Raw genomic sequence first — 285891 nt, forward strand, 5'->3', positions numbered from 1 at the left:
TTTAAAGCCCCCAAAATGCACTCAAAAAGCAACAATTTCATGTTCTGTGGATATGTGGCAATGTACAATTTCAGAATTTGCCTTAAAGTTGAGGCTGGTCATATTCTCTGTGGAAAGGTAGGGGTAAGAGTCAAAAGAGTGGTTACCACTCCCGGTCACGCACCAAAGTAAGTTGGAGAGGACTTCAGCAACACAGGGTCCAGGACCCTGCCCTGGGCCCTCCGGGATGCAGCGAACCAGCCACGTAGTTCACTCAGCACTGTCCAGAAAAAAAAAAATGCGAATGAACAACCAGGTTGAAGAACCTATTCTAGGGTATTCTGATGGATGTGCAAGGGGAGTATACACAGAGGTGGTCAGGGTGTTTTTGGTCTGCTGGGAAGCTTGTCCACATGTTAGAGAGATAAATACAGGTAGGACATTTTGTTTTTGGCCTTCAATCTGCAATCCAGGAGAATTACTCATGCAGGCAATTCTGAGAGTCCCTGCCTTTTTCCCCCTCCCTTTATAGCTCTAGTGCACTTAGTGTAAATTTGATTTTTGATCACCATTTTGTTCTTTGAGATTGTCTGATTGTATTAGTACCAGGAAAAAGAAAAGAGAGAGAGACAGAGAGAGAACGTGCGAGAGAATCCCACTATGGTTTTAAGATGTGATTTGAGTCAGTTTTGTTGAACTGAATAAAGCAGGCAGCAAAGGAACCACACTTACATATTTTGAGTAACAGAAGCCAGAGGTTGGGCTTCCTAGCCACATAGTGTGGGAGGGAGGTTGAAATGACACAGAGAAATGAATTGCTTTTAGACTGATGAAAAAATATTGTTGCAAAATGGCTTGAAATGTTAGGAAGGTATAAGCGTGGATTTAAAAGTAATTTCCACCAACTTAGTGGCAATAATAACAGCAAACAACTATAAGAAAGGAAACATGAGCACCTCTCTGCTTTAGACACGTGACACTTTCTCCAAGGAAGGTTTTGGGGTACAACCGTGGAAAGAAGAGGCGAAGGAGCCTGCAGATACCATGGAGTGGTAAATGGTGATTACCAGTCTTTGAGAAAGAATATTACCAAGGAAACGGTGTCAAAGGGGGAGGAAATTGATCACCAGGCGGGGCAGGTCAGTGTTCCCATGGTTCTGGGCTCTGTTAGGTCTAAAAGACTCCTAGCATCTCCAGCCCAGTTTATGAGCCTCAGCCCTTGGTTCCCCAGGTCCCCAATTCAAGGTGACACTACGAGCTCAGAGGCTGTGGCAGGTCCCCTCCTCACCCTCTCCCACTGGTGTGCCATCTCTCACTCATTCTGTACTTAACAAGCTCACCTGCTCTGCACACCAGCCTGTCTAACAGGTAGACCGTGCCTTCCCACCAGAGGAAGATAGACCTCTTCATTCATGTCTGTGCACGTGTCTCAATGCTTTGGATCTTAGTGCTGCACTTGTTTGATCTCTTTCCACACCAGAATGTGAATCAATGAGGTGCAGGGTCTCAATCTCTTTGATTTTTATACCTGCCACCAAAACTCGATCAACATCAGGCATTCAATATGTGCTTATGGAGTAAAACTCACAGCTTGGTGTTCCAGGTGACATGGGATTTAAGAGTCCAACGTGACAGCCCCTTCTCTCATTTTCTCCTCTTGCTTGCCTCCCTGTAACAATTCCAGGAAACCTGGGCTATTTGTCCTTTAGGGAGGCTGTCGCTCTGGTGTGCTTGGCTCATTAGATATCATGGGCACTGCTCTTACCTAACTGTTGATTTGTGCTGTTTCACTCACATCGTCCGTGTTTTATGAGCTAGCAGGAAAGGGTCAGAGTGACCACGGCCAGATCCAGAAGCTTAGAACATCAGCCTGTGGGCTGAGTCATAAGTTGTCCAGGGTCCTAGTCTTGCAGCTTTTTCACACGTTAGGCAAATCGCTGCCATTTCTTTTGGTTGCTGAATCACAAAATGGCTGTGAGGTCACCTATGCCATAAAGTACTGTAAGGATGCCAAGAAGATGCCCAGCCCGGCCCTGTTACCATTCAGTTGGACACAGGGACTCAGAGTTCTAATTTCAGAAACTTTCTCAAGTTCCCACAGTCAGTCACTGGCACAAGGACCTCAGGGCCCAGCCGTGTGTGATACTGAGTGGCTCCATCCCTGTTGGAAATGCCTTGGTCACACTCTGCAGGGTAGATCCAAGATAGTCAAAGTCCTCACAAACGCTTCAGCAAGGGGTGAACCTGATCTTGCCCTAGATACAGTCCTAGGGGAGTGTAGAATCATAGTGGTGTTATCATTACTATCATTATTACTTTGGGGTGCTCAGCAAGACCGGAAGATGCCTCCAGGAAACAGGAAATGCATGGATGGGATGAGGGAGAGGGCACGTGACTACTGTGTGGACGAGGGGAGGCGCAACTGTGCCCAGTGATCAGGTAGGGAATCAGAATCATCTAGAAGATGACAGAGGCCAGAATACTGGTAGCCATTGAGAAAGAGCACAGTGGCGTCTTCCCCAGGGCAAAACATTTTCTCTGACTGCTAGCTACACAGATTTTTGCCTATGTTTGGAAAGGATCGAACTATAAACTTAAAATTAATACATGTATATTATCCCTCAATTGTTTAAAAAAATCACCAAGGCCTGGCATCGTGGCTTAGCAGCTAAAGTCCTCACCTTGCACATGCCAGGGTCCCATATGGGCACCAGTCCTAATCCCAGTGGACCCGCTTCCCCATCCAGCTCCCTGCTTGTAGCCTGGGAAAGCAGTCAAGGATGGCCCAAAATTTGGGGACCCTGCACCCACATGGGAGATCCAGAAGAGGCTCCAGGCTCCTGGCTCAGCTCCAGCCATTGCAACCACTTGGGGAGTGAATCATCAGATGGAAGATCTTCCTCTCTGTCTGTCCTCCTCTGTCAATATTTTTGTTCACTATCCTTGGGGAGAAGGGAGAAGAGTGTTGACTTGGATCTTCCCTGGCTCTGCCCCTGGCTGAGGCAACCCCAAGGTTTTAGTGTCTTGCATGTAGAAATGTCAGTAACAGGGTGTGTTTCAGGTTTGCTTCTGAGCATAAAATGGTATAATGTGCATACCATATTTAGTGCTGGAACCAGTACATAGAAAGCAAGCAGCATGAATGTATTTCTTAGTCAGATAACAATCTTTTCTGTTAAATTCTTCAACATGTAAAACTGGGATGTGTTGGTTGTTAAAGGTCTAGCGGGTTCGTTTATCAGTGACACGGAGAGGCTACCAGCTGTCCTGGAACTGGCTGGCTGGCATGGGTCAGGGAGCTCAAAAAGTGCTGCCTGGGTTTCCAGTGCATTGCCCCATGATGAACCATGATAGGGGAAGGGGGGACTCAACGCATCCTGGTTAATCCACTGAGGCTCATCCAGACCCTGTGCTAAAGCTCTGGGTCTAGCCTATCCCCATCCTTCCTTAATGGAAATTTAGTGTGACAGAGGGAAACACAGTGCTAGCACTGGAGTAGGAAAAAAAAAAACTGGATACCTGGTGTACTGTCCCATCTCTGCCTCTTAGCAGCTGCACCTTGGGCAAGATCCACTACCCAAGTAGGTCTCAGATTCCCCCACCTGAAGATGGGACAGCTATACATGGAAAACTATGGTTTGATATAAAAGCAGACCGATGGATTTGTACTTCTGAATCAACTACTTAATAAAAATGCTATTCTGGCAAATAGTATCAGCAGCAAAATTCGTATAATACTGTTATGTCTTTCGTCCTGAGCATTCTAGACATACATGATTGATACAAGTACATATACGTGTGCGTGCACACACTCACACACATACACACGCTCAGTCAATTCTCATGACTGTGCCATAGTACTATTTTTATAACTTTTACAGATGAGAAAACTGGCACAGAGAACTTCAGTAATTCCACATAATCCCAAAGCTGGCAATGGAGATTCAAGCATAGGAAGTCTGGCTCTAGAATCCATTTACACCAAGCTGCCTCTCCACACAATGGAAACATTTTATTGCATTGCTGGAGAGATTTGAAAGGCATAAAATGATTTTTACAGATTTCAAACATTAAACCAAAAACATTTGGAAAACTCAGAAACACTGCCCAGATTCTGTGTTTTCTTACGATATTTCATATGTTGTTTTTCCAATGTGACTATTCCATGGAGACCCCATGTTACCTAAGGTTTCATGCAGACATCAGCAATCCCACATAGCACCTGTGCTGTGTGCTGGTCCATGCCCCAGGTGCTGAGTCACCAAGCTGTGCACAGAATACAGGTTGTTTCTGCCCTTATATAACTTACAGTCCAGGGGTGGATGTTTGGCCTGGAACCGAAGACATGGCTTGCAATACTCACATCTTATGTTGGACTGCCTGTGCTTGAGTCCCAGCTCCATTTGCAATTCAGGCTTCCTGCTAATGCACACCTAAGAAGAAGCAAATGATAGTTACACACTTGGGTCCCTGTCACCACGCGGGTGTCATCCTTGCGCAGCGGCCATGCTAATCTTCTCTGTATCGTTCCAATTTTAGTATATGTGCTGCCAAAGCGAGCACCACATGGGTGAACTAGATTGAATTCCAGGATCCTAGGTTCCACTCAGCTCAGCCCTAGTTAGGTGGACATTTGGAGAGTGAACCAGCAAATAAGAGCACTTTCTCTTCTCTCTCTCTCTCTGTCTCTCTCCTTCCCTCCCTCCCTCTGCCTATCAAATACATAAGATTTTTTTTTAAAAAAGAACTTACAGCCCAGCACAACAGACTAAAACAAACATAATCAGAAGCTATGAGAAATGCCAGGGAAGGAAAGAACAGGATTCTTTGGGAAGATCATCTTGGAGGCACCTGATTTAAACAGGCAAGATCAAGAAGGGCTTAAGGAAATGGCAAGCAAGCTTCCACCTCAAAGGAGATACACTATTTTTGTCAGGCTTTGCCATTTGGAAGTAGCATTGGAGGATGCAATCAGAATGTGATTTGTGAACAAAAGGCAAATTCCTTCAATGTCAGGAGTTACGCGGCAGCACCAGATTTTCTGAGTCTCCTTTGCTTCTGTGGAATAAGCCAGGAGGCTGCGTTGCTGGTTGGCATTTACAGAACACTCACAGAGCTCCTGCCTTAGAAGTTTGTCCAAAACCCATTTCTACCTGTCACTTTTTATTAGGATTTGCATATTTTTCTTTAGCAATTTAACAAAGGAAAAGGGGAATTAGTGTTCATGAGAAACATATTTGGCTCTAAAGTAAATGATGTTTAAGAGGAAAAAAATGAACATCCACAAAGATGCCTCATGAATGGGAACCCCACATAGGTGCCTATGCTTTCAAAAAGCATTTGACCAAGGGCAGATACCAAGGCCCCAGTAGGTATCTGCATGTTCTCCAGGGTCCCGAAGCCCCAGGTCACTCGCTCCCTTGGCAGACAGAGTCTGTGGTAGTCACACACTCTGGCAGCAGCTTCATCACTCATAATAGAGCTCTTATTTTTATTTATTTTTCTGTTTATTTGAGCAGCAGGTAGATTCGAAGTTCCCCAAAATAAGAAACCCAGCTTGTTGTCAAGACAGAAGCTCCCAATCACTGTCTCAGAACGCTGAGATTCAGAGGAGGCACCCAGAGATTGAACATGGTTCCATGGCATAACGTCATAGCTATTGCTTCTCCAGTCTCCTGAATCCTAGCTTGGTTACCTTTCCACCACAGCCCCCAGTGGTGTGCTGTGCATATAGGCTTAGCCACTATTAAACCTGAAAGCAGAAGTTAATACCCAGCAGAATGAGACAGAGATAGTACCATCTTGCTCATTCACCCCACATCTCTCAGAAGATCAGCAGGCACTTCCAGCACTACAACAGTATCAGTGCAGAAACTCTTCAACTAAGTGTTGTGTGCGGCAGGTTAAGCCATCACCCATCTGAGCACTGGCTCAAGTCTTAACTGCTCCATTGGGAATTCCAGGCTCCTGGCTTTGGCTTGGTTCAGCCCTGGCTATTGAACCATTTGAACTATTTGTGGAATGAATTTGTGGATGAACAATCTCTGTTTCTCTCTCTCTCTCTCTCTCTCTCTCTCTCTCTCAGAAATGCTTCAGCCAGGTACATTGTAAAACTACACCTGCTGTGTGCTAATGCAGAATCAGCCTTCCTCACCCTAATCACAGCCTCAGTTTCCACATAAAATCAAAATTGAGTCAGAGTCAAAGCCGTACTTTTGGCCTCACCAAGATGCTGGAGCTCACTGAGGTCCCTCCAGAGCACTTCTCCACCTTTCTGTTTGGCGACTGTTTCTCACAGATGCAGACAGATGGAAGAGCATCCACAAGTCCACGATGACTCCAGGTCTCCTTCCCTTCAGAGGAGGGTTTTTTTTTTTATTATTTTCCCAGTGACTTCCTCGTATTGTCTCTGGATTTGCATTCAGTCGTCTCCCAATTTCAGTCTTCCTTTTACAAAAATTTATACATTTATATGAAATAGCATCATACAGCAAGAGATAGGAAGATATTTTATCCATTAGCTCCCTTCCTAAATGGCCACAACACCCAAGGCTGGACAAGGCTGAAACCTGGAACCAGCAATTTTAATCTGGTCTACCACATGTGTGGCAGAGACTCTACCTGAGCCATCCTCTTCTGCTTTCTCAGACACATTAGCAGGAAGCAAGATCAGAAGCAGGCCAGCCGGGTCCCAATACTGGTGCCTGAGATGTGAGCAGGGTTACATATCTACTATGCCACAACACCAGCCCACCTCTCTTAGTTTTCTTGCTTTCATATTTCAGCTCCAGGGTCCTGTCCCTTCAGAAAAGAACCCTGGTCATGCCTGACATCTCAGGGAATTGAGCAACGCCTTTCGTTTTAAAGTTAAACCAGACCCACTGGCAGCAGAAGTTCTAAACTGAGTAGAATTCTAGACTAAGCAATAGACAGCTCTAAAATGGTGTCTCTGAGAGAGCCAACATCATTTATAAATTTCTTTCTTTACTCAACAAATGTTTATTTTTTTTAACATGAGTCACATTGCCCTGGGTGCTAAGGATAGTCAGGAGGGAAAGACGGGCATGGTCCTAACAATAAGAAGCTGACTTCGGATGGGAGGAGCAGATGTTGAACTGATTAACACCAAAACAGCCATCACACTGGCTGCTACCCAATGAGTCACAGAAGATGTTTCTGTCCAGAGGTCAGACACAGACACAGGCTATAATGAAGAAGTGATATTTAAATGCAACTGAAAGAAGAGATATCAACCAAGAGGAAGGGAGGGGAATGTATTGCTGAGAGGGACCAAGCAAAAAGAAACTGGTGAATTGTGCTAACTGAGGAGAAGACCAGGGTAACCACTGGGCAGCGGGTGGTGGGCAGTGAGGAGAGTGATGCAGAAGTGGGGGCATGGGCCAAAGAATGCCAGACCTGGTGTGCTGCCTAAGTGAATTTTGACATTGTTGGAGGAGGTCAGGAAGCCTTTGGAAAATACACTCAAATGGATGAAAGAATCAGATTTACATTTTTAAAAAGATTGCCATGAACAAAGGCAAAAAGCATATTCAGTTAATAGGCAACCAAAGATGACAGATGAGAGATAATTATGACTTGGAGTACTTGCAAACAGTTAGGAGGAGGGAAGGAGAGAGAGAGAGACAGTGTATGGGTTTATGATAACAACTGGGAGCTTGATAGTGTCATTCGACAAAACAGGCAATAGGGACTAGAGAAGAGAAACCAATTTATAGGAGGCAGATGTTCAAAAAGTGAATGCAGGCAGTGGCACTTGGCACAGAACAGGGGTTTAAGTAGAAATTAAAACTATAGGAGAGTAGATTAGATTTCTCTACAGGGGAGAGGTATCACTATCGGATGGCCCTCTGAGTTCAAAAACAAGACTGATCAAGGTGTCCATCAGGGTAGTAGCAACTAAAAGTTCATTAGCATCAGCTTCCTGCAGGTCATTTGCAACTCAGTAAAGGCTTTTGTGACGGGTGTTTTCAATGGCTTGAGGAGTAACAACATGGCCTCTTATCAAGTATGTCCTTTGTGATATGATGTCACGTATGTAAACCTGTGACTTTATCATCCATAGAGAACCTTAGTTATGAAATTGACTGCCCAAAATAGCTCTCCATCAGAACTTTACAAATAGCAAAGGGTTGTCTGCTTTGGTGATTGTAATGTTCTTGTACATTCAAACCTGATTCTCAACCTTACCAAATTATGTCCAACTTAAAAATACCTGCAAATGTTAAACCACAGTTTTCTTAAAATGTTGTTAAGACTTCACGTTGCTTTCTAATCTCCAAGAATTCAAAATGTGTTCTAGTAATATATGTTCTGGTTGGGTCCCGGTTGAATAGCAGAGGAATGGGGCGGGATTAACAAAAGGAGAAAGGCAATAATTTTGTATACTTTAGAGAAAAGTCTTCCCACTACATGACTCTTCTTCAACTTATCGGATCTAGTGCAGTTTAAATGACCTTCTTTTTATTTTAAGTAGTTGAATCATGTTCAGAAATATCCACACACTGAAGATTGGGTATGGAAAAACAAAGCGAAACATGAAGAGTTCTTTATATTGCAGTTGATTGCAAATGATCTCACATGTTTAGTTTATTTGCTGAGAGCTGGTGATGTTTAATGGAAATAGGCTAAGTGGCTATTGGCTATTATCACATGTGTAATGGGAATAGTATTATCTATACTGTGCATTTTGTAGCACTTAGCTTACAAAGTGCTTCTACATACACTGCTTGACTCTCCCAACAGCAGCTTTAGATAGGCAGGGCAGAGATAATCAGATCAGTTTGCAAAACATAGAAATGAGAGTCAGAGACTCTGAAAGACCTAGTGCGTGTCAGAACTCACACTTCCCACCTTCAAGTTCAGTGACTGATTCAACAAAGCAGGACTACTGCTCTGTGATTATTGAATAGTTATAGCTCAATCTTTCAATTTGCTCCAGCCAATCACCATGACTTTACAAGCCCACAGCTCTACCAGATTGTATGATTAGGAAGAGCTTGTTTTCTTTCTTAGAGAGAAAAATCTAAGATTTTTTTAAAAGATTTATTTATTTTTATTACAAAGTCAGATATACAGAGAGAGGAGGAGAGACAGAGAGGTAGATCTTCCATCCGATGATTCACTCCCCAAGTGAGCCACAATGGGCCGATGCGCGCCGATCCGATGCCAGGAACCAGGAACCTCTTCCAGATCTCCCACATGGGTGCAGTGTCCCAATGCATTGGGCCATCCTCGACTGCTTTCCCAGGCCACAAGCAGGCAGGGAGCTGGATGGGAAATGGAGCTGCCGGGATTAGAACCGGCGCCCATATGGGATCCCGGGGCATTCAAGGTGAGGACTTTAGCCACTAGGCCATGCCGCCGGGCCCAAATCTAAGATTTTTAAAAATCTCTCGCTGGTCCCATTTTTAATAACTTGGGGAAAATTTCATGGATATAAAATCCTGAGAAAGGATTATTTCTCATCTTAAACTTCACTTAGCTCTCCATTCTGATGGGCAGAGTGGTTTTGATTAAATGTCTTAGTAAATATTTTCTCCCAGAAGCTCCTAACTTTCTTTCTTGCTTGAATTTCTACCTTCTTCCATTTTAGCTTCCCACACAAGCTTTTCTTTTTTCCAACATATTATCAGTGCTCAAAACAGGTCACAACTCAAACCTCACAGAAAACCAGCTCCACTCAGCCACCATCCATCCCCACTTTCCTCATTCAGAGCTGGAGAACACAGAGGTTCATACCAGACATGGGCTCCCTCTTTAAGCACCATGGATAGCGCCCAAGTTTGTCTCATTCCCACGCCTGCCTTGTTCTGAGGTGAATCATACTCAGTAAGGATTGCCCTTACTTTCTTGGCGTGCCAGGGGCAACTTGAAATCCTTGAACCCTAGCGATGGCTCAGTACTCTATTTCTGACTTTATATGTAACTGACATCTGGGAAGGCCAGAGTATGGTCCCACTTTCACACTATGAACAGCTTATGACCCTTTCACAGGGTCATAGCTACTTCAAGCACTCTGTTCTCAGGCTATCCAGCATCCTGTTGCTCCAATCAGATATCTGAACATGCAAATTTTCAGGGCAATGGACAGCTTAGCTGACATATTCCAAGGCTATATAAAACCCTAAAATCTCAGGGACAATATTCTTTAAGCCTTGACCAGTGTGTCCACATCTCCAAAACCAGCGATATTTGATATCATTCTTCTGTTGCCATGGAGAGCTCAGCACCATCGTCTGTGCTAAAGCAGCCCGTTTGTTTGTTCCATGAGCTGCTGAACCTAATCACACCCCTAGCACCATGCACAGTACAGTTCCATGTATACACAGCTGGGGCTGTGCTACTTCTTCTCAACAAAAACCGATCACATTTAACCCAGTGCCATGCAACAGCCAACTGCATACTTAGTCCTAGAAACACCAATATCACATATGAGCTCATCTACCAGACAGATAAGTCCGTCCAGCAGAACCCAGAACGGCTCCAGGTCATGACCCTGATGCTCTGGTGCCTCTTGTAATTATCTTAGTCGTGTTTGCAGTTCCACCACCTTATTTCAGCAACTCAATCTAGTCCCATCCTCTTCATTCCACAGTACTGATTCACACACTTCCTGAGTTCCTGTGACTAAAACCATTCCCACAACTAGAATAAGGCTCCATAGTACTTAAGAATGTTTTGTCTGATGCTTCTATGACACTGACAAATTCTCTTCTTCCCCTTCCTTTTTAGTTGCTGCATCTTTGTTCTATGCAGTGCCTCTCCACCCCTACAATCCTCTTGTTTCCAGTCCTCATTGTTCTCCAGTCTTGGAGAACTACTTTCACATAAGTCAGAGTGGATTTTTGCAAGCTGCTATTGAAACAAGACATTTCTGTTTCGGGAGCATGAGAAACAGTTGCTACCCACTCGGAACTCTCCACTCCTTATTTTCTCTAACCACAGTCTTGGTATCAGATGAGATCAACTGTACCATAGCTATCTAATGCATGCTTGATCAGATTCATTGATCAATGTGGTCATTTATTGAACAAACATTTGCTGACTATGCACAAAGTGCCAAACACCATGCTCAGTATTGGGAATGCAACAGTTAACAAAACAGGCAAAATACTCATTCTCAAGCAGTAGGAATTCTAGTTGAAGCAGACAACAAACAAATAAAAATGTTAACTATTAGGTAACAAAAACCTAATCTACAGAGAGGTAAAGAGGTAGAGAGTGGCTTGGGTCATCGTTTGACAAAGTTTGATCAGAATGCTCTTCCCTAGCCAGGTTGCATTTGAATGAGCCTTGAGGTAATAAATGGTAAGAGAATATTGGGAAGATGTATAGCAATTCAAAAATGCTGAGGGAAAGAGTGTTCTTGGTGTCTTCAAGAGACAGCATAATCTGGGGGACTGGATTTCTGCGAGCGAAGGGGAATATAATGTATGATAAACTTAGGAAATTTTGGGAACACGTTGCAGGATGTGTTTGTAAAGGATCCCACTGGTTGCTTTGAAAGTCTACACTGTAAGGGATAGAGAAAAACTCTCAGTGAGTCAAGAAAGCATAACAGCAGCCCAGAGAGAAGATGGTGGCAGTTGGGGCATTGGCAGGATCAGGAATGTGGCTTAGACGGGTTTTGAACATGATGGTGGTCATGGCTGTGATGGGAAATAGACACAAATGAGCAACTAAATGTGAAATTTGAGAAAGAGACATACAGGAGCATCACAAAATATCAAGGCTTATATCCTGAACTACTGGGAGGATGAAGTCTCAGTGTGTTAAGATGGAGGGCAGAGGAAGAGCATCTCTGTGTGAAGATGAATCTGTCTGACATGAGCATGGAAGTGATGAGTAGATGGTTGAGTACTCTTGAAATGTAGGTGAAAGGCCCAGGCTGCAGATATAAACTTAGAATCATGTTTCAGATGTAGCACTGACTATTTTGGTTGTCACTGTAACTTGAGCCTTGTGTTCATCTGTGAAATAAGAATCTGGGAAGTGGAATAGATTTGTTGGCTGTGGGCCAGAGCTACAGGTAACTCCTAAAGGTTATGGGCCTATAGCTTTGTCTATTTCTACACCCAGAATCTAAAGCAATACCTGGGACCAGTGAGAAGAGTTGAGGGGGAAAGCGGCATAAGGGAAGACCCCTGTTTTTCCACTTTAGAAAAAGAATTGTGCAGGTTATTGAGATAAGAAGCACTCTGTTTGGGTGGTGGGAAGAGAATAACATCACAGGACACCCTGATTTGAAGTGTCTCTCGATCTTCCTGGTGCTGTGTACAAAGGCACTGGGTTCACAGATCTCAAGCTCAGAAGAAAGCTCTAAATCCAGGGATTGCCCATACGAAGGTGACAATTTCACTATACATTGATTGACAGAGAAACTATCAGAAGCGTAAGAAGTGCCATTGTATAAGGGTTGGAGTTGGCACTTTTACTACTAAGTTTTGGAGAACTAACTCCTCTGTTTTCCCCCACATCATCTCTGTCATACAAAGCCAAATACTATCACCTTAGAAAGAAACACCCTCCACTGAATTCTTGGAGAGTCTCAATAAGCTGTAAAAACAGAATCTGTTCTTTCAGGCTCCCTCAGACCTCCCCAGCTCCAAACACATTCACAGCATTTACTGCCTCTTACAAGTCCCAATATATTCCAATAATGTCCCATCAGTAGGATTCCAGAACTTCTCCAGCAGCCAGACCCATGCCAGGGATGGGAGAACACTTAGTCTGGAAACAAAAGACTCAGAGACAAGCTTGTTTACACCATACATTATCTTCTGAACATATGCCAAGCCAGAGCCTCACTGGTCCTGACACCTAAGAGAACACTTTCTATTTAATAAAAAGATTTGGATTTTTGTGGGGAGTAAAAGGAACAATCAGGCAGAAGTAAACCCACTGCCCATGAGTGAGGCCCTGGCAATGTTGCTTCGATTGGAAATGGGACCATTTTTCTTGGAGTTTGGTCAACTGCATGATCAAGTGGGACTTGATTCAGTACACTGATAGGAGTGAGCAGAGTTTGCAGTCCAGACAGCCAGAGAAACATCTTTATACCTAATACACAGAGGCTAACAGAAATAACTGCTCAGGGGACACACATTCACACCCTTATTCCCTGAAGTCCACTGGACCTTCTGAAGACCAACACCAACCACAGCTGCTCTGGGCTCAGAAATCCACATTAAAGAGCTTCTAGAGTCGAGTCCCAGTGGGTCTTCTTGCAACCCAGATAACTTGCACATAGAGCAGATATCTATAGAACCGTGATCCTCAGGACCAATCTCATGCCATCCTATCCCTTTCCTCTAAGTGTGAGCTTTTTGATGTTTCTGGTCAGCAGGTGCCCTGATTCTACCAACAGAAGGAAGGAAGTCCCTAGGCCTGCTTCCGAGGAACCCCAAGGAGGCAGAATTTGGTAGAACAGTAACACAAGAACACCTGTGCCTTAGTGCCAAGCCCTTTTCTAACACTCCCAAAGCTAGGTTCTGATCTTCCTAAGAGAATTTAAGCGGATAGGTCATCCATGCTCTAGAGCCACGGGAATAAGTCGTGGATCTTGGCTGCACCAGATCCTCTACCCTGACCTGTACTCCATCTTATACCCACAGTCACAGAACTTTCCAGGGTTTCTCAAAGGGCCAGTGGAGTAATGTAGAATCCTGGGCCTCACCTCGGTCTTATTAATGAACATTTGAGTTCAGGAATCTGCCTCTAACCCCACGTAATGGTGATGCAGCCTCCCCAGTACCAGGCTGGGGACTGACATGGTAAGATTACAGTATCAGAGAAGGTGGGACAACTATACTACCCACAGAGCCAGTGGTTGCTGCAGATACCAAAGAGGAAAGGTGCTCTCTGTAGGGCCTTTGTGCAAATTCCCTAGAGGTAGCAGAAAGGAAAACACAGTTAGGTGCTTCTCAGCAGGCTGTGCCGGCAAGACACTCTTTCTTAGGCTCAGGGATGCCAGGCTTCATGAAAGCACACAACCCAAGGAAACCCTCAAGAACCATCTGAGTGCCTGGTAGGGTTTGCTCAGACCAAGGTAGACCAGCTCCAAAGAACAGATGTTAGCAAGGATTTTTTGTGTGTCAAATTAAGGAACTAGTAACACATTGAAGTCAGCACACACTGCTACATCACCGTGGGTTCCCAACAGATGTCAGGTACACTTACATAGAAAGAAACAGCCGAACTGGGCTCACAGGTTAACAACCTGAACAGGTAAAATCTTATTCATGTGATTTTATAAAGATAACATTCGTATTAGCAGAAGAAATAACCAATCAGGACAATTCAATAATTTATTTCATTAAGAACAACAGTAACAACAAAAAACTACAGCTATGCTTCTAGCTGTGGTGTGTTAGTCAAATGCTCACACTCAGATGGGTTAAAGAAACCAGGACACTCAAAGAGCTGGCTCTCTTCTCTGTCTCTCTGCTCTTTGGGAATGTCTGACCCTTCTTTCGTTAACATTTATATTATTTTTAATTGAAAATCCAGATTTACAGAGAGAAGGGGACACAGAAAGATCTTCCATCTGGTGATTCACACTCCAAATGGCCACAGTGGGCAGACCTAAACTGATCTGAAGCTAGGAGCCTCTTCTGGGTCTCTCGCACAGGTGCTGAGTCCCAAGGCTTTGGGCCATGCTCCACTGCTTTCCCAGATTATAAGCAGGGAACTGGATTAGAAGTGGAGCAGCCAGGACTCGAACCAGCATCCACATGGGATGCTGCTGCTTTCACACAGATGATGGGCCAATTGAGCCATTGTGCCAGCCCCTGACTGCCCTTCCCTTAGAGTGTGCCATTACGCTGTAAAAGAGCAATAAACCATACTGTGTCCTTCATACTTCTAGCAAATCCATTTTCATGGAAAGATTCTACCAGCATGGTTTTGCCCACAAAATACTTGTTACAGTGCTCTAAAGTTGTACAAAGTACGTTAGGGAAAATGCAGGGTTAGAAACTCCTCTTTGAGGGATTAGAATACAAACTTCTCTGATGGATGACTTACTGTGAGTGACAGAGGCTGCCTGTAAGGGGAGTTTCTGAAGACCTTGGTTGGCCCTCCGGAGTTGGGGCCAGAGCCAAACCCCAAAGCAGAAAAGAAGGTATTGTCCCTGTAGTCTGTTCTGCCTATCACTAAGATTAGTAATGAGGAAGTTTAATTTTTCCCATATAATCTGGGAGACATAGTATCTTTAAAGGAGAGCCATAGAGAAAGGTCCTTTCCCACCTGTTAGTAAGAAAGCATCAAATAGCCCTATTGAGAGAGCTGAAGAGCCACCAAATGGAGGTTTGCTTAGCAGGAACAGCCTTCAAGCAATATGCCTGCAAAGACTCAGACTGGGTTTGGGCTGAAGGGCATAAATGTTTCTTAGATTAGCTCTTCACCAGTCATCAATCCAAGAAGTGATCATCGACCTAACCTTACATTGGCTTGATACATCCATTCACAAGAGACATTCAAATACGCCCAGAATTAAACATTCCCAATGTGCATTACCCAAAGAGGGAGAATAAAGACACTGATCATATTCAACCAATGAGTAGTGGTTGAGTGACCATTGCATAGATACATCATGTAAATTAGGATGTGGGCATACATCATGAAGAACCTCGGGTAGAAGGAAATAGGGCATGGCTATTAAATCCTAGAATACAGATTCACTTTGAAGAATGTTCTAAGAGTTCCAAGAGACAATCAAGGGAAGCATTAGAGGGAAGGAGTGGTGACAGAGGAGCAAGGGCTTCTCCCAGGACTACAGTCTGGTCTTGTCACAGCAAATAAGGTGTCAAACAGATACTGAGTGTAACACCAATCTCTAAAGCAGGTGACAGCAAGCAAGGTCTCCTTACAGGGGTATTAAATCCAAGTGCTGCCTCTGATACTATCTGCTTTACTTACGGTGTGCTAGCTTTAAAAAGTCACTGGATTTTGTTTATTCTTATGAAGTTTGATATACCCCAGAGACAAATTCAAGTCAGAGACCTGAGAATGTATAAGAGTTAGAGAGGAAGAATTAGAAGTTATATTCACAGAGAAGAGAGTTGAAGACGCAGAGGAGACAAGATGCTTCCAAGAGACTGTTAGACAGACTTGAGTTCAAGTGCCCATTGCAGCACTTACTAGAATGGGATTTTGGAAGGTTTAACTGTGTTGTTCTGGCTTCTCATTTGCATACTGGACATACTACTTCACAAGGGACAAGATAGTTGAGGCTATAGTGCATGCAAATTGCTTCATCCAGAGTCTGAAACATAATGGAATCTCAGTAAATGCCAGCCATGACACGTGCGATAGCTCTTATTGCTTTCATTACTATTGAAAAACAAATGGATCATAGCATACAGCCACATGATTTGCAATCATGTATGTAAAATGAGATTGAGAAGGGGCAAACAGAAAGTCAGGAAACAAAACAAACAAACAAACAAAAAACATAACCCAGGAGAAAGTGCTCAAACACAACCAACAAGATCACCAAGAATTGAGAAGGGTTCCTGAATATAATCACAAGCAGATCACTGGAGTCCAAGCAGGGCCCTATGATAATGAGTTTTGGCAATGAAGCCACACAACAAGGGCTGGAGGCCTCAAATGAAAGAGGAACAAGGGAAGGACTGGATGGGCTATGTGTCCAGATGGCAGGAAGAGCTGGGCGATCAGGGTGAGGAGAAAAAAGAAGTAGCAAGCAAACAATATCCTAAACACAGGGAAAGGATTAGTGCAACCCAGAATGGAGGCTGGCACAGCCCCTACTGGACAGAGGGAAGGTGGAAAGCAGGCTTCAAAGACAGGTGAGTTACAGGTTTGCGAACATGAAACTGAGAGGGTTCTGACTTCCTGCATGAATGGTGAAGCGTGGGCACTGGCTCCCTGCAAGATAAGGCAGGAAATCTTGAAATCTCAGACTAGAAGAAGCTGACAACTTCAGAACCCATGTGACTCTGCAGCCCTGCATCGCCTCGGGGCTCCAAGTACAGAGGAACCTGAACTAGCTTCCCAGGTTGGCTTGGACTTGAGGTGTGTGGTTGGAATGCCGGCAATAATGGAGCCAACCATAGGTCTGATCTGCTTAGAGAGAGAAGTGTTCAGCCAAAGAGGAAGTAACCAGGAGGTCGGAAAGAAGTTCTAAGAGAGGTGGAGACATTGCAAAGGCCAATAAATAAAAGATCATGGTCAGAAAGTAGGGTGAGAAATCTGATAGGATAAATGGCAAGTGGGAGTCTTTCATGAGCTTGGGAAGTGCCTGGAGTGGCTCTGACAAGCAGAAGAGGGGGTCAGTAGGGCAGAATCGAGTTGCAGAGATGACCTACACAGAGCAGTGAAGGTCCCATGGCTTAGGAGTGCAAAGACTCATGCCAGGGCTGCCTGGAATAGGATGGGATGAGCACTGCAGGGGGTGGGATCCTGAGAAGGGTCTGGAGATGATGATCCTCTGTGGAGTGGAAGCCACTCTAGGACTGGGAAGGTGGTAGTTGCAGAGGAAGGAGAGGCTTGGAGGGCAAGCTGTTGCCTCTCTCTGGTTTGTCCACTCTCCTAAGGGTATACATTCCCCCTGGAGAAGAATGAGAAGATGGAATTCCCCTTTGGGTCCCTGGAAACCACCAACTTCCGTCGGTTCACTCCAGCGTCGCTGGCAGAGATTGAGAAGCAAATCAGTGCCAAGAAGGCAGCAAAGAAAATTCGAGACAAGCACAGGAAGCAGAAGGACCAAGAAGAAGAGAAGCTCCGGCCTCAGCTAGACTTGAAGGCCTGTAACCAACTGCCCAAGTTCTATGGCGAGCTCCCCAAAGAGTTGATCGGGGAACCACTGGAGGACCTGGACCCCTTCTACAGCACACACCGGGTAAGAGTGACGAGCAGCAATGGGGGTCCCTGGGCTCTGGGAGGCGTTCCCTTGAGCCCCGGAGGATGTGGCAGCCTGCTAAAGACTCAGTCAGTCACCTTAAAACAGATCTTACCACTCTGAAGCTTTTAGAATCCCAAATGACATTTACAAGACAAGCTAATTAAAACCCAAATTCACAAAAGTAGACAAGTGCTGCAGAATTTTAAGGAAAACTGGCTATCTCCCTGCACGAGCTCTAGCTGGGGGTCTCTGGAGGTGTTAGCTGTTGTGGCAGGTAGCAAACAGAGCGCTGAAGACTCACAGGATGTGGGCAAGAGGGAGCAGAAATAGAAGGCCAGCGGTCCTCAATGAGGAATGACCCAGGAGTTTGCAAAACTTTTAGTGGGTTCATGAGATCAAAATGAGTTCATACTCCCATTCTGAGGCCATCTGTCTTTTTGACTCCATTCTCCTGAGAACACTCAACGATGTACACGGAGGCCACCAATCCGAGGGTAAGTCACTCCTCTAATGGCTGCTACAAGGTGACCTGCACATTCCTGCATACTAAATATCTTCTGTTTTAAATTTTTCATGTCACCCCACACACCAAACCAAAAGGTGCAGACACAAACAAAAGCCCCTGTCAGTGATTGTTGCGAGTAACACTTTTTTAAAAACAAAATCTAAAGTTTGAGACCCACTTGCTTCCGTAAGAGCTGTCCGTGACTGTCGGGCTGCGTGCAGTCAGCCTTCAAAGTCACACACAACCGCCCAGTGGAGAACTCAAATCTGGAAGTTGGGAGGGGCAGCATTGCGACATCATAACTGCGCTTTGTAGACAAAATTAAAAAGACACTGGGATTTTTGTCTCTCTCCTCTTCCTTGCCGAGAGGCTCCACCCTCCTTAGTGCTCAAAGGATGAAAACAGAACAGAATTAGAAGGAAGAAGCACCCCAGGACTGCTCCACTGGGTGGGGCGCATCTTCCCAAGTCTGCTGTTGGCCTCTTGTCCTGCAAGCACTGCCAAGGAACCTGCCCAGTGTACAGTTAGCCAGAAATCTGGATGGTGCTGGGGCAGAGCTGATGCAACACAGAATTCCCTTGCAACACTGTGCACTTCCACGGTTCCCAAAGCCTGGCTGTGTAAGCATTCCTGCTTGGCCCTGGAGGCTCACGTCCTGTCTTTTTTGCTTCATTGTAGACATTTATGGTGCTGAACAAAGGAAGAACCATCTCCCGCTTCAGTGCCACTCGGGCCCTGTGGCTGTTCAGCCCCTTCAACCTGATCAGAAGGATGGCCATCAAACTGTCTGTCCACTCGTATCCTTTGCTCACTTGCTTGTTGCACATGTTGGTGTCAGCCTGGCCCACCGCACCCAGCACTCCCCTCAGAGGTCAGGGACAGAAGCTTCCAGAATACAAAAACTGCCTGTGAGCTCCATGTGTCCAACGTCCCCAGGGCTGTCCCAGACGCAGAGGAAGAGCTGGTGTCTCCCGCGAGAATTTAGGTCCATTTCGGACTCACTTGGACACAGCTATGGACATGGCAAAAAGTCCTCTTTTTAATTTTTTATTTTCTTTTTAATAGTTTACATGATTGAGAAGGGTACACACCCATTAGGGCAGGGAGGGTCAGGTATGGAAGAAAGTAGGTCGAAGATATGTTGCAATGTTTTTCTTTGTCCATGGGGTAGGAGATGGGTGCTATACCTTACTCTCAAACAACATTAGCACCTGGGGGAAGGGGGATAGTCATTTTTTTCTCTCTTTTGCCCATGGGAGGAAGGGAAGGGGACTGCTCCTTTCTGTCGAATTATATTAGCACCCTGAGGATGGGGGACAGTCATTTGATGACACCTAAATGACCCTGATGTAGGGAAGAGTGTTCTGGGGATATTACCTGAGTGGTTTTGATAGCTCTGTTGGTTCCATTGTTGCGGAGCTGAAAAAATCTTTCAAGGGTCTACTGATTGCCGAGGTTCACCTCATTGCATCCACAGATCCAGGAATATGCTGAAAGCTTGGCCAGGAGAATTATCCAACCTATTTGCTCTTCATCCTCTGATGAGGCAGTCAATGTTCCCTGCTGGTCATCATGTCCCATGTATGCATTTGCGCATGTTGTCCACTGTGCAGGAATTAGCAACTGAGGAGGCCCAGTCCCCATAAATCACTCCAAGGTCAGACTACACATTCTGCGATTTTCCCTGTGGCCAGGGTCTGAGTCCAGCAATCCAGCTGGGGAATTCCCTTAAGAAACCTCGTCTGGGGTGACCTCAGACTTGACTCTCATGTGTGTCAGCCCCGTGCAAGATCAGGTGCTGTCTGTTACCTGCACCACCTGATGCATATACCAGTGGATGCAACTGACTGGTTAGTTCTGCTTCAGCCCCATGCCTCAGATGAACTAACAGGTACTGCAACCCAACCCACACCAGCCAGCCCCAGACACAATCTGGAGGGTGTCGGAGGGTGCTGCAGCTTAGTCAGAGCAACCTCAATAACCTCCACCAAGCCCACCTCCAGATGCAATTCCAGCCCCTGCTTTTAGCATGTGCCAGCCTCTGCTGTGGTCTAGCCCAGCCCAGCCCATATCCCATCCGGCTCTTGCACACATCCATGCAATTTAGGTCAGCCCACCCCGTCCCCAGACCCAGCCCTCACTTGTGCCTGGTCTATCTTGGTCCACCCCCCAGCCCTGGTTCTTGTGCTCACCAGCAGAAGACACAGCCTAGCAAGGGAGTGCTCACAGTTCCTCTAATAGGCACATTTCCTGCCACAGGATAAGACAGGCCCAAGTTGAGCTAGAGACGCACTGCTTACTGGGCCAAAGACAGAGGCCTCCACAGAGCAACCAGAACAGACCACAGCAGGCAAGCAGACTGCTCTATTAGGGTCTCATTGGGCTCCAAGCTCTGCCATCATCCCAGCTTACTCCAAACACTGCTAGCGGGTCAGAATGCAAGGAGATCTGGGTTTCTGCTGTAGAGGAAGGTAAATGTCTATGTTGCAGTAATTGTGTGAGGTAGCAACAAACCCTACTGCAGTTGTTTTTTCAAGGCCAGCTGAGGTATTTGGGAAAGAAAAGGACTAGGGCTTAGCTTCTAAGGTTCTTCCCTGGTGAATGACCACACTGGAAGTTCCTAGTGACAAATTCAGCCCTGGCTTCCAGGGGTTGAGGTGCACAAGCAAGGTTGCCCTCTTTGCCAGCCTCTCTTAGAGGCGCTCTCCCCAGCCTGTGCCCTCTGGAGTGGCTTGTTGAGTTCTTAGACAGTTATTACTGGACCAGCCACATTGCTTACTCGGATTGCATTGTGCTTTTTCTGCCTTTATGGCTCACCAGGAGGAGCTACATTTCCTGATTTGATTCCAGACTATATGGGAGGATATTTAGTGACAATACCAGCCTCTCGTTGGTGAAATATTTGCAAAGTGTCAGTGCTGATACAGGGTATACATCCCATTTCACAGATAATGAAACTGACCCTTAGTGGTTCAGTCAACTGTGCAAGATCACAGAGCTGGTTAGGAGGTCCAGGCTATATCCTGTTAAAAGCAATGACTGTGATAAGAAAATTGATAATGAATTAGGGTAATTATTCTCTCAATGTGTCACCTCTTCTGGAACAGCTACTGCTTTCCAAAAAATTGTGTATACCGTTACCCAAGAATTAACAAAAAAGAGAACTGGCAATCCAGTTATCTATGGATCTGGTTGAATTACATCCAGATAAGTAAGAAACAGCTAATTAGGGATAATATCCTTTTAGAAGAACCAAGAGGCCAGTGGCCCAGTGAGGAGTGGTGTCCACCTGTGCTTCTCCCAACCCCGGTGACCCTTCCACTCACCCTCCTTCCGCTTCTGCTAATGCCTCAGCTTGTTCCCTGCTCCTGCCTCCTCATTGGCTCTTCGGGATTCTCCATGCCAACCTGATCCATTGTGGGATTTTCCTCCACAGCCAGCATTGCAGGCACTGCTCTGTGCCTGCCTCCACCAGTCCTAAGGCTCATTCCCTCAGTGTCTTTGACCTCAAGCTATTAAACTAGACATTCCCATGAGCCACTCTTCCATGTGTCTCTAACTACCTAGCTTCTCTTTGTTAGAACAAAGGAGCAGTGTGCCAGCTGAAATGACAACCCACATTGCACAACGCAATGGAGGCATTGGGGCAGAAGGAAATTTTGGAGAAGATATTCTATTTTCTTAGGAATCTGGTGTAAAAGAGATCTGAGTCCTCCTCTCAGCACCAGGCTTAACCAGATGCAAGATCTTGGGAAAATTACTTCAGCCTCAGCAGCCCCATTTCCCAACTCCCCTCTGTAGGGCATCATACCTCAACTAGAAAACAGTTGGTACAAAGTACCCATCCCTGGTGGTGCTCACAGAGTGTTAGTGATTGAGAATATTCTCTCTCTGAGCATCACCTTAATATCTCAGCATCTAGACGATCCTGCCTAAGGCCGGAGAGATCTGGACTTTCAGCTTTTCCTTAACCTGTGCCTCTCAGATGGTTCAGCTTGTTTATCACAGTCACTATTGTGGTCAATTGCGTGTACATGACCCAAAGCGAATCTTCGGACAAAATTGAGTGAGTAGACTTTCTGTCCTTGTGCCTCTTTCTTTGTTTCTGTCCTCTTCCTTCTCCTGCTGGCCTTCTATTTATCCTCCCAGATCTCATCTGCACAATGCTGAATCTTGCTATTTAACTTTGTCATGATGTGCACTTTGGTAACTAAATACACATTGGAGTTTTAGCTTCAGTGGGAGATAGATTAGTACTTCTGAGTGTTTTGCAGCTTTTTCAACAGCACATTGCAATTTCCTGGGGTCATTTTGTTTTTTGGTTTTTTTTTTTTTTTTTTTTAATAGTAGTGTGTGAGTTCAGCCCTGTAAAGTTTGATTTTGTTGGTCTGGGTGGTATAGGCATAGTATTCTCCTCAGTCCCAAAGCACATGCACAAACACACACACACACATACTACACATGAGTGAAGTTTCAGGAAGACCTACTCTGAAAGAGCAACAGAGCGAAATAGAGGCACAGCTAGGAACAGTGGCCCAAACATTACTCACAGTAAAATTAGCCACAAGCAAAGGTACTCATGTTATCACAATTCTCACCTTCAAATCTCCTTAGGTTATTCCGCGTGCCTGGGTTGAAGGACAGACCCTCTCTAACTGCAGAATAGCACAATTTTCCAAAATGCCCAGACAAAACTTCTGGTATGAAAGTGTAAAATTCTGTCTTTTTCCAACTGTATTTTTGACACCTGTAACAGATTACACCTCACAGTAGAAAAAATGTTGTCTTTCTATTAATAAGTTAAAGGGGAAAATCATGTGATTCTCTTAAATCAATGTTGAAAATTATTTGATAAAGTTTAATTTTCACTTTTGATTTCAATATCTTTTAGAAGTTGGGCTAAACATGAAACACGTCAGTCTGACGAACGGTATTCGTCCTTTAAAAAGTAGCAAAAATTATACTGAGCTGTGAGCTTGGAAACTCTTCCCTTTAAGAACAAAAGGGGAAAATGATATCTATTCTCATCAGTTCACTTTTATAATTAAGGCCACAGGGACAAGACAAAAAGGTATAAATATAAGAAAAGGTAAAAAGGTGTTCTAATTTACAACTAGTAATCTTGAGGACATAAAATATCCAACAAACTCTAAAGAAAAGCTTTTAGAATCAAGAAGAGTTTTGGCAAGGTGTTTTGGTGGAGATTAATAGACGTATATCAATTGTATATCTAGCATTACCAAACAGGATTTTTTTTTTCAAAAATGTCACTGCTGCCACTTAAAATATTATGCTAGCACTTAAAGATATCAAATATCTAGCAATGAAATTATCGAAATATAACTAAGATCTCTATAAATATAATTATAGAAGGTATTGAGTAAAATTGTTAGAGTCTGCAATAAATGGGGTGATAATGATATGTTCTTGAAACCAAAGCCTCAATATTATAAAAATTCCTCCAGATGGCTAATAAATTTTATGTAATTTCCAACCCATATCTCAACAGGCTTTCATTGTATTATTTGACAAACTGGTTCCAAAATGTAAATGAGAATGCAAAGAGCAAATTACGCTCAAGACATTTTTAAAAAGAGAAAGAGGTGGAAGAAGTCACTGTTAAAGATGTTGTGATTCGCTCTGAAGTTCCAAGCACTGAAGGAGTGGGCCATTGTTCTAACAGCCCGAAACAGCCTAGGGCAGGTGCAGGCATCTCATCTGTGGTGACAGTGGCCCCAGAGGGAGAGAGAGAGGAGAAACCCACTTCAGCAAGCAGTGCTGAAGAAGTAGGTATACCACTGGGAAAATTGTATCGTATCCAACTTGGACCACGCTCAGGAATCAATTCCAGCAAGACTAACAACTGGCTTTCATTAGAAGGAAAAAGTAAAGCTAAATTTCAGGATAGAAAAGGCTTTCACTACATGTGACACAAGAATCATAGGGGAAAAGACAGGCACATTTTAGGATACTAAATTTGAGGACTTTTGCTCCTCAAAGACGAGCTCAAGAAACTGGAGACACATGTAAGGCATAGCTCTTAAAGGTGGAGAAGAAACAGAGTAATTCACAAAAGTCAAAATCCAAACAGCCAGTAAACACAACTATTTTAATCCAGAAGAAGCAAATTAGGCTCAGACTGGGAAATTTTTCTCCTACTCTCGCTGTTAGAAACAGTGTGGGGTGCACCAGGGCCACGTATCCAGAAACAGCAAGCAAAACTCACGCACCACTAGATGTGTGTAGGAATGCGGAAATGTTTGGAAAGCAATGGACATTATCCAGTAAGAGTGACAGCTCATACACTGTGCTTCTCTAGTTCTGTAGTACTCTTGCACACCTACTCTTGACAGGAATATGTGCGTGTGGCCCCAGACTACACATACAAGGAGGAGCACGATCAATGTGGCTAAGAATCCAATCCTGAAAACAACCCAGATCTTCATAGGTCTGGAGCACGTTGAGCATTCCTGTTCTGTTCTAAAGTGGGATAATGTTCGGCAATGGGAGAAGTCAACTGTAGCTCTGCGCAAGAAAAAGGTCGAATCTTAACAACAACAAAGACCAGACACAAGGGATTGCACAAGGACCATTCCATTCAAAATTTAAAATCGAGTAAAGCTGTAATGTTTCAGGCTTATTACTACGAGAATCTTGGTAATTGATAAAGGAAGAGCATTTGGCTGCTGGTTCTAGAGGCTCAGAAGCCCAGAAGCATGGCACTAGCATCTCCCAGCCTCTGGTGAGGGTCTCGTTGCTGCATCATGACGTGCATGACAGAGCAGTTGTGCTGGCTCAGGTCTCTCGCCTTCTTCTAGTGAAGTCACCAGTGCCATCATGGGCCTCAGCATCATGACCTCATGGAGTCTTAGTCACCTGCCCAAGGCCCCGCCTCCAAACGCATAACACAAATTAGCAGATTAAATCTCCAACGCATGGATTTTTTTAAGAACACATTCAAATCACTCCATGGGTGCACATTAAGAGATAAAAATATATAAAAAGACAAGACAAGTTACAGAAATTAGGAAAAGAGTCAACTCCAAGAAAGAGGAGGTTTTATTAGAAAGGGACTTGTAAGTGCTCATAGCATCCCATTTTGTGACAAGCACAGTTTCACATACACTATTAAATCATGAATTGTGTCTCCAGAAAACACATGTGCTCAGTGTCTAGTTACCTGTAGGATGCTGAAGCAAATGAATGAAGTTGAATGAGGTCATGAGAGCACCAGCATCCCATACCGATGCCAGTTCTTGCCCTTCCCTCCCACCCCAGCTTGCTGCTTATGGACTGGAGGTGCAGTGGAGTGTGGTCCACATGCCTGGCACCCTGCACCATGGTGGGGGACCTGGAGCAGGCTCCTGGCTCCTGGCTTTGGATCAGTTCAGCTCTGGCTATTGTGACCACTTGAGGAGTACCCAGTGGATGGAAGACCTTCTCTCTCTGACTTTATCTCTCCTTCTCTCTGTAATTCCTGCTTTTCAATAAAAATAAATATTTTTCTTAAAAACATAAGATAATAATATATGAAAACTATGAGTAAGCAAATTTCTCATGTCAACAAATAGAAATGGATTTCTTTGAAAAATTTGTATTATATTGCAAAACAATATCCAACAATATGCTGAATAAAAATATACTCCTCAAAATGATACTGAAAGGCTAAAATTAAGGAGTGCAATGATACAAGCAAAGGGAATCAGAAAGAGTTACACTCCTAACCTCAGAAAAGATCAAATTTAGACCAAAAGGTACCCAATAGAACAAAAATCATACTTTGCAAATGCTGAATAATCCATAACAGTAATTGGAATATTTGTAACAAATATTGTGGCAATAGCAGTCATAAATCTTAAATTATGAGTTTTAAGGTAAGTAACCAAAAACATCATAGAGGTCTGAAACTCAAATGTATAAAACAGTATGGAAAGTCATAGATGACCCAAATAATACAATGAATAAGATGAATCTGAGGGTGTGGTAGCTTAGAGGCTAAAAGTCCTCACCTCGCACACGCAGGATCCCATAGGGAAAACCTCAACAAGATTCGAAAAAATGGACTTAATAAGGAAAATTTTCTGTGATCACAGTGCAATACAAACAATTAGAAAACAGTAGGAAAATCAAATAAAAATGACAATAATAAGATTTTCTACTTGGTGATTTTAAAAACCTCTGAAGAATGAGCAGTTTCATCAGAACTGTCAGATGCAGTTAAAAATATATTCCTGGGACAATTCATAGCATTGAAGCAAACAGCATTTATATCAGTTAAAAAATGAAATTAGTTAAGTACTTATGATAAAACTAGAAAGAGAATAATAAATAAAAGGAAAGAAGAAAGTATAAAATAAAATAGAACATAGAAAAACAGTAGAGCTAATTGAAAAGTTATTATAAAAATATGCATGCAAATTTTATACTGACAAAATGACTATTTTAACAGAAATGTTTAAATTGCTAAATAAATGTAAGGACATCTCAAGTAAACGTAATGAAAGACTCACAAATGTTAAAATATCAATACTGTCCCAATAATCAATGAACTCCCTGTAAAATTCCCATAAATAGTTGCTCTGTAGACATTGGCTGAGTAGATTTTACTTGACAGAACAAAGCAAAATTGAGTTGCTATCCACTTGGAAACCATATAGATCCTAATCAGCATAGCCTCTATTTTGTCAGCACAACTAATTATCTGATGGATTCTCTTTCTCTTACATCCATCTATATATATATGCTATGGATTAATAGAGGAATGAAACTCCAGGGGCAGAATTGCCAGACTAAAAGAATGTGTGACTTACATTTTTGCCACATTATACTGAAAAGCCACACTAATTTTAATTTCCATTAACTATTAAATCTATTCCTGAAGAAATATTTGTATTAAATGAATGATTGATAAAATTCCCATATATATACATACATATACACACATCATATATATACATCATATATATACACATCATACATATAATATATATTATATATGTGATATATACATCATATATACCATATATATATGATATATATGTACGTATAATATTGAAATCTTACTATCTGGTCCTGGTCTTGAAGATTTATGCAAGAGGGGCCTGAGAATGCTTTGCCTTGTGGAAACTATTGGCCTAGATTTTATTTTTGAAATGTAAGCTGGCACCAGCCATTAGATGTTTACTGTGTCTCTTGGGCCCAGGGGAAGAAAGTAAACATCCTTGGAAATAAACTGGGGCTCCAAGTATCACTTTGTGTGGAAGATTAAGTTACATCCAGCGAGGACTTCAAAGCCCACCTGTCACCATGGTCTTGATACCAAGTGTCTCCCATTCCTTATCTTTCTTCCTTTACCCCTCTCAGGAAGATTAGCTTTGTGCTGTCTTCTGCGACAGTGGTCGCTCCCTGTTTGCCTGTCTGTCTGCTTGTAGGGAGATCAAGATACATACATCGTTTTTCATCATCTTCTTGCACTCAGAAAGAAAAGAGAGATTCAATGAAGCCCAGACTAGATACTAGAATGAGATGAGAGATGTGGGGGAGGCAGAAGCAGAGTTCCCCAACCTTCCCTATCCTGCGCTCATAGAGAAACACTAAAGGGACTCCTGGGCAGCTCCAGGTCACCCGTATCTAACCATTCTCAGGTTCTGGAAAAAATGGCTAATGGCAGCAGTGTGGTTGCAAGGAAATTCACAGGGGAAAGACAAAGGCTTCCTCATGTGAATGAATCCAATTGGAATGAATGCCTGGCACAGCGAGCATGGGGTAATTTTTATTTTTTTGTCTTCAATTGTACAGAAGTGCTGTGATATGATGTGTGCTTTACCTGATGCTTCGCAGAAATCAGTCCTTCTCGATCAGATACTTTTTTAAAAAAAAAATCAGTTTTCTTTTTGAGATCTGCCTAAGTGAACACATACAGACCTGATGCACTCATTTTCTTTACTTTTATATGGCATTCCCTGAAGCTATGATATACTTTTACCTGAAAGCCATGGTCTTCCTTTGTACATTTAGGTGTTCCATTCTCCAAGAATTTATGTTTTGTGTGTGCATGGCATTAGGTAGTGTTTTCCCTATGTGTTATCCCAATCTCATGTTTTCTTTTTATTAAAAAGAAAATATTTATTTGTGTTGTTGTTTACAGAGAAAGATGGAGAGAGAGAGAGAGATCTTCCATTCGCTAGTGTACTCCCCAAATAGCTGCTGCAGCCAGGGCTGGTCCAGGTTAAATTCAGGAGTCTGAAGCTCCATCTGGGTCTCCCACATGGGTGGCAGGGGCCTAAACATGTGGGCTATCCTCCACTGCTTTCCCCAAGTGCATTAGCAGGAGAAGAAGTGGAACAGCTTGGATCGATGTGGGATGGTGTCAGCTTACCCTGCTGTGTCACAACCCTAATGAGATCAACCTCACATTTATAGGTCACCATCACTGCCACCACCATGCTCTCGATGCCTGCTGAAATCTATTTCTCCCAGTCATGTTTGTCCTCTCGGAGTATACACGCTGTCAAAACCTGGGCATATTGGTTCTTGTTCTCTACCTGTTGGTTTTCTTAAAAAGAGTCTTGGGCTTTCCTGTCTCTACTTTTCCTTAACAATTTGAGGATCATGTTTTTTTTTTAAGCTTTATTTATTTGAGAAGCAGATGAGATGGACAGAGATCTTCCTTTGACTGGCCTACTCTCCAAATGGACACATTGGCCCAGGGGCTAGATCAGGTTGAAGTTGGGAGCCAGGAGCTTCATCCAGATGTCCCACATGGATGCAGGATCCCAAGTAATTAGACCATCTTCGAGTGTTTTCCTAGGCGCATTAGCAAGAAGCAGGATCAGAAGTGGAGCAGCTGAGACTCGAGCCAGCACGTATGAGATGCCAGCGTGCAAACAATTGCTTAATGCACTCTGCCACGGCACTGGCCCAAAAATGTCACATTTTTAAGCCTTTTCTTAAAACACTATTGAAGTTTGTATTGAAAATGCACTTTATTTATTTCCAAGTGAAAAATTGCATATACAGTACTAAATCTCATACATTAGCAGACACATCTTTTAATTCTTAAATCCTTTTATATTCTTTAATAATATTTTATAAGGTCTTATCAATATGTACATTACACTTGAGGTTGACCTGTGAATAATTTCTTTTATTCATAGAGTATATTAATACACTTAATTTCTATATATTGATTTTTTTCCCATCAAGTAACAGTTGAGCTTCTTAGCAAGCTATACTCCTCCAGAGGGTTTCTTGAATTTTCTGTTTAGGCAATTCTATCATCTGAATGACATATGACTTTTATGTCATTCCATCTTTCCTCTCTTATTGAATTGATCAGGATCTTTAGCATTATGCACACTAAAAACGATCATAGTGTCTTTCTGTTTCTCCTGCTTTTTTTTTAAGATTTATTTATTTTCACTGGAAAAGCAGATTTTACAGAGAGGAGAGACAGACAAAAAGATCTTCTGTCCACTGGTTCACTAGCCACAAATGAGCTTAACCAAAGCCAGGAGACAGGAGCTTCTTCCAGGTCTCCCATGTGGGTGCAGGGTCCTAAATCTTTGGGTCATCCTCTACTGCTTTCCCAGGCACATCAGCAGGGAGCTGGATGGGAATCAGAGCAGCTGGGGCATGAACCAGTGCCCATATGGGATTCTGGGCATGCAGGGCGAGGATTTAGCCACTATGGTATCACATCAGACCCTCTCTTGGTTTTAAAACAATGCTTCATTGTCAACATGATGTCTATGGTGTCCTCACAACTGCTCTCTATCAAGTTATGGAAATCTCTGCTGCTATTTTAAGATTTGCGTTATGGATGGATATTGACTTTTTATCAATACTTGTGTATTTATTAAGGTTATCCTATAGTTTTTTCATATATTAATATAATAGGTTACACTGATAGATTTGCTAATCCACTTGCTGAATTCAGTTTTCCTGTAGGTTTTCATTTGATGCAGCTAAATGGCTGCCAACAGCCAGATTCAGGCCAAACTCAGGCTGAGAACCAGGAATATTCTCCTCTCCCACAGACATGGTAGGGGCCCAATATCTTGAGTCATGCTCAACAGTCATGTTCCGCTGTTTTCCAGGCACATTAGCAGGGAACTGCATTAAAAACTGAGCAGCCAGGATTTGAACCAGCACTCCAATATGGGATGCTGATATCCTAATCCATGGTTTAACCCACTCCTTCACACCACAGACCCCAGACTGCTTTTCTGAACTAATGCATTCTATTGTCATCTGCTAGTTGCTTATATTTGCATTTGCCCTGGTTACTTTAGAATTGCATAATACCACAATTCACAAAAAAAATGAATCATCATCTCAAAATTGGTGTGCAAAGGTGTAATAGTAACAAGAAATTACATGTAAATTATACAACATGAAATAAGCTGTTCAATAGAAGTAATGAATGAACTCCATTACAGAGATAAACTGTGAGCCTGTCTGTCCTGAGACGAGTAGACAACAGCTATGAATAACCTGAAAAAGAAGGTAAAAATGTGTACAAGAAAGCAGGCACCAGGGAGTAATGCTCATTGAATTTTGTCACACCAGTGATTCTATTGTCCTGGCATCCAGATTACTATCCATTAACACTTTGGTCAAGACTTCCTCATTGTTTTCCAATAAACCACTCTCACTTTCCAACCTCACTCTTAAACCAATTGACTGTCACCTGCAGAAGCACAAAATAAATCTTCCTAGGACAAAATTGTCAAAATTTGAGGCAAAAAAGGTGAAAAGATATCAAGACGAGAGCTATCACTCATCCTCACTGCAAAGAACAGGCACAATTACACTCTCACTGATGAGATATAAACCCAGCTTCAAAATTAATTGAAAACCTTGTAGTTAGACGAGGAGCAAGAAAAGCAATTGATAGAGTGCCCTTCTCAAAACCATTGCACTGCTCACAATGTGACCAACATTTAAAATTTGTGACAAACTATGAAGGAAAAGTAGTCAACCAATGTGCACCAAAAATATGAGAGAGATTTCTCATGAAGCTCATTTTCAAAGAGACATTTAATCTGATTAAACTACGAAACTTTAAAAGATTACCATAAGGTGGCAATATCCAAGGTGCTCAACAGGTGAATGGATCCAGAAATCGCAGTCAATAGATCAACAGTGGGATACTGCTAAGCTTTAAACACAACTGAGATTCACAATCTGATGAAAGTTGAACAACTTTATACTAAGTGAAACAAGCCAGACCCAAAAGGACCCATCTTGTGTGACTGCATCAGTGTGAAGTATCTGATTCACACGGGCAGAAAGTGGAGCAGAAATGCCCAAGGAGTGAGTGGGGGATGGGAGATATTGGTCATTGCCATTTGAGATGACAAAAAAAAGTTCTGTGAATGTACTCAATGCCAGTTAACTGTAAACTTATTATTAAGGTGTTAAATTTGTCATGCTGATATTTGGTAGCGCAGCATGATAAACTTCTGCTTACAATACCAGCATTCATTGTCACAGTGCCAGTTCAAGTCCCAGCTGCTTCACTTCCAATGCAGCTTCCTGTTAATGTGTCTGGGAAGAAAATGGAAGATGGCCCAAGTGTCTGGGACCCTGCACCCATATAGGAGACCAGAATAGGGCATCTGGCTCCTGACTTCAACCTGGCCCAGCCCTGGCTATTGTGGTCATCTGGGAAGTAACCCAATGCAAAACAGAAAGAGGTATGTGGAACAGATGCTAAACAAGCTCTGGCCACAGGACAGACAAGGAAAGGATCATCATACGAAAGGGAGGCACTGCTTCCTGCAGCAGCACAGACCTCGCTCAGGGAAACCAGCAAGGCCCAGGCCTCCAGACCCTGATCTGTGCCATGGGAGGAGTGGGAACTGAAATGGGTGCTCTGGGTGGCCTGCAAAAAAGGTTTCTGCCTGTTTTCAAAGCAAGGAACAAACACTTTAAAGAACCACCCCTCTGGATACATGCAATGTGCCCCAATGATCTCTTGGGATTTGCAACAGTGTGGTTCTTTCATTTTGGAACCTACAGAACAGCATTTCTTTTTTAAAAAAAAAAATGATTTTTTCATTTTTATTTGAAAGGCAGATTTATAGAGGGAAGCAGAAACAGAGAGGAAAAGACATCTTCCATCTGCTGGTTCACCCCCGCCCAAATGGCCTCAATGGCCAGAGCTGAGCTGATCCAAAGCCAGAAGCATCTTCCAGGTCTCCCATGTGGGAGCAGGTTCTTGGACCATCCAAGCCTTGGACCATCCTCCACTGCTTTCCCAGGTCATAAGTAAGGAACTGGAGAAAGCAGAATAGCTGGGACATGAACTAGTGCCTATGTGAGTTGCCAGCACTAGCAGATGGAATATTAGCTCACGGAGCCACAGAGCAGCATTTCTGATGATTAAACATCAGGATCTATTCAGACTGAAGAGCAGTGTCAGTAGCCCACTCACCTTGGAAAACACATTCCAACACCACCCTTGGACATGAAGAGGTGGCTCCCAGTGCCAGTCAAGGATGTTCAACCACCCAGCTCTCAGCTGTCTTCTAAAAATAGTCTTTAGAAAGAACTCGCTCCATAATTTCTGGGTCTGTGTTGGATATGAAAGGCTGGAAATGTCTGCCCAAAGTCCCCAATAGCTTGTAATTCTGACAGGCCCAATGGGCAGGCAGCCAGGGCCCTCTCCACAACTGACCTCACACCTGAGCTCTCCTCTCGCAGAAGGAAAGCGATCGCTGGAATTAGCTCTGTCATTTGATTTGTACCTTTGTTGAAGATACGCATATTCGTGGCATAAAAGGTCAGACATTCACGAAAGATTCAAAAGCAGCAGTGTTATGTGCCTCACCTGCCTGTCCTAATCCCATCTTTCCAGAGGCCACCTCTTTCACCTTTTTTACATCATCTGTTCATTCTTCCCTGTCTCCAATAACTCTTACTACTGGGTTTTTTTTTTTTTCTCTCCATTTTGGATGGCTCGCTATTGGCTCCCAACGACACACATCAGGAAGAATTGAGTGTATAAATATATACACGTTGCCTCTGACTCTCATTTTCCCACCGTCTTCGGCAAGGTGGTCCAACAGCACGCACTCTGCCTGTCTGTCTGAGGGCTATGCACACCCCGTGCGTTGCACACTAACACTGTCCTCTGGCACCATGTTCTGCTTTCCCTGGAACTGATGACTTGACTTTCTTAGTAACTCCTGTTTCTGTGTATCTGTACCATACCTTCTTCCCAAATGCTTTTCCAGAGGTTTAATTTCTGCTTTAGCTCATCGGAGGATAGGCAGTGGCGTGTCTGTTTGGGAAATCCTTCCTGCCTCACCCTGATCCAGAGAGTCTCTAAGAGCCGAATCTTTACTGAAGTTCTGGAATTCTCATCCTGTTTTGGGATTCCTTTTACCTCTCTCCTGGATTTCATGTCATTCTTTTGATGGGTTATTTCCTTATTTGGGTGCACAAGGGAAAGTGGGAAATAAACTTTCTGAGGTTTTACGGGTCGGTCATTACATATCTTACCCTTGGGGAAGGCAATTGGCAATGGAACATATATATATATTTTGCAGAGTTTGGAAGGCATTCCTCATCTTCTCACCCCCAAGGGTGCTGTTGCTGGTGGTGTTTGTATTCTCAGTCCCTCCTGCCTTACCTGTTCTGTTTGCCCTCTCACAATCAAGTTGAACCCTTCTCTGGGTGCACAATGCTTTGAGATTTTGAGATGCTGCTCCTTGAGGCATGCTCTGATTTCTTTGTTTTCTCAAAAAGCGTATGGCTGTATTTGATTCAATAGTTAAACCTTCAGGTTTTGAGGTGCTTTATGGAACTAATTTTTCATAATTCCCCTCAGTCTATTTCTTCCTCTATGTCTTTCTAGATCTCCTTTTAGGCACATGTCGCATCCACTGGTTTAATTCTCTAATCTCGTACCCATGTCTGCTTTTTGTTCTTTGCAGCCCCTGTTAATGTTTTGCTTCTGTTGTTCTGGTTTTTTGTTTTCAAAATATTTTTATGGCCTGTTCTTTTTGTATATTTGTATTAATTTCTCAGTTCTGAACTCTCAGAAAGTATCAGTAGTATTTTTTTTTTCTAACATTTCTTCTGCTCCCTACCCTGTGTCTTGTTCTGTTTCCTTTTGCGCTTGGTTGGCTGTTTTGGGTTTTAGTAGGAGCTGCACCACTCACATTCCTGGTACCCTTCGGCTGGCTGCTGATTTTGACATCACTGTACCTTTGCGGATGTACTGTCTTCATGAGGAGCAGAATGGACAGTGGGTACCTGCCTTTCTGTATGTCAGCCTCCCCTTTCTTGATATTTAACCAACTATTTTTTATCATTTCTTTATTCTTCTTTATTGCGTGCATGTCTGGAGTGCCTGTAATAACCAGGTCAGGGTAACTGGGAAATCTATCCTCTCAGACACGTCTCTCCTCCCTACCTGAATGGCAGCAGGCCGCTCTATCCCTCTTGGTCGGCACTCAGAAAACCACCATCTGCAGCGGAGAGCCAGTTTCTACTAAACAGCTGGCATCAGCTGGGTGCATGCAAGGCCCAGCTGGATCCTGAATAGACTGCCAACCTGCTGGCACCGAATGCCGCAAGGCTCTCCTCACCACAAGCAGGCCTGGGCTCCGTGATGCCACTTGCCTTATGCTTGGGCGCTGCCCACTTCAAGCTGGTCTTCGACTCCCTCCGTTCCCACTCAGCAGCCTGCACTCCAGTTTCTAAAAGCCATGTCTGTGCTCCATTAGCTCTGCCTCGTTTTTAAAAGAAATCCTGTCCATCATTTCCAAAGTACTTCACACAGGCTGGGGGCAAGTACATGAGCTCCATCTGCCATGCATAGTCAGAGTACATGTTTATAATCTTATTACCAAATTTTTGTAATGTGTTGAAAGTGATCTGTGGTTCATGGATGCACCTGAATTCCTGGGGTTTCCCAGGCCAGCAATATAGCACCTTAGCTGCTAACTCATTAGAAGTACAAATTCTTTTTTTTTTTTTTAAGATTTATTTACTTTTATTACAAAGTCAGATATACAGAGAGGAGGAGAGAGACAGGGGAAGATCTTCCGTCCAATGATTCACTCCCCAAGTGAGCCACAACGGCCAGTGCTGTGCCGATCCGTAGCCAGGAGCCAGGAACTTCCTCCAGTTCTCCCATGCAGGCGCAGGAACCTAAGGCTTTGGGCCGTCCTCAACTGCTTTCCCAGACCACAAGCAGGGAGCTGGATGGGAGGTGGAGCTGCCAGGATTAGAACCGGCACCCATATGGGATCCCAGGGCACGTTCAAGGTGAGGACTTTAGCTGCTAGGCCATGCCGCCGGGCCCAGAAGTACAAATTCTTTTGAAAAATATTTCAGATCTTTTGCCCATTCTTCACTGGAAGCTTTAGAATTAGTGGTGGTTGTTGTTTCAGTTCTTCGATCCTTTGTCAGATAAACAATTTGCAAATATTTTTCTCCCATTCTCTTGGTTATCTCCTTGTTTTGTTAATTATTTCCTTTGTTGTACAAAGCTTCTTTTAGAAAAAGACTTTTGGTGATGCTTGTTATGAAAAAAAAACATTTTTTTAAGTCAGAATTAGAGGTATTTGAAAGGGAAAGATACAATGAGGCCTTGTCAGGCACCTTATCTCCTTGCCAGGCTGGGAGAGGTGCCTCCTACTCCCTTCCAGCTGGGGACCCTCCACCAAGTCCCTGTACCTTGGAGGTTGCCAGGGTCTCAGCCACACACAGCCCTCCCCTCCCCATCTCGTCTTGCACCCCCTTGACCTTCCCTGCCTGCCTGCACCTGTCTCCTTGCCTTGTTGTTTTTCTCTGCCACCTTGAAGATGTTCTTGGCCCCGTTTTCATCAGGAACAAGCCCAGTGACTTCGCTCCCTCCTGAGCGCTGCCCATCACTGACGCTCCTCCTCTGTCTTCCTACCCAGGACTGTCTTTACTGTCATTTACACATTTGAAGCATTGCTCAAGATTGTGGCCAGGGGATTTTGTCTGAATGAGTTCACATACCTGCGAGACCCTTGGAACTGGCTTGACTTTAGTGTCATTACCCTGGCGTGAGTATTCCCTGGTGCTGATGACATGAGTGGGGTAAGGGGGGGGGGGGAAGGGGAGTCACATGATATTTGCAGGTGGTCCAGGCTTGTATGCTGGAGCCATTTCCTCATCTCAGCTGTGCTTTCTTCTGTACTCCCTTAGGGCCAGGGACTTTGTTGCCCCAGAGTGCTACTTTGGGGACCACTTCTCAGGGTCAGCCCTACAGGCCCAGAAAGTTAGATGTCAAATCCAAGCCCTCTGCATGAACCAAACAGGACCTGGAGTTGTACCCACTGGCAAGGCCTTCTTGTGGGCATTCAGCAAGGAGATGGATTGGCCAAGCCTGCATGTATGCAGAACCATCTGTCTACATACCACTCAAGGTCTCCTTAACTATCACATCTTTTCTGGTGGTCCATTGACCAACCCAGAAGTGTCAGTCCAAGAACAGTGGTGTTTCTGGGTTCCCGGCTTTGTCCCTAGACTCATGTGACCCCAGGTTGTCCTCAGATAGATTGTCTGCATTCCCAGGACCCTCTTCTTGCACAGATGTTGACTGCCTTCTGGTTCCACAGATACGTGGCCATAGCCAAGGACCTCCGTGGTATCTCTGGCCTGCGGACATTCAGAGTTCTCAGGGCACTGAAAACAGTTTCTGTGATCCCAGGTGAGCACATGGAATCATAGGGTGTGCGTTGGCTTTCACAAGATCCCTGTGAGGTTCTAGAAGGATTGCTGTCACCATGAAGAGGCCAGGCATTAGCCGGACACCTCACATCCCGATTTACCTAGGCCAGCACTCTGCCCACACTCCATGTGGCCTCACCAGTGAAAAATGAAAAGACCATGTCCTCACCTTATCCTCTCTCTGCGGGGTTTGGTTTTCATCCAAGCGTCACATTTGCATGTGAGGGGGAGCAGAAGAAGAAAGAAGTCTGGGGTTCTGGTATCTCCTCCATTTCTGTATATCTAAGAGCTTGAGCCCCAACCTTGTCTTTGGACCTGCAGATGATAAAAGAATCAGAGAGTTCCTAGTTACAGGGAACTCATACACAAAGGTAATCCCTTAAGATCCATGGTCAGGGCCTCCTTTACCTTCTCTTGTCCACATTGGCTGGGCCACTGCTTCTCACCTCCCACCAGGTAGATGATGGGGATGATGAAACTAGAGAACAGGTGCAGGACGCTGTGCTCCGCTCATGGCCTACTGCAACACCTTCCTTGCCCCATCCGCTGTAAAACAAAAATACTGGTCCTGGAATGCGTGTCTCTTCTGGTCTTCCACATGGACTCTTGCAGGGAGCCATTCAAAAGCCTTTGCCAGACTTCTCTGCACAAACCTGCAAGGAAGGTTACAACTCTCAGCAGGGAAGACCCTGATGCATGGTTGGACTCCCTGGCCTAACCAGATTCTGTCTCTGCAGCTATCCACCTTGCTTCCTGTTCCAGAACCCACCTGTGGCTCCGCAGAAGCTCCAGACCTTCCATACCTGCTCACCTCTCAACTTGAGCCATGCTGCTGCTTGCCAGGGCCTGTCTTCCTCTCATCATCCAACTCACATTCATTCCTCAGGGCTCTCCCACAGACTCGCCTCCCCAAGGAGACTCCTGGATCTTTCCAGACTTCCCCACCCCCACCACATTTTCACACTGAGTGTCAAGTGGGGACTGCTGCTTTGATGGTCCCCTGGGGCTTTTCTCCCAGTGTCAGACACACCCACTGCATGTTGGCACATGTAGCGCCCAGTGAAGTATTTGTCCAGCAACATGACAAGCCCAGGAGAGACCCGAGATGGCTTGCTTGGACAGAGCTCTTCCTGCTGGCTGTGATTATCCCTCCAACCAGGCAGGGTCCCCTTTGTGGCCAGCTGTGCCCAGCTGTAAGGAACTCTTGTTTAGATTCCCTGTGTTCTACCCCAGGAAATTCTCCCAGTATGGCCAGAGAAAAAGAGAGAGAGAAAGAAAGAGAGAGAGAAACAGAAACACACACACACACACACACACACACACACATGAGTGAGGCTCATATGCCCCAAGCCTCAAGTTGCCTCCTAGAACTTCGGTGAGGGCAGGAAAACAGATGCCAAACAACTGAAGTACAATTAGCAGCCTTGCCCCTAACACATGCATGAACATGGTCTGCACTCAACAACATGTGTTTAAGATGAACTGCTAATGTGAGGAACATGTCAGCCTTAATATGATGATAAGTACCCTGTACGATCTTGTCCTACCATAAAGCCTGTAGTCCTGCCTGCTCCTGACTGCCTGCCTGCCTCTCAAGGCAGTTGCAAGGTTCAAGGGGAGATGCTGGACTGGACACTTCCCTGGACTTTGTGTGGGTGGGAGAGTTGAAGCTGCGTATGGCCCTCATACACGTGGGAGTGTCACCAATGTCCGCCCACAGGACTAAAGGTCATCGTGGGAGCCCTGATCCACTCGGTGAGGAAGCTAGCTGATGTGACCATTCTCACCATCTTCTGCCTGAGTGTCTTTGCTCTGGTGGGCCTGCAGCTTTTCAAGGGCAACCTCAAGAACAAATGCATCAAGAATGTCTCTGCCCTCTACGAAGAGGCCAACTACTCACTTGATGCAGCAGGTGAGTCGGGTATCTGCCGCAGGGAACAAGAATGCAGTCAGGACCTAGGGATGCTACCAACCCTGGGACAGGGAAGAGGGGAGTGGAGTTGAGGGTTCTGCACACCTGCACAGGCCAACACAAGTGTTTTGAGTCCTCTTGCCTGCTGATTGGCTTCTTCCAAGTTATGTCTTACGTATGTCCCCCAGTATCCCTACAGCAAGGAAGTAAACTGCGCTGTTCAGGCCTGTTCCATCTGCCTGCTTAGCTCCTCCTCCAAGCTGTGATTGAGTTCACAGACACCAGCCACCCCAATGTCTTCTTGGAGGGTTCCAGGCCATCGGTGGGGGGGCAGGGGGTGGCATTCAGCACTTTCTTTCTTTGGCAGAGAACCAAATCAAGAAGTCAGGCACGAATGAACCTTTACTGTGCGGAAATGGATCTGATGCAGGGTGAGTACTGATGTGACCGCACCCAGACACAGCAGTCATTTTTGCCCAGCGTTGGGATGAGGCGGGGGAGGTAGAGAGCAGAAACTGGCTCTCAAGGCCCCAGGAAAATGTGGCAATGAATAAAGCATGACCCATGTCCTCACACAATACCAGGATTTCGTGACTTCATATGCAGCTCAAGACTTTGCTCCATCCTGGGAAGGAATTGGCTGGGCATGGACTGCTCATCCACATCCAGACAATGGACTGATGAGCTGAGAGCATTGGCTGTCATGGCAAAGGCAGGCTTCCAAGGGGGAAAAATGGAAGTATGCATGAGCTTTTGAGGGGTAGTTTAACACTGGAACAGTGGCATACTTTCTACTTCTGTTGACCAAAGGAAGTCACAGGTAAGTCCAAGAGATGGGAAAGCAGACTTCATTTCACCAAGGAAGGAGTCAGATGGCCAAGAGTCATCCATGTGGGGAGAGGCAGGATTGCAGGCATTTTTGCAAAAGGTCTACTCCAGGGAGAACCTACCATATAGCCATGTCAAAATTTCTACCTTGAATCAGCACAGTCCACTCTATTGTATGAGTTTCATTAGTACTGTATAACGGAGGAAGAAGCGCATGCATCAGGCTGTGCAATTTCAGATTCTTACAGAGGTCAGAGACGTAGCCAATGAGTGGGAGGCCAGATGGGAACCATAGCAACCAAGAGTCCATGCCCCCAATAAAGGGGCAGCCACTGCTCTGCTAGGCTCTGGGTTGCCGTGGAAATGTGGGTCCACTACTTCCAGCTCTCCTGACATTTGAAAGAAAAACAGGAAATCTAAATTTTTATGTGAACTCTCTCAACTATAAATTTCACTGCAAATTTGATGAAGTTGTCTATTTTGGAGGCCAAACAAAATATTTCCATGGCCAAATTCAGCCTATATGTTTCCAGTTTGAGACCTCTCACACACACATTTAAAACGCCATAAAGTGTGGAATAAGCATTGTACTAGAGGTTCGAGGGGCTGGCAAAAAGACATGGTAAATAACAAGATCAGGGAAGACTTTCTGGGGCAGTAGCTAAGGTGAACATTTCAGAACTCCTTAGCTTTGCCTGCTGTGCTGTCCACTGGGAGTGAGACGGACAGAAAGTGTTCAGGCAGCACGCCAGAAACTCCCATCTTTCCCACCCACCTCCAACTGACTTCTCTACGCAAAAGTTTTACAGTTTCTTTGTATGTAAAGGATTGTTGAGACGATTCTATTATATTCTTTGTATAGCACTTAGGTTAAGGAGAGGCACACAGGAACTGCTCAGTGAGTAGGACCTGTCATTCCCCATTGTTAGATATAATGATCAGTGAACGGGGCTAATGTGAGGGCTCCTTTGATAGGCAGCTCTGCAGATAATCCAACAAGCTCAGCATTTTTGCTACCAAGTTGCTCTTTCCTGGTGCAAACTTGTAAAGCACCTGACATGTGATGGGATTATGTTTAAGCCATCTGCTGACCTTCCCCAGCTACTACCTGATTGGCGTCTTCAATTCATGGATGAGAAAGACTGTGTTAGACCACATGTCTTAGGTCATCAGCAAAAAAAGAAAAACTCTGATCACTGACTTCAAATCCTGATGTCAACCTGCAACTCCAGCCTGCCCGGCCCCCACCAAGCAAGCAGCCACACCATCTTGACCTTCTCTGTTCTTGCTGCAGCCACTGCCCTGTTGGTTCTATCTGCCTTAAAACTTCTCAGAACCCAGATTTTGACTACACCAGCTTCGATTCCTTTGCGTGGGCTTTTCTCTCTCTGTTCCGCCTCATGACACAGGACTCCTGGGAACGCCTCTACCAGCAGGTATTGATCTGCATTTCCCGATGTGGGCTTGGTTGGATGATGGGGGGTCAGCTACATGGAAGGTCTCGCGTTAAGCCCAGGGTGCTAAGGTACAGGTCTCTTTTCTTTCCCTTGAATCTGCAGACCCTGAGAGCTTCCGGGAAATTTTATATGATCTTTTTCGTGCTTGTAATCTTCCTGGGCTCTTTCTACCTGGTCAACTTGATCTTGGCTGTGGTCACCATGGCATATGAGGAGCAAAACCAGGCAACCATGGCTGAAATTGAAGCAAAGGAGAAGAAGTTCCAGGAGGCCCTCGAGGTTCTCCGAAAAGAACAGGAGGTTGGTGAAGCGCAGGAGACTGGATTCAATTGTAGGCAGCATTGTTGGACAAAAGTCTGGACCAGCACTTAGATTAAGGTTATTACTCTAGGACACTGTAGGGGAGACTCTAAGATCAGATTTTCTCAAGGAAGAGCCTACATAAAGGTACTTGTACAAGTATCCTTAAGGAGTGCTCTCAAGAGAAGGGACATGAAGGAAGCAGGGGTGGAGGTTTCTCTTGGTTTTTGTTTACCATAACAAGGTACCCAAAACAGGCTACTTATGAAGAAAAGAGGCCTGTTTAAATCACTGTTCTGGGAATCCAAGAGCATGATTTCTGCATTGCTTCAGCTCTGTAGAGGTTTCTTAGCTAACTCACATCATGGTGAAGGGCAGTTGTGGAACCACAAGCATGAGTTAGTAAGCCCATTTTGAAGCAGGTAGTCGGAAGGTTGGATGGAAACTGACTTAGGTTTCTATAGCAATCCTCTCTTTAGAACCACCAAGAGGTCCACAAGAATTATCTTAGTCCCTTTTGAGTACATTCCTCCAGTAATCAAAATAGGCTCCATCATTTAAAGGGTCCATGAAGTCGCTTGTTGCCACACTAGGGAATTGGGGCCCAATACATAAACCCTTAGGGATGAACCACAGCCAAACTATAGCAGGGTGAAACTAAGCACTGTGGTCTCAGCTGGAAGCTAACTTTAGCTTGGCCCCATGGCAAGCTCTGCAGTAGAAAATGCAGGTGACCCTGCCTGCGAGCAAGAAGGATGACCACTGACATGCCCGTACTCACCCTAGTGGCAGGCAGCCTCCTGCAATATGCTGAAAGTTTGAGTCAATCCATTGCTGTCACTGAGGTCTTGTTTGTGAGAAACCATCCACTGATTCTGAGCTCTGGATGAGGAGGCAAGCCAGAGATGGCCATTTTGGCATGTCTTAATCCCGCTACCACCCAGGTTCCTCACCTTTGACCTCCTCTACTTCAGATCCGTCATGTTAGGAGGACACATTTATGCTAGTGCTCATTAAAAACAGACCAGCAGCTGCAGCTGCTGTTTTCTCTCTGCAGGTTCTGACAGCGCTGGGGGTAGACACCGCCTCCCTCCACTCCCACAGTGGGTCACCTTTAGCCTCCAAAAATGCCAATGAGAGAAGGCACAGAACAAAGCCAAGAGTATCAGAGGGCTCCACGGATGACAACAAGGCACCCCAATCTGATCATTACAATCAGCGCAGGATGGTAAGTAGCTCCTGTTTGGCTTGAAAGATTAGCTGCCTCTCTGGATGCCCTGGCCAATGGGAGAAGCTGGAGGCATGAGATTAGGAGGATGTTTTAGAAGTATAGACACCCCCTACCAAAGTATAGACACCCCCTACCAAATGGTGGCATAAACAAAAAAGGAGGGGGAACATGGTGGTTAAAGAAAATGGATAAGTTGCAAGAATTTTCATTGAGGAATGAGGTGAAGAATAAGATTGGGATCTTGGGATGTGGAAAAGGGAGAGAGAGATCCAAGACCACTCCGGAGTTGCAGGGCTGGAAGGGATGCCCTGTCTGTGGTGCTGAAATCATACCCTGGCTGCTTTCTGGCCCCATGCCTCAGGTCCCACAGCTCTAGGTGTCATGTTTTGCTGGCACCTGTCTTTGCGACACACTCCAGCCTGAATATAGCTACAGGACCTCACCTAAGACCCTGTAGCAACTCTCACCCCTTCATAACTTGCTACCTCCCATTCCAATGTTCACATTCAAAATCCTTCTCCAATTTTCTTCCCTCTGCCTGTGTGGCTTAATATACCCTTCTCATGGACCTGAATTATAACCCCCTCTTTGTGGGAGTATATTTTTAACAAATAATACGCAAAAGTGGGGGGTCAATGTGGCTTTTCTGGGTTCTAGTCCTTCTTTCCCACATCCCAGGCTTGGTTGTGGGGGAAGAAGAACCTCACACCTTTAACCCTAAATTTATGTGCACTTCATACAGAGAAATACTCACTTAACTCTGGACTTAATTGCACACCCACACCAAAGCATTGAGCTATACCTGTGCCCTGCTCTCTCTTGCTCTGCCTCTTTTGAGAAACAGCTGACATACACAGCCTGCAACTTATGTGATGTTCTACAGGGTGTTTGACCGGGCCTCCAACAAACATAGACTAGGATGAATTAGTTTCCAGAGCAATGTCAGTGAGACTCTGAACTGGGCTATGATGTCTACCATGGAGTTGACCCCATAGAGATTAACAACTGCAACTATGTGGCCAATGTGCTTATTCATCTAGTGAGGTTTACCTTCCGGAAGAAAAAAAGAGAAGCTGTGTCTCATCTTCACTCAACAATACTAGTGCTTAATACACAGATATGACTAAACGTGGTTTCTTTCCAGAAGCCTGCCACTTGGGTGGAGAAGGCTCTACAAAAGCAGTCGTGTGTCAGATACTGTATTAAAAGTGTATGTGTAGAGTTATGAGGAATACAATGATATTTCAAAAAGTGTGTGGAAGTTAAGCTAAGGCATATTTGTCCCATGGCAAAAAAAAAAAAAAACTTTGAAGGCCACATATAGTTTTTTTCAAATTGTATGTTTCCATCAACTTTTTTGAAGACCCCCCCCATTAGCCACACTCTTATGAGGGTGGGAAAGGAAAAATGGATATGAGTGATAATTGGAGACATAGGAAGAGTTTGAGAGGAGTATTTGAAGGGCAGAAACAAAGGATGTATATATACAAAGACAGACATTTGAGTATTTCTTGCTTATTGGTTTATTTAATAAAAAGAGAGAGGACAAGATCTCCCATCTACTAGGTCACTCCCCGATACCTGCAGCAGCTGGGACTAAGCCAAAGCCAGGAGCCGAGATACACAATCCTGGTCTCTCATGTGACAAGTACCCAGACACTTTAGTCATCACCTCTTGCCTCCCAGGGTGTGAATTAGCAAGCAGCTGGAATCAGGAACAGAGCTGGGATTCAATCACTGGCATTCTGTTATAGGATGCAGTCATCTCACACAGCATTCTGATTGCTGTACCAAATGCCTATCCATGGACATTTCTTTACGGCTAACAGATTTGGGGGAAGGTATCCACTTCCTCCTCTGACTATGCTCCTCTCGTTAAACAGACCTTAGGCAGTTTATATATAAAGCCGTTGCTCTTGGCAATGGCACGGTGTTTGGGTGTAAGACATGGGAGACAAGGTATTTTCAAAAACTCACATGAGACCAGTTGGCCTTCTTGAATAATGCATTTTAGGTTCATCTTAGTTTTTAAGTTCAGAGATGATTGTCTGCCATTTTTCAAAAAGAAATTCTAAAGTAATTAGTGACCAACTATTCATGGGTTGTCCAATACCGGATCCAGTCGTCTTAGTACCTTCATGGGTTTGCTTGGTGTTAAAGTGCAGGTAATTTTATGTTTTGACCTTTTACACGGACTTGCCAATTCTGATCTTTTGCTTCCAAACTAAGAAAACATTAGATTTGTATGAGTGATGTGGTCCTTAGGCATGTATTCTAGGCAAAGAATGCTTTATTCTACAGTGGGTGGGCATGTGGCAGTGTTTACTGAAGAGGACTGGACTCCAAATTGTGCAGCATGGACATTTCAGTCCTATGGAATAAGGGGAGAAACAAGAAAAACCCTAACTGTCATGATATCTTAGCAATTTAGTAAATAAAAGACATTCAGGAAGGAGAGGGAATCAAGTAGTGTAATCAGAATTTAATTGTAAGTCAATGTTTATATTTTATAAATATTAAGTATGTATTGAGGTAAGAATTAGTAGTTTGTTTCGGTCATGCTCCCACCTTGGTCATGGGAACTGGCCGATCCCACATTCTCTCAGGGGACCCTGAGTCTGTGAATTAGCTCTTTTCCTCTGATGGTGGTAAGCCACACAGTTCCCTCAGCGAAAGATTTTGATGGGAATTGCTTATTGATTTGGAGGAATGGCATTATTCTTCCAGGAAACTAGACTACAACTCTTCTTTCAATCTCTCGTTGTTTATGGTTCAAAGCCTGTCTCAAGGGATCCTACAAGTTCATTACACAATAAAACTCTTGTCTCTGGCTTTGCAACACAAATGCTTACATTCATACAGCGTGGATCTAATGAATTGTACAACCTAATTTTCAGAAAATAAAGTGCACTCATTCATATTTCAATACTGTGTGCATATTAGATTCTCCTTGGGTCATAACTTCACCAGAGAAGTTGGTGAAGGGAATGTAACCCTATGGCCAATTGATCCATCCAGTTGATGAGTTGTCCTCTGACATGCCCCTGGCCGTGATAACCTATATGCTGATATTACACACTCTGTCATCTCTTCTCTTTTCTGGCCTTCCCCAAGTATGTTCAGAATATTCTTGTTCCCTGTCCACTGCCTTGTCTACCTAGAGCAAGCTTTGAATTTTGCCTTTATTTAGCAAGGGAAGGTCACAATGAGCCTGAGCATATGTGAGAAGGTGGAGAAAATTATCAGGTAATACATTTGTTGGAGGACTAGCCTCCAGCCTGCTTCTTCTCTACTTCTTTTGGGGGCAATGCCCAGTCTTTCCTAGGCCTCAACTCTGGAATACGTCGGGCTAGCCATGGCAGTGTGTATCACTACCGAGCCCCTGGCCGAGATGCCTCATTCCATGATGGGATCCCAGATGATGGAGTCTTTCACGGAGATCAGGAAAGCCATCGGAGCTCTCTGCTGCTGAGCAGAGATGCTAGCCAGCAAGGCCCCCTCCCTAGGAGCCCACTCACTCAACGCCCCAATCCTGGCACAGGGCATGGAGAAGATGGACATCTCGTGTTGCCCGCTGGTGAACCCATCCCTGGAGCTCCAGAAGTCTCGGTGAGTTTGTGAATGCCTTCCAGATAGAGACCTTGGGCCAAAAAACCCTGAGTACCACTACTGAAAGTATTCTAACTTGTACTATGCCTCCAGTGCCAGTAATGATGCTTTTCATCTTCCCTCTGGCTAACAAAGGAGACAGAGCAAATTTTAGACTTACAAAGAGGTTATTATATGATTACACTTACTTAGACACGTTATTTAAAGATTTATTTGTTTGTTTGGTTGTTTATTTATTTATGTATTTATTTATTTATTTGAAAGTTACAAAGGGACAGAGTGAGATCTTTGAGCTACTGGTACACTCCCCAAATGACTGCAATAGCGACAGCTTAGTCAGTCCGAAGCCAGGAACCAGGACCTTCTTCCAGGTCTTCCATGTGGGTGCAGAGGCTAAAAAACTTGGACCATCTTCCGCCGCTTTCCAAGGCACATTAGCAGGGAGCTGGATTGGAAGTGGAGCAGCCAGGACTAGAACCAGGCACCCAGATGAGATGATAACACTGAGGCGGTAACCTTTACCCATTTCACTACAGCCCTGGCGCATTCAGATAAGTTTTACAGAGTTGCCTCAATTCTAATTGAATGTCACGTGATTCAGGGTTTCAGCCAGAAACAGACTGATTGCTTAATGGGCAAGTAGAGAGAATTTCAATAAAGAATTTACATGTATGTAGGCTGGGCTTGGACAACTAGTGAGGCTCCTAGATGCCGCTGAAGACCTGGTTGGCCACAGTATCCTAATCCTGTCTCTGTCTCTGCAGGTGTTTGATGCAGCCCAAAAGAAGGCTTTCTTGTCAGCGGAATACTTGGATGAGCCCTTCCGAACCCAAAGGGCAATGAGCGTTGTCAGCATCATGACCTCTGTGATCGAGGGTAAGAGCTTCCCATGGGAACATGCATCCACTGGATTGTGGTGAGCACCCCCGTGAGCAGCAGAAGAAAGGCCCCCAACTTGTGTCAGTGGACACTTCTCTGTGTCCAGGGATCCAAAATATCCCAGATATCCCTCCCCTATCTGCTTTTTCATCTGCATCTTTTTTCCCAAATCACAGGAATCCAATGAATGACATGCTCTGGAGCATCTCTTGCTGCACGGCACATCTGCTCTGGAGCAGGTGTTCTCTGTATCGACAGAACTAGGTCTTACAGAGAGAGCTGTCAGGCACCAGAGAAATCCAGGCACCTCGCCAGGAGATTAATAATCAAATCCCCTAACGTGACCAAATTATCCTGCTTTTCATGGCTGTAACTTTCATGACTATAAATTGAATTCTACCACAAACCCCATTAAAAGGTAACTGGAGTAAATTTAACCAGTCATTTCCACTAAATTTTTGTGAATTCTGATTCTGATACTAGAGTGGGAATCCACTCAGTCTCCCCAGGGCTGTGTTGAAGTTCCAGGTGCTCATACCAACCCAAGGATGGCAGAAAAGAGTGGCACAGAGTCCAGACCACGTGCCCACCCAAGTGCCCATGGTGCACAGGTTCACCCCTCACCTGAGTGGGGTTTTTCTGTTGTAGCCTTTATTCTGCCTCAGGCTGTGGATGAGGTGGCCTTGATCACATCCAGTCATAAGCCTCCCCCTGTTCGGAGCTAGAAGAAAGATAAGGGAAGTCTGAATGTTGAGGAAGTTGGGCTCTTTCCTCCAAAACCTGAAATAAACCCTCGCTTAGGTAGAGGGTGTGTCATGCAACAGAAACCCCTAACATGATGGAGGAACTTGAAAGAAGAGCATATGTGGGCCTCTTTGTAGGCCAGTCAAGAAACAGATAACCTTAGAAAGAGACCAAAAAGCCAAGCATGGCACAGGAACCGATCAGTAGTATTCCTGGGTAGAGACAGCCCCACGCAGCCTTTAGAGAGTGCTGCACGATGCAGAATAGGAGGAGAGTTGCTGTGTGATGACTTCCCCATCACCATGAAGGTTCCGGATGAAAGTGAGTGAGAAGTGAAGATGGAAAAAGCCATCCATGACTCTCCCATCAGAGACCACATGGAAACCACAACTCAAGTCAAGTGCACTTGGCAGTGACTAAAGAGCATCTCAAGCCTCCTACAAACATGACTTCCTCAATCTCGGGCACAGCCTTGGAACTAACTGGAATAAAAATATCCAGGGTGGGATTGTAGTGCAGCCAAGAGGAAAAGAAAGATGCTAAGTTGCATTTCTCACCACCTGTACTCCTCCTTTTCTAAAAGTGCATCATCAGAGAAAGGGACAGGTGGACAGAGATATTCTGTAAACTGATTCACTCCATCCAAATACCAGGCAAGACCAAGAATCCTTAACTTCATCCAGATCTCCCACATGGATGGTGAGAACACACATAACTGTACTATCACTGCTGCCTCTCAGAGTGTGCATCAGCAGGAAGTTGGATAGGAAGCAAAGAAACAAATATGGGATGGCGGTGTCCCAGGCAGCGACTTAACTGCTGCACCAAATGCTCTTACCACTCTTAAACAACAATGGGTGTAGACTCATATTATTTTCCTCACTAATAATTATTTAATAGGCACTTTTGATTGTAGTGGTATCTGCAATCCTAACATTTTTATGGCTAGATAGAACTTCACAATGTTGCTATGCCTGTAAGTTTCATTGCCTAAGGTGGGTTGTTTTTTTTTTTTTTTTTTTTTTTTTTTTGCTGTTTTCCCTCAAACCACAAGTAATAAGTCTGCCTTTTCATGTGTTCTCTAGAACTGTCACAGTTCTTTCCTTCTTGTCATTTGTTCACTTAGCTGTAACCGTCATGGTACACTTGCCGTTATGGATCTGGTGTTCTTACGAGCTCCAGGGTTCCTTAATGAACATGATGGAAGTAGCTGTTGGGGAAGCCCACATCCTGAGGTGCAAAGGCACCCAGAGCATAAACACAAGTAGAATTTGAGCAGTGATAAGAACTGGGAGAAGAAAGAAAGCGATGGGCAGGAAGCCAACAGCAGGGAGAAGAAAGGGCAGTTTTAGATGTAATGTGTGAGAGAAAGACCCTTATGGATAAGGAGAGCAAAAATTAAGCTAGACAGTCATGTGAGCGCCTAGGTAAGGTCACTCCATAGACCTGGACAGCAAGCCTGAGACTGCAATGAACCAAATGTGTGCCCAACACTGCAGTAGAAGCAAGAGCAAAGAAGGCCTTCGGGTAGAGGACAGGCAGCAAGAGAAATGGTCAGTAAGAACACACCATGGAGCCTGAACACTGGTGGGCATCCTGGATTTGCCACTGTGTTAACCTGACAGTCTCAGACTTCCAGACTTCTAGGTGCCTCTATTTTCCCACCAGCAAAAGAAAAGGTGAAGATGTCTTTATCTTGCCATGTTTTTTTGAGGATTTGGTGAGAAGTTAAGTCCAAAACAAATCCTTAGAACCAGGACTGGCACATAATAAATATTCACCAGATGTGGCCTGTCTTTGTTCATTGCACTGCAAACTCCACAGCAGCAGACTCTCCCACGTTGCTCATGATTCAGTCCTCCATGTGTGGCACAGAGTGGACCATCTCACCAAATAGTGGTGGAATTCATGGCAAATGAGTGGGTCTCAAAGAAGTGGTATGTGGGAGGAGTGCTGCTAATTTACAATGACCAGAACTAGTTAAACACAGAAGACAATAAGTAATGGTCAGATGCATTGGGATAAGGAAGAGTTATTTCAATGAAGATACTGAGAGGGTAGACAAAGAAATGCAAGAAAATTGGCATTTTAAAGAAAATCTCAATCAGGGAAGTTTTAGATGTGGACCAAGCTTTCTGAGCAAAGTGCATGATTCTCTCCAGTTGCATGTTGAACCCTTTAAACCTACAGGATACACAAAGCATACGTCACACCATCATAGCTGTGATAAGGTATAACAAGTATACAGGAATTTGGCAATTTGCTGAATTCAAGGCCTCCACGCCTGGGACTCCTGCTGAGATCTGACAATTGTCCAAACCAGAGCACCAAGTTTCTATATGAAAAAAAAAGTGAAACAGCAAGAGAAAGGGGGAGGCGTGGATGGAAAGGCTTCACAGGCAAGGCATGAATAAAAGAAAAAGAAAAGCAATGATAAATTGGGCCGCATTTGAGTTTTTTAATGCACAAAAAGGAAAGGAGCTGTTAGTAAAATTCAGGAGTATCCAGTGCTTTTGACACATCCATTTTCTTTGGAAAAAATGCGCATGTTGAAAGAATTCAAGTTTCTCCCACTAAGAACTCTCACTCTCCCCCAGGTTTCCAGCAGCATCCCTTCCCATTTTCCTTGAGTCCTTTAAGCCACATCCTATTCATAAATAAGCACACACATCGCACATAGAGAAAGATTTTTCTGCCTCACCACAAATCAATCAGCCTCATCCTTTTTCATGTCATTTACTCGTGACTTTCCATTGTACGTTGATTGTAAGCAACGGGTGCTGTGTTTGTTTTACTTTTGTGGACTGGTATATACACAGGGTACATGTCTGGCAATGGAACTGGTAGGTAAACCTACAGCTGTGGCATTGCCTTCCACAGAGGTGGCCCTTATTACACATCAAAGCGGAGATTTAATGGAGGCAGCTAGAGACAGAGGAATCCAGTGCTCGAGAAAGATCAGTAATTGGACACATTTCTTCTCAGTCTTTTGGGTAATTTCAGTTGTAGAAATGGCACGTAAGAGGACATTTGAAAGAATTTATGGAAAACAGGTTGAAGAAACCGTTTGTTTCAATGCAAAATAATTGAAATCCATGCATCTGTGGGGTCTGCAAAAAGTTTGTGGGAAATAAACTCATATGATGGAAAAATTATGTACAGGTTTCAAAATGATTTTGCACAAGGACAAACTTATCTTTTAATTCTGTTTTTCCATGAGCTTAAATAGACATGGAGGGAGGAATCAACACAGAAATGGTTTCATACGCTCTGGGGTTCAGTGAGATTCCCTAGAGAGAGGAAAAAAGGGGTTAAGAGAGAACACTTGAGTTCTCCAATGCTTAGAGGTAGGAAAGGGGGTTCAGCATTTGGCATGGTTAAAATTCACCTTGGAATGTTGATATCTAACACTGGAGCACATGAATTAGAGGACTCTGCTTCCAGTTCCAGCTTGCTGAAGTTGCACATCCTGGGAGGCAACAGGTTATGCATCAATGATCATTGACTTAGGTCCCTGCCAACCAAGTAGGAGATTCACTAAGATCCAGGTTCCAGGTTCCTGTCTTTAACATGGCCCATGAACCAGCAATGGATCTCTCTCTCTCTCTCTCTCTCTCTCTCTCTCTCTCTCTCTCTCTCAATTCTATCAGTGAAATGCTGTGAAAGGACGGGTAAGGTGAGGACTCATGATTTCAATTTGGAAGGACAAAACCAGATCCCAGAGAAAAAAGACGAGAGAGGGTCAGGAAGCAGAGGAGTAACCCAAGTATACAAAACTCCTACATGGAGTTTCACCATGAAGGAGAACATGGGGTCTGGGGAAACGTTTCTCAAAATTGAGGTGAAATTCAATCTGTTTCACATGCTGATGGGGGTAGTCCAAACGGAAGAGAAGGAGGCAATATGTGTAAATGGGTGCACCAGGAGGAAGGTGGGGTCACCACTGCATCACAAGGGGCTCAGGGCAGAAAAGAAAAAAGCAAATTCTTTTAGAGGCAATCTCGTGTTCTGAGTGAAACAAGAAGGAGCTCATCAGGAGGGGTGAGGAGTAGAGGGGAAGAGATGGGGTTGGAGGAGAGAGGAGAAGGCGAGAACTAATGGTCTGGGCAAGTAAGGAGCAGACGGCGGAACAGAAACACAACAGGGTTTCTGGAAGCTCCAAGCTAGGATTCCTGAACCACTGTGGGACCAGTGTCGCAAGGCTGTGTGCTTCCTGCCAGCCACGATCAACTCATTGGGTGCAAGTGCAGAGGAGTCTGTGAAATGGATACCTTCAAGTTGGGTTTCCCTATGCAAATGTAATGGAGTGGAAGAGGGCAACAGAACTTAGAGTCTACAAGGGAGAAACTAGAGGGACAGATGTGACAGCTTAGCTGGGTGAGTGAAGGACATGGCATAGGGGATGGGCAGTAAACACGTGTATGTCCAGTGGTTTGAAGGACTGGAAGTACTAAATGAAGCTTTGAGACTAAAGGAGTTGGGAGGGTAGCAAATGACCAGTGGAGAGAAAGAGGGTTGAAGTCAAGATGTTGAAAGTGATCTGGGAGTGGTCACAGGACGGTGGCAGCACCGAATCAACAACTGTCATTTTCTATCCTGCAATGCAGAACTGGAGGAGTCTGGGCAGAGATGTCCACCGTGCTTGATCAACTTGGCGCAGAAGTATCTCATCTGGGAGTGCTGTCCCACGTGGATGACCCTCAAGAGCAGACTCTTTGACCTTGTGACAGACCCCTTTACCGAGCTCACCATCACACTGTGCATCGTGGTGAACACCGTCTTCATGGCCATGGAGCACCATGACATGAGCGACACATTTGAAGCCATGCTGCATTACGGCAACATCGTGAGTAGCTGCAGCAGGTGCTGCCTGCAGGAGCACCCCGGCAAGGGCTCTATGGGAGGCAGGGATGGTGCCTCTGTTCCTCACCGTGCTGATCTCATCAGCTGAGGACAGAGTGGCAAGTGTGGGCGATGTGGGAGTCCAATCTGGAGGACCGAGGTTGAGCTGGTGGAAATTGCTTTGGGATGAACAAGCACAGGCAATTGGATGGAGAGAGCCCTGAGCAGGAGGCAGACTCCCGGAACCCCTTCACAGAGCCTCCAACAGCCACTTGAGTCTCTCTGGCCGCCGGCTGCCTCCATCCTGACGTAAGGATAAACAGCACTTTCCCAGCTCATGGCAATCCAAGGACTTGGAAGGTTCCTTCCAGTTTAATTACTTTCATAGCTACAATTAACAGTGGTTCTGATGTTCAATGCTGCCATTTAAGGACAGACAGGGTGGAGGCGGCGGAGGCTAGAGGCGGAGTGGGGGGTGCGGCGGGCAAGGGGGGCGGAATGTGAAAACAACAGCATCAGGACGTCAGAAATGTCCTTTCACATCTAGTGTAGACATGGTTCTACTTTCGATTTTCCTCCAATATTTTCCAGTATTGTCTGCTTTCAGCATGATAAGAAGAAAAACTCATGCTGAGTAAAGGGTCTGACTCCACAGGAGAGCAGCATCCCAGCCTGCCCCTTGCCGCAGAGTAACTCTTACAGCCAAGGTGACATGAGCACCCACTCCAGGCAGACACGCTCCCCAAGGTTCCTGGGGCATGACCTCATTTTATTTCCACAACAGTCCTCTATGGCAGGCATCGTTATTATCCCCTCTCACAGATGGAAAACTGAAACACAGAAGATTCAATAATGTGTCTTAGGATTTGCACCCAAACGGACTGACTCCAGAGCTCACACTTCTTAACCTTGGGTGTAAACCACCTCGAGGGCCTGCTGCTGTGATGCACATATGTATGTGTGTATGTGAGCATGTATGTATGCCCATGTATACACACACAGGACAACAGGAAGTTGGACCCCCAGGTGCACCAGGGCCATCAGATCTTCCAACTTCCCAGGGACTGCAGGTTCAGAGAGTCCTGGAGGAAACTTCCCTAGAAGCCCCCTCCTCATCTTCCACTTCCTCTAGCGATGAGGAATCCACCACAGCAAACTCCAGAACACTGTAGAATCCGCATGGCTTAGATTCTGGCAGCAGCTGAGCTAAACTGTCACGTTCTACTTAAAGTGGATGCAAATAATTACACTGAAATATTATACTGGACACCATAAATAGACACCATCGAAATTACAAAAAGCAAGTAAATAGAAACATCTTTATTTCAATAAATAATTAGGACTAGGCAGTTGGTTTAGCAGTTAGGATACTGATTGAGATGTGCCCACATCCCAAATTGAAGTAGCTAGGTTTGAATCCCCGAGCTGGCTCCTGGCTCCAGCTTCCTGCTAATGAAGGCTCAGCTTGTTGGGCCTCTCCCACCCACATGGAGATCTGGATTGTGTGATCTGCTCCTGGCTCCAGCATGTTCCAGTCCCATCCATTCTGGGCATTTGAGTATTGAATCAGTGAGTATGATTCATTCTCTCTCTCTCTCTCTCTCTCTCTCTCTCTCTCTCTCTCTCTCTGTGTGTGTGTGTGTGTGTGTGTGTGCGCGTATGTCCAATATAAATAAATAAAGCAGATGTGAAGAGGAAAATGGAAACAGAGGGGAATACTTACTTACGTAAAGTAATAGAAGACCAGACAGTGCCTTATGAAACTGACCTGCAGGGGCCAACACCACAGCACAGTGGGTTAAGATACCACCTTCTTTGCTGGCATCCCTCCTGAGTCCTGGCTTGAGTATCAGCTGTACCACTTCTCATTCAGCTGCTGGCTGATGCACCTAGGAAGTGCTTGGGCCCCACCACCCACATAGGAGACCTAGATGAAGTTCCTGGTTTCTGACTTTAGCATGGCCTAGCCTTGTCTGTTGTGGCAATTTGGAGAATGAACCAGTGAATGGAAGAGTTTCTCTCTCTCTCTCTCTCTCTCTCTCTCTCTCTCTCTCTCTCTCTCTCTTTCTCTCTCTCTCTCTCTTTCTCTCTGCTTTTCAAATAAATAAATAAATAAATATTTTTAAACTAGATAAAAGTACTAAATAGACCTTGGAGCGCCCACACACCCTCATGCTGTGGTTGGAGAAGCTGAAGGATCATAGCAGAGCCAGGCGTGCCTGTGTTGAGTCTGGTGCTTGAGGAATGTTAACTCAACATCAAACTACATAGCCATCACCATCATCACATGACAAGAGCACTGACAGTCAGAAGTCGAGTATTCTGCCCATGGTCACACAGCTGGTGACATGAACCACAGTTGACGTGGGCCTAAGATGCAGGACCTCTATGCCCCCAGTACACACACACCCCAGTAGCCTCCTGCAGAGGCCGTGAAGAAGGTACTCTGAGTCCCACAGGTGCAAGTCTGTGCGACTTGGCAAGCCCCTCGGTTCTGAGCTTGTTGTCACAGGGGTGGATGGTCTGTGATCCCAGGTTGCAAGATGTTTCCATTAGCGTATACAGAGGTGAAGGACAACCCTGACCTTAGCCTTTGCTTTCCTCATCTTTTCCTCCATACTGGTTGTTGCATGCCCTTTCCCACTGTTAGAATTCTCTTTAAGGCAACTGGAGATATTGGAAGCTGAAAGGCATTGTGCTATTGTTTTTGTAAATCACAAATATTTATTCATGACTTGCTATCTGCCAGGTCCTAGGATAAAAGCTGTGCATGAATTAGTTCGTTGTAAACCCCAAAGGCTCAGAAAGGCAGCATTTCCCGTCCAAGCTGACCAAGCTAACTAGCAGCTGAGCTGTGATTCTTGCTGGGTGTGTGTGTTGCAGCCCAGCCTGTGCTGTTTAGGTACTGGAGCAGACTAACTCCTCAGTTGACTCAAGAGCTGCCTACCATTCATTCAGAAAAATGAAAGCATGAGTTCTAATGTAATACCCCGGCATTGGTTTAGAAATTCCTCAATCCTGCCCCATTTACTGATCCCCTTCCCAGTCCTCAGGAGAGAAAATTAAGACGAGTTTGTTCATAGTGGAAACACATCATGTTCACCCTGCCCTGTTTATAATTGTTGCCCTCTCCTACCCCACAAATTCCACCCATGAAGAAAACCTATTTCCATCCACAGGTGTTCACCATCTTTTTTACTGCTGAAATAGTCTTCAAAATCATCGCCTTCGACCCCTACTATTACTTCCAGAAAAGGTGGAACATCTTTGACTGCTTTGTCGTCACTGTAAGCCTGGTGGAGCTGGGCACCCCCACGAAAGGTGGCCTGTCCGTGCTACGCACCTTCCGCTTGGTAATGCTCTCTCTCAGCAACCTCTGGAAGCCCCTTCCTGCCCCCAAATCCAGACAGGCTCACCTCGAGGAGATATACCGTTCTTTGAGCTTTCCACAGGCCAGCTTCCCAAGTTCTTTCTGTCCCTGTAAGAGGGAGACCAGGCACAGGAGAGACCTCTCTGAGCTGGGGTCCTCACCTCTGCCCCAACGCGAGGCTTCTGAATGATACCCTGTTCTCTTCCCAAACAATGAGACCAATGACAGCTATACCAGTAAGCATTTCTTGAGTCTGTGTCATGTGTCAGACACAGTCCTAGAACCCAGATGGAGGCCTCATTCTCGAATTCCCCAGTGCCCCAAATCCCCCACCTGCATGTCCCATGTGCCCCAAAAGCTGCCCATCCTCAAGTGCCAACGCACATCCAAACTCAGTTCCAAGACTCTCCCACAGGTAGTCTCTCCAGACCCCTTGCCATTAGGCCATCACTTTTTCAGAGCCTCAGTTGTCTGCCCATCTGTCAGGTTCCCCAGAGGAGAGTTGGGGTCACAGGTGTTTCCCAAGTCCTCAGGACATTCACAGGAATGTTGTGATCTTACTGATTCCTAAGAGTAGCGAAAATCCCGAAGAGATGGCCTAACCAGTTAACACAGCCCTTGTCTCAATAAAGTCTCAGTTGCCAACCAGAAGCCCAATGTCTAGCACTAGAGAGAAAAAACCCAAGTGTGTGAAAGAGTGACCAGTAATTTCTCCAAGTGCAGCTGTAGGTTCTGCCAAGAGCCAAGCATCCAGGGTCTAAGAGGTTGTATGACTCCAGGATGCCATGAGGCCTACATGAGGGCCTAGGTCTCAGGGTGGGACTAACAAATCAGCACCAAGGCCCTCTACTTGCTTGACCTGGCTTATGGTGGCAACCCAAGTGCCTATAGCTTTGAAATGGAGCTGGTCACAGGCAGTGTGCTAGCTCTGGACATGGACCTCAGAGGAAAAGGCAGAGATGAGTCCTCCCTGCTGTACAGGACCAATGCAAAGCCCCACACCAAACAGAAGTAGTTACAGAGAAACCAGTGTGACTTCTTCCTACAAGGCTTTCCAATCCCCCAACAAAACAGAAACCCAGGCTTTTGGGTAAACAACTTTAATGTTAGCTACTAATTCCATTTGTATATGAAAATAACACAACAGAGTCTCAGTGATGCCTGTCCTGAGATCCAGTGTGTCATGTACCACTGGTTGATCTCATCTGCATAAACAGATCTGTCCTCCCCATCCTAAGGAGAAAGCAGAGGGGACCCGACCCTTGACTCAGAATCTGGAAATGTCATAGCAAAATTAAGTCACATTTCAGAAGAGCATGTTTCTTTAAGTATCAAACCATAAGCCAGCAGTTGGTGTCAGACGTCCAAGTACAGTGAGTGCCCTGATAAAATGTGAACATGTTTGGGGAAACAGAGGCTTGCTGGTTTTGGGTAGATGTGCTGCCCATGAAGTGCAAAGACCCAAACAAAGTTGACTACACAAGCTGGGCCAACAGCATTCTCCATGTACATGGTTCCCTGCCAAACACCTTCTTGAGGCAGGGGGTGTCTATTCATCTCTGAACCTGGCTCAGATTTCATGATCCATCAATATTGTTAACATGCGAAAACAGAAATCTTCCTGCCTTTCCCTTCTGCCCTTGCAGGTGCATGTGTTTGGCAAATCCACACCCTGGGGTCCAAGCCAACCCTTTCACTTTATGACTGCCTCCAAGATGTGGACATTACTGGAGAAAAGCAATACAGCTCAGCGGGCCAAATTCCCAGCTTTAATTTACAGGCGGAGTTGAGAAGATAATGCAGACAGTTCCCCTATAGCATCTACACCTCAAGAAAAAGACACACACACACACAGACACACACACACAGGGTTTCCCCGACCATCAACATTTTGTGTTAAACCAGCACATTCGTTGCATGAAATTCTTCGGTGGCTCCCCACCACCTGAAAAATAAAATCCAGAGTCCAACTGAGAATGCACAGCTCTCTGCCTGATCAGGCTGTGTTGATCTCACCAAACAGTGTCCTCTCGTCCTCTGGCAAGAGGCCCGAGAACTCCTTCTTCCTCACACACGCCAGTGTTTCTCCTGGCCTTGGATCTTGGCACACTGGTTTCTTCTACCTGTGCAGATTTTTCTGTGGTCTTCAGGGAACTCATCTATGCTCCACCTTTGCGCATACAACTGATGTGCTGCCTCCATAGAGAGGACCTGCTCGACTCTCTATGCCAGGAGTCTCTCCCCAGATGTAACTGCTTGGCACAGTGAACACGGATCTTAATATTCTGTGAGACAAGAAGCAGAGTTTTCTTGTTTAGCATCCTATGCCAAGATCCAGCATACAGGAAGGAACTTAGTCAACACTGTTGACAGATGGAAGGAAGGAAACCGAAAAAATGGTGGAGGGGAGGGTAGCGGGGGAATAAGAAGGGAGACATGAAACCTCTGTGACTTCCTTCTCCATTTCCACTTCCGCCCACAAAATAGCATCCTTTCTTTCCCTGTGGTTAAAGGCCTTGCCCCACTAGCCAGTGGGTTGATCCTTGTCCCTATGGACTTCATTAGTGCAACTTTGAAAATGAGCCTGGAAGGCAAATCCGTCACCTCCCTTTCCATCTTCAGAGGTAGTATGGGCCACATGCTTTTCTTATTCATGTTAGAATGAACATGCTAAGTCACACATCAGAGATGTGTCCTTTCCCATTGAGACTACAATAATGTATAGGTCAGTTTGCCAACAAATGTTACCCTTCCATGATACGGTTTTTTGACTTAGTGAGGCAATATGCTCTCCACTGCTTGCTACTTCAATGCAATTTTATAATTTTGCTAGAAAGTTTTGACAATTTTCCCCATAAGGACCTCACCCATGTTTTTACAACTTTTTAATAGACACACAAAATTGTGCATGTTGGTGGGATGCCATGCGATGCATACATTGTGTAATGTTTAGAACAGACCAGGATAAGTATATCTGTCATCTCCAATACTCATAATTTAATTGTGGAAATCCACAAAGCTTTTTCTTCTAGATCTTTTTAAATATATAGTACAGTGTCATTATCTGTAGCCACAATAATGCAGTCAGATACCGGGATTTCTTTTTCCCCAGTAACTTAATACCTGTTATCCAGAATTACCGCACACCACCCCCTCCTTGCCCCCATTTACTGACTCCTCAGTTCTGGTGGTCTGTATTCTACTTGCCACTTTCATCAGATCAACCTTTTTAGATCCACATATGAATAGGAATCTTGGATATCTTTCTAAATGTCTTTTTCTAACCTCTTTTGGCTAACATTTTCATCCTTGGTTTTCACATCCAGAAATGTGTCTTGCTAATTCTGATGAATTGGATAATATAATCTTTTAAATGTTTAACACAATTACATCTTGTACGAATAATGAGTTCTGCTTCTTGTCTAACCCTTCTATTATGTGGTCCTTTTCAACTACTTTATCAAGCGGTTAGGACATCCTGTACACACTGTTTAAAAGGAAACGGCAATAGCTAGCATTCCTGCCATTTTCCTGGTCACAAAGAGAATGATTTCCCTACTTCACCAAGAGTTGAAAAAAATCAAAAATCCTTATTACTTTAGAAAATTATTTTTGTTTTGAATATTTATCATGGGTAGATGTGTAATCTTATCAGACAATTGTCCCATGTATAATCCCTTGAGTCTTGAATCTGTCAAAGTGACTAACTATCTTAATGAATTTTCTAAGGTTAAACCAACCTTGCATTAGAAAATTCAGTTTGCTAATAATTTACTGAAGAGTTTTGCATCCAAACTGGTAAGTAGTTTTTGACATTTAACTTTTCCTATTTACGACATTCTTGCTAAGTTTTAGTGGTAAGGTATCAGGGTTATGGTAATCTCTATTAAAAGTCAAGAATTATCCCTCTTTTTCCATAACTCACTCTTTGAGTAATCAGTGGAATATTTGTTACTTGTAAGTTTGATAGAACTCCCTAGTGAAATCACCTGAGGGTCAAGATTTGTCATTGCTGCTTGAATTTTCTTATTGGTTACACATCTAGTCATGTTTCCTATTTCTCTCATTGGTTTCCTTTCTTATCTAAATGTTCAAGAAGCAGCCAGTCCAGACACTATAGTTTGCATGTTGTCTGTGTGGCTTGCATGTCTGAAGCATGGCCCTCAGAGATGCATGAGAGAGTTAAGAAGTGGGGTCCAGGCAAGGTCATTAGGTCCCTAGGTCACAAGGTCACTAGGTCCCTTCAGAGGTGACTACTGCAGGTCTCATGGGACCCTGGTTGCTGTCTCACTTCATGTTTCACTGTGTAATCTCTCTCTGTGTTGCATGTGTTGCCATGTGTCATGAGGTCTTCCTCCAAACTGAGGGCCAGGGCCATGCCCTTGAGCCAGATCAATGAGTTACAAAGGCCTCCATCCCTTAGAAAGTACCCAGTCTTATGTGTTCTGTTACAGTAACAGTGAACCAATACACTATGTTCTTCTCTTAAAAGTCTATAGTTAGGTCATTGTTTTCTTAATAATGAGTTGTGCTTTCTCTCCTTGTTTTTCACTAGTCTTACCAAAAATCATCAATTTAATTAATTTTTTTTCGAAGAACCAACTTCTGGCTTTTAATCCTGTCTGCGTCACTGTTTTCCTATTTCATATAATCCTGCTTCTTATCTTAATTACATCCTCCATTTACATATTTTGTTCTTTTCTAACTTCTCAAAATGCAATTTTCAGCCTATTTTCTTTTCCAATAGATTCATTTTCCATTTTCTTCTAAGAACTGCTTTAAGTTTTAGAATTTTCTTTATTGCTTGGTTCTACACATTCCCTAATTTCAACTTTGATTAATTCTTTGACTCAAAGGTTAATTACAAATTCTTCATTTTGAAACGTATGTAGTGTTTCTAGCTATCTTTATGCCACTGAGTTCTGGTTTAACTCGATTATAGTCAGAGAACATATGCTGAATGATTCTCATGCTTTTGGTTGTATAATTTCCTTTTTTGGCTCGATATATTGAAAATGTTCCTTTTGTACTTGTAAAGGAATCTATCTTCTGTGATTGTTGGGTGCAATACTCTGCATACATCCTTCAGTAGAAAAAGTTCATTGTGTGGTATAAATGCCCTCTGTCATTGCTGGTTGTCATCTGCTACTTATTCTAGCAATTACTGAGGGCCAATGTGTAAAATATCTCCCATTCCAGCTATAGCCCGTCTGTTTCTCCCATGGTGATGTCTTCAGTCTACGTTTTCAAGCACCCATGTATCTCTAAGTTGCTGTTTCTTCCCAGTAGAATGAAGCTTTTCCCATTAAAACCGACCTTCTACATCTCTAGAATAGTTTTTTGCCATTAAAAAGAAATCTCTTTTCCCTGATATTCATTAAATACCTTTGTTTCCTTTTGGCTTAGAATGTGCGTGGTATATTTTGGTCCCCTCCTGCACTGACAGTCTTCACGGATCCTCAGCATTTACAAGTCTCTTGCAAAGAGCATCCAGTCAGATTTTGGATTCACATTCCTTTGTGACAAGCCAGTCTTTGTCTTCTAGCCAAAATACTTAGTCTACATGTTTTATTGTGATTCCTGATCTCTTGGAATAGGTGTAAATGTGTGTGTGTGTGTGTGTGTGTGTGTGTGTGTGTGTGTGTGTGTGTAGGGCGCCTTGATGTTTAGATTGGTTTTTTTTTTTTTTCCCTTGTTTTGTTTCTCAACTTTGGTTGCTCTGAAAACTGCAAACTCCGATTTTGTTCTTTTAAGTCTTGCCTTGGAAATGACAGAATAAGCAGAACTTAATCAAAAGTTAATAAAATCTTTACTCTCCTCTAGGACACCTTCTCATTCTAGATGTCCCTTCCCATGACTTATTATCATGCTACATATTTTATCTTGCTTTTAACCTTTTTTCCACTAAGTAGGGGTAAATATTTCTCTTACACCAACAATCTCAAAAACTCAGTAGCTTAACCCAATACAGGTTTATTCCGCTGATGGAAGCCAAGCAGCTCTTGGTGGGACACCTTCAAGGAGTGACTTCCCCATACTCAAAGAAAACCTTCAGCTTTCAAAGCTGACACCTTGTTTACAGAAAAGCAGGACTCCAAGGGCTTTTTTTTTCTGTTTAAATAATCAGAGTTTTTTTTTTTTTCAATTGCTGCTCTCAGTTTATTGTTCAGTACAAATCCTTTGGGAACTTCCTTTGGGAATGTAGATGCCACACACTATACATTTAACGTGATTTTTTGGTAGAGTGCTCAGGTCCACTTTATTCTTCTGTTTCCCTATTTCTGTTCCTGCATCTTTCTCTCAGGAAAAATGGTAGCTGTCTCATTAATACATGATCTTTTCGAGGAGTTACTCACCTCATTGGAAAAGCGAGTCATACATCACAGCTTCAATTTATTTTACTGTGATGAGTTGCAGAAAATGAAAACTATCTAGGTGACAGCCTTGGTAATGCGCCACTGGAGTCATTACACAGCAGTTTTTATTGTTGAGAATTGGTGTGGTCTGATGCTTAGCTGTTCATTTCTCGTACGATTTGGCTTGGGTGGGAATAGCTTATAGACACTGCAGGCCATTTCCAGCCTTACAGAAGTAAATACGCAAACTCAGAGAGTGCAAGGTCGCTTGGGTCGGTTTCTTCCCTACCTGAGGTTAGGACTGGAGAAGGGGTGGATGAGATAAACTGAGAAGGAGTGTCAGGAGAAAAATACCGCAGTTCTCCACAGATCTTCCTCTTTCTGTTACATTGGATTACTCATTTCTAAAAGAACTGTGAAGGAAAAATCAGTTGTAACTAACCTTTTCGAATTATCCATTTAATATCATATGTTTTTGTATTACTCAGGTAAAGTTGGAAGTGACAAGAGCATAAACATTTATTTTTTAAAGTGATAAGGTACAAAACAAAAGGTACTTCTGTTCTAATTACCATATATGCACATCAACTTGGCTAATCAGAAATAATATATTTGTTTCTTTGGCAAATTAAATACGGTTGTCCTATTACAAGCCAAGGCATTTTTTGCCAAATGGCTCAAATATACCTCCATTTATATTTTCTATGTTTAAAATGCAGCTTTGAAATAGGAATATGTATTAGAGACACTTTCTTTACATAAAGCTCCAGATATACATATATAACAGGTGTGTGATTAGCATAATTTACAACAGTTTGTCAGTATAACCAATATTGAAAACTCAAGTTATCTTCAGCATATTCACATAAATTCAGGGGAAAAGGTAACCAGTTTCATCATGTAAGTTTATTTTTGTTATTTGCCACATTTGATTTGAAACACTAGAAGAAATTTATAAGTCAAATTTGAATGTCATAGTACATTGTAGGTTAACTATAGCAAACATTTACATTTGTTTTTTTACAGTAAATTTCTTTTAAAGTATACCTTCAATTTTTCTGTACTGACATATGCACTTAATTGATACGTTAAAAGTCTGAGAAAAAAAAAAGGAAGAAAGAAAGAAAAGCTAACCAGTGTTCAACAAGTAGAGGTCTAATCCATTCCTTACTATCTACTATCAGGATGCACGCTACTTCCCCAAATTTTCAAGGTTTCTGTGTTCTAGTTCCTTACATTTCTTACAAAACAGCCAAATCTTTCCTGGAATCATTTCTTTCTTGTAATATTGTGACAAACTCTCAATTGCAACTGACACATAATACTAAGATTTGACAAACCCTTCCATCTGGGCTACTGAATTGAAAGGCTCATGATCTCCCCCCAGAATTTTTGCAAATCAAATGTTTGCCATGAAATTCACAGAGTGACCCATTCCAAGCCTGTCATGTCAGTTTCCTTTTTGTCCAGCACATGTTCACTAGCCAATGCTTTCCAAGGGGCAAAGCCTCTTTTCACTAATTCCCACACCAACCAAGATAAGTGCAACCAACTGCAACAATGCTCCAATCGCCAACCCCCACCTGTGAGTTAAGAATGGCAGAGGTCTCTATCTCCCAGAACATCCAACAGGAAGCTTTCCTGGGAGCGTCTGCTCCGTGTGGTGGCTCATAGATTCAGGATGATCTCATCTTGCGATGACGTGGTCTTCAGTGGATTTCTCTGTAGTGACCACGGAAGAAAAGGAGAAACACCGAGGTTTTCTAACTCCATCTAAAACTAATGTACATAACTTTTGCGCCCATCAGCCAAAAATCCAGTAAGATGTCCCCACTATTTGGGAGCTCTTTCATATTCCCATGGGACATCACTGTTGCGTACGATCGTTGGGATTTGTTCTCATGCTTGCTCTTCATACCTGCTTGTGTGTAGCACCTTCCTTGTGGGCTAATTCGCCATGACCTGAGGTACCTCTTTTAGAGTTTCTTGAAGTAAGTGCAACAAACTCTCTCACTTTCGTTCATCTGGAATCTGTCCTTTTATTTTGTCTTTGAGAGGTATTTATTACGGGTATGGTTTCATCTCCACTGCTGTCCATAAGCCACCAGATTTTTCATTTCACTCTTGTTGACTTTTCTCTGGGTTCTTCCAAAACCTTCTCTTTGTCCCCGGTGTTTTACAATTGCACTTTAACGTGTCTAGGCATGGATTCCTTTCTATTTCTAATGCTTAGAATACAGTGATTTCCTTAATCTATAGATTTATGTTTGTCTTCAGTTCCTGAGAGTTCTCAGGCATTTTCTGAGCAAATACAGCCTCCATTCTTCTCCTTCAGGCTGCTGTCTCACTCACGCCTTCACATCTCTTACACCATTTTGATCTCTACTATTTTACATCTCTCTGGGCTGCATTACACATAATTCCCTTTGATTTATCTTCAGTGCATCGAATTCCTCCTTAACCATGTAAAATGTGGTATGACACTCCTCCAAGGGAGTTCATGAAACCTGTGCACCCTGTGCTTTCCCCAGACCTCTGCTTTCTGCCAATGACCACAGATGCCAGCACCTGATGAGGTCTCTGGTTCCCTGCAGCTGCGGGTCTTCAAGCTGGCCAAGTCCTGGCCAACCCTCAACACACTCATCAAGATCATCGGGAACTCGGTGGGGGCGCTGGGGAACCTCACCGTCATCCTGGTCATCATCGTCTTCATCTTTGCCCTGGTTGGCAAACAGCTCCTGGGAGAAAGCTACATCAAAAACTGGAAGAACATCTCAGACTCTGGTGAGAAGCTGCCTCGCTGGCACATGCATGATTTCTTCCACTCCTTCCTCGTCATCTTTCGGATCCTGTGTGGCGAGTGGATTGAGAACATGTGGAACTGCATGCAGATCGGCCAGGAGTCCGTATGCCTCGTCCTCTTCTTGATGGTGATGGTGCTGGGAAACCTGGTGGTAAGTGGGGGATCTTCTGGGCGGACCCCGCAACCTTTGACCTTGTATATGACTGTGCCCCCGTTACACCCCACTGACTGCAAAACCTTCACACTACTCAAAATACACACACACACACGCACACACCCAGGGTGAGAAGTAGGCTTTGGAAGGCAGTTGGACACAGCTGACAGGGAAAGCCCTAGTGTGAAATCTCCATGGCACTGCTCACAAATGGGATGACCCGGGGCAAGAGGCTTAATCTGTCCAAGCTCTAACCCTTTTTGGGAAAAAAAAAAAAAAGAAAGAAAAGAAGCTCACTCCTAGGCTGACTGAAAGAATTAAATTATAGGAGACAGCTCACAAATTGCCTGATGCAGTGTAGGGGCCATGACAGGGACTTGGAGGAAGCTTTTCTTCCTCACTCTGGGAGACCTGGAGCACCCCGCATTTGGAGGAGTAAGAGCTACCACACTGGTCCCAGGGGGGACAGGAGGCCAGACATGATACTCAGGAAGAAAGCAAGGGACAACATCATAGACAACACCTAGGGGACACTAGTAAGAAAGGTGTTCACTCCCAGGTCTGGGCGCCTCCTCTAGAGACTTTCATGCCAGTCAGTTCCGACACCCATTCTGTGGCCTCATTTACATCCATTTGCTCTAGCTGGGGATGACCTGGCCTACTGCCCAGCTACCTGTGTGAGAGGCCTGGTCTTCTGGGAGCCCTGGTAGTCAATTTTATTTCCTTTAAGAATCTTACAGATAGGAAAATACTAAGCCAAGAGAAGGGATTCAACTATAGATGCAGACCCTTCAAAGTCTTTCCCCTGAAAGGTTGAGCAGAATCCAAGGCATAAGCACGTGGGGGTGACCCCAGAGCCAGCCTGTACAGGCTCCCCTGGGATGTCACCCTTGGCTCCACAGGAAGCACTGCTCTAGAATGGACAGCATGTTCCAAACCTTGTCCACATGCCTTGTGGCATCCCCAAGACTCTCCAAAGAAAGCATCACAAGTAGGCACGGAGAGGCCCGGACTGTGACCATCCTGCTGTTCAGCTGCAGACATAGCTTTGCTGGGGCCCAGCTCGTTAAGGCTCCATGTTCCCTCCCACTCCTTCTGTCCAGGTGCTCAACTTATTCATCGCCCTGCTGCTGAATTCCTTCAGTGCCGACAACCTCACAGCCCCAGAGGAAGATGGTGAGGTGAACAACCTACAGGTGGCCCTGGCCCGCATCCAGGTGTTTGGCCGGCGTGCCAGGCAGTGGTTCCACAGCTTCCTCAGGAGGCATTGCCTGCTCCCCCGACCCAAGGCCCAGCCACAGCTGCCTGTGAAACTGCCGCTGTCCAATTCCAAATCTGGGAACTGCACTGCTGCCAAGTCTGGTCCTGGAGGGTTGTCTGCTCCCAGAGGCCCCAACGATGACTTAGTCAGCGGTTCTCTTGTGTGGGTCTCTGCACCCATCGCAGAGGGTGAATCTGATCTGGATGACCTGGAGGATGACGGTGAACAAGAGTCTCAGAGTGCACCGCAGGATGACATCCCTAGAGGGCAGGTGACAACTGTCCCCAAGGGGCCAGCCAACATGAGAAAGGGGAGGGACCTGAGCTTTGGGACTCTGAGCAGAAGGGAAATGATCATTGTTGCTGAGGCCTTCCCACATCCAGGCTGGTATGGCCAGGCTGCAGAACTCCCAGATCCAATGGGGGGCTTAAACCATGCCATGTTCTCCAGAGCAGGTGGCATTGCCCCAGATGGGCCCCAAGGAAGCAGGGCAGCAAGGGAGCCCCTGGCCACTGTGCTCTATCATTACAGTGCATGGGACCCGTCCTTCCCGCAGCTGTGGTTGCCCCGTTGGCTCTGGCCAGCCCAGACTGTGTGCGTGACAGGCTGATGAGATTCCTCCAAGAACAGGATGTTGCTCCAGAGCAAGGACCTGATTATAACGTGACTCACACAGCTAGCTTTTCCCAACCAGCGATGCCGCGGGGAAACGACACGTGTTCCCCAGAGCTGAAGGCATATGGAAGCCTCTCAGTCAGACACATTTCACAGGACTTTGCACTGCTCTTCATTGCCTTAAGCAATGACAAACCCTCACTACCCCTTTCCTAAGTAACACAGAGCATCCACTTTTGCACACCGCAGGGGGAGCCCCTAGGGACTTACAGGCCTCTGTAAGTGGTTTCAGACAGCTGTCGGTTGAATCTGTGCTCTTCCATAAACCTTCTTCCCCTGCAGCTGTCACTTCTTTTGTGTTCCATCAGCTGCTACTATCAGCCTTGGCATTTCCAAAGCCTTCGTCTGGGTGGCAGCTGAGGGCAGGGCACCACCCTCCCAGAGTAAAAAAAGCGGGAACTCTGGCTCAGTATCAGTAGTCACTTTGGGATTTAGGGGTGCTCCAGGCAACCAAGTTCACTGTCAATCTGACAGCTTGACAAGGGACACTGGGTACGGCTGGCATCAGCTGAGCCAAGCAGCTTGGCAGAGCGTATCATGAGCATTGACGCATGTAGTCATCAGAACAGGGAAGTGAAGCGGAACTTGCCTCTCAATATTGCGGATGAGAGAATGAAGATCAGAGAGGATACATGGTTTGCCTGAGGTCACACAGCTTCCAAGTGGCAGGTTGGACCCAGATTTGTCTGCACACAGGTGTATGTCTGTGTGGCAGTTGCTCACAGTGAGGCCTTGGCTCCAGTAACCTGTGCTGTGTGAGAGCTCTTCCAACTCAGAAGTGATCTGCCAAGGGCGGGCCCAAGCAAACATGTGCAACTGGGAACCCTCTCTCCCCAGCAGGAACAGCTGCAGCACGCTGGGGACCCCGGGGACACCCCTGAACCCAGGAGCCCTGGCTCTGGGATGTCCTCCGCAGACCTGGCCTTGTACCTGGGTGAGAAATGGGACAACGAAGCCACTCTTCAGGCCCCTGCAGAGGTAGGTAGGTGAGCATCCCTGAGAGTGTCTAACAGACCTGCTGGTCCTGCCCCCACACCACAGAGGGTTGGGAGGTACGGGCAACTTGGGGTGGTCTAGACCACACCCAACCACATGCTTCATCTCTCTCAGCCTCTGGAGCAGCAGCGCATGGCCAGCCTTTCCCATACCAGTGTCCCAATTGTGCATAGGCCCAATGTGGGGATGGGAAGCAGCCACTGGGTGGCCTGGACCAGCTCTGGGGCCCCTTTGAACCACAGCCCCTTCATCTGAGAAGCCAAACGACAATGCCTGTTGCATGGAACAGCTTTAAAGCCCAGAGCAGAGGTTTCTTGTCAAGTGTTTGGCTCCCTCCTGCAACAGAGCAGGTGCCTAGAAAATAGCAGCCAGGGAAGAAAAAAACAAGAGAACACATAGGTAAAGTTCACAGTCTCACTAAGCCCCAGTACCAAAGCTGGAGGTGCTGGCAGATGAGGAAGTCTCCCCCGGGGAGACTCTTTGGTCCCTGCCTTGAGACAGGCTGGGGCTAGAGCAGGCAGCCTCCAAGGCACAGAGCAGGAAGATGTCGGGTTGCAGAAGACCTTGCAAGAGGCAGAAACGGACAGTGTCATTTGGCTCATAAACCTTTGAAGACAACAAGCTGTTGGAAACAGGGTTTCACAAAGAGCTAGTGACTGCCATGCCACTGGGTTAAATTCAGGGATCTGGTTTGACATTACACCCACGGAGACCTGAGCCTGAGCCTGCTGAGACAGGCCTGGACTAGCCGAAGGTGAGGAAGCCACCGTCCGCTCAAGCCAGGAACCCCAACTGCAGGCTGTGTGCCCTGGGACAATGCTGATCACAACAGGGAAGGACCTAAGAGTGGGCTGAGAGGGTGGGGGCTGGGAGCTGACCACTGGATCCCCAACGGGTGGGCTTGGTCTGCTCTTCATGTGGGTGCTGCAGGTCCTCCCAGGTGCCCACGCAACAGTTTTGGCTAGCACACCATGCTCCATGCCCTCAGCACACAACTCATGGGCACTGCAGTTGTTTTTGTGTTCTTGTCCCTGACCCTGACCAGGCAGGGAGGGGCCTGGCCATGACAGCTGGGGACCCACCCCACCATTTGGCTCCATTAGTACAGCTATCAGCTTCACTAATATGAGAGCAGCCTCAACTCCTAATTGAATTCGTCAGGAGACATTACAGGGCTAGACTGCCAGGAGGGCAGTAGCACCCCGGCAACCTTGCTCCCTGATTAAATATTCAAGTCCAGCAAGAGCCCAGAGTCGTCGTGGGTGTAATTACGCCGTCTCGGGCCACTGCTGGTGCTCTATCAGGGCCTGGAGATCTCGCTGTGCACAGCTGAGCCCGGTGCTGCAGACAGAGTTAGCATCCTGGAGGGATGTCCAGCAGGTGCAGCAGTGGGAACTGAGCCCTTGTTGCTCTTCCTGCACCTCATGGCTCTCGGACGGTGGAAACTGCAATGATCAGGTAGCATGCAGATTACCCCCAGGGCTATTCGTAGAGCTGAGTTTGCTGCCTTGGGCTTTTGCCCCATAGGGACTGGATGACACCAGCCCCTCAGAGGGCAGCACAGTAGACTGCCCAGACCCAGAAGAAATCCTGCGGAAGATCCCGGAGCTGGCAGATGAGCTGGAGGAGCCAGAGGATTGCTTCCCAGAAGGTAAATAGGGCAGCCACGGTCCCCTCCTAGGGGCAGAATCCAGCTCCACGGTTCCCCACTGGGTTCACAGGAAACAATAAACAGGGCCCCAACTGCCCAACTCCTAATCTTAGAGCAGTAGCATCAGACACAGTTGCCACAAGGCACGGGAGCCTGGTAGTGCTCCCCGCTTCTCACGCCACGTCAGACACAGTACATGGAAGCTAAGCCTTCCATGATGCTCTCAGAAAGCAAACACTGAGTGCTAAACCAGCCCTTGGAACTAGAAAAGGGGAACCACCCTCATAACACCCCCATAGCTCCTGATCTGGACATACGGGACCCACACGAGGACTATAATATATCCCCTACCCACCACCCCCTGTGGAACTCTCCAGAGGCAGAGCCTGTGTCCGATCCATCCTTTTTCTCAACATTTAAAATAGCAATGTACATCTCATTCTCCAGGCATATTGGTGCCATGAATAAATAAATGGTTCACGTTATGAAGGGAATTACAGCCTCCATGGTATATAATGGAAATTGAAAAAAAATTTAGACCACACTGTTGGTCCCACCTAACTCAGGCTGCATCCCAGCCATATGGTGACCCATCAGCCTGGCATAGCCCCTCAGACATCTCTAGCCCGCATTCCCCTAGCTTGTCAGGGATCCTGGGATTTGGGGAGAGAGTGTTAGAACAAAGAGGCTCTTGTCATCCGTGAGGAGGAAATGGCCAGGGAGGACAAGAAAGGGAACACCTCAGGGGAAGGACTACTGGGTTGAAGGACCACTTGAAATCCTCTTCTCCCCTATTCTCAGAAGGAATTTTTCCCAAAAGGCAGTAGTAGGTTGTCCAGTACAGTAGGCTATGGCAGAAATGGTTGTGTTTGTTGAATGAACTGCCAGCCATCGGCAACCTCTCCCTACAGCCTGCCTTCGCCACTGTCCCTGCTGCAAGGTGAACGTCGCCAAGTTTCCCTGGTCCGTGGGTTGGCAGATGCGCAAGACCTGCTACCGCATCGTGGAGCACAGCTGGTTCGAGACCTTCATCATCTTCATGATCCTGCTCAGCAGTGGAGCGCTGGTAAGAGGGGAGGAGGGCCTGCCCCAAAGCCTTCTATGGACAGGGTCTTCACCACCCAGGGACCTAGGCTCTGTGGAGGGAGAGCCACAGCTGAGTATGGGGGATCCAAGTACGGTAGGTGTTCTGGGTGCCCATGCCAGAGTTTGCTAACCCCAGCTCCTAGGCATCTCAAGTGTGTGCTTTCGACTTCCAGGCTGGAGAAACTGAGACCCAACGGCCTCCAGGGGCCTGTCCAAGGGCAGTCAGCGTTTCGGTGTCCAAACCAAACTTTGCCTTCATTTGACTCCAAAGTCCCTGGCTTCCTGCCCTCTGACTCCCCCCAGCCCATCCCAATACACTGATCTTCTCTGAAGTCACAAGACAAAGAAGACCACCCTTCCTTGCCTCATTAAACCGCCTGCAAAGGCTCCCCTTTCTGCTTCACAGCTTGCAGGAAATCAGCATGAAAGTACCTCCCCACGTGTAATCACTCCTTGAGGGTGTGCTGGGGACACAGGCAATTTGGCACAGTTGTTGAAAGACCGCAGTCTAGTTCGAAGTGCCTGAGTTCAAGTCTCAGCTTCACCCCCAATCCTGGCTTCCTGATAATACACAACCTGGAGGGCAAGGGTATCAGATGATGCCACCAAGAGTTGCAGTCCTGCCACCCAGGTGACAGACCCTGATAGAGCTTCAGCCTGGCCTGGCCTCAGGTGTTACAGACACTTGGAAAGTGAATCATCAAATGGTAGTTTCTCTCTCTCTCTCTCTCTCTCTCTCTCTCTCTCTCTCTCTGCTTGGAACATTTCGAAACAGATCCTTACCTCTGGAGGTTATTAAGAGAGAGATTCTGATGAGAAACATCTATGGCAGGACCTGAGAATATGCACCTCCAGCTAGTTCCAGTACAGCTGATGCTGCAAGCTCTGAACCACAGGTGGAGTAACAGGTGTTCAGTGGAGGGAGATGGAGACAGTCTGAAAGCCGGGCTGCTAGGGGCCAGGAAGGAAGAAGCTCCCCTCCGCGGTATAGCTTAGGCTCGCTCCCCGGCCTCAGTACTCATCCCTCCGGGCACTGAACGGGGACTCACTTCACCATCCATATCTATCCCCATGCTGCCTAATACAGTCTCCCAAGTAGCAAATATCTGGGCACCCACTTCAATGCCCCCCATGTCCTCAGTGCGGGAGTGGCCTCAACTCCTTCCACCGAGGAACACAAACTGAGAGGTGGGAAGAAGGATGGGGTAGATAAAGTAAAGCCGGGGAGGGGAATGGTGGGTGCCAAGGTAGCACCGGTCCAGCATCCCAGGGATCACAGGGTCAGGGAGTACCCATTGCTCTGTACAAGGCTCAGACGGCTCACCTGGCCTGCCTTCCCGTTACCTGCGTGACACCTGCCTGACACCTCCTGCCTCTCCTGGAGGGCTAGTCCCATACTGTGGTCCTGAGGGCTTCCTCCCCATCTTACCTGGCTCATGTCTTCCCCGGTCCTTCTCTCTCTTCCATATTCTCTCCTCCACCTGCCCTTGCTCCTCCTCCATCTCCATCCCCACAGCACCACACAGCCATACACCAAATTTTGTCTTTCTTCTGCTTTTGCCTCTAGTGCTTTTAAAAATGACATAAGTCTAGCTTTGACAAAGTACATAGAAAGGGAACTTGGAAATTACAGCAAAGGGCAAGGGAGAAAAAAAAAACTCATCCATTTTCCTGTCACCCAAAAGAGATTTTCACTTTGAAACCTTTAAGTATAACTCTTTCCCATCTTTCTCACTAATTATTAAAAACTAATAAGACCTGAAGCTGACTCTGGCACAACGGGTTAACCCCAACCTGCAGTGCCAGCATCCCATATGGACCCTGGTTCAAGTCCCAGCTGCTCCACTTCCCATCCAGCTCCATTAATGTGCTGGGAAAGTGGTGGAGGATGGCTCAAGCGCTTGAGTTCCTGCACACACGTGGGAGATCCTGACATGGCTTCTGGAGCCTGTCTTCCACCTGCCCAAGTCCCAGCCAGTGCAACAAAACCCTACCCATGTACTTGGTTATTTCTCGGTAAATTACTTTCCCAAGTATGTTCAGACTAGTCCATGGACCGGGTTGCAATCAGTTCCTCTCTAGGAACGTTTCCCAATATGTTCAACCAATCTCTGTGCTTATGTGTCCCTCACCTGGAGCGTCCTTCGTAACAGTGTCCGTAAGTAAGAATGGACTTACGTAATCACCTTGGAGACAAGCACCGATCTCCAGTGCAGACTGGCAGCCAGGTTCCCTGTGGCCCAGCGCAAAGGCAGAAGAGGAGGAACATGCCTGGGAAGCAGCTGAGTGAAGACCAAAGCCAAGGGCAAAGGGATGCCCAACCACCACAGGGCCCTATCTACCATTGTATAATGTCTGGGTGGGTGCTACCCACATGCAGTGTCATCTCAGGCTGGGCAGCCCAGCATCCTGCTCCTGACACTAAAATGACTTCCTTCCCGCCAGTTGTCCACAGTGCAGCACCAGCAGAGCAGGTTCCCAACTCCTTCTTTCCCTTGGCTAATATTTGTTTCCTTGAAAGGCAGAGAGGGAGAGATAGTCCGGAGCCCAGAGCTCCCTCGGTGTCCCCTGTGTGGGTGGCAGGGACCCCAAGCACACGGGCCATCTTCCACTGCTTTTCTCAAGCACATGAGCTGGGAGCGAGATGAGAGGTGCTGCAGCCAGCACAGAAGGGCTGCAGGTGTCGGGGCTCCTCCCCGACTCTTGGTTCTCCTCTCCCAGTCTGACAAAGGGAAAGCAGCATCTTCTTTGAATCTGACAAGAGTTTCCCTGAGTGCAGGTGCAACAAGAACGTTTTTGTTCACGGACTTGGTGGCAGTTCTTGCCCTTGTTCCTGTAAACTACCTGCAAACATCACGTGATGCCTTTATTTTTAGACCACAGCTCTGTGCAGTTCCCTATGGTTCACTCCCAAAACCCAGCCAGAAAGCTTTCCCTTCTCGCCTACACCAATGGGACTGCCATACCCCCAGCTCTGACGCCATCACAGCCCTTGGTCTCTCAGTATTGTGCCTCAGCCACTGTCCCAACTTGACTTCCCACAATGCAGAGAATGGGATGAACCCTCCACATGGGCCATGGGCTCACTCCCAGAGCTGTAGGCATCACTGGTTGTGGCCTTCCCTCCCCGCGGGGGTCTCCAGGGGCAGCCTGCCATCCTACACCCTGCATCCCTTGCAGGCCTTTGAAGACTGTTACCTGGACAAGAAGCCCACGGTGCAGGCCCTGCTGGAGTACACAGACAGGGTGTTCACCTTTGTCTTTGTGCTGGAGATGCTGCTAAAGTGGGTGGCGTATGGCTTCAAGAAGTACTTCACCAACGCCTGGTGCTGGCTGGACTTCCTCATCGTGGCCGTGAGTGGCCCTGGGGGGCTGGGAAGATCGGGGGCGTTACCTCTGACTCTTGGCTATCACTAGTGCAAAGGTGGCTGAGACCCAGCCTGCCAGGGAGAGGCCGTGAGCGCTGAGCAAGGAGTCCGACAAGAATCCTGCACACCTGTGCAAGTGGGGGCCAAACATCTCTGAGCGTCCCCAAGGGAGCCCTCAGTTCTTAGGCCTGCATCCAGAAAGGCCACTAGACTAGCTCATGTTTTCATGTCCTAAACAAGATGACAGGTGAGCCCTTGGGGATCTGTTGATTCGGGGGAGGTCTGAGCTGCAAGCAACTGTGCACCTGCTGACTCTGGCCTTCAGCCCTGGCTGCACCATAGAATCACTTGGAACATCAGCACCCAGAGATTCTGACCCGACTGGTCTTGGAGGCAGGGAGGTTTGTGTACCTAGTCAAAGCTCCAAGACATTTCTGGGATGCAGTGGTGGCCAGGGACCACTGAGTTCATTTCAGGGGCTCCTCCCTCCCCAGAGATGCTGAAAGAGAGAGTGGGTCCCTTCTGGAGGTGATGAGTTCAAGTGGCCACAGGCCCCCTGCACTAGGGAATTCACCATGTGCCTCCCACGTGTGATTCCCTCACCCTCAGCCCCCTTCTCCCCCTGGACCACTGCTCTCTTGAGTCCCTGAGGAGCCTCTTGGTTCTCTGAGGACTTCTGCAGGCATGTTCTGTGTCTGTCTCTGCCACCTCCCACTCCTACAGCCACTAGCAGTGAGGCACGTGCTGTCAGAGGTGTAGGAAATGTGTCTGTGTGTGGCACTCACCTCCAAAGCTGGATAGAGTCCAGGACAGAACATTCTGTCCAGCGGTCTCTGTTGGCGGGGCCTCCGCAGCAGGTCTGTGCCTTTGCAGCTCTGCTGATACCGCTGCTCCAGCCATAGCCAGTCACTGCACTGCAGGGATCGGCTGGGAGGCCTTCAGTCTGAGTCACAGGTGATCACTTTGTGCACAGCAAGTAAGATTTGAGAAGTAAAGACGAGATGCTCTGGCTGCCACCTGCTTGTTTAGGGCAGCCGCCTGTGTCCATGTCAGTCTACTTCCAGTTCTCCCACTTGTCCCATCCATCTTCCTAATGAATCTTCCTCCCAACACCCATCCTTCTCCCACACATCCCTGCTTTCACTTACCCAGCCATTCACCTTCTTCTTCCTTCTTGCCAAGCATCCATCTCTACCTTCTCCGTTTGCCTTCCTCCATGAGTCGCCTCCTTCCATCTGTCTGGTGCTGTTCTTCTTTCCTGCCTCCCTTCTGCCCACACATTTATCCACTGAAACTTGTGTCTTCCTGCCTTTGAATTCATGCTTTTGTCCAACTCTCCCGTCGTCTGCCTGTCTAGTCACCCATTCACGCAACGTCCATCCCAGTATTGTATTCATCCATCTTCCTACCCATTCATTCTTCCGTATTTCCAGCCTTCCTTTAGCCCATCCATCTATCCTTTCTTTCATACTTACGCATTCATTCATCACCCTCACCTTCATTCCTCCATCCATCCATTCATCCATCTTGTCAAGCCTTTCCTGTCGCTCACTAATTTCTTTCACTTGTCTCTTCTCTCCAATTCTCCATTTCCCCCTTCTCACACCTGCCCTGCCCTCCCTCCTTCCCCAGCCATTCATCCTGCTCATCCTGCCACTTTCCCCTGTTTCTATGCTTTATCCTTTCCTTTATTTCTTTCTACCTGTCTTACCCACCCTCTAATTAATCTTCTACCCAGTCAACATTTCCACTTTGCATCAGATGTTCTTGCTTCCTTCAATTCATCACCACATGCTTATATATTTTCTTCTATTTCCCAAAACTATATTAAACTACAGAATAAGAGTGTCTTCTGCATTGCTCTGGGAAAGACAGAAGGAATAGTCCTTCTGTTTAGGAGTTTACACTTCACTCTCCCAGCAGATCAGGTACTTGGGAAGATAAATGTTACAGTAATGGTCACCTCTGGAGACAGTCAGTGTCTTAGGGAGCAGCTTAAGAAGGCTTCACTTAGGAGGTGGTGATAGGTTGTAACACAGAGTTGCAACATGGACAAAGCAAGGCAAGTCCTCCATGGAGGGTGACCCTGAGCAAAGGCATAGATGCAGGTGTAATCATGGAGCTGTGAGTTGGATCAAACATGGGTGAAGAACGAATGAGAAAGTAAATGCCAGCTCTACGATGCAGGCTAAGACGTCTGGAGCTTATCCTGAGGGTGAAGTGCCAGTGCAGGTTGGGAATAAGAATGAACATGACCGTGATCAGATTCACAGTGGAGAATGGTGAGTTGGATGGTAGGCAGAGGTGGCACTGGACGTGGCTGAGTTGGCTTTGTGGAGACGGGCCAGCCCCTGTCTGCCCAACTGCACACAGAGCAAGCTACCCCATGAGACTGAACTAGAAATAGCATGAAACTGGCCCCACACCTCCTTTCCCTTGGCTTTCCAGGCAGCTTGTGTCTGGAGCTGCATGAATGAAGAAAGCTCATTTCCAGATCAGCTTCTCATCCTTTGCACTGTGTGAGGCTCCACACGCCAGGGCACAGCTCTCCCTTCCTGAAGTGCCTGTGAGCATCCCTCCAGCTAGCTGCCAGGATAAGCTATGTCTGAATTCAGCTCATGATTCATGTACAGCCACCCTCAGGCTTAAGACTACATACGTGTTGTTTCCCTGTCACTTGATAAGTCCCAAGCCTAACTGAGAATTGTCTCCTGCCTGTTTGAGCCCTCTGCAGTCCTTGGGCCACCACTGACAGACCATGAGGGCTCAGTCTTGGTATTTCCAGTATCAACCAAACCTGGATCCCATGGACCTGTGCCGGTCCCTCCTACTGAGAAATGCAGACAGAGCTGGAGGCATAGAGTCTGACAACCTGTTTTTACAAAGAGTGAACGTCCATGGACTAGCGGGACACTGTCTAAGCCCACAAAAAGTTAGGGATCAAGGGAACCCTACCCAGGTCAGACCAGGATTCTTTCCATCCCACTTCTTGAACAAATACTACTGAGACCAATTTTATGTCCCTCAAAGTAAACTTCAGTTAGCTTCTCCAAAGGAACCCAGCCTCCCCAAGTCTCTCCAAGTTTCTGAAAGTCACAATCTCAAGGGTGTTAGGGCCTGGTTGGGATCCCTAGAGGGGGAAGAAAAAATATACTTAATACACTGGGAGTTTGGTCCCCAAACTCACCAGGCGATGACAGCATGAATGACTGAGTCTTTCCTGCCCAAGAGTTCAAATAAGTGACCAAAGAGATCATCCCTCAAAGGGTAGGGCCTGGACCCTTTGCTGACCTCTCAGTGGAGTTACAGAGAAGGTGGAAGCCATGATGGCTTGGGCAGAGCAGGGGACAGGGAGACAAGGTGAGACTTCCTGCCTCCTGCCCCCAGGGCCTGGCTTTCTGTGGCTGTGATGACATCTGCTTGTGCTCTCTGCTTACACTCAGATATCACTGACAAGCCTTACAGCAAAGATTCTGGAATATTCTGACATGGCGCCCATCAAGGCCCTCCGGACACTGCGTGCCCTGCGGCCACTCCGGGCCCTGTCTCGGTTTGAAGGCATGCGGGTAAGACCTCTCTCTCAGAACTTTGGCACCTACACTCATTTGTGTGGCTCTGCACACTGCTGACCCCAAGCTCTGGGCCCCACTGGTAAAGGCCACTGGGCCTTGTGGCTTCACTTGCTGCTCCAACACAGGTGTCACTGCACAACCCAACTCCACTGTTGCCTTCCAGGTCTTCCCTTGTCACCCATAAATATTACACCCCCAAGCCTCAGGCCCCATCCCTGCTGACCCCGAGGGAGGTGATCCCCTTATACGCCCTCCAAGCATTCCAGCTCCGCCTCTTGTTCTTACTGTATCTCCAGCCGCTCTGAGGTTCCCTGTGCTGTCATGACCCCTAGATCTTTCCTAGCTTGCTTTGTTTAAGTGTCGTAACTTCATCAGTTCAGTACCACCCATCTGAGAGTCCACTCTCTTACCTGGCCCCGTGGGTTTCTTCCCTTCCCTTACCTCTTTCCTTGACCAGGTTGTCCCTGCCTGCTTCAGGCTGGACCTCCCAGGGCAAAAAGTAAAATTTTGCTTTGCTCCTCCACCTTTGACTCAAGGCAGAGCTGCAGAAACAAAAGGGCTTTTGAAATTGATTGCGCCTTTAAGAACATTTGAAACTAAAGACTGAGGCAGCTTGATTTTTGTATTTTGTATTTTGTTTTGTAGGCAGGTGTTGGCTGCCTTACAAATGAGCAAGCTGATGAATATGGATTTAGAGGCGTACTTGACACGACATTGTGTTTGTTGTATTCAACGGGGATAAAGCAAGGTTCTAGAAGAGTCTGTGTGCAAGCACATGTGCACGCGTGCACACACACACACACACCACAAATGAATAGTACGTGTGTGCTTATGAACTCAGTAGCCTCAGTGCTGAGAAAAATGCTAACACATGCCCTGGAAGATGTTTAGTGGGAGAAGATCTGAACCTGAGCTAGAATCATTACACTAATGGACACATTTCTCTTGCTGATTGCAAAGCCCACCAGCTCAGGAGGCACAGAAATAAGTGAGTCAGCAGGAGGGAGCTGGCTATTTGGGGTACCCTAGGCCCTTTTCTGTTTGTCACCAGGTGGTGGTCGATGCCCTGCTGGGCGCCATCCCGTCCATCATGAACGTCCTCCTGGTCTGCCTCATCTTCTGGCTCATCTTCAGCATCATGGGCGTGAACCTCTTCGCAGGGAGGTTTTGGAAATGCATCGACTCTAGCAATAAAACATTTGCCACGGTGCCTTTGTCCATTGTGGAGAACAAAAGTGAATGTGGGATGCAAAATTCCTCCGGCACGTACTTCTGGGTCAATGTGAAAGTCAACTTCGATAATGTTGCCATGGGCTACCTCGCACTCCTCCAGGTGGTGAGTCAGCTGCTGCGAGGAGAGGGGGTGCCTCCCAGAAAATACACTCACTCTCATTCTCTCTCTCTCTCTCTCTCTCTCTCTCTCTCTCTCTCTCTCTCTCTGTGTGTGTGTGTGTGTGTGTGTGTGTGTGTGTGTCTCAAAGGAGGCTTTGCAGGGCTGGGAGGGAGCTAAGGTCAGTTCCACCGACTACAAAGGGAGGTTAGAGTGTGATCTCACAGTAGGGCATTCAGTCTCCTATGTGGGTAGATGGCAGGAACCCAACCACTTAAATTATCACTGCCATCTCCTCAAGTTACCTCAGCTAGGGGAGGGTCAGGGGAGGCAGATGAACAGTCACTGACGGGGCCCTGCTCCTTGTTCCCAGGCAACCTTTAAAGGATGGATGGACATCATGTACGCAGCTGTCGATTCCCGAAATGTGAGTCCATGCCCGCTGTACCCGTACCTGTTCCTGTGCTGCCCACACCAATCTGCCCCTTGACAAGAGTCAGACCTGGTTGGAGTGCCAGAGCAGGCAATGGCCCAGATGCCTCACGCCATCCCTCTGATTCCATTCCAGGTGCCCAAGCCTGCCTATCCAGCCACTCCCTTCCCATACACACCTCTCTGCTCACCCCAGTGGGAATCAGGCATTGGCCAACATTGAAGGGGCAATGTGTGTGCAGGCATTCCATGGATGATGGCTGCAGAAAGGACAGGGGGCAAAAGTAAAAGGGCATTGGAAAGAAGGCAGAATTTAGGCACTCTTATGAGAGCCAGGTTAGAGGAGACGGTTGGAAAGATTTGAGGTCCTCATGCGCAACACTCATGGACAAGTTAAGGAAACCTATAGGAGATGCCCAGAGCCCTGCCTGTCAGGGGTACAAGGTTGAGCTATGGCCTTCACAACTCCCCACTTCCCCAGCCACCCCATGGCCTTTCTCCGTGCCTGTTGCTTCTCCCCTATTCCCTCAATCCAGGTCCCCACTCCTCCCCACCAGCTCACCTCCCAAGTACATTGCTTGCATTCAGATCCTTGTCTCAGGGTGGCATGTGGTCACCCAGCCCTGGTCGCTTCCTCCTCCTTGTCTGCTCCCAGATTGACTGTCAACCCAAGTGGGAGGAGAATTTGTACATGTACCTGTACTTTGTCGTCTTCATCATTTTCGGTGGCTTCTTCACCCTGAACCTCTTTGTTGGGGTCATCATTGACAACTTCAATCAACAGAAAAAAAAGATGAGTGGAGCGGGACGGTGGGGGGTGGTGACAGGGGATGGTTCTGCCATGGCCGTGAATACACCAACATCACTCATGGCCACTGGCACTTGGCCCAGAACCCTGCTTTGGCCTTTTACAACAATGCCAACCTGCGGGCCTTGGTGAGGCCGTCACCCCTGTCTACTACTGGGGCACTTACCTTCCTGTTCTAGTCACTACACTCCAGGTGCCTATTTTCTCTCCCCCAGTGACCTCAGCGCTCCTACTGAAATAGGTGTGACTCTATACGCAGTACCTGCAAGGGAAGAAAGGTCTCCAGCACCGGTTCGGTTTGAGGTTCTGACTCCCACCACCGTGGCCAACTGTATCTGTCCACATCCTGAGAACTGAAGCTTCTGCTTCAGAACAGGAGATCTCAGTCATGGAACTTTCCAGCACCAGTTTCAGGGCTACCCTCTTCTCCTTCCCACTTTCCCTTTTTCCCAGGAAACCCTTCGTGTGTTAAAATCATCTTAAAATCCCCTCTCCAGCCCCGCAGCACTCAGCACGCATCCTCGGGGTTTGCAGTGAGTCCCATTTCCAAGCCCTCCTTGACTCTCTGTACACAGGAAGTATCTCTGGGTTTCTGAAGAACAGAAACCAGCTTGGTTTCAAGGACTCCCGACAGGGAAGTCCAGTTGGACCCAGTTGCATAACTGTGCCATCGCTTAAGGCACCCAAGCCAGATGCTCCTTGCCCGTGAGCTTGGTTTGTCTTTCCTCTGGGATAGTCCTTCCCCTCCAGTGTGTTCTGAGCCTGGTATGCCTGAGGAGTCTTCTGCTGTGGTAATGACAGCAGAGTGGGCCTCTTCTGCACTTAGGGGGCCAGGACATCTTCATGACGGAGGAGCAGAAGAAGTACTACAACGCCATGAAGAAGCTGGGCTCCAAGAAGCCCCAGAAGCCCATCCCCAGGCCCCTGGTGAGTCCCAGTGCTTCCCTCTAGAGAAGCGTGTGTCTGTGAATCCAATCGGGTCACTGATCCTGGGCCGGGTGGAGCCTGGACAGAGCATTCTGCACAGGAGAGGAAATGGGTAGAGTCTGGAGATTGAGAGTGATGAAGGCTCACAGGCTCCAGGATTGGGAAGTTTGAAGCAAGTAACTCTGGTCATCTAGGGGTATATGTAGCTCAAACAGGTGTGACAAGTAAACTTGAGAAAGGACAGAGTCCCCACAATAAATTGAGGGTTCAGGCACATGCACACAACTCCTCACTTCCGGCGAGGCTCAGGTTCTACATTATACTTCATCCATAGCAGCAGTACAGGATTCCACCACACTAGAAGACTTACTCTGTGATATTCTCTTTTTTTAAGATTTATTTTTATTGCAAAGTCAGATATACAGAGAGGAGGAAAGACAGACAGGAAGATCTTCTGTCCGACGATTTACTCCCCAAGTGGCTGCAATGGCTAGAGATGAGCCAATCCAAAGCCATGAGCCAAGAAGCTCTTCCAGCTCTCCCATGCAGGTGCAGGGTCCCAAGGCTTGGGGCTGTCCTCCACTGCTTTCCCAGTCCACAACCAGGGAGCTGGATGGGAAGCGGGGCAGCCAGTATTAGAACTGGCGGCCATATGGGACTCCAGTGAGTTCAAGGCGAGGACTTTAGCCACTAGGCTACTGTACCAGGCCCTTGTTCTATAGTATTCTGCTGCAGATATCATGCAGAGTAGATTTCACATTCTCTTTAGGACTACAGCAGGCTGCAGAGCATGGCATGTCAGTCACCTGCTCTGTATTCACTAGGGCACCACGGATTATGAAGGCGTGATGCTTGCTTAATGGCTAAGCCAAAAGCTGTCAGCAAGCTGCCCCATCTCCTGAAGCTGGCACCTTCAGATCAAACACCATGCCCAGACTCTTAATTGCGTTGTCACTTTCTCTGTTTCATTGGGCATCATAGGACTACAAATATACCCCTCTTTTTTCACCCTTCTCAGGGTCTAAATTAGAGGAATGAATGGCTCTGCAGTCCCCCCACCCCACCCTAGAAGTGTGAGACAGCAGTTGTGCATGGAGCCACACCCTTCTGGGGTCAGGACTTGCACAGCAGTCAGATGTTAGCTGTGCAGAAGAGAACAGAGGGCCACATTCAAAAGAACCCGATTCCAATGATTCCTTGGTTATCCCGAACAATGTGCCTGCCCTAAGAATGCAGAGAGTCAGGACCTGACCTGGTGGCCCCTGTACTTGCACCTGCTCAGACATCTGTGAGGACACAGGGATAGAGGACACTTGCACAATTATGTTGTATTGCTGCCTGTAACTTTACCATCAGTAAATACACTCAAATCCCTAATTTTGCAAGCAGTTCTTGAACCCTTGTTATATGTAGGACACTGCATGCCCAGTCGAGTAAGGGATGGCCCTTGTCCCCAAAGACTTCACTGTGTAATACAGAATGGAAGCACCTGTGTCATGTCAGAACTCAAGACTTACTATAGAGGCTGCAGCAGCCAAAAGAAGAACCAAAACAGTGTGATGTAGCATGACAGAGGAAGTAGAGCATAAATGACATTGGCTCTCTCAAGACTGCTGGAGTTTAATCACCAGAACTGCAGGTGAAGACCCCAGCCCAGGGCAAAGGATGGGCCAGTGACTTCAAGGGGCTGGGAGAAGTGATAAGGGCTTACACTGGGGGAGGTGATGTGAAATCAACTTGAAGAGATTTTGAAATGAGAAAGGACAAGATGTGGTTTCTGTCTGAAAGGCAGAGTAAACAAGAACAGAGGAGAGATGCAGGGAGCAAGAGAAGGAGAAAGATCTTCCAGCCACTGTGTCACTCCCCAAATGCCCACAACAACCTCGGCCAGGCCATAGGCAGGAACCGAGAATTCTGTCTCTCTCTCACAGGTGGCATGAACCCCAGTGCTTGGGTCACATCTGCTGCCTCCTGGATGAATTCACCGGAAACTGGATCAAAGCGTGGAGTAGCAGGGACTAGATAGGGAACATAGGCATTCCAAATGGTAGCCAGGCTCACTGTAACTAGCCAAGACAGACTTCAGATTCATCTAGCAGAACGCAACCCTTGCAGATGGCTGCTTTAGGTCATCCCAAAGGCTCTGACTCATGCCCTATCCCTTCTTTTCTCAGAACAAGTACCAGAGCTTCGTCTTTGACATCGTAACCAAGCAAGCTTTTGACATCGCCATCATGGTCCTCATTTGTCTCAACATGGTCACCATGATGGTGGAGACTGACAATCAGAGTGAGGAGAAGACCCAGGTCCTCAGCAGAATCAACCAGTTCTTCGTGGCCGTCTTCACAGCTGAGTGCGTCTTGAAGATGTTTGCCCTCAGGCATTACTACTTCACTTTTGGCTGGAATGTGTTTGACTTCATCGTGGTGATCCTGTCCATTGGAAGTAAGTGGGTGGCCAGCAGGTAGGGGTCGGGGGTGGTAGCGGACGGGAATCCGGCCCCTGCCTAGTGTTGGTTGGGCTGTTATGTGAAAACCAAGATGATTTTGTGAGATACAGTATTTGTGACCTTCCAGAAGCAGTAGCTTGAGGATGCCCCTGGGCTGCTCTCTCACTGTTCTTGAGTCTTTGGGAACACCTGCTAGGGACACAGCCCATCTCTGACCACTCCTCCCGAGAACCTCAGACCCAGTCTTCCCTCACCTTAACCACCTTCAAAGTAGGTGGTGAGTGTTGCAATATGTGATAAGTGATGAGTTATCAAACTCTTCCTGTTGGAATAAAGGTGGGCTGCCCACAGAGTAAGAAGTAGGCAAGATGAGCTTGCTCAAAGGTGCCCCGGGGTTAGTTGATCACTCATAGAGGGTGTGTGAGCAGTGGAAAAGTCAGAGCTGAAGACTTGCTAGGTCCTGGCAAGGTGTCATTTTTTGTCATAGCCAGCATTTGGGGCGCACTAGTGCCCTGAGTAACTGTCTGGGGCTAACATAGGGAGCGAGACCGCTAAACCTGAGCACTCTGAGTTCTCAGTCCTTGGCTGGGCTCCAGGAGGCGTTGGCATCCTCCCTGTATGTATTTAAAGTATATCCTCAGACACTAAGAAAGCCATATGGGGCACAGCATTTGGAAGGGGCAGAGCTGGACAGGAACCAGCAGCCTCCTGTGCGTAACCAACAGACAGCTACTCAACTGCTCATGTTTCAGCCAAAGGATAAGAAACTGCATCCCAGCTCACAGGCTTCACCTTGCATTGTAAGCCTGCCCACTTTCCATGGCAGGGTGCAACTGTAGATTTCATCCCCCATCGATTCACTATCAAGAGCTAATCGTGTCTAAATACAACTTGGTGACATCTAATCACATGCACCACTGTGGTGCTGAGACCAAATCTTGGGTCGTATTCAAACGTTAGTATGCTCTACATTTGGGGTTTTTTCTTTCCTTCGTTTTGTTGCTGCTGAGTCTTTCTTTTTTAAGCCATTCTATTGAGACACACTGACATACAAAAATCTGTGTCTATTGAATGTGTATAATTTGTGTTTGGAGATAAGTATATACACCATCAAGCCATCACCACAATCAATGCCACAAATATGTCCATGGCCACAGAAATTCCCTCTTTCTCAATTTACTTTGTGGCTTATATGAAGTTCTCAGAACACTTAAAATCTGGTCTCTGGACCCCCATTCCTGCTAATATGTACCCTGGGAGATGGCAGTGAGAATTTAAGTGGTTGGGTTCCTGCCATCCATCCACATAGGAGACCTGGCTTCAGGCAGACCATTCTCAGCTTTTGCGAACATTTGAACAGTGAACCTACAGCAACTCTCACGCTCGCTCGCGCTCTCACTCTTTCTTTTTCCTTATCTCTGACTTTAAAATTTTTAAATCTGTCTTCCAAATAAATAAATCTTTCTACTTGAAAAAGGGCCCATTGGGCTCTGCGTGATAGCATAGCAATTAAGGTCCTCGCCTTGAATGCGCTGGGATCCCATTTGAGCTCCGGTTCTAATCCTGGCAGCTCCACTTCCCATCCAGCTCCCTGCTTTGGACCTGGGAAAGCAGTCGAGGACAGCCCAAAGTCTTGGGACCCTGCACCGACGTGGGAGACCCAGAAAGAAGCTCCTGGCTCCTGGCTTCGGATTGGCTCAGCTCCAGCCATTGCAGCCACTTGGGTAGTGAATCATTGGACAGAAGATCTTCCTGTCTGTCTTTCCTCCTCTCTGTACATCTGCCTTTCCAATAAAATAAATAGGTCTTTTTTTAAAAAGGCCCATTTCCAGCCCTAACATAGACCTCCAATGCAGTTGGAAATAAAAGAAATAAATGAAAGCCATTATACAGACATCTGGCCATCCAAAACCGTTCTGCTTTGGCTGTCAGCAAGTTGTTGACTCCTCAGACCCGTGTAATTAACACCAGGCTGTGTACAATTATCCAGGGGACCCTATGCCAGGATCTGAGTCAGTCTTCGCAGTAGGAGATAGGGAGATGAGTCAAAGTAGGTGCTGGCCTTCCTTGAGCACCAGACCTGGCTTCAGAAAGTGGCTGTGATGTCTAAGAGCAGTCTGTGTCACGATGCCAGCAGACAGAGGACTGGGGGCATGTGATGGATGATGCAGTCACTTGTACATGATCTGGGCTATAGCAGGTGGACTTGAGAAAATAATATTGTGAGTGGGGGCAGATAAGAACATGGTTGGAAAAGGAAGACTTCCTGGTAGGAAAACAGATCAATGCATTGGCATTTACTGAGCCCACATTGGACAGCCACACTTCCCAGGCTTGGAAGGTCCAAAATCCTTGAGTGTGGGTGTTCGAGTACAGTCCTTGCCAAATAGAGATAAGGGAGCATGACTGCAGCCAACTTTGTCAGGGCCAGTGGTTAGTGGTGGAAAGTGCTCTAAATCGATCCCCTACCCCTTCCTTCTCTTGTAAGGTCAGCTGCTTTCTACAATTCTGCATTCAGTTGAAAGTCAAAGTTTCTTCTCCCCGACATTGCTCCGAGTCATTCGCCTGGCACGCATCGGCCGCATCCTCAGGCTGATCCGTGCAGCCAAGGGCATCCGCACCTTGCTCTTTGCCCTCATGATGTCCCTGCCTGCCCTCTTCAACATCGGGCTGCTGCTCTTCCTGGTCATGTTCATCTACTCCATCTTCGGCATGGCCACATTTCCCCATGTGAGAGAGGAGGCCGGCATCGATGACATGTTCAACTTCAAGACCTTCGCCAACAGCATGCTATGCCTCTTCCAGATCACCACGTCGGCCGGCTGGGATGGCCTCCTCAGCCCCATCCTCAACACGGGACCCCCCTACTGCGACCCCAACCAACCCAACAGCAGTGACTCTGGGGGGGACTGTGGGAACCCGGCTGTAGGCATCATCTTTTTCACCACTTACATCATCATCTCTTTCCTCATCGTGGTCAACATGTACATCGCAGTGATCCTGGAGAACTTCAATGTGGCCACTGAGGAGAGCACGGAGCCCCTGAGCGAGGATGACTTCGACATGTTCTATGAGACCTGGGAGAAGTTCGATCCTCAAGCCACACAGTTCATCGACTACTCGGCCCTCTCAAATTTTGCAGACTGTCTTTCTGGCCCCCTGCGGATCCCAAAACCCAACCAGAATATCTTAATGCAGATGGACTTGCCCTTGGTGCCCGGGGACAAGATCCACTGCTTGGACATTCTTTTTGCCTTCACCAAAAATGTACTGGGAGATTCTGGAGATCTGGATTCTCTGAAAGCAGGTATGGAAGAAAAGTTTATGGCAGCAAATCTTTCCAAAGCTTCCTACGAGCCAATAGCCACCACCCTCAGGTGGAAGCAAGAAGATGTCTCAGCCACTGTCATTCAAAAAGCCTATCGCAGCTACATACGGCACCGTGCCTTGAACCTGTCTAATGTCTCAGGGGTACCCAGGGCTGATGTGGACGCTGGGCCCCTCCCAGGTGAAGGCATTGTTGTATTTGTGACTGATGAAGATGGTGTGCTTCCAGACAAATCCGAGACTGCATCTGCCACATCTTTCCCGCCGTCCTATGATAGTGTCACTAGAGGCCTCAGTGAGACAGTCAACAGGAGCTCCTCCAGCTCATTGCAAAATGAAGATGAAGTCACCAGTCATGACGTGACTGCCCCTGGGCCCTAGCAAGGATGCTCCAGTATGGACACACCCAGTTCTAATAGCGCTTTCTGCTCTGTGATGATTCTTTCCCCCTCTGGAAGACGCCCAGTCACATCCTCACCAATGCATGCCACTAATCACAATGTCAGAACAAGGCAGGGTTGCAGCTGGGAAAGTCTCTGTCTCCAGATAGGTATCTGAAGCCAAGAGGATCTCCATGGTAACTTCCCTTTTGAATTCCAACATCAGTTGATGGATTCTCTTCCTGTCCAGAATATGTCCCTGACCCTTTAATTTCTGCTGGGACCAGAGATCATATTTAACAAGACAAACTTCTCAGATTCAGAACTTCCAAGGATGTTGCCACCTAGAGACTGGCCATGTTATTTAGAATTTTGCATGACTGCATGCTGAGAGCTGCCAGACGACTGGCCTGGCCCAGGGTAACACCTTTGGCCTATATCGTGAAAGGCCTCTACAATTAAAATTAATATTTTTAAAGGTAGTTCAAAGCCATTGTGTTGTATATCAAAGCATAATCTTTTTTTTTCTTAAGTACTATGAGTCATTTATCATACTTTCCAGGGCACCTGATATTCTGCAGTTTGATCAAAAGGCTGAGTGGGGCAGGAGGGATCACTGTCTTGGGAACTGGCTCAGGTCCTAACCCTTCCACTGACTTCTGGCTGATGAGAGCCAAGACCTTTCCCCCTCTGAACCTTAGCTCCTGCATAATGAATGCTTTCCACATCCTTTGCATCTCGTGTGATAGAACTCAATGGTGCCCTGCCCCTACTTAGATGGAAAAACTTTCTATTGAGGTTACAATGGCCAGGCCTTTTCACTGTGCTGTTCAACAGGCTCATGGATGCATTCCAGAAGCTATCTCATAATCAGACTTTAAGGAGGAGAGTTTTCACATGCCCCAGGGTCAGGACTCCACAATTAGTCTAATCAAAAGGGAACATTCTGGAAAGAGGATCTGATAGACCAAAGATGGCCAATAGTTCCTTTCATTCATCTCACGATGTTATTAAGCACCTATTGTATGATGGGCATTGCTGCAAAGAAGAAGAGATAAGTCAAAATCCAAGAGAGAAGTCAAGATCCAAAAGACGAATTAGATTTATACAGCAAATGTGTTAAGGGTTGCTGAAGCAGCAACCAAGCCAAAGGCACATGGCAGGTCTTGCAGGAAAGCATTCGTATTACATCATAGAACAGAAGGGCTCTTAATCACGGCTACCATCATCTGTAAACTCTCAGAACATTCCCAATCACAAAAATCAGGTAGGCTGGTCAGTTGTATGTATAATTGATCATTCAGTAAAATTTTCATTTGTGAAATTAAGAAATCTAAAACCTGACCCACTTGACATGCGTTAGGGATGCAGATTTGGGGACCTTGCCCTCCCTCACTCTTAGCCGCCAGAAGCCAAGAAAGATTTCAAGAGGTTTGTTGTGATTTGCCAGCCCCCACAAGTGCAGATGAATAAGACAATGATTGGATAGCAGAAGACACAGCAAATGCTCTGTTCTCTGGACACCCGGTTGGGCAGTAGATCATGAGTCAAACCTAGTGGCTCTTCCCCTGACCCAAGGAACGTATGTCTCCACTACACAGCTCTCCAACACCTAAATCCACAGACTCAGTGAAGAGGCCACATGAGCATACCAGTTCAGGTATTTATGTAAGACAGCTGTACACATCTGAGGCCTGGCTTGTTTTTCCAATGTTATGTGGAAAACTTAAATGTACCCAATCATACTATCTTAGGAAGCAGGTATTGTTTTCTTTTAAATGATTTATTTTATTTTCATTGCTAAGTCAGATATACAGAGAGGAGAGAGACAGAGAGGAAGATATTCCATCCATTGAGTCACTCCCTAAGCAGCTGCAATGGCCGGAGCTGAACCAATTTGAAGCCAGGAGCCCAGAGCTTCTTGCAGGTCTCCCATGTGGATGCAGGGACCCAAGGCTCTGGGCCATTCTCGACTACTTTCCCAGGCTGCAGGCAGGAAACTGGATGGGAAACTGGGCCGCCAGGATTAGAACCAGTGCCCATATGGGATCCCAGTACATGCAAGGCTAAGACTTTAGCAACTAGGCTACCATGCCAGGCCCAAGATACTGTTTTCAAAGCTATTCTTATTACATATTTTGCCTGATGCTTTCAGTTGAATTGTGTCCTCAAAAAACCCAGTGCATGTGTTATGGCTTTGATAGTTTCTCCCCAAGAAATCAGGTATGGGAGACTAAGTCTGCAGGACAACCATGTAGAGGTGGAGGAACGTTCAGACAGCAGAGGCCAGTAGAGGGTCCAACATAGTTCCCACAGAAGCCCAGCCAGTTCTCAGGGAGCCTGATCCCCTGAATCATTCTGGTTTCTGTCCTGAGGTGTGATTTCCTCCTTCCACGTGGACTCTCTCATGTACTTTGCCCCTCAAGGGCCTTGCCAGAGCTAAGCTGATGAACCCCTGAACTTCCGAAACTGCAGCGTCCACCTACAGACTTACCCAGTCTCAGGTCTTCATATGGTCATCAAAGCAGCCCGACCATCGAACCTTTGAGTGTGACTTTATAACAGATGTAATCAAATTCAGATTAGGTCATGTTGAGTTCATGTGGATCCTAAGCCAATGACTCGCACTGGAGGACTCACCCCCTGGAGATTGGAGAATGAGTTCTGCCCAGCCCAAGGTTTTAGACTTTCAGCCTCCAGAAATATAAGAGAATAAGTTTCTGTTATCATAGACCACCTAGTTTGTGCTAATCTGCCACAGAAGTCCTAGGAAACTGATACATCCTCTGTTTTTCCCCCATACAAAATGTAGCTTCCCAAATTATAACGAGAGCCATTGAGAAAGTGATGTGATGTAGTCGTATACATCTTTCAGGAACATATCTAATGCAAAATACAAGATTGTCTCTCAAACTTTTAAAAGATCCGGTTGCAAAGTTGAAGTAGGAATTGGATCTCTAGGGGGACAAAGCTGCAAAGTGCAAGGCAGATGGAGAGCCAGAACCACCTTCTCAGTCTCCACCACAGGAAATAGCGCTCGCATCTCTCCAGTCAGAAATGTGAAGATCCCTCAAGCTGAAGACAAGCACAAGGTGAAGGATGCACTGATAACTGCAACCTGCAGGTTTAAAAAAAATGCCTCTGGGAATCGGATGCCCTCGGAGGCCGAGTACTCTGAGGTCACCCACCCCCAACCGGAGCTTCCGCACGGGATGGAAGAACTCCAAACACTACCGTGCAGAAACCAACGTCATCAGAAAGAAACCAACGTCATCGGAAAGACAACCAGAAGACCTGAGCGGTCCGCAGAAACGGAAGAACAATAAACGTCCTTCGGGACCAGGGAGGAGAGCTTTCTCTGGTCCGAGCCTGGCTCCACCTCTGGACCCCCACCCTCCCTCGCAATGACCATCGGGATCGCTCCGAAAACCCCTCATAGCAAACAAACAATCATACAAACTAAAAAAAAAAAAAACCTAAAATAAATAGACAAACAACAAAAAGTAGAGCTTTGAATCTGACAGGAAAGAGCTGGCGTGGATTGGCTCAAGCCTCCCTGGGTGGGACACAAAGATTAGTTACTCCTCACCATGGTGTTGAGGATTTTCCTGCACACTCCCCCCCAAAAAAATGTTCTGCACCTTAATTGTCGACAAATGTCTTGTTAGAGTTACAAGCCAGTCTAGATTATCCTAAAATCTGCGAAGATCAGCAAAATTATACTTCATCACAACAAATGGCTAAATACTAAAATGAAATAGACACGAGACAGCTGAATGGTACCTTATAGCCATTTTAAGGTATATAGCAGCCGGTCCTGTATATAAACTAAAAGTGAAATGTCAATGAGCTAATCATAGGTTGTGGTTAACAACTTGCTTTTTTTTTTTTTAACATACTGGTTACTCACAACCATGTCAATTCCATAATGTTGCAAATTGCTCTTGATGTTATATTGGGACTCTTAATTGACTGGGATGATATTCTACCAGCTCTAACTTCGGACCAGAAATGGTCTCCCCAAGAAACTGTTCAACCCATCTGGACAACAAGTAGCTGGACTCTATGCTTGGTATACGTTTGCAAGGAAAGAATCTTGATTGAATTTGAACTGTAATACTGCATCAAGGTGGAGGAACCCACCAGGGGGGAGGGGTGGGGGGATTCCCAGAGCTAATGAAACTGTCACATAATGCAAAATAATTAATAAAAAAATTAATTAGAGCTGGATATTCCTAAAAAAAAAAAAAGCACACAGAGCCAGAGCTCTCAGGGAGAAAGGGCCCTGATCCTGCTGTCTCATTTTCATCTGTTACAGCCTGTGAGCTAGAAGAGGCTTCTACTTTGTTCAAGGTTGAGAAGGAAGACGCAAGAGGAGAAGGAGGCAGGTATCCACAGCCCCCCGTGTAGCCCACCAAACTTGAAATCACTACTCCGCAGCTGATTCTCACAGCTGCAACAGACATGCTTGGCAACAGACAAAATCCTCTCATTGGCCCCTTGACTCATCCTATAAGGGCTGTTATTATTAAGAGGGCCAAGTGAACATCCCTTCAACTTGCTGTTCTTATCAGGAGAGCGAATCAAATCAATCTCACAACCTTGGAAAAATTTCCAAGACTTGTGTCCCCAACCAAGACTTTCGAGGGCCAATGGTAGGAGCTGGTGTTGGGGGTGCAGTGAGTTAAGCCGTTGCCCATGATACCAGCACCCCATGGGAGAGCCAGCTTGAATTCCAGCTGTTTTGCTGTTAACACATCAGAAAAACAGCACAAGATGGCCCAAGTACTTGGGCCCCTGTATCCGTGCAGGAGACCCAAATAACTTTGAAATGTATTTTTTTTCCTTCATATTAGCTTGCACATGTCAAGGGAAGCAGCTGGCTTTTACTTGCAATACCGGCGATACACTTGCTCTGGGGGACTATTTAAATTCACCGGATCTGTGTCATTGCAAATCTGCAACACACCAACATCCCACATGACGGTATACTGAGTCAAGCGTTCATGCTATTACACGGATTAGGCCTGCTAAACAACAAATGGCAAGTGTCTTTAGTTGCTTTATTAAAACAACTAAGAAACAGAAGATGAACCATGAACTGAATGAAAACACCAGGGCATATAATCTCAGGAAAGTTCTCATGAATTAGGTCAAACACACTTTAAAATTTAGGGGGAAAAAAATTACAACAGCCCCCTCCAAAAAAAAAATCAAATAAATCCAACAAAACATATACAAGAGATCTCAATGGACAACTACAAAATACAGTCATTAGAGGTCAGATAAGATCCAGGGAGATGTACCAGGTTGGAGAACTGAAACATGGCTAAGACATGAATTCACAGTGAAATTGATCTCAAAGACTCAAGACAATTTCCTCCCAAACCACAAAATGAATTTTGTAGAAATTGACAAGTTGATTCTAAAATTTTTTTTAAAAGATTTATTTATTTTATTGGAAAGGCAGATGTACAGAGAAGAGGAGAGACAGAGAGGAAGATCTTCCGTCCGATGAGTCACTCCTCAAGTGACCACAACGCCTGGCATTGTGCCAATCCGAAGCCAGGAGTCAGGAACTTCTTTCCTCCAGGTCCCCCACATGGGTGCAGGGTCCCAAGGCGTTGGGCTGTCCTCCACTACTTTCCCAGGCCACAAGCAGGGAGCTGGATGGGAAGTGGAGCTGCCGGGATTAGAACCTGCGCCCATATGGGATCCCGGGGCGTTGAAGGCGAGGACCTTAACCATTACACTATCACACTGGGCCCAACTCTAAAACTTTTACAAGAAAACAAATTACAACAGCCAGAAATATTTTTTTTTTTTCAAGATAAAAGATGAGGCCTTCTCATTATCTGCTTTTTTTTTTTTACTATGAAACCTTAGGAATCAAGAAGCTGGTCATTAATAGAAAGGAGAGGCCTACAGGCTAACCAAACAGGGTCCAGTTCCACCAACAGGCCTACCCATACACTTTCAACCAGTTTTTGGCAAAGGAGATTTCAGTGGAGAACGGATGACCTTTATAGCCAAATGGTGCTGGAACAGCTTTCTATGAGGGGAGGAAACTTCTATCTGAATCATCTACAAAAATCTACTCAAAATGATCATAGATAAAACTCTAAGACTTAGAAGAAAATATTTTTGACCCTAGATGAGGCAAAAATTTCTTAGCTACAACACAAAAAGCAATATCCATTAGAAGAATTGTAAATGAGACTTCATTAAAATTTAAAACTGCTGCAAAAGATATTGTTAAGAAAATAAAAAATTAAAAAAAAAACACAGTCTGGAAGAAAATATTTGGAAAACATAAGTCTTAAAGAGGACTTGGATGGGCCCGGCGCTATAGCATAGTGGTTAAAGTCCTCACCTTGCACGTGCCAGGATCCCATAACGGCGCCGGTTCTAATCCATTCTGCCCCGCTTTCCATCCAGCTCCTTGCTTGTGGCCTGGGAAAGTAGTCGAGGACAGCCCAAAACTTTGGGACCCTGCATCCATGTGGGAGACCCAAAAGAGTTCCTGGCTCCTGGCTTTGGACTGGCTCAGCTCCAGCCGTTGTGGCCGCTTGGGGAGTGAATCTTCGGATGGAAGATCTTCCTCTCCGTCTCTCCTCCTCTCTGAATATCCGCCTTTCCAATAAAAATACATCTTTTAAAAAAAGGACTTGGATGTAGATTACATATACATGCTATATAGATGCATACGTACATTTATATACATATAAAAGTATTCACTTCTTTAAAACTCAGAAATAAACAAAAAGCAACCGAAGCTGAAAAGTGGGCAGAACTTAAACACCGTTGCCATGAAAGGATATAAGGAGAGCTAACGGGCACACAGACACCAGCATCCTTAGGGAGACTCAGGACACAGTGTCATGCCACTGCACACACAGCCCAACCTGCAGGAGACTGAGCCGGCCAAGGCCTGGTAACGGCGTGGGGCGATGGGAGGGCTCTGCTGCTTGGAAAACTCACAGCACAGTAAGGTCCAATCTCTTCACTCCGAGATCTGTGTCCAGGAGACAAGAAAGCACATTTTCACATTCAAGAACTCGTAGCCCAGGGCAGGGGTCTGGTATCGCAGCTAAGTAACCACATGAAGCACCATATTGAAGTGACTGGGTTTGAGGCCCAGCTCCTCCACTTCCAATCCAGCTTCCCTCTCATGCGACTACTCAACTGTCTGGGTCCCTGCCATACGTGGGAGAGATCCAGGGAGAGTGAATTCTGAAGCCTTGCCCAACCCTGGCTATTGTGTGCATTTGAAGAGTGAATCAGCAGGTGGAAGATGTGGGGGGGGGGGGGTGTGTATACATCCCTTTCAAATAAAACTAAATTAAAATGATTTTAACAGGCACACCAATGTTTGTAGCAGCTTTGTAAACCTCCAGAACAAGGCTGAGTGCCTGGTCCACTATGCCCATCAGCACCAGGGTTGGAATGTCCGTGGCATCAACAACTCACCGGTAGGTGATGAACCAGGCATGTGAGCCATTAGGCAGAGAGAGGACCACTCCCTGCTGACCACACCTAGAGGCTTGACCACTGCAGCCAGAGGCGGCAAAGCTGTTGGATGCTTATCTCCTAGAAGGGCATTCCAGCTGGGGTCCTAGATGTGGACCATGGGCCTGATTGACAGCTGTGCAGTAGGGACTTGGGAAGGACAGCAGCCATGCCCAGGGTTCATTCTGGAAAGATCATCCGTGAGAGTGTGACCCTGGCGGTGGTGTAAGGCTGAAGCCAGGCTCCCAGCCAAGCACAGCTGCTCCAGCTTCCAACACACCTTTCCCTGGCGGAGGACACAGGAGTCTGTTATCTGCACCTGCCAGAGCTGCCCCATTCTCCCTCGGCACCACAACCCATCCCCTACCTCCCCCTCCAGGCAGCCAGCCGCAGCGCTCACGCCTTGCCCAGGCCAGTCCCTACCAGTCATCCTGCCCGTCATCCTTAGAGCAGAAGAGGTTGGAGTGGCGGGTGTCTCCGCCCCAGCTGCTCCTTGCCGGTGAGAGTGGGAGGCAGCTCTTCTGTTTGCCTGTCAGCGTTCGCCTGAGAAGCCTGCACTGTCTCAGAAACCGGTATATTAGTGGACAAGGAGCTGCTTTTGTCGGTCCCTGCCAGCTCTGAGAGTGTTCTGGCCCGAAGCGCTGACTTCAAGTGTAGGGGGAAGAAAAACGCAAAATCATCCGGATTCACAGGGTCAAGTCTGGCGCCCCAGCTCGTTCACTTCTCCAGGCAGGGTGCAAGTGGCGTGAGGCAGACAGGGACACTGAGTGCTGAGACACACGAGGGAGGCAGCCCTGGGGCCAGGAAGGGCAGCTGGACAATCCACCCAGGAAGCACTCCCCACTCCCCACTGGGTGCTGCTGCCTCCCATCCAAGCTACGGAAGAGGCTGAGAGCGGGCTTCGGGTGCTGAAGCGGGCATCCCTGTGCGTGGGGCAGGCTGTTGGTTCCTTGCTCGCTCCCTCTTCTCCACCCCAGAGCACTGGGAGAAAACCTTGTTTTTGCAAACTCCCCGACTGCTGCCTCCAGCTCTGGTCAGGTTCACATTCAGAACCGCAGACCGGAAGCCTGAAGCGAGGGACCCTTCTAGGAGAGCAGTGCTGGCCACAGATCACAGCTCCTGCCTCTACCACTCCCCCTGCCATGCACCACACCCCCACCCCCGGCCCCCCATACACACACATACTCATGCACACACACGCATGCGCACGCACACACACGCATGCGCACACATTACATGCATGCATATACCCACACACTCATCACACACACGCACACACAAACACATTCAAGCAGGTAAGCATGCCTTCAGCCTCACTTTGGAAACGTTTTATTTGTATACTGATTTCCATCCATGCTAATTCTCCTCCCTTTGGGTGTGCAGTTGCCTAAGTCACACAGCCAAGGGCAGTGGTCGAGAGAGTCGCCCCATCCCCATCATCTTCAAATGTCCCCTCCCTCATGTGGTCCCTGTGGTCCCTCCCACTACTTCCCCACCCCCACCCCTGGCAATCACTGCCCTCTTTCTTTTTTTTCTCTCTTTTTTAAAGATTTAGTTATTTTTATTGCAAAGTCAGATATACAGAGAGGAGGAGAGACAGAGAGGAAAATCTTCCATCCGATGATTCACTCCCCAAGCGGCCACAACAGCTAGTGCTGTGCCGATCCAAAGCCAGGAGCCAGGAACTTCCTCCAGGTCTCCCACATGGGTGCAGGAACCCATTGCATTGGGCCATCCTCGACTGCTTTCCCAGGCCACAAGCAGGGAGCTGGATGGGAAGTGGAGCTGCCGGGATTAGAACCGGCGCCCATACGGGATCCCAGCACGTTCAAGGCGAGGACCCCGGCCGCCAGGCCACCACGCCAGGCCCCACTACGCTCTTTCCTGCTCCCTTTACTTTGCTGTCTCTAGAGCAGCACGTGAGATTTCACTCTCTCTCTCTTCCCACCCCACACTCCATACACACACACCTGCCACTTGGCATCAAACAGTTAAGATTTATCCATGTACACCAACAACCATGCTTCTCAAAGGCATAAAAATAAAACTGTAGTAGAAAGAAGCTCAGTTCCAACCATGCAACGACCCCAGCTCGCAAGGGCCCCAGCTCCCACGCTGCTTCTTGCCAAGGTCACTCTGCCCGCCACTCTCAGCCCTGTCCTGCTCATCACAACATGTGCCCAGCCCTCAGAGCAGCCCCGGCTCCCCTGCGCCTCCAGCAAGCAGCCACATGGGAGGAGAGGGAGACTCCAAACTCTTGGCAGAGGCCCCCAGAGACCCTAATCCAGGGGAGGAAAACGCCAAGGCTTGCCGAGCCAGGGAGGGACTATTGACAAACTTCTACATCCTGAACACGGCTCATAGGACCAGGGACATCTACACAATTCTACACGATCCCTGAAGGAGTCAGCCAGCAGCGCCTGTATCTCACCCCTCCACGCAACTACAGCCAGTGAGATTTGACAGGATGTGGGCAGAGACGGGAGCACGTCATCTTCGTCAAATTGGCAGGACACAGGGTGACCATGTCTTCCCCAGGTGGAACGCCATGGAGCCCAGGGAAGCGGGCTGTCCTGCATGGACATGGGCCCACTGCTGTGCAACTGCTTTGGACAGACATAGCTCCCAGGAGATCTGGCTGGCTGGAGGGGCAGTTCTCCTTCTCTCCCCTACAAAGTTCAAGCTTGGGACAGGGCTTGCTGCAGGAAACTGGAGGCATCTGTGGCCCTTTTCTTACTTCTCCCGAACAGCGTCCACACCCCAGGCCCAGCACGATAGCATAGCAGTCAAAGTCCTCACCTTGAACGTGCCAGGATCCCACATACACGCCGGTTCAAATCCGGGCAGCCTTACTTCCCATCCAGCTCCCTGCCTGTGGCCTGGGAAAGCAGGACGACCCTGCACCCGCGTGGGAGACCTGAAAGAAACTCCTGGCTCCTGGCTTCGGATTGGCTCAGCTTCAGCCGTTGCAGCTGCTTGGGGAATGAATCACCGCACTGAAGATCTTCCTCTCTGTCTGTCCTCCTCTCTGTATATCTGATTTTCCAGTAAAAACAAATAAATCTTAAACATACACACACACACCCAGGCATTCCCCATGGTGAGTGGCCCACAGGCTCCCTTAGGAGCCAGAGCCTGCTGTTCCTCCTGCTGTCAGGAGGGGGCAGTGCTGACCACTCTCAGCTTTGCCCTTGCACTCCCCCACCGCATCCTTCCCCCATCGCATCATCCCTGCTTTGCCTGGGCTGTGACCCACCTGTTCCCAGCTTCCTCCCCAGGACTGGCTGCAGTAAGGGAGACAATTTTGCTTACTCCCTCCCCTCTGGTCCTAAGTTGGGATAACACAGAGGTGTCACTGGAGGCGGGGCTGAAGCCATCCCTACAGAGGCCCTGGACTTGGAAAGTTCTGGCCACACCTGCTGACCACCTGAGTTTGTGAACAGGACCTCTGCTGGTGTCTGCACGCCCCTCCTGTGTAAGTAAACGCCACAGTCCTTTGCCTACAAAGACCACTTCTCATCCCATATGGGCACCAGTTCAAGTCGCAGCTGCTCCACTTCCCATCTAACTCCCTGCTTATGGTCTGGGCAAGCAGCAGAAGATGAGCCAAGGTCCTAGGACCCTGCACCCATGTGGGTGACTTGAAAGATATTCCTGGTTCCTCGCTTAGTCCTAACCCAGCCTGGCTGTTGCAAGCCACTTGGGGAGTGAACCAGCAGATGGAAGATTTCTCTGACTCTCCTTATCTCTGTAACTCTACTGTTTCAATAAACACAAATGTTTCAGAAAAAAAAAATTCAACTTAAAAATTGATCTGGGTATCTGGCTAATGTGGCCATTTGGGGAGTGAACCAGTGGGTAGAAAAACCTTTCTCTCTCTCTCCTTCTGTCTGTAAAATCTGCCTTTAAGATAAAAAATAAATAAATATCTTTAAAAATTAGCCTGCTGTAGATTTATTAAATTTCAAGTTCCACCTTGATTTGGCAGGAACAGACCAAATGATTTTCTTTTTAAGATTTATTGATTTTGGACCTGGTACAGTGGTTCGATGGCAAAATTCTCACCTTGCAAGCACTGGGGTCCCATACGGGCACCAGTTTGTGTCCCAGCTGCTCCACTTTCCATTTAGCTGTCTGCTTATGGCCTGGGAAAGCAGTGGAGGATGGCCCAAAACCTTGGGACTCTGCACCTGGCTGGGAGACCTGGAAGGAAATCCTGGCTCCTGGTTTCGGATCGGCTCAGCTCCAGCCACTGTAGCCATTTGTACATGGAGGATCTCGCTCTGTGTGTCTCTCCTCTCCATAAATCTGATCTGCCTTTCCAAGACAACTAAATGAATCTTTTTTTTAAAGGGAGTATTTATTTATTTGAAAGGCATAGTTACAAAGAGAGATAGATCTTCCATCCACTAGCTCAGTTCACAGATGGACACAACAACCAGGGGTGTGCTCGGCCAGAGCCAGGAGCCAGGAGCTTCTTTTTTGTCTCCCATGTGGGTTCTTGGGCCATCCTCTGCTGCTTTCTCAGATCATCAGCAAAGAGCTGGGTTGAAAGTGGAGCAGCCGAGATTCGCACCAGTGCCCATATGAGATACCGGCATCGCAGGGGTAGCCTTACCCACTTGGCCACAGCAGCAGTCCCAGATCAAGTGATTCTGAAGGTCTTATCCATCCCACTTGCTGGGCGTCCACTAGTCCTGGTTCATACGCCGTCCAGTAGAAGACAGAGGATGGACAGCTTTAGCCAGAAATGACAGTCAAGTGTTTTTTTTAAAGACTGTTTTATTTTTACTGGAAAGTCATATATACAGAGAGGAAGATCTTCCGTCCCTTGATTCACTCCTTAAGTGGCCGCAACGGCCAGAGCTGCGCCAATCCGAAGCCAGGAGCCAGGAGCCTCTTCTGGGTCCCCCACATGGGTGCAGGGTCCTAAGGCTTTGTGTCGTCCTTGACTGCTTTCCCAGGCCACAAGCAGAGAGCTGGATGGCAAGCAGGCCCACCGGGACAAGAACCGGTGCCCATATGGGATCCCGGCGCATGCAAGGCTAAGACTTTAGCAACTAGGCTACTGCGCCAGGTCCAACAGTCAAGTTTAAACTGCAAAGCCTCCTGTGCGCTTGTAAAATGCTTGCCTCCACTGCACGTCACCTGCTGTCTCCACAATTCCAACGCTGGGCAGACAACCCCCGCACTGGGTTGCAATGCGTCTAGCCAAGCTTCCATCCTCCCAGCCCCGCCATGGCCGACAGGAGAAGGGCAGTACCTCAAGAGGAGATGGTGTGGGCGGACACGAGGGCAGGCCGCCCCGCCTGGCTGTGCGCATCCCCAGCCATGGCAGCTCGGGCTCTTCTCTCCTCTGCCCAGCAGATGGCAGTCGAGGGTCTCGCGGCAGGCCAGCGCCCCTGGGACAGGTTTGGCCTGAGGCCCCCCGCCAAGGGCTGAGGTGGCAGCAGCTCACTGCCTGGCACGGGCCCCTGTCACAGCATGAACCTGTTCCTCACCAAGGGGAAAGGCAAGGGGAAAGGCAGGATCAGCTCACCAGCCAGCTCTGGCAGCAGGTCCTGTTCTTGCCCTTGACCATGAATATCTTCTCTTTGTCCCTCCTAAGAGACTCTTGGCAGCTCTGCCACTCACATACAGCAGGAATGTTGACAACTGTGAAAGCTTATGAGATTGCTACTTAGCTGGGGTAGGAGATGAGCATTGAGCGTAGCCTGCAGCCCACTTCACACACACACACACACACACACACACACGGCCTGGGTTGGATGCCCAGCCCCAACTGCGGGGTTCCCACTGCCGAGGACTCCCGGAGTCAGTGGCCACTGTCAGCCGCACGGGAGCTGTGGCTTGTGTTCGCAGCTCCTGGCTCCAGTACCAACGAGCCAGCAGATGGGAGCTGCTTCTCTCGCTCGAGTCAATTTAATTTTTCAATGTACCGGAGCAAAAACCGAAATGAAGGATTTTCTTCAGCGTGGACTAGAAGACAGCTCCTGAGGCATCACTAAAACGACAGGGAAATGATTTCTGAGAGCATCAACTCCAGCAGGAAGCAAAGCACCTGGGGCGAGAGGCCGAGGGCAGAGGAGGTGTGAACTGGAGGTGTGAGCCAAGGCTGCTTTAGCAGTGCAGTGCGGGGAAGGCAGGAGGCAATGGCTCAGTTGGCTAATCCTCACCTTGCGAGGGCTGACCTCCTGGAACACAGATCCCCCACACCAATCTGCCAACAGAATCTGCCTTCAAACAGCAGAAACCAAGAGTGAGAGGAAGCTGGCACGGTGGTGCAGCAAGCCAGTCCTCCACCTGCAGTGCTATCCATGGCTGCCAGTTTGAGCACCAGCTGCTCTACTTCCAATCCAGCTCTCTGCTTATGGCCTGGGAAAGCAGCAGAAGACGACACAAAGCCTTGGACCCTGCACCCACATGGGCAACCCAGAGGATGCTCCTGTTCCTGGCTTCAGATCAGCCCAGCTCCAGCCATTGCAGCCATTTGGGGAGTGAACCAGCAGATGGAAGATCTTTCTTTCCCTGCCCTTCTTTTCTCTCTGTAACTCTGCCTTTCAAATTAAAAATAAAGCTTAAACAATTACAGAGAGAGGAGAAGGCTGAAGGTGTTCTGTGTTCCACCAGCCTCACCTTCATGGCCAGCTTCCCAGATCAAGTCTGTGTTCCCAACAGGCAGACAAGGAGGATGGCCGGGAGGAGCCCGGCTGCCCCAGGCTCTCCCATCAGGAAGACCGGAGCTTCTGCAGCCATTCTCAGCCAATGCCAGGATACACAGCCAGCACTAGGACAGACAGAGCTGGAAAGGCAAATGAACAACTTCTGTGCCTTTGCAGAAGGTGCGGGCACGAGCAGAGACAAGATGAGGCTTCCTGACAGGTAGGCGGCTACGTGATCCTCAACCTCCTACCCAGTGGGTCTGTGCACCCAAGAACCAGCACTCAGGCAGAGGTAGCGACCCCCCTATGGTCTCGCCATGGACCCCTCACCATGACACGATGCAATAGCTTAGTTAGCTAATCCTCACCTTGCAAGCACCAGGATCCCATACGGGCACCAGTTTGTGTCCCACACGCTCCACTTCCCATCCAGCTCCCTGCTTGTGGCCTGGGAAAGCAGCAGAGGATGGACCAAAGCCTTGGGACCCTGCACCTGCATGGAAGACACTGAACAGGCTCCAGGTTCCTGGTTACGGATCAGCTGTGGCCATTTGAGGAATGGACCAGTGGATGGAAGATCTTTCTCTCTGTAAATCTGATTGACCTTTCCAATAAAGATAAATAATCTTTTTAAAAAGAAGAGACGGAGAAGCAGCAGCCTAGCACGAAGCATGGCAGCTACCAGAAGCCAACAACCAGCTGCCCGCCTACAGCCCACGGGGCGGAGCTCGCAAGGCCAGTGCGGGGGGTGGGGGGGGAGCAGCATTAGCAAAAGAGTGAAATCCGGAACAATGCCCACTTATAGAAATGAAAAGCACGTACAAATGGCCAATAAGCCGTGAAAAGCGCTCGATTTCATTAGTCATCAGGGAAATGCCAATTAAAACCACAATGAGGAGCCTCTGCGCACCCACTCGAGAGACTACGATGAAAATCGCAAACCCTTCAGGTGCTGGACAATGCAAATGAGCTGGAGTTCTAGAAGGCGCACGGCACACCTTGGTCGAATCACCTGTGGAAGGCTGCCAGGCAGCGTCAACTCAATGCCAAGCGTTGTATTGTGTGGCCCATAGATGCAGCAGCAGGAGAGGAGAATTCCACAGCAGGACAGTCCCAGGATGGGTCTCTATCCGGCAGCGAGAACAAACACGCTGCACCTGACATCAGGAACACAGCTGCATCCCATGAACGAAGCACCTGAAGCTCACATACTGTGCAACGGTTTTCCCAAGTGGTTCGACCAGTGCACGCCCACCTGCAGTGAGCTGGCGCTCTACATCCTAGCTTCAGTGAAAAGCAAGCCAGTGTGGGGGACAGGGTAGCCACAGTGAATGTCTGGCGGGCCGGTCGGGATGCAGACAAGACGGGCTTTCTGTGTGCTGGTTGCACAGACTTGTAGCCAGCCTGAAAAAGCCCCCAGGATCGAACACTGAGGGCGAGGCGTTTGTCCATGGGTAGGGTTTAGAAATGAAAGCAGAGACACAAGGAACAGAGTGGGGCTCGGACTCCTGGCTCCAACATCTCTGCTCTGACCCTGCCTCCTGGTTGGTCCCAAACCTGTATGCAAATCTGAATCTTTGCTTAAGGGAAAGAATCCAAGTGGTGGAAAGGTCCCAGGGAGGGTAGGATCTCCCTGCTACCCCGCACCTTCTGGTCTCCCCCAACCGCAGATCCCGGCTGCGCTTCTCACTATGGCCACCAGTGGGAGCTGCTGGCCAACCTGAGGCCCGTTGCGGGCGAGCCGTGGAAGCAGGTCTGTAGTCCAGCAGTCGGTCGGCTGTCCCTCCCGTCGCGCGTGGCACTCCGATGCCCCTGAATTTTCCCGATCCTCCTTTGCAATCCCGCCGATGCTTACTGGGAGCTTCCAATGCCTCTCTCCCACCCCTGGGAGCGCCACGTCCAGGTTCCCCAGGAGCGGAGTCACTCCCGACCCCTCCCCTAGATGCCAACCGTGAAGGGGCAAGGTGTCAGCCTTGGGGCATCTCGGCGCCCCGTGAAACTCCAGCACCCGCACTGCCCTCCAAGAGCAGCCGGTGCTTCCAGGAGCCTTGAAGACGCATTGGGAGAAAAGTTCAATGCGGGCAAATGAGAGCCGTGTGTGCACACGTGTGCACCCAGGGTGTCCGGGGCGCACAGGCAGAAGCATGTTAGCCCTTCCAATGGCCAGGTTGGCAGGTGCCTTGCTGCCGCAAGGGGTTGGGGGTGTCCCGTGGCTCTGGGTGTGACGTGCCATCCGTGGATGAGTCTCCGTGCCATGCCCGTCTCTGTGCGTGAGAAACGATGTATCTATCTGTCCCTGTGCGACCTCCACCTACCTCCCTGCCAGGGTGTAGCTGCATCCGGTTCGTGCCGCAGGGGGGCATGTGAGGGTCTCCGGCTGGCTGCTGGCTGCTGGTCCACACATGTGTTTCTGCCAGCACGGGCGTGTCGTATGAACCCATGGATGTGTGTTTCCACTCCAGGGCAGGAGCCTGTGCCATCCGTGGCCCTGTCCTGGGCAGTGTGATTCTAGGTGTGTGTATGTCAGTGTGTGCCCATCTGTGCACACGTGTCAGTGTGCACATGCGTGTCGGGGCAGGTGTGAGACATGTTTATGCATGTTCGCGTGTTTCGATGTGCATGTATGTTCTGATGCATCTCCCCCTTGCACACGTAAGCGAATGTCAATGCTAGTATGGGGGGTCAGGGGTGCCGAGCCCCTAGTCGCTGCCGACGAGTGTGCCCTCCGGCGCGTGCCAGTGCGCGTTCAGACAACGGTCGGTGTGCCTGTCTGTGCCCGAGTGGGCGGCTGTCTGCGGCGAGGCGCCCCAGGCCAGGGTGTGCGGCCGCGTCCATTCGTCCGTCCGTCTGTCCGCCAGCGTCCGAGTGGGCGGCTGTCTTGGCAGGGCGTCCCCGGGTCAGCGCGGGGGCGTGCGCGCCGGCGAGGGCCGGTCCATTCTCCCTGCGAGCGGGCGGAGCGCCACGTGCGGAGCCCCGGGCGGGCGCGTCGCTCTGGGGCGGAGCCAGCCCGGGGCCCCAAGCCCCAGGCCGAGCCCAGGCGGGGCCCGCCCCCGACCCCGCCCCCAGCCCGAACCCGCGCCGCCCGCCGAGCCCAGGAGCCCGAGCCGCGCGGCGGAGCCCGAGACGGCGGCGGCGCCCGTAGGATGCGGGGATCGCGCCCCCGGGGCCGCTGAACCTGTGCCGGGCGCCCGAAGCCGCGCGCACGAGCCGAGTCCGCGCCTGAGCCACAGCCGCCCACCCCGGGGCCGGGCCGGGGGCCAGCAGGTGAGCGAGCGCCTTTGCGCCCCGGCAGTCCCGGTCCCGCCGGGGTCCCCTCCGCCCGCTGCCTCCCAACTTTCCAACCCGAGGGTCGGAGCCTCTTGCTCCAGCGCTCGTCTGCCCTGCCCGGGTGCTCCTGGCCGCTCCCTCCCGCGCTGGCTTCCCCACCAAGGCAGCGAGGGGGAGGAAGGAGGGGTGCGGAGAGGCCTGGCCCAAGGGGATTCCCAACCCTCCAGGGGGGTGCGTAGCTCTTGGCTGCGCACCCCCTGCCCTGCCCTTCCGGGTTTCCCTGCGCGCTGTCGAGGGCCGGGGGAGGGGAGCCGCCGCGGCCCCCGGCTGCCTGGCCATCCCTGGCGCAGGCTCTGGGAGGGTTGGGGACTAGGGCCCGGATTGCCGAAGCCGGAGACCCCAAGGTCAGAGCGGCGACTGGGAGTCACGGGAACGCGGTTCCGGAGAGCGGGGGTCTGAGAACGGGGCTGGGCGCGGGGGAGGACTTGAGCACCCTCTTTCGCCCTCCTCTTGGTGGGTCGGAATGTTGATGCCGCTCGGCCCGAGCCCGAGCTCCCTGCGTGGCTGCTGGGGACCCTGCTTGTGGTCTTGCACCACGAGGAGGTGTCGGTGCCCCGGGGCGCGTCAGCACACCTCGAAGATGGGGTGAGCTCTGTGCTCTTCTAGCTGGGAGGGTTCTCTGCCCTCCTCGCGCGGACCCGGACGGAGGACAGGAGACGCAGACCTCGTGTTGCCTGGTTGTCTTTGGAGGCACCCCGGAAGGAAACGGGGGTCCCTTGCCTTGTCTGGGTGCTGAGGCAAGGGGATCCATAACTCTGGGGGTTCGGCCCTGGTTGTAGGCCCACCTTGCCAACACCTGTTGGAAGGCCATGCACTGGGCAGTTTGGAAAGTCAGGGTTAAGGATGTGGCATCACTTTCTGCCGTGACAGCCTTTTGGTGGGCGCTGGCCACAGACCAGGGTACTGAGACCCCAACACCTCTCCCGGACAGGCACTCCAGCCAGCCAGAGGGCCTCAGCACTGTCCCGCATCCCACAACCTTTTAGGGACCAAAGGGTGGCCCAGGAGCAGAAGCCCAGGGCACTGGTAGCCCAGGCCCTTGGTGCCACTCTGGCCTCCCAGCTTGCCCCACTGCAGTGGGCAGGTATGCAGGAGTGACCCACAGCAGGTGGAGTGTCAGGGACCTGGGAGAGGGTCAGGTTGGGGTCAGCGTGTGACACAGGGATTCTGTGCAAGAATGCACACCCCAGAGCTGAAAGGCAGGGTGGAAAGCCACATCACCGCCTTGTGTCGTTGGAGGACCTAGGCCCAAGAGAAGGTCAAGGACACATCCAAGGTCACCAGAGAATTGGCGGACAGGGCCACTTGTCAGGGTAAAGATTGCTCCCCAGGTGCTTCCTGAGGCCAAAATCAGCGGGAAAGACCCTGGGAGGACCTGAGCAGAAGGGTGCCTGGCCCTGGGAGGGTCAAGGAGCAGTACGCTGGGGCGTCCTGGCCACAGCTGTGCTTAGAACAGGTTCAAGCTCCCCTGCATGGTGTGGCCTCCCTCAGCGTAAAGTCAGAGCCTGGGGGAGTCGGTAGGAGGATGCGTGACACATAGAGGGGCTGGGGCCAGGCCACCCAAAATGAGAGGACAGGCTGGACGAGTATGCGGCCAAGAGCCTCTCTCCCACAGCCCATTCAAAGGAGGAGGGGTTACTTCTGACCAGTTTTGCCCAAGAGTGTTTTTTGAAAGGAGGAGGAAAATCCCTCTTCGCCTGGGTTTTGAAGGGTGCGTAGGAGTTTTCCAGGCGAGGCCAATGCGGCACTCGATCAGTGTGCACAAATGTTCGGAGCAGTGAAGTGGTACCACTGTTCTCCAGGTGGTCTGCTGCACTTGTGGCGGGTGGCATTAGGACCGAGGTCATGGTCACAGGGGCCCTTAGGAACTGCACTCAGGAATTGGGAATCTATCCTCAGTAATGGTACTAAAAATAGCTGGCATTCACAGAGTGCTTTCTCTGGCTCGTCTGATGGAAGCAGTGCGTTGGGCCTGGCCAATATGGTCATGGCCGCTCCGAAGGCGGCGAGCCTGCCGGGCACTACCCTGCTACAAGGCGGTAGAAGGCGTGCTTGAGCCCCTGTGGTTGGTCCCACTTGCTCTGTGCACACTGGCTCCCTGCTGGGGACCCCTGGTGACAGGTGACAGTGGAGGTGGGATGCCCATAGGAGGGCAGTGGCAGGTGAGGCGAGAGCTGGCCAGAGCAGGGACATGAGTGCCCGTGGGTTTTCAACTTTGGCGAGTGATGCCTTATCCAGCAGGTGGCTACAGGGAGGGAGGCACAGGCAGGCAGCAGCCACAGGGAGCCCTGAAATGAGGCGTGGTCCTGTATTAGGTGGTCCCCAGCCAGAGTGCAGGCCGGATGGTCGTGACCTGGGTGACATTTGCATCCCCCTTGGGAAGCTTGGGCCCTACCCACAGCCAGGCTGACTATGGGATCTTGGGTGGATGTGGAGGCAGGGCCCAGGGAGCGGCTCCACAAACATGGCTGAGGAAGGAGTCACCAAGACGGCCCAGCCAGAGGGGCAGGCACCCGGAGTTGAGCGACAGGGAAGCTCACGGGCAGAGAAGAAAGGGGTGAACCATTCAGACAGAAGCATCCATTCGGAGGGTGCCCTGCATGCATGGAGAGCCAATGCATGATTCGAGGGAAGGGTGACGAGGGGCACAGATGCCAGCCTGGACCCGGGTTGCAGACTGGGCAGGAGGTGAGGATGTGTAGACAGCTCTTTCAAAGAGCTTGATGGTTCAAGAGGGGGAGAGAGAGATAGAGGGGGGATGTGAGGAGGGAAGGCCTGGGGCAGGCGGAGCCTTTGGTGCACAGGCACTTAAGGGAATTGCCTGTCCCTGGAGTGAGGGGTCGGAGGCTGTGGGTTAGAGCTGTGCCCATCGCCCTGGTCAGGGAGGCCTGGGATAAGGGTGATGCTGGCATCACCTGTAATTCTGGCTGGCATGGGAAGGGGAGGGGAATCCTTGCTCTGAGAAGGGTCCAGAAGAGTGGAATGGGACCTGTGGGGGATGTGGCATGGAGGGGCTAAGGGGTGAGGACTTGGCCAAGCCACGAAAAGTGTGAGAGAAGGTGGAGGTGCTGTGGACTAGGTCCAGGAGCTGAGCCCCGCTGCCACAGGAAGGAAGGTCAGACCAGGAGCAAGCTTGGACCTGGGGCGCCCACTGCTCCCTTCTGCCAGACCCCACAGGGGTCTGAGGCCTAGGTCAGCCTGAGTCGGAGCTCCAGCATTGAGTTTATGTCATGGAAGTTTCTAGAAGGTGTCCAAGACAGCCTCCATAGCTGCTCTCAGGAGGTTTGCTGGGGCACGGGACGAGCTGGATACCACTAAACAGATCGAGAAGATGACTTTAGCCAGCGGGCAGTGCTGTGACATAGGACGAGGCGATGGAGGCATGAGAGGGCCTCCCGACTGGTGGTGGGGAGCGCCTGCTGAAGAAGCAGGCTTGCCCGAGACCTGAATCGCAGAATGGCACAGGGACACAGAACCAAGTCTGAAGTGTCAGAAAGGACGCTGACACTGTGCCCGCACATGCAAAGGCCCTGGGGCAGGGGCAGGCAGGGAGCTGCAGCTCTGTGGCTCCTGGTCCCTGTGCCTGACCCTCCCTGTCAGATGCCTGACCCTCGGTTTTGCGCGGCTCACACCGCCCACCTCAGCTGGCAGCCATTCCTGGGCATGAGGCTATTTTTAGCTGCAACTCTTTTCTCCGTAGGCCTAGAACATACTGTGTCTTTTAGAGATGATCAATATGGAATGGCACTATTTATAGAGACCCCACGGCAGGGCCGGGGACCCCCAAAAAGGTGAGGAAGTTTAGGGACCAGGCTTGGTGGGGATAGACAACGGCGCCTCGGCCCGAAGGCCGCCTGGCACACAGGTTCCTTGAAACTCGGTTTTCATCCCTGCAACTCAGGTCATGGGTTGGGGAGCCAGGGACCCAGAGCCGCTCAACTATTTCACTTTCCCAGGTGGACGTAGGGTGCTCGGAGCCCCGCCGCCGGTCCGGGAACTCTAGCCAGGTATTCACCTGGGGGGAGGCAGGGGCCCAAGGCCTCACATCATCTGCTGCTGCTTTCCCAGGCACATTTACAGGGACCTAGAACAGAGAAGCAAAGCGGTTGGTACCTGAACTGATGCTCCAAGGGGGATGCCAGTTTTACTTGCAGCTTATCCGTTGGCACCCACAGTGCCAGCCCCTGCTGTCTGATTGAAGCCGCCTGCTGATGAGACTCTGTTCAACCTCTCTGGTCCATTCGTTGTTCTGTTACTCTGGGGGTGGGAGGTGGGGACAGAAATGAACACTGAGGACCACCTGGGACCCCCAGTTCACCTTGTGGGTCAGGGAGGGATCTGCCCCAGGACAGGGAGAATAAAGGTAAGGCTAGAGACTAGAGTGAGTTAGGGGCCCAGGGTGGCCCAGAGCAGTCACGGGAGGCTTCTTGGAGGAGGTGGTGTTGGAGCCCAGCTCAGAAAGGTGAAAGGGTTTTTGTCTCTGGGTCTGCGCTTGGGTGAGAATGTTGTGCTTTGAGGTTTGAGTTGTCTCTCTTTCATCTGCAGCTTCATATTATGAAGTCTCCCCGGGGCTGGGGGTGAGGGCAGTGGAACACCAGGCTCCCTCAAGGGAGGGCTGAAGGGGCTCTCAGCTCTCAGCGTGTGGACCTGGAGCAATTTCTCACCCACCAGGAGATCCCTCTGTTACACTGAGGGTCCTCACAGCCCATGCTCAAGGTCACACAGGGGTGCAGTGGGAGCAAGCCGAGGCCCTTGTGTTCCCCCCTTTGGAAGCCTTCTAGGAGTGGATCTGGAGCGACAAGCTCCTGCTGGCATCCAGGGGGCAGTGATGGCTTCTCTGGTAGCTATTGATTCCTCGAAGGCCCGTGTGGAGAGAGGACCTGGCTCAAGATGTTGTTTTACAAGAGATGGCTCGACAGGGAACAGTGACAGCGGTCTGGCTTTGGGCACCGAAGTCAGCCCTCAGGCAGCACAGCCCTGATGTTCTCACTTGGAGGGAACCAGGCCGGCCCAATACAATCGATGCTCCCTGCTTGGCCATCTCAGCCCCAGCCTTATTGATCAGCCAGAGGAGTGAGGGAGAGTGGTCCAGACAGGCCCCTCCAGCTGCACAGCCTGCCCTCGCAATCCACTCCCACCCAGGGAGCACCTGCTGCTGTAGGGATGCGGGGAGGAGCCTGATGCGAGCGGAAGCAGGACCCAGAGCTGAGCCAGCCCTTTGCAGAGCCAACCCTGCCCTCCGCGCTGGGTCAGATGCAGCACAGACTGGCAGTTAAAGAAGGCAGGAGGCCCCGGGCAGAGCTCTCTAGCAGAGCGGGGGTGCCTGCCTGGGAAATGGTTGCTGAACTTGCATCACAAGGCAAGGGAGCCGCTGTGCCCAGAGACAGCTGGGCTCTGGATCCCTGCCAGTTCCCGCCAGCAATGAGTGCATCAAGGCCTAGTCCCCAGATGGGTCACTTGTGGCCACAGTGTGTTGTGCAGATGGCCTGGGTGGCATTCACCAGTCAGCAGAGTGATTGAACCTCAAGGCCAGTGTGTGGACACCAGAAACGTCACCTCGGCGATGTCCCAGACAGGGAGATTGCCGCGAGGAGCTGGAAACCCCGGCAGGTAGCCGAGGACTGGGGGGGGGGGCTTCCTGCTGTGGAGAGGCTGTGTTTCTGGGATGGCGGTCACATAGGTGCACACAGCAGTCAGAACTTACCCATAATGGGCACCTGAAATCTGTGTTTTTGAGATTTTAGTTATAGTTAAGAGTGACACGTTTGTTTACTGTGCTGGTGGTCATTTTTGCTGTCTAGAGTTAGTATCTTGATGGATTTGCTTGCCTCGCTCCAGGCAAGAAGAGACTCCAGAGGGTAGGCCTGTCAGTCTTTCCACGGGCATTACTGGCCCCTGGGTGCACACAGTAGGTCCCCAAGGATGCCATGGTTGCCATGGCTTCAGCTTCTCCAGGGCACACAGTAGGTACCCATGGATGCCTCGGTTGCCATGGCTTCAGGGCGCCATTCCCAACCCTGTGAAGCCTTTTTTTTTTTTTATCAGCTCAGGTATTAAGAAAAATGAAGTGGAAGAAGGATCAGCCGAGGATGCTGATTGCCGCCTTCTGGGTGCTTCCTGGATGGCAGGTGGACACTGTCCTGCCAGGTCTAGGGTGGCAGTGTCCTGGGGCCTCTCTGCTCTCCACAGCGCATGCAAGCCCCTCTACCATCCCGGGCCCCTCCACAGTCCCAGACCCTGGAGGGGAACACACAGATCCCCTTGGCATGGGAGAGGGTGCCCTGCTTACCCATGAAGCCCGCCATTCCCTTGCTTGGCCCCCAGACGTTGCTCCGGAGTGCATGGGTCCCATGAGCTGTTACCAAACCCCTGACCCCTTGAAGGAAAAGAGCAGGCCTGGGATGGCCACGCCCCCGGCCAGTTAGCCCTTGACAGGTGGGCGAATTGCAGGTCTCAGGCCAGCAGTGCCAGGTCTCCCCCCATTCCCGCTTGGGCAGTGTGGAAGAGCTGAAGCAAGGCGGGATTTCCTGTCAGCTCAATCAGCCAGGGCTTCAGCCTGCATGTTGGAAGAAATGAGATGCAAATGAATGTAAATGAGGGCATCCCCAGCTTCTCTGGTAGGAGTGTTTGCCTGCAGGAGATGGGGTGGGGGGGAGAGCGCAGGGAGATCCCTGGAGGGGGACGGCAGGTGGAAAGCCACTGGGACTCCCCTAACGCCCTGAGGTTCCAGGCTCCGGGAAGGTCAGGGTTAATGCCGGTGCAACCCTCAGGGAACCAGTTAGCTGAGGCCCGGAGCAAGGACGTGCCAAACCGCCTTTGATCCTGGAGCCAGGGCATGAATACGCGGACAACAGGCACCAGCTGGCTCCCCCAAGGAGCCTTTGTCCCCACCCTGATCCCTGAGAGCCTGGACTGTGTATGATAATTGCCGGGGCTCAGGAAGGAGAGTCAGAAACAAACTGTTCACCCTCCCCCTTTCACACTCCACCAACACAGCCCGGGATTTAAGGCTCCACAGTCACCCAGAGCCACTGCTAGGAGCCAGGGTGGCCGCTTGCTGCTCCCACAGGGACCGGTCTCCTTCAACCCCCACCCCACCCCTCCCACAGCCCCAGCCCAGCCTGAGGCAAGGCCCAAGGCCAGGAGCCTTTGGTGCCTAGAACTCTGGCCATGCCACCCAGTTAGCAACTGTGAACTGCGAGTGGTCCCGTATGAAACTGTAGACTTTCTTTAAAAAAAAAAAATTATTTTTGTTTGAAAGGCAGATTTAAAGAGAAAGAGAGGAGAGACAGAGATCTTCCATCTGCTGGTTCACTCCCCAAATGGCCACAATGACCGGAGCTGAACCACCCTGAAGCCAGGAGCCAGAAACTTCACCTGGGTCTCCCGCATGGGGGCAGGGTCCTAAGGGCTTGAGCTGTGTTGTGCTATTTTCCCAGGCCACAAGCAAGGAGCTGGATGGCAAGTGGAGCCACTGGGACATGAACCAGCACCCATAGGGGACGCTGGCTGAGCCCCCTACCAGCCCCTAGGTTATGTGTTTTCTTTTTTTTTTTTTAAGCCTGACATAGGTATTTGAAAGTCAGAGGGAGAGGGAGAGATACAGAAAGAGGGATCTCCTATCTGCTGATTTACTCCCTAGATGGCTGCACTGGACCAGGCCAAAGCTAGCCTCCAAACTGTAACCTTTCTAGCATCTCCATTTGAAAACATAAAACAGGGGTCAGCATTGTGGCAAAGCAAGTTCAGCCAGTGCTTGCAACGCTAGCATCCCGTATGGGTGCCAGTTTGTGTCCTACCTGCTCCATTTCCCATCCAGCATCTGACTTAGGAAAAGCAGCAGAGGAAGGGCCAGATCCTGGGGCCTCTGCGCCCATGTGGGAGACCCAGGTGAAGTTCCTCCACCCTGGCTATTGCAGCCATTTGAGGGCGTGAGCCAGTAGTGGAAGATCTCTCTCTCTCTCTCTCTCTCTTTCTTTCTTTCTGTAACTCAGTGTTTTGGGTACATTGGTCAATCTTTAATTACTTATTTTTTTAAAAGATTTATTTTATTTTTATTACAAAGTCAGATATACTGAGAGGAGGAGAGACAGAGGAAGTGGAGCTGCCAGGATTAGAACCAGCGGCCATGTGGGATCAAGGCAAGGACCTTAGCCACTAGGCCACGCCGCCAAGCCCCAATTACTTATTTTTTTTTTTAAAGAAACTGGTAAATAGGAATGCACTGATGTCAACACATTTGCTATGTGCTGTGCGATCAAGTTGAGTATTATCTATCCAGCTTATAGTCAGTTTAGCCACACAGCATTCTGGAAGGGTTGGCACTTTGTTACTAAGTCTTCAAAATGAGCCCTCTCAGCCCTGCTAACCGCCTTCCAAGAAGCCACAGGGGAAATGACTGCCCTGCAGATGGTTTCTGAGCTGGAGGGAACCTGCTGACCCTGGGCGTACGGGCAGGAAGCAGCCAGACATGGATACTGGCAGAGACTGGCTCGGTCCAGGTGGATGGGCCACAGGCAAGGCCCCTTCCTCCCAGCTGTCTGTGCCCTTGGAGGGAGCTGTGGGTAGGCTCATAGGTCTGGCCTCCCAGGGGCTGGGACTTACATAGCCTCTCAGCTCACCTGTTTCCCACCTTTGCAGCCAGGGTATTTGCCCTGTGCTCCGTCAGGATGGTGCAACTCAGGTTAATCCCCAGCAGTGTTTAGTACATGTGCCAACGGGTATGAGCTGTGATGTGCCACCGGCATGACGCTTGGTCCAGCTCAGTAGCAGGGAACTTGAGGCCCATAGGAAGGAACTGGGCCACCTTGTGAGTTTGTGGCTTGGCCCTATTCGGGGTAGGGCATGGGGGGGCAGGATGAAAACCCATGTGCATATGGAAGAAGAGTTTTGTACCTGTGATGAGGCAAGCGGTACCAGGGTCACTGAGCAGGGCACAGACCACTGTGCATAACACGTGCTGTGTGCTAGATGGACAGGCCCCTACGGAGTCCTCTTAGGAGACCAACAAGGAAGGTATGAGAACCCCAGAGTTAGCAGGGGCTGAGCCTGAGAGCCCCGGTCTGTGTGCCCAGCGTATAGAGCTACCCACACACATATGTTCCCGTGGCACAAGGATGGTTATCAGTGTAATTGAGCAGAAAACTTCAATTCATTGGCCCACTGGTACGTGGCTGGGGCCCAGGACCACACAAGTGAGCTGGATCCCAGTGCATAGGCTAGCTCCCTCCCTAGCCCACAGACACAGGTGTGGAGGGGGAGGTCGTCCCAAGGGGAGTGAAGGCCGGGGTGGGTGTGGGTGCAGGTTCTCTGGCCCATTGTATTGGCTGAGTGCCAATCTTAGCGATTCTGAGCAGGAATGTTCCATGCTGGCCACCACCGTGGTTAGAATCTCTGTGGTATGCGTCTGTCATCACCTGCCAACTTGGAACCCCCTCGTGTGGGAGGAAGGGTCTTCTATGGAGTCACTTGTAGGACTGTGTTCCCAGTGGGTGCTAATGAAATGCTGACTGAGTCATTTCCCAGCTACAGGGGTCCGTCAGTTATCGTGTCCCCCTCAAGGAAGAAGTGTGTTCTGCCTTCAAAAATGAGCTTCGGGTCCTCATGAGGGCATCACAGGCCATGGGGCCCTGAGTGAGGGGGGTCCCGGTCTCGCTTCACTCAGGTCCACAGTGAGTTTGGGTGCCTGTGGATGGTGGAGCGATGTCTGGCCGCTGCTGCTTTTGCTCTGCTGTACCAGGAGTGTCTGCGCAGAGGCACCGTCTTCCCTACAGGTGCACCTGGAAGCCGCCTTGAGTCTGAGCAGAGGACGGGGCCCTGTGCATGTGTGTGGCTGTGCCCAGGGAGCCCTGGGGGAGCAAGGACCCTCACACCCTCCCCATCAGCCTCTTCATTAGGAGGGGGAGGCAGGCAGAAGAGGAGTGTCCCCCAGAGCCAGGCACAGGCGCACACTCCCATATGAGGCTGCTGGACATGGAGAAGCGTGCGAAGCAGAGGAAGCTGCCAGAGACTTCCTCCGGAAGCCTGGGAGCCACTTCCACCAGTGCTTTGCATAAATTTACATGGCAGAGGATACTCTTTGCCTATTGTGCACCAGAGGCTGCGATGCCAAGGCGACCAGAATGCCAGACAGACGTGACTCAGGACGCTGAGCTGCTGGCCGGCATGAGCCTGCCTTTGCGATCCCGACTGGGAGGGGCAGGAGCTGCCAGGAAGAGCTGGGAAACCTGAGTACTGGCTTGCTGGGGCTGGAGCAGTAGCGTAGATGCAGGGTTGTAGTGCTACCATTTGCCTCTGTATCATCGTGGGCCAGCACCCTGGGCTACCAGATGTGGTCTCCCAGGTCCTCGCACCCTGCCCAGGAAGGATTGGGAGTACCTCTCATCGTGTGGATACCCAGAAGAGGGGCACCCACACATCCCCGTGTCAAGATAAGGTGACCAGTCTGTCTGAGAAGACCAGACATCTCTAGGGACCATGGGTGACCAGCTGAGACCAGGAGCAAGCAAAAGCTGGGTGTGGCTACCCAGAGGTCAGCGTGGAGGGAATAGGCAGGCAGGAAGGGTGTCCTGGAGAAGGCAAGGTGGGGCAAGATCTGCCGACCCACAGATCTCAGTGATGGGGAAGGTCCCATTTGCCGCGGAGCTCAGGTGTGGCATGGGGGAGGGGAGCTGATCAGAAGGATGACATAAGAACCTGGTTGGAAAGGAGGAGGCGTGATTTGTTACTACCATGGGACTTGGGGAGGAAGGGCAGTAAGTCTAGTGTCCTGGGACAGAGTGCAGTGAGGGATCCCTAGAGTGTAACTACGGGCACAGGGGAGAATGGCCCAGAGAGCATGGTCAGCTAGGAGAAGCTGGTGTTCATGGAAAAGCCGACCAGACAGCTGGCCTGGGTCAGTGGTCAGTGGTCATTGGTTAGGTGCTGAAGATCTCAGACTCCAACCCTCCTTGGGGTCGCTCCCTCCTCACCTGGAGCACCGCGGGGTGGAGGGCAGAGCCGGAGGGCCAGGCTGAAGCCAGGTGCAAGCAGTACAAACAAGGGAGAAAACAGATCCTGCCCAACCCTGGGCCCAGAGACAAAGGAGGTTTGCTTTGGAATCTGAGGCTGCCTGGAGCCTCATCTGGAGTCTGGTTTCAGAAGCTCCTGGGGAGGGGGGTGTCCCTCTGCCTGGGTGTGGATGTATAAAGTCTGCCCGGGCCCCCACCCAGGTCCCCGGGCCTGGCCTCTCCCACCTGGGCCACAGCAGGATCAGAATAGAAGGTGTCAGGCCCACGGCTGGAGGAACAGCCAGGACCTCCCAGGAAAGCCTGTGGAACCCACAGTGTGGGGGACCCTGGAGACAGCACCAGAGGACCCCAGAGCTCCCTGAGAGCCATCCTCATGGAACAGGTGCAAAGGAGGATCCCCCCCAGATCAGGCTGAATCTGACCTCAGAATCACGTTAAGAAGGCCATCCCTGGAGATCCAGCTGTGGAAACCCTCAAAAGGATTTTGCAGAGTGATGTGCGTGCTGCCTTTAATCCCTCTGAATTAAACCTCAAAGCAGCGGTGAGCCTCACCCTATGGGATGTGTTATGGGAGCGGGAGGTAGGGTCTCACTGCTTGCTGCGCGTGCAGCGACACACATGCTTCCGTGTTGCCACCTGCCTCCATGGTGGCAGGACGTGCTGGGTTGGCATCAGAGTCTCGTGTCCTGCTTGCAGCCTCTGCACCACAGTCAGTAGTCAGGTAGTTGTGGCCCTTAGCTGAGGAGCAGGCCCCAAACTGGGGAGGCTGCAAGCAACCAGGGTCTTGGGGGTGCTGGTTCCCAGGTGTGTTCGGTCTGGGGCTATGATGCTTCTGTGTGCGTCTACCTGCAAGCATTGTTTATTTCAATAGAAACTGCGAACACACCTTCATCGGCCCGTGCAGGTGAAGTTCCTGCTGACAGGGGCCTCGGCAGCTCCTCTGGCAGCCACACATCTCCTGGCATGCACACTGACACAGATGGGCACAGCAAGATAAGAAAAAAAAATCAGACTTAGCAGGAAATAGCGCCAAGCCCAAAGCCTGGTTTCCTGGTGATTGCCCATGGGGAGAGAGGACCACTGTGCCGGGGGCTACTGTCACCCAAGCCACCTTCCTTCTTGTTAGCATCAAAGAAATGTACTGTTTCTGTCAAAATACGGCACACTCGTTGCCGTAAAGGATTCCGTCAATGGAAGAAAGTACAAAAAGTTTAAAATTACCCGAATTTCCAGCAGCTAAGTGGAAGAAAAAAAAAAAAGATGCCACTCACAGGTGAGGATGAGTTGTGCAGGCAGAGATGGAAGGCAGACAAGGAAACCCTTCGACAAGAAGGGAACCTACTCACCTGCTATTTTTAACAACGATGTGCCTTTAATTCAACTTGAATGCAGCAGGGAAAAGGCTCAGAGTACAGGCTAGCCGCTCCAGCCGGGCCCTGGACCACTCTCTTCCCGTCTCCTCCCCCACCTCCTCCCTGGGGGCCACAGGTGCCCTTATGAGGCCTGCCTGTGTGTTGTGCTCACTGTTTACCTGCCGCTTGGCCAGGTGCCTGCGTCACAGCCACCCACGGGGCCCCGGCGTTGTGGCCCTCAAGTCCAGGCTTTGGATGCGCCGTGGGCAGGGGTGTGTGCGGTCACCCGGTGGCCTGCTTTTGCAGGAGTGAACTCAGGACAAGGCTGCCCCTTGGTGGAACGGGGCGGGGGAGGGGAACCTCAGGCTGGTGTCCTTCCTGCCCTCCTAAGCTGGTACCGCTGCCCCGGGTTTTGCTCTGGCCATTAGTGGCATAGCTACCCCCCCTTCCCCGGCCCACCCCCGGGCTTGGTGCCACAGTCAGGAGCCGGGCTGACCGCATCCTGTTTGGGGACAGTCAGGAGTACATTCTTCCGCCTGAGTGTCATGGGTAGCATGTTTGCACCAGGTTCTGAATCATGTGAGGCCAGCAGGGGTCACATTCTCCCACTTTGGCATCACCCGCCAGTGACGGCTGAATGTCCTCACTGAGTGGCCGCAGTGCCCAGCTCGGCTGTCGCTTAGGACCACATTCCTCTGCTCACATCAGGGAGGGGGTGAAAGGTGGTACCAGCCTTGCCTTGGCCGGTGCCTCATCTGACTTGGAGTATGCAGGGGGGCACGTGTGCTCCCCAGGGGGCAGTCCCACAGGTGTCACCCGGCCATCTTCGAGAGCCCACAGGACCAACTGAGTCTCCTATGGCAAATGCAAGTGCCATGTCCACAGAGGCCCCCTAAGTCACCCTGGGGGGGTGGGGTCTGGGCACTTTGCCAGGCAGGCACGGGGGCAGCTTCCCACCCTGCCCAGGGCGGGCCCCGAGGGAGGGCAGCTCAGTGACCACAGATGCACTTGCTGTCTTTGTGTGAAATAGGTCGGAACCCTGGATGACTTGGTGCTTTCCTTCTGCTTCCAAACAGAAGGGAAGGAGCCTGTCCGCCTATGCCACTGCCAGGGAGACCACGCTGGCAGCCTGGGCCCTGAGCACCTGTGCCCACTCCAGTGCCACCGCCACCACTGCCCCTTACCGCAGGCCCTTATCTGTGTGTTGCAGCATCAACCCCTCCACCCCCATCCCACGGGCAGCGTGAGGACAGCCCAGGCCCCAGAGGCAGGATGAGAAGATGGCAAACTTGCTGTTACCTCGGGGCCCCAGCAGCTTCCGCAGGTTCACCCGGGAGTCCCTGGCGGCCATCGAGAAGCGCATGGCGGAGAAGCAGGCCCGAGGCTCGGCCACCCTGCAGGAGAGCCGTGAGGGGCTGCCCCAAGAGGAGGCCGTGCCCCGGCCCCAGCTGGACCTGCAGGCCTCCAAGAAGCTGCCTGACCTGTATGGCAACCCACCCCGAGAGCTCATCGGGGAGCCCCTGGAGGACCTGGACCCATTCTACAGCACCCAGAAGGTGACAGCTGCCTCCCTGTGCTGGGGGCTGGGAAAGTGGGGGAGATGGGCTCGGTCCCTGGGCTCTGGGGAAGGAATGAGTGGAGACCTCATGTTTGTGGGGTTCAGTGTCAGGGAAGTCGGCTTGACCTCAGGGAGGAGCAGATGTGGCTGATTGTCCATCCCACACCTGTGTGTAATAGACAGACCAGTCCCCTCTTAGCTGGGAAAGTGTGAGGCTCCACAACTCAGCCCCCGAGGAGCACAGAGAATGCACCAGGTATTGGCCGCTGGCCCTGGCAGCAGCCCCCTGGGCCCTGTGGATCAGCAGTGAGACACTGCTGGCTGGCGGGTCATCTGAAAGCAGTAGGACCATCCCACCCAGGAAGGAAACTGCCCCCTCTGGGTCCCCTGCTCTGGCCTCCTCGATCTTGGGCCCCTGCCCCAAGGTTGCTGTGTCCAGTCGACTGCCCACATTGGAGGACTCACTGTTGGATGAAGCAAGGCTTGAATGGCAGGGGTGGAGGGTCCCAAGAGGCTAGGGACCGGAAAGATGGTGGCTGCCAGGTGTTAGGAGCAGGCAGGGGAGAGTGACCTCCATGAGAGTGAACTCCAGGTAGCTGATGGACGTTTCTGTCTATTGGGCTGGGGGGAAACCCAAAGGAGACCCAGAGCCTGAAGGTGAGCACGGGTTTCTCCTCCAGGTGTGCGTGCCTTGGTAACAAGGGCAAGACACTTGTGCAGATAAAGGCAGGGACCTGGGATCTGATCCTGCCCCCAAACTGCTGACTGGACACCCTCTTGGTTCAAGTCCAATAGCTGGATCCATGGTGGTGTCTGAGCTGGGCTGGCAGGAGTGCAGGAAGGGGTGGAGGAGGTAGACCCAGGTCACCGGTGACCTGAGCCAGAAGTGAGAATTAGTACCAACACGAGGCCTGGGTGGGGGTGACGTAGTTGGCTGGAAGATGGACTGGGTTAGGTGATGGTTGCTGAGAGAGGCCTCATGGCTGGAGTCAGCTAGGACAAGCCAGGGGCTGAGGTCAGAACGGGCATGGGCTTCTGGGGGACTTGTAGCAGTGGAGCCTTGGAAGAGCATAGGAGCCATTTCCCCGTCCCTGTGTTGACTGCGTGCCAACTCTGCCCTTGCCAACCCATGATGCCTGCAATCTTGTTCATGCCCCTGGAGGTCGTAGATTCAGCACGGTGATTTCTGGTCTTGGAATATCTGGCCAAATCATCCCCACAGCCTCTGTTCTCCTCTCCTCCTCCTCACCCAGGAGCCCAGTTATGTGATCTGCACACACTATCCCCTCCCCCCAAAGCCTCTGCCCAGAGGGGCCCGGGGGACTTGCCGCAGTCCCCTCTGACTCCCATGGGCTTCTACCCACAGACCTTCATCGTGCTCAACAAAGGCAAGACCATCTTCCGCTTTAGCGCCACCAATGCCCTGTACATCCTAAGTCCCTTCCACCCCATCCGCCGAGCAGCCGTGAAGGTCCTGGTTCATTCATATCCTTTGCAGTGGGTCCTCTGCTCGCTGTAGCAGACAGCATCCAGGACCTGGGATGCCCTGGACGCTCAGGAATTGGGAGGAGGGAGGCAGCGGGGACATTAAGGCAGGTGGCAGGGGCAGAGCCGAGGAAAACTGGTCGGCCCATGCGTGGGTAGGCATTGCTTGCTCACCGACGAGGAATTGACAGAATGTTTGCCATCTGACAGCATCTCAGAGGACTCTGGTTAGGAGAGTGATGTTAACCTTAGGCTAAGAAAGCTTGGTCCACACAGAGGAGCTGCGGGAATGGTACACAGTGCCGCAGAGGCCTGGCTGGTGGCGCTGGGCCTGGGAGGAACCTCCCCCAGGTAGGGGCTGGGGCAGCGGTGTTTCACCTGTGCCCAACACCTGCTTGCTGATGGATGTGGGGCTACAGAGTCAGGTATAGCCATATGCCTGCCCCCTCCTCTCCTCCAGCTCACTCCAGCTTTTTCATCAGGTTCCTGAGACATGCTTGTGTCCGGGGAGAGCCTTCAGGGCAGGCGGTGGCTGTAGCATCAGCAGGCTGTGGTCAGGAGACAGCCCCTCCCCCACCCCAGCAGAAGTGGGTGCAGGTATCCTCGGTGTTGTCTGAGCTCTCTGTGGGTGTCAGGCGCCAGGCTGGGCACCTGGGAGTATCCGGTTGAGCAGGACCCAGTCCTGACCCCTTGGGGATTGTGCAGTCCCCCTGCCTTGCAGGAGGAGCTGGGTGGTGGGAGGAGAGACAAGCATGTTCAGCCACACTCTGTGGGTGTGGCCTCCCTGCCAGCCTCCCGATGCTCTCACCTGGGGCCTCTCTGCCAGGTATCTAACCAACCTAGCCCTGTTTGGCAGCTGCAGAGGGCCCCAGGGAGGCAGCAGCAGCAGCCGCCCCAGAGCTCCTGCCAGGTGCTGGGCTGTGCAATGTGAGCAGATGAGAGATGGAGTGGGGAGGGGAAGATGGGTCAAGGGGGCAGAGGGGGCCCACGGGGGTACCCGGCCTGGCAGGAGGTCCATTGGGCAGTGTCACTCAGGTTGGTGAGGGGCTGGTGCCACGTGGCAGGACCGGCTTAGAGCTGGCCTGTGTGCACCCCGCCCCCATTCCCAGGGCTGTTGCTCAGCGTCCCTGAGGCCCTCACTCCTCCCGACTGCTGCCTGGACACCTGGGACCGAGCACGGTGCTGGCCCTTGGCAGCGCCACCTGGTGGGCTGAGTGGGCACTGAAGGGAACAGGAGCCTTAGTTGATGGGGTTTGGGGAGCTAGAGATTTGCATTGGGAATGCGGCTTGAGGACCAGTAGTATCAGCAACACCAGGACCTGTGGCATTCACCGAATCTAGGGCCACAGCTCCCCAAAAAGCATGTGTACACCAAGTCCTCCACCCGCCCCCCATGCACATGACCCTGGGACAGTTGTTTCAAATACGAGTGTGTGAGGGTCCCTCGGGTCTTATCCAGGAGGTCTGTGACTTTTAAGATTGATTGATCTGCAAAGCACCTTCACACATATACACACCACACACACACAGAGTGAGAGAGAAAGAGAGCATGCATTCACTCTGCAAATGGCTACAATAGCCAGGGCTTGGCCAGATCGAGGCCAGGAGCCCACAATTCCATCCTGGTCTTCCACGTGGGTGTCCGGGACCCAAGCACTTGGACCATCTTACACTGCACTTGCATTAGCAGGGAGCTGGGTGGGAAGTGGAGCAGCCAATCTCCAAACCCATGCTGTGATACGAGGTGGAGGCATTGCAGCCTTGGGGGGGGCGGGGTCTGTTTCTAGCACACTGTCCTGCTGGACAAGCCAAAACCAGCAGCAAACAGCCCGGGAATCTCCAGGCTCCACACGCATTTCTGTTCAACTGAGCCGTACTTTACCTGCCACAGAGCTGATTGTTCCAAAGCACACAATCAGATGGCTTTTAGTGTACTTGTGGGTTCTGCAGCCATCACTGCCATCCACTTCCAGAACCTGCTCATTACCCCCAAAACAATCCCTGTACCCATTAGCAATCATGTGCACTCCCCGTGAAAGATCAGATGTCCTGCCTCTGTTTCAGCTGGTCGCCGCATACCTTCCCTTGTGGAGTTCTGTGCCGGCTCACTGGGGGGGAAGGCCACAGGACAGAGAGACACTTCAGAAGGGACAGTGTGGCCCAGTGAGGAAGCTTAGCCACCTGGAGCCAGTCCAAGTGACACAGTAGTTAAGATATGATCGCAGCTGCTCTCCAGGCCCCCGCAACCCTGCAGTACACGCCTTCAAGAAGTTGCTGAATACGGTCACGTGGGATTGTTATCTTCCTGTGTGTTCTGGTGGGAGGCCTGCAGAAGGTCTTCCCAGCAGCACTCGGGGAAAGCAAGCAACTAAACTCCCAAATCCAGTGCAGACACATTCACAAAAGCCTTATGCTCACACCAAGGAGCACTTGGCCCACCTTGGGTGTGCAGGGTCTATTCGTAAAAATCCTCCCCTGTCTCCACCAGGGATGCATGCATGAGCCTCAGCATGTTCACTTTTATTTTTAATTTTTAGATTTATTGGAAAGGCAGATCAGATTTTATGGAGAAAAGAAGAGAGAGAAAAATATCTTCCATCCTCTGGTTCACTCCCCGAGTGACCACAGTGGCTGGGGCTGAACTGATCCAAACCCAGGAGCCAGAAGCTTCTTCTGGATCTCCCACGCATGTGCAGGGTCCCAAGGCCTTGTGCTATCCTCTGCTGCTTTCCCAGGCCACAAGCAGGGAACTGGATGGAAAGTGGAACAGCAAAGATACAAACTAGTGCCCACGTGGCATCCCAGTGCTTGCAAGGAGAGGATTAGCCGACTGAGCCATTACGCTGGGCCCAACATGTCCATTTTTAACAGCAGGCACACACATATACATGAAAATATGCCCCTTGATAACTGCCTCCTCTTGGAGAGTTTTTGGATTTTCTGTGATCTGCTTGAGCAGCCCGAGCTGGTAACATTGCCCGTGGCCCCTGTGGGTGGCACTGGGAGTGGGTGCTCAGGACCAGACGGGAGGTGCACAGTGAAGCTCTGGCTTCTCCCTACCCACTCAGAGGCCCAGCTCAGTCATCCACCTGTAAGCATCAGGCCCATGAACCCTGATTAGGGAGGTCAGCTGACTCAACTACCTGGGTTCAGTGGGGGTGCTCGGGATACTTGGGACAGAGACACTTGCTCTGGGTGGGAGGAGGCATCTTGCATACATGTCCATGTGCGCACATGTGCACACAGGAGCACAGGAACCAAGCAAGGATTTTGAGCAGGCAAGTGACAGAGAAGAGCGTGCAGCATCTTGCCCTAAGCCATTGCTAGGTCCGGAAAAGACAAAGCCCAGGCAGACCGCACCTGCTGTGGGACAGAGGGAAGCCATCCACCCAGGGCTGCCCAGACAGGGGTCTATGAGTCTTCAGCCCTGCCCCAACTGGGTTGCATGGCTGTGGGCGGTGTCCCTGGCAGTCTTGGGGACCTGTGTAAATACCTCCTCCAGGAAGCCCTCCTGCCATCCTCCTCCCCATATTCCCGCGAAGTGGCTCCCACGTAAGCTCACTTGAGGCCTGCTGTAAAACATGCCAGTCTCATCCCTCCTGCCACTTGGCATTCTCCTCACTTCGTGGGGCCTTGGCCACACTCTGTCTTTGTTCTGACTCGTGCCAGGCAGGTGTGAGCACAGAGCCATATGACAGACTCAGAGCCCTTCAGTAAATTGCATGCATTATCATTTCACGGCTCTGGAGGCCACAGGTCCAGAATGGTTCTCTCAGCAAGCATGTCTTTCCACTTTCTGAGGGTTTGCATGTGGCCTAAGGGGAGCCTTGTTCTGGCCATATAGTAGCCTTCTGCTGGGCCTCAGTCGTCTCTATGCAGTGAATCTGAATTGGGGCACAGACACCAAGCAGAACCTGGTGGGCAGCTGGACTCAGCCCAGTGCCCTGCTGTGTCTGGTCTTAGCAGGCAGCCCCGGGAGAGGATCTAGCAATGGATCTGAGTGGCCCGTGAACTTCCACCCTGTCAGGAATGCCTGGGCAGAAGTTCTGGGTGGGTGGGTGGGTGTGGGAGGGAGATGCCCTGGGGAGACAGGAGGCCTGCTGGTGTACTGGTGGCTGAGCTGAGGTGGGCAGTCCAGTGGGCCCCCTCAAGTTACTAGGTACCCTAAGAGGAGGAAGAGTAGCATTGAGGGGGTCTCCACATGGGCCGCTGGGACAGCCTGGCACCCCTCTCAGCTAGGAGGGGGGGTCGGAACTCCTGGGGCCGAGTTATTGCAACTGTTGGGGCCGAGGAGGGGCCTGGCCAAAGTGAGAGAGGGGGGCAGAGGTGCTTGGTGAGAATCTTGTCTGGCAGGAAAAGGTAGCAGTTAGCACCTGTTGGACCCAGGTAGGGTAAAACAGGGCTCACAAATATGATCCCAGCATTTAAGGTGCTCCCTTCAGACAGGGTGACAGCGAGATGTCACCCGACCCCGACCCCGGCAGCCCTGCCGGCGGGCGGGGGGGGGATCACCCAATGCCCTGGGGGTACAAAGGAGTCCTGATAAGTGGGCAGGGTGGGCGCCTCCCTTGTGGTTATTACTTGGTGACACTGGGGTCAAAGCAAAAGAGGTGGTGAGCAGCGGAGAAGTAGCCCTCTGCCTTGCCCCTGCACACACTGCTGAGACAGGACAGGCAAAACGTCCCCAAGCACCAATTGAATCTCCATCTCCCTCCCATGTGACCCTGGGAGCCCGAGTCCTCTTCTCTGGGAAGTGGGGCCACCCCTGACCTGCTCAGCGCAACAGCAGATCCCATAGGGCATCCTGCCAGAGGAGTGTTTTGGTGCCTGCTGGCCACCCTGGACTTTTCTTTGACGGACACACCCTCTTCAGCCTGCTCATCATGTGTACCATCCTGACCAACTGCGTGTTCATGGCCCAGCACGACCCCCCGCCCTGGACCAAGTATGTCGAGTAAGTGTCTGCGCGCATCCCAGATGGGGTTTCCTGTTTGACCCCGGGAGAGGATGGTGATGTCGAAGCAGGTGCTGAGGCAGGAGGAGGAGTAAGTGCTAGAGCCCTTGCTGCACGCCAGGCCCTAACCTGAGAGCCATGGCTGCAACTCCTGTGCCCCTCATGGCAACCTGGTAGGGTGCTAAATAGCCTACCAGCCCACTGGACAGAAGGGAAGTGGCCTGCGGTGTTACAGCCAGTGGCTGTCCCCAGGCCACCAGCACACATTGCTGTCTGTTTATCACGTCCCACATTCTAGAGACATTGTGTCCTTTTAGAGAATTGTCCCCTTGCCCACAGGTCCTAGGTGTAGCTGGCAGCAGATGGCAGAATTGTGAGCACAGCCATGGGTGGGTTCCCATGCTTGCCTGGGTCAGCCTGGTGAAGCCCCCCCTCCCAGCCGTGTGGGCTGCAGTGCCAGCATCCAGCTGCCCACCCCATCCTCTCAAGCCCCCGGTGCATATACAGCTGTGCCTTACCACCTTCTTACCTTACGATAGATTGAGGCTGTAACATGTGTCTACTGCTAGCCTCTGAGGAACCCCGCCCCCTGCCCCCCCACACACACACACCCAGATGGGACAGTGAGGCTACCTGTCCATTTTCTTTCATGGAAAGCCCAGCGGCTGGCCACCAAGGTCTGCACACACAGGCAGCCCCTGGGGAGAGGTGGGCAGCTAGGGAGAGATACTGAACACTGGGTGGGCTCCCGGTAATGCCAGGACAGCAACCAGGAAGGCACACCGGGTGCCAGCACAGAACTCCAGCCCTCAGCCTGGCCGAGCACGGGCTGCAGCCTGCCAGCTCCCTGAGGGACTGTGCCGGCCTCACCCATTCAGGTACACCTTCACAGCCATTTACACCTTTGAGTCCCTGGTCAAGATCCTGGCCCGAGGCTTCTGCCTGCACGCGTTCACCTTCCTACGAGACCCATGGAACTGGCTGGACTTCAGCGTCATTGTCATGGCGTAAGTACCTAGCGTGCTGCCCCAGCCTTCCTGGCACCTCTTTTTCAGGCGGGAGGAAGACTGGGTGGGGAGCCATGGGCGCAGCGGCTGGATCCCCTGGCTCTCTCAGGGTTCCATGGCAGCCACCGTGCTCTGGGGATGTGGCTCAGGTTCTGACCTGGCATCCTCTGCCCTTGCCACCAAGAAAAGCTGGCACTGCAGCCCCAGTCCCTGGCACAGTGGGGAGGATGTTGCAGTGATGAGCATCCCTGGGGAGAACTGCCTCACCCCCAGGCACTCGGGCCAGGCACCGTCTGCATCTGTGCTTGCGGACTCCGCATTGGGCCCGTTTTAAAGCACTTGGCGTAATGTAGTGATGCTAGCTCGATGGAGGGACTCAGCCTCAATGCACAGGTGAGGGGGAGTGATGCTTGGCTTGCTTCAGCCTGGACTGTGTGACCCCAGGGACAGCTGCTTGCCCGGGAGCCACCTACTCCCTGGATGTCCCAGGAAGCACACATAGACCCAGCAGCTTGCCTGCCTGCACAGGGCCCCAGGGAACCTCGTCAGGAAGCAGAGAGGACAAGGCCAGGACTCCTTGCCTCTGCAAACCCTCAGCATTCCCCCACTGGGCAGGGACACCGGTGGGCTCAAGAGCATCAGAAGCTCACTCTGGCCCCACACTCTGGGCTTCCTGGGCTCCCCAAATCCCCCTGTTTTAAACTCCAGACAAGTGCAGTGCTGAGCTCAGCCAGGCTTGAGAGACAGGCTGCTGGGGGAGTGGGAGGGAGCGATCCTGTCCCTCCTCCCCATCCTTCAGTGTGACAGCTGGCCTCTCTCCTGGCCTCTCTCCGTCTCTAGGTGTGCTAGCAGTGGGCTCCGTTTTATAGGTGGGAACCCCGAGGCTCAGTGAGACCAGGCCTCTGTCTCCCATCTGGAGCAACAGTGGTCGAGGAGAGGACGTAACCACTTGGGGGAGAAACACTGAGGCGGGGGGAGGGGAGAGCCAGGGGTGGAGAGGGCCAGGCAGGCCGGGCAGCAAGGAGGCACCTCTGATAGCCCAGAGAAGGTGCCAGCGCAAAAGGGAAGAGGGGGGCGCTGGAGAGCTGGGCAGATCCCAACTGAGAAACTTTATTTAGCAGGTAGGGCTCCCAGGAGACCCCATTGGGGGATGGGGTTGGGGGCCTGGTGTTGCCAGCTGTGAATATGGAGAGCCAGAGGGAGGAAGGGAGCGAAAGGCCTGCTCTGGAGTGGGCTTGAGATGCAAACATCAGCCTGGGACCCTCCAGCAAGCAGGTGGCAGTGCAGCCTGGTGTGTGGGAGACAAGTCCAGGTGGACATGGGGACGCAGGGGACAGCAGCGATGCAGCCTAGCACGCTGGTGTCAGTCAGCCCCTCCTCCATCCTGAGGTCAGGAAGGCACAGGGTGGGAAGCAGGGGAGTGGGGAGGAATCCCAGAGGGAGCTACCCAAGAAATAGCTTCCCCCCAAATCTAAGGAGGAATGCAATTGAACTTGAACCCAAGGGCAGTGGCGATCACAAAGGTCACAGGCATCCTTGGATAGAGAGGTGCCAGCAAGCCAGAGGGTTCGAGAAAGAGCGGGGGGCGGGGGGGAGGACAGGTCTGGCGGGTAGAGGTGTGTGTGCAGACCAGGATGCTGATGAGGTGGGCGGGGTGCGGCGGCAGTGACCTTCAGAGCAGGAAGGCACTCTCTGGTGGATTGGGAGAGCTGATGAGAGGAGGAGGCTTTTTCTCTTCTGATTGCGTCTATTTTCTCTGTGAAGTAAGAAGCAGGATCATCAGCCGAGAGTGCACAGGGTGGAGGGGCACGTGTGTGGCCTGGGAGACAGGGAGACTTGGCAGTGGGATGGCATCTCCCTGCCCGTGGGGGAGGGGCCGCAATCCCTGCCCTCCCTCCCCATCCTGCAGTATGAGTGACAACTGTCATTGCAGACACTCCCAGCCCGTGCTCAGCTGGCCTCAGGCCTGTTGTCCTGTCTCTCAGACTGGGAGAACCCCAGTGTAGTTCCCACCCCTACCCCAGAGCTGCTTGGAAATAGCTCCTTCCGCTGAATCACACAGCAGGTGTAGTGTGCACGCCTCTGTGCCGGGCACTGAGAGCCAGGGATCACAAATGGCTGTGCCTTGGGAAAGCCAGGCCCCCATGCAGGCCTCCCCTTCAGTGGAAGTCCCTGTTACACAGACAGGAACCTGAAGTTAATGGGGAGCCTACCCCTTGCCCCAGTTGTGGAAGGCATGGGCAGTGGTGCTGGGACCACAGGTGCCCCACGCTTGGCATTATGTGCTTGGGATTCTACCTGCCACACCATCCCTCCTACCCAGTGCAGAGGCTCAAAGGCTAAGGGAGAGCGGGGGTGGACAGGGGAGTGTCACCAGGCCTGCCCATCTCAACCTGCGCAACTCTCTTCCCAGCTGGGCATTACCTGCCAGTCAGTACAGCCTCCCACCTCTGGGGTTGTTATGGAAACCAAACCTGGCAGGAAGGGAGGGCGGGCCAAGAGGAGGGGCAGCCGTCGCCATCTGAAGACAGGGCTGGGGCAGCCAAGAGACGAGCTTGGCCCCTACACCCAGGACACCTCCTTGTACTGGAGTGGGATTCCTGCCCCCCACCCTCTGCTCGTTCTGGACTGGGCCTAGGCATTCACCCCGGCTCTCTGCCATAGCCAGAGGAGCCTGGCTTGCAAGAGGCCTCTGCCAGCCTAGAGGAACAACACCCTACAAGCTCCATGGCACCCAAGGCTGGCCCTGCACCTTGCCTGGGGTCTCATACTCAGGGGTCCCTGCAGATGCTCTAGGTGGGGGTCCTGATTACACCATGCCTTACCTGGCTCCTCCCTCCCTCGAGTCCTCCTCCAGCTCACACACACTCACACCAGCCCCCACTCTGTTCCCAGCTGCTCCTCCCTATTCTGTTACCATCCTGTCTGTCACCATGCAATCCTGGCTTCCCTGTGCTTGGCTCCAGTGGCCAAGGAGGCAGAATAGCTGGGAACCGGGATCGTATGAACTCCCAGTGGGTGATATTGGTGTGTGCGTGTGTAAGAGAGAGAATGATTTGGGGGCTACCATGAGCACAGAGGAGGAAGCTCTTAGAATGTAGCACCAACTTCCCACCTCTGCAGGGATGTGGGAGGGAAGGGACAAGCAGTTGCAGCCTCAGCACTTCGTGAAGCCGGAAGCATCCCTTGAGTGGACCTGGCCAGAGCTGGATCAGACTGACCTGCTAACCCCAGGACATTGGATCCCTTGGGCCAGCCTTCCCAGGGCTTTGCAGAGGCTCTGAGCAGTGGGTGCCAGGATGCCTGGCTATGGTGCCAGCCCAGCCTCCAGCCCCCAGCTGCTATGGACCTCACTTAGAGCACTTATCCAGTGCCATGAAACACTCAGAGTATTGAGTCTGCTGTCCTTTTTGGAGCATGGAACACCCTTGGCAAAACATCAGACAAATCCTTAGTTAAATATCCCAAGTTACTTGCTCTGACCCCGGGGACCTCTAGCGCATCCTTATGGTCCTATGGCCCGGCCACCATGTGTTCTTACAGCTGGCTTATTCAGGTCCCTGCCCCTACCCCCCAGGGAGCAGGGACCCAAGTCCCTCCTTCTGTGCCCATAGAGGGCACTCAGCCCTGGGCAGGACACAGCTGCCCACCCCCAAACTCATCCCTGGAATATGCCATGGGTGAGGGCACCCCAAGCCCCCCACTCCCACCGTCCTTCTCGTCTCCTCCCTTCTTGGGCCAGCCAACGCCTAGAGAAATTGGCAGACATAAGGGGGCACCCTTGGGAGGCCAGGAGAGGAGCAGCCAGGTCCATGCGGCTCACAGACCATAAAACTGGCCCTGGAATCCCCCCTGTTCCCGTGCCAGCTGGCCTGAGACTCCTACTTGGCACTGATGGGTCCTTGACCTCAGCCACGGCTGTGCAGAGCGTGGCCGGGTTGGGACTGTGGGCCGTTGAGCAGGTCATATAGACAACCTACATGCTGATACCTCCCCAGGGCCACCCACAGGCCTGCTGCAGGAAGGGTGGGGCCTGCTGCGGGTGGGACGGGGCTGGCAGGCTGAGGTTCCGCTTGGTAATTCCCCATAACTGTGGTTTGATTCTGCAGGTATGTATCAGAAAATATAAAGCTAGGCAATTTGTCGGCTCTTCGAACTTTCAGAGTCCTGAGGGCTCTAAAAACTATTTCAGTTATTCCAGGTAAGAAGCGCAGTCCGCCTCTACAGATCTCAGCTCCAAGTGACTCTCTCTCTCCTACCCGTCCTCCTCTGCCCGTGTGTCTCCTCCTGGCGTGTCGTCACTGTCTCGTGTGTGACTCTCCCTTGTTTCAGATACACAACTGAATTTGTGGACTTGGGCAATGTCTCGGCCCTGCGCACCTTCCGAGTCCTGCGGGCCCTGAAAACAATATCAGTCATTTCAGGTGAAGATCAGGCCAAACGCCAAGGCTGGTGGTGCACACGCACGCCGGGGCCTTCCTTGCTCTGGCCATCAGAGGCCCCATGGCCAGCCGGGGAAGGCCCCTGCGCCCTTGCCTGTCACCAGAGCTGCTGACAGTGGGCGTCCCGGGGCTTGACAATGGGCTTTAGGCTGCCCACTCCAGCAGCAACCCCTCTCAGCGACTTCCTTCCGTTTTCAGGGAGGAGCAGGGTGGCACTAAGTGCCCCACAGCTGGGCCTGTGTTGGACCTGAATTCTTCCCATGATACAGGAAATTTTCTTTCCGAACAGAATCCGGCAATTTCAATTGCTAAAAGCCGGCAACGCCTTTAGTAAGGCTCCAAATGAAAAGCATACCAGTCTGGCACCCCAGCATCATCCCCTGGGACCAAGCGCTCCTCTTTCCTGAGTCGTGCCCCTTTGGTGACACGGAGTGGAATCTGGGGACAGGCCTCGCCCAGCCTTGGCGTTGAACAGCCCTTGCTGCATGGTGCAAAGGTAGAAGTTAGCAAATGGTGCATGGCCGCCTGCGGCACAGGTTCTCCTGACAGATGTTGGCAATTGTCCCCGGGGGGACCTGCTGCTCCCAGACTGCCCTCCCCAACTCATTACAACTCCCAGCCAGAACAGTACCCAGAAAAGACTCGCACCACCCTCAGAGGGCTACCCAAGTCTCCTGCCACCCAACTCCCCATGTTTAAGGTCAGAGGTCCCCCTGGCCCCTTCTTCTGGTGCCTGTACTGAAGGTGGCCATGGTCACAAACTGAAGAGAGTGCTTCTCCTTCGGGAAGGTGTCGCGGGCAGGCTGCCCTAGGGAGGACCCAGAGGTTACCAGTCGGCTGCCATTTCACCGTAACTGTGGCCAGGCAGTTGGGAGCTCCCACTCTGAGCTCAGCCGAGAGCATCCGACCCCACCCCCCGGGCAGACTCATCACCTTGTGAGGGGCCTCCCCATTAACACTGTTCAGGCTAAGCCTCGGAATGTCTCTCCTGGCCTCAGATCTCCCATGCTGTGTACATGGGCATAGCGTCTTGCCAATGCCTGCCACAGGTGGCCCAGAACTCAAGCCAGAGGGGCCCTCTGCCTGCAGCCACCCCGTTGATCTAGTCTGGGGTCAGCTTCATGGATACACATCCCACCAGAGTGGGAGAGCACTGATATGGCCATGAAGCAAAAGTCTGTTGCAGCCTATTTGTCCTGGGGGACCACCTTGACACAGCCTCACTGGCAGCCCCCCAAAAGTGGTCACAGCCAGTATCACAAAGGGCTCCTTGGAGGAAGTAGACACCTCCCCCTCAGCCGCTGCTGCCCCCAACTGAGTCCCCTGTAGCCTTAGCCCTCTCTGGACCTCTGTCTGCTTCTCTATGAAATGGGGGTGACTCAGATTGGCTAGTTTCAAACCCCACTCCCACTGTTGCAGAGTCTCCGTGCAGGAGGGGGTACTCCCTGCTGGTCCTCCAGGACCTGTCTCTTCCTAGCATCCTTCCGGAAAGTCTGCTGTGACCCTGTGGGAGCTGTGCTTGCCAGAAGGGAAGTCTGTTGTGAGAAGTATTAACCTGTTGTGGGGGGACCAGGGTAGGAATGGTTGTTGGGCTTTAAATGGATTCATTAGAGCATAAAACTATGTCCACACCCCATCACGCTGTTTCCAGACTCATGTGCCCACCCTGGAGCTCCTAGAAGCTCCACCACAGACCAGCTACACATCCTACTGCTGCCTGTACCACCACCCAGGCCAGACCCACCCTGCCAGGTCTACCCTCTGCCCAGGTGGTTGCCAACATCCATTAGGACAATCGCCACAGAGAGAGCTGAGGGCCTGAGCCCTGGGTTGGCAGAGGTACAAGTGGCACACAGTAGGGAGGCCGTCCTCTCCGACCACCGTGTCCACCCACTGCTGCCTCCAGGTCCCAGGCACCGCAGCCGCGGCCGCTCCTAACACATTAACCGCTGGACGGTGGACGGGTGCAGCTAATCTGAGATGTGGCCGCTGCGGTGGGGTGCGTGGGGAGGGCAGGGCCCTGCTGCTGGTAGAGGAGCTCCCTAGCTCTTCGGCCCTCGGGGCAGAGAGCGGAGGTTGGACCAAAACACGTCTTCACGTGCTTTGTCTTTGCTGTGTGGTGCTGGCTTCTGCAGGGGGTGGGGGTGTGTGGCAGCTAACCTATCACAGTCCCTCTACTTCCGGGAATGGTGTGGATGGGGGTGGGGTCCCAGAGGGTCGAGGCAAGTGAAGGGGCAACCAAGTGGCCATACAGAGCCGCTCTCCTGAGCCCCTGCACTCCCCCCAAAGGTGAATCTGAGCTAAAGCTGAACCCTGAGGTCAGCAGCCACCAGGGCATGGCCAAGCCTCGCCCTGCCAGCCCCAGACCCCCAGCTCTCCCAGCTCCCCCATACCATTTCCTCCCACTGATCCAGCCCACTTTGTGCACCGGGGAAGGTCTGTGCCATGGAGCAAGGGGATATCATTCTGCTAGTGGCTTAGTCCCTCTCTGCCTCAGTCAGTGTCAAGGCCAAACCCCATTCCACGCCCCTGTTGTCTAGGAGTGCCCCCCTCCATCTCCTCTTTCATGAACTACATCCACAGGGCCAGGCCTGCCACAGCTCAGGACTAGCCAGAGCGTGCCCCACCTCCCCGCAACCATTCTGTCTCCTGGGCTTGACCTTGGTGAAGAAAGAGATCCCAAGTGCAGCAGCAGCCAAGACAGGGAGGCTGTAGGAAGCTCCCCTCACTACCCACCCACAGATCAACCCAGGACCTCCAGGACAGTCCAGTGCCCTGCCTCAGGCGCTGTGGGACATGGTACGGTGGGGGACCCCGTGCTGGCTGTCGCCATCCGCAGGTCTGAAGACCATCGTGGGGGCGCTGATCCAGTCAGTGAAGAAACTGGCCGACGTGATGGTCCTGACTGTCTTCTGCCTCAGCGTCTTCGCGCTCATTGGCCTGCAGCTGTTCATGGGCAACCTGAGGCACAAGTGCGTGCGCAACTTCACCGAGCTCAACGGCACCAACGGCTCCATACAGGCCAATGACGCCGATGGCCTGGTCTGGGACTCACTGGACCTCTACCTCAATGACCCAGGTGGGGACGCAAGGATGACTTGCTGAGGCAACAACACCCAGCTGTGTGCTTGGAGACACTGGACGGCAGGGGGACAGAGTGGACTTTGGCCTCTGGGACCCAGGGCAAGGTTTGGAGGTGACACCTAGGGAACAGGAAGGAGAGATGTAGAATGGCAAATGCAGATGACAGTAGTGGCAGAGATGGTGAGGAGTCTGGCCTTCTTTAGCCGGGTCACAGCTTAGAAGGAGGGTCCCGGAGCTGCAGGGGAGTAGAGCCATGGTCGGCTAGCATGGGGCTCAGCCCCGTGGTGCATACCTCTGGTCTACACCTTTCAGGCTGAGCCTCTCTGGGCCAGGTCAGAGGCAGACCTGGATGCAGGACCTGGTTCTAGGCCTCAGGATGCCTGAGGGCCGTTCCCAGACACCCTGCACTTAGGAAAGCAAAAAATAAAATTAAAAAGTGGGCCCCGAGTGAGCAAGCTGCTGTGGTTCTATCACAGTCAAAAAGCAAGGGCAATCGGAGTGACCTGTGAGGCTCCAGGAGCCACAGGCTCCCAAGGCCTCACCCCACCCAGTTATTGAGTCAGCAGGTGTGGGAGACGTGCAGGAAGCTTCTGATGCAGGCTCAGGACCCACGAGGGCAACAAGACTGAAGTCCAGGGGTGCACCTGGCCCGGACCCATCTGAACAGGCCCCGGTGTTGCCATGGTGACTAGCACACATTCCCTCCTACCATTCACTGCAGCCTAAGCGGGTCTAGAGCTAGGAGGCGTGGGCTGGCTACTGCCCAGACCCTCAGGACCTCTTGATCCCAGTGAGCACCCACCGTTGATTGGAACAGGGTAGAGAGGTATCCTGTAGAGTCAGCCTACAGCCAGCCTGCCCAGGGCTTCTTCCTGTGTCTCCTGAGCATTCGAGGGACAGTGACTGGGGCAAGTGTCCAAAGGAGCAGGGGGATAGCAGGGGAGCAGTGTCAATAGCCTTTGCCTGACCAGATGGAGGAGAGCGGGCAGGAGGAGTGGAGACTCCCAGTGATGTCTCTAAAGCCCCGGAGGTGAGGCAGGAACCCCAGGAGATGGCCAGGTGTATCCCTCACCCTGGATGTCTCCTTTACAGATAACTACCTGCTGAAGAATGGCACCTCCGATGTACTGCTATGTGGGAATAGCTCCGACGCTGGGTAGGTGGCCCCACCACCCAGTGTACCTTGCCCGGCCGGGTGCGCTTCCTCACTGTGCTAACCCCATCCACCCCTGGACCCAGAGACCACTAGGCCTTCCCTGATGTCCCTACCCTCCAGGGCACTGGTCATGACAGGGCAGGTGTGCCAGGGAGGCCCACCCAGCCTTGGCACCATCCCAACCCCCAGAATCTTCCTGTGGCTGCTCCATCCCATCCTTCGTCCTCGCTTTCTCCTGGATGGCTGAGGCCTGGCCCAGCAGTAGGGACTCCTTAAAGGCAGGTGGGCTACTCAGTGTGATACCAAGGCATGTCCAACAGCCATGTGGGTTTCCAGAATTCTGTGGCCACCAGGGTGCTTATGCCATGGGTTCTTAGGTTCTTTTCGTGTGTGTGTGTGTGTGTGTGTGAGAGAGAGAGAGAGAGAGAGAGAGAGAAACAGGGAAAAAAAAAGCCTGTTACCTCCAGTCCCCATCTTCCCCCTTCCCCGTCCCCCAAGATCACTGCTGCACTCCATGGCCCTGCTGTTGCTCAGCTTAGCCAAGCCCCACTGCCACCCCCCAGGTGCCCACTCTCTGTGCAGCTCCCCACGGGCGGACAGGCAGAGGTGGAGGCACAAGCTTGGACCTTGTACTTCCTGTCTGTGGAGAGCCACAGGAGTCAAACAGCTGCCTGGGAGGAGGGTAGAGGGGATGATACAAGGCTGGGGGTGTGCCTGGCAGAGAGAAGGACAAGAGGTACACATATCCTGGATGGAAGGCACAGCCCAAGCCAAGCCATAGGGTCCCAGAGTCCCAGAGAAGGGGATGTGTTCTAGGCTGGGCCTATCTAATCGCAGGACGTGCCCCGAGGGCTACCGGTGCCTCAAGGCAGGCGAGAACCCTGATCACGGATACACTAGCTTCGATTCCTTCGCCTGGGCCTTCCTTGCCCTGTTCCGCCTGATGACGCAGGACTGCTGGGAGCGTCTCTACCAACAGGTGCGTGAGTGCCCGAGCAGGAGCCAGAGCTTGGGGTTCCACAGCTTCCACCCACGAGAGTGGAGGGGCCCACAGGGAGCAAGGTGCCCTGCATCTCAGGGAGAGGGCTCCAGCAAGCAAAGAATCCTGGCAGTGACCAAGTTGTCCCAAGGTACGGGATACCATGTGAGGGCAGCGGTTCTCCTGCCCACTGGATGGATTCCACTCCCATTGTAAGTGCAGCTCCTGGGGGGAGTGGAGTATTTCCCCATGGGTGGCTCCACCGTTCTGTTTGGAGGTCCTTCTCCTGTGGCTGGATATGTGATCCCAGGTTGCTGGCATTTGAATACCCAGATGGCCATAGAGGGTGACTTGGAGATGCCAACAGTCCAAGGATCGCAGTGAGGGTGACCCCATCTCTCACTCCCACACCCTGAGGTCTCAGTGAGGGTGACCCCCATCTCTCTGACACCCTGAGAGTCTCAGTGAGATGACCCCACCCCTCACTCCCCACACCCTGAGGGTCTCAGTGAGGGTGACCCCATCTCTCACTCCCACACCCTGAGGGTCTCAGTGTAGGTGGTATCTGCTCTCCTCACTCCCCAGACCCTGAGGTCTGCTGGGAAGATCTACATGATCTTCTTCATGCTTGTCATCTTCCTGGGCTCCTTCTACCTGGTGAACCTGATCCTTGCTGTGGTCGCCATGGCTTATGAGGAGCAAAACCAAGCCACCATCGCCGAGACTGAGGAGAAGGAAAAGCGCTTCCAAGAGGCCATGGAGATGTTGAAGAAAGAGCATGAGGTGGGTGAGCAGTACAGCCGGCCATCCCCCAACTGGGCTGCCGCTGTGAGCCCGATGCATGCTGGGTAAATGTGGAGTCTTCGGGGTGAAGTAGTGGATCTTGGGAGTGCAGGGCATGCTGGCTTAAAGTGCTGGGTCCTGGAAAATCATGGTCCCTGGGGGACTTAAGGTACGCTGCCTAGAAAAGATTCGAGTATCCAAGTTATCCCAGCTTGAGCCAGCTTAGTCCTGGTGCTCCTACCTTGACCACTCAGTGCCCCACAGGGTGGACACTAGAGGCTAGGGACAGAGCCACCATTTGAGGCCAGCCTTGGGGATCAATTTAGTTTTCTTGTTTCCCATGCCACTGCTTCCAGGACCCCTTTAGCCAGCTGAGCCTCCACTCCCCACCTGCATTTGAGCTTTGTGAAAACCCCTTGGGTCTACAGGTGCTTTTCTCCTAGAAGCCCTCAGCCTGCGTAAATGCAGGTGTCCTTACTGGTGGGACCAGCCGCATCTCTGGAGAGCTGCTTGGTGCCTGAGCCTGAGCCCACATGGAGTCCCCGTGACTATGCCTTCTTCCTCACCTTTTTCCAGGCCCTCACCATCCGGGGTGTGGATACTGTGTCCCGTAGCTCCCTGGAGATGTCCCCATTGGCCCCGGTGACCAACCACGAGAAAAGAAGCAAGAGAAAAAAGCGGCTGTCCTCGGGGACAGAGGAGTGTCCCAAATCGGACTCAGATGATGGCCCCCTAGCCCTGGTAATCCCTGGCCGTGACTCGGACCTTTGAGGGTGGGTCTGGCAGGGGACGCTCATTGCAGTGTCAACATCACCCCAATGGAGAGTGTCCTTGCGTGCTCGCCCACAACTGTTTTCCATCACTGTTCTTGGAGCAGAGGACCTCTGTACAGAGGGCTGTGACAGCCCCAGCCAGCACCAGCCTACCAGTGCTGGGGCTGGGGGATGCACCATAGAATAGGCTGGTTGGGCCCCAGTAAGGGAGGGTCCTACTCAGGCCAGACCTAGCAGCAAACTAGGCCTACTTCCCCTGTCCAAACTCAGCCCCACCTTCAGGCTCAAAGCCCCAGAGAGAGAAACTCCCAGAAGGGGTGGAATTCCTTCTAGCCCCATACCACCTGCCCTCTGGCTCTGCCTACCTGGCTCCTAGGAGGCTGGCAGAGAAGTGGGGCAGGGCCCATCACCACCAGGGGTGTGTTGTGATCTGTTTTCTTGGTCATTCCCCACTCCTCCTGCCCCTCAGAATCATCTTGGCCTCACCCGCGGCCCCAGCAGGATGTCCGTGCGGCCACGCTCCAGCCGCGGGAGCATTTTCACCTTTCGCCGGCGAGACCTGGGCTCCGAGACCGATTTTGCAGATGATGAAAACAGCACAGCCGGGGACAGCGAGAGCCACCGCACATCCTTGCTGGTGCCCTGGCCCCTGCGCCGGCCCAGCACCCAGGGACAGCCCAGTGCTGGCCACGCCCTCAATGGCAAAAGGAACAGCACTGTGGACTGCAATGGGGTGGTCTCCTTGCTGGGAGCAGGAGACCCTGAGGCCACATCCCCAGGGAGCCGCCTCCTCCGCCTTGGGGTGCTGGAGCGCCCCCCGGACACGGTGAGCCAACCCCTGGTTGCAGGTACCTGAACATACATCTGGTTCTTCCAAATGGGTCACCAGTACCAGGACCCTAGATCGTCATTGGGAGCCCATTGCAGGCTGGGTCCTGGGGCAGATAAACCTGCCAGAGCATGTCTGCCCTCAGAGATAGGCGAAAGTCACAGGAAGAAGTCCACGTGTCCAAGAGTGGCGTGGGACAGTGAGCCACAAGTCATCAATATCTCACAGCTGGTGGAACACAGGCAGAGATACACGGGAGAACAGGGCCAGTGGTGGCCCTTGGAGTTGGTCCTGGGCACGCAGCCCAGGGGACCCTGGGAAAAGGGCCATGCTGAGGACTTCTGGTGACATTAGTCCCCCAAGTATGTGACACCCCAGTGCTTAGCAGTTGGTGGCTCAAAACTGCCTGGATCACATGGCTGATGCGTGTTAAGTAATAAGGACACTATTGATGATACCACACCCGCATCTCGGGAGGCACAGTCCCGGCATGAAAAAACCCTGTCCCACGCTACACTGGCCACGCCCTGGGCTCAGTGTGGTAGAGCAGAGGAAGAGGAGGGACCAGGAGCTGGAATCTTGGTCAGAAAGGGCCTGGCCCCATGGTGGGAAACCAGTCATTCCATTAGCAGGTGCAGCAACAGCCTTGTGTCCGCCCAGTCAGCCTGAGCATCCTCCCTGACCCCTAAACTCTAAAGCAGCTTCCAGAGCCACCTGGCCAGGAAAAAGCTGAGTGTGTGGCTCCGAGCCCACGGCGGGGGAGGAAGCTGGAGGAAGACTGCCAGGCAGATGCACAGGGTGGTGAGGAGGGCTGCAAGGGAGGGCATGCAGCCAGATGGCCCCACCCACTGCGGCTCCAAAGCTTGCTCTAGCTAGGGGACTCTGCAGGTTAATTATTCTCTCTGTACCTCCTCATGTGTAAAGTGGAAGCAGAATGCAAGCAGCAGTGAAAACCAAACCTCCCCCCCCCCACAAAAAAAAAAAACATTCAAGAAGCTCCCGTGCATAGCCCAGTGCTTTCCCCATATCCGAGTAGTCAGTATTATCCGTTTCTGGGTTGCATGACAGAGTGCCTTGGGGAGTAGGATGTAAGGGGACCCAACTGACACTGTGGAGGCCCCTGACTTCACCTGGAGGGTGGAGTGTCTGGAGTCCAGGAGCGCCAGACCAGGCAGGTGCAGCCCAGAGCCTCTGCCTGATAGAATCAGGTCAGCAGGCGGGAGAGCTAATGGAATTTCCTAATCTCGTTAGTGAGAACATCATCTCATTGTGCTGCACATGTCGGGAGGAATCCGAGTTCAAACACTTCATTACTGGGAACTCTGACTTCACCCATTCTCACTTCTGGAGGGGCCATCTGTAACCTTAAAGGGATTAGCAGGCCAAGATGGGGGTCATTTGCAAAGCTAAAGGAATTAGTGAGCCACTGAGATGGAGACGCTTGGAAAGTCAGAAAGCTGAGCAGGCAGGCCTCCAGAATGCCTACTCTTACTAGTGAATGCCTTCTCTACTTGCCTTGGGGCCTGAAAGCAAAGCAGAGCCTCAGGCACCTGCACGCCTGTAAGGCTTGGAGGGTTTGAATGGATAGCCGTGGGCTGAGAGCTGATAGGCTGCTCCCTGCCACTTACAGCACACGCAGAAGAGGAGAGTTGCCCGGCCAATAAGCTTTTGTTCCCACGCCCACCCCGCCCCCTGCTGCGCCTTGGCGGGCTGGATGCCACCCTGGTGGTCTCAGGAAGGCTCTGCTTATCCTTGGCCAGTGGCCCAGGCTGAAAGGGGGTGGTTGCTGTGCAGGAGGATTTCTCACTCTAGGGGAACAAGGAAAATGTGCCCATGTGGCTCATCCCGCTGTCCAAAACCAGGCCACCATCCCTGGACAAGGACACCGACTTTGGCCCCCGCAGCAGTTCAGGGAGAGGGAGATTAAGTGATCCAGGTATCACAGGTGCCAGAGAGGGAGAGCAGCTAGAAGCTGGAACATGCTGTGCCCTCAGTGGTGAGGCCTGTGGTTGCTTTGGGACCGTGGCACCACCCACCCCACACTGGTTGCCACACAGGCTAGCCCAGGCCCCTTGCGCCTAGTTCCCTGTGCAGATGTGAGGCCTCACTGATTCCCGGCTCATCCTTTGGCTTTTGAGAGCAGTGCATGCATGCTGCAGATAAACCCCAGAGTGCGGAAGCACATCAAGTATAAAGCCAATGGCCTGTCTCTCCCTTGGCCCGGTGAGCCCATTCCCTAGACACTTTAACATCCCAGTGTTCATCTTCCAGATTTTTTTTTTTCATCCAACTGTTTGTCTTGGAGATGTTCCCATGAAAGCATCCACAGACCTGCCTCGTTCCCACCAGCGTATCAGGGTCCAGAGTCAGATCATATCCATAATTGATTTTAATATTCTGCCTATTGATTGCTTGTCTTGTTTTTATGGTACTAGAAGCAGTACTGCGAGCCACATCAGTTATGTATATTTTGGGTGCATGTCTCCTATTATTTATGAAGTCAGATCACTAGATGAGGAATTGTGGGGCCAGTTAAGAACCTTCTGGGCACAAGCAAATACGCCGCCTCCTCCAGAAGCACACGGCCTGCCCCACAGCCAGCTCTAAGCCTTGTGCTTCTTCCAGTGGCATCTGAGCACACACTGGGTTTTTGTTTCAGCATCTCGATGCTCTTAACTCTAGGGAGCGTGTGGTCGGCACCAACCCCCAGATCACGCCTGCCGGTACTATGCACACAACAGGATCTAGAAGGACGTGTGGCATAGACTGTTCCCTGACCCACTGGGATCAGCTCCAGTGAGAGGCTGGAGAGGGAATAGCAGCAAGGTGGAGTCTGTCCGGTGTCTGTCCCCCTGTGACCTCCGCAGCATCAGTGCAGGCCAGCCGCCTCAAGGAGCAACAACCGTAGTAGACCCAGCAGGACTGGGGAGGTCGGGGACAAGATGCCCACCCAGAGACTGACACATGTGTCCTGGTTGCCCCCAGACTACACCTTCGGAGGAGCCAGCTGGGCCTCAAATAGTGACTCCCCAGGCTCCAGGTGTAGATGGCTTTGAAGAGCCAAGGACACGACAGCGAGCTCTCAGCGCCGTCAGTATTCTCACCAGCGCACTGGAAGGTCAGCACCCCAGGGTCGTCCTCACCCTCTCCACCTACACTCTGGGTGTCTCACCTTGACCTAGCCCGCCTCGGGTCTCGGCTGCACTGGCCTGACTTGGACATTCTGGTTTACCTTGTTCTTTCCTGGGCCACCAGTGTGGCTATGTTTCTTCCAAAGGGCCACGGTGTCCAAGCCTGTCCCCCGTGTCTCCACACTGGCCCCGAGCTGTCTCAGGCTTAGAGTGGCCCCAGCCCATCTTCCTATTTCTCCTACATTTGTGTTGGGCCTGTCCCAGCTCATCCAGGCCCGCTCTGGCCTCTTGGCAGCCTGTGTCATCTCTGCCTCACCCTCCCAGGCATCACACAGCTGTCCTGCTGTTTCCACACGAAGAATCCCCACAACTGTCCTAGGCCACCCCTAGGCTCACCTCCCTAGGCTCCCACCCCTGTCCTAGGCCACCCCTAGGCTCACCTCCCTAGGTTCCTACCCCTAGGCTCACCTCCCTCCTTGTTCTTTCTCTCCCAGATGTTTCTCATCTCGCTCCTGCCCCACAAGTCCCCATCTGCCTCCACCTGCTCTGTTCTGGGTGTGCTTGTCCACATGGGGCTGTTGTCCCCAGGGGGCATACCTTTGCCCTCATTGGTCCTATCTCAGTCTTGGTTTCTTGTCCCTGGGGCCCTCTTTTCCCAGGCCATGTCCTTAGTCTATCCTGCCCCTATTCACTGTCCCACTGGCGTCAGAGCGACCCTGTCAACATGTCAGGACCCCAGGCGATAGTAGCTATCTCTTAGGGTGTCACCAAGATGCACAGGACTCCATCAACCAAACTAACACTGGCTGCTCCCCCAGAGTTGGAAGAGTCTCACCGCAAGTGCCCCCCATGCTGGAACCACTTCGCCCAGCGCTACCTGATCTGGGAGTGCTGTCCCCTGTGGATGTCCATCAAGCAGAAGGTGAAGTTCGTGGTCATGGACCCCTTTGCTGACCTCACCATCACCATGTGCATCGTGCTCAATACGCTGTTCATGGCACTGGAGCACTACAACATGACTGCTGAATTTGAGGAGATGCTTCAGGTCGGAAATCTGGTAAGGCCCACCTGCAGCCTGCTCTGGAACAGGCATCCTGTGTGAGGGCTTGTATAGATGAGTGCCAGTGTTTTATAATGGGCAAAAGGATGGATAGATGGTGAGATGAAGGGAAGCATGGATGAATAGATGGGCGGACAGGCAGATGGATGGGTGAGTAGGTGGGTGGATGGATGGATAGATACAGGGATGAACAGGTAAGTGGAAAGATGGGTGGATGGATGAATAGTAGACGGATGGGTATACGCATGAATGGATGGATGAAGACAGTGAATTAATCAGAGCCAGATTTGACTTCTGACTCAGCTCTTATTAACTCTTCGTCTCAGTAATTGGCAGAATAAGTATTTGTTGAATTTAATAATTGCAAAATGAGTGTGACAATATTAACCTCATAGGGAGCTAATGAGGATTGAATAAGATCATGCATCTGATGTGCTTGACTCAGAGTTTGATAAACATTAACCACTCAAAGTAAACGATAGCTGTGATGATGATGATTTTTGTCATGAAAGAGACTTGCCCAAGCAGTCAGGTGGTCTGGGTTCTACTCCTGGTTTTTCTTCTTGAGGGGAAAATCAGCTCCTGCCTCCTCATCATACAGTTGGGGAGACTGAAGCCCAGAGAAAGGGAAAATGACGTGGAGGGCACAGAAGACGTGTAGCCAGTGGCTTCCTGTGGACAGGGTCACTGTGGCTCTGTGCAGGCCCAGCAGGGAGCACATGGGGTCTTCACAGAGGTTGGGTGAGGGAGGGGCCCCTAGCCCTTTTTTAAGTTCTCTCTTGCAGTAGACTTTGTCCTGCCTCACGCCCAGCTGCTCAGGTGCCCCCTGGGCACTAGGACTTCCAAGCTGGGGATGGTGAGGGCTCTCTTATGAAGTACTTTGCAAACCCAGGCCTTGAAGTAGCTTTCTGCAGGAGACAGATGTTCTCATTAACTGTGCTGTAATCCCCTTTCCCTGTCTGCAAAGAGAAGTGAAAACCCTGTCTGGGTCTGCAGACATCTCCAGAAGCTGTTGGGTGTGTTGAGGGGTCTTAGATGGTGGTTATGTGGGGTTTCCAGCAGCCAGGCAGTGTAGACACCCCTCCCCCAAGTCGTTGTGTTGTTTCCAAATTGCTGTTGTGGTCCAGCTGTTGCTGGTAATAGACAGTGGAGCTGGATTACAGCTACATTTTATTATATCTCACGTTGCTAGTACATTAGGTTTTTCGTTTCTTGCATGGAATATATTATAGATGATTTAAATGTTAGATGTGAAAAAAAAACCCACAAAAACAAACATGCACACATAATCTTAGTATGGGAAAAAGCCTTTCTGAGCTTGTCCCCAAAGACAAACCATAAAGATTGGAAGATAGGGATCTGAGTCATTTTTCAGCCTAGCAAAGGTCCAAAACAGGTGAAATGTCCACCCCCAGAAGGATTATGGACAAGAAAGCCAGAAAAGTTTCCTGTAGTGAAGCCATTAAAAATGTAATAACAAAATTTAGCAAGCAGTTTTTGGAAATGCAGCTTTCAGGGCGTGCCAGAAACGAAAATGTGTGGAATAGCTCTGTGACTGCATGGGCGGGAGTGCTGACTTGGGTGACCCCAAGGCAAGGCTTTCAGTGAGACGCATACAGCAAAGAACCGCAACCTAGGAACGCTGGTAATCAGAGTTGGAGCTGAGTAGCTCAAAAGAATATGGCTGTGTTAGTCCATTCTCTGGTCAGAGAGTACCGCAGACTTTGTAAGTGACAAACAAGTTATGTCTGTTGGATTCGTGGTTCTGGTGACGAAGAAGTTCAAGATCAGGGGCCGCATCTGGTGGGGGCCTTCTTACTTGGCGTGAGAGGGTAGGTGACATCACGTTGCCAGAGAGCAAGCCGGAGGCAGAGAGGGAAGGGGCCAGGTGCCTTCCTTTTAGATCTCACCCACCCCCCGCAGTAAGTCACCCACTCCCTCAGGGACAGCCCTCACCCCAGTCACCTCTCACAGGCAAAATGTCATCCATGGAAATTCAGTGTCCACAGGAGTTTTGGAGAAAACAGGCCACAGCAACAGCTTATACTTTCAGTGAAACAGAAATACCTGCTTGGTCACGAGGGAATTGAGTTAAATAAAGAAGTAAAAGCTGTCTCAGCTGGGCTGAAAGGAAGGAAGCTTCTGGCTGTTGCTGTGGTCATACACACAGATTGGGGGCCCCAGTTAGAGCTGGGTTGTGTCGAAGTCTGTGATTAACACATGAGCATATTCAGTGATCCTGGCAGGATGCCGCAGGTGCCTGGAAGAGGCTACCACCGAAGCACACCTTTCACCCCAGCCATGCTAAATGCCACCAAAGTACAAAACACACACAGCAATAGCTCACCATGAGCAAGAATTAGCACACACTCACTCACTCAGACTTACCTCCTCACAAAGTCACGTAGTAGAAATGCTGCCCGGAAGGTGATAAAGCAATAATGTTTAAACTAGCCAAAAACATTAAAAGGGAATTCAAAACGTAAGAAGAAAAAGAGCCAAATGAAATAGTAGGTATTAAAAATGTCACTACTGAGATCAAAAGCCCAATTTATAAACCAAATAGTACATGAATACAGTATGGGAAGATAGACATAGGTCTAAGGACGTTTTCGACCATATAGTGCAGACAGATGAAGAAAGAAGGAAGGTAAATGGATCTGACACCATTTACCAGATTATGTTGTTGAATATGTAAGTAATCCACGAAAATCCCCTGGAGGCTATTAGAACTAATGAGAGTTCCACCATATTCATGAATATAGACTCAAAATAGTAAATTATGTTCATAGTCATAACCAAAATCTTCTCTGATGGTCCTCACAAGCTGTGTAAGAAAAAAGAATTATTTTAAAGTTAGCACAACCATAATAGAAACTATGGAAAAAATGCAAGAACAAATATACCAGAGGTATATGAATTCTACGTGGAAACAGTTGTGAAACTATTAGGAAACACAAAAGAAACCTTAAGTAAGTGGAACAATGTGCTGTTTTCATGAGTAAAAGCCTAAGTGTTACAGAGGCATTGGTTTTTCTCAGATAAACCTATAAAGTCAGTGCGATTCAAAATCTCAGTACTTTTTTTGTGGAATTTGACAAGGTAATCCTCAAATTTGTATGAAGAGTGGAATCTATAAAAATAAATTAATCAGTGGGATAGGGAATTTGCTATCCTCTATTAAGACACATTTTGAAACTAAACAGGTAGGAAATAAGGCAAGGGTGCAGAACTGAGACCTTAAAATTACCATATGTATTTAGGGACCTGGTAAGTGACAACTGGGGAAAAATGGTATCTATAAGGAAGAAGATAGATTTAGATCCCTACCTCACACCATACGCATAGCCAAGGTGCATATTCATACATGTGAAAAAGAAAACAATTTTAAACTTTCAGTTGGAGGAAAAGTTTGAAGAGCTTGGAATCGGAATGGTTTTGCATTGTGAATGAAAAATAAATTTACATTAAAACGTATAGCATCTGCACACAAAAAAGGATACTGTGAGCTAAGTGAAATCACCGCCACAAACAGGAAGTTGACATTGTGAAAAGCATTTCATTACAGAGATGCACCAGTCAGGTGATCTGGAGCACTGACATGCTCTAAGGGAGACAGGGATGCTGCAAAGGCAGAAAAGAAGATGGTGGTAGCCTAATGAGGAGGACTTGAGGGAGTGAAAATTAGCATCACCTTGAAACACTATTTCTCATTCTTCAGAGCATCAAAAATAGGCTTCCATGTGTTGGCCGGGATGCAGAATGGTCAATGTGAAAGAGGGTGGACCTGGTGTGACATCCTGGATGGCAGTTGCCACATATCTGGCACGACACAGAGGGGCAGCCCCTACAACCCAGCGGTGTGGGTGCATGCATTCTTTAAAAAAAATTTATTTCTTTTTATTGCAAAGTCAGATATACAGAGGAGGAGAGACAGAGAGGATCTTCTGTCCAATGATTTGCTCCCCGAGTGGCCGCAACGGCTGGAGCTGCACTGATCTGAAGCCAGGAGCCTGGAACCTCTTCCAGGTCTCCCATATGGCTGCAGGGTCCCAAAGCTTTGGGCCGTCCTCGGTTGCTTTCCCAGGCCGGGATTAGAGCCAGTGCCCATATGAGATCCCAGAGCATGCAAGGCAAGGAGTTTAGCTGCTAGGCTACCACGCTGGGCCCATTGCATACCTTCTCAAGAAACGCACATGTCTGCACAGGGAAATACCTACAGGGGAGGTCTTTATAACACTGTGAGTCAGAGAAAAACTGGAGCCAAGTGTCAGCGTCCATCCGTAAAACCAGTGCATGATGAGAATGAACATGCCTCCGGTAGGGATATGGCTCAGGAAGGTGAGAACAAGAGGGCACCTGCAGCTAAAAGGAATGCAGAACTGCTATGCTTGAAACCTACAGAAACATGTACAGCAGCGGGACACCTCCGATGCGACACGGTGAATGCCTTGGAGTGGCCAGTCCCTCAGGTGGCTGAGCGGTACCTGTGAGAGCACCTGCTGGGAACATCTTTGGCTCAATGACTTCTTTATTTCTCAGTTGCCACCCTGGGGAATGGTGACACATCACATAGGGTTATGGTGGGGATGAAATGATTTGCACCAGCACCTGGCATGTGGCAAATGCTATCTAATTCTTGGCTATTATTATTTTGTAGTGGAAAATGAAACAAGATCTGAAACATAGGGGGAACATGTTTTTGGAGGGGGGCAGAATTTGGTACAAAGATGCTCGTAAGAGTCTGTCTTTAAAGTGTATATGGTAAACACCCTTAGAGTATTTTGTAATTTTAAAAAAGAGAGTAAATCACAAACTAGGAAAATTGTGCCAAGCATATAGCAGACCACGTGGTAACATCCTTAATAAAGTGTGTCTGCAAACAGTGCAGAAAAAAAATAAACATCTTAATAAAACAATAAGCCAAAGTGAAGGAAGTGTCTACAAAGTTCCTATTGAGTGAGGAAAGGTTGCAGAAATACCAGACCCAGCACTGGCTTGGTTGAAGGGAATCACCCACAGGATAGGTCAGACTCTGTCCCCAGGGATGTCCCCTGCAGCGTGGGTCAGAGACTCAAAAGGTTCTGTCTTGTAGAAATTTCCATTTCTAGGACTGTGCTGTTAGAACATGATCTAAGAGGTTGCTTTCAGATCCTTAGGGAAGGGACATTTGTTGTGGCTGTACCACTGTTTACTAGGAACAAAGAATGTATGACACCAGGGATGGGCAGGATTGGTCCACGATGGCACAGCCACGCAGTGGTACAGGCACTGTTATTCAAATCTCCACCTGCTGGGAATTGTGGTTGGTAGGCGTGGAAGGCCGTTCACCAGGTACCGAATGCAGGTTTACAGTGGGTGAAGGATTATTCCGCTAAAGATGGTTAGACCTCCTATGGGAAATCAGGGCAAGGGGTCCCCACACTCAGAGCCTCAGGCCAGGCCCCCGCGAGCATATAAAACAAGCAGTGTTGTTGACATCTGCCTGGGTCTGGTGCTTCAGGCCCCCCTTGGCAGGCAGACTTGATAAATGCTGCTGGTGCCAGCAGTCATCATCCTTTTCAGCCATGAACTCCAGTCTCCTGGGGAGTTGGTGTTATCCCCATTTTACATCTGGGTACACTGGACACTCAGATGAGAGGCTGGCCCAGGATCACACAGTGGCAGGTGCCCATCTCAGCTTGTCTCGTATCCCCAGACTATGGCGCTCACAGCCTTGGGAAACCAGGGTTGATCCCATGGCGGGAGGTCTGACTCCTCATGAGAGCTGGAGTCTAGACACAGTGAGGTGTGGACCCTTCCTTGACTGCACTACCCAAATGTGAGTGCGAGCCATGGTGAGCCAGTCAGAGAGGAGGGTACCGGCAGGGGCCGTAAGTGGGGAATAGGTGTCTCTGTGCCAAGGCCCAGCCACTCATGCGTTTAGTGAGCATGTGTTGTGGGGTCATGGAAGATAGCTCTGCTTGGGACACAGCGAGGCAGTGAGCCCTCCTGTCACAGAGTCCATGCAGTCCTCTCAGGAGAGAGCAGGTGTATGCGCAGGGTGCCCATCTCCTCTCATAGAGTACAGAGGTGGCCCAGCCCATGGTAACTTGCCTTCTGATTGCCAACCCAGTGACACCATCATCTTGTGCCCCTATATCCAGCCCCTCTCCCACCTCCTCACAGCTACTGCATGCCCCACACTGTTCCCAGAGGGACCCTGGCCCTGCCCTGCAGAAGGCCCTGGGTGCCCCAGACTGCTCCACAGCATGACCCAGAAGGCCCTTGGTTTCCCCAGCAGCCAGACTCTCACAGAACATTCTCCCTCCTGGAGCCAAGCTGCTGTTGGTGCCCTTGACACAGCTCGGGGCAGTTAGCCACAGCCACAGTTGCCTGGCCCCACTACACATCAGACTCCTTGACTGCTCATGGCTGTACAGCTCAGGAGTCCTGAGTGAACGCGTCAGGCAGAGCCCAGCAGCTGCTCACTCAGGAATGTTCCAGGACCGGGAGGGGCACTCAGACTCCAAGGACGACACTGTTTCCTCAAACTCAAAACCTCAACTCTCTAACCTGTAAAATGGCCACCACGAAGTTCTCAGCTGGGTCGGTAAAAAGAGAGAATACAGTCAGTGCTCGGACGCTATTGAGAAATGGTGGCTGGTGGCGAGCCTGGGGAGAGACCCTCCAGGGGGACAAGGACAGACGCCATCAGCCTTGCTCAGGATGTGTGGAGCAAAACCACTTCCTGTGGAGACCAAAGCTGAGGGCTGTGGGACTGTGGAGCCACACCCAGGAAAGAGTCTAAAGGCAGGGTGCCCCGGAGTTGGCTAGAGGCTCGTTCAGCGTGAAGACCTCTGCCTTCTGCTTGTTCCTCAGGTCTTCACCGGCATCTTCACGGCGGAAATGACCTTCAAGATCATTGCCCTCGACCCCTACTACTACTTCCAGCAGGGCTGGAACATCTTTGACAGCATCATCGTCATCCTGAGCCTCATGGAGTTGGGCCTGTCCCGCATGGGCAACCTGTCGGTGTTGCGTTCCTTCCGCCTGGTACCTGCCTGCAGCTGCTGCTGAGGGGGACAGGGGTGGGCACACCCGTGAGGTGTCTGGGTATTCACAGATCAGATCATAAGGAGGAGGCTAAAACACATATCCCAAAACCTCCAGCCATGCAATAGGTAAGGCTGGGGCTGCGGGCCACTTAGCCATGGGCTCTGGCTGTTGATTTCTGAATCAGAAAACTAATGCATGCAAGGCTACCTGGGAACCTCGGTTAAATTCAGATTCTGATTCAGGGGGTCTCAGGTGGCTCCCCACGGCCGCCATGTGGGGCTGGAGGTGTGGTTAGGGAAAGTTTTCCACAGGCAGTTCCAAGCACCGTGAGGGGTTTCATTTTGAGAAGTAGCAAGGCAGGATGGTGAAGCCATGGGGAAAGGTAAGGCCGTGAGCTCTGAGCCGAGGAACTTAGACAAGCTGCTTTGCTGGTCAGATGTGGTGACCACATAGCAATGCTGACCTCACATGCGATCACGAGCTCTGGAGGAGTTAATCCATCCTGTGCGTAAGGCCTGACACTTAGGTGTTCAGCACATGTTAAGTATCTGCCACCTTCTTTGTGATTACTGGCAGGAAAGATGGAGGTGACTGGACGGTCAGAGAGGATTTGAACTGGCCCCAAGGTTACCCGATGAGGACAGGTCTGGAAGAGGAAGGGCACTGCATGCTGGGAGAATCTAGCGGGCAGCTCCTGGCAGGGAGACCCAAGCCAGCAGGGAGCTTGAGGAGACAGGCCTGGAGCTGCTGCCCTGATACCCAGAGCACAGTGTGGCCAAGGCTGTGGAGAGGAACGGAAACGTGTATTGTCACAGCAGCAGCACAGAGCTCCGTGGGTTCTGCAGGCTGAGGCAGAGCTGGGGCGTCACAGGCAATGACGCCCTCACAGGGACCCCCTCCCCTCCTCCTCCCCAGCTACGGGTCTTCAAGCTGGCCAAATCGTGGCCCACCTTGAACACGCTCATCAAGATCATTGGGAACTCGGTGGGAGCACTGGGGAACTTGACGCTGGTGCTGGCCATCATCGTGTTCATCTTTGCCGTGGTGGGCATGCAGCTCTTTGGGAAGAACTACTCGGAGCTGAGGCATCGCATCAGTGACTCAGGCTTGCTGCCTCGCTGGCACATGATGGATTTCTTCCATGCCTTCCTCATCATCTTCCGCATCCTCTGTGGCGAGTGGATTGAGACCATGTGGGACTGCATGGAAGTGTCTGGGCAGTCTCTGTGCCTGCTGGTCTTCCTGCTTGTTATGGTCATTGGCAACCTTGTGGTAAGTCAGCCAGACACACACACACACACACACACACACACACACTCATCCAACTCTGCATTCACTTACCCTTCATCCCTCCCACTCGCTCTCCTATCCATCAAGCCATCCACTGAGCCCATCTACCCATCTAGTCATGTACCAATGTACTCATTACTCATTCTGTCATCTGTCTATTCACCCAATCATTCGTCTCCCTGGACAACCACTTAGCATATTTGCACTTAGCATCAATCTATCTATTCACTTCCCCATTCATTCTTTGATCTGTCTACTCTTCCAGCCATACCTACGTTCATCAGTCACCCAGCCATTCATCAGCCCACCTCTCTGTCCTTCAATCTATCCGCTTACCAGTCCTACCATTGTCCATTCATTCCCCCAGACGTCCATCTTACAGCTCTGGTTGACTCATCCAGCCAGCCATTCATTTGGCACCCATCTATGCATCTGTCCATAAACCCATTCATTCTCTCACACACAAATCCATTTACCTACCCATCCAACCATTCATCTATTCTTCCTTCATTTACCTAACCACTTACTCATCTGTTCCCCGTCCATCAACCCTCCCACTCATTCATTCATTCATTCATTCACTCACTCACTCATTCACCAATCCCATCTGTCCGTTGAGCTGTCTGCCCACTTTCTCACCGACTCATTGACTCTTCTGTTCCTCAATTTTTCATTGCATCTTGCTCATTTAATCTATTGGCTTATTACTTATTCTAATTTATTCATTTCTTAATCTGTCCATTATTTTATTAGCCTTCACACAGATTAACTTTCTTTTAAATCGTTCATTTGAGAAGTTTTTTTTTTTTTAATTTTAAAAATTTATTTATATGAGAGAAAAAGAATGTTTCCGTCCATTGGCTTACTCTCCAAATGCCCTCAGTAGCTGCTGAGGTTAAAGCCGGGAACCAGGGACTCAATCCAGGACTTGCATGTGAATGTCAAGTGCAAAGCACTTGAGCTCTGCCTCCCAAGGTGTTCAGTAGCAGTCGAGCCAGAACCCTCTAATAGATATATGGTTAGACCATAAGCCCCCTGATATCAGACATAGCCATCTTACTCATAAGGTCAAACACCCAACTCCCAGTTTTTTCATTCCAGCTCAACAAACATCTTAGGAACTCCTTGGCATGCACTCAGAAGTGAATGTGTCCAGCCCTCACCTTGACACCGCTCCCTTGAGAGATTTGGGGGATGAAGGGGTTAGGGTCACGCAGCTCTTGAGTTAACCCAGGCTGGTCTTGGTGACCAGAGCCACAGAGGAAGAGCCTTCCCAGAGGAGGAGTCTTTGGAGCCGACCCAATACACGGCTCTTACTGAAGAGGGAAAAGACAGGGTAGGCAGGGTGCAAGCATGGCCAGGTGGCCCGTGGGCAACTGTGGAAAGAGTTCCCTGTTTTCCCAGCACAAAGGGGCCACCTATCCACCCTAGGCCAAGTTCATTTTCACATCTTTTTACAATGTGGATAACTAGAGTTGAGACAGATGATAAATGTCAGAGAAGGTGGCTTTGAAGGACACAAGGTTGAGGAAAATCAGTAGTTAAGGTGGAAGACACAGAGCCCTCTTCCTGGGTGCTCACACCTGCTCCTGGTGCAGCATTTTTATCTGTGGGCTGCGTAGAGTCACATCAGCTCAAGGCTATGGGGCAAGTCTGAGAAGTTATGGATTGCAGAGCCCTTCCCTGCACCTACCGGCTTTAAACCAGGCCAAATGTAGTCCCAAACACTGAGCTCAGAGCCCCAAGAAGAGCCAGGGCATCTATGCCCAGGGCCCATGGAAGCCAGGTCTCATTCTGTCCTCCTCGGGGTCAGCTTTGCTCTAAGGAGCCAGGCTGAACAGCCCCTCCCAGAGCCCTGTGAGTGCCCACGGACCTATCTGGGGACAGAAGGATTCGAAGCTGCTAGAGAAGGGAAACTGACTCCAGCCCACGCAGCCCCCTCCCTGCAGCAGCCTCAGGAATTGGGCCGTTGCCGGCAGAAGCGTGGGAGGAAGCAAGCTTGCCATTGCAATAGGAAGTGATGAGCCGCAGGGCTGGGGAGCAGCAGCAGCAGCGTTGATTGACTAGGGAAGCACTGTACACAGGCTGCCGAGCTTCTGGAGCCGGAGGCGGGGAGGTCCTAGAGTCCTGTGTGGGTGGATGGGGCTGCCCCCAGCCCGGTCCCAAGATCCGTGGAGGTCAGGAGGTGCAAGCCAGGCATGGGACAGGGCTGTCAAGAGGGTCCAGAGTAGGCAGCCAGGATCCAGGACAGCCCAGGCTGGGCTGTGGGGACACAGGGGGGGTGCTGCCGGGGCCAGCGTGGAGGTCAGTACAGATAGATGGCAGGTCTGGAAGGCTTCACATGGCGTGGACCCAGAGATGACACAGAGAAGGGCTGCCAAGTGTCAAAAGTGATCATCTGCCTGCAGACATAGCAGGGAGGCTCTGCCACCTCCTCCCTCCGTGCTGTCCACATGAATGTGTGTTATGTTTCAAACCCAAGGCATGTTGCTGAGCTCTGGCTCACTCATCAGAATCTGTAGCCCCAGGTTTCTGGCCACTGTGGGGGCCCCGGCGAGAAGCTTGTCTTAGGGGCCTAAGAGCAGTGGACCCTCCCTGTGGGCCATCCGTCGCCAGGGCCCCATGCACTTGCCCGTTTCTCTTTCTTGGGGAAGTCAGGGGGGAGGGGAAGACCAAGATATCCATGGGGAGGCTTTGGCTCTGGCATGTTTCATTCAGGGTCAAGGGGGTGGGCAGTGACAACCAAAGCCCAGTCACTGTCACAAGCAAAGTCCTTTTTCTCCACAGAGGCCAGAGTTGCTCGCTTCTAGCAGCCAACAGCTATGCAGAACAGCCCAGAGGTCTCTGAGCCAAGTGTGCTGCCCATGGGCTCCCTAGTCCCTGCACCCAAGAACCCTGCTGTGCCAAGGCCTTGCAGCACACACTGTGCATACAGCGCCTCTCCCCAGTCAATCCAGAGCTGTCCTCTGTCCAGCCCCTTGTCCAGCCCAGTGACCCATGCCCTCACCTAGCACACCCATGCCCCTGGCCCTCCTTCCCAGAAAAGCCCCCAGAGCTGTGGTGGTTTTGGGGGTGGGGGAATACTGGGTTTCCACTGCCCAGAAAAGAGTTGTGCCCTTCCCGACCTCCATGCCTCCCATTACCCTCAAAGCAGTCGAGACAGGAAGACCCAACAGGTACCAGGTTGGTTCCAGGCCGGACACCTCATGTGACCTTGGACAAGTGCTTTGTGGGTCCTTGTCCGCAGCTGAAGGCAGTGACACTACCCCTGGCCAGACTGTAAAGAACCTGGTTTGGATACCCTCAATTCCAACTGCTCCTGGAAACACTGCAAAGCTGAAACTCCCAGAGTCGAGAGCACACCTCAGCCCTGGGTTCGAACCCCAGGGCCTCGGTTTTCCCATCTTGAGTAGAGGCCACTCGCCCCCCATGGCCGGGCACTGTACTGTGGCGAGTGGCCTGCCCCATTCCCTCTGCAGGTCCTGAACCTCTTCCTGGCCTTGCTGCTCAGTTCCTTCAGTGCAGACAACCTCACGGCCCCAGATGAGGACGGCGAGATGAACAACCTGCAGTTGGCCCTGGCCCGCATCCAGCGGGGCCTGCGCTTCCTCAAACGGACCACCCGGGACTGCTGCTGCAGGCTCCTGCGGCGGCCACCCAAGCCCACAGCCCCTGCCATCCGTGGTCCAATGCCCAGCTGCGTGGCCTCCTCTGGCTCCCCACCACCCCCAGAGGCAGAGAAGCCACTCCCAGCCCGCAAGGAGACACGGTTCGAGGAAGGCAGGCAGCCGGGTGAGGGTGTCCCCGGGGACCTGGAGCCTGTGTGTGTCCCCATCGCTGTGGCTGAGTCAGACACAGATGACCCAGAGGAAGATGAGGAGAATAGCCTGAGCGCTGAGGAGGAGACCAGCAGGCAGGTGAGCCCCAGCGTGTGTCCAGAGCACCTGCAGGCACAGGGACCCTCCCAGCCAGCATGGGAGGGCTGCAGAGTGACTGTTTGTATTTCATGGGCCCAACTAATTGTACAGACAGGGAGATACAGCCACAGGGCAGCAGACTTGCTCACGGTCCTCCTAAGCCTGAAAAGAGCCTGGCGCTCCCTCCGCCCTCACTTCCAGGCCCCTCCAGGGTGGGATGTCTGGGTGAGAGTGCAGGTTCCTCACCTCCCATCTGGCCCTTCTCTTCCTCCCACTCTGGGGCGACTTCAGAGAATTAAAAATAAGCATCCCCAAGACGGAGGTGTCGGAGACGGCCGCTATCTTATCTTCCAACCCGTTATTTTTAACACTTGGGACCAGGCAGACCATGCCACCCCCACTCAGCTTCCCAGTGGTCTGAGCCAGGCTGTAGTGGCTCCCCCCCACCCCCCGGGATGTCAGTCAAGCAGGGATCTGGCCTGGACTCCCAGCTGTTGTCCCGCCCACTTTGTAGATCCTGATCGTATCAAAGACTGTGGACCTCGTCCTGGCTCCTCCCACCTCTCTGTGCTCCCAAGCTCGACCCTTTTAGGCAGGATGGTGGGGCAGTGGCTATGGCAGCTTGGGGATGGGGAGTAGAGTCCTTGAAAGGCCACAGCCTATAATTCTCTTCCATATGAGAGTGGGATCCAGCTACTTCACCCTTCTTCACTCTCTCCCTCTTTCCCTTCCTTCCTTCCTTTCTCTGAAGCCAGTTGACTCTGGCTCCTTGGGAATGTGTGTGAGTGTGTGTGTGTGTGTGTGTGTGTGTGTTTGTGCACACGCATGGGGTGGGACCAAGCTGAGGGTGCTGCAGGAGTCAGCCCTGTGCCTCCTGGCTGGCTGAGCTGGGCACCATGGCCCAGATGCTCCATTGACTGGGATCAGGGGAGGGGAGATGTAGACTGTGCTGGCCAGGGGTCCTTTGGCCTGGACCCATGAGGCACCTCTGCCAACTGGCCCAGGGGACCCCTCCGGGAGAGGGCCTGAGTGAGATAGAAATCAAGTAACAAAAGGATGTGTCAGGGGCAGGATGGGGGCCCTGGAAGCAATTGGGATGGCTGTGTGGGTGCCACTTATGGGCTGGGGTTTCTTCAGCAGGAATCCCAGCCCGTGTCTGGTGACCCAGAGGGCGCCCCGGAGCCCCGGGCCTGGAGCCAGGTGTCCGAGATGGCCTCCTCCGAGGCCGAGGTCAGTGCATCTCAGGCCGGCTGGCTGCAGCAGCGGCAAGCAGAGCCCCAGGCCCCGGGGCACCATGAGGTAACGCTGCCACCTCTGTCCCTGAGGCTGTAGGGGACAGAGCTCCTGTCGGGGGCCAGGGTGCATGGTCCTGGGCCCCTGCCTGCACTGGCTGTCACAGAGGGAGGGTGGCCTCCCACCCCAGGTCCTGACATGGGCCTAGCAGCTAGCCCAGCTCCTCCCCATCCCCACTCTGGCCTTGTGTGTCAGTCCTGTTTGCCCTGTGAGGCTTGTGAACATGCTGAGAACAAGTTTCTGGCCCAGAGCCCACCTGCTCCGCAGCTGCCCCACAGTCAAACCTGCAGAGCCCACGGCAGGAAGCTGACCAGCCACCACTAGGGTTTTCCTAACCGTGAGGGGGCTTTGTGAGTAATCCACCACTGTTTGGACGTTGAGAGCGCTGATGTAAAAAAAAAAAAATGTGCATTTCTGCCTTCTCCTGAGCAAATAGAAGAGGAGCCACCGTGGCCAGGACAGCAGCAGCACCCTGCTCTCTGGGCAGCTGCTGGGCAGGGACCTAACTGTGCCCAGGACCAGCATTGGCCCGTGCACCCCAGGAGTTCAGGGTGATGAGGCTGAGCTGCCAGTGCTTGGCAACTTGGCCCTCTGGGAAGACGGGCCACTTGGGGAGCATGATGGCCTGGGGGAGCTGCTATTGCCCCGATCGTGCATGCCAACCAGGGGCCTCCTCCCTGGATGGGCTGACACCTGCAGAAAAAGGCAGGGGCTCTCTCCCTTAGGATATTGACAACACAAGCAGCTGGGATTTTCCCTGGAGAAGGACTCCCTCATCCCACCTGCTGGGGCTCTGAGAACTTGTCCTCCTGCTTTAGTCAGCTCCAGTGCCCAGTCCACTGCAGACACCCCAGCTCACTGCGGGGAAATGGGAGAGCATCCTGAAAGCCACGGATCTACCCCGCACCCTGCCACAAGCTCTGCTTCCCCAGTTTCCAGCCTTTCCCCGCTGCAGACTTCAGAAGCAGGCAATGCATGCTTAGACCTGGGCACAGCCACTGGCACAAAGAAAAAAGGTGGCAGCTGGAGGGCACACCCCTGGCGTGTCCAGCGCCTGTCTGCACACAGCCTGAGCTGATGGGAAGGATTCACCATGTTCCACAGTGGGTTTCAGATGGGATTGCTAGCAGCAGAGCTTCAAGTGGCACCTTCCGTGCAGGAGGCTCGTTGGAGCAGAACCCCCAGGGAGAACCACTGGAAGGCAGGAGGCCACGAAGAGGCTACAGTGAGGCTTGTGGGGTTGGCCTGATCCCTTCCAAGAGCATGACGCCACCATGTTCCCAACACGGGCAAGGGGCTGGCCTGCCAGAGGAGAACACTTCAGAAAATTGATCAATAAGCTTACATCAGTGCAAAAGACTTGCGAATGCATGTGTGGTTTCTTCATGATCTGTATCTCCCAGAGATGAGCTTCCTCGAATTCCTTTATCTATCAATCACTGGATGGGGGCTGTCTTGAGTTGGGTCACAACCACGGGGACTTTTGCAGGGACAGCGTAACCCTTGGCAAAAGAATCTTTGGGAAGAGAGGTAGGCAAAGCAGCCAGTGCAGACAGCCCCTGGGCATGGGCAGGCCAGCTGAAGATAGCAGGGTGCTAGCCAAGGCCACAGCCACACTTGCACTCCCATGCGACATGCATAGGGGCCCACTGTGAGCGGACACCTCTCTGATGGCTCCACCAGTCAATGTGGAGGGCAGGGCAGCAGAGAGACCAAGTTCCTAGCACCTTCTATGCACGTCACACTGGCATGGGCCCATAGAAAGCATGAGCTGGGCTTGTTCTCTGCGTGTCTGCCCTTGCTATTGTGTGTGGCCACCCCCTGGCTCTGACTCTGTTCTGTGTCCTCTGTGTGTGCCCAGCTACCACTGTGTGTCCAGGGTCCAGTGTGTGTCCACATTGCTGCCTCATGTTTGTTTTGTTCCTACAGATGCACATGCCCAATTTCCCCAGAGCTCCTTCAACCCCCTTATACACCCCCTACCACACACACACACATATAAGCCCTGGACTCCACAGAGCCAGGAGCCTGGAGGTCTAGCCTTGGTTGTAGCCTTGCTGGCTCTGTGGCAGGATCCTGCCCCTCTGCCCTCAACCTCAAAATCCTGCAATGTGCAGTGGAGGCTGGAGGCTACAACCCCAACTTACGCCCTCATCCTTGTCGCTGTGCCACTGCCCACAGGTCCATGAGGACAGCTACTCAGAGGGCAGCACGGCTGATATGACCAACACCGCTGATCTGATAGAACAAATCCCTGACCTTGGCAATGACGTGCAAGACCCGGAGGATTGCTTCACCGAAGGTACTGTACGCCCAGGACCCAGACTCAGCCCCACCCATGGAAGGGCCAGGAACATTGGCCAGACCCAGACGCCTGCCCTCCCCGTCCCCATCCCTCTGTGACTCTGCTTGCTCCTTCACCTGCCTGTGACACACAGGAGTCACAGGAAGTCACCTTTCTGTGTTGGTTGGCTGCACCCCGGGCAGGACACACTGCCTGCTTGGTGTGGCAGCACCATGGCATGACCCACCACAGCAGGCACTAGGCTAGCTTCTGCCATGCCCCCGGGCTGCAGCACTGTGCCCAGCCCACAGTGGACCCTGCTGATGACTGGCTATGTTTCATGAATGGTGGTGTATTTAGAGGTCAGCATCTTGCATGTGACAGGCTCAGCAGTGGGGACTATACCCTTCCCCAGGCTCAGAAGACTAAGGGACAGGGTGCCTAGGAGCTCCCAAACATTGCTCCAGGGGAAGGCTCCCCAGGTGAGCAGACTGCCCAGATGAGGCCATCTACCCAATCCCTGGCCCTCAGACCACCTGCCACTGAGCGTATGCCTTCCCCCTGCCTGGGCAACATCCGCAGCCCATCCTCGATGGGACCCTACTACTTCCCTCACCATCCAACCTTCAGGCCAGCACATGGAGGGAATCACAGGCCTTGGGCTGGGTCTGACCTCCCCCCTCTCCCACAGGCTGTGTCCGGCGCTGTCCCTGCTGTGCGGTAGACATCACACAGGGCCCAGGAAAGGTCTGGTGGCGGCTGCGCAAGACCTGCTACCGCATCGTGGAGCACAGCTGGTTTGAGACCTTCATCATCTTCATGATCCTGCTCAGCAGTGGAGCACTGGTACCCTTCCCAGGGGATGGGGTGCGGAGATGACAAGCAGGGGAAACAGAGCTCTTTCTCAGGTTGAGTCCCCACCACAGCCCTCTGTGCAGACATGGAGTGACTTGCCCAAGCTCCCGCCTCTCAGAAGCAGCAGGTCTGGCATTCGAGCGTTGGCAGTCAGATCCCAGGACCCCTTTTCCCCACCTTCCATTGGCTCCGGGAATATTTATACACTGCCTTGTGAGCTGTGGGAGAGCACAGGAAGAATCAACCCTAGTACTGACCAATTGGAGAAACCAGGTGAGGTTGGTTTGCAGTAGTCAAAAGATGAGCACAAGAGAGAATTAAGCACAAATGAGATACAGAACGGCGGGTAATAGAAGGTCAGGGGACACTGGACTAGCTGTGGGAGATAGGGAGGTTTATAGATTCCAGGAAGAGTAGCCCCCAGAGATAGTCCATCTGGCTTCCAGGGGGAGATAGGACAGCCCTAGAGAGGGTTCTAGAAAGTTCTGGTGAGCAGGGATGAAGGATGGAGAACCACAAAGAATGGAAGCATTGAGTAGCACCTGGAACTGGCAATTGCAACTGTTGGCTATTGTTCTAGGTGCAATGAGCACAATTTAACAATATGTTAGTATGCTTTGTTTTGAAACAGTCACCTACAAGGGCGGTCAAGCCATGTGGTCAAGGCTGAGGGGGAGATTTCAGCCTGGCATACATGAGCAGACTGGCACTTCTCAGGGTAGACTGCCAAGCACTGCTGTTGAAACCACCGTGTGTCAAGTGATGGAGGAAAAGAAGTCCGAGTGTTATTTAAACTTGTTTAACAGAAAGCAAAGCAGATCCCTTTCAAATTGCTGAGGGGAAAAGAAATTTTAAAGAAAATAGAGATTCTACTGCCAAAGATAAAAAAAGAGAGAAAAGAAGAAGAAGAAGCAAGGAATCATAAAATTGGAAATCAGAAAGTAATGTAGAAGAGACAAGGCCAAACATGCTTTAAAAATAAATGTAGCCGGATTAAATTCACCCTTTAAAAGAAAAGGACTCCGAATGGATTTTATTTTTTAAAAGTCACTTTAGCTCTGTTGTATTACCAAATGACAGACATTCCCAATGAAGCAAAACGACTCAGGATTATCAAGAGCCATATCAGGCAAACACAAACAAATGATCTCAGAAAGGGAGTGGTTTTTGTTAGCATTTAAGAAGGTCAAACTCAAGGTAAAAAGATTTAGGTAAGACAAAGATCCAACCCACAGCAAGAATATAGTTGCAGTGCATACTTTGTGGGCTTACCCAGCCCTGAAATATGCAAGCAAAGCCAGCGTAAGTGGGAACATGGGGAGAGTGACTGGAGTCCATGAGAGACACTTCATACCACTGACTGTTCCTGACAAATCAAGGAGACCAACAGGACAATGAGAGAGGCTTACTAAACCTAATCTAGAACAGCAAACACAAGGGCTCACTGTTAGATAGCACTATGTGCCAGACACTGTTCTTTTTTTTTTTTTTTAATTAATTAATTTATTTTTATTGGAAAGTCAGAGAGAAGGAGAAACAGGAAGATCTTCCATCCACTGATTCACTCTTCAAGTGGCCACAATGGCCAGAGCTGAGCTTATCTGAAGCTAGGAGCCAGGAGCTTCCTCCAGGTCTCCCACATGGGAGCAGGGTCCTAAGGCTTTGGGCCATGCTCGACTGCTTTCCCAGGCCACAAGCAGGGAGCTGGATGGGAAACGAGGCTGCCTGGCATCCTGGAGCATGCAAGGCAAGGACATTAGCCACTGGGCTATCATTCTGGGCCCTGCCAGACACTGTTCTAAGCACTTTACAAGACTTCATTGGCTTAATTATCACAGTCATTGTTATGAAAAGTAACCAATCTTACAGATAAGGCAACCTTACAGATGAGGAGACTGCTAGGAATGCCTAAGATAGACTAAAACTAAAAATTTTAAGTGTAAAATTCATGAATCAAACAAGATAGTTTTGGAGTAGGTTTCTGAACATTCAGTGACTAAGGGGAACCATTTGTGGGTAAACGATAACAGTGTACTACAAATCAGAAATTATTATTCAACTGATTATTTCCACCCTTTATCTAGAAAAATAAGAACAATAGAAGTAGAGGGAAAAAATTGACTGGGTTGGAAGGAAACTGAAATGTAGCAGTACTAGGAGTACTGCATGTATGATGAAGCCAAAGATATAATCAAGGGAAAATTAATAGACTTATTAAATAGAACGTAAATAGATTTTTAACCAAAGACATTATGAAATGACAAAATGATCTTAAGGAAAATAAAGTGATTTGTAAAATGCACAAATTAATGAATTAGAGAAAATAGAAAACTTACAGAACTTATAAAAGTGACATAAAATTCCAGAACTGAATTCTTGACATTTTAAAGCAAGAAACAGATCAACTACTAGTTAATCTAATCTCACATCTCTAAGGATTGATTCTTTTCCATTCCCAAAAAGAAAGTATTTCTCTGAGCTGGCACTCTGGCGTACTGGGTAAAGCTAATACTTGAGAGCTGGCTTCCCAAGTGGACAGCGGTTCGAGTCCTGGCTGCTCCACTTCTGATTCAGTAACTTACTAATGCATCTGAGAAAACAGGGAAGGATGGGGCAGCTAGGCCCTAGCTGAGGCCTGGCCCGCTCCTGCCCCTGCTGCCACTTGCAGAGTGAACAAGCAAACATATACAAATTTTATTATTGCTATTATAGATGATGTTTACATAATTGAAGTACAGCTTTTTAATGTTTTCAGAGTAGCTGTCTATCTGTCCCACTAAATTAAGAATCCATTTTCTGGGTGGCATGGTGGCTTAGCAAGCAAGCCCTTTGCCTGCAGCACTGGCATCATACATGGGCACTGCTTTGAGAACTGGCTGCTCCACTTCTGATCCAGCTCCCTGCTACAGATTGGGAAATGGGTGGAAAGATGGCTCAAGTGCTTAGGACCCTCAGCCATGTGGGAGGCTCGGAAGAAACTCCTAGCTTCTGGTTTCTGATCAGCTCAACTTGGGTCATTGTGGCCATATGGTGAGTGAGCCAGCAGCTGAAAGATGTTTTTCTCTCTTTCTCTCTTTGTAAAATCTGCCTCTTAAATAAAAATAAATATTAAAGAATAGACTTCACTGCCAAAAAGTCAACTTCATCATACACTGCAATTCTGTTTGCTTTCACTCTATTTAGATCTCTCCGTGGTGGTGATTCTAATCATTGCTGTCCCACCTGAATTTGTGTCACGTGGCTTTCTCTTGAACACTAACTTTGAAAATAAGCTGTACTTCAACTATGTAAACATCATCTATAATAGTAATAATAAAATTTGTATATATATTTTTTAAAAGCTACACTTCACTCCTTATCAAAATGTATTAGATGTTTGTTTGCTTATTGTGCTACATGAAGTAACCATTTAGCCTGGCAGTTCATTGCAACACCCATAGTCTGCTGTCTTGGAGCACTGGGTTCCATTCCTGGCTTGAGCTCCTGACTCCAGCTTCTTTCTAACAAGACCCTGGGAGGCAGTCAGAATGACTCAAGGACTTGGCTTCTCCCTCGTGGGAGATCTGGATTGAGTTTCAGCTCTTTCCCATTCCTGTCTTTGGCTCTGGTCCAGGCTGAGCCAGTGTAGCTATTTAGGGAATGAACCAGTGAATAGGAGTCGCTACCTCCTTTTTTTCTGTGCTTGAACCTATATAAATAAAGCTTAAAAATAAAATCATGTGCCAACCAACGACATGATACAGTTTAGGGGGAAAAAAAGCTGGATCTTTTTTTGCTAGTCTGTCGTAACATGATACCAAAGAGATTACTGATAGGTAATATTATGAAGTGACAATAATAAATGAAAAGAAAGTGTCAAGTTTCCATTCTGTTCAAAAAGATTTAAAGGTACCCAACAAACTTAGAGCTGAAGTTCCCCAATGGACCAGCTGCTCAAGAAGAAAAACAAGCAATGGTTATGAACAAGTCATTTGCCAAAGAAATGCTGCACACATTTCAGGGAAAGATGCCAGCACCACTAGTAAAAAAAAAAAAAAAAAAAAAAAAAAAGTTAAAATGTAGGGAATCCCAATTTTTGCTCATTTGGAAGAGTGGGAAGGAGAGACAGCTTGTGTTGGCGGAGCCATAGGGCTGGAGTATAAGCCAGTGTTCTCCTCCTGGGATCCATTCCCAGCCCCTCCCAAAAACATGCCTTTGCTCGAGTGCCAGAAATGCATGCAGCTTGTATGCAGCCTGGAAAACCTAGATAAGACTGTATATATCCACACTGTTCAGTGGGAAAGTATTTCAAAGCAAAGTAGGCTGCATCTTGTAAAGTCATGAAGAGCGGGTGTGCACACGGCAGATGTAGTGATCACCCGCTGGTGAGCGGTGGTTAGTTTAGTGTCATGAACCTGGGGTGCCTTGGGCTTTCTTCACTATAATTTCCATCATTTCATTTTTTTTTTATAGGAGGCATCTATTGTTACAATCAGAGAAGATATGCACCTGCTTATTATCTTGAACAAACTTCCACATTGGGTCCCTTTGCCCACGCTGACCCAGCAGGCCATGCACAAGGCCACGTGTGTCCCTCAAGCAGGGCATCCCTGGGTAGTGAAGTTCCTAGAGGCTCTCAAATCAGGCAGGGAGATGCAGAGGGCTCAGAGTGTGAGGTGATGCCTGGCTGAGGAGCTGCCGTACACGCTGTGGATGGAGAGAGCGCTGGGAGGAGGGACAGGACAGAGACAGGGAGAGGGCAGCTGGCCACGGTGCAGTCTCGCTCTTGCTCAGAGACAAGCAGACTGGCAGAGGCAACTTCCAGTGTTTCAGAACCCCTGGTTGCTAGACGCTGAGAATGGCAAGAGATCTCACCTTATCTAACCCTGTGCTTTCTGGACCTCATATTTGCAAGCTACTCTCACCCTCATTTCTTTAAAATTCTGCCATAGATCAACTCTCACTGTTTTCTGCTCAGATAAATGTGTCATAAGGAAAACTCAATTGCTAATTGCTACTGATTATTACAGAGTTAAGATATAAAATTAGTGGTTAGAAACCAATGTGATTTGCTATGAAAAGTAGATAGTTCTAAGAAGGAAAAGGATTAAAAGCAAGCAAGGTGTGGTTTCCAACAGAGCTGGGGAAGTAGCCTACATGCCCCCTCTCCTTGTTAAGATGGGGGATTAGCAGCTTGTAGGAAGGTCTCAGAGGTGCACTAGCCCAGAGTTGGGTCTGTTGGATTGCGGCAAGAAGAGGCGTCCTCACAGTGCCACCTGCCATATCGCCCATGACCACTGTAGAGCCCAGCAGTGGCAGGTGCACTGATCTCAGCTAGCATTGACCTCGGTAGATTTCTCACCTCTGTTTCCTGCCCTCCTGGGGCAGCAGGGATAGGCTGGAGGACAGGCAGACACAGGCTGTAGTGGGCAGCAGGCAGGATGCAGTATGCCTTGTCCCATCTTGCCCACAGGCCTTCGAGGACATCTACCTGGATGAGCGCAAGACCATCAAGGCCTTGCTGGAGTATGCCGACAAAATGTTCACCTATGTCTTCGTGCTGGAGATGCTGCTCAAGTGGGTGGCGTACGGCTTTAAGAAGTACTTCACCAACGCCTGGTGCTGGCTGGACTTCCTCATTGTGGATGTGAGTGCAACCATGGCAGGGAGCAGGCCAGGGGGGCGCACAGCAGAGGCAGGAGACCGCACAGAGCAGATGTTCGGCTGTGTTACAGAACAGATGCTGGGGAAGGTTTTGGGAGGGAATGACAAGGAGACCAGGTCTTACCATCATAATCCTCAATTTGCAGGTGGAACAGGAGACCCAAACCCTCACGCATTTTTGTGGGGAGACAAACCAAGCACAGGAAGAGGGAAAGAAGTGTGTGACATGCCTGCCAGGCCCACCAGCACCTTCCATGCCCACTCAGGGGGAATGGATGGAGAGGAGGTTGGTGTAGGGATGCTGGCAGGCTTAAGAAGAGGTGCCCTTCAGGAGGAGATTGGGGTGGGGACAGTCATGAGAAGGAGGGGAGCTGTGGAAATTGGCACAACTGCCGTGGGCTGTGAGTACTGCTTGCTCAGGCTGTGTGTCTTCAGTTGGCAGAGGATGTTGGAAACCCAAGCCTCTGGGACACTGCTGGGTGCCAACGAAGGTGAATACGGGGTCTAAGCAGGGGTAGGGAACCTAGGCTCACTGGGGCAAGGCAGAGTTACAGCGGAAGGTTCTGGGGTGGGAAGGGTTTGCCAGTGCTAGGGTTGGTCAGCGCCTCTGAGCTTGGCACCCGGCTCTGTGTCCCTGCAAGGTCTGTAGTTCCTGTAGTGACACTCAGAGGCCCATGGCTAGGCCTTCAAGCTGCAAAGGATATATGGAGACACATAGACCCAGGTCCTTGAACCGCCAGTCCAGGGCCTCTATCACCCCAAGTGGCCAGGAGGGTGCCGGTGCAGGGGGGAGAGGTGACAAGGTGGTGGGCGTAGGACCCTCGAGGCCCTTGGTAGCCCAGCCCTCATTGAGAGCAGTCTCCCTGGCTCGCAGAGGAGACCCCACCTCCAAACCCCTATCACCTGCCAGTGGGGAACCCTGGGGTGTGGCAGCCAGGGAGAGGGACCCATGGGTGCTGCATTGCTGGGGCCTGAGGCCGCAGCAGAGATGACTGGCCCCAGGCAGCCAGCACTGGTGGGGTACAGCCTTTCCACCCCAGGCACACTTCCTTGTCCCCTCCCAGCCCCATAATCCTCAGAAAGGTACTTTTGGGCTTCAGAGTTGGGGAAGCTAAGTAAATATACCTGAGTATCCACTATATGCAGACACTACTTTGAGGGCAAAAGAGACAAAGCTCGTGCCCACAGGAAGGAAGGCACTGCAGAGAGTAAACTTCTTGAGGGTTTACATCCCACAAGCAGGGGTCACAAGCCATGGAACAAAGGGGATGAGGAGGGAAGGAATGGGAGAGACAGTGACTTACTGAGATGAACTCTGCATGGGGGGCTCAGCCGGGCAAGCATCCAGCAAGGTGTTTTGCCAAGGCCCTGTGCTGAAAGTACACCTGGCTCACTGGAGGGACTCCAAGGAATGAGATAGGAGACTTGTGCCAGGTAAGGCTGGCAACGTCTTTGCAAGCACACGGGCTCTGCCTCGGAACACGATGGGCAGGCACTGGAAGACTTTGGGCACCAGAGCATCAAGAGCTGACTCAGGTTCTAAAGGCGCTGCCCAGCCGGGAAGGCCAAACCAGGGCAGTACAGGTGCCAGCAGGAAGAAGACATAGAAGCCCTGGCAGTTACCCTAAGGGAGAGCTGACCACAGCCCGGCCAGGATGGCGGCAGACGGTGTGGTGAGAAATGCCTGGGCTTCTGATGGGTTTTGATGGCAGGTCCAACAGGAAATCCTGATGAGTTAGACATGGGGTATGAGAGACACAGTAGTCAGGGCAGCTGGCTGGGAGGGTGGGAGGGAGACCAGCTGAGCATCTGGACCAGGCTTTGGAAAAGGACAGGAATGTGACGTACCCCCTCTCCAGGAGTGGGGACCCCAACTCGGTCCCCTTAGGGGTGAGTGTGCTTCATACAGCAGTAAGCCCAAAGTCTTCCTGCTGCCAGTGTTTTGCTGGCTACTTCTGCTGTGCTTCCAATGCCATGGTGATGACCGTGCAGAGAGGGTCAGGCTGCCTGCCTGTGATCCTGGGCCAGAGACAGGCAGCAGTGGAAGAGGGTAGATGCCCATGGAGCTTTAGGATAAAATCTCACAGGGCGATGCCCTGGCAGGGAGGGAGGAAAGTCTCCCCCACATTCCTCTTCTAAAGATAGAGGTTTGCAACAGGTCTGGCTCTGGGGGTGGGGTCTCCCCAGTGTTCTCTACTGCTCCTCTGGGGAGTGTCGAGCAAGCCCCAGGATGTAACTTGAAGGACAGCTAATAGGGACCAAGAGCCCCGGCATCTGTGTCCCTCTCTGCTCCTCCACGACTGCAGGGTAGCAGGGAAACTTGGTGTCCTCACCGTGGTGGGTGGTGAGGCTAGTACAGTAGGCTGCCAGGAAAGGAGCCTGGCCCCCTGCACTCCGGAAGGCTATTGGCCGCCGTCTCTACTCTGCCTCTCCATCCATTGTCCCCACCTCTGCTCTGCCCCCCACCCACCCATGCAGGTCTCGCTCATCAGCCTGGTGGCCAACACTCTGGGCTTTGCTGAGATGGGTCCCATCAAGTCACTGAGGACTCTGCGTGCACTACGGCCCCTGAGGGCCTTGTCCCGATTTGAGGGCATGAGGGTAAGTGGGGCTGTCACCTCCCAACGAGGCAGTGGGAGGTGGACATGGCAAGGGACCCCAACCCCTCCTGCCCAAGACTCATTCTGCTGACCTGGAGACTGGGGTCTCCACTGAGTGTGGTCTCAAGTCCCCCAGGGGAGGGCCCCAGAGGTGGAGAGTTGCAAGAGCCCCCTCTTTGAGACATCAGCCACCCCAAACCCCACAGCCCCAGGAACTCCTGCTTCTGCTGCATTCCTGCTGCCACTGGTCAACTGCATCCTCTGCCTTCCAGACTGCTTCCCCCTATGTGTTGGAGCAAGGGCTAGGGTAGATGGCGGGATGGGAGCAAGCAGTGCCCCCACACCATCAACACCGGCAGCACAATGCCAACCGTGTGATGTTCCTAGTATGGAGCTGTGCATGCTCGAAGTCATCAATTTTTCTCCGAAGAATGCAAGCACTGGATGCCAAGGGAGAAGGCTGCAGAGGAAAACCTTAGCCATGGCAAACACACCCCAAAAACAAATGTGTGTGTATGTGTGTTGTGGCTGTTGTGCAAAAGGCATGCAGCTCTGTTCAGCCTCAAAAGGCACTCCTGTGTGTCCTGATGACCCAGCTCCCCATCCAACAGGCTTTGAGCTTCACCCACACCCCAGTGTCACCTTGAAGCAAAGCACCCACAAGTGAATAACACTGACTGAGTTAAAAGCCTCCTTGGGAGCAGAGAGACACTCCCCTCCTCCTGCTACCCAGTGTCAGGAAGGCCTGGGCTTTGGCCACCAGCCACAGAACCAGCCTGTGGCAAGTTCTTGGGGTGTAGCCTTACCCTGCAGGGGAACCCTGAGAACCGTATTTCCCATGCTGCTCCGTGGCTCTCTGTGCCTCATGGGACACCTGAAAGCTACACAGCCCACACCACGCTGGATTCCCCCCAAGGCCCCGTGGTAAATATATACCTGGCTCAAGGACAGTCAGGGTCGTGGTCCCTGAGTGCTCTGGTGAGGGAAGCACCTCCTGGGTGCTGGGGACTTAGAGGAAGTATTGTGGGGTCCAAAGCCCCTCACTGAGAAGCAGCCGGCACAGGAGCACCCTTACCCATGTCTGGCTCTGGTACACTGAAGAGCCATCATCGCGCACTCAAGGCACCCTGCTGTGAGATTTCCTGGTACATCTGAACAGGGAACAGTCACCCATCCTGAGGGTAGCAATCCCAAAATCAAGGAGAAATCACGAAGAGAAGGGGAGAGCTAGCAGAATAGCCAGGAGACCAAAAGTCTTGGAGATGTATTTTTTGGCAGATCCTGTCCCATTGGGTAGCTGGTGTGGTCAACCGGCAGTGTTGAAATTCAGACCTTGAAGGTGTTAGTTCCAGGGCAAGGCCATGAAGGGGAAGCTGTATGTCCTGGTATGTTATGGAATTATTGAGACTTTCAGGATGAAAAACAGCATTGTGTGTTCTCCCTGCCCACTGTGCCCAGAGCCTCTAGCCATGAACGTGGCTTCTCCTATGACCATGGGACTCCCCAACCCTCAACCAACTTCAGCCAGGGGAATTCCAGCAGTGAAGGGGTCCCAGAAGGGGCCTGTGCTCTTGGCACCTGCAGGAGCTGAGCCCCCTCTCTGTCCACTTGAGGTGGTGGTCAATGCCCTGGTGGGAGCCATCCCATCCATCATGAACGTCCTGCTCGTCTGCCTCATCTTCTGGCTCATCTTCAGCATCATGGGCGTGAACCTCTTCGCGGGGAAATTTGGGAGATGCATCAACCAGACAGAAGGAGACCTGCCGCTCAACCATACAGTCGTGAACAACAAGAGCGAGTGTGAGTCCTTCAACGTGACCGGCGAGTTGTACTGGACCAAGGTGAAAGTCAATTTTGACAACGTGGGAGCCGGGTACCTGGCCCTCCTGCAGGTGGTAAGTCCCAGAGAGAAGGGACTTTCTCCCCACTGGCTCTCAGCTGTATGTGCCTCCTGAGGGGCTGTGTGGGGGAGGGAGGCAAGACGAAGCACACTACCTCTTCCCAGAAGGGGCGTGGCTTCCAAGGAGAGGCAAAAGGGTGCTACTGGGGGCCAGACTCCTTGATAAGTGCCCAGATGTTCAGTTCTATAGTAGATGCTCCATAGCCCACAATCGGGTAGGATTTTGCCAAGAACACAAGGGACACTGCACTGGGTAGCTAGTTTCTCCACTGAACTCATTCATCTCTCAAACTTTTTTCTGCCTCTTCCAGCAGCCCAGGCAGGCAGGCAGTGAGGTCCACACCAGTGCCCTGTCTTCGGCAACCTCCCCTTTTTACTCCTTGGGAGTGGTGTGCTAGAGCCAGTTGGTGAGCTGATTGTTAGCATTTCCAGAAATTTTGCACAACTATAAAATATCAAAGTCCCTGAACTTAGAATTAACTGGCTGGTGTTAACACAGAGGTAGGTGAGGCATACCCCAAAGCTCACTGTGCCCTTTTATGACCTCTCTACTTTTGAAGTCATTCATGTCAGTTGAATCTGCAAGGTGGAATTGTATCCGCCGTGGTCCTAGGCATCTCTCCCCAACAGTGTGCAAGGAAGTAATGCATGGGAAGTCAGCCCTGTGGGAATATTTACACCAGAGAAATTGGCAGATAGGGAACAAGGGATTTGTGGTCCCTCTGGAAAGCCAGTTGTTGACTGGTTAGCAACACACCATTGGCAAAAGGTGCTTAAAATTAAGCATGGGGAAGATTGGAATTCTTTCACCAGGCCCTGGGGCAAAAGTCACCTGCTCTCCCAGGTGCATGGGCTGGGGGTAGGCAGATGGGCTCAGGGCTCCCTCTTAAACGGGAGCAGAGCATCCAAGTGCCACTGTCTATCCATGACACCCATCACCGGAACCCTGAGGTGTTGTAGATTGGACTATCCATCTGAAGGGCAGCTGCCTTTCTTAGGCCACATCAGAATCTCATCCTCACGGCTACCTTGTAGAGCTGCCCAGCTGCTTCCCCACTCCCCAGGTTTGGTTCCTTGACTGCCCACCATTTGGACCCTACTGAGGAGTTGGAGTGGGACCCTTTCCCAGCCTCTCTGTCCATCCAGCAGCCCTTAGCAGCTTAAGCAAGAAGGTAGAGGCCAACGGTTCTCTCCATGCTGTCCTCTTTCCCCAGGCAACGTTCAAGGGCTGGATGGACATCATGTATGCAGCTGTAGACTCCAGGGGGGTAAGTGCCATGCGGGCCTCTTCCCCTGTCCCCCCCAAACAGCCACCTGGAAGCCAGACCAACAGGTGCAGGCTTGCCTGTGTTATTTTGGGGCTGTGCCTCCTTGAAGTACTCTAGGGGCAAGGCCTGCACAGTCAACCAGCATGTTCAGAATTGCCAACTAAACTCACCAGAGCTTACTCAGATCTTAACCCAGGAGGGTGAGTGAAAGCAAGAGAAATGTTGATTAAGTTTTCTCTTTGTCCTCATCACCCTGACGGACTGAGATGGGGCCCAGTTGGGCAGAGACTGAAGCCAGATACACACCCCATGTCCTCCTCTGCCACCTTCGACCTGTCCCTCTCTCTCCTGGCCCAGCTATGCACATGTGGGCATGCGTGTGTATCTACACACACAAAAACACACACACACTAGATAGGCTCCACTGAATGAGTGGACACTCCCTAGCCAGCTCTGCCCTTTCCGCAACCCATACCCATCAGCTCCCAAGCACACAGACCATATGACCTGTCTGTCCGTTGGCTCTGTCCCCACCAGTATGAAGAGCAGCCCCAGTGGGAGTACAACCTGTACATGTACATCTACTTCGTGGTCTTCATCATCTTCGGGTCTTTCTTCACCTTGAACCTTTTCATCGGTGTCATCATTGACAACTTCAACCAGCAGAAGAAGAAGATACGTAGAGGGCAGGCTTCCGCCTGGGTGGGACAGGGCAGGCTGGGGCCTCTTCTGCTTCCACTGGAACTGAGTAGGGAGAGAGCTTCAGCCCTTAAGAGGAAGGAAGGGGATTGGGCCCTGCTGCCCTGAGCAAGGTCGGAGTGAGGGTATAGACTACCCATTTATGTGTGATCGGGGTTGTGGGTGGAGCCTGTGTAAATGCCCAGCGTCCCACCTGCTCCATCCGAGGGGCCCTGCCTGGGATGCAAGACAACCTAGTGAGTGAGCGGAATGATAGCAAGATCACACAGCCAGGGAGAACTCAGGGTAGATGGGCCCAGCGACTCTGGAAAGACGGGTGTGAGAGGAGTCTCCGGCAAGGAGAGGGACCCTCCTTCTGCACCCAGAGAGGAAGTGAGGCAGCGCTCGACCCAAGGCACTGTTCGTTCTGGGGCCTTTGGGCCCCCCAGGATGAGTCTGTGTCTGTCTCTGCACTTAGGGGGCCAGGACATCTTCATGACGGAGGAGCAGAAGAAGTACTACAACGCCATGAAGAAGCTGGGCTCCAAGAAGCCCCAGAAGCCCATCCCCCGGCCCCTGGTGAGGAAGGGCCCTAGAGGGGATAGCAGGGGTATAGCCTGCGGGTCCTGGGAAGCCCATGACACCAAACAGCAGCCTTCAGAACTTCTCACAGTGTCTCAGTCCAGCCAAGTGGTACTCTTGGGTATGTGACATGCAGGCGTGTGTGGGACCCTGCACACCCCTAGGAACGTGGATACCATGAGCGTGTCCATTCCTATCCTTCCTGGGTGCAGGTGGGGCAGCCTTCACAGCATTGTGCTATGTGACCACCTGTGCTGTCTAGTCACCTATGGGTGGGGCCTGGAGGAGCTGTTGGGCCCCTACTAGGCTGGTTGACTCTTGGCCCAGTTGGCCCACCCTCCAAAAATAGATGTGTGTGTGTGTGTGTGTGTGTGTGTGTGTGTTTATAATCTCCTCTGTTCCCACAATGAGCTGGGCTGATTTACAACTGAAGACACAAGCGAATGTAGTTAGGAGGTTGAAGTCAGCTCCATAGAGTACAGAGGAATTACGTCACTTTGAGGGCCCACACAGGTGTGAGGATTGATGTTGACTTGACCTTCAGCCCGCAGCAGCAGCAGCAGTGTGCCAAGAACATACATACAGGGTGGGGGGAGGCATCTCTCTGGAGACAAAGCCTGAAGGTGATGACTTCAGAGTGGCCCGTCCCGTGTGCCCTCCTGCAGAACAAGTACCAGGGCTTCATTTTCGACATCGTGACCAAGCAGGCCTTCGACGTCACCATCATGTTTCTCATCTGCCTGAACATGGTCACTATGATGGTGGAGACAGACGACCAGAGCCCCGAAAAGGTCAACATCTTAGCCAAGATCAACCTGCTCTTCGTAGCCATTTTCACAGGCGAGTGCATCATCAAGATGGCTGCCCTGCGCCACTACTACTTCACCAACAGCTGGAACATCTTCGACTTCGTGGTGGTCATCCTCTCCATCGTGGGTGGGTACGCAGGCTCTCTGCACAGGGAGCTCCCCAGGCCTGGCCTCTCCTCTAGCTCTGGGTGACTACCTGGGGCCAAGTGCAACACTCACCCATCACTCATTCTTGTCTGTCTCTCTCTCTCTCTCTCTCTCTCACCTCCATTCCTGGCTCCTGCCTTCAGGGTCCCTGAAACCCAGCCCTCTCTGGCTGCTTGGGGAGCTTTAAGGACAAGTCTTGGGAGGAGAAAGGCCCAAGTGCCATGGCAGCTTCCTGCCCTTCTGCAGGAAAGCCTGAGCTGCAGGCTAACAGAGGGAGAGGCTGAGGCACATCCCCTGGAATGGGTGATACAGGAAGCCCCCCTGGGATTGAAATCATGGCTGCATGTGGAACATTCTAGAACCTGACCCCCAAGGTGTGTGCCAGACATTTTTGGACGTCATTTGCCCTTGTGCAGATCACCTACTAAGATTATAAGATTAACAGTGACAAAGGAGTAGCAGGAACAGGATCGTTACCCACATCTCTCAACTGCAGAGCCTCCTTTATAAACCAGTTCAACTGATACAAAATCCTGTAACATCCACAAGTTCACCTGAGATTCACTTCAAAGTCTTAGGTCAGTGGTCTTTAATGTATCCGTGGCGCTGTCACTGCTGTCATCTTTGCCTCCCAATCCCAAACACACTCCAACTCCAGCTTTCCCCTCTTAGCCCCTGGCAACCACACACCCAGAAAGGTGAGTCCGGCATGGCTACACCATTTTACATTCCTGCAGTCAGCATTAGCAGTGGGGTAGGAGGATGCCAGTCCACATTACCAACAATGGCTCTTGTCTGTGAACTCCCCAGGGAGTGTGATGTGACCTGCCCACTGAGAGTGGAGCATGCCGGTCAAGGTACAGCTCTCTTGGAAGAGTCTCTATTCATATCTTTTACTCGTTTAAAAATCAGGTCATTTCTCTTTCTGCTGTACAGGTTCTCTGTATATGCTGGATGCTAGTCCCTTACCAATATGACTTGGAGATGTTTCCTCCTAGTCTTGGGTTTGGTTGGGTTGAGTTGTACCTTCTTTGAAGCACAAAAGTCTTGAATTTGGGAGCAGTCCAGTTTGGTACCATGTGCCCAGAGCCACACTCTTGCCATCAGTCCCATGAGGCTCTGCTGTGGGACTGACCCTGATTCTGAACTTTTCTGTCTTCTGGGAATTGAGCCACTGGGGGCTGAGGTAGGTGCTGCTGTGGCAGCTGAGGTGACAGGCACATGGGGAGGGGCACTGGAGAGAAACTTGAGACAGTGGTACCAGTGAGGGGCCAGGTGTGGGCACTTTATAGACTGCAGCAGAAACTTCAGAGAGGCTGACCAGGAGCCTGGGTGTCTGAGTCAGACCCCAGCTGCTCTCTTGCTGGGTGAGAACCAGGTTAGGGTCTGGCCGTCTTGATGTTCTATGTGAGCAAACAAGGATAGCAGCATTAGCTCACACTGAAGGTGGTGACAAGGACTCGCTGAAATGACAGTTAACACTGGACACGTGTCAGCCCTGACCTGGTTGTTCCGTGAGGACACTGCAGAGGTCAGGGAGCCCGTGAGCAGCAGGTCTATGTCACTCTTTGTCCTGTAAGTTCAATAGTTTCTAGAGTAAGCAAGGAAGAGGGATAGATGGGGTGGGGTGCCCCATCTGCTGGTTTGCTCCCCAGATGCACACCCAGCCGCTGGGTGCCAGAAATGGCAAGGACACAGTGACGAGCTGTCACAGTTACCTCCCAGGGTGTGCACTAACAGAAGTCAAGAACAGAGCCAGGTGCTTGCACCTAGGCACCTGGGCCAAATGGCTGTCTCCTAATTTTGCATCCATGCCTCATGAAGCTCCCAGCCTGGAAGCAGAACAGGTACATTGTCCTCCTGGGGCCAGATTTTCTTATTCTTGCTGGACGTACTGAGTAGTTGAGCTCAGGAGGACACAATGGACAGAGGTCCCCCCCGCCCCGCCCGCTGCTAAGGCTGACTGGTCTCTGGCACGCTGACTGAGCCTGGCTTGTCACAGGCACAAGTTCTGGTCTCAGCTGGGTTGCCGGGATGCTAAGTTAGCATCTTACACCTCACCGTGGCCTTTGAGTCTGCCGTGTGAACAGTGGTCAGGGTGCTGGGCCTGGATCCCTGCTGATAAAGGAGTGAGGGGCGGCATGCCAAAACAAGGAGGACAGATGGGAAGATGGAGGTGGGTACCAGAATGGCCAGGCAGCCCCTGGGTAAGGGCTTCCTGTCCCTGGCTGCTGGTAGGCAGGGGGCCCTTCCCCCAAGTGTGGCCTGGCCGGCGGCCATGGTCTCTGTTATTCCCTGCAGGCACCGTGCTCTCGGACATCATCCAAAAGTACTTCTTCTCCCCAACACTCTTCCGGGTTATCCGCCTGGCACGCATCGGCCGCATCCTCAGGCTGATCCGCGGGGCCAAGGGCATCCGCACCCTGCTGTTTGCCCTCATGATGTCCCTGCCTGCCCTCTTCAACATCGGGCTGCTGCTCTTCCTGGTCATGTTCATCTACTCCATCTTCGGCATGGCCAACTTCGCCTATGTCAAGTGGGAGGCCGGCATCGACGACATGTTCAACTTCCAGACCTTCGCCAACAGCATGCTATGCCTCTTCCAGATCACCACGTCGGCCGGCTGGGATGGCCTCCTCAGCCCCATCCTCAACACGGGACCCCCTTACTGCGACCCCAACCTGCCCAACAGTAGCGGCTCCCGGGGCAACTGCGGGAGCCCGGCTGTGGGCATCCTCTTTTTCACCACTTACATCATCATCTCTTTCCTCATCGTGGTCAACATGTACATCGCCATCATCCTGGAGAACTTCAGCGTGGCCACTGAGGAGAGCACGGAGCCCCTGAGCGAGGACGACTTCGACATGTTCTATGAGATCTGGGAGAAGTTCGACCCTGAGGCCACACAGTTCATCGAGTACTCGGCCCTGTCTGACTTCGCGGATGCCCTGTCAGAGCCACTGCGCATTGCCAAGCCCAACCAGATCAGCCTCATCAACATGGACCTGCCCATGGTGAGCGGTGACCGTATCCACTGCATGGACATCCTCTTCGCCTTCACCAAGAGGGTCCTGGGTGAGTCCGGGGAGATGGACGCCCTGAAGATTCAGATGGAGGAGAAGTTCATGGCGGCCAACCCGTCCAAGATCTCCTACGAGCCCATCACCACCACACTGCGGCGCAAGCATGAAGAGGTGTCTGCCACTGTCATCCAGCGGGCCTTCCGCAGGCACCTGCTACAGCGCTCCGTGAGGCATGCCTCCTTCCTCTTCCGGCAGCGGGCCAGCAGCGGGGGCCCCTCTGATGAAGATGCCCCAGAACGCGAGGGCCTCATCGCCTATGTGCTGAACAGCAACTTCTCCCACCACCTTGGCCCACCCTCCGGAGACTCCTCCGTCTCCTCCACGTCCTCGCCACCTTCCTACGACAGCGTCACGAGGGCCACCAGTGACAACCTCCAGGTGCGGGCGTCAGACTACAGCCGCAGTGAAGATCTCACTGACTTCCCCCCATCCCCAGACAGAGACCGCGAGTCTGTCGTGTGAGCCTGGCCACCCCCATCACCCCACACGCTGCAGCCTCCAAAGCTTTGGTTCCGGGGCTGAGGGGGAGCGTCCCGCGGGCCTGGTGGCTCCCTAGGAGCAGAGGCCAGTGGTGTGGGCAGCTGGACCTATAGCTGGGGGGGTGCCCGCCGGTGCCAGTGGCCTGACCTGGTTTGGGGGGCTCTGAGAGGCACACTTCCTGCCAGCTGTTGAAGTGAGACAGAAAACTAAGACTGTACATGTTGTGAATGGGCTTTCATAAATTTATTATATTTGATATTTTTTTACTGGAGCAGAGAACTAACAGTTTTTGTGTCCCCTCCCCCATGGTGGGCACCAATGCCTCCTGCTGCCTCCTTGCCCACCGAGCAGACGCACTCTGTGTGCAGAGCAGATGTGGGGTCTCGTGGGGCTGCCCAGGGATGGCCCAGGGTTCACCTGCCAGGAGGGCTGAGCCCCCTCACTCACTCACTCACGTATGCACATACTCCTCCCCCACAGGAAGGCCAGACACAGGCTGGCAGCCAGCGGCCACCTGCACTCCCCACCACCCCCGGCCATGGGGCCTGCCCTGGCCTGCACTCTTCCCATGGTCCTACTCTCTGTGAGATTTTTGAGCAGCCGTGTTGGGTCAGTTGGGACCCTGGGCCTCACCCCTTTACCAGAGTATTAATGGGCACGAGACAGCCCCCCTACTCACAGCCAGACACATGCTGGTCCTTGTCCCTGGACCTGGCAGACTCATACAGCAGGCCAAGGGAAGCAACAGCTGAGCCACGTGGGCTCATCTATCCTGGGAAGAAAGAAGTGCCACCCGCCTTGCCTTTCTGCTTGGCCGAGTGGACTCAGGGAGCCCTGGGAGGCCTGGGTGCCTCCCAACACACTGGCATTGGCAAGGGGTCAGGAGCTGGTCCTGTGCTGGGTCAGGGCCAGAGGAGGGGACGAAGCAGGAGCCTCGTAGGGATGGGAGCCTGCAGCCCTTCTTAGGCCAGGTCCCAGGCTCCCCGAACAGGCCTGGGAGAAGGCATCTTCAGGGAAAATCCAGTTTACCAGTCCGGTTAACCCTTTGGCTGCTGACAATCTTGTGAGCATATGCAAATCCCTTAGTGAGGAGAACGGGACCTGTCCAAGGGCCACAGGGGCAGGTGGCAGCCAGGTTCCCCTCCACCTGCTCTTCCCCTGTGTCCACCTCGTGGCAACCGCCTCGGTCTCACTGCCTGACCTACCTCGCCAAGCTGCCCGAGGGCTGGACGTTTGCAAGGTTTGTGGCAGTGCCAGGGGGTGGGGGCGTAGCTAGTGAGTCAAGTATTATGTCCTTCTTGTCACTCCGTCTCCCATCGCCCCCTTCCAGTGCACTCTGGTGGACCTGGCTTTGACCGTCTGGGGACATTTCTTGCTGTGGCAGACCTCCTCGCTCCCTTTGCTGGCTGGGGTCAGGGAGGCGCGCCCTTCCCTGGCACATGTAGGCAGGGCCAGAAGGTGACTGTGGTTTTGTGCAAGTGGACAGCCTGGAGCCTTCAGACAGGTGCCCAGAGCTGGCTGCCAGCGCTGTGGCCCAGGGCAGGGAGAAGTTGCACCCAGCTGCTTGGCTTATAGATTGGTTCTCATGTTTCTTTCCCGCCCTCGCACCCCCCACCCAGAGCTGCAGTGACCAGCAGGAGTGGGAAGAAGGGGAGGGGAGTAAGCCGTGCAAGCCATTGTCTGCACGAATCGAACACTTCTCACCTGACTCCGTGTACCGTGAAATACATTATTTTTCAAACAAACCAATAAATGGCTGCCGTGGCCTGGCCTGGGCTCTGTTCTTGGACTGAGGGTTGACGAGGTTGGGGGCAGGGCAAGTTGAGAGGAGGACAGTGTTGGGGTTGGGGAGGCACTGTGAACAGGAAGGAGAAAGGGGGAGCCTGGGGCTGGTCCAGGCAGTACGGCATGGGCAGAGCCACCAGCCCCCTATGTGGGTCACTGAGTGGGGCTGGTCACATACTTGGGTCAGTCTGGGGTGGTGGCAGTGGCCACCTTGGCTGCAGGACTACTCATGGCTGGACACTAGCTCTGTCCCAGTCTCGTATATCCAGGGACCAGCAGCCCTGCTAATGGCCTCTCTAGACGGGCCCTTATTTCCTCCTGCTTTGCTGAGCCCCCCATCCACTGGTTCACTCCCTAGTCATCTACAATGGCCACATCTCCCATGTGGGTGGCGGGGACGCAGCTACTTTAGCCACTGCCAGCTGCCTCCCAGGGTGTGTATGAGCAGCGAGGTGGGATCAGAAGGAGAGCCAGGACTTGAACCCAAGCATTCTGATTAAAAAAAAAAAATCTGGATGCCCTGGGGGACATCTTTTTTTTTTTTAAAAGATTTATTTATTACAAAGTCAGATGTACACAGAGGAGGAGAGACAGAGAGGAAGATCCTCCGTCCGATGATTCACTCCCCAAGTGAGCCGCAACGGCCGGTGTGCACCGATCCGAAGCCGGGAACCTGGAACCTCTTCCGGGTCTCCCACACGGGTGCAGTGTCCCAATGCACTGGGCCGTCCTCGACTGCTTTCCCAGGCCACAAGCAGGGAGCTGGATGGGAAGTGGAGCCGCCGGGACCAGAACCGGCGCCCATATGGGACCCCGGGGCGTTCAAGGCGAGGACTTTAGCCGCCGGGCCCTGGGGGACATCTTAGTTGTCGTGCCAAAGGTCTACCCTATAACTACTTATAAATACACAGTTTGGGGGCTATAGAATTCCTTTATGCTGTGCAACTACTGTCACCATCCATCCCCAGAATCCTCTCCATCCTGTGAGACCAAGCTCCAATTCCCCGTAGCTCCCCATTTTGCTGTGCCTCTCCTCACCCCACTGGAGCCACCATTCTACTTCCTGGAAGCAACATGCTCAGTAGGATCATCGGGTATCTGGCTTTCTGCGACTGGCTCATTTCACTTAGCGTAACGTGCTCACAGTTCACCAACGTGGGAGCAGGGGCCAGGAGGTGACGGAGCATGTAAAACCAACACCTGTGACAGCAGCATCCTGTATCAGGTCCTGACTGCTCCACTTCCCACTGCCCTGCTAGTGGGCCTGGGGAGGCCCGTGTGTTTGGGCTCTTGCCACTTACACGGGAAGACCCGCATGAAGCTTCTGGCTCTGGCCTGGTCTAGACCTGGTTGTTGTGGCCATCTTCAAGGTGGGGGAGGAGGTAAGCCAGTGATGTATATGTATCTATTATATAAATATATAATATATATTAAACATATATATGATGCTTAATGGCATTGAGCTTCTTCACACGCTGCATGTTGAGTTCTCCGCGGTGTCCTCCAAGGGCACTTGCTGCAGCGCCTCAGACTTCCAGGTCTTTGGCCCTGGGACCATAGTCAAGCCCTCATTTCAACTTTTAATCAGGTTTTGATTTTGTTGTTGAATTTCGGGAGCCCTCTATGCATTCTGGTTCGTCCTTTGTCAGACGCATGACTTGCAAATATATTCTCCCATCCTGTGGGCTTCTTATGCTGTGGCATTATGAAGTGCCATTGATCCAGTCTTCATGCATTACCTGCACCTCCACCTGACCCCTTTTTAAGACTTACTTATTGGAAAGGCAGAGCAAGCTAGAGGAGAGAGAGCAGGCTCATGGGCAGCAATGGCCGGAGCTGAGCCAGTCCAAAGCCAAGAACCAGGAGCTTCTTCCTGGTCTCCCAGGTACATGCAGGGGGCGAAGCACTTGAGCCATGCTATGTTGCTCTTCCCAGGCAGTTATTAGGGAGCTAGACCTGAAGTGGAGCAACCAGGATTTGAACTGGTGCCCACATGGGATGCTGACATTATAGGCGGCAGCTTTACCCACTTGGCCACAGAGACAGCCCCCAGACCAAGTGGTTTTACAGGCCTTATCTGGTTCATATGGGATGCAGGTCCTGCAGGCAGAATCTTCACCTGATTCACCACAGCACAGGCCCCTAGACTGCTACGTCAACTCAACATTATCGCTCCTGGATCCTGCTACCTCAGGATCCAGGCTCAGTATGCCAGGCTCTGTAACGTCATCTTGCCAATCCTCAGGGATCCAGGTTCAGTACGCCAGGCTCTGTAATGTCATCTTGCCAATCCTCAGGGATCCAGGTTCAGTATGCCAGGCTCTGTAACGTCATCTTGCCAATCCTCAGGGACCACCAGCTCCGCTGTGTTCTCAGCCCAGCCCACGGCACTGCACCTGCTAAACACCTGTGCAGCCAGCACAGCTGGCAGGATCTGGCTTGTGTGGGCCACCTGCTGGTCCCGTTCAGCTTTTCAGGGTTGGGATCATCCTCCCTGGTACCAAATAAAACCAGGCAGACCCTGGTAGACCCAGTCTGGACGGGCTGTGGAAGCCTCTGGCCACGGACGAGGAAGTTGAGGGTGGGTTGTGGGGGAGTGCTCCCCATCACTGCTGTGGGCTTCCCAAAGACCTGTCTTCCCAGTTCTCTGCAGCCCAGGCATATACTCCCTTCCAACGTCCCCTCACCCTCTCTCACTTCGCCAACGAGCACCCATGGGCCTACTTCAACTTCTCCCTACCCTGCAGATAGATCTACCCACACCTGGCCCATGAGAAATGTCCAGAACATTCATCCCTCTCACTGCAGCATGGGAAGCCAGCCCTGGCCATGGCCCTACCCCTGCATCCAGCCATGCCCTGAGCTGTCTCCAGTCTGGCAAGGCCCAGTTCTCAGGACTCTCGGAGAAGCACTGGGATCTCCCTTACAGGCCCAGGTTTAGAGCAGGGTACACCCACCCCTTCAGGGTGCTAGAAACAAAACGGAGACAGCTGTCGCCTAGGAAATCAGGCCACTACCTTCTCGGGCCTGCACCGCTAGAGTCCTCATTATATTCCTGATGTGTTGGGCACCCTTTTGCATGTATGAGAAAACAGCACGTGTGCTCACACGTATGTATAAGTTAAAGACATCGATCTCACAGGACAGTGCATGGTGGCCCCTAAAGGCTGGGGAGGCAGCAGGGTGTGGCAAGGCTCAGGAGGGGCCACAAAATACAAGGAGCTGACCGCACAGGAGGTGACCACAGCCCACAGCTATCTGTATGGCAAGGCCAAGCACTGTGGCACAGTGTATCAGGCTACCATCTGTGCCATATGGGTACCAATTTCTGGTCTGGCGCTTCCACTTCCAATTCAGGTCCCTGCTGATGCACCAGGGAAAGCAGCAGAGAATGGCTCAAATGCTTGGGCCCTTACACTCATGTGGGATACCCAGAAGAAGCTTCTGCTTCCTGGCTCTGATCTGGCCCAATCCTGGCCATTGTGGCCAACTGGGGAGTGAACCAATGGGTAGAAGATCTCTCTCTGTGTAACTCTGCCTTTCAAATCAATGAAATCTTTCTATTTAGAGATTTACAGAGAGAAGGAGGGACAGAGAGAAAGATCTTCCCTCCACTGGTTCACTCCCCAAATGGCCACAACAACCAGAGCTCAGTCAGTCTGAAGCCAGGAGCCAGGAACTTCCTTCAGATCTCCTGTGTGAGTGCAGGGGCCCAAGACTTGGGTCATCTTCTGCTGCCTTCCCAGGCACATCATCAGGGAGTTGGATAGGAAGTGGAGCAGCTAGGACTTGAACAAGGGCCCATGTGGGATGCCAGCAACATCTGCAGAGGTTTAACTTACCACACCATGGTGTCAGCCATGGGGGATGGATGTCAAGATTTCAAGCTGCAGGGCACAGCATGGTAGCCTAGCGGCCAAAGTCCTGACCTTGTACACACCAGGATCCCATGTGGGCACCGGTTCTAATCCCAGCAGCCGCACTTTCCATCCAGTTCTCTGCTTGTAGCCTGGGAAAGCAGTTGAAGATGACCCAAAGCCTTAGGACCCTGTGCCCGCATGGAAGATCCGGAAGAGGCTCCAGGTTCCTGGCTTCAGATCAGCTCAGCTCCTACAGCCACATTGTGGCCACTTGGGGAGTGAATCATCAGATGGAAGATCTTCCTCTCTGTCTCTCCTCCTCTCTGTATAGCTGACTTTCCAATAAAAAACAAAATACATCATTTAAAAAAATTTCAAGTTGGGGTGCTGCTCTGTAAAACCTCACCCTGCACCTGCATGTGCCTTGGAGGGCGAGGTAAGTGTACTTGTCAGTGTTGAGCCTGGTGGACAGAATGGGGAAGCAGTACATGGCGGGGCAAGCCACCTGGTGTTGTGGGCTAAGGAGTTGATTAGTGCTCAATGGGATGGGAGGAACAGGAACTGGGCTTGTAGCTAAAAACACCTAGGCAATTGGACTCATCTGTACCCAATTTCCTAAATTAGGAAATTAGCTAAATTAGGACTGGAGGGGGGGGGAATATATAAGGAGAGGGGAAGGAGCAATGAAGGGAGACTTCACAGAGACTTCCACTGTCACTGGTCTCCTGTTGGTGCTTCATCCTCAGACCCTCTCCCTGTCCATGTTACTGGCTCTGCTGGTCTGAGCGACCTGTATCCTGGCTGCCATAGGTCAACAATGGGGATAGCACAGCATGCATGAGCAGAGGAGGGGTTTCCAGGCTGTGCCCACCCCACTGCCCATGAAGGAGGAAAGTCAGGCATCCTCAATCACCTGCTCCAGTGACAATAGCCACTGCCTCGATTTGGGATCTGGGTTTCTAAGCCCAGGTGGGGCCTGTAGTTCTCAGGCCCTTGTGTGGAGTCTTCCCTGAAGGGCTGGGGTACGGGTAGGCTCATGTGGAGGCAGGTGTGGGGGAGGGGGAGGCTGACAGCAAGGCCTTAGGGCTTGGTGCAATACTGCAGCTGTCCCAGGGTCATGCCAGGGGTAGGCTGGGGTCCCGCAGCCCATGACTGTGAGTGACAGATGCCAGCTCCTGTGTCACAGAGAAGGCATGCTGCCCAGAGGTCTCGGCCCTTGGCAGAGAGACAGAAACACTGCTGGGCAAACGTCAGCTCTCACCCTGGGACCGTGGCAGTGTTGGCAGCTCTGCCTCCTCCACCAGCCTCCATGCCCAGGTCAGGGGAGAGAGAGCACAGAGGCAACCATGGTGAGGTAAAAGGGGCTTGCTAACCCAGAGCAGGGCAAGGTGTGTCCACAGAGATGCAGAAAGAGCCACATGGCCCCTTCCCCGTCTGGCTGAATCTCAGGCTGCCCTGCCCTGGGTCCCAGCACTTTGAGCATACCTTGCAGGAACAGGTGTTGGGGGTATCACAGGACTCTGCCCTGCACTGATGCCTCTCCTGACCTCCCAGCTCATCCATGTTCAGACTTGGGTCATTGGACAGCCTGTCTACACGTGCGCAGAGTAGGCTGTCAGCAATGGTGTCAGAGACGACAATGGGGCCACTCCTGGCCCACGGTCCAGGAGAGAACTCCAGGATTCCTGCCTCGGGGTCAGAGGCAGGCAGACAAGCCAGAGGGCAATCCAGCAGGGAGTGTCCAATGGTTCAGAAATGACTCAGACTGGCAGCTGCTGGGCTCTTCCTGGGGGGCTCCCTCCCAGAGGGACTCTGGGGGCCCAGACGGTGGGGTCAGAGCCAGGCCAGCCTGAGCCCAGCACGTGGAATGAGCACCCTGTGAAGCACTTCCTCCTGTGCCAGCTCACGGGGCTGGCATCCCTGGCAGCTGCCAGGCACCTGCTGCCAGCGAGAAGGGTCCTGTCATCCCGGCCTCTGCAGACAGCCAGGCCAGCTCAGATTCCAGACAGGCGTGTGTGGTGACGGCAGAGCCCCCTGCCCAGGATGTGGGCTGTCCCGTTGGCAGTACGTCCTGTCCTGCTGTCTGGCTCTGTGCTGGCCTCGGTGGTGCTGACCAGTGGGGAGTGTGTGTGGCTTCTCCGAGCTGAGCCTGTCCTCATAGCTCCCCTTGAAGTCATCTCTTCTTGGACATTTCCCCTTCCTAGGGGCACCCCCTTCTCCAGCAGGCCAAAGCTGGGGACCTGAGTAGCAGAAGGCAAGGAGGGCGTGCCCAAGAGGAGAGGCCGGTTCTACAGAGGTAGTTGGCCTCCTGTATCCTGCATGTCATAGTCTTTGCCCTAGACAGGAAGCGACAAAAGCCAATCAGGTCAATAAATCGTGGAACAATAGAATACCCAGTGTGCACACAGCCCACTCCCAGAGCCCACAGGGCCAGGCCTCTCCTCTATCTCTGCCCTGACTTGGCCCACGGGCCCCCCCTGCACCCCTACATCCAAACAGGTAGACAAGCTGAGCCACCACTGACTTCAACCCAACAGTACCCTTAGCAGTGCCCTCTGCTCTCATAGGTCAAGCTCGCAAGACTCGGGCACAGCATGGATCAGCACCTGTTCCTTTGCTCCCCAGGGGCCACTTCCCCCACTCCCCTCCCTCTTCCAAGTCTACGGGTGAGGCTGAGCGCAATCCCCTTTCTTCTGCCCCTCCCAGCCTGCTGCTTTCATGACTGTTTTACAGGATTTGGGTTTTTTTTTTGTTTGTTTTGAGATTTATTTATTGGTAAAGCATAATTAGAATAGAGATGGAGAGAGATGCTCCATTCACTCCCCAGGTAACTACAACAGCCAGGGCTGGACCAAGCTGAGGCCAGGATCCAGGAGCTGCTGGGTCTCTTGCCCTGGTGCAGGGGCCCAGACACTTGGGCCACCTGCTGCTGCTTTTCCAGGTGCACAAGCAAGGATTGAATCAGAAGGGGAACAGCCCAGTTTCGAACCAGTAACCATATGGCATATTGGTGCTATGGCAGCAGCTTAACTAACTTAGCCACACTCTGGCCCCCTGATTTTTTGTTTGTATGTTTGTTTGTTTTGTTTTTTTAAGATTTATTTGAAAGGCAGAGTTATAGAGAGAGGAGGAGAGAGACACAGATCTTCCATCAGGCGGAAGATGTGGGCTATGGTTGTCTTAAATGCTAAGATAATTGCCCACCCGTTTTTATTTTTAAATCACGTTTTGCAAGGTGTAATTTATACACAGGAAGATGTACCCTTCCCAAGCGCACAGTTGGATGCGTTTTGACAACTGTATAAGCAGCATGGCTGCCACCGTAATCACAAAACCAAGCGTTCTCTCACACCACAAAGCTCCCAGCCACAGCTCGGCTTCTGCTCCCACAGACCTGCCTGCTTGGGGAGTCCCACATGAGGCAGCAACATCGCCCTCAGGTCTCCCAAGCCTGGCTGCTGCCCTGGGCACGTGAGGCCTGTCGGTGCCCTGTCCCAGCTGGCTTCCCGTTCGGGAGCTGCTGGACCTGTGGGTCTTGACCCCTCTCCCTGTAAGGAGGAAGACTGTGCGTTCATGCTTTTATCTCCTGGGTATCTGGGAACTGAATTTCAGGGTCTTGCAGTGGTGCAGGTATAACTTGGAAGAAACTGTCAAGATCGGTTTGGGAGCTGGTGCAGTAGTATAACAGGCTAAACTCCAGCATCCCATTTGAGTGCTGGTGTTAGTCCTGGCTGCTCTACTTTCAATCCAGTTCCCCACTGACATGCCTGGGAAAGGCAGCAGAGATGGCCCAAGTCTTAGAATCCAGCAGCTATGTAGGAGACCCAGCAGAAGTTCCAGGCTCCTGGCTTCAGTTCAGCCTAGACCAGTCATTGTGGCCACTGCGGGGGGTGGGAGGGGTAGACCAGCAGATGGAAGACTGCCTCTCTCTCTGCCTCTCTCCAACTTTCCCATTCTTTCTTTGTAACTTTTTTTAAAGATTTATTTATTTTTATTACAAAGTCAGATATCCAGAGAGGAGAGACAGAGAGGAAGATCTTCCGTCCGATGATTCACTCCCCAAGTGACCGCAGCGGCCAGTGCGCACCAATCCGAAGCCGGGAACCAGCAACCTCTTCCAGGTCTCCCACGTGGGTGCAGGGTCCCAATGCATTGGGCCTTCCTCGACTGCTTTCCCAGGCCACAAGCAAGGAGCTGGATAGGAAGTGGAACTGCCAGGATTAGAACCGGCGCCCATATGGGATCCCGGTGCGTTCAAGGCGAGGACTTTAGCCACTAGGCTATGGCGCCGGGTCCTCTTTGTAACTTTGTAAAAATAAAATAAATAAATCTTAAAAAGAAAAAGAAGATAATATTTTTGGAGCACTTGTCAGCTTGTTGCTTCACAATGAGAACTCCCACTGCCTTGGGTGTGTAGGTCACAATCTCATCTGCATCCCATGGTGACCAGGGATGCTGAGCCTCCTTTCATGTGCCTGCTGGCGACTTTCTACCTTCCTGGAACTGCCTGCCACTGCCTGAAACCCTTTCACATACACATCATCCCCTTGAAATTGCGTGGCTCCGGGCAAGTGCGGCCAGCATTCTTGCACGCCACTGCCCCACCCTGCCTGCGAAGTCGATCACACAGTGTGAGGACTGTACATGAAGCTGTGCAGGTTTTTACAATAATCTCTAACAGGTAAGTACTCAGCACATGTCCAGTATGGGAAGGGTGCTGACAACGAAGCCCCGTGGGACTTGTCTCTCCTCCCTCCCACCTTAGAGTCCTGAGCTTCAGTTGCATACAGCTGCATACAGCTGCATACAGCTGCATACGAGCAGGGCTGGCCGACTTCCATCCCCCATCCCCCTTAGCATCTTCCTCCTGCCAACTGCCTGCAGGACACCAGACGTACAACACGCAAGGCAACAGGGAGCTCGCCTCCCTCTTCTTACCCAAAGAATGGCTGAGGGGTCCACCAAATGACAGTGAGAACCTGGAAAGACAGAGGGGAGGGTGGTAACAGCAGGCCAGACCGAGAGAACAGCGTGGCCTCACAGTGCCAGCCTTCCTGCCCCCACAGACCTCTGAGTTTTTGCAAGGGGGTCGGGGGAGCTGGACCACGCTCCTGGGGGAAGCATCTCCAGTTCCTGTGCCCTGACTCCGGGAACAGTGAGGTAGGGAGGGGGTAAGAGTGCTACGAAATCAGTGCCTGATGCTCTGGGGCTGGTGCCAGGGTGCCATGGGCAGCCTGGAGGAGGTGATGAGAGAAGGTACATCAGCTCAGCGGGGGCCCACCCAGGCCACTGGGAGGGCAGGAGGGGGTGGGGTGCCCCTGGGGGGAACTTGAGAAGTCAAGGGGGCTGGAGACCAGGAGGCCCTGAACAACACATCAGGACTGGAGTGCTGGGAAGAGGCAGATGGGGGAGGGGCTCTGGCCTCCCAGGCCCTCTACTTCCGGGCCCTCCACTTCCGCTAAGCATACTCTTCACACCCATTGTCACCTCCCGATGATGGGCAGCCCTGCCCAGTCACCCCACCTGCTCTCTCTTAGCACCCTGCCTACCCTATCACCTCAGTGCTACCCTCCCTCTCTACCTGCCACCAGGCCACAGTCGCAAAGCTTCCAGCACCCAAGCCCCATGCTCCTGGCTGAAAAGACCAGCCAGCCATGATGGCAGACTGCCACAAAGCCACCCATCTGCCCTTGGGCCAGCCCTGCCCCTTGACCAAGCACCCTCTCCCTCCTGTGGATGAAGGATGTGTAAAGAACAAATGAGCTTAGGGATCCTGAAGCAAGGGACCCAGGACCACCTGAGGGATGGATGGGTGACAGGAAACCTTAGAGCCTTGGGGTCTCCCATCTTCACTGCCTCCGCCAAGCGTGATCAGTATCCACACGGGCACGGCTGGGAGAGAGTGGCATCGGGTCCTCCTTCATTTAACAAACACGCACCAAGCATCATGGAGATTCTGGGTTTGTGACAAGGGGAGAGAGCCAGGCAAAGCCCCTGTCCTCATGCAGCCCCGTCATGTTACAGAGGACTCTAAAACTCACCCAGATGGGGGCTCTTCAGAGCGACCAAGCTGCTGGGGGTGGGGCGCAAGAGGGCGATGAGCAAGGATTTCCAGGCAGAAGGGGTCGGGGAGACGTCGGTGGAAGAGGTGACATTGGAGTTGACCTGAGGTGACCATTCCCAAGCCAGAGGGGACGGGAAGTGTGAAGATTCTAATGTGCTAAGGACAGGGCCCACTCTGCATGGTCGGACCTGGAGAATGACAAGCACGCTGGCCCAGTGTGGCTGGGTGGCTGCTAAGACGGGGCGGCACTGGACAAAGACCCCCAAAGATTCATGAGAGTTAAGAATGAATGTGAGGGAGCGAATCAGGGGAAGGCAGTGGTGTGTGTGTGCGGGGGCCCAAGGTGAGGACAACAGAGAGCGAGGGGTGTCAGAACTGTGCCCGATGCAGATGGCTGCTCTGGCCTCCGGCTGGAGAGTGGGAAGGAGCCATTCATTGGCAGTTCAGGTCACCTGGAGGGCCAGCCCTGTGGCCTCCAACAAGGTGCAACCAAGCACCTGGCCAGCAAACCCGTGACCCATGGGAGGGGGAACCACCTGAAGTTCTATTCAGGATCCACCCAGCCTGAACCCAGAAGGCCTGGACTCCCAGGTGTATCTGCTCGGGGCAGCACAAGCCTTGTCCTAATGGAGGAGCTCAGGTCATTTCTAACTTCCTCTGTTGACCATGGATGTACGCTGACAGGTACAGTCCCTCCAGTGGGACTCCCTTCAAGGATTTCCTCCTGCTTGGATTATTCAGAAAAGAAGGGCTTGGGGGGGAGGAGGGACAGTGCAGAGGGCTCAAGCATCCTGGCTAGAAGGCAAGCACCTCTGGCTTCAAAGAATTCAGGTAATGGGACTTAGACGCTGTATCCTAACCAGCTACTCCCTGTAGCACAGACATCCCACATCAGTACCAGTCTATGTCCTGGCAGCCGCGCTTCCCATCCAGCTTCCTGCTTGTGGTCTGAGGAAGCAGTGGAAGATGGCTCAAGTCCTGGGATCCTGCAGCCACATAGGAGACCCGGAAGAAGCTGCTGATTCCTGGCTTCAAACTAGAATAGCTCTGACCATTATAGACACATGGGGAGCGAGCCAGCGGACAGAAGCTCTCTCTCTGTAACTCCGACTTTCAAGGAAATAAATCAATCTTTCATCTAAAGTTTAAAAAGAATTTCAATGAAGCTCTGTGGACTGGGCAGCCGCACAGGACTTGGGAGGGCTAGGCTAGGAACACAAAGTCAAAGTCCCAGCCCCCTTCACATGTAACATTACCTGCCTACTTATTCACCAGAGCTGTCCCCTGCCCCAGTGTGTCTCCTTACCTGGAACCTGTGAGGGGAAGAGTCATGTCACAGCCGCACCTAGGCTCACCTTTTAAACCAACTTTCCCACTTTGGGCACCATTTCACCAACTTCACAGGTTGTAAGGATGAGGGAGGGAAGAGCTGACATCACAATGCGACATGTGTTCATCCACTGTGTGGGTGGAGACAAGGTTACAGGACCAGGCAGCGACCTCAGTAAACATCGGGGGTGACTGCAGTGCCTGAGACACTTAACAGGACCCCTCTCGACAGTGGCAGGATCTGAACATCTCCAGCCAACCCCGCCGAGATGCAGCTCTCGCCAGATGAATATTTGATGAAGGCAAATGTGTGCTGATTACTCTGGCATAAAACTGCATGCTTGCTCTGAGCTCATGGTAGCAATAAATCGATGATGTTAAACTTCAATACAAAAATGAGGGGTTGGGGTCTGAGTAGCACTGCTGTATTGCTGCTCCACTCGCAGGGTCCTGCCTGGGCTACCACGACAGTCTCGTTCATCCAGGAAAGTCCAACAGAACCCAGCGCCTGTCCTTGCATTCCTGGAGCAACCCTGGTCTCCAGCTGAGAGTGCAGCACCCCCTCAGCCTGGCTGTGAGCCAGCCTCACCTCTGCCCAGGGTACACAGGTCTGCTACCGCCCTAGGCTCTCACTGTTCCCCGATGCTCCCTGGCACGAGACCTTGGCTATGGCCGTCCTGCACCCTCCCAACAGTTCTTTCAGCCAGACCTTGCAAGCAGCAGTTGGGTTCCGAACTCTTGAGGGTTAAAGGTTACACTTCCTCCAGTCCCGCACTTTGCATTCCAGGAAGCTGAGTTACCAACCCACCAAGATGAGGACCAAGGCTGCCTGCCAGCCGGACATCAGCACAGCAGAGAAAGCCCATGGAGAGGGAGAGGGGGCTCCTCCTGCCAGTCCTGGTGGGGTAGGGGCAAGGCCCTGGCGAGGCTCATGGGAAGGCAGCCACCACCCCGGTTTTGGCCCGAGTGTTTTCCATAGGCAGGGAGGGAGCCCGGCCAGGTGGATGTCTTCCAAATGTGTCTTCCCCAATCACCCTGTCGCCAGTCTTTCTCGTAACTTATCTCTACCCCTGGCTGCTCACACACGAAGGTCACATAGCTGTCTGCCTCTGATAGCGCTCACGGAGCGGGGAAGATGGCTACAGAGGACCCCACAGCTGGGAATTCCATCCAGGAGAGGGAAGCAAGGTCATGAGGAAGACAGGAAGGAAGGGAGGGAGGGAGGGAGAGAGGGAGGGAGAGAACAGGAAGGGAGGAGGCAGAGAACCCGAGGGCTGCAGGAGAGGAGGTCAGCACCCACATCATCTCACAGCGCCCCCTAGCTCCCCATGTTTGCATCTGGGTCACCTGTGCACCTCTCCCTCATCCAAGGGACCAGAAGCCACCTGCCTGATCTCCATCCAAAGGAACTGGGGAGCTCCCTGGGGAAATGTTCAGGGCTGGGGCACCGGACAAGCCCATGCACCTGCAACAGCCTGTTGTGTCAGGAAAGGACATGTTCAAAGACTGCTGGAGGCCAGTCCCAGGACACAGGAGCTAACCGGGAAGGTGCGAGGGACCCACAGGGCAGAATCCAGCAACTCAGAGCCTGGCGATGAACCCCCAAAATTACTTATCACCAGTGACAAAGGGAGAGTGGTGCCTGTGCAGAACGGGGTCCCGGCAAGCACCAGGCACACCAAGCGCTCAGAGGCAGCATGCAAATGGCGACAGTGTGGGCCTCCCAAGAGTACTGCTGAGAACGTGAGGCTAGACACTACAGGAAGGAAGCATCTCTCCACAGAGCAACGAGCCTGTCCACTGCCGAGACACATGCAGCAGGAGGCTGAAAGGACTGGCCATCCACATATGCGATGACCCCAGAACAGAAGAGACATGACACGCAGCAGATGTGGCTGGCACAACCAGTACGGAGCATGCAGCCAGTATGGAGGGTGCAACCAGTACGGGGATGCCATCTGCACTGCAGCTCTGACATGGCCCACTGCACTGTGGTTAAGGTCTTGCTTGAAACCATTACACACTCAGGTAGTTAGAGGGAGAAGGCATGAAGACCAACTCACTCAGATGGGTGAGAAAAAAGGTATGTGATGGGTATGCATGAATGTAGAGTGTACACCTGCACATCTTACAAATGCAGAACAAGCATACACAGATAAGTACTCCTTACACCCAGTGCGCAGCACTGCTTACACACAGAGAGCACACAGCACAGCACTCCTTACACACACACAGTGAGGCTATCCTATGCACAATTCTCACTTTCTGCACCAAAATCGTGTTCAGACATGCACACAGAGTGGAGTTTTTCATACATGAAGTGTGGCTTTAGTTCAGGTTTAGGCTTCAGGATTTGACAAAGACCCTCCACTATCTGTTACTGCCTTCCTCTGTTTCAAGCAGTGTCTGCTACACACATTTCTGCCTGCCCCCAAGCCTTGTAATAAGGGGCTTATGGCCCTGAGCCTCTGGTGATCCATGGTAGGCATCAGAAGAGAATATACGGCCCAAGCTAGAGCTGAGCAGGCCAGCTAGAAGCTAGCTGGTGCCCCGGAGACAGGAGGAGAGGGGCGGCCGGTCCCTGACTGTACTTAGTGGTAAGGGGCAGGCCCTGGGGAGGCACTGTGCCGGGACGGAATGAGTCTCAGTGATGCCCAGTAGGTCGGGCCTGTTGATTCTAGCTAGGAAATGAGGGCGGGGGGGGGGAGGGGCGAGGGGGAGACGCTGACGTCAGAATCCAGGACGGAGCGGGCCCTGCCATTCCAGTGACTGTCAAAGGCTCTGTCACAAGGCAGCTGTGGCTCACACCTGCTTATCAGCTGTGGGGTGTGGAGAGGGTGTCTCAGATGGGAGATAGGGCCGAGACAGGCCTGTCGGCAAGGGGCCCCGCTCCGCCTCCCTCATTCACACCTCCTCAGAGGCCATCAGCCACCCTGCCCCTGTAGCCTCCGTCCCCACGCCCCACTGCACCTCTCTCCAGGGAACTTTCATGGACAGCTGTCAAGATGTCAAGACGCTAACTAGGGACCACCTGGGGGTTAGGAGATGCTGCTTAGCCAAAGTTGAATCCTATGGACACAGGAGAGCCAGACCCAGGGACAGACTGACCTAGGTCTGGGACATGTGGGGTCTGACCGCAGTCGGGGCACAGGAGTAAGGGTCCCCAAGGCCATAGCAAAGGGCGACAGAGGAATGATGGTCCCTCCAAGTTGAAGGCTCCTGTAGGCACAGTCATTGCCCTGTGCTGGGCTCTACCAGTCTGGCTAGACACCCCCCCCAAACGAAGGGGCTCCATTTCCACCTCCACATGGGGTGTTCTCCATCCGGCAAGGGGTCAGAGGCTCTCTCTGCAGTGCCAAGTGTGGTGGTGACTAAGAGGCATGGCAATGGGAGGCTGGAGGCCTCCAGTGTGGCCTGGTGGCCTGTGAAAGAGACAGGCAGGTCCCCACTGTGCCCCAAAGGTGCTGGGGAGAAGCAGCATCATCAATCACTGATGGATGCCCCCACCCACAGCAGACACGTGGGCAGAGAGCACCCCTGGCGTCGACTTGGCAGGACACTTCATCTGGTGTCTATAGTAACCTGGGATGGAGAGACGGCATCCCTGTATCCCGGCTGGGGAAGCGGGAGGCCCTAACCCAGGTTGTGCTTCCCCAGGACCAAACACATGGGAGCCCCTGCTCCACACGGACAACCATCTCCTGACCCTCACCTTCCCACCAGTGCCCAGCACGTGGTGGCATCTTGGACTCAGGCCACCCACGTGGCAATCCAACTCAGTTGGCTGACCCAAGCAGCCTGTGAGGCTCTCCCCCATAGGACTTATGGCTGCAGTCTGGGTGTCTTTGCTGGTTACAGCCAGTGCATACTTAGCGCCTGCTCACACAGTGGGCTCCGGAAGCCTGGAAATCAGAAAGTGCTGCTGAGATCCAGGGGCTGGTAGCCACACACTTCAAACATCTGAGGGGTCAGGAAGAGGCGGACAGTGAACTGCTTCCTGGCTGACCCACAGCTCCGCACCACTCCACCTCCCACCCTGCACCTGTTAACAACACCCATTCCCCAGAACCGGCCGCCATTTCTCAGGAGCACGTTTGTCCATCGGCCCTCAGCCAGTCCTTCCAATCCTTCTCAACCTGGTCTAGAGGAAGAAACTAATTCAGAAGGCTGGAGTCAGTGGGCCAAGGCTGCCCTGCTGGCGGGCAGGATCCACACATGCCACCCAGCCTCTGTGAACAGAGCGACTCGCGGGCACTGTGATGGAGGCCTGCGTCTGCACCGCGTAGCCAACTAAGTGTTGGCTCTTCAAGTAAACAAATGCACCGATCAGAAGACAGTCAGAACACGGTGTTTATAGGTTAAGAGGGCAAAACAGGGCTCGGCAGCGTGGCCTAGTGGCTAAGGTCCTCGCCTTGATCCCATATGGCCACTGGTTCTAATCCCGGCAGCTCCACTTCCTCTCTATCTCTCCTCCTCTCAGTATATCTGACTTTGTAATAAAAATAAAATAAATCTTTAAAAAAAAAAAGAGGGCAAAACAGGCTGCCACATGACTTATGTTCTTTTTTCTATTTCTTAAAGATTTATTTTTTTATTGGAAAGTCAGATACACAGAGAGAAGAAATCACAGAAAAGAAGATCCTCCATCCATTGATTCACTTCCCAAGCAGCCGCAACGGCTGGAGCTGCGCCCAGACCGAAGCCAGGAGCCAGGAGCCCCCTCTGGGTCATCCATGCAGGTACAGGGTCCCATGGCCCTGGGCTGCCCTCCACTGCTTTCCCAGGCCATAAGCAGGGAGGTGAATGGGAAGGGGGCCACCAGGATTGCAGCTGGCATCCATATGGGATCCCGGGCGCGTGCAAGCCACTAGGCTACCACGTCAGGCCCAAGTTATATTATTACCAAAGGGAATCTCCACTAGCTTTGCCTTAATACACGAAAAACTTGTTCATCCAATCTGATCTCAAAGCTGGGAGGAATGGCGACCATGTCAGCTGCTCAGCTCAGGACTCCAATGAAGATTGGTGGGAACGACATTAAGATGGCTGGGCATACATAAAAGCCCAAACTCGTGTTCCCAAAACTGTGTAAGTGCATGCTGGGGAAATTCGTCTGATGGCGTGTCACCGTAAGACCTGGAACAGTCAGCCGGCGTGAGTTCCACACAACTCGATGGTATGGTGACAAGAGTGAGGATCTTAAGAAGTGTGGTCTGCCCCCCAACTGCACTCAGCATTGCTACAGACAGGAATGCTGTGGTACGCAGGCAAAGGGAATCCGGAGGCGAAGGGCCCTACAGGAGGGCATCAGGGTTGCGACTGCACAGCCTGTCGTGGCCACGAGTGATGGAGAAGCTTCCGCTTAGGTTTGCTAGGTGCTGTTGTCAGGGAAACGGGTGCCACCATCCCAAGAGAGACGCAGAAAGTCCTTCAAAGACACTCGGAAGCTCAGGCCACCCACCTGACTCTTGATCAAGGGAATGCTCAGCTGGGAGAAGGCAGAGGCAGGGTAAGGAACTGGGCAGTTCCCAATTAGTCAGAACTATCAGTGTTGCTTGCTTAAAACACTTTCAGGCCAGGCAAGGTAGCCCAGCAGTTAAAATCCTTGCCTTGCACAGACCCAGGATCCCATATGGACACCAGTTTGTATCCCGGCGGCCCCAGGTTCCCATCCAGCTCCCTGCTTGTGGCCTGGGAAAGCAGTCAAGAACGGCCCAAAGCCTTGGGACCCTGCACCTGTGTGGGAGACCAGGAAGAAGGTCCTGGCTCCTGGCTTCGGATCGGCTCAGTTCCAGCCACATTGTGACCACTTGGGGAGTGAGTCAGCAGATGGAAGATCTTTCTCTCTGTCTCTCCTCCTCTCTGTATATCTGACTTTCCAATAAAAATAAAAAACAGATTCTCCAAGCCTGCGATTAGGGAGTTCATATTTTCTTGTTCACCTAGCCAACTGCTCTATTGAGACTAGAAGAACAGATGATCTTGATGGAAAGCTAGATGAAGAGATTTGGGCACACTGTGCAAAGTTGAACAGGAACTGTGTAGCAGATGACAGCAAGGGCTTGATGTTACTCCTTAGAAATCAGATTGTAGAAACCCAGTGCAATGTGCTCATTTTGTGGGCTGGAAATTTGCCACAGTAAATCTGGGGGGGACGGGGAGGGGAATTAAGCCCGGCACGAGGCTTGCTGGAAGAGACGAGGTCGGCTCCCCCATCCAGCCTGGGCCAGAGCGGCTGGCTGCATTTCTGTGTTTACAGAAGCTCAAGTCCCACGCTGGGCGCAGTCACAGCCCAAGACCTGCTGTGATGTTGGGCCATGGCGACCCCTAGAGGTGCTATGTGCACTCACACCTTGGCATGTTGAACCGGAAGGAGACCAGTCAGCCAGCGCAACCCAGCTGCCCCAAGTGACCTGTGGGCCCCCCATCAGATGTTGCCAGGTTCTCTGAGGCCTTGAGGATTGGTCCCTGAGGTAGGGTTGGACTAACGCTGGATTTCTCATGGCCAGTCTGCACAAGTGATGCCGACCAGTAAAGTGGACATGGCACAGCCACACGTGAGCTGAGTCCCATGCCCAAGGAGAGGTAGCCCTCATGAACTCCCCCAGAGCCAACTAGAGGGTCCAGGAGAAACATGGAAATGAGGCAGGAATCCCCCTCCCCCCATCAGGGAACAGCACCCAGAGGGGAGGTGTGAGGGGTGTGCAGGGGTGCATAGGGGTGTGCAGGATATGAGGGGTGTGTAGGGGTGTGAGGTGTGTGCAGGGGTGTGTGTAAGGCTGTGCAGGGTATGAGGGGTGTGTAAGGCTGTGCAGGGGTGTGTAGGGGTGGACTGACCAGCTTGTGATCCGTGACGTCATTAGCAGTGACCCTTATGTACTCATAGGCGGTGAGTACGAGCAAGGCCACATGACAGTCCTCGGGGCCACTCCAAAGTCCTGAGGAGGGACACGGGCTTTCAGATCTCTGAAAGTCAAGATGGGAAGCCACCCATCCGAGAGGTGTGTGTGGGATCTTTCGTCGCTGCAGACTACCCCGGGTAGCCATCCCCTTGGCAGTGCCTGAAGAGTTAGAGTCTCACCACAAAGCCCTGCCCGGGGGCAGAGGATGCCTCCTGAGTGGATCAGGACCTGCTGGAGTATGACTCACCCACCTGGGAAGCTCCCCCATAGCCACCTCTGCCTGACAGAGATCCAGGCTGGCATGAAGGTGTGTCTGGGCCTGGGGTGTCCGATGGAAGATGTCCTGGTCAGCCACCCACGACTACTGCCAGTGCCACTTGGGTTCTACTCCCAGCAACAGCCTCTGGGGGAAGGTGTCCTCACCCCAGTGTTCCCCCCAAAACCAAACAGGTACACAGGTGGGTGAGCTCCTCAACAAGCCCACCATCCCATCCCCAGGGCACTCAAGGTGCCACCCCCAGCCCCAGTGCAACATGATCACCCATGGCCCACTCCAGAAAGCACAGTGGGTGCTGGGTCCCTATCCTGACCCGAGCACAGGTCGCCAGCCAGGCTCCTGGAGGCACCAGACCAGCAGAATCCTGCCCTCCTGCAAGGTCAAGAAAGCCCAGCTCGTGACTGTCCAAGGGGGCCGTTCCGTGGCCTTGCTCGTGACTGTCCACGGAGGCCCGCCAGGTGGAGCTGCCGCTTATGATGATACTGGCATCTATGAGTGCAAGTTCCAGCCCCAGCTGCTCTGCTCCCACTGCAGCTCCTGGGAAGGCAGCAGGGAATGGCCCGAGTGCCTGGGTCATTCTAGCCACTTGGGCAACCCGGATGGAACCCTGGGTCCTGGCTTTGGTCTGGCTCAACCTCAGCTGTTGTGGTCTGTTGCTCTTTCAACTGGAGAAATCCTGTCCAGGCCACATGCATGCCCTCCAAAAGCCCTGTAATGGTTTGCTTTGTAGCATGCAGAAGCTAAAACTCCCAGTGGCAGGTAAAATAATAATAATAATAAAACAATAATGGCCCTTCTTCCGCCTTTGAATAAAAAAGGCAGCTTGGATGTGTTTGGAATAACCAGCAGCCACACGCTGAGGACTTAAGTGCTCTAATCCAGAGGAAAATCCTAAACTCTACCCAGTCTTTGCACTGTGTTGGTCTGGGGGACCCCTAAAGGGCTGAGCCAACAACAGGCCCATCACTGCTGAACATACCCAGTGGCACCACGCTGTGTGACCAGTTCTTCTCTGTAGGTCTCCCAATGACCAAGTGGCAACTTTCATTGGAAACAAAAACCTAAGGCATTTCGCTGACTGTGAAGCCAGACTGCCCACTGTGAGGGTAGACAGGCCTGAGTGAGCAAAGCCTGGGAGCCTCCCCAGGGTGCCATGGACCGGGCAGGCAGTGGGGGACCCACCTCCCAGGGCGGTTGGTGCCCAGGACTTAACCACAACTCTCTGAGCTCCTTAATAACGCAAGCAGGCCCTGCTTCTTGTCACCTTTTCTTTGTTTTTTTTTTTTTTTTTTGGTCACAGTGACATTTTGGCTCCACATCCTGGGAAGAAAGGCACCAGCGGGAGCAAACAGGGAACAGTGTGATTCAACGGGCGCTGGCGTGCTGACCACACCCCCCGCTGTTCTGCACCCAAGAACAAGAGAACACAGGCTGTCATTAGCATCCTTTTTGGACCGTAAAGGTGCGGGCTCTTCTGTTGGAAATGGTCACGCAAACATCGCACACACCGCTCTGGGGCCATCTGTGACTGCCATCACCTGGTGTGACAATCAGACAAGCTCTTATGCCCCAAGAGACAAATCCAGAGGTGGGTTCAGGGAAACCACCATCCTTCCCCACAGGCATGCCAACTGTCCTGAGCCCTTTGGGACAAAGCCCACCAGTCCTACACTACCCCCGGGGTGGGGGACAGCAGGCCCACCAGGAAGCAAGTCACAAGCTGGCGATCCTGTGGGCACGGACTCTTCCGGTAGAGTCCTCAATTTGGACCATAGACCTAGCACCAGGTGGTGACCCCAGGAACCTGCTCTGCTTCCAAAGAACTACAGGGCCTTCAAGGCAGAGGCCACCATGCTGACAGGGACACAGACCTGTCTCTGCGTGCTGCTGAGTCACCCTGCAAGGTGAGATCTGAACCCACCCCAGCTGGCCTCCTCCTAGCCCTGTGCGCTTCTCACACTGCCTGGTGACTTCGGCAGAATGGTAAACCTCGGGGGAGACACAAAACTCTCTATGCCCCCCTTTTGCTCAGACAGCGGTATCTGAGTGTCACTGTGGGATGGCACACCTAGAAAGCACTGGGCCAGGGGCACAGAAATGCACTAAGCAGGTACTGAGCTGCCGAGTGCTTCTATGCAGGCTCGCGCGAGGGGGACAAGAAGAGACACAGCACATGTGTGGGCAGGATAACACACGGAGGACTTGTACGAGGCATCTCCAAGGCTGTCGACGCAGCTCTCGGGGCAGCAAAGGATCCGCAGACTGCCTTCCAATTTGGCTGAGCAGACAAACCAGAGACAACGTCTGATGTGGAGGCAGGAACCCTGTAAACAGTGCCTTCACATCTGAGACGCCCAGAGGGACACAGACGCAGCCATCTGTGGACACAGCTCTCCTGTTACCGCGACATAAAATCAGCCTTCATCCTGTAGCCGGGACGGCCGGCTTGATAATCACCTCCCAAGTTAGATGAAACACTGATCAAAAAAAAAAAAAAAAAAAAAAAGAGCTATAGCCCTTTCATTTTGGGGTTGGGGGAGAGTGTTTAAGTCTTGGATTCGGCAGCCCATCATTTCTTTACATCGAAGCCATCAAGGCGCATCAGCCGCCCACAGCGTGCCTGCTCCCCGTCCGAGGTTCTGAGATTGGAACTAGGAAGGCGTTCTGGCCTGTTCCTGCGCCGTGAGCTCCTCCAGCTTCTTCTTATAGCGGCTCAGGAAGTATTCATCAGGCTCAACCCCGGCGTTCTTCAGGTGTTCCAGAATCTTCTCCAGCCGGGGCACCGATCGGGCACCCTCAATCCTCCTTGTGTTCAGGTACAGGGTGAACTCCCGGAAATCCAGCAGCTTACACGTGTCCACGGAGCAGATGTTCCTAATGTCACCAGCCCTATCCAGATGTGGGAAAAACACCAATCCCGACAACCTCTCCAGCTCCTGCAGGCTCACCTGGAACTCCGCCAGCTGGGGCTGAAAGCCAATGGCCTCGTTGGGAATCACGAAGGCCCCCAGGGCTAGGGGCTCAGCAGACCCTGGGTTTCTGCGAGCCAGGATCACCTTATACAGGTGTGAAGGGACTGCCACGTTGTCCTGACCGATCACCTAAAAACAAAACAGCCGTATCAGGCACGATAACTTTCGTAGTAGTTTCTAAACTTTTCCTGTGAAGAGTTATAGGTACATTTCTTCTCTTTTTTTTAAAGATGTTAATTATTTTAATTGGAAAGTCAGATATACAGAGAGCAGGAGAGACAGAGAGGAAGATCTTTCACCCACTGATTCACTACCCAGGTGGCTGCAATAGCCGGAGCTGAGCTGATCAGAAGCCAGGAGCCCAGATCCTCCTCCATGTCTCCCATGCAGGTGCAGGGTCCCAAGGCTTTGGGCTGTCCTCGACTGTTTTCCCAGGCCACAAGCAGGGAGCTGGGTGGGAACCGGAGCTGCTGGGATTAGAATTAGTGCCCATATGGGATCCGGCCTGTGCAAGAGAGGACTTTAGCCACTAGGCTACAAAGCTGGGCCCCGTAGACTTAGAGCGATTCCACCTGTCCGAGAGAGCTTAGATTCAACTCCAAAGACAATCAATTGAAATGGAGCTCCATATTAGGAGGGTAAGTGTCTAACGGCTCGGGTCACACCCTCTAGGACAATGCTCTCCTCGGACAGGTGTCCGACGCAGCAGGTGAGCTGCACGCTGGATCAGGGTGCCTGGGCTCCATGCTTAGCTCCTCTGCTTCTGATCTGGTTTCCTGCTAACAGATGCCCTGGAGGGCACACAGCTCAAGAGCTCAACTCCCTGCCAGCCACGTGGACAATCTGCACTGAGTTCCTGGCTCCCGACTGTAGCCGGACCAGCCCCAGCTGCTGTGGGCATTGGGGAGTGAACTGGGAGGGAGGGGGTCACTTTATATGTGTCTGTTTCTCTCTGCTTTTTCAAAGAAAGAAAAACTTCCAAAAAAAAATACTAATCCCACCCAAACAGGAATGTCACCATGTCTGTTCTGTTGTGAGACAAACGCACACCATGAGTGAGCCCTGTCTTACATTTGCTTCCAGTTGGTGTGCAAGACTTACCTGCTTAAAACACACACACACACACACACACACACACACACAACCACTAAACATGCATGTGCTTAATGCTTTCAACCAAAAAGACATAAATGGACTAAAACTGTCCTCATGGTATTATTGCCACTTCCAGGTCCTCCCCTGCTAAACGAGTAGGTTTTTCTCCCCGGATGACACAGCTTTGGCTACTGCAGAATTTCTTCCTGGGAGACAGAGATGAAAACTACAAAGAAAGATGATCTGACCCCAGCGACAGGGTCACTTTCCTTGAAGGTAAGCGAGGGGACTGAGACCTGATGGGTTGGAGGGGAGAGGCCGGACGATCTGTATCTGTCAGATTGACACACCAGCCTACACATAAGTCCTGTGCACGACTTGCTACCACTGACCCATGCTGATCACCACACAACAGTCCATGCGAAAGCTAAGGCTGGAGGCCCTAGCAGGGCTAGACCCCAGTACCTGACAGAATGCTGGTAGAGGAGATGGGTCACATTAGGCAGGACCATGACATGAGAGAACTGGGTCTGGGGGCAGATTCTGTCAGGGGATGTGTGGGCCCAGCCCTGTGGTAACACAAGTCCTGCTGGTTAGCTCAAGAGTCGGGGTGGTGATGGGCTGAGCTAGGTGTGACCATGGAACCTGCCACCACTCACAGGTAAAGGAACCGACAATGGTCTGGGCTCATGAAGGCAGCAGTACCCGAATGTGCATCCTAAAAGAGGGTGTGGGGCGGGCCAGGCCACAACGTTCCCCAGCTCATACAAGGCCAAGACAGAAGGGCAAACTATGCTGGGCACTGGCCTAACACCTGCTGGCATGTATGAGATCTGGGTCTGGGGGTGGGTCAGGTGGGGGAACTTGGGTCATAATTCTCACTGATGATCACATGGTCCAGCCCTGAGGGTTGGAAAGGCTGGGCAAAGTAGCTCCAACTATTGGTTAATGTGTGGGTTAGTTATGAAGGGGGCGGACCGGGCAGGGCCGAGCAAATGTTAGCTCACCAACAAGAACAGAAATCAGGCTAGTGCCTGGCGCTGTGGCCTAGTGGCTAAACTCCTCGCCTTGAACATGCCAGGATCCCATATGGGCGCCAGTTCATGTCCCGGCAGCCCTGCTTCCCATCCAGCTCCCTGCTTGTGGCCTGGGAAAACAGTCAAGGATGGCCCAAGGCCTTGGGACCCTGCACCCGCGTGGGAGACCTGGAGGAGGATCTGGGCTCCTGTCTTCGGCCTGGACTGCAGGCATTTGGAGAGTGAACCAACAGATTGCGGATCTTTCTATTCTGCTTCTCCCTCTCTTGGCCACTCTTTCAAATAAATAACAGAGATGAAAGTGACTGGTCGGGTGCATTGTACAGCCAAGTCTATGCAATACACAGCCTGCAGATGCTGCTCCCGGAAGTCATTTATGCAGCTAGGAAAATGAGCATGCTCCTTAAAGCAAAACACACAGAGCACGTGAACCTATGGAAGCCCATTCACCCACGTAACTCATGTTTTGTGCCTCCTGCTGCCACAAATACAGAGCAGAAAAGCTACAAAGTAAACCCAACAGGTGCCTCTGCTGAGGAAGCTAAGCTCACCGCAGGAGGGGAGCCAGTGGCAGCTGCAGGCACATGTCGTGAGATGCACACAGGGCACCAACAACAGCCCCAAGCAGGCAGAAGCTGAACCAGGCACCAGGACGAGGGAGTCAGCAGGAACATTCTTGGCGCCACCTGGTGGATTGGTCCCATCATTGCAGCACAGTTCCCAGCCTTGGAAACAAGTACACGCTGCTATTTCTCCCTCTTCACTGACTCGGTGCCTACAAAGAGTGATTTTTTTTTTTTTTAAAAATGATTTATACATTTTTATTGGGAAGGCAGATTTACAGAGGGAGAAAAGGATACAGAGAGAAAGATCTTCCATCTGCTGGTTCGCTGCCCAGGTGGCTGCAATGGCCGGAGCTGAGTCAATCCAAAACCAGGAGCCAGGAGCTTCCTCCAGGTCTCCCATGCAGGTACCGGGTCCCAAGGATTTAGATCATCTTTTACTGCTTTCCCAGGCCACAAACATGGAGTTGGAAGGGAAGTGGAGCGGTTGGAATACGAACCAGCACCCACCTGGGGTCCCAGTGCACACAAGGCAAGGATTTAGTCACTAGGCTACTGTGCTGGGCCCACAAAGGATGATTTAAAAAAAAGAAAAAAAGTAACTGGGGCCTGACAGATGGCTCAGTTCTCTAATCTTCCCCTTGCAGGCGCCAGGATCCCTTATGGAGGACAGCCCAAAGCCTTGGAATCCTGCATCCATGTGGGAGGCCAAGAAGAAGCTCCTGGCTTCTGGCTTCGAATTGGCTCATCTCCAGCTATTGCAACCATTTGAGGAGTGAACCAGTGGATGGAAGAGCTTTCTTCTTGTCTCTTCCCCTCTCTGCAAATCTGCCTTTTCAATAAAAACAAATAAATCTCAAGAAAAAAATGCAATCCTGGGGTTAGCCACAGTGGCACAGAAGGTTAATCCTCCAATGTGTGCCCTTGGCATCACATATGGGCACCGTTTCATCTCCCAACCACTCCACTTCCCATCCAGTTCCCTGCCGATAGCCTGGGAAAGTAGCGGAGGATGGCTCCATTCCTTGGGTCGCTGCACACATGTGGGAGACCTAGAGGAGGCTCCTGGCTCCTGGTTTTGGATCAGCTCAGCTGTGGCCGCTGCGGCCAATTCAAGGATGAACCAGCAGATGGAAGATCTTCCTGTCTCCCCTCTCTGTTAATATCTGCATTTCACATACAAATAAATAAAATCTTACGCAAACCAATCCTACCGTCTTTTAGGGCTGACTTCTCTGTGACTCAATCTACACAATAAATTCCTTCCACTTTAGGGGAAGTGGGAGGACTTCCAGAAAATGTCCCTAGCAGCTGCTCCTGGACCGAAGCAGAAGGGCGGTTCAGCAATGCACGCCCGGAGTTTGCAACAAAGTTGCGGTTTCACCCACCTGCTGCTAGTTCCTCCCTGACAGAACAGGAAGAAACAATTATACTGCGCACCCTCTGAGGTGCCATCAAGATACAGCGATGTGTCAGTTAAAGGAAATGGAGAGGACCCACAGAGTAGCAGGTGTTACTCAGACAGGCTGCACCTGGCGTAGGGAACCAGAAACACGGAATCGGCAAGACTGGGTCAGCCACAGGTCAGCAACAAGGTTGCCAGAAAAGGCAAGTTGGGTGCCAATGATACCCCGAACCAAGGCTCAAGGGTTTCATGTGAACTGAGTCTCGCAGAAGTGACTAGAACCACGCCACAGTGACGAGCCAGCGCTCAGCTGGGACGCCAAGGCGGTCCTTTCACAGGACAGGTGCCCTCCACCCAGGACATCAGCACTCGCCACCATGCCAGTGCCCACAGCCACCCGCGTCAGGGCCCAGAAACAATGCCCACGCATGCCCACACAAAGCGCCCTCTGAAGCGCCGCACGGTCACGGCGCCGCTAATGGCCACTGCGCAGCATGACGCATGCGAACCTTCCGGAATCAAGACGGGCAGATTTGGTTACATTCCCTTGGTCAGACACCTTATCAGCCAAACCAATCAGGCGAAAGAATAGAAACTGCAGCCAAGAGAGGAGGACCAGGGGACACGGTGGCCCCTGCGAAGCCGCGGCAGCCCAGTTGGTGCGGCAGGTGCTCGTCCGCTGGGGGCAGCTCTGGTCACAAAGGGCCCTGCGCTGCAGGACGGAGCTCAGTGGCCCGAGCGCCATCCACCAGACCTGAAGTTCTCAGGGGGCAGTAAGTAGATAAACGGTAAATTATTTTTCATGTAAAGCAAATAACGAAACGAACAAAAGCTTTCTCCTAATAGGAAACAAGATACTTTTGATGAAAAAAAAAAAAATCCTCTAGAGGCCGGTTATTCCAGCTGCTCCATTTCCACCCTGCTACCTGCTAATGCAACAAGGAAAAGTAACAGAAGATGGCCCAAGTCTTTGGACCCTTGCCACTTATCGGGGAGATGAAGGTCCAGGCCCCTGGCTTTAGCTGGCCCAGCCCCAACCATTATGGCCATTAAATCGGTGGATGGAAGATCTCCCTGTGTCTCCTTCCTGTAACTCTGCCTTTCTGTCTCTTCACTGCAGACGTCCGAGGGCCTCAAAGCACCAGCCAGAAAGGAGTGGGAATTGTCACAAAAGCTAGGCGAACCCGTCTGGACCTGCTCTTTGAGCCTTACTAGTTATTGCAGCTTGGACCTGCCGTCTCTAAGTCTCCATTTCCTTATCGGTAAGGGCGGACAGCACTTAGGTGCCGTAGTGCCTAAAGTTCGCTAAGTGGCTCAGTGAGGCCCGAGAGAGCATCTCATTATTTAAATTCTGCCTCCTGGACACAGCCGTCAGAAAACGCCAGTTCATTTGCTCACTGTCTCCACACACAAAAGTGGGATCAGAAGGTGAGTTTGGTGCCATAAAATGCTGGGGAAGGCTACTACCCCGGTTCTGTAGGCACCTTCAAGTGCCAGGATCCCACGTGGGCGCTGATTTCTATCCTGAAGGCTCCCTTTCTGATCCAGCTTCCTGTTCGTGGTCCATGAAGGCAGCGGAGGATGGCCCAAGTCCTCAGGATGCCGCACTCGTGTGGGAGACCTGGAAGAAGCTCCTGGCTCCTGGCTTCGGATCACCTCAGCTCCAGCCACTGTGGCCATTTGGAGAGTGAACCAGCGGTTGGAAGATCTGTCCCCCTCTTTGTAAAAATCTGCCTTTCCAATAAAAATGAATCAATCTATTAAAAAAAAAGGTTTTTTTTTTTTTTGAAATCCATATATCCAAAGGGTCTTTTAAAACAATCATGGAGATTGTGATGAAAAAAATTGCACATGAATTTCAAAAAATGGTTTTAGCCAAAATAAACCTAACTTCTAACTGTTTCTCCAGGAACTTTTGAAGCACTCTTATTTTTTTTTTTTTAAGATTTATTCATTTTTATTGGAAAGCCGGATATACAGAGAGGAGGAGAGACAGAGAGGAAGATCTTCCGTCCGATGATTCACTCCCCAAGTGAGCCGCAACGGTAGGTGCTGTGCCGATCCGAAGCCGGGAACCAGGAACCTCTTCCGGGTCTCCCAAGCGGGTGCAGTGTCCCAATGCATTGGGCCATCCTCGACTGCTTTCCCAGGCCACAAGCAGGGAGCTGGATGGGAAGTGGAGCTGCCGGGATTAGAACTGGCGCCCATATGGGATCCCAGCACGTTCAAGGCAAGGACTTTAGCCACTAGGCCACGCTGCGGAGCCCGAAGCACTCTTACTGATGCTTCACTGCCCAGAAAAAAAACCAAATCTATATTCCATTTTCTTTGGGTACATTCTCCTGAAATAAGGCTCAGCGTTTGGCTGTGAACAAGCAGCAGACTGTACGTGGCAGGATCTAGGAAACCAGGCCCTCTCCGAGCATTCTGGCCTGCCCCTCCTAATTGCAAGACTTCCCCTTGGGGAACAGGAATGCACAATTCAAACAGTTTGTTCCCTAAGAAGAACAGCCTGATCGGCACCACTGGGCAACACCGCGCCCTTCTCGCAGCCTCCCTGCAGGGCATCCCTCAGCCACACTGGTCTCATTAAAACTGCCTGCTTCTGCAAGGATCCCCACGCTGCGGAACAGCAGGCTTTGCAGTTGCCATGCAAGGTCTTTACCGCCGGAGTCCAACCCTGGACGAACACTGTAGCTTACTGCTCCTCAGCACCCGCCCACCTCAAACTTTTCTCATCCACCTGCCAAGCCATGCCTCTCGTGTCTGTCTTCCTTGCCCAAATTCATGCAGGTGTGTAATCACGTACGTGTGTGCATACAAAGAAAACTGGGTGGCAGGAATTTCGATTTTTCCATTTCGGAGACTAACAATGACGTACGTGGGAAAGCAGCGCGAGAGGACCCGAGTGCTCGGAGCCCCGCCACCCACGTGGGAGACCTGCGTGGAGTTCAGACTTCTGCTCACAGCAAGGCCCAGCTTAGACTGCTGCTGATCTTTCTGGAGTTCATCACACAGTTCATACCTCTCTCAAAGGTGCCTCCCAAATAAATAAGCCTTTAAAAATAAATAAGTAGGGCCTGGCACGATAGCCTAGTGGCTAAGCCCTCACCTTGTATCTGTTGGGATCCCATGTGGGTGCTGGTTCATATCCCAGCTGCTCCACTTCCCATCCAGCTCCCTGCTCGTGGCCTGGGAAAGCAGTCAAGGATGGCCCAAAGTTCTGGGCCCCTGCACCCACATGGGAGACCCAGAAGAGGCTCCTGGCTCCAGATCAGCTCAGCTTGGGCCATTGTGACCGCCTGGGAAATGAACCAGTGGATGGAAGATCCTCTTTGTATTTCCTTCTCCCTATATATCTGCCTTTCCAATAAAAATATAAATGTATAAAAATATAGATAAGCGGACCCAGTGGCGTGGCCTAGTGGCTAAAGTCCTCGCCTTGAACATGCTGGGATCCCATACGGGCACCGGTTCTAATCCCGGCAGCTCCACTTCCCATCCAGCTCCCTGCTTGTGGCCTGGGAAAGCAGTCGAGGACGGCCCAATGCATTGGGACCCTGCACCCGCACAGGAGACCCGGAAGAGGTTCCTGGTTCCCGGCTTCGGATCGGCACAGCACCTACCGTTGCGGCTCACTTGGGGAGTGAAACATCGGACGGAAGATCTTCCTCTCTGTCTCTAATCCTCTCTGTATATCTGACTTTGTAATAAAAATAAAATAAATCATTTTTAAAAAGTAACATAATCTGAAATTTTAAAACAGATATAGAGAGAAGGAAATAAGCATAAAATATGCCATTTTGATATGCTTCCGAGAAAGTTGGCCTCTCCAGGAACACGGACTCCACTTCCAACCCCGAGTCTAATGGTCTGCTTCCCTGCCCACCCCAGCCTACACAGCCCCTTCTCAAAACACAGGAATACTGACGCTCCTGACAGCGAGCCGCTGAAGACAACACAATCTCTCCACCCACTATGACAGGCTAAAAATAAACGTGGTGAACACGCCTGACAAGCTAAAGAACGGAACAGGCACTCCAGGATCAACTCGTCACCCCGATCTTGGTTCCGAAATATCAAGCCCCACTAAAAGGAAACGGGGTGGCCCCTTGGAGAAACGGGTAGTACCAGTGTCTGGGCAAGACGAGCCAGGAATACACTGTGACAGAGAAAGCTGTAAATGCTTTTAGAAGACAGCTATATGAGTCCAAAGGCCGCGGGAGACAAATGGGAAGAGATTGCCACTGGTCCAGTCTGAGGCAATTCGAGCCGTAAAACGAACCATCTCAGTAAAGTGATTACAACTCACTGAAACAAATTAAGAACCCATTGAATTTACACCAGGAAACAAGCTAGAAGGAAAAGCTCCCACAGTGGAATCTCCACAAATATATTCAGGATTGAGAATTAGGAACTTGGGGCTGGCTCCGTGGTGCAGAGGGTTAAGCTGCGACTTACGGTGCCCCAGCTGCTCTGCTTCCAATCGAGACCAACGTGTGCCTCCTGCAACGATGCACTGAAAGCACAAGAACCCTTCCGTGGGATTCTGCCCAACTGACCCTGGGGAACAAGACGACCCCGGTGAGGGGCTGCGCTCTTCCAAAACCTCGAGGGTGCGAGCCAGGACTGTGGCCGCTCGTGACGCCAGAGCCCCAGTTCGCTTCTGATCCAACTCCCTGCTAATATGCCCGGAGACACAGCAGATGGCAGTCCAAGAGCTCGGGTCCCGCCTTCACATAGCAGACCGAGAGGAAGTTCCAGGTTCCTAGTCCACCCAGCCCAGCCTTGGCAAATGGAATCATTTGGGGAGTGAGCCAGCCGACGGTAAATCGATCCTTCTCTCTCTTTAACTCTGCTTTTAAATTTAAAAACAACAACAACTTTTTAAAGAAAATAATACCACTAGAGACAAAACAACTGAGGGCTTACTTCAAAATAAAACAGATGGCTCCTGAACACCACGCATTAGTCGGGGAAAGGCCTGTACCAAGGACATTATTGGGGCATATGGTAAAATCGGAACGTGGATTGTATGGGAGACAGTATCCTCATATTTTGAATTTCACAATTGTCGTTTAATAATGTGAGTGTGAAATAATTAGGAAAAACCTTTGCAACTAACTCTCAACTGGCTCTTTGTTTGCCGTGTTCAAACACAGCAAAGCAGTCAACTAACGAATAGAAAATAAAGGGAAGTCCTTGGTATTGTTCTTAAAACATTTTTATGCAGTTTTATAAAATAATTTCCATGTGACACATTAAAAAATACTCTCCTTTTTAATGATTTATTTATTTTTATTGGAAAGTCAGATATACAGAGAGGAGGAGAGACAGAGAGGAAGATCTTCCGTCCGATGATTCACTCCCCAAGTGAGCCGCAACGGCTGGTGCTGTGCTGATCCGAAAGCCAGGAGCCAGGAACCTCTTCCAGGTCTCCCGTGCGGGTGCAGGGTCCCAAGGCTTTGGGCCGTCCTCGACTGCTTTCCCAGGCCACAAGCAGGGTGCTGGATGGGAAGTGGAGCTGCCGGGATTAGAACCGGTGCCCATATGGGATCCTGGTGCGTTCAGGGAGAGGACTTTAGGCGCTAGGCCACGCCGCCGGGCCCCACAATACCCTCCTTTTACAAAAATAAAAAAGGCACCACAACTGAATGATTGAAAAGGGAAGTGAACTTCCAAAGGCAAGTACCAGATTTCACTTCTCTGCTCCAATTTACCAAATGTGCATGTATACACCCCCCCACACACAACAAATGTGCATGTATACACGCACACACACAACAAATATGCATGTATACAAACACACACACACAAGAAAGTGTATGTTGCATATGTCTCTGCAGAAACACACACAACAGCAGGACTGAAACAGCAGCCCCGTGGAAGTTCTACAGCTGCCAGAGTCACACATCAGCATACTATGGGCCGTCAGGAGCTTCCAGAAGACTGCTGGCTAAACAAGAGGAGGGGGGCGCCTTGTGACGCACAGGGCACAGGCGTAAGCTGACACCCGAGATGCCAGACCCCCACGTGGGCACTGCTTCGTGCTCCAGCTCCCTGCTAATGTACCTGGGACAGCAGCAGAGGGTGGGACCGCCGCCACCCACGTGGGAGACCCAGGAGTGTCAGGCTTCTGCTTGGCCCAAGCCCCGCTGTGGCTGAAGGCTTCTCTCTGTGTCTCTCCCTCTCCACATACTGCTCTGCCTTCCAAGTAAATAGATAGAATCTTTTTAAAAAATTAAAAACAACACAAACCCAATTTCCTTCCTGGCTTCCCTGATTGGTCAGCTGCTTCTCCTCCGTGCTCACCCTGCTCCAGTCACAGCGAGAGGAGCACTGTGCCCTGGAAGTGCCAAAGCTCGGGCTCCCCTTCCTTCTGCCCACCACCCCTTCCAATGGGGAACCCCTCCACGTGGCTTGCCTCTTCACTTCCCCTTGGCTTCTGCTCCTGGCTCTTCCGCATTCCCTCTACAACCCTCTGCCACACTTTCATCTTTCCGCGTGGCGTGTTTCTGCGCTCTCGGTACGTTCCAGGCAGGTAAGGTACACTCCGCCTGCCTTGGGAACTGCTGGCTCTGTATCACCCAGCACCGTACCAGGTACTCAACGGAAGCATCCTAACAGTTGGTTGGACCAAAGTGAGGGAAGCAAGAGGGGGGAAGGAGCAATCCAACTTGGAACAGAAAGTCGCACAGCTGCAGGAATGTTTTCAAGAAACAAAAGCGTACCCTCAATGTCACCTGACGTAGCTGCAGGAGTGGGCATGTCGCTCCCTGTGTGGGCACCACCATCTTCAGCTGCACGCCTCAGGCCGTCTGTGTTGGGACGTCTCAAGCCGCACAGACTTACTGATACAGAATTGAATCTACTTCCTTCTGAGTCCAGACAGGCTCTTCATGCAGTCACAGCACTGTACACGCTGGTTTCATGTTTAATAGGTCCCACGTCATAAGCTCGGGGCCCCAACAAGGGCTAGAGAGAAAATGAAGCCGGGAACGGGCGGTGGGGCCTGCAGTAAGTTGAAGAACTCGTGCCCAAGCCAAGGAGAGGGCTGATGCCCTTGTCGAGTGGATTGCTACCTGCAGGAACGTGAGGATGCTTCCAACCATGGCAGGAAAGTGAAATTGAAGGTCAACTCTGGTTTGGTGCAAAAAGTTCTGAAATTCATACAGTTTTCCCGTAACACATTTTCCATGAATTTTCTGTCGCTTTCCCATATGTGTGGTTTTCCAAAATCTTTAACACCAAAACAAGTTTCTTTCTTAATTCCATTTCACTTTCCGTTTGTAACATATATTATAATATGCCAAGAGTGAGTAATACATGAGAATTTTTAGAGATGCTATAATCTCTATGTATAATGTCCCAATTATTAAGCATTACCAACTAATTCAAACCAGTACTCTGTGTAAGGCAAAGAAAACAGCTTTATGGGCTGAACACGCCAATGTCATGAGACCTCTACCATTAAAAAAACTAACTAAAAAAAAAAAACCCTATACTAAATTACAGTAAGTGACCATGAATGTCAATGCTTTAAGTTTTACAGTATGGGCCCGGAGAAGTAGCCTAGTGGCTAAAGTCCTCGCTTTGCATAAGTTGGGATCCCATATGGGCACTGGTTCGTGTCCCAGCAACCCCTCTTCTCATCCAGCTCCCTGCTTGTACCTGAGGAAAGCATTAGAGGATGTCCCAAAGCCTTGGTACCCTGCACCCGCGTGGGAGACCTGGAGAAGGATCCTGGATCCTGGCTTTGGATCAGTTCAGCTCAGACTGCTGGGGGAGTGAACCAATAGACAGAAGATCTTTCTCTCTGTCTCTCCTCCTCTCTGTTTATCTGTCTTTCCAATAAAAATAAATACAACCTTCAAAAAAAAGTTTTGCAAATACGTAAGTGATGGATCACAAAGGTTTGGGAATACAGCATAAAGTTTTTCAACAGACATGAATACAGTAAAGTGACTAAGTGATTTCTATATATTTCAAAGGAGATAAGTCAAAATGTGAATGTATAGTTTACACTGACCATTCTGAGAAACAGCAAGAACCATCAGAGGGCCTGGAAAGTGAGACAGTGGGACTGTGACGCTAGCAGGCTGCACCTGTTCATCTGGTATCCTCTCATACTGTCCAATGTCATGATGCTCCCAGATCCTTTCACAGTCACATCTTGAAATGTAACATTTGGACCCAGTGCAGTAGCCCAAATGTTAAATTAGTAGAGGACGGCCCAAAGCCTTAGGACCCTGAACCTGCATGGGAGACCCCGAGGAGGCTCCTGACTCCTGGCTTCAGATCAGCTCAGCTCTGGCCATGGCAGCCACTTAGGGAGTGAACCAGCGGATGGAAGAGCTTTCTCTCTGTCGCTCCTTCTCTCTGTATATCTGCTTTTCCAATAAAAATAAATACATCTTGAATATAAATAAATAAAAATAAAATGTTCAAGTTTAAATTTGAGGTTTATACTTTGGCGTCCCATACAGCTTCAACATCACAACGGAAGGAAAACATTCCCATTAAACTATGTTTAATGTAAGTATCTAGTCTGCACAAATTCTACACAATGGCAGCTTCTAAAAGCTCAATGAAAACAGAATTAAAACATCAGTCTACTTTGGTGCAAATCTTGAAATCCATATACATAAGCTATCTTAAAAAGTTTAGGGAAAATGAGTAATATGAATTATGCATAAATTTCAAATTTTTCCATAAACCGAAGTAAACTTGTATAATTCATGAAGAATGGTTTGAAAAGCATTTTCTCTCTCTAGAATACTATAAAAATAGTACGTTAAAGAAAGGTATTTAAGCTCTGAAGTCATACAGACAAGAAGGATAAAAGAACCCAGAGACTTAGAAATGATAGGCTTACGAGTATGCGCACCAGAGGACCCACAAAACACCATGACTTTCAATTTTTAAAAATATTTATCTATGTTTGTATTTATTTTGAAAAAGAGGCATACAGGAAAGAAATACTAACTTTCTACTCAGGGCCTGGCACGGTAGCCTAGTGGCTGAAGTCCTCACCTTGCATCCCCCAGCATCCCATATAGGCATGAGTTCATGTCCTGGCTGCTCCACTTCCCACCCAGCTCCCTGCTTGTGGCCTGGGAAAGCAGCAGAGGATGGCCCAGGGCCTTGGGACCCTGTACCATGTTAGGAGACCCAGAAGAAGCTCCTGGCTCCTGGCTTTGGATTGACTCAGCTCCAGTCATTGCAACCACTTGGTGAGTAAAGCAGCAGACAGAAGATCTTCCTCTCTGTCTCTTCTCCTCTCTGACTTTCCAATAAAAATTAATAAATCTTTAAATAAGACCTTTCCACTCATCAGTTTACTCTCCAAATGCTCCATCAGTCAGGGCTGGGCTAGGTCAGCCAGGAAGCCCAGATTCCATTCAGATTTCCCACACAGCTGGTAGAGCCCCAACTGCCAGGGCCCCAGGAAGTGCCTCAGTAGGGAGCTGCAGTGGAGGCTGGAGTTGAGACTCGAACCCAGGCTTTAAACTATGGGATGCAAGTATCCCCAATTGTGGCTTTACAGCTGGGCCGAAACACTTGGCTCCCCGTCCTTCAATTCACAATGGAACAATACTAGCTAAGACGGCTAACTATCAGTCAGCATGTCAACAATGATTCTAACAACCCAATGAGTTACATACCCAAATTTTACAGATAAAGATTAAATTTTAAAGAAGATAAGCCATTACCCTAGGGCCACATACATCCAAATCTCAAAGCAAAGAACCAAGGCCAGATCTAACATAAAACAGATGCTTTCAAGTACATAACCACCTGCCATTCCTACTCAAAAGCAAAGGTATACGGGCCAGAACAATGGCTCAATTGGCTAATCCTCCACCTCCAAGGCCAGCATCCCATATGGGCACTGGTTTGTGTCCCAGCTACTCCGCTTCATATCCAGCTCCCTCTTTATGGCCTGAGAAAGCAGAAAATGCTCGAAGGCCTTGGGACCCTGCACCAACATGGGAGACCTGAAGAAGCTCATTGCTCCCGGCTTCAGATTAGCTCAACTCCAGCCTTTGCAGCCCATTCGGGGAGTGAACCAGAGGATAAAGATCTTTGTCTATTCTCTCTGTCCATCTGCCTTTCCAATAAAAATAAAATGAATCTTTGGGGGAAAAAATTAAAGTAGAGGGGTCAGCACGGTGGCTTAGCAGGTTAAGCCGTAACCTGCAACACCCAGCATCCCACTGAGTGCCAGTTTGAGTCCCAGCTGTTCTTCCCATCTAGCTCCCTGCTGCAGCCTGGGAAAGCAGCAGATGGCTCAGGCCCCTGGGCCTCTGCACCCATGTGGGAGATCCAGAAGAAGCTCTTGGCTCCAAGCTTCTTATGGGCTCAGCTCTGGCCATTATGGCCATTTGGGGAGTGAAACAGCAGATGGAAGACCACTGTCTGTCTCTCCTTCTATCTGTAAATCTGTCTCTCAAATAAAAAGTGAATAAATCTTAAAAAAAAAAAAAAAAGGAATGGTAATACATTCCCAGTAAGGCACCAGGATTTCTGCAGTGGCTGGTTAATTGTGAGATAAGATCCCTACTAACATCAGCACCTACCCTATGCTTTCCTAAGCAGAAACATGTCAGGGAGGTTATCTGGTACCCCAGTAAGAAACTCTCTGTTTCTCAAATAACATCAAAATTTTAGGTAGAAGATACATCTTCTATGAAAGGACAGAAGATGAAGATATATCTTCCAAGAAAGGATACATAATATCCTTTCATGATTCAACCAGACTGCACTTAATTTTTTTAAAAAAAGATTTTGTAAAATTTGTATTTGAAAGGCGGAGTTAGAGGAAGAGAAAGAGAGAGAGAAGGTCTTCCATCTGCTGGCTCACTCTCCAAATGGCTGCAATAGCAGAGCTAGGCCAGTCCAAAGGCAGGAGCCAGGAGCTTCTTCAGGCTTCTCACGTGGGTGCAGGAGCCCAGGGACCTAAGCCAGCCTCCTCTGCGTTCCCAGGCCATTAGCAGGAAGCTGGATTGGAAACAGATCCACCGAGACTTGAACTGGAGACGCTGGTGCCACAAGCAAAGGCTTCACCTGCCCCATAGTGCCAGGACCCAAGTTTCCAGATTTGTTCCCTGAGAGCAGAGACAAGCCTTGACATCACCACGGAACAACGTTCAAAATCAGGGAATGACACACTCACAAATCCCCACACGCACCGGCTCCCCCACAGGACATGGTCATCAGCAATTCTGTTCTTCTGACCTAGGATTCCAATGTCAAGATCACACTGTGCTTTTTGCTTCATGATTTGTTCATCTCCATGAACCCCAGACAGTCCTCAGCTCTTTCAGGGCATGAACGTTCGTGTAAGGCACCAAACAAGCTGTCTTCTTGGAATGTTCCTCAGGTACAGTCTGCCTGGTATTTCTGCATGATGAGATTCGATCTTACACTCTTTAGGTAGAAATACCAGAGACGTGATGTTTGATACCTCTCAGGGCATCTCACCAAAAGTGTAGAATGCAGTGAGTCTCTCTCCTTACTGGCAAGGTGAACTTGGAGAGTGTGGTTAAGGGAGTGTTTTCAATTAAAGTGATCATTTCTCACCATGTGATGAATACATCGCAAGGATATACCTTGAAGTTATATGAATGATCTGTTTCTTGCAATGCTGCCGTTTGTAATTTCCGGCACCCTCTGATAGACTCTTGCCTGAACCACTTATGACTGTCATAGCTGCAAAACCAGTTTGAGCTTTCATTCTCGCAAATGTGTTCGTTGACATTCTGTGGTAAGCACCATGTCCGTACACCATATGTATTTACTTGTTAAGATCACGGATTCTCACCCCATCGGTTTATAATCCGTCCCATTCCAATGCTTGCACAGCCGCTGGTGACTGGGAGCTCCCTTCAGCCGACTGCCATGTCTGCTTTAATGTCATCACGTGGTAGGCACTTCCCTGTTTTCTGGCACAATCTGTTCCCTTTCGTGCTTTCCCAGTACCAGCATGGGAATCAGCCAGTTCGAGGGCTGCCGATGGTAGGATGGAAATGTTGGTTAAATGGGAAAGATGCTGCTTGGAACGCCTGCATCCCACAGTGGAGGGTCTGGACAGAGTCCCAGCCCCTCCATTCTCCAACCCAGCTCTCTGCTGATCTGCACCATGGGAGGCAGCAAGCAATGGCAGCCAAAGCACTTGTCCTCCTCTGCCAGTATGGCGAGTCTGAGAATTCCCAGCACATGAGACGTTGGGAACTCTCACACCACTAATTGCACCTTTGCCTCTCTTTCGTCGCTTTACCTTCAGTCTACAGAGGCGCTGAAGTATACAAAAAGAAAAAAAAAAAACCTTGAGGCTGGTGTTGTGGTGGATCAGGGTCGGCATCCCTTAGGGGCACCGGTTTGAGTCCTGGCTGCTCCCTGCTGTTACTCCTGGGAAAGCAGTGGAGGACAGCTCAGATGTTGGGGCCCCAGCACCCAGCTGGGAGACCCAGCTGGAGTTTCAAGCTCCTAGCTTCCTGTAGCCCAGACCCCAGCCAGTGAGGCCATTAGGGCAGTGAGCCAATGGATGGAAGATTTCTCTCTCTTCCCCCTCTGTAATGCTAATGTCCAAATAAATACATACTTTTTCAAATGCATAAATCTTCAAAAAATCTTCTGTATCTTTAAAAAAAATCTAAGATCCCGATCACGTGTTCAGCCTAGGAGTTAGGATGCCTGTGTGCCAAGATGCTACGGTGCACCTGGGCTCAGCATTCATTTCCATCTCCCGACTCCAGCTCCCCGCTAACGCACAGCCCGGCAACCAGCAGAGACGGCTCCAGTCCTTGGGTCCCTGCCACCCCTGGGGGAGGCCTGGACTGCATCCTCCCCCTCTCCCACCAGCTTCCGCCCGGTGCCACTCCTGGCTGTCAAGGCTCTCTGAAGAATGAACCAATGGGTGGGAGTTCAATCCCCAACAATTATTTTTTTAATCTTTTTAAATTTTTGGTAAATGCAAGCTTCCAGAAGAAAGACTCACTCCAATCTGGTTGTCATGCTGGACTTCTTCCTCATCAAAACAAGTTACTGATTTCGTTTTCCAATCTTCCTACTTCAAACACTCCAGCTCAGCCCCTTCTCTGTTCTCAGGGAACTCCTTGCCTCTATGCTCGCCTTCAGACAAAGCCCTTTTCTACTTCTCTATACCCTGCCGTAAACTACTCTTTATCAAACTCAGAGGGGTCCAGCATGGTAGCCTAGTGGCTAAAGTCCTCGCCTTGCTTGTGCCAGGATCCCGTATGGGTGCCAATTCATTTCCAGGATGCTCCACTTCCCATCCAGCTCCCTGCTTGTGGCCTGGAAAAGCATTAGAGGACAGCCCAGAGCCTTAGGATCCTGCACCCACATGGGAGACCTGGAAGAAGCTCCTGGCTTCTGGCTTTGGATTGGGTCAGCTCCAGCTGTTGAAGCGACTTGGGGAGTGAACCAGTGGACACAAGATCTTCTTCTCTGTCTCTCCTCCTCTCTGTATATCTGACTTTCCAATAAAAATAAATAAACCTTTTTTTAAAGTTTTTTTTTTTTTAAGTCAGAACAAATCACACTTTGCCCATGCTTATGTCTGTGAGGGTTAAGTCACTGCCTGGAATGCCTATATCCCAGAGTGGAGTGTTAGCTACAATTCCAGCTACACTGAATTCAACTCAGCACTTGGCAGTCAGCAGATTACGGCTTAACTACAATGGCCCGTGTCAGCCAGGCTCTAATGGGATGCCCCACTGTAGTGCCTGGCTCTTGGCTTTCTGTCAGCCCCAGCTGTTGCTGTGCACATCTGGAAGTAAACCAGCAGATGGGATACATCTTTCTTCCTCTCCCCTTTCTCTGCATCACCCTGCCTGTTAATAACTAAATAAATCTATATTACTGCTTCCACTGCAGCCACCAGCTTGCTACAGTGGGCTCCAGGGCCCGGGATCTTATGCCAGGAGCTGGTGGAGCGAGCCTGAGGAATCACACAGGTGCCTGTGTCCTTGCATGGATGGACAGGCAGGGTGCGGGGCAAGCAAGGTCTCAGGCTGGCATGCTGGTGTGGTGTGCTGATAGATCAGGCTTGGAGACTCATGCATGTGCTTGGATCCCAGGTCAGCACCCGCACCAGAGGACTAGGCCTGGGGACCCATACATGCATGCACTTGGGTCCCAAGTGGGCAGGCTGGGCTCCAGGCCAACGTGCCTCCCTGCTGGAAGAAGATCAAGCTGGGGTGCCCATGTGTTCCAGGCACAAGGGCTGTGGATTGCTCAGGGAAGTGGGTATGGGATGTGTGGAAGGCGGGACCACAGCAGGAGTACATTGCAGGTAAGTAATGATTTCTAGGGCACTTCCACCAACAAGGCCACTGCACCTGCAGGTAAGCAAGGGGGCTGAGGCTGAGCAGTTTTGAGGGGGCAGAATGGAGGACCTTTCTGCGTCAGACCAATGCACATGCTCACGTGGGAGACCCGAGCTGGGCTGGTTAGCACTGCCCACTGCCTACTGGCGCATGCTACAGCTAGGGCTGGAGAGCCTAACAGGCAGAGCTAGACCACAGTACCAGCCAGTGAGCATCAGAACAGGGGATGGGCCGTGTTAGGCTGGGAGGACTAACATGAGAGGACTGGGTCTGGGGGCAGGGGCGGATTCTGTGGGGGGTATGTGGGCTCACCCCCTGTAGGACTGCAATACCAGCTGGTTTGCCTCTAACTTCGGACCAGAAATGGTCTCCCCAAAAAACTGTTCAACCCATCTGGACAATAAGTAGCTGGACTCTATGCTTGGTATACGTTTGCAAGGAAAGAATCTTGACTGAATTTGAACTGTAATACTGACTGCATCAAGGTGGAGGAATCCACCAGGGGGAAGGGGCGCGGGGAGGGGTGGGGGGATTCCCAGAGCCTATGAAACTGTCACATAATGCAAAATAATTAATAAAAAAAAATACCTGCTGGTTTGCTCAAGAGCTGGAAGTGGTTATGGGCCAAACTAGATATAACCATGGAATTGACCAACACTCATGGGGACCAGGGTTGGGAACAGGCCAGGCTGGTTCAGGCTACAGTATCCATAGGCACACTCAAGAATTGGGTGTGGGGTGGGGCTGGGCCACAACATCCACCAGCACACACAAAGTCCAAGAGTGGAGTGGGTCTGTTTGGGCAACTGGGAGAATCCCTCTGGTGGGCTATAGTTCCTGCTGGTGAGCACATGAATCAGGGCTGAGTGTTGGTCAGGCCAGGCACAGCTGTTCCACTTATCGGAAGGTGTTTATGCCGAGCAGGGTCAGAACAACCATGAACATGCCTAAGATCTGTGGCTAGGAGCAGGCCTGGTTGGGGAGCTAAGAGGACACCCTGGTTAGGCTGCAGTTCCCACTGGTGCGCATGAGAGATGTAGTGATCTGAGCCGGGCATGATTGCAGTGTTCCTCGGCATGGGTGTGGACTGGGTCTGGGGTGTGTCAGACTGGGCTGGGCTCCAGCACCTGCTGAACCACATAATAGCTGGGTCTGGGGGTAGCCAGGTAGGGTTGGGTTGTAGCACCCAAGAGTAAGAGCCGGAATGGGTGTGCGCTCATCAGAACAGGTGGCTGAGCCAAGAACTCACCTGTGTGCTTGAGAGCTGTGACTGGGAGGTGACCTAACAGAGGAGCTTGGAAAACTCCTCTGTCACGATGCAGGCCCTACTGCTAAGTGCAAGCACCAAGGCTGGGAGCAACCCAGACTAGGCCAGATTATAATACCTGCTGGCGTACATGTGGGTCAGGTCTGGGGGCAGGCCAGGCTGGACCAGTTTAGAGCATCCACTTAACAGATGCGAGAACCAGAACAGGATGCAGGATAGAACTGGCCACAACAACAGCCAGTTCACATTAGGGCCAAGACTGGGGACTGGCTGGTCCAGGCTGGGCTGCAGCACCCACCAGCATGAACTGGAAATGAGGTGGGGAGGGCAGCTCGGGCCTGGCCAGGCTACAATACCTGCCGGCAAATGCCAAGGTGAGGTGGGCCATACCAGACCGGGCCGTTGCATCCAGCAGCACATGCAAGACCCTGAGCAGGTACCCTGACTGAGCCTGGGAGAGGGGATTGTGGAGGCTCTCTTGCTGCGGCACTGCTCCCACTGGTGAACATGGCAGCTGGGATTTGGGGCTGAACAAGGATACAAAACCCATTGGCCTGCATGTGAGCTGGGTCAGGGAAAAAGCAAGACTGGGTTATGTGACCATGTCCACTGGTGCCTGCTAGTGGGTGCATGCTAGGTACAGGTTAGTGGAGCTCTGCCGCAGCATCAGGTGGCAAGTTCCAGAACCAGGGCAGGTCCTGTCAAACTGGACCATAGTACCACCTGGAAAGTGCAAGATCCAGGACAGGGAGGTGGGCCTAGTAGGGAAACTGTGGGCCGCCCTTTGATGGGCTGCAGCTCCCACTAGTAAGCATGAGAACCAGGGTTGGGGGAGGGCCTGGCTGAACAGGCAGTAGCATAAATGTGGCCTGCATAGTGGGGTCTGTTGGGCTGAGCTAGGCTCCAACATCCACTGATGTGGACGATGGTCAAGTAGGATGTGGGACGGATCAGAGCAGTCTGCTGCACATACCAAAACGCAAAGGAACCAGAGCTGGGGGCAGGCCTGGTGGGGGTCACTCCTACTAGTATACAGTTCCCGTTGGTATGTGTGAGGGTCGAATGTGTGGTGGTCAGGATTGCCTGGGCTACAGCGTGCATTGGTTTGCATACACAGTGGGACTGGGGACCAGAATTCATCAGGCGACCACAACCACCGGTATGTGGCAGGCTGATGTGGGTGATGAGCTGGAATCCACACTGGCTGGCACACACTGGAATTAGGTCTGGGGTTACCTCTGGCAAGGTTTCTCTGGGGACCCTTCAACCGGATCGCTGAACTCAAAATTCCATTTATGTGGAAAATCATCGGATCTGTGATCTGATCATGGTGTGCCTGTTTCAGAACTGGGCCTCCCCAGTTGCTGAAGCCTGAGCAGGGTACAGCATGCCCAGAGGCACATGGGAGCAGGAAGGAGCACTGAGGCCCACAGTGACGGGACAACTCCCCCCGCCAAGCTTTGATGGCAGCTATCTGGGAGAATGGAGATTCTAAGCTGGACTGTGTCAGCCAAAGGACCTTGCAAGGATTTCCTCAACCTTGGAGCAATGAAATCAACAGCCTCTCAGAGCTAACAAAACCACTTAAGCAGAACCCTTGGAACATGCCATTGCAGAGACCCTGGGAGGATGAGTGGCGATCCCCCATCACTGGGTACTGATGCAGCTGGGCTGCTGTGAGCGGCCCTCGCCCCTTCTCTCCCCACTTCCTCCAGATACTGGAAGAAAAAAAAATAGGAAGCAATGATCTCATCTACTTCCCCCATTCCTCTAACCCTCCCACTCTAACCTGTGGTTCACATGGGCATATATCCTCCTCAACTACGTAAACATAATCAAAGATAAAATCAATTTATTTTTGAAAATAAATAAGTCTATAAAAGCGACAAGTCATGCTGTGGTTTGTTGTGGTAGTGCAGTGGGTTAAGCTGATGCCTGTGACGCTAGAGTTACTATGAACTCCAGTTCAAGTCCTGGCTGCTTTACAACAGATCCAGTTCCCTGTTTGCTGTTGTTATTTTTTTTAAAGATTTATTTCTTTATTTGAATTGAAAAGTCAGACATACAAAGAAAAGGAGAGACAGAGAGAAGGATCTTATGTTTAAGGTTCACTCCCCAAGTGGCTGCAATACCTGGAGCTGAGCCGATCCGAAGTCAGGAGCCCAGAACCTCTTCCGGAGTCTCCCACGGAGGTGCAGGGTCCCAAGGCCTTGGGCCATCCTCCACTTCTCTCCCAGGCCACAAGCAGGGAGCTGGATGGGAAGCGGAGCAGCTGGGACACAAAGCAGAGCCCATGTGGGATCCTGGCGTGTGCAAGGTGAGGACTTCAACGACTAGGCTATCACGCCGGGCCCCCAGCGCCCTGTTAATGCACCTCTTGGGGGAGTGAACCAGTAGATGGAAGATCTCACTCTCTCCCTTTCTCGCCTTTACAAAAAATATTTCAAAGACAGAGAGACAGACAGGAGTCTATGACTTCTCAATGCCTAAAAACGAAAATCTAAGCAGTCACCACAGAAAAACCCCATGCTCTGGCTCCTCCTGCTGGCTGTTGCAAAACACATTGGTCACACGGGCTGGTACTGAGGCAGACTGCAGAACGCTGGTTCTAGTCCTGGCTGCACCGCTTCCCATCCAGCTCCCTGACACTGCTCCCCTAACTCTTAGGCCCTAACTCTTAGGCCTGCAGATCTAACTCACTTCTCCAGCTCTGTTAAGCATTCTCGACCTACACCAGTAGAGGGCGCCAGACCTTTGGGGATGCCACACTATGTGCTTCGATTACATGTGACACCAATGCGACTGTGACCATGTCTGTCGCCCTCTCTAATGCATGAGCTCCTTGAAGTCAATGGCAGGTTTTTATTGATTCCTACATCTGCTCTGCCTAACATCCCAAGAGGTGTTCAATACATTTCATTGGCAGAAGGAATTAGAAAGGATGAGAGCCCAGCGCCATGTGGCCTAGCGGGTAAAGTCCTCGCCTTGAATGCACCAGGATCCCATATGGGTGCCAGCTCTAATCCCGGCAGCTCCACTTCCCATCCAGCTCCCTGCTTGTGACCTGGGAAAGCAGTCGAGGAAGGCCCAAAGCTTTGGGACCCTGCATCCGTGTGGGAGACCCGGAAGAGGTTCCTGGTCCCAGCATCGGATCGGCACAGCTCCTACCACTGCGGCTCAGATATACAGAGAGAAGGAGAGACAGAGAAGATCTTCCATCCGATGATTCACTCCCCAAGTGAGCCGCAGTGGTAGGAGCTGTGCCGATCCGATGCCGGGAACCAGGAACCTCTTCCGGGTCTCCCACAAGGATGCAGGGTCCCAAAGCTTTGGGCCGTCCTCGACTGCTTTCCCAGGTCACAAGCAGGGAGCTGGAAGGGAAGTGGGGCTGCCGGGATTAGAACCGGTGCCCATATGGGATCCCAGGGCGTTCAAGGCGAGGACTTTACCCGCTAGGCCACGCCGCCGGGCCCATAAAATAAATCTTAATAAATAAATGAATAAAAACTAAATCTTAAAAAAAAAGGACAGAATGAGATTATAAGCCCATATAAATAAAACAATGCTAACGTAAACAGCCATACCTGGTAGTTGACAGTTTTCTTGCCATCATTTCCGGTCTGAGGCAAGGTCAGAGGCCCAGACACTATCCAAACATCTTCAAACCTCTCTGTCAGTTCCCGACAGTACATTTCCACTCTGAAAAGCAGAACCAAAAAGGGCATTTGCTAACATACACATGTAGAAGAGAAAGTCACGGACCCCCAAGAATGCTACAGCTAAGAAAGTCAAAATAAACTTCAACGTATATTCATGAGCACAAATACCCCCATTTTTCTCTAGTTACCTTTAGCATCCATGTCAGACGTGCAATTGTGTTAAATATTGTTACGCAGTAGTTCTCTGACAAATATTTTTCTTTTCTAAGATTTTTTTATTTTTACTGGAAAGGCAGATTTGCAGAGAGAAGCAGAGACAGAGAGAAAGATCCTCCATCCACTGGTCCACTTCCCAAGTGGCTGCAACAGCTGGAGCTGAGCCGAGCTGAAGCCAGCAGCCAAGGTCTCCCACGTGGGTGCGGGGTCCCAAGGCTTAGGGCCATCCTTAACTGCCTTTCCAGGCTACCAGCAGGAAGCCGGAAGGAAAATGGAGCAGCCAGTGCCCATATGGAATCCCAACTCACGCAGGGCAAGGATTTAGCCACTGAGATAGCGCACTGAGCTCTCTAATAAATGTTTTTCAACAATTGTGTATCATGGGCCCAGCACAGTGGCCTAGCAGCTAAAGTACTCTCGTGCACAAGCCGGGATCCCATATGGGCGCCAGTTCTAATCCCAGCAGCTCCACTTCCCATCCAGCGCCCTGCTCGTGGCCTGGGAAAGCAGTCGAGCACAGCCCAAAGCCTTGGGACCCTGCAATCACGTAGGAGACCTGGAAGAAGCTCCTGGCTCCTGGCTTCGGATCGGCACAGCACCAGCCGTTGCGGTCACTTGGGGAGTGAATCATCGGATGGAAGATCTTGCTCTCTGTCCTCGTCTCTGTATATCTAACTTTGTAAAGAAAGTAAAAATAAATCTTAAAAAAAAAAAAATTATGTATCATCCCAACAAATGGATCTATCTTATTGGATTTCTCACAACACTTGTTATCTGATGCAACACCGCGTTTATTCTTTAGGATGAACCCCAAGAGCCACAATTACTGAGTAACTATATTAATGATTCCTGACTATATGCAAAGCTAGCATTCTTGTTAGAGTTGTACTCATTTACTGTGAGTTCCAGAATACGACATAGCATTTTCGCAAGCTTCAGAGCACTGGAAATGGTTGTTGGAAATAGTTGCTGCAAATTTGGTAAATAAACACGGAGAATAGTTTAAACCCGCACTTGCTCATGCTAAAGTTGGAAGGCATGTCACTATTCCCGTTTCTCATCTACAATGTAATAATAGTAATTTAGCAGATATGCCCAGTTACAAGGTAGATGGTTCTTCCTAATCTATCCCTTGGGGGAAAAATGCTAAATGCTCTCACAGGCATGCAACCAGCAAGTCCAGTAAGTGGAAAGGAAACCTTATGGGACAGGCATCCAGTTCTTCAACAAATAAATACTCCACAAAGACACAGAGAAACCTAGGGGCAACGCAAGTGAAGCCTTACTGAGTGCCTAGGACTCAATCTGGACTCCACCTCCAGTTCCTGATGCTCCTTAGGAAACCCAGTGGCGGTGCTGGCTCCTAACATGAGCCTGGCCCCAGCCCCAGATCTTGTGGTATTTGGGGAGTGAACCAGCAGATGGAAGATCTATTTCTCTCTTTCAATTCTCTGCCTTTAAAGTAAATCAATCTTTAAAAAGCAAAGAGAGGAAGACATGGAAGTGAGAGGACCCGAAGGAGTGGGCGTTTGGCACAGCAGATAAGACACTGTTTGGGGCACACCTGCTGGAACGCCTGGCTTCAAAGTTTCACTTCCAAGTCCGTTCCAACGGCGTCCTGCTGTGTGCCCTACATGTAAACCAATCTACGGACTTTTCTCTCCAGGTCTTTCTTTGTCTCTCTGCCTTCAAATAAAAATGAAAGTTTTACCAATATTTTTAAAGAGGAACTGAAGAGCTGTATCAACCCAATCTATACTTGGATCTGGCTTGAACTATGATTGAATTGAAACCAAGCGCAACAAAAGAGTTAAGGTGGGTAAATTTGAATACCATAAAACTGGTAATAAGAAATTAGCTTACATCTTTTGGACGCAATTAATGGTGCTGCGCTTCTGCTATAGAATTGTTATTTTCTAAAAGTATTTGTGGATAAGTGTCTGTGACCTACTTAATATGGGGGGAGGGGGGAATGAAGGCACGTAGTCCAAACCAATATGTTCATGAGTGACATCAGCTGAAGCCTTCTTTTAGCGTGGGATTTTGTTTAATTATTTTATCTCTTTAAAAGTCTTTTTATTTGAAAGGCCGATTTACAGAGAGAGAGAAAGATCTTCTACCTGCTGGTTGACAACCCCCACTCCCGGATGGACCACAATGACCAGAGCTGAGCTGGTCCAAGACAGAGTCAGGGGCTTCATCCGGGTCTCCCACATGGGTGCAGGGGCCCAGGCATTGGTTTCCCAGGCATATTGGAAGAGAACGGGAACCAGTACCCGTATGGGATGCCAGCATACCATGTGCAAGCCTCAGTCACTATGTCCTGGCACTTTGCACCCTCATACAACAGACCAGTACCAGCTCCGTCAGACCCGAGTTCGAGGCCTAAGGACTGCATACTTGTCCCAACATAATGGTGTCAGAAAACACAGAAGGGCCAAATGACAGTTTCTAGCAAACATTGGGTCACAGTCAGGTTAAACTACACCAATACTTTTATTTTTTAAAGAGTAGAAACTCTTAAAATTTAACCTTTTTTTTTTTTTAAGTTTCAGGATCATTGGAATATAGGGAAAAACAGTTTCCTCTGGACACACTCAGTTATTAAGAGAAATATTTATTTATTTATTTATTTTTAAAGATTTATTATTATTGGAAAGCTGGATATACAGAGAGGAGGAGAGACAGAGAGGAAGATCTTCCATCTGATAATTCAGTCCCCAAGCGGCTGCAATGGCCGGTGCGCACTGATCCGATGCTGGGAACCAGGAACCTCTTCCAGGTCTCCCATGCGGGTGCAGGGTCCCAATGAATTGGGCCGTCCTCGACTGCTTTCCCAGGCCACGAGCAGGGAGCTGGATGGGAAGTGGAGCTGCCGGGATTAGAATTGGTGCCCATATGGGATTGCGGCGCGTTGAAGGTGAGGACTGTTGCAGCTAGGCCACGCTGCCGGGCCCTATTAAGGGAAATATTTAGTAGTTTCTCTCAAGACGTGGTGCTACACAGCAGTAAGTGAGATTAAAAAAAAAGGGGGGGCTTTTTGATCTCTGAAGTTTATTTTCCCATTATTAAAACAATGCTCCAGGTGCCCGGCACCGTGGCCTAGCAGCTAAAGTCCTCACCTTCAATGTGCCGGCACGACATATGGGCACCAGTTCTAATCCTGGCAGCCCCGCTTCCCATCCAGCTCCCTGCTTATGGCCTGGAAAAGCCGTCGAAGACGGCCCAAAGCCGTGGGACCCTGCACCCGTGTGGGAGACCTGGAAAAGGCTCCAGGCTCCTGGCTTTGGATTGGCGTAGCTCCTGCTGTTGTGGCCGCTGGGGGAGTGAATCATCGGACGGAAGATCTTCCTTTCTGTCTCCCCTCCTCTCTGTATACCTGACTTTCCAATAAAAAAAAGAATAAAATAAATCTTTTCAAAAATAAAAATTTTAAAAAGACAACACTCCAAACACAGTGAAGAGAATGACCCAGAGAACTTACCTTCCATGGGGCAGACCCAGGACATAGACCCACCGACAGTCACCCTCCACAGAGCCCCACCTGTTGACGCAGACACCCACCTGTTCCAAAATCCAGAATTGTTATCAAAATCCTGAGGTACAATATTGGAGAGGTAAAAGGTTTCTGCCATGGCTTTCTGTCAAAAGAAATAAAAAAAAATGTGACATACATGCCTTCCCACGGACCAGCCATTGCACAAAGCAAACACAGAAAAGCCTGGCGCTCGCTCACATCAGCTCCGGGCAGCCACTCAGGTCAATGATAGACCAGACAAAAACAGAGAAAGACCAGCTACTGCAGACACAGAGCTCCATGGCTACGCGAAGTCAGAGCCAGGAAGAGAGAGCAGCCAGGTGCCTCCGGCTTCACCACTTACAGAATTCCACCCCCTCACATCAACTCCGAGCACCGCTTCCAAGTCTGGTTGCAAGTCTTTGATAACAGTTTCTAAACAGAGGTCAGCTCTCAAGAGCTGTACCGACGTGGTACACCACCCACGCTAGTGTCTCTCGGTCTTGAATACACAGTGAATCACCTGGACAGCTTTAGAGGCAAGGTTCCAGGGAGCTTCTGATTGACAAGAGGCACAGATCCCGGACCTCAAGATCTCTGGAAACTTCCCCAAGCGATGATCATGATTGACCAAGCCTTAGAACACCATCTTAATGACAACAATCACCACCGGCTCACAGGCTGTCAACGTGGTAAAATGTTTTCTGGTGGGAAAATCATCCTAGAGTCAAGGAAGCTCAAGAGACACGACAATCATCTATGGCTCATGATTGAACACTGACTCCTAACAAAGTAGTCAGTCAGGCACATAACTGGGATGATTTGGGAAATCCATTAATTACATGTTAGGTATACCCCAAATATATAACAATACATTTGTACATACTTCTTTGTATATGATATCCTCAGCGTACATATAAATACCCTCCTTCATGCTTCTGAGCATTCCACATAGGGATCAAGTACTAGCATATTTGCAACATTCCATTGATGGTTCAAAACCTACTGAGGGCCCGGCAGCGTGGACTAGCAGCTAAAGTCCTCACCTTGAACACACCACGATCCCATATGGGCGCCGGTTCTAATCCCGGCAGCTCTACTTCCCATCCAGCTCCCTGCTTGTGGCCTGGGAAAGCAGTCGAGGACGGCCCAATGCATTGGGACCTTGCACCCGCGTGGGAGACCCGGAGGAGGTTCCAGGTTCCCGGATTCGGATTGGCGCAGCACTGGCCGTTGCATTCACTTGGGGAGTGAATCATCGGACGGAAGATCTTCCTCTCTGTCTCTCCTCCTCTCTGTATATCTGGCTGTAATAAAATGAATAAATCTTATAAAAAAAAAAAAACCTACTGAGGGCCCGACGGCGTGGCCTAGCAGCTAAAGTCCTCACCTTGAACACACCAGGATCCCAAATGGGCACCAGTTCTAATCCCGGCAGCCCCACTTCCCATCCAGCTCCCTGCTTGTGGCCTGGGATAGCAGTCAAGGACGGCCCAAAACCTTGGGACCCTGCACCTGCAATGGGAAACCCGGAAGAAGTTCCTGGCTCCTGGCTTCCGATCGGCTCAGCTCTGGCCGTTGTGGTCGCTTGGGGAGTGAATCACTGGACGGAAGATCTTCCTCTCTGTCTCTCCTCCTCTCTGTACATCTGCCTTTCCAATAAAAGTAAATAAATCTTTCTTTAAAAAAAGAAAGAGTGAGCAGCTCAGCTTTGGGTTCCAGCGGCTTTACACTCCAAGTCCCTTTTGCTTGGCCCTTGGTCTTCCTCATTGGCCTATTTAAAACTGTCTCAACCTCTAGTTACAGAACTAAGCAATGGAACACGGGAATTCTCAGGCTGTAAAGTCCGCCTGCCGGCTCTCCGATTCTCGTGGGACAAAACATAAGCCCCGTCTGCCCCACCCCTCCCCAGAAGATCCCTACACTGGAAAACTTGTTGTTTCCTGCTGGCGCCATGTGTCCTCGGGACCACCCACTTCCGATGTAGTCCTCGTTGGAGGCCCCGAAGGCTGGAGGGATGCTGGGGTCAGGCCTGAATTTACAGTGCTTTCTGTCCGCATCACCTGGGGGAAAATACACAAAGCAGTAAGCTGTAGGTGGACCCTTGGGGCAGCTGTGCTGGCCACACAAATCGCACAGTTCCTGGGGCAGTTCAAACACTGCGTCTGAAATGACATGTCTCACACAGTGAAGCTATCGCGTGTAAGTTGGGTTCTTGGTCCTCCCAGGCCCAGCCTGAATACTCAATACACCCTAAATGTCAAACAAACAGCAAACAAAAACCCCAGGATATTTGCATACACGTGGGCGAGAAGAAATCTTCATTAGTACTTCTTTTCTGATACTTCCACAATGGCCTGCCAGAGAGAAACATCCGCAAATTCTAACGCTGCGTGTTGTACTGTCCATAATAGGTCAAATCTCACTAAGCGCCAAAAATTATCAGGCTAGGACTGCTGCTAACAAAAAAAAAAAAAGTAGAACCTGGCAACTGGCAAAATGTTGGCTCCCAAGCTCATTTTGCTCAGATAAAAAAAAATGACGTCATCTGTTGCCAGGGTGCAAGGATCTGGCTTCCTAAAGCACCTGAACTCAGAATCTTCAGCAAACTTGGCAGTGCCCACACCATCAGAGCCACTCCCCTGTGTGCCTGGTGCTGACTGCCGGGCAAAACCAATGATGGAGATTTTCCAAGGCCTGAGAAGACACCCCGCAGGGGAGGGCCACTTGCAAACACCCCAAGAACCAAGGTCCCCTGAATGATCCCATCCATACTTGTCTACCTGCATGACAGCGAGAGAGAGGCTTCTCTCATCTTCCCTTCTGACCTCCTCTGCTCAGAAACAAAACAAGCTTCCAGGCAGCCCCTACCGGTTAATCCTGTTCACTCTAAGGATGCAGAAACCCATTGGGGTTCCCAGTTAATGCAGGGAGGGTGTCTCCTGCAGGGAGAGCCTGGGTCTTTCGTTCAACCCTCCTTACACTGCAAGGCTAAGGAATCCAGAACAAACGAGCCAGTTTGCAAGGACCAGCCCTACCTCTCCGGATTCTGTCTTCCCCAAAGAACTGGCCTGGCAACTCTCCACTATCCTGTCAGCGCTCCATTTTTTTTTCTCAAGTGACTTTTAAAAATATACTTTTTATCAACTGCTAGTAACAGCCCTTGTTGCCTCCAGCAGGAGAGCTAGTTTGTTATGACAAAAAAACGGAAACTCCTTACACCAAAACCAAGTAAAACACACACCCTGTTTCCGATTCTCAAGGAGTACTGATTGGCTCTGTTTTATGACCACAAAATTACAGAGTTCACAGGATCTAGAATGTGAAGTGTGCTGTTGCTCTTACAGGCTTCTGAAAATGATGCATTAAAAGCAGGATGAAGGCAGTAAAGTTGAAATCCACTGTACCTTAAGACCATTTTTGTGTTTAAAACTGTATAAGGCTTAAGACAAAACCAGATTATTTCTCTTGACATATTTCTTTAACTGCTACAATCGAATCATCACCTCCATCAGTTCCATCTCCCCCCTCTTTTAAAGATTTATTTATTTTTATTGGAAAGGCAGATTTACAGAGAGGGGACAGAAACATCTTCCATCTGCTTCACTCCCCAAGTGGTCACACCACAACGGCCAGAGTTAAGCCAATCCAAAGCCAGGAGCCAGGAGCCTCTTTTGTGTCTCCCATGTGGGTACAAGGTCTCAAGGTCCTGGGCCATCCTCGACTGCTTTCCCAGCCCACAAGCAGGGAGCTGGATGGGAAGTGGAGCAGAGCTGGGACTCAAGCAAGCACCTGGCTTAACTGGAACCAGCAGCTGCTTGAATCACCGCAGGCTTAACACAGTGTACCACACAGCCAGCACCAATCAGTTTCCCTTTAACAGCCAATACATACTGAGCCTCTCACTACTCTGCTGGTCTCGCACAGTCGGGAAAGGCACACACTGATTTCAACATCAGCAGTTTAACATTCACAGATGGAACACACAGTTTCAAAAGCGAACAGACATGTGGACTATACATCAAACTGCAGACAAGTAACAGAGGTCCCTGGCATCGCCTATGGGTGTCGGCTCGTGTCTCAGCTATTCCTGCTCCCATCCAGCTCCCTGCTTCTGGCCTGGGAAAGCAGCAGAGGATGACCCAAAGCTTTAAGAACCTATACCCACACGCAAGACCCAGAAGAACCTCCGGTTCTTACTTCCGATCAGCCCAGCTCTGGTTGGTTATTGTGGCTATTTGGGTAGTGAACCAGGTGATGAAGATCTCTGTCTCTCCTTCTTTCAATAACTCTTTCAGATAAAAAAATGAATAGATCTTTAAAAAAAAAAAAAAAAGCAAAACCGCAGTAAAATAACCATAGCAACATCTGAGACTCATGCTATACATAAGAGCAGAAAGGATATCTCCCACTGAAAACGGTAAAGAGGGCCCAGTGTAATGGCTCAACGCCTAAACCATCCCCTTGTATACACCTGGGTCCTCTATGGGCACTGGTTCGTGTCCCGGCTGCTCCACTTCTGTCCAGCTCCCTGCTTGTGGCCTGGGAAAGCAGCAGAGGACGGCCCAAAAGCCTTGGGACCCTGCACCTGTGTGGGAGGCCTGGAAAAAGCTCCTGGCTTTGGATTGGCTCAGCTCCAGCTGCTGAGGCCATGTGGGGGGGGGTAAACCAGTGGACGGAAGATCTTTCTGTCTTTCTCTCTGTAAATCTGATTTGCCCTTCCAATCAAAATAAGAATGTTTCAAATCTTTAAAAAAGAAAATGAGTAAAGAATGAACTGCAAAGAATAAGTCACAAAATGCAACCTTCACTGATAACTAATAAATAGAAATAACATCAGTTTTTAACTGGAAACTTGGGCCCCTGAACCCTTGTAGGACCCAGACAAAGCTCCTGGCTTTGGCCTGACTCAGCTTGGGGCTTTAGGAACCAGTGGACCAAATATCTCTTTTTCTCTCTGTCTCCCTCTTGGAACACAGACTTTCAAATAAACAAATCTTACAAAAAATAAAAAACAAAGTAAGCCACACCAATATTTCCCACATGCACTGTGCTATATAAAACACGTTGAAAAATATGATCAGTGGATCTAATCTCCTTGTTCTAAACTTGGAAATGTGTTTCGTCAATGCCTTGAGATCATCCTGCCAATCACCTACCTATTATCTTGTTTCTGGATATATGTTCGAGAACCCATCTAGGCACTCTCTTCGCTTGATCGTAGGACAAGGCGTGATTAGTGTAACACCTGGTCTCCGTCCCAGCGTCTGGGAATCCAAACTGGCCCAAGACAGCCTTTTCTGGAGATCCTAAAAATGAAAAGGAGAGTGAAGGAAAAAAAGAGCAACAGTGAACGACTCTTCCTGAGGCGATCATGAAAGGCGGAAGCAGGTGTGGTTCATCGGGACTAGCTCCAAAGTCTAATAGAAGATCTCACTTCTGCAACTACTTACCACAAAATAAAAAACAAAAAACACAAAACAACAACAACAAAAACAACAAAACACCCTGTTTCTGCCCAAGACCAGTTGTGTCATTAGAACAAGATGAGCTACAGTTGCCACATTCAATTTTTTTTAAGATTCATTTATTTTTATTGGAAAGCCGAATTTGCAGAGAGAAGGACAGACAGAAAGATCTTCCACCCGCTGGTTCACTCCCCTAATAGCCGCAATGGCCAGAGCTGAGCTCAGGAGCCAGGAGCTTCCTCTCCCACGTGGGTACAGGAACACATGAACTTCGACTTTTCAAAAAGCCATCACTGGGGCCAGTGCTGCATCCCATACGGACACTGATTCAAGTCCCAGTGGCTCCATTTCCCATCCAGCTCCCTGCTAACGTGCATTGGGAACGCAGCGGAGGGTGGCCCCTGCACCCACTCGGGGGAGACACGGAAGAAGCTTCTGGCTTTGGAGCAGCTCAGCTGCAGCCGCTGCTGGGAGCTAAGCAATGGATGGAAGCTCTTTCTGTCTCTCCCTCTCTCGCTGTAACTGTGCCTTTCCAAAAGAAAGGGGTCTAAATCGATTTTACAAATGAAAGCCATCATCACCAACACTCTGGGAGCGCAGTCCCAGGGATGCGAGCCGCAACAGGCCCTGGGAGCTGGGCAGGGGCGCGGCTGCTGGAAGCTGATGCCTGGTTGGCGACCATGCCAGCTGGATGCCCACCGGGAGGCGCAGGACCAGGATGCCCACACTCACCGTCTGGCTCCCTCCCCGCCAAGGCGGCTTCGGCGTCCTGACTCCGGAACAGCTGCAGGGCCGTGAGCCCCCCGCCCGCGGCGCCCACGGCAGCCCCCACCACGAAGCCCCTCAGGAAGACCCGGGAACCTCTGAGGCGGGAAGCAAAAGCCTTGGCAGCCATCTTGCCCGAGCGCCTGCCCTTTCCCACCGCGCGTGCGCACGGCAGACCCGAAGCCTGAGCGCCCATCGCTGTGGCGGGAACCGAATGCGCATGCGCCCCGGCCGCTGTCCCCTTGGGAGAAGCGAGGCGCCCCAGCAGCAGACCCCGCGCGCCCTCTGCTGGCGTCCCTTCTCCATCCCTGGTCGCGCGGGTTGGGTGATGGATGGTGGGGCAAAGCAGGGCACCTCGTTGTGCCTACACAGCCCTGAGAAGAAAGATGCCTGGTAGTCCTAGACCGAGGCTTCAGTTCAGGCCTGATTCCAAAACCTGCGTCACACCTGGCGGCGGGGTCACGTGGGCACAAACCTTAACTTCAGAAGATGGCACTGTGGTTCCTATGAGGTCTCTCGGCGCAGCAGCAACCCACCACGGCTAGGACCTCGCACTGAGACGACAGGGACAGGGACCTGCAGCCACCTGGTTCCGGCTTGCTGAGCTACTGCACCTCACTGAGCTCTGGGTCCTGTCTGCTCAATGGGAATGGTCACCCTTGCGGGGGGGGGGGGTTCTCGTGAGAATAAGAAACGACATGGACTCAACACCCCCAGGTAACTTGCCAAGCTTTCCATGCAAACTGCTTTGGAGAACCTCCTAGACTCCCCTTTGCTTGGACAGCAGGTAGGAATCCCTTTCATCCGACCTCAACGACAGTGCACTCAGCGGGAGGCGATTTGTAACAACTCAGTGAAGCAAGGATTCCAGGTCTTGCTTAGACCGCTTTGGTGTCTAAAACTTGGTGCTTCAGCCCTGGGAAATCCTGTCGTACAGTCCCCTGGGTCTTGGATCCTGACTGGGCAGGCCAGGTCAATCCAAGTCCCTTCTCTGTCTCCAGGCTCTAGCGCTGTCTGCAGCCTTGTCTTGGCAGTAGGGGAGGAGCAGGTGTTTCTGTAGCAGTGGAGGAAAGGCTGACAGACAGGTGGCAGAGCCAGACTCCCACACTCCCCAAGTCCATCTGCCTGTCCTTCCCGGATCCTCCCAGGGAAGCCCCCATTTCCCAGATGGCCTCTCTCCCTTGTGTTGGGAAGGACAACTAGACTCCACTCTTTATAGGACTTCAGGCCAACAGTGGGATTTAATAAACACCCAATTACCAAAGTATTTCTCAGTGCCTAATGGCTAAATCCTCATCGTCTGTGGTTCATGTCCTGGCTACTCCACTTCCCATCCAACTCCCTGCTTGTGGCCTGGGATAGCAGTGGAGGACAGCCCAAAGCCTTGGGACCCTGCACCTGTGTGGGAGACCTGGAGGGAGTTCCTGGCTCCTGGCTTCGGATCGGCACATCACCAGCCGTTGCAGTCACTTGGGGAGTGAATCAGCAGATGGAGGATCTTTCTGTCTCTCCTTCTCTAAGTATTTCTCAGGGGCCAATGAAGTGGCATATCAGGCTAATCCTCCAACTCTGGGGTTACCATCCTGTATGGGCAAAAGTTCAATTCCTGGCAGTTCTACTCTGATTCAGCTCCCTTCTCATGGACTGGGAAACCTGTTAGCCTGGAGGGCCCGGGGGCAGGTGGAAAGCCCCTAGGTGTCACCAAAAGTTACCACCGAGAATAGACATCCTAGATTATTTTAAGTGGAGCTGACCAATCAGAAGACAACACATACCTTTACCTCGAGCCCCGTCATCACCACTACTTAAGGAATGCGCAGCTCAGTGCAGGCATAACTTCTTTGACCCGCTTACCTTGCAGACCGATGAACCTCGCCAGCGAGCAGATTTCAATAAACTCTGGTTTTACCATCATTCTGCTCTCGGTAGTTATGTTGTTTCAGTGTTTGTTTGTTTTGTTTTGTTTTGTTTGTTTTTTCAGTGTGGTTTTTTAATCTAACAAAACCAACTGAGGATGGCCCAAGGGCCAGAGAAAGCTACTGGCTCCCAGTTTCACACTGGCCCACCTCCAGCCTCTGAAAATCTTTCAAATAAAATAAAATAAATATAATTGTTAAAAAAAAAAAAAGGAGAAGCGGGGGAGGGAGAAAGAAGATGAAAAAGAAGAGGTGGAGGGGGCCTGGCACAGTAGCCTAGCGGCTAAAGTCCTCTCCTTGCACGTGCTGGGATCCTATGTGAGCGCTGGTTCTAATCCCCGCGACCCCACTTCCCACCCAGCTCCCTGCTTGTGACCTGGGAAAGCAGTTGAGGAAGCACAAAGCCTTGGGACCCTGCACCTGCCTGGGAGACCCAGAAGAAGCTCTGGGCTCCTGGCTTCGGATTGGCTCAGCTCTGGCCATTGTGGCCACTCAGGGAGTGAATCAACGGATGGAAGATCTTCCTTTCTGTCTCTCTTTCTCTCTGTATATCTGACTTTCCAGTAAAACTTAAAAATAAATCTTAAAAAAAAAAAAAAAAAACAGGAGGGGGGAGGAGGTAGCATAGCGCACTAAGCCTCCGTCTGCATCCCTGACATGCCTTAACTGGTTACCTCTGATCCAGCTCCCTGATGTCACTGCACAGCAGTCGAGGATGGCACAAGTGTTGAGTCCCATGTTGGTTCTCAAAACCCTACGAGACAGAAATGGCAGGTGGCTTTTCCCCATTCAGATCCAAACCAGTCAATCCCATCTTCACCTCAAGGCTGCCCAGAATCAGAAGGGCTGCCTGACGGGGTAAGGAGACTCCCTCTGGGCCTGTCTGCTGACCTGTCAAATGGTAGCATGGGACCAGCAGTTTGGAAACTGTGGTCAGAAAAGCCTCCTGTTCCACAAGGGTGGCTTAAGACTTCAGAGATGCAAGACCAGTGTGGTGGCCTAGCAGCTGTAGTCCTCTCCTTGAATGTGCTGGGATCCCATATGGGCGCCGGTTCTAATCCCGGCAGCCACGCTTCCCATCCAGCTCCCTGCTTGTGGCCTGGGAAAGCAGTCGAGGACGGCCCAAAGCCTTGGGACCCTGCACCTGTGTGGGAGATGTGGAGGAAGTTCCTGGCTCCTGGCTTCGGATTGGTCCAGCAACGGCCATTGTGCTCACTTGGGGGAGTGAATCACTGGACGGAAGATCTTCCTCTCTCTCTTCCTCTATGTATATCTGACTTTCCAATAAAAATAAGTAAATCTTAATAATAAAAAAAGACTTCAGAGATGCGACAAGCCGAACAACCCCTCACCCTCTTCCTCTTGTCCTTGATTTTAAAGATCTGTAGTTTATTTGAAGATTTGTTTATTTTTATTGGAAAGGCAGATTTGCAAAGAGAAGACGACAAGATCTTCCATCTGCTTGTTCACTCCCCAAATGGTCACAAGGACTTATCTGAAGCCTGGAGCCCCCTCCACGTCTCCCATGTGGATAAGGAAGGGTCCATGGACTTGGGCCAGCCTCTGCTGCTTTCCCAGGCCACTAGCAGAGCTGGACTGGGACATGAACTGGCCTCAGTATGGGATGCTGGCTTCATACTGTATCTTCAAAGCTACTTTTATAAACCACATGTCGCACAATCCAAACAATTCATTTCTTGTGTTCAACAGAGGCACTTGCCTGTCCCAGGGCAGCATGGGTTCACGATTGGACTAGCGGATCCAAAATAAAGAACCCTTTCATCAAAACCTTTCTCCGCGGGGCCAGTGGCAAGGTGTAGTGGGTTAAGCTTCACCCTGTGGTGCCCACATCCTATGTGAGCCCCAGTTCTAGTCCTGGCTGTTTCAGTCTAGCTCTCGGCTACTGAGATGGGAAATCAGCAGAGGATGGTACAAGTCCTTGGGCCCCTGCACCCAAGAGGGAGAGCCGAAGAAGCTCCCGGCTTTCGGTCAGCTCAGCTCCAGCCATTACAGTGTTGGCCAACGGTATTTATGAGCCGCAGTAAGTGATTCCAGAGGCTTCCCTGTGTTCTCAGCTGCAGGAGCCCGTCACTGTGCCAGTACCCAGGAGCAGCAAACTGGGCATTCCAAAGAGGGAGACCTGATTTGCCAACTCGGATCTGGTGGGGGTGGAGGGTTTCCTCATATTTTTCAGATCAACCAGGGAGCCCAGGACTCACGCCACACCTGTGAAATCCCATTTTGCATACGGTGCTAAACACTGCTTGGTCTCACAGCCTCTCTGCTCGTTAGGAAACTACTGTACAGGGCTGACTGCCCAGCCTGGTAGTGTACATGGGCAGGGGAGCCTACAGGGCTGGCAAATGCAGCCCAGGCCCACAGGAACCTCCTGCGACCCGCAAGAATCCACAGCCCTTGCAGGTTCTAATCCCAGCAGCTCCACTTTCCATCCAGCTCCCTGCCTGTGGCCTGGGAAAGCAGTCGAGGATGGCCCAAGGCTTTGGGATAAAATAGACTTTGTAATAAAATAAATAAATCTTTTTTTTTTAAAAGATTTATTCATTTTATTACAGCCAGATATACACAGAGGAGGAGAGACAGAAATGAAGATCTTCCGTCCGATGATTCACTCCCCAAGTGAGCCGCAATGGGCCGATGCGCGCCGATCCAAAGCCGGGAACCTGGAACCTCTTTCGGGTCTCCCACGCAGGTGCAGTGTCCCAATGCATTGGGCCGTCCTCAACTGCTTTCCCAGGCCACAAGCAGGGAGCTGGATGGGAAGTGGAGCTGCCAGGATTAGAACCAGCGCCCATATGGGATCCCGGGGCTTTCAAGGCGAGGACTTTAGCCGCTAGGCCACGCCACCGGGCCCAATAAATAAACCTTAAAAAAAAAAATCCCCATCCCTGGCCTTCAACTTCTGAACTGTAAGGAGTGAGGTGCTTAGCTCCGGCCCCAGCTTCTCCAGGAAGCCCGGACACCAGGCGCCTTGGCCACTTGCAACTGCCCATGTTGTGGAAAGGAGCCCTCCTGGGGGACAATGCTACTTCACTGCTCACCCCGTTAACAGAAACCTCAGTTCCCCTCCCCGACCCTACAACCTCCTGCCTTGAGACAAAGGAGACAGCGGGTCGTTTTATTAAGATCATCATTTTATTTTCATATACAAAAAAGATAAAACTTGAAAACAAGTCTAGAATTTTCTTCCTATTCCATTGGGGTGTGGCTGCTTCTTCACACAGGGGGTGGAGAAAAAAAAAAAAACTACATTCACATCGGTTTATTTGAGGACCCAGTGCAGAGTGCAGGCAGCAAAACCCCAACTTAGCCGACCTAACTTCAAACGTGACACTCAGCTCTAAAATTACCACAGTAAAAAGGAACAAAGATCCACTGCAAATGAACTATGATACAACGCTCCTTCCAGAAGGTTTGCATTTTACAGCTGTAATTACAGATGTCTGCTTTAGGCCATTTGGATGTGTGTATCTGTATTTTACATATATGTGTGTGCACACCTATGTGCACACACATGCCTATATATGTATATACACATATACATATATGAATCATCACTTTTCAAATCCAGACAGGGTAACAGCAACAATGTGTATATATATGTAAGTCTTTTTTAAGAAAAAAAATTATACTTTAGTAGAACTTCTGTTAATTCAGTAGTACAAGCTATTTTCTGTTCTACAAAATTTTTATTTGATACTACAAGGGCGAAACATGACCCACTACATTAACAGTTCACATGTCCTGGTAGACTCAGAGTATTTATCTCAAGTTGAGCCCAAAACTGCCAACTTTTCAGTTTTAGCACTAAAAGGAGCTTCCTCCCATCCATACACTAGTCACATTTCCAGAACTGTTTTTTGAACACAGATGCAACCAAACTTGCCATGTCAATTTTCATAGACCAATTAGACAACACAGCCCAAAGAGACTTAGCTACCCAGCACACACACACATATTTGCCACAAAGTTAGACAAGTCTTAAGGCTTTTCTTCTCATCTTCTCTATAAATAATGTACCAATTTAGAAGTAGTTGGTAAAACTGACACAGAAAGGTGACGCTGCCGGCTCCCCCCAAATGCCCCCACACACTCTGGACTCTGCTGTGTTTTCTAACTGCAGGTGTGTGACAGACGGAAAAAGCTCTCAAGAGTCGATGTCAAACTCTATGAAGTACTCACAGGACTGTGTAGTGGTGTTTCGATTCCAGGACAGGTGTAGAACAGATAACAGGTGAAAAAAAGTTGGCCTTGGACACGGCCATTGTTAACGTGTCCAATTCATAAGCAGATTCTTCCATACAGTTGAAAAACAGCATTGTGTGGATTTGTGGTGTGGAACTGGGACCTACAAATGTGTTTCTACTCTGTGGTAACGCTCTTCTCCCTCAAGCCTCAAGGACCACTCGGTTTTCTTCACGCTTGTACAGAATCATTAGAGAAGCCAGGAAGAACGGGGGGGGGGGGGGAGGCAGGTGTGACAAGGACCCCACCCCTCACTGGCAACCTTCACACTTGCAAGGGGAGGTCCCTTGCCCAGGACACAGTTGCCGCCCCATCTGTCTACTGTCCATTCTCATCTTGTCGCTGTTGGAAAAATCCGGATGACTGTCTTTCCCTTATGGGGAAATTATTTAGCTGAACAGACACATCACTCGTGGCTGGCAAGTGCCCGCAGTTGGACCAGGGCACTGGCAGGGATGGCTACCACGTATAGACTGGTCTGCCACCTCTGCCCCACAAGACAGAAAATTCAGATGTGACGACTGCTGGTTAATGAAGCTTTTTGAACTGCTTTAAAAAAAAAAGGCTCTTTAAAAATATATATTTATTTATTTAAAATACATCAAAGTGACACATAGCTGTTTCCCGCGAGGCCTAATTTCACAGCAACGTCTGCTACAGAATTCTCTTCCCAGTGCACCGTGGTGCGGTTCACGTCCTGCCATGTTAAAGGAATGTTCTACAGCTGAGCTGCGGCGCCCGGACTTGTATAAGGAGAGGCTCATCTCTGGAACTCATCTGTATACAAGACCAGTCCGTGAACCACTTTGCCTGTGCTGCCACAGAATCCTGAAGATGGCACAGCCCAAGAGGAGCCTGGGAAGCACCGATCGGATGACACGCCAGCACCCCCAACTCATCCCCCCCGCCCCACAGGGCCGCGGGCCTGCCTGGAGCCCCACCGCTCAGCCATCCACGGTCTGCAGGACCCGGATGGTCACACTGTCCGAGGTGAGGTCTGAGGTAACTGGTTCTTAAAACACCCGGATCACACAAGTGCATCCAGAAACGAGAGCTGGGCAAAGGGAGAAGAAGGTGGGAGTCGGGGGGGGCGGGGGTGCCAAACAGACATGGAGGAAAATGCTTACAGCAGTTGCTTTCGGGGGGGAGAAGGGTGATACCAAAAAAGGCACAACACAAGTCCATTCGAGACTGCAGGGGTGGTGGCTGCACGGCCAGGGGAGCCGTGCCAACTCCCGCAAGTCACCTGGGGACCAAAAGGGGCAAAGGTGTAAACACGGGTGTCCCATGACACCACTGGCGGGCCGCCACCCTCTGGGAGCAGGTGTCTAGGGGACAGGCGTCCTGCTGGACTTCAGAACCGGCCACCACTTAGCTCCATTTCTTTCTCTCCACGGAGTCCGTTCAGAGTCGCACCCAATTAGCCACCCATCCAACTCAAAAACAGAAAGGCTCAATGAAGCCCCGGAGGTGGGGGAAGGGCAGTGGGAAGTCCCAGGAGGCATAGGAATGGGTCCTGGCCAGGAACCAACACAGGCCCCGGCAGTTCTCCCTTCCCTGGGGGTCACCAAGCCCACACACTTTCACAATGCTGCATTACCCTGGTCCTGGGTCGCTCCATCTGGCAGACCACTCAAGCCGAAGCTGCCCATCCCCTTATCTCGTAGTTCCTGCAGCCTGATCCAGTCCCACCCCTGCTCTCGCCAGCACCTGCTGCCCAGACCCCTTTCCACAGCCGAGGGCCATGTCAACAGCAGAGGGTACCTAGGTATATCTCAGGAGGCAGCGTGAAGGGAGGCTCCTGTAGCTTCCAGGCTCAGTCTGCGAGGACATGGCACCATCCTGCCCCAGCACCGATGTGGCCAGGACAGCAGCTCTGGCCCCACACAAGGACCCAGGCTCACACCACTCCTGTTTCAGTGTTCACTGAACTCCAGCGGTAAAGCTCATGAGCTCTAGTTACAAAGTCATTCCTCGTCACACTTGCTAGACTTTATAAAAATAATCTGTGGTATAAAACAATCTTCGCACTATGTAGAAGAAATCTGGCAGGTGATATAACTAAATATATATGTAGAGCTATAGATTCTCTTAAAGTTTCAAGTGTCATCTCTATTAGATCACCTATTTTATTTACAATGCTACTTAGCAACATTCCAACGCAACGTGATTAGAGGAGGCAGGGGGACTGGCCTGTCCCCCACCAGCACAAGTTCCTGGGACCCGAGACAGAATTCACCCACTGGCAACAAACACTCCCCCCTCCCCCTACCACCTGCTCCAAAAGTTCTAACGAATGGGTCACTTTCCCCGCGACCTTTAAAACCTTACACTTGTGCAGGATCCGCATAATACTCTCAGCTTGACCTGCACCACACACACACACACACACACACACACACACACACACACACACGGCCCTGGGGAGGTCCTGGTTCTCAGTACTGCCGGGTGGGGTGGGGTGGGATGGGGTGGGGTGGGCAGACAATCCCAGGACACGGCGCTGGAGGGGACAAGAGCAACATGCTTATGACCCGGCTTGTGTCACCTCTGCGCACTGCTGGGGGGCAGATAAAGCACACAGTTTGGCACAACAGGGAAACACACACACACACACACACACAGGGACGCACAAACAAAAGGTCTCACGTCACACCTGGAAGATAGTCGCGACAGTATAAAAAATTTGGTAAACTTACAACGGTAAACTCTTTTTTTTTTTTTTTTTAAATTCAAATTCTTGTCTACACCAACGTTTACAGCGAGCGGGCCCCGGATGGGTCCAAAACATTCAAAATATTCCACCAGAAGATTTGAACTTCTATTTGTCGACAGTCTGTGGGCCTCTGGGACCCACTACCTATTTAAAAAAAAATTATAGTTGAGTCAACTGAATTAACTGCCAAAGAGGTGGGGAGGGTTATTGGGAAGATCAATTTAAAATTTTTTTTTTCCTACAAAACTAAATCATTAGCTCAAAAACCATTTCCCAGCCTCTCAAGGTTTGGGATACATTCATAAGGGCAGATTGCTAGTAGCAACCAACCACCGGAACTATGGAGAATTACGCAACTGAACCCTGAATTCACACACTACGGACAAGTCCAGACTGAGAAACACGGGTCAGCCACTAAATTACTGGGCCTGTTCACCTACAGCAGGACTACTGAGTGAGACTTCAGGCTGCACATGGCCAGGTTGTACACGTGAGCTGCTGAGAGTTTGGTGGGCTCAGCTTTCGTTAGCATTCCCCCGGTCCCAGGAGAAACTGGGATACGGGGCCAGGGGCCAGGCCAGCGTCGAGCAGACGCCTGGCTGCGTCACTGGAGTCACTGGCAGAAACCTAGCAGGCTACAAGGAACGGATCCCCCAGAGCAAACTCCTTTTCTACCGAGTCAAAAGCCTGAAAATGATGACGGACTCTTCCACTTCCGATATCAACCACCACCGCCACACTTGTGCTGTGGAAAACCGAACCAAACACTAACAGCAAATCCTTGTGCTACCTGGAGGTGCTGGGAACTTCAGCTTGCACATCAAAGGCTAAATTCCGCTCCCCAGAGGGCATCTGGGCCAGTCTCCCTGCCCACAAGGCTTGGGCCACACAACAGCACACATTCAATACCAAACTGGGCTCATCCCAAGGAAACACGGTCACCCAGCCCAGCACCCAGAAGACAGAAGGACAGAGCTGTGGGGTCACGGGCTTTGCTTCCTACCGCATCCAGCAGAGAACGGGAGAGAAGCAACCTTCCTCTTTGGCTGACAACACGTGAGGAGGAGGAGGCTGGCGCTTCTCCGAGATGTCGCCACCCCACACAAGTGCCCCGAGCTTACACAAGGACTTGCAGTACGTGCAGCAGGCAATCAGGGCCATGACCTCTCCTGGCACAGTTGGCAGGATAAGGCGGCCACGCCGGACACAAGGAGTGGTGATGTTCACAGCCATCTGCCCTCTCTCCCAGCAGCCACCTCCCGAGGCCCTGGCCCTGGCCCTGGCCTGCCCCGGGAGGAAACCAACTCCTGCTGGCCCAGGGTGCTGGGAAGACCGCGTGGGCCCCACGGTCACTGGCACCTCTCTGTGGTCCTCACTGGCTTCCCTCTCCTGCCAATTCCGCCGGGGATGGCTTCCCAGTTACCAAGGCTTTTTTGCAAACAAAATCGCTGCCCTTCCCTACCCCGGGCACCCACCTGCAAGCCAGCAGCGTACCCAGAGATCTCAGCTCACTTAAAAGGAAGAACCAGGGACCCTGGCTGCCTGTCTCCTGTGACCTGCCTTCCACAGAGCTGGAGGCCAAGTACACCAAACGAAGGCAGCATCTCTCCAGGCTACCAGAAGTGCGTGTGGCAGGAAATCCAGGAGGAGCAGATAGAGGCCCCATGACCCCAAGGATGCCGACCCACGGCCTAGCCGGCTCCCTCTGCAAAGGACACAAGCCAGAAAAGAGACAGACCCCGTACCTGGGGGAGCTGCCAGGGCCACACCGGCAGGTGGTGCCCCCTTCTGGCTACACGGACTCCCAAGTGCACCCCGGAGGGCATCACTGTGGCTAGGCAGTCAACCACCTGCCTGAGAAAGGGCCACGGCTCCCAGAACCCTCCTCCCCCCCTCCCCGGCAGCCCAAGGGACACCAGGGTGACAAGGTGCATGGCCCCGCAGAGCCAGGCTCAGGCTCACAAGGCCCGATGGGAACCCACACGGGCAGGAGGCGTCAGGTCACTGGCTGGTGGTTCTCTGGCTGCTTGGGGGGGTGGGGGTGCGGGCGTGGTGGGCAGAGGAGCCAGGAACGCCCCCACACTGCCTGAGGAGAAAAGCTAAAGAAATCAGATATGGCACTTTTCAATAAATATCTTAAAGCTTTGTAAAGAAATAGGCGGAGAAGAAAAAGCAACTGCTGTAAGGCCCGTTTTGCCATGAAAAATATTCTCAAAGCCAGGGAGAAAAAAACTCCACAGCACGAAACCAAAGAGTTGACAAAAGAAGAGAGAGAGAGAGAGAGAGAGAGAGAATCGTTTGCCGAGACCAGAACAGGCCACCTGTCGCCATAACCACGTGGCCAGCCCACACCTTGACACATGAAGACAGAACCAGCCCGCAGAGGAAGGCCCCGTGGCCTCTCCCCAGCACCCATGCCCAAGCCCCCAACCCATCCCCAGGGAAAAGAACAACCCCGGCCCCAGATCCAGCCCCCAGAGCCCTGAGCGGGCAGCAGGTGCCAAGTGGCAAAAGGTGCCTCCCACGCCACCCCTCGGTGTCACTGCCCACCAGCGGTAAAACACCTGCCAGCAAGCCCCGAGAGCCCTCCCCGTGGGGTCGTACCAAGTCAGAGTGTTGACAAAAGGTTTTTCTGCATGGGGGGTCACGGAGGGGTGGGTGTGAGCAGCCATGACCCGAGCCAACCCGTCCTCACCGCCCAAGGCGCCCCACCTGCCTGCCCACCTGCCTGCCCCCCGCGCTATTTACACAGGGCGCCGGAAACAGAATGGCCACCGCACTCCCCAGAAGACACCAGCCGGGTGGGATTGCCTTTTTTTTTTTTTAACCTTTTTTTTTTCTTTTTCTCTATTTCTTTTAAAGTTCCTATTGTAAAACCTAACTTACATGAAAATATACTCACTACAGGACAACGCAACTAACAAAATAGATAATAAAACTTACACAAGTAGAAAAATCTGAGGTATTTCTGGTTTGAGGTGGTCTGTGGTCGTGAAGTTTTCATTCTTTTTTACTTTTTCAAAATTGAAACCTCGGAAGCCACACAGCCAAAGCGTTGTGTGTGTGTACGTGTGGATGCAAGTGTTGTTGCTTGGAGAAAAAAAAAAAAAATTTCGCATATTTCATAAATTAACAAATAAAATCAGATCTTGAAACAGCAGCATTAAGAACATTCACTAAGAGCAAGGTCATGGCGGAATAGAAAAAACGGTTTTTTCAGTAATATGCACCACTTGGAGGGGTCTAGAGAAAGCGGAGTCCAGGAGCCACAGAAAGGGGGCAGTCCCCGTCACCACACTGGCCACAGCAGACCTGCGGGGGGCGCGTCCCTCAACTGCTCCAGGAGGAAAGGGGGGCCCCCAGCGCTCCCCCAACCATCGTGTCTCACGAAGAACGCATCGCCCCGCTCCGATCACGCCCACCCTCCCACAGCCGCGGGCTCGGGCGGCCACCTCCGAGGCGGGCCCGGTGCTCCGGCTCTCTCCAGACCCCTGCCCGCAGCGCTCTCGCCCCGGCCCCTTGCCCGAGGCCTGGTTACCTGAGAAGTAGCCTCCACAGCAGGGCACGCACGCGGCTCCACGCGTGCCCGAGTCCAGTGTCGCTCTCTGCCAGAGCCCGCCCCGTCCACGCGCGTGGTCCTCCCGCCAGCCCCGCTCACGCCCTGCTCCCCCTGAGCACCGCCCCAGGGAGATCCAGGGCCGTTCGGGGCCCGGGGCGGCTGTGGTTTCTGAAATTCGTCCAGGGGAGACCACCCAGCCACCCACCCACCCGGGCAGGGTGGGGCGGGGCGGGCAGGAAGGGGTGCTCTGATGTAACAGTCTTCAAGGGTCCTCTAGGTAGAGTGCAGCATTAAGTTTCCTAAGACCGGAGATGGGTGGGTGGGGTGTCACAGATTCCGGGGGCACAGAGGGAGGCAGGACAGGCGCCCCGGGGGACAGGAGGCGGCACAGGCTCTGCAGCAGGGCGCTGGTTGGGCATTCACAGCTCAGCACCCCAACACCTGCTGGCGTGTCCGCTGTTTGCGATACAGTAGAGCGAGATGCTGGTAAAAACTGATCCAATCTCCCCAAAAAAAAATAACATTAAGAATAATTATTATAATAATTATAATAATAATAAAAAGTCAAGGTAAAATAGCAGCTGCATTGTATGTGTCTGTCGGTGTTTGTGGGATTTCCAAAACAAAACACAACTTTTCTTTTTCCTTTCTTCTTCTTCTTCAGATCCGCCCAGTCTGGACGGACGCGCGTGGCCCGGGGTTAGATGCTCGACTCCTTAGGGGGCAGGTCCACGTTCGTGACGGAGGTCACCAGGGAGACGAGGCAGTCCGAGGCGGTGCCGTTGACGGACCTCCGGATCAGGGACACCCGCTCCTCCACGCAGCCGGCCGACAGACGAGCCTCGGCGTCGTGGTCCCAGCACTCCTCGATGGTCACGCAGAGCTGGGCCAGGCCCTGCACACAGTGTGGGGAGAGGGCGTGGCCCTCGTTAGGACCATCCAGCCGCCCCACAGCTGCAGGCCATCAACCAGGGGCTGCAGCACCCCCAGGAACTGGCAAGCCTGCTGTATGGGGTGGACCCAGCCTGAGTCCACTGGCCTCCATGCACTGCTCAAGGCCAGACTGAACCCCAACACAGGAAGACAGAGAAGCCAGGCCCCGCCTGGGGGTGGACGCAGCTGTGCACCCGACACAGTGACATTCGGCCCAAGCCCTTCATAAAGCCACAATCCTGCAGCACCAGAGGGTAAAACTGAGCCAGAAAATTCTAGAAAATTGTAGAAAATTCTAGAAAATTCTCCACACCTCCCGGAGCCCAGGGGACGCAGCTGCCTCGCCCTCTCCCTACACCCCTGCAGAGCCGCTTCCCGCCCCTCACCGGGTGCTTGAGCCAGTGGTCCTTGATGGTGGGCCTCTTCTTGTTATGCACCACGACCTCCTGCAGCTCCTCCAGGGAGGGGTGCTGGCCGATCTCCTCCTCGAAGGGCAGCATGTACTCATCTACGGGTCCTGGGGGGGGGACAGCGCTAGGGGGGGTCAGCCCGAGGTCCTGTGGCTCCGGGACCCCTGTCCCTAAGGGCTCGGCTCACTCACCATCGGCGGCCTTGCAGCGTGACACCAGCTCCCACAGCACCAGCCCCATGGCGTACATGTCAATGCGCAGGAAGGCGTCCCTCTGGAAGTTGATGGCTCCTTCCAGCACCTCGGGGGCCATGTACCGTCTTGTGCCCACCTGGACAAGGGACAGACGGCAGGGTCTTCAGTCACTGACCCTGCACGGATTCGCACAGCACGAGGGCACCGGAGCCTCAGCCTGTGTGTTCCAGAGGGGGCGGGCAAGACCTTGCAATTCACAGCAGGGAATCAAAGATGCCTTGCTGTCACCACACGGCTGTCACGGCTCAACTGCCACAGGCCCAGTGGAATCATACTACCAGGGCAACTCAAAAATATCTCAAGACTAATAATATAATATAATATAAAATATATAATATAATATAATATAATATAATATATGATATGATATAGCAGGGCCCAGTGCGGTAGCCTAGCAGCTAAAGTTCTCTCCTTGCACGCACCGGGATCCCATATGGATGCAGGTTGTGTCCTGGCGGCCCCGCTTCCTATCCAGCTCCCTGCCTGTGCCCTAGGAAAGCAGTCGTGGACGGCCCAAAGACTTGGGCTCCTGCGCCCATATGGGAGACCTGGAGGAAGTTCCTGGTTCCTGGCTTCAGACTGGCTCAGTTCTAGCCATTGCAGCCGCTTGGGGAGTGAGTAAACGGATGGAAGATCTTGCTCTCTGTCTCTCTTCCTCTCTGAATATCTGACCTTCCAATAAAAATAAATAAATCTTTAAAGAATATACTGTACTGAAACATCCAACAGTAAGAACTGGAATGGGTTGAAGGCCAGTCAGGAAAGGCCACTGTTCCTGCCAGGACAGGAAGTGGATTAAGTAGGGCTGGCCCATGGACCCACTGGTATGCGTGAGGTCTGGCAATGGGAGAGGTTCTGATGGAGGAGCCAGGGAAACTGCTCTGGCAGGACACAGACCCTGCAGGTGAGCACACGAACCACGATAGGGAGCAGTCCAGAATAGGCCAGGGAACCGTACCCACTGGCAAACATTTGGCATAGGTCGGGGGCAGACCAAGCTGAACCGGTTCACACCACCTGCTGGCAAATCCGAGCACCAGAACAGAGTGGGTTGGGCCAGGTTTGGTTGTAACACATACCAGTACACATTACAGCTGGGATTGGGTGCATGCTGGGCTGGGCTAGACTATAACCCTCATCAGCGTCAGCTGGAACTGGGAGTGGCCCAGGCCGGGCCAGGCTACAGCACCCACTGGCAAATGCTGAGGTGAAGGAGACCATGCCAGACTGGGCCGCAGCACCCAACCAGCACATGCAAGAAACAGGGAGGGAATGGGTAAAGCTGGAAGGGGGAATGTGGAGGGCTCCCCCTGCTGGACAGCCACTCCCACTAGAGAGCATGGGTTGGGATGGGGGCAGACAGATGAGGCAGGGCTACAACACCTATGGGCCTCATAGGAGCTAGATCAAGGAAAAGCCAGGCTGGGCTGACTGTCCCTACTGGTGCAAACATAAATCAGAATGGGTGAGGGTTGGTTGGGCTTTGCTGCAGCATCCGATAGCAGATGCTGGCACCGGGGGCCTAGTTCTATCAAGCTAAACTGCAGAACCACCTGGGAAATGCTTGATCCAGCAGTGGGAGTAGCCCAGTAGGGAAACAGTGGGCACCTCCCTCTTGGGTTACCAGTACCACTGGAGAGCATGAAAATCAGGACAGGGACGGGGGTGGCTAGACAGAAAGGCATCCGCCAGCATGTGTGTGAGCTGGATAGTAGGGCTGGTTGGGTTAAAACAGACTTTAGTGCCCATTGACATGTACAAGAGCTGAATGGGAATTAGGACAGACTGGAACAGTCCGTTGTACCTACTGGCAAGCATGGGAACCAGAGCAGGGGGCCGGCCTAGTGGGGGTTATTGTGGGCTGCTCCGACCAGGCGGCAGCTCCCACTGGTTTTTGGGAGGGCCGAGTGTGTACTGGACAGAATCAGGCTGGACTGCAAGACCCATTGGTTCATGTGGAAGACAGGGCTGGAAACAGAACCGACCCAGCAATGGCAACCAACAGCTGACTGGGGCACAGTGGACTGTACCGGACTCTGTACTGGCAAGCACACATAAGAGTCCAGCCTGGGATGACCTCAGATGAAGTTTCTTTGGGGATCCCTCCAATTGAACTGCTGATCTCAGAACCCCAACCATGAAGGTTCCACGGTCTGACTGTGGAGTGCATGTGTCAGAGCTGAGCCTCCTCACAGGCTCAGACGGAGCAGTGGACAGCATGTCCAGGTGCACATGGAGGATATGGCAGTACATTGGAGCCTGCAGAGGGCACCTGGGACCACAACAGAGGACGGAGGACAGAACAAATCAATCAACTACCCCAGTCATGTGTTGGCAGTGACAATCTGGGCAAATGGAGACTCTAAGGTGGACTATGTCACCCAGTGGCTTCTGGAGAGATTTCATTGTGCTTGGAACGGCAAGATTAGCAGCAATTCAGAACTGCTGAACTCTCAAAACCACTTGAGCAGGACCCTCAGAGCGTGCCCCACATCAGAGACCTGGGATGGGTGGGAAGCTGGATGGGGCTTCTCCCTTTATCTCCCCCTTTACCCCAGAGACAGAACAAAAGAAAAAAAGAGAGAGAGAATGTGGAAACAATGGTCTTACCCACTTTCCTGTAGCCCTTGACCCTCTGTGCCCTAATCAACTATGTAAAGGTTGTCAAAAAAAGTAATTTCAAAAAATATATATATATACTATACTATAATACGGTGGCACAGACGCTGCTCGGCATGCCAACAACCCATTTCGGAGTGCCTGGCTACAGGGTGCAGCTCTGCCCACCACTACAGCTTCCTGCTCACGTACACGCTGGAAAACAGCAGACAACGGTTCTTGTCAATCATGTGGGAGACCTAGACTGACCCAGCTCCTGCCAATTTTCTCCGTGTGCGGGAGCCACACCAGCACGCAGGCCTGCGTCGCCCACGGAGGGAGAAAGACACCTGTTTCACACGGTGACCCTCACACCTCATCCGGTCCAGATTCCCTCCTGTTTCCCCCCACACCCCCCGGCTTGTTACCTGCCCATGGGTGTCGCCTGGAGGCTTCCCCGGCTCAAACCTGACGGCCAGGCCAAAGTCAGCCAGCACAGCGGTGAGGTCACTCTTCAGCAGGACGTTCTTGCTCTTGAAGTCCCTGTGGAGACAGTGGGCCAGGATGGCCATCGACAACCTGCTCTGGCCTTGGCCTGTGCCTGACCTCTTGGCTCCCACCTCACGTGCCCCAGGAGTGCCTCAGTGCAGACGCCAAACCAGGAGAGCAGCTCCCGGAGCGCATGGCGGATGCAGGCAGACCCGACATGACTGCAGACAGAGGCTGCTGCCAGGGCGGCCAACGTTAACACCCACCCCGGGGGGCTGGCCAGAGCCTGTCCTGGTCCCCGCCCCCTCAGGCACGATGGCCCAGGATGCGTGATCTCCAATACCAACAGGAATTTGAAATTGGCTGGCTGCGGATCCTGCAGAGGCCCGAGGTGGCGCTCTGCACTCCAGCACCACACACACGGCTCCAGCTCCTCCTTTGCGGGGCTGACACAGCCTGTACCAGCCTGGCTGTGAGAACCGGAGTAAAAGACAGCCAGAAAGCTTAGGGCCACCCCTGACACCCGGACAGGGCACTGCTGTTAAGGTGACCATGGAGGGGTTGACACTCAAGCGTGGTTCCATCCTGGCTTAGGACTTGTGTTGCCGGGTCGAGTCCCAGACACTCGGGTTCTGATGCAGTTCCCTGCCAAGGCTCCTAAGAAGGCAGCAAAGGATGCCCGAACTGTGGGAGACCAGGACGGCTTGCTGCCTTTGGCTTTGGCCTAGACCAGCCCTGGTGGATGTGGCCATTTGGGGCATGAACCAGCAGGTGGAGACCAATCTCTTTGTCTCTGGCACTCTGCCTTTCAAATAAATAAATAAGCCTTTAAGAACGTTTCAAAATGTACCTCAAGGACTCTGAAAGTCTCTGAGGCTCTCTGAGAAAATCTGCAAGCTCAAAATAATTTTCCCCAATAATCCCTTATTTGCCTTGTCTAAGCTCATTCTCTAGAGGACGAGGGATGCCGTTACTGTCACAGCCAGTGGAAGGTGTGTGCCTTAGCCAGGGAAGCACCCACAGAGAGGAGCCACATTCACAGGATTCCTTTGTGAGTATACAACAAGATTTGAGAGCGGCGGAGCTAACCATCAGATCCAAGCTGCAGAGTCAGCACTTTCTTGTGTGGCCACCAGAGGGCACCAGAAAACCAGCGTGGGCGACCCCAGGACCTGCTCACGGAAGGCCAGGTCATGTGTCCACTTGCCTCCGCCACAACACCAGCGGATCAAGCAGCTGTCCTCCCACCCCCCTGCTCCCACCCACCCCCGCTGCAGGGAAGGCACCTGCTATATACCCAGGTACCTGTGGGCAATGGACGGCTTGTGGCCCTCGCCGCGGCACCAGGGCACATCCTCGTGCAGGTAGGAAAGGCCTCGGGACATAGTCTCCGCCACGTGACACAGCTCGTTCCAGGTGATGATGTTCCCCTTGAGGTAATCCGTGAGGGAGCCCTAAGGGAAGGCAGCACAGATCTTGGGCAAGGCCCCGGCACCCAGTTCTGGGAAGGACGGCCAGCAGGACAGAGGCCTGTGCTAAGCCTGGTGTCCACGCAGATCCGAGGATGCTGTGTAGAGGGTCGGCCCTCTGTGGACACGGGCGCAGGCAGGGTCCACCTGATGGGGGGGTGGCTCACCTTGTCGTGGAAAGCCGTGATGAGCCACAGCTCCACTTCCAGGTTGGAGCCTCGCTTCTCGGCAGCAATGAACTGCAGCAGGTTCTCATGCTTCATGCCGGGCGTGCTGAAGATCTCCCACTCACTCTGCCATGACTGCTTGTCCTGCGGCGGAGGACACTGCTCAGCTCCTGTTGCCCAAGCCCTGGCCTCCCCGGCCCCAGCACCCACAGGGCCCAGAAGCCTGAGCCGGGGCTGAGCCCTGGGCCACCAGACCAGTGCCGGAGAAGCACCTGGAGACCCAGCATGTGACAAGCAGAGCTAGGCCTGGCTCCCCTTCGGAGAGGCCAGAGGCCCTGGAGCCGATCCGAAGCCACATTCAGATATCAAAAATCAAAGCGTGCGGGCCCGGCGGCGTGGCCTAGCGGCTAAAGTCCTTGCCTTGAACGCGCCGGGATCCCACATGGGCGCCGGTTCTAATCCCGGCAGCTCCACTTCCCATCCAGCTCCCTGCTTGTGGCCTGGGAAAGCAGTCGAGGATGGCCCAACACCTTGGGACACTGCACCCGCGTGGGAGACCCGGAAGAGGTTCCTGGTTCCCGGCTTCGGATTGGCGCGCACCGGCCTGTTGCGGCTCACTTGGGGAGTGAATCATCGGACGGAGGATCTTCCTCTCTGTCTCTCCTCCTCTCTGTATATCTGACTTTGTAATGAAATAAATAAGTCTTTATAAAAAAAAAAATCGAAGCGTGGGGCGGGACGGGGGAACCCTCCCTGGTATGGTGACATAGCGTGCTAATCCTCCACCTACAGTGCCAGCTTATGATCGGCATGCCAGTTCATGTCCTGGTTGCTCAACCTTTTTTTAAAAAAAGATTTTACATTTATATATATATGTGTATATATATATATATATATATATATATATATATATATATAGTATTTATTTTATTTTTATTTGCCAAGTCAGATATACAGAGAGGAAGAGAGACAGAGAGAAAGATCTTCCATCTGATGATTCACTCCCCAAGTGACCGCAACAGCCAGTGCTGCACCGATCTGAAGCAAGGAGCCAGGAACTTCCTCCAGGTCTCCCACGTGGGTGCAGAGTCTCAAGGCTTTGGGCTGTCCTCAACTGCTTTCCCAGGCCACAAGCAGGGAGCTGGATGGGAAGTGAGGCTGCCAGGATTAGAACCAGCGCCCATATGGGATGCCGGCGTATTCCAGGCGAGGACTTTAGCTGCTAGGTCACTGCGCTGGGCCCAGATTTTATAATTTTTGTTGGAAAGTCACATATTCAGAGAGGAATATCTTCCATTCACTGATTCATTCCACAAGCGGCCAGCCAGAGCAGATCCAAAGCCAGGGTCCCAAAGCCCATAAGCAGGAAACTGAAAAGAAAGTGGAGCTGACGGGATTAGAACTTGCACCCATATGGAATCTCGACGCTTTGAAGGCGAGGACCTTGGCCACTAGGCTAACACACTGGGCCCTGCTCAACTTCTAATACAGCTTCCTGCTTATGGTCTGGGCCACATTGAGAAATACCGGGAAAGTGGGCCTGTGAACCCACATGGGAGACCAGGAAGAAGCTCGAGGTTCCAGGCTCCAGACTGGCTCAGCTCCAGCCAGTGCAGCTGCTTAGGGAGTGCACCAGTGAATGCAAGATCTCTTTGCACACCTCTCTGTAAATCTGCCTTCCCAATAAAAATAAACAGATCTTTTAAAAAAAAAAAAAAAAGGAAGCAGGGAGGGAGGAAGGAGGCCCGGAAGGCCAAGTGTTTCACAGTTTGCAAAGCCCTGGTCCCATCATAAAACGTCATTGCTAAGCCCTGGTCCCATCATAAAACCTCATTGCAGCGTGGGACCCGGGCACCAGTCACTGCAGGCTGGCTCAGCAGCGCCCCCCTCAGGAGGCTCACTTCTCTCTCACCTCCCTCCTCCGCCCCCTTCCCCAAGGCCGGGGGGGGCTCCAGCTGAAGCCACAGTGGCCATGGACACTCTGGAGCCCCTGGAACGCTCACCTGCAGCGGGAAGATCTTGACAGCCACAAAGTCGTTCATGAGCTGGGCCTTCCAGACGCAGCCAAAGCGGCCCCGGGCCTTGATCTCCAGTAGCTGAAGCGGCTTCAGGCCCACCAGAGGGGACGGTGGTGGAGGCCCCGGGTCCTGCGGACGAGCACAGGGCTGGGTAGACCTGGTTCAGCCTGCACACCTCTCCCCTGCCCCGGCACAGCCACACAGTCTCACCTCATGAATGTCTACATGGCCGTAGGGAGGCTTGCGATGCCGGTATATCCAGAAAGCCAGCAGGACGATGAGGGAGAGGCCCCCGATGGGCAGCAGCAAATAGGCCAGCACCGTGAGTAGGGTGGGAGCTGTCGGGGGTGGCTCGTAGGTGACTGGGGGACACACGGGGAGCCCTGTGTCACACAGCCCGCCCGCTCATACACCCAGGCAGCCCTCTGGCCACGACCACCCCACGCACCAGCCAGGCTCTCTCTAGTTCCAGGAGAGCCCAGGACTCAGGCCCCTCACCTTCTGGGCCGCCGGCCTCTGGCAGGTGGGTGAACCGCTCATTGCAAAAGTTGCCTTCGCAACAGCAGAAATATACCTGGGGATTCTCCTCTGTGGCCACGCACTCCTGCCTAGGGGCAAAGATTTCCAAACAGCCCCTCAGCCTGCAGGCAGGTGGGACTCCCAGCCCCACCCAGCCCCACCCAGCCCCGCCCTGCCCCGCCCAGCCCAGCAGGGCTTCACAGTGCCTCCTGAGACAGCGAGGCAGGACAGGAGCAGCCAGGACTTGCTCCCTGACACCCCTGCTCAGGGCTGGGGCCTGGCAAGTGCGATGGCCGGAGGGCTCCAGACCTTGGGCACCTGCTGGGATGCCCTGAGACCCCTGGGGCCAGCGGGGCCACAGCACACCTGTCGTAGCAGTTGAAGTCATCCAGCCAGCAACCCTTCTTGACGAGCTCAATGGTGCCGGAGCTGTTGCGCCAGGAGGCATAGCAGTGCAGCCGCTTGTCCTGCTCGCCCTCGCAGCGCTCCAGGCCACTCTGGTTGGTACGCTCCAGCTCCCAGTTGGCATTGTAGTAGATGCACTCGCGTGTCTTGGCTTCCCCGCGCCCGGAGCCTGCACCCCAGAGAGGAGGCAGCTGAGTGGAGCCTGCACCCCAGGGGGGAGGCGTCAGGCTGGACTCCACCCCACGTGCAGGCTCAGCAGCACCAGCCGGACCCTCCTGGCCTCTGTCCCACTGCAGGGACCGCAGGCCTAGGCAAGGGGGAGGCAGGAGAGCTGGTACCACTGAGGGGCTCGCATGAGCAGCTGGCTGAACTGGCGGACTGCGTACCCGAGGCCACAGAAATGAACAAAGGGCCCTCACGGTGGTGTTTATAAAAATGCCTAATTCCAGGCCAGCTCTATTCCCCCAAGGATGGGGGCAGAATGAGCATGTTAGCCGTTCCTCTCGGCCTCAGGTGGTGCAGGTGCACACCCAGGGACCATCTCAGGATACTCTCCTGGTGCTCCCATCCTCCATCCTGCTCCCCAAGGCCCTTCTACGCACAGCAGTCACACCTGGGCTACGGGATGTCACAGAGGATCAAGTCACTGGGGCTGGAGAGGCAGCTGGCGGCTGAGGTGGCCACAGACACAGGCTGTCCTCCCAGCCAGGCTGGACCTGCAGCAACCTCCAGGCACGGGACCAGACTGTCACCTGCCTAGGCAAGTGCCTTCCTCCAGATGTGGCTTCGCTCACCAGACCTGCCTCCTTACCAACCCCTACAGCACAACCCTAGGCCCTCAGGAGCCCATCCATCAGCTGTGATGGGAGAGCTCGGCCCCTCGTGTTCCCCTGGTGGCTCCTGTAATGGAGGCAGCCGGGCGCATGCTCGGCCTCTCCACCAGAACCCCTCGTGGACACAGGGCAGGAGTCAGCACCACCCACCCACCTACCCTTCTCTCCTTGACTTCCTGGGCCTGCTCCCCAGGCCACTGCCATGGACAGGACCCGTGGGGAAAGGATTTGGAGCGCCAAATGTCAAGGCTGCAGGGAGCACCGAGGGTTCCAGGATCTCAGCCTAGCCCAAGGCAGCCTTGAGCAGCCCACACAGCCAGGCTGTGTGACCCTGTGCACCACCTAGCCACTTACAGCTGTGCCACTCTCTGCTGCCTGCGGTGGTCACTCACAGCGCATGCCCCGCCAGAGCAGTGGACTCCAAGCTCCACGTGGTACCCAGTGCCCCTGCCATACCACAGCCCACCTCTGCTGCCAGCTGGAGACCCCAGGGCCCCCCCCAACTCTGCTTCTTCACATACATGGCTATTTATAGTCTCTGGCACAACTCCAACAGCAAGGCCACCTCGGCCTTTTAATAGGCAAGGGCTCCCGCCTACGCCCATGGAGCCAGGCACCTACGCATGGGAGGCTTCCCTTTGGCCCCCAACCCACCCAGCCAGCCAGCCAGCCAGTCCCGCCAGAGGAAGCTGTGCTCCCAGCACTGAAGGTCCCCCCAACTCCAGGGCTGGAGGCCTGCTGCACCCCAAGTCATAGTCAACACAGCCATCAGCCTCCAATGGCACGTCTCCGGGGATACAAGTGAGGACGCCCAGGACGCATGGCAAGTAGCCTCCAGCCTGGTGGAAAGCGGCCCTTCTGTGTGCTCCACACCTTATGACCAAGAAGGGCAAACACAACTCACAGACACACTTCATACCGCAACGCATGTACACACACAAAGAGAGAGAGATCCTACTCCCAGTCAAAATTGCAGGGAGCAAGACCTAAAGGAACCGGCCTGCAGAGGAAGGTCCCATCGCAAGCAGCTCATGCAGTGGACAAATCCTGGCCTCCTGGGAGGGGCTCAGCATGCAGTGGGGGGAAGAAGCATGGTGGCAGGAGATGGGGGTTTGGAGCCAAAGAGCTCCAGGTTTGGGGTGTCCCACAGGAACCTCCACAGGCAGCAGGCGCCCATCCCTACCCAGGTGTGCACTGGGCGTCTAACAGGAAACAGCTCGTCCAGTCCTCATGCTACATAACTCAGAGGTTAAGTAATTCACTCAAGTTATCAGAGTTAAAACAAGGTTTCACACGCTCCCCACGCTGTGGCTCTGAAATGCATCCATGCCCAGCGCTGTGTAACAGTCTGGCACATGACCTTGCCACGTCTCGGGTTTCCACGCTCTTTTGCTGGACTTGGGCTGCTTGTGTTGGTCTATCTGAGCAAAGCCTCTTGGACCCCCCCTCCCCTCGCTCTTCTTCCTACGCTTACACCTGTGGGCGCCCACCCGAGGCAGCAAACACAAGAGTCAGAGGTCTGAGGAGCCTGTGGGCCTGGTCCCACTTATATTCCCACGTGGCACAGTTCTGAGCCGTGCCCCGAGTGCTCCCTCCCGCTGCTCCACGGGGCTGCTCTTCCAAGAGCTGCAGGAATTCTCCGCGTGTTCCTCGTGGGCAAGTGTTGCCTGCTTGCCTTTGCGCCTGTGACCCCCATCAGCCACTCCACGCTCGGATGCTATCACAGCCCTGATGGTTCTGTGGGATCTCCCGCGTTTATTTGAAATCTTTCTGGCTCTCGGTGCCAGCACGATGGCTCAACTGACTGAACCTCTGCCTGCATGCGCCTGCATCCCACGCGGGAGCTGGTTCGTGTCCCAGCCACTCCACTTCCATCCAGTTCCCTGATAATACATTCTAAGAAGGCAGTGGGAAACGGCCCCGTGAGGAAGACCAGGAGAGGGTTCCAAGCTCCTGGCTCTGACATGGTCCACCACTGGCCATGGTGGCCATCTGAGGAGTGAACCCAGCAAATCCAGGATTTTTCTCTGTAACTCTGCTTTCCAAATCAATCAATCTTTAGTGAAAACAAAGAGTATAAAAGCCTCAAGTGAATAGCTGTCATCTTTTCCAAATTACATATAATGTGTTACTTGTATGGATGTCCATTACTGAGTAAGTTTTTGGTTTGTTTTTTTCTGTGGGTTTTTTGTGTTGGTGTTTGGCTTTTGTTTTGCTGTGTTTGATTTTGCTATTTTCCTACCTACCTCCAAACCAAGATGTGATTTACACACTACCATTTGTTTTTACTGCCATTTTTAGATTTATTTATTTTTTATTGGGAAGGCAGATTTACAGAGATGGAAAAACAGAAAGATCTTCATCCGCTGTTTCACTCCCCAAGTGGCTGCAATAGCCGGAGCTGAGCCAACCTGAAGCCAGGAGCCAGGAGCCTCTTCCCGGGTCTCCCACATGGGTACAGGGTCCCAAGGCTTTGGGACGTTCTCAACTGCTTTCCCAGGCCACAAGCAGGGAGCTGGATGGGAAATAGGGCAGCCAGGATGCGAAACAACCAAGGCCCACATGAGATCCTGGTGCAAGCAAGGCAAGGATTTAACCACTGAGCTATCACAGTGCTCGCTCTCGCGCTCTCTCTCTCTCTCTCTCTCTCTCTCTCTCTCTCTATATATATATATATATATATACACACATATATATGATTTATTTATTTTTATTGCAAAGTCCAGATACAGAAAGGAGAAACAGAGAAGATCCTCCATCCATTGATTCACTCCCCAGGCAGCAGCAATGGCCAGAGCTGTGCCAATCTGAAGCCAGGAGCCTGGAGCCTCTTCCGGGTCTCCCACATGGGTGCAGGGTCCCGGTCCCAAGGCTTTGGGCCATCCTCGACTGCAAGCAGGGAGCTGGATGGGAAGCGGGGCTGCTGAGATTAGAACCGGCGCCCACATGGGATCCCAGCACATGCAAGGTGAAGATTTTAGCCATTAGGCTACCATGCCTGGTCCCTTATATATTTTAAGATTTATCTATTTATATTGGAAAGGCAGAGCTACAGATGGAAAAGAGACACAAAGAGAGATCTCCCTTTCAGTAGTTCACTCCTCAACTGGCCACAATGGCTGAAGCTGAACCAAACCAAAGCCAGGAGTCAGGAGCTTCTTCCGGGTCTCCCAGATGACTGCAGGAGCCCAAGGCCTTGGGCCGTCCTCATGCCCCTGCTGTTTTCCCAAGCACACTGGCAGGCAGCTGGATCACAAGTGCAGTAGCCGGGATTCAAACTGGCACCACTGGCCCAGGAGGGGGCTTAGCGTGCTAAGCCCATGTCGGCTCCACAGCTGATCTGGTCTGTCCATGCACCCACCAGCTTGTCTGCCCCTCTCCCCTCTGGGACGTGGTCCTTCCAGAGACGGTCAGTACGGAAGCCTTCCTGGTTTTCCCACCGAGTCCCTTTGCTTTTTTTTTTTCCCCCCTGAATCATAGCTTGCATGAACACAAGACTAGAGACAAGGTCATCTTCTCTCTGCACCCTGGGAATGAAGGAGACTCTGCCCTGGCTGACTTCTTAAATCTTCCTTGCAGTTCCACATGGAATGTGGCTGAGCAGGTGTATAAGCTGAGGCACCTGCTTGGCTCCCTGGCCATGTCGTCTCTGCCCTGAGGGAAGTGGCCTGGATGTAGACACTGCCTCGGGAGGCAGTGAACTGGTTATAAAGGGAAAAGTCTGGGGCCCAGCACAATGGCTCAACTGACTAATCCTCCACCTTCAAGTGCCAACATCCCATACGGGCACCGGTTTGTATCCCAGCTGCTCTATTTCCCATTCAGCACCTTGTTTGTGCCCTGGAAAGGCAGTGGAGGACGGCTCAAAGCCTTGGGACCCTGCACCCACGTGGGAGACCCAGAGGAAGCTCCTGGCTTCGGATCAGCTTCAGTTCTGGCCACTGCGGCCACTTGGGGAGTGAACCAGAAGGTGGAAGATCTTACCGTATCTCATTCTCTCTGCAGCTCTACCTTTCTGAGAAAACAATGGATGAATCTTTCTTAAATAAATACATGAATCAAAGGACAAGCCTGGCTCCTCCTGTTCTGCTTCCTTATGATGAGGCACAGCAGCCCTCACCCACGGTGGGTGCTGTCCACCGGAGCTTCCCAGCCCCCAGACCCACGAGCCACACACATACTGTTTACAAATTACCCAGCCCGCACCACTCCCTTACATCATAAAAAGATACAAATGCATCTTCCTTTTATGTTTTCAAGCCTGGATCCTTGCATATGGGATGGGAAGATGCTGAAGCCACGTCAGAGGTGTACATACAAACAGGAAAACCCATTCTAATAGTGAATACATCAACTGGTCATGTCCGGAGAGAAGCAGCATCTATGAGAACTGTTCTCCTAAAACTGAGACGCCCATCTGAAGTGAAACATTCAAAACTAGGCTGAAGGGAAACGGAAGGATATACTTGTGCCGTGCCAATTCAAGGTGGCGTGGCTGTGAGTCAAACCCCACCGCACTGAGACGTCGAACTGGTTAAACCATGCCTGAGGAAGACCCCGTCAGCTCAAAACTTTCCAAGACCACTACACTCCAAAGACAGCTGGAACGTTTCTACTTTAACGCGAAACAGTATGTTCCAACTTTTGAGTTGTTTGTCCTAAATTAAGAACCTGTGGTGCTGCATTGGCGCACGATGCTGGGGAAGGCCACCCCAGGCAGGGGTGCCAAGCCCTGCTGCTGTGACTATGGCAGGCGACAGAAGGGGACAGACCAGAGTTGGGGGGCTTATCTGAGATATACAGATGATTGTTAAGGGCTTTCATAGACCAAGCCACTGCACCTGCAGGCAAGCGAGAGAGCTGGGACAGCGTTCATGGAGAGACCCACTGGGTCTCCCAAGACCAGGCTGCTGCACCTACCAACCTACGCAAGAGCCAGATTTGGCAGACGGTCTGGTAAGGGTTCTGGAGACTTCTCCCAGCCAGGCCATTGCATCTACTGAATGCAAGTAACGACACGCTTGCCTTCCACCCCCTCACCCCCCGCTCTAGACCCAGGAGGAAAGACATTTCTCTCACCCACCATCTCCCCTCCACCTCTCTCCATCCCAGTCAGTGGCCCACGTGGGTCTGCCATTTCCCCGAACTTTGTAATAGACAAAAACAAAAACCAAAAGAACCTGTATGGCCCCAGGGTGTCTTTTTGGACGGCTGGGGTACGCTCCCAGAATGCATCACTGAAATAGTTACAGCTTTCAAGCGAGTCCTGAAATCCAGGAGGAAGAATTCTCTGGAAGAACATCTCCGCTCTTCTTGGTCATCTGTATTCCTAAATTATTTTCCTCTGAGGATTAACTAGCTTTTCCTGCATTTACCAAGATACCACTCGTCTCTACTCCTTCACAAAGTGAACAGGCTATCTTAGAGTGATTTTTAAATTGTCCTCTCAGGGCTGGCATTGTGGCACAGCAGGTGATCACACAGCACGAGCATCTTACATGCGTGCCTGTTCGAGTCCTGACTTCCGATCAGCTCCCTGTTAATGAACCTAGGAAAGCAGTATGAGGGTGGCCCAAGTGTCTGCACCCATGTGGGAGACCTGAAAAATCCCCTGGTTTTCTGGTCTTCGCTTGACTCAGCGTTGGTTGTTACAACCATTTGGGGGAGTAGACCAGTGGATAGAAGAATTCTCTGTAACTCTGCCTTTCAAAAAATAAAATAGATCTTTAAATACTTTAATATAGTCATTCTATAGTTAGGATATAGTATTTTACAATCCGCTGGACAGACAGGGACAGAAAGAGAGAGACTTTCCATCTTCTGGTCCACTTTCCAGATGTCTGAAGCAGCTGGGCATTTGGCCAGGGCAGTCAGGAGCTTAGAACTCAATCCAGGTTTCCCATGTGGGGTAACAGGAACCCAACTACTTCAGCCATCACACAGGCAGGAAGCTAGAATCAGAAGCAAAGCCCAAACTCAAATTCAACTTAGGCAGTATCTTCGGTACCAGACCAAATGCCCACCCCACGGGTTCTATTTGCGAAATTTTACTAAGGATTTGTACATATATGTTCACCCGAGATATTAGTTCTCTGTATCTGAACTGTTCTATGTTGCCCTCTTTTTCACTTTTTTTCTTAAAGATTTTTCTTATTTTTATTGGAAAGACAGCTTTTTTACAGAGGAGAAACAGAAAGATCTTCCGTCCACTGGTTCACTCACAGTTGGAGCTGAGCTGATCCAAAGCCAGGAGCCAGGAGCTTCTTCTGGGTTTCCCACGCAGGTCCCAAGGCTTTGGGCCATCCTCTGATGCTTTCTCAGGCCACAATGAGGGAACTCATGGGAAGTGGAACAGATGGGATACGAACCAGCGCTCGTAGGGGATGCTGGCACTTACAGGTAGGAGACAAGCCAACTGAGCCATCACACGGAGCCCTTTCGTTGACTTTTCTTTCTTTCTTTCTTATTTGAAAGGCAGAGTGGGACATTCCGTCCACCAGTTCACTCTCCTCGATGCCCATTAACAGCTGGGACTGGAACATGATCTGACAGCTTTACTATATTCTTGCACAATGTTCAAGCCTTTGGGAGGGAGGGCATTGTGGTGGCAGCAGAGAGAACTGCCACTTGGGATGCCAACATCCCCCAGCAGAGTGCCTGGATCCCATCCTGGCTCTGCCTGCATTCAGCTCTCTGCTGGCACACCCGAGAGGCGGCAGATGGTGGCAGAGGTGCCTGGGCTGCTGTGGCCCAGACAGGAGTTCTGAAGGCAGTTTGGGTGCCTAGCTCAGTGTGGCCCAACCCCAGCTGTGTCAAGCATTTAGCAAGCGAAGCAGTGGGTAGATGTCTTCGTATTTTATGCATTTCAAGTTCAAAAACACACTATCTGTCCCACAAAATCCATGAGAATTTACATTTCATTGTTCATTCCTCTCTGTATCTCGGCTCTTCCATCTGAAGCATTGTCTTTTTTTAAAGATTTACTTATTTTTTATTACAAAGTCAGATATACAGAGAGGAGGAGAGACAGAGAGGAAGATCTTCCATCCGATGATTCACTCCCCAGGTGACTGCAAAGGCCAGTGCTGCGCCAATCTGAAGCCAGGAACCTGGAACTTCCTCCAGGTCTCCCACACGGGTGCAGGGTCCCAAAGCATTGGGCCGTCCTCTCCTGCTTTCCCAGGCCACAAGCAGGGAGCTGGATGGGAAGTGGAGCTGCCGGGATTAGAACCAGCGTCCATATGGGATCCCGTGGCGCGATCAAGGCGAGGACTTAAGCCATTAGGCCACGCCACCGGGCCCGAAGCATTGTCTTTCTACCCAAAGAACACCCTTTGTTCTTTTTTAAGGTTTTTTTACTTTGACGGTTTAAATCTCTAGTGCCCTGCCAGCCATGTGGGAGACCCGGCAGAAGCTCGGCTTTGGCCTGGCCCAGCTCCGGCGATTGTGACTGTTTGGGGAGTGAACCAGCAGATGGCGCTCCTACCTGCTCTCTATAACACTTTCAAATAAACAAATCTATCTTTTTTTTTTTTTTTAAGATTTATTTATTTTATTGGAAAGGCAGATGTACAGAGAGGAGGAGAGACAGAGAGGAAGATCTTCCGTCCGATGATTCACTCCCCAAGCAACCGCAATGGCTGGAGCTGAGACAATCTGAAGGCAGGAGCCTCTTCCAGGTCTTCCACGCGGGTGCAGGGTCCTAACACTTTGGGCCGTCCTCGACCGTTTTCCCAGGCCACAAGCAGGGAGCTGGAGGGGAAGTGGAGCAGCTGGGACATGAACCAGTGCCCATATGGGATCCTGGCACATGCAAGGTGAGGACTTTAGCCACTAGGCTACTGCGCCAGGCCCTAACTGCATTTTTCCATGATCTTTCTGAAGTATCCTGGTAAGACGTATGCCTACACAGTTGGGTTCATTCCTGCCACTGTCTGGGATACCTGGATTGAATTCTGGGATCCCAGGCTCAGCCCACCCAGCACAGCCATCAAAGGGCAGTAAGTAAAAACTCAGTCTTACTCTCCATCCAGCTTCTCTCTCACTCTGGCTCATGACTTGTTTTCAGGAAGGGGCAATGTTGTGCCAAAGCAGGTTAAACCGCCACTTTTTTTTTTTAAGATTTATTTATTTTTACTGGAAAGTCATATTTTCAGAGAGGAGATACAGAGAGAACAGAGAGGAAGATGTTCCACTCACTCATTCTCTTCTCAAGTGACCGCAACAGCCTGAGCCGAGTCAACCTGAAGCCAGCAGCTTCTTCCGGGTCTCCCACACAGGTGCAGGGTCCCAAGGCCTTGGGCTGTCCTCGACTGCTCTCCCAGGCTACAAACAGGGAGCTGGATGGGAAACGGGGCTGCCAGGATACCAACTGGCACCCATATGGGATCCTGGCACATGCAAGGTGAGGACTTTAGCCACTAGGCTACTGTGCCAGGCCCCATGTGCTACCATTTCGAATCCAACTCCCTGCTAATGTCCCTGGGAGGCAGAACATGATGACTCAAGCGTTTAAGTTCCTGCTACCCACATGACAGAGACCCAGAAGGAATTCCTGCTCCTGGCTTCAACCTGGCCGAGTCCCAGCTGCTGAAACCACTGAGGAAATGAACCAGTGGATGGAAGATCCATATGTGTGTGTGTGTGTGTGTCTCATTCTGCTGTTCAAATAAACAAAACTTTAGAAAGTCTTTAGAGAATGAAAGAGCTCTCTATCTCCCTCTCTGTGTAATTCTGACTTTCAAACAGAAAATAAATCTTACAAAAAAAAAAAAAATGTTACCAATACACAAACTTGAGGGGCTTATGTTGTGGCACAGCCGCTCAAGCCACCGCCTGCGATGCTGGTGACCATTTCAAGTCCTGGCTGCTTCGCTTCTGATCCAGCTCCCTGTGAACGCATCTGGGAAAGCTGTGGAAGATGGCCCACATGCTTGGGAATCCTAGATGGAACTCCAGGCTCCTGGATTCAAGCTGGCCCAGCCTTGTCTGCTGTGGCCATTTGAGGAATGAATTACTGGATGGAATATTCTGTTTCTCTCTCTCTGCTATTCTGTTTTCCAAATAAATAAATTTCTATACACGTACACACAACAACTTCAAAGGGTTACCTCTTCGAGGTAAAGGAGGCCCTGGTCTTATCTGGTATCTAAATGTTTCCAATGAATCTGCGTACTTCTACGCATTTTAAATGGGAAGAGAAGTTAGAGCCAAAGTGACTTCTAGTCCCCCAGCTCCAGCCCAGGTGGGGTCCCAGGAAGCCCTGGATGAGAGGAGCTCTGGGTGAATTTCGGGCTCTGCTTTAGCACCCCTGCAGGCTGCAGGTGTACAGAAGGGACAGGAAACCAGAACTCAGCGCCCCGAGTTCTCCGCAGCTCCAGCACCCCCGCCTTGGCTGCACAAGCCTTGATCTGCAAATGGCCTCCATGCTTGGAGAAGCTGGACGCCTTATAGGGGACTCGGGCCGCTAAAACAAGTGTCAGGATTGAGCTGAGAAGGAAATGCCCTTCCAGGCACATGAAGATTGGCTTTCTTAGTAGCCGGCTGCCGTGTTGGGGCTGAATCCACAGACCTGTACGAGTCGCAGCGGAGGAGGACAGGGGTCAGCGACACTGGCCATGACAAGCATCGCCTTCGTACCTGAACACAACGCGTACCACTGCAGAAGCCTGGCACTGACACTCGATAGAACCCACTTCCAAGTCGGCCTCTGCCTTCCACTGGCTCGAGTCTGGGAGGCTGACAGGGCCCCCGCCCTGTCCTTAGACGGACAGACAACAGCTGGGCTGGTCACATCTCCCGAAAGCTCAGCGGCAAACCTGGGAGAGCGGGCTCCACCATCCTGCAGCCAACGGCTTGGGTTTCCAGCCTCCCTCCGCCTTCCCCAGGACTAATTTTAGCTGCGGCGCTTGTCAGAGTGCAACTGAAATAGTCCACAGAGGAACATGTGCAAATAGGACATGAGCCTGCCTCACAGAACAGCCCAGCCCCGGCCCAGAACCTGGCCAGGGAGAAGGAAACCCCGCAGCCCAGCAGGCCAGGACTCTAACAGAGAACACATTCCTGGGAACAGGGCAGCTCAGGTGCCCGGCACAACGGGTTTCTTTTCTGATACCCACTTCAGCAGTCACGCGCCTGTGAATGAAAACATGCCAGGCTCTAGAAGCTCAGGAAATGGCACCTGTGTGCACGCAGCATGATGGGAACAGGAAGGGCAAGGCACGGAGCCAATGTCAGTCGGACCCTCCTGGGCAGAGCCTTATAGGGCCCGCCACCATCCTGGATGCACCTGACAGCAGATGCCAGCATCTCTTCCACCCAGCACCTTGTGCAACCCTGAGCCTGAGCACCAGCAACGCCAGGGCTTGGACCACAAGGCCAAGGAGGAGGCCCAAAAGAGGACGGTGAGACCCAGGTACAGAGCAGAGGGGGAAGGAAGGAGAGGAGGAAGGAGGAAGGAGGGGAGTTGAGAGAGGGAAGTGTACACATAGGACAAGCAGGTGTGTGTTGGGGGGGGGTCTCCACCCCTGCCAGCCCAGCTCCCAACAGTGACCTGAGAATTCTCAGCACAGCAGAGAGGCAGAGGCCCCAGAAAGCATCTCTCCCCAGGATGGCTTCAATTAGGACAGGGTCCTCTCTGTCCCACTACCAGAACTCCCACCCCATGTCCAGGAGTGGCGGCCTGGACCTCCCAGGACTGCCCTTGAACAGCTGGCACAACCTCCAGGAGAGGGAAGGGGGAAGACCTGTGCACATACCTGTAGTAGATGGCTGTCCCCCTGCCCCTGCGTCCCCGGCCTGGGCGTTCCAGTTCCACAGTCGCCGGGGCTGGCGGGAGAGCTGCAGGGCGGGCTGGCTCCAGTTCCGGGGCCGGGGCCAGGGCATGCTTGGTCCCACCGCAGCCCCTGCACGCCTCACGCAGCTCGCGCGCCTTCCAGGTAAGTAGAAAGGGGGCAGGGGGCAAGGCAGAGCGGCCCCAGCAACAGGCACTTCCTGACATTCTGGGCGTGCAGGAGAGAGAGGCCCGGGTGCCAGGCTCAAGGCGACGGACACGGGGGGTGGGCGGGTGCGGACGGGCAGGCTGCCCGGCCACCCACAACTGCCGCCTCCCTGAAACCCGAACCCACTTCTGGGAAAACTCAAGGACGCCAGGATTCTCCTGGGCACAGGGAGCAGCACGGAGAGCCACGCGTTCTGAACCAACCTCTCACACTCCGAGCAGCAGCCGCAGGGCTGGTGAGGGCCCGCCCTGAGGATGTGTCTCATTCAAACCCAGGAACATTCTAGACCAGTGCTTCTCAAGGGAAAGGTTTCACCTCCGCCTCCGCCAGGGACCTGACTGCTCCAGGTAGAGAGGTCACATGGTAGTGAGGGGGCGGGGGCCAGGGACACTGGCAGAATGTCGCACAGTGCCCAGGCCAGCTCCCCGCGCCCACTCCTCATAGCCCAGAGTCATCAGGTTCCATGAGTCAAGACCAGGGAACCCCTGCTCTAACATGAAGCTCACGACTATCCAGCTCACCGCAAAGCCACTGAGCTGTTCCCAGCCCCGAGCTGTCCTCCAAGGCCCAGGTTGTGGTGGCACATCAGGATCTGCTCGTGGAACTAAGTCCTAGCCTTTGGTTCCCGGCACTCGGGGCAAACTGCCTGGAGCGAAGCAAGAGTCAGTGCTGCGAGCTGAACCTCGCGCAGGAGCACACAGGGCACAGGGAGAAGAAGCCAGCCGCGACGGCAGGACAGGGTGACAAGCAGAGGCAGGAAGGCACTCCCTCGGGTGACGAGCTGCCCCCTCGGAAGGACAGCCAGGACTTGAAGAAGTCCAATGGAAGCAAGCAAGCAGTGTGTAAACACAGGACGCGCACAGCGCACATGCAAACTGCACCCACGGTACACAGGTGTATGCACACGGCACATACACGGTACATGCAGACACACAGCACATGCACACAGTACACACACGCATAGTACACACAGCACATAGAATACACGCACAAACAGGACACACAGTACATGCGCACACACAGTGCCCTGTACACACATGCACAGGTACAGTACATGCTCATGGTACATCCTCACAACGCATACACACACACACACACACACACACACACAGAGTGAACACACAGCACCGCACACCAGGTATCGTTGCTTCCGTGAGGTGGGATCTAAGGAAGGTCTGGGTGTAGGGGCCAGGGTGTAGAATGGGGGCACTTCCTAGACTCCTGCAAAGCGAGTGCCTAAAGTGAAGCTCCAGGGGCCTGGGGGTGAGCCTCCTGGTCCAGAAAGATCAGTAAAGAAGTACAAGCTGGCAGGTTGACCCTAGCTGAACTGCCTAGGTTGCCTTGTACCTAGGAGAGTATATATTGCTGGGAAAAAAAGAAGGCAGTAGCCAGCAGGTATTTCTGGGCCTGGTTGATGCCAATTTCTGTGTGCCAGCATAATTACCTATTCTTTATGTTTTTTTACAAAAAGGTAAATGGGGAAAGTAGGGACATTCCAGCCTGAACATGCCACCCCAGCTCCTAGGTAGAGGGACTACAGACTGCCTGGTGAAGGGGTTCTGGGCATGTATCGGAGTGGCAGCAGCTGATGGCATGTTTAACAGGGAAGGAGTGACTTCTGGCATATACCACAGACTGGGCCACTGCACTTCTTGGGTAGGAGAGGAAACTGAAATGGAGTGGTTTAGAGGAGGGGAAACTGGCTAAGGTATCCGTCCATGTGGAGACCTGGACTGGGCTAAATGACACTGCCTGCCTACCACTGGTGCTCACAAAAGCTGGGGCTGGGGGCATGCGTGCGTCAGAGCAGAGAGTGAGTCACATCAGCCACAGAACATAAGAGAACCAGCTCTGAGGCGATTTTGCAGGGAACTTGTAGGCTCACCTCCGTGGGACTTTAGCACCCACAAGTTGACATGGAAAGCTGGGGTGTAATGGACTGAGCTCAACTGGACCAAAGGACTCACCTGACAGGAACCTACCTTGACACTCATGGGACCTGAAGCTGGGAGAAAGCCACGTGGGGCTTGGCTCCAGCACCCACCAGCACAGGCAAGGGTCAGGACTGAGGGTAGACTGCAAAGCAGGGCCAGTGCCCCAACTAGCATGTGTGAGAGCTGGGACTAGGAGCATGCCTGGTAGGAGAACTTGGGGAACTCTTCGATGAGGTCACAGTTCCTACTGAGGAGCAAAAGAGATGGGGCTGTGGCCAGGCCAGACCAGGTAAGCCTGCAGCTAGGTCTAGGGACAGGCCCGCTGGGCCAGGCTAGTATCTGCTGGCACACACAAGAGTCAAGACAGGGTGTAGGCTACATCCAGCTGGGCTAGGTTGCAACACCCACCAGCAAGAGCTAAGATTGTGGGCCAGGCTAGGTCAGAGCATCCACCAGCACGTGTAAGATCCAGGGCTGAGAGTTGGCCTGGTAGGGAGCTCTGGGGACTTCCCTGCTGCGCTGCAGCTCCCACTGGTGGATGCAAGAGCTGGGGCCATGGGTGAACCAGGCTAGGAAAGGCTGCAACACCCATCAACATGCATGTGGGCTGGGTCTGGTGTGGGCCAGACTGGGCTAGGCTCCAGCAACTGCTAGGGCCTGATAAGGGAACTTAGGGAACTCCCCTACTAGGCATAGCTCCTGTTGGTGAGTGCAAGAGCCAGGGCTGGAAGCAGCTAGACAAGGTTAGGCTAGTCCACAGCACACACCGAGAGCCAGGACTGGGTACAGGCCAGGCTGGGTTGTACCACAACACCCGCCAGTTCACATGAGGGCTAGGGATGGGCTAAGCTGAGTTAAGATACTGCGCCAGCCAGAGAGAGCTGGAACTGGGGGGCAGGACGGGCTGAGCCAGGTTGCAGCACCTGGTGGCCAATGTCAAGACTGGGGCTTGGCCATCTCAGACTGGGTTGTAGCACCTGCTGGCACACACAAGACCTAGGGCAGGGAGTGGGCCTGTTAGGGGAACTTAAAAGGACTCCCACTGGTGAGAGTGACAGTTGGGATTGGGGGCAGGCTACGTTGGGCAAGGCTGCTGCACCCGCTGGCATACACAAGAACCAGATAGGCATGGACCAGTTCAGCTGGGCCACAGTACCCCTCAGCAAGTACAAGATCCAGGGCTGGGAACATGACTGGCAGGGGAACTGTAGGCATTCCTCTGCTAGGCTGTAACTATCACTGGTGAGTATAAGAACTAGGCCTGGGGGTAAGACAGACTGGATAAGGTGGTGGCACCCACGTATACCTGAGGGTCAGGTCTGAGGGGAAGGAGGGAGCTGAGCTAAGCTGCAGCACCCATGGGTGTGCATGAGAGCCGATGGGTTACAGGCCAGGCTGGGCTAGACAACAACAGAGGCTGGGGATGGAGCTGGAAGAGGTTTTTGGGGGTCACTCCGATGAAGCCACAGCACTTGCTTGAGGACAGGGTCTGCAGAGAGCTGGCTGGGATGGGCCACAGTACCTGTTGGTTCACTGAAGCATGGTGCTGAGATGAAACTGACCAGGCAGCTGCAGTACGTGCATTGGCTGGTGCAGGTGACAGACCGTACCTGGCTTGTACTAGCTAGTGAACACAAGAGTCAAATCTGAGGACACCCCAGGCAAGGTTTCTTGGGGGAATTTCCCAGCTCCACTGTTGGACTCAGACCCTGGCCATCCTGGAAAATCAGAGGCTGTGTGGCCCATCCTTGAAGTGCATGTATCAGGACTAGGCCTCTAATGCCTGCGTTAGAGGACAGGATGTGCAAATACATACAGGGGACAAGACAGTCAGCCAGCTCATCTAGCCCAGCAAAGGACATCAACTACGTCAGAGGATGGACAACAGAACAGGTTAGACAACTCTCCTGGCCACGCTTTGTAGCCTGTTCCTGGGTCTGTGGATGCACTAAGGTAGACTTGGTCAGACTCTTAAATCTGGAGCAATAAAATCAACAAGGTCTCAGGAGGATCAAAACCACTCAAATCGCAACCTTGGAACACTCTTCCCCACCCCGGTCTTCAAGGCGTTACCAAATGACTGTCCCCCATCCCAGGTGCTGATGCAATCTGTCAACAAGGAGCAACCCCTCTCCCTCCTCGCCTGTGGACACAGGAGAAAAATACATAGATAGATAGATAAACATACATATATCCACCCACCCTTCTCAGTACTTGAACCTCCCCTTCCTAACCAGAGGACCACATGGGTCTGCATCTCTCTCAACTATGCAAACAATATTAAAAACTAATACAATTTTTAAAAATAGAAGTATAGGGCCCGGCGGCGTGGCCTAGCGGCTAAAGTCCTCGCCTTGAACGCCCCAGGATCTCATATGGGCGCCGGTTCTAATCCCAGCAGCTCCACTTCCCATCCAGATCCCTGTTTGTGGCCTGGGAAAGTAGTTGAGGACGGCCCAATGCATTGGGACCCTGCACCCGCGTGGGAGACCCGGAAGAGGTTCTAAGTTCCCGGCTTCGGATCGGCGTGCACCAGCCCGTTGCGGCTCACTTGGGGAGTGAATCATCGGACGGAAGATCTTCCTCTCTGTCTCTCCTCCTCTCTGTATATCTGACTGTAATAAAAATGAATAAATCTTTAAAAAAAAAATAGAAGTATAAGCCGCTTAAGTGTTCCCCAGGTTTAGAGCCAGGAAGAATGCGCAAGTTTTCTGTTTTCGGCTGTGTTCAGGGTTCACACTCCTGTCAAAGGGCAACTCTGCCAGCCTGCAAGGTCACTCACTCACTCCTCCACACCTGGACACGAAGAATCTTTGGATCTCAGAGCAGCCAGCCTACCTGAGCAGCCTGAGACCTGGACTCCCATACTCCTGGACCAGACAAACAGGAGACACAGCCCCCGCCCCAGTCCAGTCCATCCACAGGCCTGCTGACGGGAACCACACACGTATACAAAGCCAAGAACTCCCACAAGACATGGAGTACCTGGGGTGTCCACTGCAATGCCTGTGGCCTGAGGACTCTGGCCCAGGGCGAGCTGATCGCTGACCCTCCGACAGGTGCCATGCATTGTCACCACAGCAACGGTTCTGCCCTCTCTGCCCAACACGGTCATCACCAGCCCACCAGGTGACAGAGAACTAGAAGTGCTACCAGAATTGAGGTGCTCAGTTTGTGTGGGGCTCACACGGGACAGGAAGAACCACACAAACCTGTGTTAACACTGTCAGAACGAGTACTTCGTATGCGTTAGCGGAAATGAAGCTAATTTCACTTCATTATGGAATGTCCTCCCTCCCCCTACCTACCCCCGATTTATTGCTGCAGCCCTAACCTCTAATATGATGGTTTTCACAGCTATGACCTTTCTGGCAAAATGAATCCCACTAAAGGAACACAGGGACAAAAAAAAAAAAAAAAAAAAAAAAAAAAAAAAAAAAAACACCTTCCATGTGGTCTTTCTGTCATGCGGGGACGGGGACGCTGAGGGCAGGCAGTAAGCCAAGAATACAGTGGTCAGCCAGCACGTGGCTCATGAGCATCCAGCCCACACCAGGACACACCCCCACAGCCAGCCTGGGTCCCACTTCAGCAGCCCAGCACGCTGACACACCACCACGGCTGTTGCAAAAGTTACACACACACACACACACATACTTCAGAACATTTGTGGAAATACAGAATAAAAAGCAAATTTAATTTTAGTGCAAAAAAAACCCTACAAGTGCAATTCAAGCATCTTCCCCACAGCAGGCATTTCCACAAAATGTTGTAAGTATAACTGGATACAATCTTTTTTTCTTTTTTTTTGCACGAAAATTAACTAACCTTTTAATCTCATGCTCCAGGGCCTGGCGTGGTGCTCTGGTGGCTAAAGTCCTCACCTTGAACGCCACAGGATCCCATATGGGCACCGGTTCTAATCCCGGCAGACACGCTTCCCATCCAGCTCCCTGGTTGTGGCCTGGGAAAGCAGTCGAGGACGGCCCAATGCTTTGGGATCCTGCACCCGCGTGGACGACCCGGAAGAGCTTCCTGGTTCCTGGCTTTGGATTGGCGCAGCACCGGCCGTTGCACTCATTTGAGGAGTGAAACATCGGATGAAAGATCTTCCTCTCTGTCTCTCCTCCTCTCTGTATATATATCTGACTTTGCAATAAATAAATAAACCTTTAATTCCATTCTCCGGGAGCTTTGTGGGGTCCATGGTAGAGTAGTTCACACTTATTTCTTCCGGGCAGGTGGCGTAGTTCTAGACTTTCTCCTACAAGGGCCTTAGGGGGAGGGGTCAGCCAGGGTCTGAGGAAAAGGACCAGCGCTGTCCTACTGGATCCAGGGTAACTCCCCCCAGGACCATCACAGGACAGGAGCACAGGTCCTCGAGCTCCCCCCAGGCAGGTGCACCGGCCAGCATCGCTCAAGCCAGGAGGAGCGGTGCAGGAAAGCAGCATACGATTCGCCAGGTACCCAGTCCTACCCTCAAGACGGAAAGCAACTGAGGATCATAATCCGTGTTCGGGGAGGCAGGCGACGCCGGCCCTCTCAATGCAAAGCCCTTCTTGGGAAAAGACATCGTAGCCACAGCACTACCAGAAAGTTCCACACGGTCAACGCCGTCCTGGCACCACCCAGGAGAGTCGTGACGCCCCTTCCTGCCAGGTACCCAGGCACCGGGTGGGAGGTGCTGGTCTCCTCCGCCCCGTAGGCCCTGCTCACAGGGCACGCAGCTCCCGGCTGCACAAGAACTCCGCTCATGACTTAAACTCCTATACCGGAGTTGGGGTAGGGCTGGGATCCCCTATCTCCCCACCCCCGCAGCAGTGGCGAGGGGATCCCAGTCCCGCCCCTGCACGTTGGGCACCGCCCCTCGCGGGTTTCCCAGACTCCGCACTGCTGCCACCGCGGGCGGCAGGGGACTCGAGCTGCATGTGTAGTGGGGGCAGGGGAACAAAGACGCGCAGGACTCAGCTCCCTGGCCGAGCTTTCTGCCGGAGCGTCAATGCTCTGACTCCCCAAGTTTCCCTAGACCTGCCCGCCCAGAAACGCATCCCGGAACGCCCACCCGGGGCTCAGCGTACCCGGCACCACCGAGAGCGGGAAACCAGTGTTTTGGCCTTGGGAAAGGAAAAGGGCGCTTTCTGGTAACATCCCGCGTGCTACACCTGCGCGCGCGCGCGCACACACACACACACACACACACACTCCCTGACCTCTCGCGCCCGCAGCTGCTGGTGGGCTAAGAGTTTGCCACCCGCCCCCGCCACGTGCCTCTTGGAAGCTCGGCCGACAGGGACCTGTTAAGTGTTGTTCATCCCCCTCCCCTACCAAGTGCACAGAACAAAGCGGTCCGCAACACAGGGGCCCACCACAGGCAAGGCGGGTGTAGGTAAGAGCCAGCGCCAAAGGCTCACCGCACAGGGAAGGCGAAGTGGGCTGGTGGCAGGGATGGGAAGGGCAGTAAAGTCAGCCACCTCTGCTACAACTGGCGGTGCAAAGGAAGGCACAGCCTTACCCCCACGGCGACGGCTGCACCTACAGTCCCACCGTCCCCACCCCCAATGCACACACCTGCCCGCCCCGCTTGGCTGCTGAGCCCAGTTCAGGTTTTCCTCACTCGCCTTGGGTTCCACGCGCCCATGGCGCGCGCACCCCGACCCTGAGGCTCCGGGTCCCGGCAACCATGGCGGAGGCGCCTCCTGCGAACACGGAGCGCACGCACAAGCAAAGCGCACGGGGCGCCCAGCACGCCCACCCGGTCCTCGCCCGCCCCGGAAGGTGCGGACTGGGCACAGGTGGCGCGGGACGAGGCCGCAGGCCCGCCCTTTGTTGGTAAATAGCGCGCCGAGCAGGGGCCGGCTCCGCGCGACCCGCACGCCGCGCCCCGTGCTTACCGGCGCACAGCGATCCCCAGAGGAGGGCGAGGGCCGCCCAGGGCGCCGTCATGTTCCGGCGCCGCCCCGCGGACACCCCGAGCCCGCGGGCAGGGCCGCGCGGCGCTCCCGGGGCGCGCAGGGCCGGGCGACAGCGGCGATCGCCTTCCCGCTCCTGCCTGCGGCTCGGTCCCCCGCGCGCTTCCTGCGCCTTCGTCCCCGGGCAGCGTGCTGGGCTCCAAGGGCCGGGCTCAGGGCCGCTGCGGGCGGCGTAGGCTGCGGTCCGGGCTCCGGGACGACGCGAGGACCGGGGGGCGGCGGCGGCGGTGGGCCACGGGCCGGGGCGCGCCCGACTCAGGCATAGCGCATCGGGGCTGGGCCCGGGCCCGGGGCGCAGGGGCCGAGTCCGGAGGGGCCATGAACAAGGGGGGTGGGGTGGGGGAGGGGTGGGGGGAGGGGAGCTGAACCGAGTCCAAAATGGCTCCTGAGCTGCGGCCACGGAGCCGAGCCAGCGGGGAAACCCGGATGTTGGATACAAAGAGGCGGGCGGGCAGGGGGAGGGGAGGCGGGCCTTGGGGCCGCGTGGTCCGCGCCCCCCTCGGGGGCGGGACCCGCAGCGACAACAACACGGAGGCCACGCCTCCAGCCCGCGCCCTCTGGGAGGACATGCTGGCCGGGACCCGCTGGGGGGAGGTGGCCGAGGTGTGTGCGTGCACGCATGTGTGTGTATGTGTGGACAGGGTGGGACAGGGACCCTGGACCCCCATGGCCACTGCACCTGGGATTCCCGACAGGCGCCCACGCTTCCGAACGCACGCTAATCGTGAGACACTGGTGGAGGGTGACTCCACCCCCACCCCCCGCCAGTGGCTGGACTCTGGGCTGGACACCTATCTTCTCGTTCTCCACCTGCGTGATGAAGGATCACGCGGAACAGTACACAGGGCAGTCGTAGCTATGGGACAAATGAACTGGCAAGGCCCCAGGGGCTGCGCCACCCCTCTTCCCCCTTAACGCACACGCACCCCACTCGCAGCTGGGGATCCTGAGGACCCATCCAAGGTTGCGGGGCAGAGCCTTTCCCAGCGGTCCTCAGCACGGCCCCGCCCCTTGAGGCACGCCTAGGGAGCTGTTCCCAAGGACCGTCAGGTTGTAGTTCTGGTCCGGCCAGCATCTCTCCTCTCACCTAGATTCCTGCTGATACTCTGACTCAGTGCTCCTTATCGGAGCATGAGCGCTTGGGAGGATGGCTTGTCGCAACTTTGCTAGGAGCAGCTGGAGGCCACCTGGCTGAGCTCAGGGACTAGGGAGGTCTGGCGCGGGAGACACCTGTCTGAACACAGAAGGAACACCTTGGGGACCACACCTGAGAATCACTGCCCAAAGATTTCTGAACCCCTAAATTCCTCTCCGTTTCCCCCTTCTTGCCACAATCCCTACAAATGATACATTATCTATGCTGCCCAACAAAGGATTTACTGCCACTGTGTGCCCTGGAGGTATGACCCCCAGGGGCCACAGAGAGAGCCACATCCCACCTGTCTTCTAGAAGGGAGAAGCCACTGGCTCCTACATTCTGGAAGGTAGCAGCTAATCCTCATGCAAAAACTCAATTGGCTGGTTCCTCTCTTCTGTTCCACACCGGGTCAGGTGCACGTTAAGGGCTATGGTGTTTGCAGTGGCCTGCACATCTGTCTCCTACCCTGACCTTCGTGGGAACTCCAGATGTGTATATCCAACTGCCCACTTGCCAACTGTGGCAACCTCAAACAACCCCAGCAAAGCATACATCCCCACGAATCTACAACTCGCCCGCCACACAGTTGTCATTGCCTGAATGTATGGCATGAGCGACTCGCCAGTTGCCCAAATCAAAACTTTGTGAGTCGTTCTTGATTGATCCCATATCCAGTTCCTCAGCAAGCTGAGCCTAAAAACATATCCACCCCGTTACCAGAAAACCCAGAATCTGAGAACCAGTCACCAAAGGCAGGAGAACAAATTTTTTGAAAATAAATAAATAAGAGGAAGACAATTCCAGGATTAACTAGAGGGTAATATTTCTGGGATCTTCAGACTGAAGTGTATCTTGGTCAGCCACAAGAAGACTTCTGCACCAGGAGGCAGAAGGACAAGGAGCTTTTTTTTTTAATGATTTATTTATTTTTATTAGAAATAGTTACAGAGAGAGGTCTTCCAACTACTGATTCACTCCCCCCCAATTGGCTGCAACAGCCAGTGCTAGGCTAGACCAAAACCCGAAGTCAGGTCTCACACAAGGGTGCAGGGGCCCAAGAACTTGGGCCATTATCTGCTGCTTTCCCAGACTATATAAGCAGGAGGCTGGATTGGAAGTACAGCAGCTGGGATATGGCACACAAGTGGGATGCCAACATTTCCAGGTGGGAAGATTAGCCTGTTACACCACCGTGATCACATTAAAAAAGACTCAGTGTTGAGGCCTGGCACAATAGCATAGCAGCTAAAGTCCTCGCCTTGAGCATGCTGGGATGCCATAGGCACCGGTTCTAATCCTAGCCACCCTGCTTCCCATCCAGCTCCCTGCTTGTAGCCTAGGAAGGCAGTTGAGGATGGCCCTAATCCTTGGGACCCTGCACTTGTGTAGGAGACCTGGAAGAAGCTCCAGGCTCCTGGCTTCGGATTGGCTCAGCTCTGGTCGTTGCGGCCGCTTGGGGAGTGAGTCATCAGATGGAAGATCTTCCCGTCTCTCCTCCTCTCTGTATATCTGCCTTTCCAATAAAAATAATTAAAAAATCTTTATAAAAAAAAAAACACTGGGTGTCTATCACAGGGCTAAACGCACTAAGTTAACAAGGTAAGTTCTATCCAGGAACTCCTTTACTGTGGCCTCAGCCTTGCAAATTCTGAACAGCGCTGGCTCCACACCTGCTGTAGTCGATCGACATAGCTACCACAGAGTCACAGTAAACTCACTCCAGGAGTTAAAATACACACTGGATGATGGGGGAGCAGCAGGAGAGGAGCAGGGCCTCTCCGGCAGCACAAAGTGCAGAAGGAGGTCCCAGGGCATTTGTGGAGGCCCTAAGATGGAGGGGGCCATTAGAGCCCTAGCTCTGCCGGGAGAGGACCTGCAAGGCTCGCCCCAACTGAGGAGGTACCGTAGCCACGGGTGTGCTGCCCGGAATGTGCTGTGCACTGCTGTAGCTGTCTGAGCAGAAGCCTTAGACAGCCCCTGCCTGCTGCCTTGCAGTGCGCCTGCTGAGTCTCGCCCTGGCCTCTCTCTGCACCGGCACACCTGCTCGCTGTCTGCAACGATGGCCTTCGGAGGCAGCTTCCTGTGAGAGGGAGCAGTCTGTGTGCTCTTCCCTGGATACGGTTCTCAACCTGATTTCTCTCTTCCGTAGCCAAGTATTTCTCCCCTTCCTGTCTCTTAATGGTGGTTGTCTTGAGGTTACTCAGACGAGTCGCCTTGGGCAAAAAGGAAACACTAGCTCTCAGGGAGGTTAGGTCATTGCTGTCCCAACAGGAAATCCCAAATCCTTAAGGACTGGGAAGGCAAAAAAAAAAAAAAATGATTTATTTTTCATTCAAGTTACCTGTACACTGGGTTCTACTCATGGTAATAATGGATACCGACTAAGAGAGTTTGAGGTGTATTTTTTTTTCTTTAGTGCTTATTTATTTGAAACGCAGGACAATGGAGAGAGGGAAGTGGAGAGAGAGAGAGAGATCTCTCCATCTATTGGTTTGTATCTCAAATGGCTGCAACAGCCACGTATGGGCCAGGATGACCGCATCCGTGTCTCCCACCACATGTGCTTGGGCCATCTTTGCTGCTTTAACAGGTGCATTGTCAGGCCACTGGATGGAAAACAGAACTACCCACAGAAACCAGTGTGGCAAGCTTCAGTTTAACACTCAGTTTAACACCCTGCCCAAGAAACTACATTTTGAAACAAACTTCTCTTGCAGAGACAATGATACATTGCATGCTGGCTCTTAGGACTTATACCAGATTCTGGAAAGGGTGGCTAGGTTGTTGGCTGCACAGTTTTGAATTTTCTGGGAGCCCCACATCAAAACCCAGAACGAACTACATGGAAAACAAACGTTGAGAACCCATGACAGAGTTGACTCAGAAACACCAAAATATGAACCAACAGAGACAAGCTACAAACCACAACAAAGCTTCACGGGCCCTCAGAGGTGGGGGAGGAGCAGCACCATGCTAAGCAGGTTAGGCTGCCTCCTGAGACACTTGTATCATGTCAGTGTGCGCCCTTGAGTGCCAAATGCTCCATTTCTTTTTATTTTTTTACTTAATTCATGTCTAGGGTTTTTTTTTTTTTAAGATTTATTTTTATTGGAAAGGCAGATCAGAATTATGGAGAGAAGGAAAGTCAGAAAGATTCCCCTCTCCACTGGTTCACTTCCCAAATGGCTGCAATGGCCAAAGCTCCCCTGATCCAAAACCAGCATCCACATGAATTTTCAATTTACATTACATGAATGTTCCACTTAGTAGAGCTCAACAAATAAGACAAATGACTCTACTTTAGGCCACGTATAGGAAAGGGCTGTAAATAACAATCAGATGCAAAGACAACTGTTTCACTTCCATGTTCAAAGTCAACACAGATCATTCACACTGCAACACTACATTTTTAACCACGGATTTGGTGAAGGTGTAAAACAAAGCTTGACGACACTATGCTTGCCAGCTGCTCCATTTCTAATCCAGTTTCCTGCTAGTGTGCCTAAGAAAACAGTGGAAGATGGCCAAAGTGAATGGGCCTCTTACCATCCATATAAGAGTCAGGATGGAGTTCCTGACTCCTGGCCTAGTCCTGGCTGTGGTGGCCATGTAAGGAGTGCACCTGTGCATGGAAGATTTCTCTGCTTCTCTCTCTCTCTCTCTCTCTCTCTCTCACACACACACACATGATTTATTGATTTGTATTGGAAAGGCAGATTTACAGAGAGAGAAGGAGATAGAGAAAGATTCCCCATCCACTTGTTTCCTCTGCAAATGGCCACAACAGTCGGAGCTTAGCTGATCTGAAGCCATGAGCCAGGAGCTTCTTCTGTGCCTCCCGCATGAGTACAACTCCCAAGGCCCTGGGCCATCCTCTACTGCTTTCCCAGGCCACAATTAGGAAGTTGGATGGGAAGTGGAGCAGCTGGGACAAGAACTGGTGCCCATCTGGGATCCTGGTGTGTGCAAGGTGAGAATCTGGTCACTGAACCATCGTGCTGGGCCCACTGCCCTTTATTTTTTTTTTTAAATATTTACCTATTCTTATTTGAGAGACTGACAGAGAGAGGGTCTTCCATCTGCTGGTTCACTCTCCAGATTGTCACAATGGTCAGAGCTGAGCGAACCCAATGCTAGGAACCAGAAGCTTCTTCTGGGTCTCCCATGTGGATGCAGGGACCCAAGGATTGAGGCCATCCTTTGTCAGTTTCCTAGGCCAGAAGCAGAGCACTGGATCAGAAATGGAGCAGCCAAGACTAGAACTAGTGCCCATATTGGTTGCTGGCATCACAGGGCAGAGGATTACACTGCTATGTCACCACAACAACCCCATCACTCTGTCCTTTTTTAAAAAAAAATAGATTTGGCTCAGGGGTGTGGCCTAGTGGCTAAGGTCCTCGCCTCGATCCCATATGGCTGCTGGTTCTAATCCCGGCAGCTCCACTTCCTCTCTATCTCTCCTCCTCTCAATACATCTGACTTTGTAATAAAAAAAAAAATCAGATGCTTTAAAAAATAATAATAATAAATAAATAAATAAATAAATAAATAAATAAATAGATTTATCTGGGCCCAGCGCAGTAGCCTAGCAGCTACAATCCTTGCCTTGCATGAGCCGGAATTGCATGTGGGTGCCGGTTTGTATCCCAGCGACTCCACTTTTCATCCAACTCCCTGATTGTGGCCTGAGAAAGCAGTCGAAGATGGCCCAAAGCACCCGCGTGGGAGACTGGGAGGAAGCCCCTGGCTCCTGGCTTTGGATCGACTGAGCTCTGACCACTGCGGCCGCTTGGGGAGTGAATCAGCGAATGGAATATCTCCCTCTCTGTCTCTCCACGCTGTATATCTGACTTTCCAATAAAAATAAATAAATGTTTAAAAAATAGATTTATTCTTATTTGTTATGTTGTTTATAGTTGAGAAGGATGTATACCCATGTGGACCACTGAGTAGGGTGGGGAGGACCAAGGCATGGGAGAACCTACATGAGATAACAGTTTCCAGATTTTTTTTTCTCTTCCTGTAAATCTTTTTAAAAAGAAAGAAAGACTGGCGTTGTGGTATAGCAGATAAAGCCACTACCTGCCTGTGACCCCAGCATTTCATATGGATGCCGGTTCATGTTCCAGTTGCTCTATTTGTGAGCCAACTCCCTGATAATGCTCCTGGAAAAGCAGCAGAAATGGCCCAATCCTTGGGCTCCTGCTCCTGTGTGGGAGACCTGAGTGTAGCCCCTGGACCTTGGCTTTGGTTTCGTCTAATCCCAGATGTTGCAGTCACCTGGGGAGTGAACCAGCAGATGGATGGAATCTCTCTCTCTCTCTCAAGACTGATGTAAGAGGGAGAGCAATGTGTTACAAAAGCGGGTATCAGGTGTCAAGAAAACAGAAGCCCCAAGTAGCTCAGAGGCCTCACTGGAGAGCACAGCTCGGTAGCCAGAACAGCAGGTGGAGCTGGAAGGCTGTGGCCTTGACCGCATGCACCTCGCATGAACCGAGATCCCATGTGGGCACCAGTCTGTATCCTGGCTGCTCCACTTCCCATCCAGCTCCCTGCTTGTGGCCTGGGAAAGCAGTCGAGGATGGCCCAAAGCCTTGGGACTCTGCACCCGTGTGGGAGATCAGCAAGAGGCTCCTGACTTCGGATCAGCTCAGTTCCGGCCATTGCGGCCACTTGGGGAATGGGAGTGCAAATGGGATGGGAATGCAGCAGATGGGAGATCTCCATGTCTCTCCTTCTCTCTCTAAATCTGACTTTCTAATAAAAATAAAGAAATCTTTAAAAAAGTTTGAGATACACACACACACACACACACACACACACACACACAATGCAATCATCCGCTCTTCACTCTCTGAAAGTTTGCAGTAACCTGGAATGGGCTGAGCTGAAACCTAGAGCTGGGAGAACATCCAGGTTTCCGATTGAGTGGCAGGAACCACGTGCCTGAGTTAGCACCTAGTGTCTCGCAGGGAGCACGCATGTTAGCAAGACAGTAAAGTTGAAAGTAGAGCCAAAACTTGAATCCCCAATATTCCAGTACAGGATACAGGCACCAAACAGTATCCACATGGTGCCTTTACTTCTACCCTAAACCTCTCTCTCTCTCTCGCTAAAGACTTATTTATTTTTATTGCAAAGTCAGATATACAGAGAGGAGGAGAGACAGAGAGGAAGATCTTCCAACTGATGATTCACTCCCCAAGCGGCCGCAATGGCTGGTGCTGAGCCGATCTGAAGCCAGGAGCCAGGACAAGGAGCTTCTTCCAGGTCTCCCACACAGGTGCAGGGTCCCAAGGCTTGGGACTGTCCTCGGCTGCTTTCCCAGGCCACAAGCAGGGAGCCTGATGGGAAGTGGGGCTGCTGGGATTAGAACTGGCGCCCATGTGGGATCCGGTGCGCTTAAGGTGAGGACGTTAGCCGCTAGGCCACCGTGCCGGGCCCTATCATTCCTTTTAAAAAAATTTATGTATGGAGGCTGGTGCAATGATTCAACTGGCTAATCCTCCACCTCCATATGGCTGCTGGTTCATGTCCCGGCTGCTTTATTTCCCATTCAGCTTCCTGCCTGTGGCCTGGGAAAGCGGTGAAGATGGCCCAAAGCCTTGGAACCCTGCACCCGAGTGGAAGATCTGAAAGAAGCTCCTGGCTCCTGGCTTCAGAATGGCTCAGGTCTGGATGGAAGATCTTTCTGTCTCTCCTTGTTCTGTAAATCTGTCTTTCCAATAAAAATGGACAAATAAATCTTTTTAAACAATAATGGGCACCAGTTTGTGACCTGGCTGTTTCACTTCCCGTTTGGCATCCCTTGCTTGTGGCCTGGGAAAGCAGCAAGGGATGGCCCAAAGCCTCTGGACCCTGCACCCACGTGGGAGACCTGGAAGAAGCTTCTGGCTTTGGAACAGCTCAGCTCCAGCCCATGCAGCCATTTTGCGAGTGAACCAGCAGATGGAAAATCTTTCTCTCTGTCTCCTTTCTCTGCAAATTCGTCTTTCAAAAAAAAAAAAAAAAAAAAAAGATTTGATGACAGGGACACAAACATCACGTTTTAAGCTCTGGGTTAAGTCCTGGCTGCTCCACATTCCTGTTAATCGACTGAGAAAAACAATGAAGATGGCCCTGAACCCATGTGGGAGATCTGAATGAGGTTCTTTGCTTTAGCTTGGCCCAGCACTGGCCATTGTGGTCATCTGGGCAACGAACCAGTAGATAGAAGATTTTTCTCTCTCCTCTCTCCATAACTCTTTCAAATAAATACATTTTTAAAATATTTATTTATTGGAAAAGTAGAGTTTTCACAGAGAGAAAGGCTGAGAGGTTTTCTATGTTGGTTCACTCCTGAAATGGCTACAATGGCTGGGGCTCTGTTACGCTGTAGCCAGCAGCCAGAAGCTCCTTCCAGGTTTCCCTCATGTGTGCAGGAGCCCAAGAAGTTGGACCACTTCTGTTTCCAGGGGAGCATTAGCAAGGAATTGGATCGGAAGTGGAGCAGTTGGGACTTGAACTAGGGCCCATATGGGATCTGGTGCCACACACAGGTAGGGTTTAACCTGCTATGCCACAATGCTGGCCCCAAATCAATCTTTCTTTCTTTCTTTCTCTCTTTCTTTCTTTCTTTCTTTCTTTCTTTCTTTCTTTCTTCCTTTCTTCCTTTCTTCCTTTCTTCCTTTCTTCCTTTCTTCCTTTCTTCCTTTCTTCCTTTCTTCCTTTCTTTCTTTTTAAGATTCATTTACTGGAAGGGTAGATCTAGAGAGGAGAGACAATGAAAAGAAATATCTTCCATCTTCTAGTTTACTCCGCAGTTGGCTTCAATGGCAAGAGCCAAGCCTATCTGAAGCCAGGAGCCAGGAGCTTCTCTTGAGTCTCCCACAAGGTTTTAGACTATCTTCCTCTGTTTCCCAGGCCACAAGCAGGGAGCTGGATAAAAGTGGAGCAGCCAGGACACAACCATTTGGATTCCAGTACTTGAAAGGGAGGATTAACCAATTGAGCCATTGTGCTAAGCCCCCAAATAATCTTTTTTTTTTTTTTTTTAAGATTTTTGTACTGGAAAGTCAGATTTATAGAGAGAAGGAGAGACAGAGAGAAAGATCTTTCATCCATTGGTTTGCTCCCCAAGTAGTCACAATGGCCGGATATGAGCCAATTTGAAGCCAGGAGCTTCTTTTGGCTTTCCCACTTGAGGGAAGGCTTTGGGCCTTCCTTTAGTGCTTTCCCAAGCCACAGCAGGGAGCTGGATGGGAAGTGGGGCAGCCAGCACACTAACTAGTACCCATATGGGATCCTAGAGCATGCAAGCTAAAGATTTAGCTCCTAGGATACTGTGTCAGCAACCAAAAATCTTTTTTTTTAAGATGAGCATATGCTGGGCCCGGCGGCGTGGCCTAGCGGCTAAAGTCCTCGCCTTGAAAGCCCCAGGATCCCATATGGGCCCCGGTTCTAATCCCAGCAGCTCCACTTCCCATCCAGCTCCCTGCTTGTGGCCTGGGAAAGCAGTGGAGGACGGCCCAATGCTTTGGGACCCTGCGCCCGCGTGGGAGACCCGGAAGAGGTTCCAGGTTCCCGGCATCGGATCGGCACAGCACCAGCCCATTGCGGCTCACTTGGGGAGTGAAACATCAGATGGAAGATCTTCCTCTCTGTCTCTCCTCCTCTCTGTATATCCGGCTTTCCAATAATAATAAATCTTAAAAAAAAAAAAAAAAAAGATGAGTATATGCTTCATCAAAAGTGGGAATAACAGATTAAGGTGCACAAATTCCTTGTTCCAATCACATCGCTATTTTTAGAATTTAATCATTGAGAAAAAAGAGTTGAAAATCGTATCCAGATGAGTTGTGAGATCGAGTTCTGAATGTCGGTGAGTTAGCATGGTCTCCAGTTTTTTCACAAGACTCACAATGCAACCAAACATTGTCAATGAGCTTTGGCTTTTTCAAAAGATTTACATACTTCAATTTTTTAATTGGAAAGGCAGATTTATAAAGAGGAGAGACAAAGAAAGACTTTCTGTCTGCTAGTTCATTCCCCAGATGACCACAACAGCCAGGGATGGGCCAATCCAAAGCCAGGAGCCAGGAGCTTCTTCTGGGTCTCCCACGCGGGTGCAGGGTCCCAATGCATTGGGCCGTCCTCGACTGCTTTCCCAGGCCACAAGCAGGGAGCTGGATGGGAAGTGGAGCTGCCGGGATTAGAACCGGCGCCCATATGGGATCCCGGGGCTTTCAAGGCGAGGACTTTAGCTGCTAGTCCACGCCGCCGGGCCCTGCTTAAAAATATTTTAAATGTTGGGAAAGCGGGATGTCCAGCTTCCCAGTGTTGACCTCTCTGGCGTGGAGGACAACCAGCATGAACTTCAAAAATGAGTGATGCTGAGAAAGGCAAGAAGATTTTTGTTCAGAAGTGTGCCCACTGTCACACCGTGGCAAGAGGAGGCAAGCGCAAGACCGGACCCAATCTCCATGGTCTGTCTGGGTGTAAGACCGGCTAAGCCGCCGGCCTCTGTTACAGATGGCCAACAAGAACAAGGGCATCCCCTGGGGGGAGGACACTCTGATGGAGTACCTGAAGAATCCCTACAAGTACATCCCAGGCACCAAGATGATCTTCGCCGGCATTAAGAAGAACAATGAGAGAGCAGACTTGATAGCTTATCTCTAAACAGCACTAATGAGTAACGCTTGGCCACTGCCTTATGTATTACAAAACAGAAATGTCTCATGACTTTTTTTAATGTCCACCATAATTTAATTCTCCTATACCAGAATTCAGATCATGAATGGCTGACAGAATATTTTGGTTCGGCAGTCCTGACTTTAAATAAGATTGCGTTGTGTGGCCAAATAAAAAGCGGTTGGGTTTGTTGAGATGTGGGAGGTAATTTCCAGTTCAGTCAATGTTCTCCCTGTTTCCCCCCTTTTAAAAGGATAGGATTGGGGCCCAGCGGCATGGCCTAGCGGCTAAAGTC

The 285891-nt window shown here is 51.3% G+C and overlaps 4 protein-coding genes and 1 non-coding gene across 17 annotated transcripts; 2 read left to right on the forward strand and 3 right to left on the reverse strand.

Moving 5' to 3' along the window:
* Positions 1 to 4434: 4434 nt before the first annotated feature.
* LOC118760422 (U6 spliceosomal RNA) lies at positions 4435 to 4542 on the reverse strand. The gene has a single exon (XR_004996779.2). It is a non-coding gene; the product is annotated as a U6 spliceosomal RNA (small nuclear RNA).
* A 13048-nt stretch (positions 4543 to 17590) lies between these two features.
* Positions 17591 to 176918, forward strand: SCN5A (sodium voltage-gated channel alpha subunit 5). 12 transcript variants are annotated; one of them, XM_058657199.1, is made up of 27 exons: positions 17591 to 17863; positions 19050 to 19168; positions 22357 to 22437; positions 36293 to 36421; positions 36977 to 37068; positions 38809 to 39009; positions 39368 to 39431; positions 41123 to 41264; positions 41388 to 41585; positions 42643 to 42813; positions 46132 to 46425; positions 47190 to 47301; positions 52656 to 52894; positions 56070 to 56243; positions 65211 to 65570; positions 66677 to 67105; positions 68347 to 68487; positions 70033 to 70156; positions 71068 to 71222; positions 74423 to 74596; positions 78054 to 78176; positions 79234 to 79518; positions 79886 to 79939; positions 80600 to 80737; positions 81575 to 81679; positions 83854 to 84124; positions 86617 to 88066. In XM_058657199.1, the coding sequence occupies exons 1-27, from the start codon at positions 17591 to 17593 to the stop codon at positions 87834 to 87836; spliced, it is 5868 nt and encodes a 1955-aa protein (XP_058513182.1). In that variant the 3' UTR covers positions 87837 to 88066. The 12 variants fall into 12 exon arrangements, with proteins under 12 accessions (XP_058513182.1, XP_058513183.1, XP_058513184.1 ...); XM_058657200.1 differs by having other exon boundaries at positions 68350 to 68487; XM_058657201.1 differs by having other exon boundaries at positions 38809 to 39000; positions 80600 to 80741; positions 81579 to 81679.
* Positions 176919 to 199583: 22665 nt separating this feature from the next.
* On the reverse strand, positions 199584 to 233494 carry EXOG (exo/endonuclease G). The gene is made up of 6 exons (XM_058657218.1): positions 233302 to 233494; positions 232261 to 232410; positions 229025 to 229164; positions 227149 to 227225; positions 223294 to 223408; positions 199584 to 200120 (listed from the first exon to the last, which is right to left on the reverse strand). The coding sequence occupies exons 1-6, from the start codon at positions 233462 to 233464 to the stop codon at positions 199671 to 199673; spliced, it is 1095 nt and encodes a 364-aa protein (XP_058513201.1). The 5' UTR covers positions 233465 to 233494; the 3' UTR covers positions 199584 to 199670.
* Positions 233495 to 246306: 12812 nt separating this feature from the next.
* On the reverse strand, positions 246307 to 275121 carry ACVR2B (activin A receptor type 2B). Of its 2 annotated transcripts, none has more exons than XM_058657209.1 (11): positions 274709 to 275121; positions 255012 to 255219; positions 254625 to 254734; positions 254337 to 254488; positions 254112 to 254255; positions 252109 to 252252; positions 251778 to 251926; positions 250412 to 250526; positions 247323 to 247461; positions 247108 to 247238; positions 246307 to 246683 (listed from the first exon to the last, which is right to left on the reverse strand). In XM_058657209.1, the coding sequence occupies exons 1-11, from the start codon at positions 274758 to 274760 to the stop codon at positions 246489 to 246491; spliced, it is 1539 nt and encodes a 512-aa protein (XP_058513192.1). In that variant the 5' UTR covers positions 274761 to 275121; the 3' UTR covers positions 246307 to 246488. The 2 variants fall into 2 exon arrangements, with proteins under 2 accessions (XP_058513192.1, XP_058513191.1); XM_058657208.1 differs by lacking the exon at positions 274709 to 275121 and adding an exon at positions 268866 to 269025.
* A 10164-nt stretch (positions 275122 to 285285) lies between these two features.
* Positions 285286 to 285790, forward strand: LOC101524487 (cytochrome c, somatic-like). The gene is given in 2 exon segments (XM_058657226.1): positions 285286 to 285430; positions 285433 to 285790. Coding segments are annotated over 2 exon segments (297 nt in total). The 3' UTR covers positions 285585 to 285790.
* Positions 285791 to 285891: the final 101 nt, after the last annotated feature.

The sequence above is a fragment of the Ochotona princeps genome, chromosome 30, assembly GCF_030435755.1.
Source record: "Ochotona princeps isolate mOchPri1 chromosome 30, mOchPri1.hap1, whole genome shotgun sequence".
NCBI lineage: Eukaryota > Metazoa > Chordata > Mammalia > Lagomorpha > Ochotonidae > Ochotona > Ochotona princeps.

What these genes read in the sequence shown, in the direction of transcription:
- SCN5A (XM_058657194.1), top strand. Translation starts at nt 118,975, where the DNA reads ATGGCAAACTTGCTGTTACCTCGGGGCCCCAGCAGCTTCCGCAGGTTC. An exon ending in GGGAATAGCTCCGACGCTGG is followed by an intron (nt 135,381 to 136,217) that starts GTAGGTGGCCCC and finishes ATCTAATCGCAG; the next exon opens with GACGTGCCCCGAGGGCTACC. An exon ending in TCTCACCAGCGCACTGGAAG is followed by an intron (nt 141,863 to 142,693) that starts GTCAGCACCCCA and finishes CTGCTCCCCCAG; the next exon opens with AGTTGGAAGAGTCTCACCGC.
- ACVR2B (XM_058657208.1), bottom strand. Translation starts at nt 269,016, where the DNA reads ATGCTCCTAGTCCCAGCTCTCACACATGCTAGTTGGGGCACTGGCCCT. An exon ending in CAGGTCCCATGAGTGTCAAG is followed by an intron (nt 255,220 to 268,865) that starts GTAGGTTCCTGT and finishes TCTGGGGTGCAG; the next exon opens with GCTCCGGGCGCGGGGAAGCC. An exon ending in TCACGGCTTTCCACGACAAG is followed by an intron (nt 251,927 to 252,108) that starts GTGAGCCACCCC and finishes GCCTTCCCTTAG; the next exon opens with GGCTCCCTCACGGATTACCT.
- EXOG (XM_058657218.1), bottom strand. Translation starts at nt 233,464, where the DNA reads ATGGCTGCCAAGGCTTTTGCTTCCCGCCTCAGAGGTTCCCGGGTCTTC. An exon ending in ATCCAGAAACAAGATAATAG is followed by an intron (nt 229,165 to 232,260) that starts GTAGGTGATTGG and finishes ATTTTCCCCCAG; the next exon opens with GTGATGCGGACAGAAAGCAC. An exon ending in AATTCTGGATTTTGGAACAG is followed by an intron (nt 223,409 to 227,148) that starts GTGGGTGTCTGC and finishes TCTGCTTTTCAG; the next exon opens with AGTGGAAATGTACTGTCGGG.